We start from the raw sequence: 288,358 nt of genomic DNA on the forward strand, positions 1-288,358 counted from the left end.
TAAATGTGTACTTACCTAGTGACCATTTTAAGAGATTTACTTTGAAGATTCATTTACAAAGATAGGAAATAAAAGATGCAGAGGGTTGTTGATTGCATCACTCTTTGTAATAGCAAAATACGGTAAAAAACCTAAATACCCAAGTCTGTAAGATTGGTTGTATATGTAGAATACTGTGTGGTAATGAAAAAGTTTTTACAAACTGACAGCAAATAATTTCTGTAATTTATTTTTATTAAAAAAAATACAAGCAGGAGTGCCTAGGTGGCTCAGTTGGTTAAGTGTCTGACTTCAGCTCAGGTCATGATCACAGAATTGGTGGATTGGAGCCCTGTGTCAGGCTCTGTGCTGACAGTTCAGAGCCTGGAGCCTGCTTTGGATCCTGTGTCTCCCTCTCTCTCTGCCCCTCCCCCTCTCATGCATTGTCTCTCTCTCAAAAATGCATAAACATTAAAAACATAAAGAAAATTAAAAAAACAAAAAGATACGAGCAGGTACAAAAGAGTGTATGTATTTAGCTGTGGTAAGCAGCTGCTGGTGGCGTGATTTTTGATGATCTCCCCCCCTTCCTGGTATTCATGCCTTTGCCTTGAGTATAGCTGGGATTTGTGATTGGCATCTCGCAGGTTACAGCAAAAGTAATGAGATATCATTTACGTGACTAGGTCACAAAAGACTGTGGCATCCATCTTGGTGGTGTCCTCTTTTCCTGAATCTCAGATGGAAAAGTCTCCTCTGGGCAGTCTCCTGCAAATAGCCTTCAAGGAAGTGAGGTCCTCAATCCAGTAGTTTGTGAGAAACCAAATCATTCAGCAACCACTGAGTGGGCTAGTGGGTTCTGCTTCAGTTGAACATTGACATGGCTATGACCTGGGCTGCCACTTTGATTGTGGCCCTGTGAGGAACCCTGGGGCTGACACTGTGATTGCAGTTCCATGGGAGACCCTGACACAGGAACCACCTAGCTAAGCTCTGCTTGAATTATTGACCCACAAAAACTGTGAGATATTAAAACTATAATTGTTCTAACTTGCTAAGTTTTATAGTAATGGGTTATACACAATAGATAAATAATACGATAGTAAATGTATTTTGTATATTAAAGAAGACAAAGTAAAAATATGTATTTACTTTTACAAAAAAAGCACATGAGAACAATAAATTAGCAGCAAGAAGTCAAGGTCTGAGTATTTGTGAAGTCAAGTGAATTAAAACCTCAGGACCTGACTGCCCTTGGGAAAGTTAAGTATTCAAGTATACAAATGCATTTTTTAGTATAGTTATAGCTTTGTCATAATGAGTTTGCATGTAGACTTACTGGAAATTAATTCTAGTTCATGATAAAACTTGAAATATATACACGTTTTTGGTGAAATTTTGGCCCTCAGTTCTGTGAAGAATTTGTTTCTGAACTGGAAAGCTGACTTGTTTTGCCTTATAATGATTTGACTTTGTTCACAGAAAAATGCTTGAGTTAAAGCAAGTTCTTATTTATATTCAGCTTTTGCTAAAACACATTTAATGCAGAAATTTAACAAGTCTTTGAGATAATCTGGGTGTTTTTAAAGAACTGTGAAACCTCACAAAGTGATTCTTTTTATTTACAGAAGCTCCCAATGAGTAACTTATATAAATTTACAAATACTAAGTGTCAATTCTCCTTTCACAAGCTTGAACAACTTGCTGCATCATTCCAGTTATTTGGGAAAGAGTTTGCAGGACATGTGGACTGAAAGATAATGGGTCAATGAGGTTATTCCGGAGGAGTTAAAAAAGCACCTCTCCCTCCTGCCTTAACCTCTGAGGGAATTTATAGAATTAGATGAAGGTGAATAGCTTTAGTATAAAGTAGCTATCTTTTGAAAATTCTTAACATACTTCAAAATGTCACTGGTTCTATTTTTTCTTTTTCTTTCTTTTATCTCTTCTCTTCTCTTTCTTTTTTGTAAGTAGGGCCATAGTAAGTCCAGGTGAGCTAATTTTTGCATGGGCAAAATAATTTTCTTTGACTTTATCCTTAGATTATTTAGTCATATCACCCTTTCTATGCATGTGGGAACATCCATCACAAGTGTCTTGGAGCTTAAATTCCTATCAAACATAATCTAATGTATTCAGTGTCTTGACCAACCATAAAAGAATGGATACACATAGTCATTTATTTTTAGCTATGTATTTTTTAAGTGATGAAGTGATCCCTCCAAAGATAAGAAGGTATGGTGTCATTGGCATTGCTTGGTAAAGGTACCATTTTTTATGGCTCACCAGGCTCTTATTCATGAGGGCTTGAGGGTAGGAATGAGGTAAACAGTAATCCCACATTCCTTAAATGCCTAAGGGAAAAGTGTAGACCTAGGTGACCCAAGGCTTAGTTAATTTAAATTCAGGATATAAAAAAAGGACCTTCCGGAGTACAGTGAATTGTGAGTATGGAACATTGGCTAAAATAACCTATTTGTTTTAGTTCTGGCAAATTGGAAATTTTGCCTCACTCGCATGTTGTCCTTTTGGTTAGATACAAAATTTCTTTGATGGAATTTTCCTAGAGAGAATATGATTAAAAAAATAAAAGAGTAGTAATGTGCCTCTGAAAGCCCCTCGTTGACTCCTTAGGAATGAACCCTAGCTGAGTGCCTCTCCATGTGGACCCAGCTGAAGCATAACACTCTTTCTTATAGGGAGAAGAGAATCATACTTTGAAATCTGGCATGAATTAAAGTTAGATCTGGGACAGACTACTGCTGTCCCGGGGTTTTTCTTAATGTGGGTTGTTGACCTTAGGACCTTTTTTTTTTTTTTTTTTTTTTTTTTTTTTAATAATCCCCATTAACCACTCAGGCTATAAATGTATCAGGACAAAACAATTGGAAATATGCAGGGAAATAACATTCTCTAAGACAGAAGAAATGAAGAGAAACTTCCTAGCATAAAAGAGACAGTGACCTGTGGTGTGGCTAGAGGCCCAGGCTGAAGCGTGAACTTTGGTTGTTTGGAAGAGAGAAGGAAGTGAGAAGATCATGGAGAGAAAAAGCATGAATTATGTCTGAAATTTTGAACAAGCAAATTAAATGTGTGGTGGTGTGGGCAGGCAGCACAGATGTGAAGTCGTAGCCCTTGAAAAAGAGGAAATAGAACATAAGGTTTTTGTTACATGTGTGATTAAATCTCATGGGTCTATGGAGAGGAAAATTGAGATGCTGGAGAAACAAATGATGCTGTAAAAATTGAAGTGCACTGATGGAGGCAGAAGGTGAACATCCCTGAGGGAGATAAGATTGTTTTCATGATTTCTACTTGGAGCTAGTTTTGAGGATAAGCTGGAACTTCCCACCACTGAAGAACATAACTATCAACCCATTCTTGTAACCCCATGTCGTGAATGTTCTAGTCAATACTAGCTGCTGATTCTTGACTGAAAAAAAAAATCAAGCAATTCAGCAAATTCTTACCTTTAAGTGCTTCTGCTGTTTTTGAGTACTTGCTGGGCATAACAGTAAGAGTTTTGCTTTTATTTATTGATGCTCTTCTATTCTTTCTGTACCTAGGTTTCAACCTCTTTGTTTTTTCTTCTTTTGTCCATATACCTACTTTAGAGCTCAGTTATATGAAACTTTTGCCTGAAACTATTTCAAAAGAGTTTCTAGTAATTGAGTAGTGTGTGTGTATGTGTATGTGTGTTTGTATGTATGTGCATATTTATATACATAAATATTAAAAATAACTATTAACCAACCAAATATAGTGCTTAGGAAGTCAGGGTTGCAACGGACAATGGAATCAGATATAAACATTAATTATTATCTTATGAGCTTTGAGAAGTTATTAGTCCTTCCAATGTATATTTTATAAAATACTGAAATAAAGAATGAGATGAGAAGGTTAGTATCATTTTTATATTTCCCAAACTGATTGTCATTTTTGTATGCATGTATGTGCAGGAAATCACATTGAATCCATTGATTCAGAGACTTTTTTTTCAATTCAGCTTTATTGAGGTATAATTGGCATAAAAATTTAAAGATATTTAAAGTGTTCATTGTGGTTATTTAATATATGTATATGTTCTGAAAGGATTCCTCCATCTAGGTAACACGTTCATGATCTCACTTTTTTGGGTGAGGAAATTTAAATTCTACTCTCTTAGCAAATTTCAACATATGTAACACAGTATTATTGACCATAGTCAACATGTTTTATATTAGATCCTGAGACCTTATTCATCTTCTAGCTGAAAGTTTATATCCTTTTAACAACCTCTCCCTATTTCCCCCACCCTCTAAGTCCCTGGAAACCACTTTTCTACTCTCTATTTCTGTGAGTTGGACTTTTATTTAAGGTTCTACATATAAGTGATACTATGCAGTATTCGTCTTTCTGTGTCTGACATCTCACACTTAAGCATAATGCCCTCAAGTGGCATCCATGTTGTTACACATGGCAGGATTTCCTTTTTTTTCTTACAGTTGGATAATAGTCCAGTGTGTATGTATACCACATCTTCTTCATCCATTCATCTGTTAATGGCCATTTAGGTTGATTCCTTATCATGGAAATTGTGAATAATGCTGCAGTGAACATGGGAGTGCAGCAAAGACTTTTAAATACAAATGCCTTTGTATGGCAGCTAGTTGCTGACTGATATTTTTTCAGTCACCTCCCTGTCTCTCGAACTGCCCTGCCCACCGCCCAACATCTCGAGATCCCACCTTGCTTCTGGTATGCTGCTTGAGTGGTGTTGGTGGGTTACAAGCTGTGGAAACGGTGTTATGAAGGAAATGCCATGCTGTCTTCCATGTTTCTGTGGAATGGACCTCAGTCAGCAGTGCCACAGACCCATTTCTGTCATTATAGAGCAGGGCAGGGAAGACAAAAGAGGCAGAATTTAGATTGTATAGAGTGTTTAGTCCAAAAGATAGAGGTTCAGTCACAAGGTAATTGATGGTACATAGTTTGCAGAGTAGGTGGAGAAAAAGCTTCCAAGTCAATCTGTTGAAAAATACAGGTATTTAAAGTCAACTTGGGGAAATTGTTGGCAATAGCTGAGGAAGTTTGCAAATATTAATAGCAGTTTTTTTTCACATGCATAAACATCTTCATCCTTATTGAGTCATATAGAACGGAAGAATATGGAACACCCCAGGAGAAAGCTAGAGCAAACCGAAGCAGGAACAGTTACCTTAACTACACTTGTTTAAGAGTTTCAGAATTTCCTCTGAAGGAGAATTAGAAACCAATATTAGAGTTTCATAGTATATTTATGTGCAATATGTTATACATCTGAAAGTTAATGTATAGTATAGAAAGATGCTAATTTTTTTCATGCCATCATGTGAATTCTGTCATTTCCAACTTCTTGTGTGTGTGTGTGTGTGTGTGTGTGTGTGTATGGTTGTTTTGGTTGTTTTTTAATAAAGATTCGAGTTCAAGGACCCCTTTAGGTATTCTAATTCTATATATATATATATATATATATATATATATATATATATATACATTTTAATTTTAGAGAGATACAGTGGGGAAGAGGAACTGAGGGAGGAAGGGAGAGAGAGAGAGAGAGAGAGAGAGAGAGAGAGAGAGAGAGAGAGAGAGAGAATCTTAAGCAGGCTCCACACTTAGCATGGAGCCCAAGGAGAGGCTTGATCCCACGACCCTGGGATCTTGACCTGAGCTGATATCAAGAGTTGGTTGCTCAATCAACTGAGCCAGCTAGGCACCCCTCTAATTCTTAATATTTGGAGTTACAAGTATACCACCTGAGTTTTGCAGTAAAGATTCTGATGTGCAGAATAAACAAAATAGGTAAGCAACATCACTTACTGAAATGGATTAAATATGTTAAAGTGCACTTACCTAACCTTTCACAAATCACCTTTTAGTATCAGCCATTTTGGGGATTTACATGGGGTAGTAGGCCTTCAAGGCTGTGAATCATCTAATTAGTGGTGATTTTATTCAGTCTTAGGTGAGTTGTGGGACTATAAAAGAATAAAAGTGATGACCATTCATTGGTTGTTAATTAATTAGACCAATGTTTATTGAGTATCTACTATGTGTCAGGTACTGTGCTAGGCATTTACATTATTATTATTATTATTATTATTATTATTTCATTTTGATTTTAATTTTATATTTTTTTATTTTTTAAAATTTACACCCAAATTAGCATATAGTGAGACAATGATGTCAGGAGTAGATTCCTCAGTGCCCCTTAGCCATTTAGCCCATCCCCCCTCCTACAACCCCTCCAGTAACCCTCAGTTTGTTCTCCATATTTATGAGTCTCTTCTGTTTGTCCCCTCACTGTTTTTATATTTTTTGTTTCCCTTCCCTTATGTTCATCTGTTTTGTCTCTTAAAGTCCTCATATGAGTGAAATCATATGATTTTTGTTTTTCTCTGACTGACTAATTTCACTTAGCATAATACCCTCCAGTTCCATCCACATAGTTGCAAATGGCAAGATTTCATTCTTTTTGATTGCTGAGTAATACTCCATTGTGTGTGTGTGTGTGTGTGTGTGTGTGTGTGTGTGTGTGTGTGTGTGTGTATACATACATACATACATACATACATACCACATTTTCTTTATCCATTCATCCATCAATGGACATTTGGGCTCTTTCCATACTATTTTTCAATAAAATTTAAATTTTATTTCATTTTAGTTAATTGAAAAGCTAAAATTTAGAGTCATATATGGCTAGTGGCTTCCTTTTTGGATAGTGCCTAGAATATGAAACAGTTTTATGGTTCTAAGTATCTTGTTTGTTTCTTTTCTTTTTTTTCTTTGTTATTATTTTTTAATGTTTATTTATTTTTGAGAGAGAGAGAGAGAGAGAGAGAGACTGGGGAGGGGTCAGAGAGAGAGAGACACACACACAGAATCTGAAGCCAGCTTCAGGCTCTGAACTGTCAGCACAGAGCCTGACATGGGGCTTGAATCCACAAACTGTGAGATCATGACCTGAGCCAAAGTTGGACCTGAGCCGACTGATCCATCCAGGCACCCCTCCTTTTTTTAATTACTATTTTAAAAATTTTTATATTAAGAGAGAGAGTGTGTGTGTAAAAGTGGGGGAGGGGCAGAAGGGGAGAGAGAAAGAGAGAGAGGAGAAAGAGAGACAGAGAGAGACAAAGAGAGAGTCTCAAGAAGGTTTCATGCTCAGCACCTTAGTACAGACCCTGGGATCATGACCTGAGCCAAAATCAGGAGTTGGATGCTCAACAGACTGAGCCACGCAGGCACCCCTCTTGTTTGTTTCTATTCTTAGATTAATTTTTATTAGTCTAAAAAGGGGTCCATTACCAGCAGAGCTTTCCATGTTTGGGGGTCTTTCTAGTAAGTAGATAGAGAGATCCTTCCATTTACTCTAATTCTGCTTCTACTAGAGCTCTTTCGTTTGCATCCTGCCTCTGAATCCAGTCTTGTGAACATTAAATGAATTTAAAAGTCACTATAAACACAGCATATGTTGTTGATGTTTTGCTAAAATACACAATTGAACTGATATTTTTTGAGGTTGCTATTCTTGATTTAGCACATAGGTTAAGTCAGTTTTCAAAAATGTTTTTGAGAGTCACTGTTTTCTTTGTGTATGTGCTTTTTAAAAATAAAATAATCACTAATGGGCAATCTTAAAGGGTGAGGACATTCTTTTTTGGGGCTATTAAGCATATGGAGTGTTTGCATTTTCAGAAAAGAATGAATTAGTGGAAAATAAGATTCTGTTATGCACTGGTGTGGCAGCTTTGCAACATAATGTATCATAGGCTGATTACAATTCAGTCTTTCAGCAGGATTATACATGATCAAAGCTTTTGGATTTAGAATTATTTGGCTTAAATGATTTGAAAATAATGTCACTGTTTAACTTATGCTATCTTCTCTCTGTTCCGATAATGATGCCAATGGTGTGCTTAAGTGAGGCTCTCCGTCTCTGATTCTATCTAATTAATTATGCATATATTCATTCAATACATAAAAATCTCAGAAGTTTACCATAGGTTTAAGTTATTAGTAGGATTAACCATTTTACCTTACAAATATTAATATTTAAAGACCCAGCTTTTTTCTCTCTTCTTAGAATTCTTTTGCAATCAACTAGCATAAAAGAGAGAACATAGAATTTCACTTTGCTTGATTTTTCTCAAATGAAATACAGTCCTGTCAGACTCTTTGCCAAGTTATTTTCAAATCTTTAAGAATGGAGATATATTTCTTTCTTTAAGAATGGAGATATATATAGTTCTTTCAACATAGTGGCTTTTAGCCTATGATATTGATCCTAATTATAGTCAATAAACATTTGTGAATCAAAATGATAAGAATAACGATAAGGATTATCAGAGAAGGTAGAGAATGTTATACATGTCTGTTGGTTACCTTTCCTTGATACAGGTAAGCCATCAGGAGACATTCAGAGAGCTAAACTTTTGATCTTCAATAGGAGATTAACACTTCGGTAGGACCTTATATACCTGAATGTATTCGGTGAGCAGTACACTTTTGGAACAGCAAAGGCTGGACATTGCAAAGAAAAATGAAATAGGATAAAATGAAAAAGAAGAAAAGCGCTGAAAGAGAGTGGGTGGAATCCAAAACAATCTTCTTCTAGCTCATATTTTGCCTGCTTAGACTCGATGATGAAACAGAATATGATATGAATAAGAGGTTGTCAATTCAGGTCAATATTATTTTCCCTCAGAATTACTTGAGTGATTCAGTATTTACAATTTAACTGGCTTTTTTTCGATTCCACAAAATTTTTCATATTTCCTAAGTATATATGTAAAAAAATTTATGACACAATCTAAAAAATTAAAAGATATTTTTTCTAGGTAGGCACATGTATACATATAAGTATGTAAATATGTTACATGTGTACATATCAGCTAAATGAAATATGCCTTAATGTATAATAATATATTTATGCATATATGTTTTCATGGAATTGAATTATTGGGATTAAAAGCAACTTGCTAGGTTCTCCCAGAATAAAAACGCCCTTTGAAAACTCAGGTACTTAGGGGGAAAAAATACTAACCTTTCCAAGTCCACTGATTTACCACATAGTGAAATTCTGAGATAGTATTTTAATATTTTTCTGTTTATATAGTTTTATTTATGTTAAATCACCTTATGCTTATTTGATTTATGGATATATAATAGGATAAAAATTATGCTAAAAATATTTAGCCTTCATTCCTACTTTTTGTATTTAGAAGTTTTTTTTTTTTGAGCAAGCATCTTATGCACTTATTTTAAACTCTTGACAAAATCAATCTTACACAGATCACAGAGTACAGTATAAACAGTTACAAGAATTCATTTAGTCATATATCAGATCATCCCATTGTACACTTGAAAATCTTAGTTTTGTCAGTTCTACCTCAGTAAAACTGAAAAAAATAGATAGCTTTGTTCCAGTGTAAGGCAGGATTTTTAATTATTGTTACCTGATTTGTTTGAATATATTTGAAACAGACTATTTGTTAAAAATATAATTCTGTGTCTTTGGGGAAAAAAGGAACTCTTTTAGGATAAATGAGACTACAGTGGGGGAAAACAGACATCTGGGAATAGAAAGACTCACGTTCATGTCCTGGGTCAGGTTCATGTTCCTAACATCTCTGTGCATTTAGGCAGTCACTTATAAATCCTCAAGCTTCATTTTCATCATGTTAAATTGGAGATAAAATGCCTTCTATTTCTTCTTCGCTGACAAAGATATGAAAATGTATCAAAACTAGAAAGTATTATCAAATGTCAAGCAATACTATAATTCGAGTGAAATCATTCTTCGAGACAGTTATTTTAATGCCAAATATTTTGTACACAGTAAGAAAAGATGCCAGCTCCTCAGTTTAAGTAACAGACTGGTCTTTTGTGAACTGCCATAGGCTTAAGATAACTTCAGATGGAGGGATAAAGTACTTTTCATGGTTATATAGTCTCATGACCGTAACGATACTCTGGTTTAACAACAGTAACAATAAGTAGAACCATAGCATGGGATGTATGCATGTATATTATCTTATTAAATGAAATGTTGAATTATCTCATTAAACAGAAGGCTGTATTACTCAGTAGGAAAAGCAAGACCAGTTTATACTACAATGTTTCAGAGCATTTCCATCAACTTAAAAAGTTCTCTTTTGCCAGTTTGTAGTCAGTCCCTGTTCTCTTGTGGAGCCCTACATACCCACTCATTTGCGTTCTGTCCCTGTGGATTTGCCTTGTATAGAAATTTCATATAAACAGAATTATATACCATGTGTCTGGCCTCTCTTACTTGGTATAGTGGTTTTGAAGTTTATCTATGTTGTGGCTGGTGTCAAGAGTTCATTGTATGGATATGCCATATTTACTCACTAGTTAATCTATATTTGCATTGTTTCTAGCTTGAGGCCCTTAAGAATAATGCTGTTATGAATATTTGTGTACATTTTTTTCTTTTTTTCTGTGGACCTCAGTTTTTATTTCTCTTGGGTAGATACTAGGAGTGTAATTACTGGGCTGCATGGCATGGTAAGTGTCTATTTAACTTTTTAAAAATCACCCAATTATTTTTCAAAGTTGCTGTGTCATTTTAAGTTCTCAACAGAAATGTATAAAGGTTCAGTATTTTCATATCCTCACCCACACTTAGTATCATTAGTCTTTTGAATTATGGCCACTCAAATGAGAATATATTATTAAGAGCTTAATTTGCATTTCTCTAGTGAGTAATGATGATGAACATTTTTTTCATGTGCTTATTAGATATTGGAATACCTTCTTTGATGAAATGTATACTCAGATCTTTTGCCCATTTTTAGTAAAATTTTTTTTAATGTTTATATTTGAGAGAGAGACTGAGGGTAGAGAGAGGGAGACAACGAATCTGAAGCAGGCTTCATGCTCTGAGCTGTCAGCACAGAGCCTGATGCTGAGCTTGAAATCATGAAGATCATGACCTGAGCCAAAGTTGGATGCTTAACCGACTGAGCCACCCAGGCACCCCTCTTTTGCCCATTTTTAATCTGAGTATTTTCTTATTATTGACTTGTGAGAGTTCTTTATATATTCTAGAACAAGTTCTTTATCAGATAGATGATGATTTATGCTTTGCAAATAAATTTTTCTAGATGTGACTTGTCTTTTCATTTTATTTTCTTTTATCTTCTTTTGAAGAGCAAAATTTTTAATTTTGATGAGGTCCAATTTTCAATTTTTTAATGAATCCCGATATTGGTGTCATATATTAAGAAATCTTTGCCGAGCCTAACATCACAGAGATTTTTTTCTTCTGTTTCTTTAATAAGTATTCTAGATTTAAATTTAAGTTATGATTCATTTTGAGTTACTTTTTGGGTATTATGTGAAATCGAGGTAAGCTGCTATCAATTTTTGGTGGGGGGTATGTAGATATGCATTGTCCATCAATGTTGGAAAGACTATCTTTTCCCCATTGAATTGCCTGAATTGAATTGAATTACCTTTGTCCCAATTCATTTGACTATATATTTATGGGTTTCCTCTGTTCCACTGACCGATCTGTGTTTTTAGTCTCATGCCCATACCACACTGTATTGATTACTGTTAATTTCATGCAATGTGGAAGTTAGGTAATGTGAGCCTAATTTTTTTTTTCAGAATTATTTTGACTATTCTAGGTCTTTCACATTTCTATGTTTTTGGTTTAGATTGTCAAATTCCACAAAAATGTCTCCAAGGATTTTGATTTTTGTGTTGAATTTGTAGATTAATTTGAAGTAAATTACTTTGTTAACAATGCATGAATATGATCTATTTCTCCATGTATTTAGATCTTTATTTTTTCTCTGCAATGTTTTCTAGTTACCTGTGTACAAGTCTTGTACTTCTTTCGTCAAATTTATGCCTAAGTACTTTAATCTTTTTGATTGTAGTGTGTGACTACATTATAGTACTGTGTGACTAACTGAATAGAGTTGTCTCTTAATTTCATTTTTATATTGTTGTTTCCTTCTGGTATATAGAAAGAAAGTTAACATTTTTATCTTGTATTCTATGACCTTGATAAGCTTGTTTATTATTTCTAGTAATGTGGGTTTCTTTCTTCTGTTAATTCCATAGGATATTCTACATGGAGAATGAAGTCATTTATGAATAAACCCAGTTTTACTTCTCCCCTTGCAATCTGATGCTTTGTATTTTTATTTATTTTTTTCTTTCTTAATTGCTCTTTCAGTACAATGCTGAAACAGAAGTGATGAAAACTGGCATTCTTGTCCAGGCATTCTTCCCTGTTTTTAGGGAAGAAAACATCTAGTCTTTCACCATTAACTATATGTTTAGTTTAAGTTTTTTGTAGTTGCTTTTATGAGGTTTAGGAAGTTTCCTTCTAATCCTAGTTTGTTGAGAGATCTTTCTTTTCTGTCATACATTGTGATTTTTGTCCTTATTCTATTGATATGGCATATTACATTAGTTGACTTTTAGATCCATCTTGTATTCCTAGGATAGAACTGATTTGGTTATGGTATATAATCCTTTCCATATATTGCTGGAGTCATTTACTAATACTTGGTTAAGGATTTTTTTAATTCACATCCAATATATGAAGGATATTCATTTGTAGATTTCTTTTTTGGGATTCCATTTAGTGTCCTTTGTCTTAAAGTATACCTTTTCAGAAATTAATAATGCCACACTGTGGCAATTTGTTTGTTTCCTACTTGGTCTTATAAGAAATCATAGCCATGCCTTACCCTATGCTCTGCACTATCACAAAGGCCTCAATTGTCCATCAGTCTCAAACACAGCACAAAGATGCATGAAGGACTATGCAAAGGATTCAAAGAAAGAAGCCACACTTAACATTAAGTTAAGTTAACCTGCTGTCAGGGAGTGGCTCAATCTGTCGGATGCTCTTTGCTAGAGAAAGATCTGGGATTGTTTTGAGATTAGAGTACAAAGGCTAATTGTAAACCGGAAGAGCTAGCTCAGGAAAGCTGCTTAATTTGAGGATCTCTTAGTTAGCCATGTGTGTAGGAATAGTAGGTAACTACCAGCCACTATCTGGCAGATACTGAATCTAAAATTCGGGCTTATTTATTGAAAAAAAAATCCAGTCAGATCCGGTATATACTGCCAGAAAGATTTTTTTTTAATGTTTATTTATTTTTTAGAGAAAGAGATTGTGAGCTGGGAAGGGGCAGAATGAGGGGAACAGAGGATCCCAGGATCTGAAATGGCCTCAGCTCTGACAGCAGGGAGCACGATACAGGCCTTGAGACCACACCTGAGCCTAATGCTCAACCGACTGAGACACCCAGGTGCCCCAGATTCTTTATATGAGAAATAAGTATATAGAAGCCATAGAAAGAGCCTTATGTTCTTCTGGCTATTAAATTCTATCAGAATGATAAGGAGTTTCAGTTGAGGTCAAATTACCTCAAGTCCCTGAGGAAGGATGGACTGACTTACAGATCTGCTGTTCACCCTTTCCTTTCCATCCTCTTTCAGTGTTATTTTGTTTTAGTTGTGTGTTTATATGTTACAAGTTATATGGTTGGCGTTTGCTTTTTGTAAACGAATCTGAGAACTATTTTTTTAAAATATACAGAGAAGTTTAAGTCACTTCTATTTGCTGTTCTTAACAGATATACTTAACCTTATTTTTACAATTGTGTTGCATACTTTTGATCATTTATGTGTTCTGACAATTTTTTTCTTTTCTTAATTTATAGATTCTACCATTATATTTTGACCTATTTCTGATTTTTTTCAGAGATTACTATTAAGGTTGTGTAGAATATATTTTAAGTTTAAAAGTAAATTAAGAACATTAAGAATGAAGCTATATCTTATCACTCTATCTTTTATAAAAAGAAAGCTTTTAATCCAGTCCTCCTCAGGATGAAGAATATTGATTAAAAAAATGAACTTAATTTTAGGGAACAGGAAATCTTTGTAGAAGAAGTGACATGTAAATAACAACTGATAGAATACAAATATGTGGCACTAAAGAGAAATATGTAACTATTTAGCAATTGTTATCAGTTAGGTAAAATTACTCATTCCATATGTTACTTTATGAGAATGATTACTGTTCATTATTTTACTACTTAACCTTTGATTCAGAACCTGAGTGAATACGCAGAACAAAAATTTTTCCAGCAGCAGCTGGACATGTTTTTGGTAACAGGTGAAGGCATCTTTTTCTGGAGCAGAGAAGTAGGTATAGTTCCAGTAGACCTCTGAGGAGGGGCTCTGCACTATAGATATTGAAGAATTGTAGCATCTAGCATGTAAAATACAGGACACAAACCAATTGTGAATGGAGAACATTTTGTCTCAGCCATAGATATAAGTGCTATTATAGATCTTTGTAATCTACATTTTTTATGATTCCATAAAAATATAAATATACCTCTGAAAGTATTGACTTTTTCTATGCTACCCAAAATGAAGCTGCCTTATATATAGCAAGGCCTAATAAATGGCTGTCGAATTGAGTGAATGCATGGATAAACACAGTTGTCAGATATGGCCCTGAAGAGGTGAAATGTTTAATTTAGTATGTATATTCACTTTCCATTTTGCTAATAAGAAACTACAGACTGGAGCTGCAAAATAACCTTTACTAATGAGAGTGACATTGCATACACAAACAACTGAAACCTCTTTACCAGGCTTGTAAAGTGTTTTCATTTTACAACCAAATTTGATTTGTCCTGCCAAATTTACATTGCTCTGCTCATTATTATCAATAGCAGCCTCTTTCTTTTTTACCCATTTCCATTTAGATCATGGACTAAATTGTAACTTCTTCAGCCAAAGATTTTTTTTATTTGTAAAGTAATGATAGTGATAATTGCTATCAGTAAATGAGAATTTTGAAGTTTTTAAAGCTGGGGGCCAGATGCTAGGTCATGGTAATTTTAGTAAGGCCCGTGGGAATTTTAGACAGTCTGCTTGGGAAACATCTTATTAGCTTTCTTTGGAGTTATCTTTTGAAATTATTACATTTTCTATGAGCCTCTTGCCTTTCACATTTATTTTATACCTTCCCACAGGTTCATGCTGAGTATTCTTTTAGGCAGTGCATATGGAAATATACCACATAAGTGCTTTTGCCTAGTATTATAGCATCATGGTCAGAGGGGGTTTTCTTTTAGAATCTGCATTTCACAGATGAGGATCAGATTAGAGAAGATGTTTCACACACTTGTTGGTGGTCTAATTCTGCTGACTTCTAGGCCAACATATCTCCAGATTCAAGGAACACAACTAACTCTTTGCTACAAATACTGTGTCCAACTCTCAGCCTTCGGGCTCATAATTTGTGGGCTGCCATTAGCACAGTTCCACCAACAGCTGGAACAGGATGATGGAGAACACCATGTTTGTGTTATAAAGAGTCCTGGTGCACCCCTGCTAGTTACAAAGGCACAGTCATCTTCCGAGGTTGAGTTTGAACTTCAACTAGAATCCAACTTTCAGGCCAGAGCCAATTCATTCAGAGCAAGAGGTATATAAGGAATTTTAAGGATTTCTATGGACAGTTCTTCAACTGCATTGCATTCCTTCTTTAAGAAAAACCTTTGTGTGTGAGTGTGTGAGCATGTGTAGTTTATCATGTGACAAATTCTTAAGCTTACTGTTTACCCAAGAGAAAGAGTGTTAATTGACAAGAACATATATGTATGTTTCCTGTTTTTCTGAATGACAAATGATTAGCATTTTTCTGGGTGTGCTTTCTCACCTGGAAAATGATTCTCTTAAGGACAGGCATCAGGTAGGAGATACATGTTAGAAAAAAGGAAAATGAAGTCTCAAAATTTATTTTTCCACACAATTTAAATGGTAATTAAAAACACTTTCATCCAAATTGTAGGGACCTAGGGGATCCCCAACACAATCTAAGGATGCGAAATCAAATTAAACTTACATGTGTTGAAAACTTTATTATTCAAGTCATGAAAATAGATAGTTAATATGACTTGAGTAGAAAAATTGAATTTTTGACATGTCATTCACAACTTTAAAATGGTTATAATTTTTTGTATTTGTTTCATTTTGCTTTCAAAAGAAAAAAATGAGAAATGCAATTAATATGGCTTAACTCTGCAGGATAAATATTATTATTTAATGATGTATAAAACAACAGTATTCTAGCAGCTTCATGCTGGGCAAAGAAATGAAAAAAAAACAAATTTATGTTTGTGTAAGTATGCATTTAGGACATCTAGTTCTTTATTTTGAGCACAAGGACTCATTTAACTTTGTTACCTATCAAGTGAATATTTTGGGAGGCATTATGCATGTTACATATTTCTCAAAACTCTAAATGCCCTGCAGATAAATGCAAGACATAAGGACTGAGATCTAAACATATCCTTTTACTGATGGACCATTTCCTTTGCCCACATCATTAATTCTACTAATACAAAGGATATGGCATAATTAATAATGATAGAGTTGGCAGGGCTGATTGAGCACCTGCTACAGCCAAATTACAGACAGAAGTCAGTGTAGCTGTACCTAGTCTGGATGATCATGACCTCCAGAATTAAATTCTGACATCTGAGCCAGGTATTGAAATCAAACTCTATTTCCAGTCTAATCTCTACTCTACCCTTCATAATGATGCTATCAGACAGCAAAATCATACATTTCTGTCTTGTTCATTCCTTTGAACTTTTTTTTTGTGATGTTCCTTCTACCTGGAATGTTCTTCCTGTGCAATTGCCTATCTGATTTGTACTTTGAAACAATTTTCCACCCTTTTTTTGTCCTGGTCAAAAATAATCTATTTATATCATTCTCGTGGCATTTATTTTCCACTTACATTATAGTTATTTTTGATTATGTTCTATCTTTTCTGTTAGATTGTAAATTTTGTGAAGGCATAAAACATGCTTTAATTAATCTTGTATTTTTTTCATATGACCTTGGAAAGTACCTTTTATAGGCATGCCGTAAATGTCTGTTAGAAAACACATAGTGCTTTTTTGGCAAACACTTAAGAGTGACCAGCAAACTCCTGATGAATTCCTCCCTCTTTACTACTTTTTGGTCTTGAATGCATCCTTAGATTGAGACCTTCTGTATCTTGAAAGCTTCTATACCTTAAAAAATAATAATAAAGGGCAAGAAGAAACATGTAGACACAATGGAGAGAAAAAAATGCCTTATGGGGGATATAGAGTACTTTATAGACACATTGGTAAAGTAGGGTTAATGGTAACTTGCCTCCTGGAACTTTTTTGGTATGTTGTAAGGATAATTATGATGGTTTTAAGATATTTAAGATTCAAGGCATCGGTTTAGTCTTTTGTAGCAACTGTGTATATTATTGTTCTTACTTAGGTGACCTTCCCTTTAGGTCAGAAATACTACAATTTTTATTCATGAACTGATTTATCACCAGTAGACAGGTAAACAACTGTAAACAATTTACTTTGTTTTAGGGTTTATTTTTTAAACTCAGAGTGGTGATGCACTGTAGTGGATAAGAAGACTAGATTCTCTAGATTTAAAGCTAATTATCACCGTAATGTAATTAAGCTGACTTTTGTTTCATATGTAAAATTAGCCCCTACTTTGGGATGTTGTGTGGTTTAAATAAGATAGTATATGTAAAGCAGGTAGTGTTTTATTAGTACTCTTATTTTTATACTTCTTTCGTCAGTTCAGTGCAAGGATACAGCTATCAATGATGATATTTATTAGGCTGGAAAAACAGCTTCCCACTATAATTTATTATGCAAGTTTCTTCTTTCCTTTTTCACAAGACTTAGGGAAAAGAACCTCCCTCAGAACTCTTTACTAATCCCAGAATATCTTATTATATTAATTGCCTTGCAGTTTGTGTATCAGAATACCTGACACACATATATTTTGGTTTTCAGTAAGCTATAAGCTTCCTATCCTTGTGCTTAGATGCCAGCAACAGGACTAACTCTGACTATTGAACAGCGTAGTTTTTTAAAAAGGATATTGGGAGACTCCTAGAGAATAACCTCAAAACCTCAATGCTAAGTTTTTAGGAAAAAGGCTCCAAGCCATACAGCAGCCTGAGGAGAAAATGACTCCGTGGCCACTCTTGCCTCCAGGTACTGCAGGCTACACCCTGTGTTCTGCTCAGACCTTGAGCTTCCTGTGTCAGGATCTCCACCCTGCAATTGCTGCTGTCCCTGAGATGCCTCTGTTGCCCACTCACCAGCAGGTGGGATGCTTGTGCACAGCCGGATCACTCATGCTCGTGAGTGGGTGCAGGTCACATGTCCACACAAACAAGGCAGCGAAGGGAGTTTTCCCGGCTTCAGCCTCAGAGAGGTGGGATTCAGAAGATTGGAAAATTCCCTCAATGTTGGAATTGTGTTGAAAAGATGCAGAGCAGATAGAAAATACAAATTATCCAGTGTAATCTCCACCATTCTGTATGGCAGGTTATGGTTTAATAACCAACAATGCTAAGTTTTGGAGGCAGTTGTAAAATTTTAGATGAATGAAGTAGGTGCTTTGCATACATATTCTGTGGGCATTAATATATCCTTTGAGCTCTTTTATTACTGTCAAGATTTTAATATTATGGAACAGTCCTTTGTTATCTAACATCAAAGAATTAGGAAAGTTCAGTATTTTTTTTCTCTTTTAGTCTTGACTGAAGTAATTACATACTGAAGTAATGTCTTGTATGTCATTCTGTGTCAGTAGAAAAAGTCCTCACTCTCTTATGGCTGCACAGCATTCCGACTCGGTGTGAACTTTTTAAAGCAGTTCCCTAAGGCTGGACATTTAGTTATTTCCAATCTATTGTTATTAAAAGCAACACTATAATGAAAAGCCACATACATAGGTCTTTGGCACAAGTTACCTATAGGATAGATTCTCAAAAGCTGAGTTGCCAAGTCAGAATGTGTTTGATTTGATAACTCTTGCTAAATTGCCCCTCATAGAGGTTATACCAATTTGCACTCTCACCAGCTAGGCTTCTTATGCTTTATACCTTTTTATGCATATATTTAAAAAAATGTTTGGGGCTCTGGGGGTGCTCAGCGTGTGACTTCGTTTCAGGTCATGATCTCATAGTTCATGAGTTCAAGCCCCACGTCAAGCTCTGTGCTGACAGCTCAGAGCCTGGAGCCTGCTTCGGATTCTGTGTCTCCCTCTCTGTCTGCCCTCCCCACTTGCACTCTGTCTCTCTCTGTCTCTCAAAAATGGATAAAGATTTAAAAAATTTAAAAAAAGTTTATTTATTTTGAGAGAGAAAGTGCGTGTGTGTGGTGGAGGGGCAAGAGAAATGGAGAAAGAATTCCAAGTGGGAGCAGTGCTCAGTGTGGAGTCTGGCTTGGGGCTCAATCTCACTAATTATGAGACCATGACCTGAGCCAAAATCAATGGTAGGATGCTTAACTGATTGAGCCACCCGGGTGCCCATTTTTTATGCATATTTTTGACAGCACAGAGTGTTTTAAAACTTTTTGAGCTTTGCTAGCCAAAAAAGCTAAAACAAAGTACTATATCTTGATGAATTTTAATTTGCTTTTATCTGTAATGAATGGGATTGAGCAGGTTTTTGTGTTTGAGAATCATTGTATTTCTTTTTTTAAAATGTTTTGTTCATATAGTTCAATTATTTTTCTTTTGTAAGTCTGCCTTTTCTTTGATTTATAGGGATTGTTTATAGTTTAGGGAAATTAGTCTTTATCTGACATCTAGGTTGCAAATATTTTTCCATTCTGGTCAAGGTCATCTGATTTTGCTTTTAGCAGTCTTTGGCAATTATCTTCTGACTTTACTTTTGGTAAAGTCAATAAAGAGATATTTGGTAAGAAAACTAAAAGAAAAAAATAGGTAGCCAAATTTATCAATCTGACAAATAATATCTTCCGGCTTTTAGGTATCATATTAGGTAGATTTATTTATTTATTTTTTCCTGAGGACATATGTAGGAATTCAAGATTATTTGAGCACATGGGAAGATGTCTTGCCAATATATCTTACATCTTCTCTCTCTTTTGGAGGGGGGGTGAGGTGCAGAGGGAGAGAGATTCAGAAGCAGCCTCCCCGCTGTCAGTGCAGAGCCTCACATGGGTCTCTGTCTCACATCTGTGAGATCATGACCTGAGCAGAAATCACGAGTTGGACACTTAACTGACTGAGCCACCCAGGTGCCCCATCTTCTGTCTTCTCTTTAAAATTCTTCAATAGCTGTCCATTTGTCTTTTAGGGCATAATGTAAATTTAGATTTATACCATGGGATACATGGTTCTTCATGGCAATTTCTTCATCTAGCACACCAACACACAGGCTTCATTGAGTTTTTTTTTTTTTAATTCTTGTTTATTTTTGAGAGACAGACAGAGTATGAGTAGGGGAGGAGCAGAGAGAGAGGGGGACACAGAATCAGAAGCAGGCTCCAGCCTCTGAGCTGTCAGCACAGAGCCCGACATGGAGCCCGAACCCATGAACCATGAAATCATGACCTGAGCTGAAGTCAGACACTTAACCGACTGAGCCACCCAGGCACCCCCTCAATGAGTTTTAAATGTTAAATCCAGCTTGATTTCTTGGGATAAATTTCACTTAGTAATGGTGTATAATCTTTTTAATATCATGCTGAATTTAGTTTGCTAGCATGTTGTTATGGATTTTTGTATCTATATTCATAAGAGATATTGGTCTGTAGTTTTCTTGTGATGTCTTTGTCTGGTTTTAGTATTAAGGTAATACTGGCTTCTTTGAATGAGTTGGTAAGTGTTTCTTCCTCTTCAGGGTTTTTGAAAAGTTTGTGAATGGTTGTTATTAATTCTTCTTTAAAGGTTTGGTAGACTTTACCAATAAAGCCATCTGGGACTAGACATTTTTTGTAGGTAGTTTTTTGAGCTCTAATTCAATCTTTTTACCTGTTATTAATCTCTCAGATTTCTGTCTCACCCTGAGTCAGTTTTGGTAGTTTGTGTCTTCCTAGGAATTTATTTGTCAAATCTAAGTGTTCTAATTTTTTGACATACCTTTTGTTCATAGGGACTAGACATTGGTTCACATGTCATAGACTATTAACATTCTTACTGAGTATTAGTGGATTTTCTTGAATATATGTTTCTTCATTTTTCTCTTAAGAAAATTGCAGAGGATTAAATTTCTTAGAAAATAATTTTCACCAGTTACACTTGTTTTGCTGGGGAGTAGGTTTGTAGGCCTCTGTAGGCCACCATTCTAGAAGTGAAATTTATCCCTAGTGCTTGCCACTGAGCTTGCCAAAAAGCAGGTATCTGACAAATATTTACTGAATGGATTTTCAGTAGATGTTTTTCCTTGGTGTATTTTCAAGAAAGAGATAACAAAGATTTCATCTGTGGGATCACTTTGCCATTTTCTCCTCCTTGTAGGGTACTCTGGGCTAAGAGCACAGGGGAAATGCAACTGCTCTCTACTATATTACCCACTAGGGTTGGACCAGTTTCCTTATCTAGTTTTTTACTATGATGAACCTGGCAAACCATATGCGTGTTGTGACCCTTCCTGTTACAAAGCAGACTGGGAGATATCTTTGTTCTCTTCCTTCTAGGTTCATATCCAAAGTTTGGACTTTCCTTCCAGTCTTTGGTTTTAACACTCTTGTGGAAAGAAGCACAATGGCCAAATGAATCCAAGGAAACAGCTTTCCTCCCCATAGACTGCAGTAGATAGGTCACATTACTGAGTCCTTCCCAGTGAACTTCCTAGTTGGGATTTAAGGTATCAGTCACATTCTTTTCTTTATGGGCTTAGAACTAGTGAAAACAATAGACACAGAGCCTGAAATATCAACTGGATTTATAACTACAATTGGCCCAGATGCCCTGGCTGCACAGTCAACCAATTAAATCAGAATCTCTGGGTGGGGCTCAGTTGTTCTAGGTGTTTAAGCTCTGCTGCTGATTCCCATATTAAGCCAATGCTAAAAAAGTGGGAGGTTCCAAGAACCAAGGGCATCAGTACCACCTGAGACCTTGTTAATGTGTAGAATCACCACTTGCAGCTTCTCGGTATTCCCAGGTCATTCATTTTCATGTTAACATTTCGGAAGCACCCCAGAACACTACTTCTTAAACTTTAGCTCTTAAAAGATCCCCTAGAGAGCTTTCGAAAACAGCAGTTCCTGGGCCCCAACTCCAGGGTTTCAGGTTCAGTCTGCCTGGAATGAAGCCGGGCAATTTGCATTTCTAACAGATTCACGGGTGTTGCCACTGCTGCTGGTACATCGACCACACGTTGTAAATTGGTTTCGTAGGCCCAAGTGTTCTTACTACTGAAGAACGTGAGGGGGAGGAGTGTTTGCACCTTCTATAGTTCAAAGGTGAAGAGGCAGTCCAGGCCGTGGGTGTCTAGGGATTCTTTTCCTCAGGACGCAGCTTGATAAGATCCTCTTATTTTGAGGAGAAGAGGGAAGGGAGTGGAAAGAAGGTTTGAGGTGCTATCTGGGATACTTACGAAAGAGAAAATGCATATTTTCCTGTGACAAGATAGGAACCTCCAGAAGAGACCAAGTGGTTCTCTTCTCTCTGCTCTAGTCTTCCAGAGATGAGATCTCTCCAGAGACAGAGGAGGCCCAGTCCTATTTTTTATACCACACATATGGGATAAAATTTAAGGTGGAGAAAAAGACTCAAAGTGCCCAGAGAGAGGCAAGTCAGAAGAAATGGATTCAAGAGTGGTTCTTCAAGTGCCCATGCTTTCTCTGGCATCTGGTCTTCACGGCTGCTGAACCCGTGAGTAATGGCAGCATAACTGCTTATAGCCTGAGAATTTCCTAATATCAGATCTCCCTCTCCTCACAAGTGGCGTGAAGTGTGTGTGTATGTTTTGTGTAAGAGAGAACTACCGGGAGAAGCTTTGTCTTCCACAAACGTTAACGTGTAAAGTTAACATTGATGAACGGAGGCTCTAATAGGAAGATTGCTACTGCTAATATTGAGTATAATGTACAAGACCTTTAACTGGTATAGCCATCTGATAGTTCTTGCTAGTTTAAAGGCAGACAAACAATTAAGATGTCTTCTCTCAGTTTGAGAGTTTTCCACTCCTCCCCCCATATGTCATGAGGCTCATTATGTTTTGCCATTAACGTTAATGGGCTTAATGTACACTGGGGCAGAATAAACCCCAGACTTCGCATGCTGAAAGTGGTTTTGAAATCAATGTTTAGAAATCATAAAACACCTACTTGTCATAGGGCATTTGACAAATTTTCTTAAATTCCCTAAAGATATTCACTTAGGTGCTTTATTACTTCAAGCCAATGATCCTGAGGTCTCATAGGCACAGGGAAAGAAAAGAGCTGATATACATGCTTTTTTTTTTTTTAAATGTAAGTGGTTTGTTTTTCCATTTGAGGTCCAAGTTTAAAACAGGTGTTGTTGTAGTACAAGCTCACCTGTTTTCTATCAACTTTTACTTGTGGGTTTTAATTAGAAATGTGACTAAAAGTGAGAGACTGAAAAAAAATTACCAGGTGTTCCCCCCCCCCCCCCCCTTCGTTCCTGGAACTAACCAAGGCGGGTCCGGTTGTGATTTGACCTAAAATCGGGAACCAATTAAGTTCTGCTGAGTGTTCAAGTTTAAATGTGAACCAATAACAGCTCTGTAACCATGGAGAACCCCTAACTTCCCCATAACTTGTTTGTGCATGTCTATAAAAGTGCTGTAAAAACCTTGCTCCGGGCCTCTTAGCGTCACCGGCAAGGAGTGCGCGGAGGTCCGGTTCGAACCTGCAATAAATGACCCTTGCCGCTTGGCTTTGACTCTGGGCTCTGGTGGTTTGTTTTCGGGGGGTCTCTCGAATCAGGGCATGTCAAAAGCTGACTGAAATAAATATATTAGCTGTAGCACAGGAAACTCCATAGGACTTTAACCTAAGAAACTGGCAGAACCTTAATGTAGCTAATAAGAAAAATGGCAAATGGAGAAGCTTGGTGTGACAAATAAAAGCGTTAAAAAACTGTCAGATAATATACATAAAAGAAGGAGGCAAAGGGCTAAAAGTAGGCAGGGGGAGGGTGTGACCAACATTTATTGATAACTTGTGTGAGCAGACTGGGACTGTGGAAAATTAACAAGGGAAGTCGAAGAGGTACAAATGGAAATTGAAAGGGATTGAGGTGGGGGATATAGAATGTAGTAGAGAATGGAACAGGATACTGAGATATGTATATAAAATTCATAACAGAAATTAGGCCAAGTCTCAGTATAATATGGTGTTACTGCCTTATCTACAAGAATAAACAAGCTACATGGTGGTATGTAATGTAATAGTTCTCCTTATTAGAATACACAAACATATGTACAATGTGGTGAAAAACTTGAAAGCTGAGTTGGTGGGCATATTTGTCTTTAAATATTTTAAAAGCTGCCATAGGGAAGAAGAATTGGGTTTATTCGCCACAGAGCTAGTGTCAAAGGGAGTGAATATAGAGGTAATTTCCTTCAGAATAAAAAACAAACAAAAAAAACCCCTTCTAACCAATTAAAGCAGGTCTTTCAGGCAGGTCGACTGGGGCAGATTTCCAACTTTAGTATTTACCTGCCTTGCCATCACAGTCAATTTAATGCATTTGGGAGTTTTTGGTTTTAGAAATGAAATCATAATTACCTTACAGGACTAATGTGTGATTCGAATGAAACAGCATATGTAAAGTGTCTGGTACAGAGTTTGAAAATAATTCGATTTCTCATGAATATCTCAAATGAAGTACTCTTAAAATATGTCTCATTTGAATACATTGCTTTTTCAAATTCTTCTCCTGTTTTCCCTTAAATATCAGATGAATTGAATCCCCTGACCGGTAATAGCCTGAACTTCCCTAATGCAGCACTTTAAACAATAATTGGTTACTTAGAGTCATATGTTGATAGTTTGTAAGCCCCATGAAGAAAGCGACAAGGTTTGTCCTAGCAACTCTGGCATCCCTAGGATCTAGCACACCACTGGGCATTTAGTAGATTCTCAATAAATACTAGGGGGAATTGAGGAATGTTGAATTCCTGTCCATCCCAATCCAACTTCCTTTTTTCCCCATTCCTTTGTATGCCTTGACTAGTTTCCTAGTGTTGTAGCTCTAGGTGTGTGTGGTGTAACTACCTTCAGTTCAGTGCATCAGTAAGCACTTACCACATTTAAGTACATTTTTGGACTTATGCCTTCCTATTATCGCCATGCCATCATTCCAGCTTACATAGATCATTTGTATTTTACATCTAGAAGACTGAAATAGCCACCTGGCTTCTTACTTGCCTCCAGCATCAGTTCATTTATCAGCATACCTACTATTATGTCTATAGCTGCTAAAGCTTCCTCAAATGCAAATCTTGTCATGCATTTTGTAATGATAAAAATATCTGCTTCTCCCTGGTCTTCTGTGATGAACCCATCTCCTCACTGGATAATACTACCAAAACAAGTCATATATTAGAAGAAAATATTTTAGTTATAGCAAGAAGGAATAGACTGGATTAACTCAGTGAATCATGGAAGATACTTGGAAAAATGGGGTAAAAACCCTCTTAAACTGGTATTGTGAGTGCCACAAAAGTGAGGCAAGGTAAGCAAGAACAGCAGTAGGAATCTCCTTGAATGGAAAGGGTTTGACTGAGTGTGACTTTTGTTGATACTACTCCCGGGTGTTGAAGGGTCTCCATTTCTTGGTAATGATATTATGAGAAGTCACATGTAAATAAGTGGGGGCAGAGAACCATGTGGTTCAATACCTCTGAGTAAGTTCTGGGGAAGTGTTTGGAAGCTGTTGGATAAATTGTGACATCATGAGGACATAAACTGGTGACTGTAGTGAGCCTGTGAATCAACTGCAGGGGCACTACAGACAACTAGTCTTTCCTGCTGTTGTAATCTTACCATAAATGTACTGGATGAATATGCATTCATGTTGCCTCACATGTGCTAAAGGGTGTATTTCTGCAGCGGAGAAAATTCCTGTGTGTAACTGACTCCACTGTTGCCCTTTATATATTTGCTTATGCCTGTGTGCCTTCACATACTCCTCTGCAGGCCCCAAACTTTACCTCCCCTTTTCTAACAAATAAGCCTTATTTCCAGTGACTCAGAAAGCAGACACTTCCAGGGAATCCTTCCTGATTAGCTTCTCCTGACATTTCATGCTTTTCCCCCAGCAGTTTGTGCCATTTTGCCTCTTGCAAAGTGTGTTTGCTAATCTTTTTGGACTCTTGCTTTATGTGCTTCATGCCTTGTAATCTAGATGTCCCCTTCTCAAGCATGGGGGCTTTTCTTTTGATTCCCTCATGGCACGAAACACAGTGGTTGGATCACATTTGTGTCTTCTTGTAAATGTTGACTTGTTTGGGTTATATTATACTTGTTGGAAAAGCTACTTTCACCTTTCTGGGGTGTGTAGCTTCAGTGAGTATGCTATATCTGACACTTGGAAAATAAGTCCTGGAATAATAAACTGTTGTGCTGGAAGGAGTCCTGTATACTTCAAGCCAAGATGCTTGTTTTCCATTAGAGAAGAGTCAGAACAAGAGAGATGATGTGCTTGCTCAAGGTCATTCAGAATAGAAACTTGACCAGGGGATCCAGAAACTCAGTTGGGTCTCTTTGTTACAGAGTGCTCTTTCACTGATAAGGTTCAGGTGCAGCTACGTTGGCTGACAATTAACTTAGCTGGGTCATATCTGCGCATGTTCCATAGTCAGTGGTAGGTGATAAAAGAGGAGATAGAATTTGACCAGTATAGGCTGAAAAGAAGATGACGTAGCTATTTAAAAATGTTTAATTTCATAAAACCCAGTAGATCAAAGTAATTATAGAGCAATAAAAGGTGACCTGAAGGCTCAGATGGACCTGAGGAAGAGATAAGGCTAGACTCCTTAGAATAGCCACAGTTTTTCCTGTAAAGCATTTTCTGGTTTTGTCTAGTTTTTTCAAATCAGCTGGATTGCAAACAAAGCCATGTTAATATAGAAAAGATGCAGTTTACTCATGAGTACATTTTTCCTTACATGAGGAAAAACATTCATTTTTAAATAACACCAATGTTGCCCAACTAAAAATTTTAAATTGTATACTTAGGTGTGTCAATTATCCTTACAGCATATTGAGAACTAACTATTGAGAACTTCAATCAACATTTATATATTATTTAATAATTGAGCTTTTCCCCCACTTTAGAATACACACTGCAACACTATGAGGTGAAGAAAACGTGTTGAGAAATTTTGCTGCCAACACTATTATAAATTTTCTAGACATAAGAACTTCTTAAAAGACCTTCCAAATTCAGAGTGATTCCAGATGGAAGTAGGGTCACAGTATAAGTATTACATTTCATTTGTGGGCAGCCAGTCTGAGAAATGGTGGGAAGATTTTTCTTTATCAAGAGTTACTAATGCACAGAAAAAAAATCAATATTTTGGAGAAAATCATAAAACTTTTCAATTCTCTACTTTTATGGGCTTAAACTATTAAATACAACAAGAAATAACTTCAATTTTATACAATGGCTATTTAATGAAGGAAAATAAAGTAGTAGGGAGAAAGGAAAAAAATGTACTTGGAACAGGAGAGAAGAGCTGAAAAGCAACAGAAGTTAGAAATCCCAACTGAAGTGGAGAAACAGAGGCAGAAGTTTAGAGACACACGGAGATGGAGGTGAATCTTTAGGGAATAAAAATCCAGCCTGCATAGTTTTACTTCTTTTTTTTAAAACTTTTCTCCATAAAATGGATTCTAGAATAGATCTATATTTCAAATTCATGAGAAACTATATTTCAGCTTTCAGTTTTCCTAGAGTTGCTAGTAGTACTATCTGTGGGGAATGGACCCTCTTATAATGAAGAAAATCAGAATACGGCTTTTTTTTTTTTTAAATTCTTTTCAGGATCCTTCACCTTCTTAAGGATTCTTAAAATAATCTTATATAGTTCCGTTTTATTGGGGGAGTATGTGGAAAACAACGACATTGATGTTGATGTGACCACTGGGCATGTGTTGTAAGGGTCAGATGAATGAAGGCAGAGGTCCCAGCTAGTCTATGAACTTAGATCTTCCTTCCCAGGTTCAGTGCTGAACTCCAAGTCGGTGAGGGGGCGGCCTCTGTTTGACTTTGTGCCTTGAGGGAAGTCACTGTCTCAGTTTTGATGAATGTGAGTGTTCTACCTTTGCCTTTAATGAAGCTGTGGAAAACCGAGTGAATTAACAGAGGTAAATACTTAGAATTCTTAGGAAGGAAGACAAGCTAAAATAGGCTGTAGATAGTAATGTAGTAATAGTTTCCTTTTGTCCTGTGTAAATTCCTGTCTATTTCCTTTTTCCATCCTAAATGATCCAGGAAAATGTTTACTCTGCATAATCACTTTTACTTTGTCTCTCTATAATTTATAATATATATATACATTTTAAACTTGTATTCGTAAATGTATTAAAATATATATACTACATGTATGTGTTTATCACATTTTTGTTTTTATTTTGTTTTGTTTTTGAGAGAGCAAACTTTCTTTCGGCCTAGTCTTCTCTGGGATGATCTTATTCTTTGTTTGAAAGAACCGGCAGTGCATCAACAAGGAATCGGTGAAGAAATGATGCATTATTTTAAGCAGGCAGGGGATTTAATATGAGGAATTAGAGGTGAACAAAAAGTGGATGCTTGGTTCCAGGAATGACTCCCACCCAGAATGAAAGAGAACAGACTCCATGGGAGAGCTTGTAACTTCAAGACTCTAACTAGTATTGTGGTTTCAAAACACTCCTGTAGCTATAGTCAAGGGATCGGAGGCCGGAGTTGATAGATTCTGAGGTTGCTGTCATTGCTTCTAATCTCCTGTGATGGAGAAGGGATACTAAGGAACCAGCAAACAACAAACATTTCCAAGACTTTCCTTCCCAGGAGAAAGAGCTGAAGTGGAAGTCCAAGGACTCTTATCTCACTTCCACCTTCCAAAACTCTATGTCCTAATTTATACCGCATGAACTCTACTACGTAAACTTCCAGACAGAGAGGGAATGAAAGGGGGAACACTAATTCACATTATCACAGAGATGCCATTAGATGGCCTGATGAAGGAGTGCTGGTCACATCTTTATTTTACTCTCCATCCTCTCCAGTGATACTCTGATGTGTGGGTCCAGAAGGTTGCTTTGGAGTTGGTGAACTTCATTTTTGATTCCTTGAAATAAAGGGGCATAGCTCTTAGAAAAGAATGAAATAGGTACTCCATATTAGCCCTAATTTGTAACCCTTATTTTAGATCTCTTACCAAATAATACTGGCTTTCTAGCCCAAACACTGGTGAAGGAAGAAAAAAATGATTAGAGAATTACGTATTAATTACACTTACTCCTGTGAGTTTGAGTCATTATTTATTAGTGAATAAAGTTGTAAATTTTAGAGTAGACAAGTTTTCTGGTGGTGCAAGTTGAATAGAACTCACATGCTAACATGTAACTTCTCTCCTTTCACCGATACCCTAGGATAAACGTATCACCTGGAAAGACCATCTCATATGAATACAGTAAAACCTTAGTTTGCAAGCATAATTTGTTCCAGAAACATGCTTGTAATCGGAAGCACTTGTGTATCAAGGTGAATTTCCACAACCATTGGGTCAGTGGTGATCATGTGATGTTCGGCATCATGTACTAGTATTGCAAGACATTGCTCATTTATCAAATTAAAATTCATTAGAAATGTTTGCTTGAGGAACACTCGCAGAACTAGTTGCAATCCACTGTTTTACTGTACTTTGCAAATTAATGCAGATGAAATGTATTTTTTAAATGTTTCTAACAAAGCAACTTCATAGTTTACCTGAAAATGACTTTCTCTGATGGACTCCTGAAGGCTGGAAACCGTGCCTAGAAGAGTTGGTATTAACTTTGGATCAAGGGAGCCCTAATGTGCTCATGATAAAGAACAACAATGTCGAGGGAAGATAACATTGTCTGGGAGGGCCACTAATAACTGCCATTTAGAACTTTTTAACTTATTTTTGGTGGGTGATAGTGTTTCTGGTGACACTTTCAGTATAAGGATTTTTCCTTGGGGTGTAAAAAAAAATTGCATCTTGGGTTATACTAAATTGATAATTGTTAAAAGCATTTCTGTGTATTTTAATCCCTGTTCCTTTTTTTGGCTTCCCAGATAGGAATCTCTGAAAATTAATGATGGTTTACCTAATTCGTTAGACTGCTTTCTGAATAAGACCATTAAAATGAAGGAAATCCTGATATAAATATGAATCTTTAAGCCATATTGCCAGCTTTCCAGCAAATGCATTCTGTAGTTAATATTAAAACAGTTTATCCATGGCATCCTCTCCAGTTATGTTCTCCTTAATAATATACCTTAGCCACTCTTTGACCATCTCTCTGCATCTATACACTGTAATGGAGATAAATAGACAATCACTCTTGAACAGTCAATGATTCTTTTACTGAAGCATTTGCCCTGTGAGTGTGCCTCCAATGTCCCATTATTGGGTAGAATGGATGTTCTCACATAGCAGTTATCCAAGTTGTGATTTTGTTTCCTTATAATCATTTGCAATTGTGTTTGAAATAAGCCGTAATGTAATTTTCTCAATTTAATATGAGCTATTTTTAACAGTGCAAAAGCCTTGATTGCAATTTTTTTTTCATTTTATCCCCAAGTATGAGATGGGCATCCATGTTTAATCATATCTACAGATTACTCCAATGAATAAAAATGTGTTACATTATCTTTAAATGAATGAATGTCAATATGTTCCAAGGTAACCAAAGTAATTGCATGTTGATAACAGTCATTGTAAGTCATGGTCTCTAGGAGAAAATGCACTTGAATTTTTTAATAAGGTGCAGTATTATAGTCTATTTTAAGATGAGAGTTTTCTGTTTCATATACAGACTATAATATTACTCTAATATAGCTGACAGACCCCACAAATAGATAAAATGCAAAATATAAAACTGAAAGTAACAAGATCTTGTAGTTCTTTGGAACTGGGATGGATGTTATGAGTACCTCAGAGCTAATATGAAGTTGCCATTATCTATGACAGACTCTTCAAACTAGCATCCACTTTCCAGCTGAAGCAGATAACAGGAGGTAAGCCATTATCCTGCATTTTTGTAACAAGATATTTTCAGATTGTGTATGGAGGCTTATTGTAGTGTGCAAATGAATCTGGAAAATGCTCTAGGGAAAACGATGTCTCTTTTACTAAAAACAATAAAAACATGGAATAGATGGGGGAAATGTCAGAATGCTCATTTTCTATCAGAATTTTTAATCAAATTGCTGAATTGTTATTTGGACCACCATGTCCCACAAGTCCAGCCACTCAAACTATCCATTGAAAACTATATATGATTAATGCTCCCTCTACTTGTGCTGTGCACAACTATTGGGCACCTATGGTAGTCCTGGATGTCATAATATCATCTCTAATATTTTTAAGGATGAGCAAGTGCTGAGAAGATACTTAGTTGAGATGGTTTAGCATGGGTTTCAGCTTTCATTAAGTCAATGAATGACTACCATTTTTTTCTTTGCCATAATCTTTTCAAACTCTAGCATCTTACTATAATTGAGTGTACTAATCTTTTTTTTTTGTTTATTTTTGAGACACACACACACACACACACACACACACACACACAGCATGAGCAGGGCACAGTTCAGAGACAGAATCTGAAGCAGACTAAAGGCTCTGAGCTGTCAGCACGGAACCCGATGCAGGGCTCGAACTCAGAAACCATGAGATCATGACCTGAGCCGAAGTTGGACACTTAACCGACTGAGCCACCCAGGAGTCCCTTGAGTGTACTGATCTTAAATATGAGACCTAAATGTTTACCTCAGGCTCGCTATTAGCCAGGTGATAGTAGACAGATTATTACCCCTCTGGACCTTACTAATTTCCTCTGTAAAATAGGAGATCTGTACTCCATTAGGGGTTTACAAACCTTCTATTCTTACCAGTGGAACTCCTAAGGCTTAGCTGGACTCAGTTGAAAAACAATTTGATTGCCTGATTCATTTTCTTTTGGGTAAGTTCTAATATTTGGAAGGAAACTTGAAACCTGTTTTTTCTTGGTAACTATGGAAAAGATTCAATTGTTGAAATGCCACAGTGGTTTTTTTTTCCCTTCATAATCAGATTATATTTGAAGTACTATCTCCTACCTATCTTGTGCTTACTTTCAGGATATATATTTAGATGCCATATCCTAAGAATTTTGAAGAACTCCAGTTACTCTTTCAAAGAGACTGTGGAGTCAGATTTATTTTAAACTGAGTTTTGGCTATTGCTAGATGTGAATCCTGAGTGAGGTTCATCAACTCTCAATTTTCTGTATTTTTAAATATTGATAACATTATTCATCTCCTAGCACTTTTGGAAGGATTAAAATAATACATGCAAAATGCTAGCAGAATTCTTGGCACAAAGAAAACCATAGTTATATGGTCCTCCTATGTAAAAATTCTGTAGAGAGTATTTTCCCACTCAGATAAAGGATCATGAAAGAAAGGAACTCATTTTGTATTTTTTTGAGCAAGAGCCACAGCTGCTTAGGAAGCCTGCATCAGCTTTGTTTCCTTAGGTTGGAGTTTTCCAGAAATAGCACTTCCTTGGGCCAGCATCTTAGTAGAGTAGCCATGTAGGAAGAAGGAGGCTTCAAGGGATGAAGTGAAGGGAAATGAAAACATTGAATGCTTTTTATTTTATTAATGATTGTGTATTTTGAGAGGGGGAAGGAGGAGGAGGGAGGGGGAGATGGGGAGAAAACAAAAATCTGAAGCAGGCTCCAGGCTCTGAACTGTCAGCACAGAGCCCCATGTGGGGCTTGAACTCATGGACCATGAGATCATGACCTGAGCTGAAGTTGGACCTTTAACCGACTGAGCCACACAGGTGCCCCTGGGGGAATCTTATCTTAACCTCTGGGCCATATCTTTACCAAATGGAAAATTCTTTTTTTTTTTATAAGTTTATTCTGAGAGAGAGAAAGCACAAGTGGGGGACGGTCAGTGATAGAGGATTGCACTGCCAGTGCAGAGCCCAATCAATATGGGCTTAAGTTGGACACTCAACTGACAGAGCCACCCAGACACCCCTTAAACATTTAAACTTAGTCTGTTCTAATTCCTTTCTCTTTCCATTAAATAGCGCGCTGGGAGGTGCGTAAGAGAGAAAGAAAGAATCTTAAGCAGGCTCCATGCTCAGTATGGAGTCCAATGCAGGGCTCTATCCCACGAACCTGGGACAATGACATGAGCTGAAATCAAGAGTCCATTGCTGAACCAACTGAGCCACCCAGACGCCCCCCTCTGACTTTCTATATTAAAATGTTTTAAAGCTTTAAGATTTGTGTTGAAATTTACTTGGAGAATTCAATGGAAGGTTATCTTATTACCACATTCTATAATTAAATTTATTCCTGTAATAATTGTTTGAAAGCAGTGTTACTTAAAGTTCAAGTTGATTTTTAACGTCTTAGCCGTTGTAGTGCTGGGTGTGATATATAGTGCTGGTGATAGGAGTGTTGATAGCATCATTGACTTTTTCTGTGTGCGTGTGTGTGGTGTTCTTATACTTAGACTGGTGGGAAAGAGTGGGTGCCCTGCACAGATTTTTCAGCGTATGTATGTAAAGTTTGCCTGTGTGGAGAAGGGCTAAATTACCCTATATAAAGATGTCAGTGGATTTGATGGGTCAAAATCTTTTTTGTAACAGAGCAAACAAAGTAATTCTGATGTCAGGGTAGCCAAAAACTTTGAGGAAAAAGCCTGTCTAAGTAAATATCAATTTAAGATTTCTCAGATGTTTCCCAAAAGTAAAATTCCTTTGCCCCAAACTTTCAGTAGTCTGCAATTTAGGAAAGTCCACTTTGAGTAACTTCTTGGTGTATGCGCGGAGATGGGTATAAAGAAAATAAACTACGGTATGTATCTGAGTCAATGAAGAACAGAAAGAAAAATATATCTGTGGATGGTGGTATGAGTGAGATTCAAAGTTCAGTGAAATGACTGGCTACCTATGGGGGCAGTGGTTCTCAGTTATGGCTGAATTGGGAAGCTTAAACAGTTACTGATGACTTTATCCAACCTTGAAATGTTATGATGATTTCATCCTACCCGCAGATAAGTGATGTATTTAGCGTTGCTGTAAAAATTTTCGTAAAGCTTCCTAAATTATTCTCATTTGCAACAAATTTGAGCATCACTGCTCCTGTCTATAGTAAAGATCTCCATCCTGGCTACTCATTAGAATCACCTGGGAGTAGCATATGCCAATGACTGTACCATACTCCCAGATATACTTTGGGATGGAGGCAGTGTACCACATGCTTTGAGAGCTTCCCAGGTGATTCTCATGTACAACCAGAGTCAGATGGTATTCCAAGAACTTTGGAATGGTTCTGTCTGCTAATCTGTGGAAACAGTGCCCCAATGAATACAGGATGCTGAGGTTGGTATGATGGACAGAGATGGTCATGGGGCCCTTTATGGAAAGATAAAACCTTTACTTCACTCTGGTTAGAGGATTAGAACTCTGATATCTACAAACTAATGGATGCTTACCAAGCAACAAAGAAATAGTAGCTGAATACTGGTCCCTCTTCTAGATTCATGGGTACTCCGAGCCCAGGACTGCATTCAGAGTTGCAACTAATTGTATGGAAATGAGCCTTAGGAAGAAATTCCCATAGTTCAGTGATACTGGATTGCCAGGTTTGACAAATAAAAACACAAGATACTCGGTTAAATTAGAATGTCAGATAAATAGCCAATACTTACTAGTATGAGTATATCCATGCAACTGTGCATAACTCTAATAAATTTATCTGAATTTCAAATTTACTTCTGTGCCCCCTATTTTATTTTAGAGAATGAGTGGGGGAGAGGGGCAGAGGGAGGGAGAGAGAATCTTAAGTAGGCTCTACACTCAGAGCAGAGCCCGATGTGGGGCTGGAAATAAGTAGTCAGACACTGAACTGACTGAGCCACCCAGGTACCCTGTGCCCTCTATTTGATCAGGAAACCTTAGGGATAGACAGCTTTTAAGTTCTAAAGACTTCTGACTCAGAGCTTTTAGAAAGTACCTGCTATATGCAGGAAAACTTGGTAAATCCTGTTGAGCCTAATTGCCTAAGATTCCCCCCCCCCCAATCCGACTTTTAGGAGTTTAGGATATAATAATTCAATAAAAAGGGAGAGAACATTTGTAAATAAGCAGTAAGCTTTCCCAAGCGCTCTGACCTGCTATTTAACTCAAAATTGCATTTGTAAGCTGCATGGCCCCATGTCCCAGTGGAAACAAAAGAGAGCACCAAAAATACAAAAATGTGATGAAAATAATTTTGAGGTCATTTTTAAATTTGATTTCTCAAATCCATAGTTGTTGCTTCCCTTGAATACATATTTCTTAAAGTTGTAGAAAAAGTATTTGATATTCTTTAAAAGGTAAAACAATTAGAATATTCACTCGCAGATTAATTCAGTGATGTTGAGTTAGGTTTATTGCTTTTTATTTCTTTCTTAGGACCTTTCATCTGAACTATGTAGAAATTCATAGCTTGAATAAAGGCATATGATTAATAAGCATAATAGCCTTTGAATAAAGGAGATTAACATGTTAAGGATTGAGTTTTGGATAGAAAAAACCCAAAAACCTCCAAAACACTGCTAAATTAGTTCTGAACTCTAACAGGAATATAATTGCAAAATTTGGAGCTAAAATTTGATTTAAATGTTACACTCAATGTATTTCTTAGGGTAATATTGAAATGATTGTCTTTAGAAAGTAAAATGAATATAGATAAAAAGCAAGGATTAAGATATGTTAATATCCATTAATGATACTAAAGGCTCAATGACAATAAGGGATATAGTACTGATCCAGAGGAAATCACTTAACATTTCTGATATTTACACGCAGGTACCATTTTTAATTAGAACTGTTGAATGTAAGAAGGACAAAAACCCCTGGAATATATGTATAATGTATTTAGAAACCTAGGTAGGAAAAATTGAAGGTCTTAGGGACACAGGTGGTGGTTTAATTTCTTCTAATTGAAGGTTGGTACTTTGGAAGATAAAGAAGGAGCTAAGAAGTGAACAGCTGGCTCTGTAGATGGTGTCAAAGAACAGAATTTAGTTTTCTGGACCATGATGCATGATACTAAACTAATGCTCCTGGCAAAAGAAAGAGTACATCTAATGAAGAGTGGGAAGAACACGCTTGGCAGAAGACTTGCTGACCAGAACAAGAAGGCATTGATATATGAGTAGGGTAGAGAAAAAGGACCAAACAAGCTGTTAAATTATACCCTATGGAGGAAAACAAGCTGACTTAGGAAGAATAAAAATAGTAGAGAGATGATTAGTAAATTAAAAGTGTAACAGGAAAGATAAAGGAGAAATGTTTGTGGCTTTATGTTTATAGCCATATTCACATAGTCTGGGTAAAGATAACCTTTTAAGTAAAAGGTAAATAATGCTTGAAGGATTTCATTATTACTTAGTGGGGTTGAGAGCCCTGGGTAGCTAAAGCTGCTTGATACTGAAATCCCAAGCTTTTATTGCTATTGCAAAGACACTGTATAACCTAGAAGAACATGAGGCAGGGCCTAAAGAATTGGCCAGTGAATTCCCTGGTAAGAGAAACTCTGGAAAGGATTAGTAGTGATTCTCTATCAACAGTACTGTAGAGAGAGAAAACTGGCATTTTTCTAAAGAAAGACTTTTAGGTTTCTCCTTGTCGCTTCCACTTAGGCTGACATATCAACAATTTTCAATCCCAGGGAATGTAGAACACAGCTCAAGTCTTGAGGGGGAGGGCAAAGTCCACATCCCTGTGATAAAGACTATGTAGCAAGGAAAGGATGATGATGATCAATCCAGAATAGTGGCCACTGGGAACGTGGTAAAGATGGATCTGGACTTAGGCAGCATCTGGTATTTCAGGTTCCACAGTTCTCCATGTGTGCCATGGGCTTGAGAGGTCAAAATCTAGCATGGAGTTCTGTAACTTTATTTTCCTACAGCTGCATTTCTTTTCTGAATTCTTATTGCCTTCTCAAGAGCAGAAAAATTAGTCTGCTTTTCTCCAGGTAAATACAGTCACATCACATTAATGACTCCAGCCTTTCTGGGTATAAACTATATAAAAGTCGGTGATTGCTCAGATATTTTCAGGTTTAAAGTCCATCACATTTAGGATTTCTGAAACTGTTTACCTACCTCCCCAGCCTTGGGGCTGATTTGCTGGGGATGGGGATAGATCTATTGCTGCAACATCAATGGGAGAAGGAGGCATCTACTTGTGTGTCCTTCCTCTTCCCGACATGCACAGTTGGCAAGTCATGATCTTCACTTAATGGTATCTGTCTCTGCATTTGCTCACATATCCAAGGCCTTATTATGGTCCTGACACGGATGGTCAGTATCACCTTACTCACAGTCTGTCATGCCTCCACTCCCTACCAGCTTTCTCTGTCAATGTTCTTACCTGCTCAAAGATCTGAGTCGGATTAAGCTGATTTTCTGTACTTCTCTTGGGGCTGTATGTACATGACTACTGTGACTTTTTTACTTCTGACATCAATTTCATTCCCTCTATTGTTTAGCCTTGCCATTGTTGGGAAGGGGACGTGGATGGGCTTTTTCTTGCAGAGCTCCCACAGTCTTCTAGTCTTGAATCTCCAAATGTAAGAGTTTCCATTTCTGTTGCTTTTTATCCTACCTGTAATCTAGGCATGAATAAGGGAAAATTGTATGCTGTTAGGTATACCAATGTCTATTCCCTTGATTTCCAAATTTCTTCCTTCAGTGGCTCTCTCACCCATTTTTGTTGGAGGTAGAGAATAAAAAACTTGCTTAGGGTTTTTTTTTTTTTTGACCAAATTTGTCTTAATTAGCTTAATTAATACTTTAAAGCCCAGAAACTATTTTTATCCCTTCACCTTGATAACCTTAGTTCCTTGAGGCAATGCTCAACGGGGATGCTTCAAATGTTTAAGAAATTGGCATTCAATGTTTAAGAAATAATGTTTCATATCCTACTGCAAGTATGTTTTAATTCTAGTTAACTTCTATTCTGATATTTTTGTATTAAAATCATGGACAAAAGGCTTCATAAGTATGCCTGCCTATAAACTTACATATCTCCAGAAGAGCATATTTATTGGGAAAAAAACCTCCATTTATTAAATTTTCTAGAAAATCCTCCTAACATTAGTGGAGCTGTTTTGAGAAAATGACTTAATCCCCCAAATTGTCAATTCCTTCATCTGTAAAACAGGAATAGTACATTGTACCCATTTAATAAAACTTTTCCAACGATTACTGCCTCAGTGCCTAAAATGTGCTAATTCCTCAATACTTGTCAGCAGTTTTCACTGAAATCTTGGTATCTTGGATAAAAGTGCGTTGCAGAGGGAAGATAAGAGAAACATGTAAATAGTTGAGAGAATATTTATAGATGGCTGGAACAAATTGCCTTTCCCTCCTATCCACTAACCGTGTAGTGAGTGTTTGATGCATAGTAGTAGTTCAAATGAATGCACCAATACTATATCTGTTTTATTTATGTACATTTGTTTATATACGTGTTTCTTTTCTTCCATGTCTAACAAAGCTAATGGAGCCTAAAAAAAGAAATCATGGAGGGATAACATTTTTAGGAAGGAAGTATAAAGAAAAAGTTTACTTGAATGGTTGGCATTTAGAGTACTGATTGTGATACAGTAATCTGTGATATGAACAGTTTAAGGAAAGATGAATCCAGTAGAGATGTCTATTTGATATAGATGTAGAATAGTCTTTTTGATTGCATGCAGAATTAATGAGATACCTAGAGAATCTCTTGAACCATTAGCTTTTATATTCTACCTTGAGACTTACCTGAGTCTCCGTGATCTAAGTTGTTGCTAAAGTAGTGGAGTTTCTGTGTGGAAATAGAGGTGGATGTTGGCACCAAAGTCTTGTAGTAGAGCAGGGTACCACAACTAATTACTTTCTCCCTACTTTGGGAATCCTAGCAATATTGAGGTGGGTAGGGAAAACAGCCATAGTCCTGAAATATTCCAGGAATGACTTTAAATACAATATCCCTGTTTAGTTGACCAGGAGCCTCCCTTTTCAGGGTCTCAGGAGGAATGACCAAAATTATAGCTTTTTTTTTTGAAACAATCACGGAACTTCTTAAGATGAAGTATGGCAGTTAGGGTTCTAGATGTAAGCAACAGGAACTGGCCATGGCTAAAAAATGAATTTGATAAAATGTTATTAGAGAGCTTGTGGAAACTGTAAGGAAGTGAGAGAAAGTTTGAAATACAGACTACAGCCAGGACTATCACCTAGATACAGTCCTAGGAACTGTCAAGCGCCAGGATAACTGATGATAGGGCTGGCAGAAGTGTATATATTATTGGCCTGGTGGATTGAAATACAAAATGAAATCATAAGACAGCTTGAAATGCTCTTGAAAGTATTTTAAAGCCATAATGCCACTAGATTATATAAAGTTAAATGAATTAAATGGCGGTTATTTAAACAAAAAATAGAGCAATATGTACTATTGTAACTAGCATAATGTAGAAGTAATACTGAAATTATTTCTCACTTATAATCTTACTGTAAGATATCTCCTATTAAAGAGATTTTCTATTAAAGGGAGATATATCCCTATTAAAGAGATTTTTTTCTATTAAAAATTGGAACTATCTTTCAATTCAAATTGAATAACATGTGGGAGTATAATATACATGATGCTTTGTATCCTGGTGCTTGACTTAATACAGATGTACATGATGTACCTAATACATGATGTACTTTGGCTTATATCTGTACATAGAATCCTATTTCATCATTTTGGAGGCTCTGTAGCATTTAACTGTTTGAAAACCACAATTTATCCAACCACTCTACAAATAATACTCAGTTTGTAATTAAACTTTTATACCATGTTTTAGTGAACATGCTCTTTCACATATATTTTAGGTACTAGTGTGAATCTCTATTGGCTGAATTCCTAGGAGTTCAACTATAGGGTTGAGGAGGGAGGCATTATTTAAAAACTTGAAATCTGTTACTAATTGGCTTCATAGATGGCTAGTCCACTTTGTAATCATAGCAACAGAACATGAGGGGGCCAAATTCCCCGTCACTTGGATGTATTTGCTATTATCTCAAGATAATAATATTCAGAGGAATTTTACTTTCAGAGATGGCTGACTAGATTGATCAAGCTGTTCTGAATTTTTATTCTCTCTCAAAATAACTGAAAACAGAGGGATAAGATCTAATCACATTTTTTATGTTCTAGGTATTCTTCTAAAGCTTTTGTTAATGTCATTTGTTAAAAGAATTAAAGCATGGCACTAAACTGTAGGTGGAAAAAAAGGCTAACTTTTCAAAAATACTGGAGACGGAATAATCTGATAATCATTGTTATTAAATCAGATAAGTGTTTTCCTTAAGAATGACTTAGTGCTTGAAATTTCAAGATAGGTTCTCTTTTTTAGTAAATTTAACAGAACATTAAAACAAATGTTTTCTTCTCTAAAAGGACAAAAAAATAGTCTTAAGAAATTTAACAGTGTTCTATACAAGTCTAATTGTTTTCCTTTGAAAATAACATGTTGGGTTGAAACTTTCCTGTCTAATGAAAAAGTAAAATGTAAAAAAGTAAATGCCATAAATAAGAGGTGTACAAATTGTGAAAGTGTGGGTATATATTATATAGAAATAGTTCAGCCTTTTCTCTATGTTAAACATTTCTCTTTTTAAAAAATTTATTTAAAAATCACATTAAACATTTTAATACCACTGGGTAAGCTGGCTGCTCATATTGGTTTTTATGTATAAATGTGATAATTCCGCAAAAATAACTTTGATACTGTGCTGAAATATAATTTTCATTGATGTAGTCAATTATACATCCCACACAGGGATCAGCATATGTGCTAATTGCATCTGGTGTTTCATTTGCCTTTATATTTTAACAACAGAAATGAGAATTTGATAAAGGAAAAAAAAATCAACCTTCTCAAGTGGTTACCTATTCAATTTTGAGTTTGATTTTTCATTTTATCTTAAGAATAAACGTTAGAAAGGAGACAGATCATTGGGATAAACACTTTGAGAATCTTGTTTATTGTACAGTTTGGCACATCTTTTGGGTGCAATTCCTACAAGGATAAAAATGACACACATTGAAAAGAGAAGCTGTTTTTAGGGTCACATTATCTGTTACAACTCTTGGAAGCAGGGGAGAAAAGTATGTTCAGGATTTGTTTTAAATACAGTATTGTTTTGAAGAGGATTATGATCATACTTATAGCTGTTGGAGGTAAATTTTCATAAGGCCATACTCTGGTTTCATGGTGTAGACTATGATGGTGTAGTGGGAAGAAATTGACTTGAATTCCATAAGCACCTGGATTGTAATACTGGTTCTCTTGCTACCCACCAGCTGAGTGGACTTAGGTCAGTTTATCGAGCCTCGGTTTCTTTATCTCTAAAATGGAGTTAATAATACATGCTGTAAAGGATTGGTGTAGGTTTTGGGAAAACACATGTAAAGCACTTTAGGTAGTATCTGGAAGGTATTCAATGTTAGTTTCCTTTCTTCCAATATTAAATCTTTCATGCCAGTGATTCAGTTTTCTTGAGCCTATTAAGTATTTTCCCATCTCTATATCAAAGCAGAGATCCTTACAGAAGAATTACTGTATCCTCTATGAGCTTCAGGAAAGAAATTCACTGAAGCCTCAGGAGTTTTTGGGTCTCTACTGGTTTCTCCACCAGTCATGTTTTATGTAAATAATCTTAATATTGTTAGTGTAGATGTCATGCTTTAATTTGCTACTTAAAGGACCTCTTGATCTAAAACTGCATATGATTTTTATGTTCCTATTATACTAAATGTTACCTTAAGAAAAAAGAGATTCAAATTTTCTTTTATTCATGAACACTAATAATTATAACATGGCATTAAGATAGTTGCAACAGTTCTTTTACAAATTATTTCAGAATCTTGATTTATTTTTTTTTCTATCCTATGAATATTCAACTGTTCATAAGCACCATTGTCCTGTTTATCTGCTGTGTATCAGATTACTGTACAGAGTAGGTCCCCTATGAATTGGTTTTTCACCAGACTTTCATTTCTTTGTTGATCTCTTGTTACATCTTTATAGCATTAGTCCACAGAGGCTGCTCAAAATATTCTTCATTGTCCTCAAGAACTGAATCCCACCTTTGCCCTACTTACTCTCAAAAGATCATCTTGCTGCTCTTTCAAACTGCCCCTATCCTTTCAATCTATCCTGTGCTACACTTCATACATCACACACTTGATGGGGCACTCAATGAATGTTTACCATTGAGTGAAGAAAATTTTCCCAAAGTGTACTTTCAATCATAATTTGATAAAGAATCTTTAGCTTCTTGTTTATTATGAAATGATCTTAAAGCTCTTCAGCCTTGTATCCCTCCAGATACCTTTTCTCACTTATTTAGTGAAATGTAGAGCAGAACTCAGTGTAGAATTCTGAAAGTTTCCATATTATTCCAAGTTGTAAAATTGTGTTTTGTGTTCTCCAAAAAACTATAATACTGCTGTCGTTCATCCATACCAAACTCAAACACTAATGAAAAATATAGAAGAAATAATTACAACAGTATGTCTGAGGCTTCATGGCTATGTTTGTTTTTTTTTGTTTTTTTTTTTTTTTTTTTTTGGTTTTGTTTTTTCTGGTTAGGTACCTTCCTACTCTAGTCTTCATTATATTAACTTCATATTGTCTGTATTCTAATGTTGAGGCCAGATCTCACATTTTAAGATAGAAAATATCTTAGTCCCCCACCCCCCCTTTTTTTTTTATCAGGAAAGAACTTAAAAGAATGTAACAGAATACAGGACACATGTGAACACTTAGGTGCCAGATGGTGTTCGTTTTTGCAAGAATGATTTCATTTTCCCAGAAATACAGTGATTATTATTTCTGTTTTCTAGAGTAGGTCATGGATCCTTTAGGACCTTAGGCTGTTTGCTCATGGCCACACAGCCAATAAGTGGCAGAAGCATGATGTGAACTCAGATTCTCTTGCCACCAAGTACAGATTTTCTCTTCCACACATGCTGCAAAATAACTTTCACAAATACTGGAATAGATTACCCATCTAGGAATATGAGTGGGAAAGCATTAACATTGCAGGTCATACCCTTTTGATTTTTTTTCCCCTTTTATAATTTGAAGTCTGCTGAAATCTGGTGAGCGGCTCTTGAGGAATTTTTCACAGCTGCTCTCTTCTTTCTGGTATTTGTGACATAGTGGGTGGCCATTCCTGTCTGTAAGTCTTAGCACTGTCCTAAAGAATTCATGCATATGTTGGTCAATGAGCATACCTGGGTCACTGCTGCTATCTCCCCCACTGAATTTGCATTTGGAGTGATTTCTTTTTTCTTTTATTAAAGGATTTTTTTATTCATTTTTGAGAGAGAAAAGAGCATGAGTGGCGGGGGTGGTGGTGGTGGTGGGACAGAGAGGGAGACACAGAAACTGAAGCAGGCTCTAGGCTCTATGCTGTCAGCACAGAGCCCAATGTGGGGCTTGAACTCATGAACCGTGAGATCATGAGTTGAGCCGAAGTCAGACGCTTAACCGGCTGAACCACCCAGGTGCCCCTAGAGTGATAATTTCTAAGCTAAAACTTGGATAAACAGGTCTGAGCAAGTGACTTACAATGTCTGTTTTGCAATCTAGTTCTCCATTTTTTACATAGTAGAAATGCTGGAATGGTTGTTCCTGGGATAAAGACAATATCAAATGAGAGACTGAATCTTTTTGCAAGTCATGTTACAAAGGGCTAATCACTATAGATCACCTGTGTGTGTGTGTGTGTGTGTGTGTGTATACACACACACACACACACACACACACACACGCAATAGAAATGAAAAGGAACAACCCCAGAAAAACACAAATCACTAGAAATACCACTTAATTAAGCATTTGAAAAGATGTTCAGCCTCACTTTCAGTATGAGTGAAAATTATATCATGGTAATTAGCCATTTCTTAACTATCAAATTGGGAAAAGAACAGAAGTTTGAAAATCTCTTGGACATGTAATTTCTAGGAGTGCAAAATGGTATACCACCTATGGAAGAAAATTTGACAGTTTCTAATATTACAAATGTCTTAATCCTTAAATGTGACAATCTTCTAAAATGCCTATTACAGATACACCTGGATAGGTACAAAATTTCATGTATGCCAGGTTATTCATTGAGTTTCTACTTGATACCTAGGTTGTTTAGCAGAAGAACTGGTTGAGTAGACAGAGTTCCACGTAGTGGAATATGATACAATTTTAAAAAAGAACAAAGACATTCTTGAGGCACCTAGGTGGCTCAGTAAGTTGAGCCTTCAACTCTTGGTTTCGGCTCAGGTCATGATCATGGTTTCATGACATCTGAGTGCCAGGTCTGGTTCCATGCTAGCAGCACAGAGCCTGTGTGGGATTTTCTTTTCCTCTCTCTCTGCCCCTCCTCTGCCCACACTCTCTCAAAATCAATAAATAAACTTAACAAAAAGAAGAATGAGGACATTCTCTATTACTGATAAGGAGAGGACATATTCTTACGAAATCATTTGGGAAAGCAGCAAGCAGAATAGTATATGTTGTATATTGATTCTTGAGTAAAGTAAGTGGAGGAAAATATTCTTACAAAGATAAGACACTTAGGAAAAAGTTACCTATAAAGGGTGAGAAGGAGGGCACAGTAAGGAAAGCAACACTTCTTTCTGTATTTTTCCATGTAGTTGTAACTGGAAGCATGTAATGCATTACCTGTTACAAATACAACACAGATTAACAAATCCCTGATACTGAAGGTAAATACAAATAAATCTACTTGGGTATTGAATTAATATTACCACATGGAGAGAGGTCTTGTTTCTAGCAACATTAGAATATATATATTTTGGCGATACATGCTTAGTGGGTATAGATTCTAAGGACAAAAAGAACTATAAATATACTTTAAACATTCAGTAGTTTAATCTCTTTAAACTTTATATAATTATAAATCACAACTGTAAGAAATAGTTCCTCCTTCATGCAGTTTTCTGTAGTGGTAATACTTTGTGTAACTATAATATCACAACTCGAAAATTGATAGTAACACAATCTACCAGCTTTGCTCACATTCCACCAGTTTTACATGCACTCCTATGTGTGCATTAGTGATTATGCAACTACTTTATAGTCAAAGCTTTCTCTCTTACCTGATAATCACTAATCTCTTCTCTATCTCTCAATTTGTCCTTCCAGATGTTCTATAAATGAAATTATAGTATATATCCTAGGAGATGGGCTTCGCTAAACAGTATGATTCACTTGAGATAATCCAAGTTGTTTCATGTATGAATAGTTCATTCCTTTTTATGACTGAGTAGTATTCCAAAATATGGGTATACCACAGTCTGTTTATTCACCTGTTGGAGTACACCTTGGTTGTCTTTTGTTGTTGTTGTTGTTCTGTCAAAAATAAACCTGATATGAACATTTATGAGCAAATTTTTCTGTGAGTGTAATTTTCACTTTTTCTGGGATAAATGCTGGGAGAACAACTACTGGGTTATATGCTAAGTGTGTATTTAGTTTTGTAAAAAAACTGTCATATTCTTTCCTAGAGTGGCTTTATCATTTTACATTCCCAGTAGCAATGTATGAGTAATCCTATTTTTCTACATCCTTTTCAGTGTAATTCAGTGTTAATCACTAACTTATCTTTTTATTTTAGCCATTCTGACAAATGTATAATGATACCTTATTGTGATGTTAGTTTGCAGCTAACAACAGCTAATGATGTTGAAAATCTTTTCATGTGTTTGTATGCCATCTGTATATTTTCTTCAGTAGAATGTCTTGATATTTTTTGCCCATCACCTAACTGGATTTTTTTTTCTGTTGAGTTTTGGGACTTTATATTTTCCACATACAAGTCTTTTGTTGAATATGAGGTTTACAAATACCTTCTTTCAGTTTGTAGCTTATCTTTTCATCCTTCTTACAGGATCTTTTGGAAAACAAAGTGTTACATTCTGATGTGATCCAACTTACCTTTTTTTTTTTTCTTTCCTTTGTGGATCATATTTTTTTCGTGTTAAGAATTCTTCACCTAGCCCTAGGGACTTAAGATTTTCTACTTTTTCCCTAGAAGTTTTGTAGTTTTACATTCAAATCTGTGGTCATTTTTGAGTAAAGATCATTTTGTGTAACAGATAAAAGGTTTAGGTCTTTTTTTTTTTCTTATGGATTTACAACTGTTCCTGCAGCATTATTGAAAAGGCTGTTCTTCTTCCATTGAATTACTTTTATACTTTTGTCAGATAAGTTGGGTGTATTTACATGGGTTTGTTTCTGGGAGCAGTTCTGTTTCATTGATCTGCATGTCTCTTCTGTCCATACAATGCTGTCTTGATTATTGTAGCCATGTAGTGAGTCTTAACTTTGGGTAATTTTTTCCACTCTATTTTTTTTTTGAATAATCTTTTACCTAGTCTAGGTCCTGTCTCTACAAGTTTTAGAATAGGTCTATCTATAAAAACCATGCTGGACAGTTTAACTTTTAAAAAGTAATTTGTTAGAATGATACTTTTAAAAATACTATTGGATTAAGACATAAATATATTAAGATAATATAATGAAAGTCTTTTAGTGTAAGTTACAACATGTACACATGAAAAATAAAAGGAGTAAAACATTAATGTTGAAATTGCATTACATGTATAATACAAAGTCATGAATTTTAAATCTATAGCTCTGTCTGCTGAAATTGCTTCTAAGTAACAATTATCATCCATAGTAACAATAATCAGCCATAGAATCAAGGCTGTGTTCTCTCATACTGTTTTTCCTCCTTAGAAAAATGTTGGATTTGAAATGTAGGTCATGGAAATTCCACGGTGGTGTTGAAGGCTCCAAAGATGAATAAAGTCATGTTAAAGAACACAGGAGCCAACTCAAAGGTGCTCCCAATGACCACAATATATATGACAGAATAATAATTAAAATTTTTTTAATGTTTATTTTTGAGAGAGAGAGAGAGAGAGAAAGAGAGAGAGAATGAGCGAGAGAGAATGAGCACTAGTGGAGGAGGGGCAGACAGAGAAGGAAACACAATCTGAAGCAGGCTCCAGGTTCCCAGCTGTCAGCACAGAGCCCACATGTACTGCAAAATCATGACCTGAGCTGAAGTTGGATGCTTAACCAACTGAACCATCCAGGTGCCCTTATGAGATAATAATTATTAAAACTGTTGGAATTAAACTGACTTTTCAGAAATCATTGAGAGTGAATGATGGTGACGGTGTAGAGAGAATGAGAGAGTACACCATAGAAATTAGTTTATCATTTGAAGATATTATTAAACCAACTTGTTACTTTGAAAAACAGAAATAAAAAGAGAAGATCTAAACATATTTTTCCTGCCTTTGTGTACCTGAATTTTAGGCTTAAGTAATAGCCTCATTCTAATTTAGAAAATGATTATTTTGCAATCTTTATTAGAATCCGAGCTTATGCAAAGATTAGCAATAGTATTAAAAGCATCATTTGAGGGGTGCCTGGGTGGCTCAGTTGGTTAAGCATCTGACTTCAGCTCAGATCATGATCTTTCAGTTCGTGAGTTGAAGCCCTGTATCGGGCTCTGTGCTGACAACTCAGCCTGGACTCTGCATCAGATTCTGTGTCTCACTCTCTCTGCCCCTCCCCTGCTTATGTTCTGTCTCTCTCTCAAAAATATATAAACATTAAAAAAAGCATTGATTGGTTGAATGGCTGATGGGGAAATAAATGTTTGTATGTTGTCTGTGGCTGGCAGAATAATGCCTCCCTCACCCTCTGGGGTATTCTTGTCATAATTCCTGGGGTCTGTGAATACATTACCTTACATAGTAAAAGGGATTTTGCAGATGTAATTAAGGGAACTTATAAGAAGAAGTTGGTGCATCGGAGTCAGAGATGTGATAAAAAGAAGCAGAGGTCAGGGTTCATGAGCCAAGGAAAGCAGATAGACTTCAGAAGCTGGAATAGTCAAGACCTGCCTGATCCATTTTGACCATCTGACTCCAGAACTGTAAGACACTGAATTTGTGTCATTTTAAGCTATTGAGTTTGCCATAATTTGTCGTAGCAGCAAAAGAAACTAATAGTATCAAGGTTATACTAGCCAGCTTACTTTCTGCAGTTAGACAATGGAGGGATCAGGTTGTCATTATATTAATCCAGTGGTCATTCTTACTGTGACTTGAAATTGACCAAGTTCTTAGATTGAATGTGAAGCTAACTGTAAATACAGGGTCTAGAGAAATAGGCTAAAATGACCCTGACAAATCCAAGAAGTATAAGACAACTGGCCTAAACTCTTTAAGTGGGAAATGAAGAAAGGACAGAGTTGCCATTAACTACATTTGGGAAGATTGAGGACAGAGTCCATTTGGAAGAGCAGTTGGGAAGAGGTTTTGGATGTGTTAAGTTTGGGATACTTGTTAGAAATCCAAGTGGTTATGTCAATAAACATGTAAGTGAATTCAGAGAAGAGGCCCAGGTTGCAGACATATATGTGGGAGTCACCAATTTTTAGTATTTAAAGCCATGAAGAGAGAGGAGATCAAGAAGAGGGAGAATGGAAATTGAGAACATGTCTAAGGACATTACTGTGACCTTCCAACATTAACAGATGTTGAAATAAGGAAGCTGAAAAGGGACTGAGAATCTGCCAGTTATGTAGGAGGGCCTCTAGGAGATTGTGTTGTTCAGAAAACCAAATATAATAAGTGCTGACCAGGAAGGAAGTGATCAACTATGTCCAGTTCTTATAAAAATGACCAGTGACACATGTGCTTTTGGAGCATGCTTTTACATACAACTTTGTGAGATTGATCCTGGACGATAGGGTAAATCTAAACCATCTACAGTGCTTTAAAATCCATCATGTGGGTATCCCTTCTCAATTTTTTTAGTCTGTTGATCACTATTTTACTCATAAAAAGGTTCTGTGAGCATTCTTGTAACATGTCATTGTGCATGTGTTAAAGGGTTTTTAGTTGAGTGTCGGAGTCTTGTTTTCAGTTCAGGTCATGATGTCACAGTTCGTGGTTTTGAGTCCCCCATTGAGCCCCATGTCAGTCTCCATGCTGACAGCACGGAGCCTATTTGAAATTTTCCCTCGCTCCATGCTCTTACCCTGTTCGCGTGTGCGGGCGCGCTCTCTCTCTCTCTCTCTCTCTCTCTCTCTCTCTCAATAGATAAACTTAAAAGTGTTTTTTTTTCCCATATAGAATATGCCTAGGGAATTGTGGGTTTATAGATAATGGATACTTCAACCTAACTGTATATTGCCAATTGCTTTTCAAAGTGATAATATGAATTTACATTATCACAAGCAGTATGAAGTTTTTATCCTTCATTAACTATTAATATATTTGTAAAATGTTGCCAAATTAATAAGTGTATAATGGAATTTTATGTTTTAATTTGAATTTTCCTTATTAGGGAGGTTGAGTATTCTTTTAATATTTGGGTTTACTCTATGCTATACTCTAACTACCAGTATATTTTGCCTTTATTTTTATCTGGTTGATTGTCTCATAAAAATTGTGTAGGAGGTATTTATGTACTCTGGGTATTCCTTTTTGAATACATGCATTGCAAGTAACTCCTTAGAATCTAGATCATAGCTACTCTTCTCTGTTGTATAGGGTCATATATATATAAATTTTAAGTTTTTGTGTAGTTGAAATATCCCATATTTTAGTCTGTTGCTGCATTTGTGAAATATAGCTAATAGTGTCTACCTCACATTGTAGTGATGTTGCAATGAAATAATGTATGCAGAGCACTTAATACATAATTCTAAGAGTTTGGCTCATGATATGAGCTGCATAACTCTTTGTAGTTATTATCATTGTATCTTTTATTATGCAAAGAGCTGCTGGGTGAAGAAAAATAATTTTATATGTGGGACAGGAGAATGAAATGACTATACTGACTTGTAATTCTAACTATCCTATATCATTCTCCAGTTCTCTTTAAGGCAGTTTCTGGGCCAATGTCAGTCCAATACCACCCTGGCTTAATTAGTAACTTACTATAATGGTAAATCTTATTATTTGGTAGCCGAATTTTTCTCACTTTGATCAGGTTTTCCCCCCTCAACATTAGTTATTTGTGCCTTTTTTTTCTTTGCAATATGAATTTTAAAATAAAAATGTTCAGTGTGTGTGTGTGTGTGTGTGTGTGTGTGTGTGTGTTTGTGTACAACCTGAGAAAGAAATGGTTTGTGCCAAAGATGGAAATTCATTCAGTTTGATAATGCAAATAAATCAGTACAAGTTACTACACCCTTGCATATGAATTAGATAGAAATAATGGACATCAAGGACAATAAAGTTGGAGGAAAGACTTAAACTTACGTGAAACAATTTTAGGTTGCCATCGTGCGATCAGGTTTTGTTTTTGTTTTTGTTTTTCTTATCAGCAGTTCAGATATAAACAGAAACCTCGAATGATCAAACAATATAGGAGTCAAACTATTTAGAAGATCTTTAAGAAGAATGTATAAATAAGTCAGCTAAGTGACAAATTTAGGTAAACTGATTTTTAGCCTATTTCTATAGTTGTTAAACCATTAAAAATATATTAAAATGGCATTTTAAGGCAACAACCAATTTAATTTTATGTATAAACAGTATATCTTATGTGGCCCTAACATTAAGGAGACAAACAGAAGGGCTCAATACTGGATTTTGAACTCTTCTAGATTTTGAGGAATTTATGATCCCTTCATGCATATCATTTAGAAAGTTGGAACATCACATAGAACTTAACAACAATGAAGAGATTATACCCTGTCAGCAAAAGTTGATCATCTTTTAATGTTTTTCTGATCTTTTTAGAAATATTAAATATATTAAAAAGAAAAGACTTTCCAAAATTTCTGTAGCCGTTGTTTAGAAGACAAGATGATCTTTAAATGGAAACGAATTCATAATTTCTGGTTTAGCTCTTAAAAAATTTCTGTATGAATCTTCATTTTAAATGTAAATTCATGGGGGCACCTGGGTGGCTCAGTCGGTTTAGCATCTGACTTTGGCTCAGGTCATGATCTCACAGCTTGTGGGTTTAAGCCCTGAGTCGGGCTCTGTGCTGACAGCTCAGAGCCTGGAGCCTGCTTCAGATTCTGTGTCCCTCTCTCACTCCGCCCCTCTCCTACTCACACTCCGTCTCTCTGTCTCAAAAATCAACATTAAAAAAATTACATGTAAATTCACTATTAGGCTTTGCTTTTGTAACAATTAAAATATAACCTGGACATGCTTCACCACACATTTAAAATGTACAACTCTGAGTTTTGACAATGTACGCACCTGTACCACTACCACTACAACCAAGATACTACACATTCCTCTTACCCCTAAGAGGTTTTGTGGCTTTTTGCCATCCTTGCCCCCTCCATCCCTGTTCCCAGGCAACCACTCATTTGAGATGAGCACCAATATCATCGAGAAGCTCAATGGTAGCTCTCCTCCTTAGGTCAGGGCTGATGGTAGGAAATGCTATTAGAGAATTGGACTCCCTGATGGCAGTATGATGACAGGATCCAAAAAGAATTGAAACATGATGGCAGCCCTTTACCATCTAAAGCATGTTGGAGGCAGTTATCATAATGCATAGCAAAATCTAAATCACAGAGGTCACTTATGAGGTAAAATGTATTACAGTAGAGATGGCCTGGTAGATGCCTCCCAAACTGCCTAACTCAGACAAAGTAGTAAATAAAAAACAGTATCTCATTCTGGAAGGTGGGTGGAGAAATGGTAGAGATGAGTGCCACCATCTTCTAGACTGAAAGAGAATGCAGATAATAGTTCTCATCTCCTCAATTGGCCCATCTTATCACTGTGAAAACTGACTTGATCCTGGAAGTGTCAGTGAACCTCCAACAAATCCAACTCAATAGTTACTCCAGTGGCATGGATGTGGTGGTATGTTTGCTGTTCGCTTATGGTAGGTATATAGTAACTGATCTAGTGAATGCGTTCTTGGTCATGCTTCTCAAGGAAGATGATCAAAAGCAGTTTATATTTATGGGGAATGAACAAGACTAAGCGTTGATAGTCTTGCCTATGGCCATGTTAACTCTATTGGTTTATGTTGAAATAGAGTTTGAAAAGATTTGGACTATCTAGATACTCTGTAAAATACCACTTCAGTCTTTTATGTCAATCACATTGGGTTAATTGAGCCAGATAATTAAAAAGGGCGAATATATTGGATGCCTTTGTTTGCTAGAGGGTAGATAGAAAAACATACATTTTCTAGAGGATAAAAAGATAAACCTTGTGGAAGTTCAGGTGCTTGGCCCATCAAGCCAAGTTGTTAGCCATCTAGTTGTTAGACATCTAGTGGTCTGGATCATGCTGGGATTTCTGTTCAAAAGAAAAGGACAAATTGTTGCATCCTTCACCTTGTATTCATAAGAAATAAGCACAATGCCTGGTGGGCATTTACATTCTGAATACAAACTATATTCTATGCTTGAGAATACATCACTGACTTGTTTATCAAGTGACATTGATGGCTGTCTACCTTAAGCTGGGCCTGGAGCAAGAAAAGGCTCTTACCAGATTTGATCTGTGATACAAATAGCCCTGCACTTGGAATGTACTACCCAGTGGACATTGTAGTATTACAGGTTCGGTGGTGGGAAAGGGAGTTTGTCAAGCTTCAATAGGAAAATCAAAATGCATACCCTTATTGTTTTGAAGGTCGTTATCATCTATAGCAGAGAATTATACCATTGACTATAAGAACTCTCCTCTACCCCCTGGTGGATTTAGATGTGGGATGAGTGAGAGGTGCTGACAAGAACCACATATGTCTATCTTTTGCCAAGTCTGTTTAGTAAAGTCATATTAGTAATTTGCTGCCAGCCATGAATATTTACACAAGGGAAATTGGAAATGCTATAAATCAGGGCCTTCTTTGATCTGGAGGGCCATTTTATGCATGTATGTATGTATTTTGAAGTGTTTAGTTCCAGTTATTTAACATACTGTTTAATATTTCAGGTGTATGATATAGTAATTCAACACTTTGATACATCACTGTGTACTCATCATGACAAGTGTACTCCTTAATTTCCATTACCTATTTAACCCATCCTCTTACACTCATCCCCTCTGGTAATTATCAATTGTCTATAATTAAGAGTCTGTTTCTTGATTGCTCTCTTTCCCACTTTCTCTCTTTCTCTTATTTTTCCCTTTGCCTGTTTGTTTTGTGTCTTAAATTCCACATACGAGTGAAATCCTATGGTATTTGTCTGACTTTTTTGCTTAGCATTATACTCTCTAGCTGTATCCATGTTATTGCAAATGTCAACATTTCATTCTTTTTATGGCTGAATAATTCATTGTGTGTATATATAACATATGTTATGCAATATTCCATTATATATTTGTGTATGTGTCTATGTGTCCGTATATGTGTATGTGCATGTGTGTGTGTCTATATATGTGTCTGTGTGTTGATATATATGTGTGTGTGTGTGTGTGTGTGTGTGTGTGTCTGTGTGTGTGTGTGTGTGTTGGGGTGTGTTGATGTGTGGGTGTGTGTTTCGGGGTGTGTGTTGAGGTATGGGCGTGTGTTTAATGTTTGAGAGAGAGAGTGCGTGAGTGGGGAAAATACAGAGAGGGGGACAGAAGATCAAAGGCGGGCTCTGTGCTTACAGCAGAGAGCCCAATGTGGGGCTGAAACTCATGAGTTATGATATCTCATTGTAGTTTTGATTTGCATTTCCCTGATGATGAGAGACGTTGATCATCTTCTCACGTGTGTGTTGGCCATGTGTGTGCCATCTTTGGAAAAATGTCTCTTCAGGTCCTCTGCTCATTTTTTAATCCAACTGTTTTTTGTTGAGTTGTAGGAGTTCTTTTTATATTTTGAATATTAACTCCTTATTGGATTTATCACCTGCAAATATCTTCTCCCATTTTGAAGTTGCCTTTTTTGTTGTTTCCTTTGCTGTGCAGAAGCTTTTTATTTTGATGTACTCACAATAGTTTATTTTTGCTTTTGTTTCCCTTGACTTAGGAGTCATACCTAGAAAAATGTTGCTGTGGCTGATGTCACAGAAATTACTGCCTGTGTTCTTTTCTAGGATTTTTATGATTTCAGGTTTCACATTTCTGTCTGTAATCCACTTTGAGTTTACTTTTGTGTATGGTGTTAGAAAGTCTAGTTTCATTCTTTTACAAGTAGCTCTCCAGTTTTCCCAGAACCATTTATTGAAAAGACTTTTTCCCATTGTTTATTCTGCCTCCTTGTCTTAGATTAACTGAGCATATAATTGTGGAGTAACGTGTGGGGTCTCTGTTCAGTTCCATTTGTCTATGTGTCTGTTTGTGTCAGCACTGTACTGTTTTGTTTACTACACCTTTGTAGTATCTTGAAATCTGGAATTGTGATCCTTCCAACTTTGTTCTTCTTTCTCAGGATTGCTTTGGCTATTTGAGGTCTTCTGTAGTTTTATACAAATTTTATTCTGGTGTTGTGAAAAATGTTGTTGGTATTTTGATAGGGATTGCATTGCATCTATAGACTGCTTTGGGTAATATGGACATTTGAACAATATTTTTCCAATCCATGAGTATGGAATATCTTTCCATTTGTGTCATTTCAATTTCTTTGAGCAATGTTTTATAGTTTTTGGAGGCCAGGTCTTTCACCTCCTTAGTTAAATTTATTTCTCAGTATTTTATTCCTTTTGGTACAGTTACAAATGGGGTTATATGCTTAATTTCTCTTTATGCTACTTCATTATTAGTGTTTAGAAATGTGATGGAATTCTGTATGTTTATTTTTGTATCCTGTGACCTTACTGAATTCATTTATCAGATCTAGTAGCTTTTTTGTGGAGTCTTGAGGGCTTTCTATGTACTTCATCATGTGATGTGCAAATACTGAAAGTTTCACTTGTTCCCTTTTTGTTGTTGTCGGCTTTGGCTAGGACTTCCAAAATATGTTGAATGAAAGTGATAAGAGTAGACATTCTTGTGTTTCTGATCTTCAGGGGAAACCCTCTCAGTATTTCGTCATTGAGTATGATGTTAGCTGTGGATTTTTTCATATATGGCCTTTGTTATGTTGTATATTCCCTCTAAACCTATTTTGTTGAAAGCTTTTTATCATGAATGGATGTCGAATCTTGAGAAATTCTTTTTCTGCTTCTGTTGAGATGATCATATAGTTTTTCTCTTTTGTTTAGTTGATGTGTAGTATATGATGTTGATTTGCAAATATGGAGCCATTCTTGCATCCTGATCATGATGAATGATTTTTAAAAAATTTATTGTTAGATTCAGTTTGCTAATATTTCATTGAGGATTTTTGCACTCATGTTCATCAAGAGATATTGGCCTGTATTTCTCTTTTTGTTGTGTATTTATCTGGTTTTGGAATCAGGGTAATACTGGCCTCATATAATGAATTTGGAAGCTTTCCTTCTTGTATTTTTTGGAATAGTTTGAGGAGAACAGGAGTTAACTTCTTTAAATGTTGGGTAGAATTCACCTGTGAATTTGTCTGGTCCTAGAAGCTTACTTTTTGGTAGCATTTTTGATTAACAGTTCAATTTTATTACTTGTAATCAGTCTGTTCAGATTTTATATTTATTCCTAACTTAAGCTTTAGAAGATTGTGTGTTTCTAGGAATTTATCCATTTCTTCTACGTTGTTCAGTTGGTTACCATATACTATTACTTAGGACTCTCTTATAATTTTTTATTTCTGTTCTATCAATTGTTACTTTTGTTTCTGATCTTATTTGTTTGGGTCCTTTCTATTTTCTTGAGTCTGGCTAAAGGTTTGTCAATTTTGTTCATCTTTTCAAAGAACTAGCTCTTGGTTTCATTTCTTTTTTCTATTATATTTTTAGTCTCCATGTCATTTATTTCTCCTCTGATCTTATTTCCTTTCTTTTACTCACCTTGGGTTTTGTTCTTCATTTTGTAGTTCTTTTAGGTGTAAGGTTAGATTATTTCCTTGTTATTCTTTTTTTTGTTTTGTTTTTAAATTTTTTTTTTTTTCAACGTTTATTTATTTTTGGGACAGAGAGAGACAAAGCATGAACGGGGGAGGGGCAGAGAGAGAGGGAGACACAGATTCGGAAACAGGCTCCAGGCTCTGAGCCATCAGCCCAGAGCCCGACGCGGGGCTTGAACTCACTGATCGCGAGATCGTGACCTGGCTGAAGCCGGACGCTTAACCGACTGCGCCACCCAGGCGCCCCTATTTCCTTGTTATTCTTGAGGTAAGTGTGTATTGCTATATACTTAACTCTTAGAACTGTTCTTATTGTGTTCTAGAAGTTTTTGGCTATTGTATTTTCATTTTCCTTTGTCTCCATGTATTTTTTGATTTGTTTTTTCTTTGCCTCATTGATACACTAGTTGTTTTGTTTAGTCTCCAGGTGTTTGTGTTTTTTCCAGTTCTTTTTTTTCTTGTGACTTATTTGTAGTTTCATATTATTGTGGTCAGAAAAGACACATGGTATGATTTATATGCTAAATCTGTTGAGGCTTGTTGGATGGTCTAATATATGAACTATCTGTGGAGAATGTTCCATGTGCACTTGAATGTATATTCTGTTTTTGGATAGAATGATCTGTATATATCTGTTATGACCATCTGGTCCAATGTGTCATTCAAAGACATTGTTTCCTTACTGATCTTCTGTCTGGATGATGTAGCTATTGATGTAAATGGAGTGTAAAAGGCCTGTACTATTTTTGTATTACCATCCACTTCTTTCTTTATGTCCATTAATATTTGCTTTATGTATTTAAGTGCTCCACTGTTAGGTGCATAGATATTTACAATAATTTTTTCCTTTTGTTGGATTGATCCCTTTATCATTATGTAATGCCCTTCTTTGTCTCTTACGGTCTTTTATTTTAAAATCTACATATTATAGGCAAAGTAGCTTTTTTTCTTCTTCTGAATTTGCATGATGAATGTTTTCCCATCTCTTCACTTTCAGTCTGTATGCATTTTTAGGTTTGAGGTGAATCTCTCCAAGCAGCATATAGATGGGTCTTATTTTATTATTTTTTTTAACATATTCTGCCACTTTGTTGACTGGAGCATTTAGGCCATTTACAGCTAAAGTAATTATTGATAGGTATATACTTATTGTCATTTAAAAATTTGTTTTCTGGTTGTTTGTGTAGTTCTTCTTTGTTCTTTTTCTCTTGCTCTTTCTATGTGATCCATGAGTATCTATGGCATTTTGTTTGGGTTTATTTATTTTTTTTGTGTATCTGTCATAGGCTTTGAGTCTGTGATTACCATGGAGTTGATCTATAACATTCTAAGTAAATAGTAGTACATATTAATTTGGTCATTTAAGTTCAAACACATTCTAAAAAATTTTTTTCAAATCTTTATTTTTCCTCTACCCTTTCTTTCCTTTTTACTCCCTTCTCCTCTTTTTATGTATATATTATCATATTTCACCTCTTATTCATATTTTTCTTATGTCTAATTATGGCCATTTCTACTTAAGTCCCTTTAACATTTCTTGTAAGCCTGGTTTAGTGGTGATACACTCCTCTTATTTTTTGTTTGGAAACTCTCTCTTTCTCCTTCAACTATTAATGATAACCTTGCCTAAGAATATTCTTGGTTTTAGGTTTTTTCCTTTCAGCACTTTGAATATATATCATGCTACTTCCCTTGTGGCTTGTAAAGTTTCTGCTAAAAAATCAACTGATAGTCTTATAGCTTTCTCCTTGTAGGTAATACTTCATTTCTGTCTTGCTGCTTTTAAGATTCTCTTTATTTTTATTTATTTGTTTTAGTTTCAGAGAGTGAGCACTAAAGGGAGAGAGAGAAAATCTTAAGCAGGCTCCATGCTCAGCAAGGAGCCCAGTGTGGGGTTTGATCCCATGACCCTGAGATGATGACCTGAGCCAAAATCAAGAGTCAGTAGTATTCCATTGTGTATATAAGCCACATCTTCTTTATGCTACTTGGCAATGAGAAAGAATGAAATTATGCCATTTGCAGCAATGTGGGTGGAACTGGTAGGTATTATACTAAGTGAAATAAGTCAGAGAAGGACAGATACCATATGTTTTCACTTATATGTGGATCATGAGAAACTTGACAGAAGACCATGGGGGAAGGGAAGGGGAAAAAAATAGATACAAACAGAGAGGGAGAGAGGCAAACCATAAGAGACTCTTCAATACAGAGAACAAACTGAGGGGTGATGGGGGGGATTGGGAAGAGGGGAACATGGGTGATAGGCATTGAGGAGGGCACTTGTTGGGATGAGCACTGGGTGTTGTATGTAAGCGATGAACCATCCCCAAAACCAAGAGCACACTGTACACACTGTACATTAGCCAATTTGACAATAAATTATATTAAAAAAAAAACAAAAACAGAAACAAGAGTTGGATGCTTAACTGACTGAGCCACATAAGCTTCCCAACATAGTCTTTACCTTTAACCTCTGACATTTAAACAACTATGTGCTGTGGTGTGGATTTCCTAGGTGTCATCTTGTTACGGAGGTTTCTGTGTTTTTTCAACTTGGATGAACATTTCCTTATCTAGATTAGGGAAGTTTTCGTTTATTATTTCTTCAAATAAGTTCTGTACATTTTGTCTCATCTTCTGGGATCCCTGTAATTGCAAATGTTGTTTTGCTTGATGTTGTTGGAGAGTTCTCTTAATCCTTCTTCATTAAAAAAAACTTTTTTCTCCTTGTGTGCATTACCCCATCTCCCAGGTCATCAGTACATTCTTCTACATCCTCTATTGTTGATTACCTATAGTGTGCTTTTGAATTTAGTTATTGTATTCTTCAACTCTGGTTCTTTTTAATATTTTCTATCTCAGTATTGAAAGTATCATTGAGTTCTTCCACTTTTTTAATCTTTATTTTTGAGAGAGAGAGAGAGAGAGAGAGAGAGAGAGAGAGAGAGAGACATAGAGTGCAAGTGGGGGAGGAGCAGAGAGAGAGGGAGACACAGAATCCAAAGCAGGCTCCAGGCTCTGAGCTGTCAGCACAGAGCCTGACTCAGGGCTTGAACTCACGAACTGTGAGATCATGACCTGAGCCAAAGTTGAATGCTTAACTGACTAAGCCACCCAGGTGCCCCACGTTCTTCTGCTCTTTTTAGTAGCCTGGTGAGTATTTTTATGATCATTACTTTAAATTCTTCATTGGGCATGTTGCTTATTTCTGTTTTATTTAGTTCTTTTTCTGAGTTTTTTTTCCCCCCTGTTCTTTCTTTTGGAATATATTTTTCTGTCTCTCCATTTTACTTCTGTTGTTTCTTTCAATGGATTAGGAAAAATGGCTTCTTCTAAACTTGAAGGAGTGATGTTGTGTATGGTATTCCCTATGCATATTGTGTGTGCTTGGTGACTTTTGCTGGCTAGTTGGAGCTGTGGCTATTTGATAGTTACTGTTTTAAACCATAATGGGTCTGTCTCTTTTACTGTTATCTCTATCTTTGGTTGTTAAGTAACTGTTAGGTCAACCTCAGTTCTTCAGGAGGAACTGTTCTATTAATAGGTGTAATTTGGTGTGTTCTGTGGAGGAGGTGAGTTCACAGGCTTCCTACGTCACCACTGGAAAACCACATCTTAAATATTGTCTTTTAAAGCAAAGATGTTTTTGATGAAGTCCTGTTTATCACTGTATTTCTTCTGTGATTCCAAGAAATTGTTGACTCTTTGAAATTGTGAAGATACTTTTTTCCCCCTATATAACAGTTGTAACTTTTGTATGTAGTTCTATGATCCATTTTGAATTCTTATTTTTTATGAAATAAGGCAGGGGTTAATTTTCTTTTTATACAGATAACAAGTTATTCCAGAACGACTTAGAAAAATATTCTTCCCCCCACTTGTTGCTTAACTTTTCTGTTTCAGGGCTTGATAACTCCGTCCTTATATCAATACCACACTTCATTGATTATGGTAGGTTTAAAGAAAATATTGCAATCAGAAAGTGTGAGTGCTACAATGGTTCTTTGGGTTCTTTTTTGTTTGTTTGTTTGTTTTTTAAGGAATAGTTTAGCTATTCTAGGTCCTTTGTGTTTCCATGTAAATACTGACCCCAATTTCCTCCAAAAATGCCAAGTGGAATGTTGATTGTCAAGGTGTGGTATATACATGCAATTAAATTTTAGCCATAAAGAATGAGATTGTTCAATTTGCAGCACATGGGTGGTTGTAGAGGGTATAATACTAAGTGAAATAAATCAATTAAAAAAGGAGATGGCACTGACTTTTTTTTAAAAGTCATTTTGAACCAGATTTTCATCATAATATTCAGTCTTCCAATCCATGAATGTGATACTCATCTCCATTTTTTTTTTAGGCCTCTAATTTTTCTCAGCAATGTTTGATGGTTTTTGACATAATAAACCTTGAACTTTTTTTGTTAAATTGATTCCTAAATACTTTCTTCTAATTACAAAAGTTTATTAGAAATTCAATTTCTAATTGTTTATTGCAGATATATAGAACTAAAATGGATTTAAATATTCACTTTGTATCTTTGACACTTAGGGAATTCATTTATTATATCTAGTATTTTTTTTTTTCCCAATGGTATTAGGATTTTTTTTGGTAACATGGACAGTCATGTTTCTGAATAAGAACAATTTTAACTTTGCTTTCCTATTTGTCTTGCTCTAATGAACTAGTTAAAGCTTTGAATATGATATTAAATGGAAGTGATGAGAGCCATTGTGAACTTAAGGGAAGTGATAATATTGCCTTGTCTCAGTTTAGGCAAAAGCATTCATTTCTCCATGAAGTATATTACTCATAAGCTTTTTGTAGATGCAAAAGCATTCATTTCTCCATGAAGTATATTACTCATAAGCTTTTTGTAGATGCTTTTCATCAGATTGAGCAAGTTTCTTTTATTCTTATGCACAGAGGTTTTTTTTTTTTTTATCATGAATAGGAATTGAACTTTTTCAAGTGCTTTTTTTTTTATATGCGACATTTTTTTTCTCCTTTATTCTGTTAATGGGGTAAACTAGATTTTTCAAATGCTTTAGTTTAACAACCGTTTATTCTTGGTATGAACTCCATGTAGTCACAATCTATCATCCTTGTCTGTATTTGATGTCATTACAAATGTGTTACTTATTTTTTTATCCATGTTTATGAGCAATATTGGTTTGTAATTCTTTCCCCTTGGCTGTATCTTAGCTTTTATTAGTATTATGCTAGGCTAATAAAACCTGTTAAATGTGCTTTCCCTATTTTGTGAAGGAGTTTGTATAAAATTACATGCTTTCTTTACTTTTATAGAATTCAGACAGAAGGCTTCAGGCCCCTAATCTTTCACTAATGAAGATTTTTAAAGTAAATATATTTGTGAATCAGTTTTATTTGTATAGCCATTAAGGTTTTTTTTTTTTTTTAAAGATCTTATTTTTAAGTAATCTCTGTACCCAATGTGGGGCTTGAACTCAACCCTGAGTTCCAGAGTCTCATGTTCCACTGACTGAGCCAGCCAGGCATCCCATGCATAGCCGCTGAGATTTGAAATAATTCAGGGGTGCCTGGGTGGTTCAGTCAGTCAAGTGTCTGATGTAAGCTTTTTCATGATCTCACAATTCATGAGTTGGAGCCCCGCATCAGGCTTTCTACTGTCTGCACCGAGCCTGCTTTGGATCCTCTGCCCCTTGCTCTCTCTCGAAATTAAACATTAAAAAAAAAAGATTTAAAATAATCATGTGTAAGTTCTGTTAAGTTGTATTTTTCAAGGAATTTGTCTATTCCATACCAGTTACCTAATAGCGTACATTTGTTTATAATCTCTTACATGTTTAATGAATTTCCTTTAGCATTTATCATAGTTCAGGCATTTACATAATACATTCTTTTAGCTTTTGTTAATTGTTAATGTCTTTTGTCCTTATTTTTCAGACGGTTGATTGGGTTGGCAAAATTTGGGTTTTTCTTTCAAGACTTTATAGATGTTCTATAGTCTCTGACATCTTGTGTTTCTAATGGATGTCAGTTAACATTTGCAGGTTGTTCCCGTTTGTAACGTGTAATTCTTTTTAATGTTTATTTATTTTTGAGACAGAGTGAGACAGAGCATGAACGGGGGAGGGTCAGAGAGAGAGGGAGACACAGGATCCGAAGCAGGCTCCAGGCTCTGAGCTGTCAGCACAGAGCTCCACGCGGGGCTCGAACTCATGGACCGTGAGATCATGACCTGAGCCGAAGTCGGACGCTTAACCTACTGAGCCACCCAGGCGCCCCACTGTAAAGTGTATTTTTTTTAAATTTGGTTCTACTGTGTGAAGACTGGTTACATTTGTCCTTTGCTGGCTCAATATACATAGTGTGTAGCAAAGATCAATCACACCCTTGGTGGACACTAGACAACTTTTATTTCCCTGGGATCTCAAGGATCTCAGAACTACTGCTGTTATTTGTAGTCACTGTACCTCAGTATAAACATCCCAAGAAAATGTAACCTGAAAATTCAGGGTCACTCCTTGCATTCCTTCCTGTCTTTTCTTGCATCTTGGCCCAGTAGGTCTCCACTTTGATGCTTTAGCTCTTAGCTCTTGATGGTTAGAGAATATATATTTTTGTGCTTATCTCTTACATACTTGCCTTTAGTGGAGGGTTGGTTCAAATGACCGAGTCACTCATAAGTAAAAGTGGAAAACCTGCTTGTACTTCAGGTTAGTGCATCTAACATAATACTGGTTCTCCATTTGAAGATTAAAAAAAAAAGACTTATATGCTCTTTATAGAATACTTTTCCTTATTTTATAAAACATATATGCTATACATATACATATATGGATATATCCATACACATAGTTTATAATATTAAACTTCTTTAGACTGAAGTATTGAATATAATGAAGGACAGAACACATAACTATGAAGAGTTTTAAAATATTTTTTCTTGATTTTTAAAAGAATTTATAGGTATAAATCCTGTAATAGAAATCTGGTTTAGTGTGATTCAGTGCTTCCCCAAGTAATTCACTGTCCAAAGTTGTTTTCTCCTAATACTGTGATAATCTACGGGATTAGTATTCATGTAACAGTCTTTATTAAATGCTGATTATTTTTTTACTTCTGATTTTCATATGTATCTTATTAACAATACTAATAAATGGAAGTTAAATTCATAGGAGATTGACTGTCTAGCAGAGTCAGCAAGTAAAATATAAGCAAAATGGCTGATGCTTTATTTGCAGTTCATTACTGTATTCGTTTGAGCTGGCATGACAAGGTGCCATTAACTGGCTTAAACAACTGATTTATTGTTTTACAGTTTCAGAAGCTAGGAGTCAGATTCCAGGTGTCAGGAGGAATGATTTCATTTGAGGGTTATGAGGCAAAATCTTCGATATCTCTCCTTCAGCTTCTGGTGGTTTGCTGGCAAGCTTTGGCATTCCCTGGCTTGCAGAAGAGTCACCTGGTCTCTGCCTTTGTCTCACATGACATTATCCCTGTGTGCATGTGTTTGTACCCAAATTTTCCCTTTTTACAAGGGTACCGATCAACCTGAATTAGGACCCACTCTAATGACTCCATCTTAACTAATTCCATCTACATTAGCCCTATTTCCAAATAAATCCATGTTCTAAGATACTGGAGTTAAGGACTTCCATATGTGAATTGTGGGGAGTGCAATTCATATCAATAGTTTTTCTAAGAAGAAATTCCCATTATGTAATTCCTTTAAGTCCGTCTTCTCCATATAGGTTCACATTAAGGAAAAAAGAAAAAAAAAAGTAAGAAGGTTGATTACTGATTACTGTTGAAGGTACAGTTCTGCTTATTCAGTGATGGAAGAGAGGCTACATACTGGGAATAAGATCATGGGGAAATTATAAAAATGGTAAGGAAGAACCGTTTTCTCAGAAGAATTAATACGTGTTGAAAACTTTAAGGAAGTTACTTGATCTAACATAGTTACGAAAATGTATGTTACATACATGTAACATAGTTACAAAGTTACATATCAGTAAAAGATTTATCAAATGTATATTCTGGTATGCTACATTTGCTATTTTATGTTTAAAAATCTAACTCCTTCAAATTTTATTTCATCCAAAGTCAATAGCCATTATATCTATAAATTATTTAACTGTAGCATTTTAGGATTTGTTCAGTCTGGAGTAACCTCAAAGAGCATATGGAGAGTGTCTGTTTAGTAATGTAGAACACCTGGCACAAAATATGTGTAGAGTGCTGCCTTAATATACTACGCAGAGCTTCTAAGTAGAACCTTTGTTGCTTGATAAACAGGAAGCATCTGTTGCCTTACACAAGTAACTCAAAATTAGGCAGCCTGTAAGGTAAGAATTTCTATGCCAAAAAGACTAGAATTACTTAGCACTTGAGAGCAAGGCTCTCATTCATTTTTATTTTCCAAAGTTCCTGGCATGGAGAACTATGAATGGTGAGTTCAATATATGTTGATGAAATATTTTGATTGAACAAAAGTGAATGAATTATGGTGTTAGGTAAATATGGTGTTCATTTTTAGCCACTTTTATTATCAATTATCTTTTATATACCAAAGTTACTAAAATATTCACTATGATATTTGTAAGTTAATAAAATATTTCGAGCCTCAATTTCTTTATGTGTTAAAAGGGGATAATTATACCTATATTAGAATGTAAGAATGAGAAAACTGCTGCTACCTTACTATTGGCCATTATTATATTTTACTTAAGTGAAAACAGCTGCTCATAACTCATCCGCTTAAATTAATCATGCCCTCCTCCAGTCTGTTCTCTACCCAGGAGCTAGCAGTCACTAAAAATCCAATGAAAATCCACTTATGTACCTGTGCTACTTAAAGTCCTCTGGTTTTTCCCTATTTCCCTGAGAATAAAACCCAAATGTCTTGTAGATAATTAAGATCCTCCACAATCTATGTCTTTCATCTTCAGGGATGTGATTGTTAACTTAGTGTGATAACTTGAGTGGGACAAGGGATAACCACATTAAACATAATTTCTGGGTATGTCTGAGAGTGTTTCCAGATGAAGTTAGCATTTTAATTGGTGGATTGAAGAAACCAGATTGCCCTCCCTACTGTGTGGTCCAAATCCAAATCATATATATGGAGAGAGGTGACAGCTATATATCCTATGAGTTGTTTCTTTGGAGAACTCTGACCAATACAACTAAGAATCCATACTCCAATCATACTAAACAATTCTCCATGGGAAGCCCCAGGCTCTATTTTCTGCAGGGTATACACCACAATTATCTTGCCCTGGAATAGTCACCCTTCTAGATCTGTTCTTTCTCATCTCACCCATTACTCCTTTTCTCTCTAACTCATTTAATTAAATATTATCTTTTCAGGTTTTTTTTTAACTGGAAAATGCCATTTGAAAAACTTGGGAACCCCTTATTACTGGGCTGGGTATTTGTCCTATATAGGCCTTCTGGCACTCTGAGCTTATCTGATTCTAGCACTGAACATGGGGGCATTCATATTTTCCATTTGCTATTCTACCTACCTCACCAACTCTAATGTGTGCTTATATACCTAGTATAGTTCCTAATCCCTGGTCTGTGATGAATAATTACTTACTGAATAAATGAAAAAAAATCACATTTGTAAAAAAAAAAATCAAGGTACTATTACTGGTATATAATAGATGTCAAGGATAAAGTTCCATTTGGATTTTAGGTTTATAAACTACTAGAAGCACTTTTATAATAATCACTGCAGCAGGGAGATAATTGAGACATTGTTTTTTTTTTTTCAAATACTGATGTTATCATGAGCTTTTTATAGCACATGAGTTATTAAAATCTATTTAAAGGTAAAGTAAAACACATTTTACCTTCACTGATATCTAACATGACTACTGTAAATTAAATTTATAAACTGTAATTTCCTGAACTAAATTTTATGATTATTTTGTGGTTATGTAAAACCTATTCCACAAACTTTGTACCAATATTAAAATTTGATTTCAGAATGGAAAAGATAGTGTCTTGTAAGTAAAACAACATGACAGCAAGAGAATCACAGGTTATCTTGAAGGGGAGTAAACCCTAACAGGGAAACTTTCTATAGGAAGCTTGTAGAAGAATCTAATTTTGTTTGGCACCTTTCCCTTTGTTGATTAGGTGGTAGGTTGTTTGTTTGTTTGTTTGTGTTTGTTTTGTTTTTAGTTTCCAGCTTATTGGTGTCTTTAGTTAGTAGCAAAAAAGAAGAAATTATAATTCAGTGTCTGAAAAATGATACTTTCGTAGATACTGGTGATGTGTATGGTACCTATTTCTTTTGCTGATTCCCTTACTACAGGGAGTCTCATATTTCTAATATCATAATTTAATTTCTTTCAGGTGGGATTGTAATACTCCGTTTCCCAGTGTGTAATAAAAATTATTTTTATTTAAAATATTTGGTCTATGGAGATTGCATAATCCTGAGATGCTAAATTCTCTCAAATGTTACTTTTATTACTGGAAAATTGTTCCAACTCTTGGCCAAAGGTATCCTATCTCAGATAATGCTAATTCTTAGCTGTATTTCAGAGAAGTATTGTTCAGTCGTGGCTATACATCAGAATCATTGGAGAGCTTTGGGAAAAAAAGACAAGTGTTTGAGCCATATACCAGACCAATTAAATTGCAGTCCCACAGGGTGAGACTGAGGTAGGGTTATTTCTTATAAGCTCCCTCAAGTGATTATAAAGTGAAGCCAAGAGTGAACACCAGTGCCTTAGGGACTATATCTCGCTAAAAATCACAATCACTTGTCCAAGTTTTAATTCCAAGTTTATTAATGTCCCAGAAGGTTCTGATACTGAGTTTTCTTTTTTCCCTTTGTAAAGTCCTTTTTTTTTTCTTCTGATTTCCAAAATGAGACAGCAGTAGAGAAAAGTGCAAGGATTTAAAGGAAAGGCATCTATGATCCCGTTGCTTAGAGGGGATAAGTGGGATTGTTGTTAAAGTTTTATTTGTTTAAATTTTAAGTTTAAAAATAAAAATGATTCAAGTAATCAAAATTGCTGTACATGGCTGCAGGAGTTTCTATTGCTGTTTTAGGAATAAACAGCTAGAGGAAGTATCAAGAGATTACCGTGTTTAAACTTACCTTTTTTTATTAACTTTTTTTTTTTTGCTATTTTCAATCCAAAATATGTAACTGAGGCAACAGACAGGTAAAATAACTTTTTCAAAGACATAGAAAGTAGTGAAATACGTTGAACTAGATTCCATATTCCTCCCTCTCACCAGTTTACGTCACCATGCCTTGTGTTTTGAATTACTACAGACTTTCATCCTTACACAGTGACCTTGGATTCCTACTACCTTCTTACCAGATACTAATATTTCAAACTGTATGAAGCTATTTCTTTCTACTTAAAGTTAAATCATGTTAGCATCATTCTACTACAAATCTCTCCTGATACCCTTATAAATGATAGCCTGGACCTTTAGTCCAGATTTGTCTTTCTACATCCACTGAGGCTGAGTACTAGTGCAGGCACCTATATTCTCTGAATCTAACAAACAACTGACTTTGCTAATACTGGGCCCTAAATCTGACTAGTCATGTCCTGTCCTAGGAGACAATGCCTCCCATCCTAGTAGCAAACACATTGTTTAATTAATGAAAAATCAGGCTCTAATGTCAAGTAAGTGATGGACTTGCAATGAATGCCATAAAAAATTTGAGTTTTTTTATTCATATCCATTTATTTATCACAGTAATAGGCTATGTTCTTATTTTACAACATAAAGGATTTCCTTCTTATTGTGGTAGAGTTCTAAAAGTTGAAATTTATTTATTTATTTATTTTTTCAACGTTTTTTATTTTTATTTTTGGGACAGAGAGAGACAGAGCATGAACGGGGGAGGGGCAGAGAGAGAGGGAGTCACAGAATTGGAAACAGGCTCCAGGCTCTGAGCCATCAGCCCAGAGCCCGACGCGGGGCTCGAACTCACGGACCGCGAGATCGTGACCTGGCTGAAGTCGGACGCTTAACCGACTGCGCCACCCAGGCGCCCCTAAAAGTTGAAATTTAAATAAGACTTGTTCCCAATATTAGTGACCCTAAATAATGTTTAATTAAGCTTAAATTCTGAGTAAATTATTTCCAAACTGGTTTAAAAGTTAATGAGATAATAATCACCCAGGAGGGAACAGCATGGTAGCAGTAGTATGAAACAGCAGCAGCCTGCCTAGTTTGTATATTTTCTCTCATTCCAGATCTCATACATGCTTAATTGACTTAAAACATTATGGTTCAAATACACTCAAGGTCACTAAATAGGCCGATAATGTGGATAGAATTGCATTACATCTAAAGCATTTAAGGCACAAACGTGTGAACATAGTTCGAGTAATGTGAAAAACAATGCTAACTCCTTATCTAACACAGTTGGAAATGCATGTTGGTTTAGTTACCCTGATAGAATGTCAGGAAATTTAGAAAGTTTATACAGCCAAGTTAATAGCATAATTATTGAAAAGCAATAGTGTTTAGAGGTTTGTTTGTTTGTTTGTTTGTTTTAGCACACACACAAATTTCTGGGGAAGGTTGTTCTGCCTTTTTAATCATGTCCTGATAATGTAGTGATTAAAAATTTACAATGGAAAGTGTGGGGGAAAAATACAAGTGAAAAAAGTCACTCGTGTTACCACCATAACAAAATAATGGTCATTAACACCTTTTAAGAATTTTTAGTTGTTTTTCCCCCAATGTCCTTAAAATAGAATGGCTTTCATATTGGATATACTTTCTATAATTTCCTTTTTTGACTTCCTGTGCTAGGAAAAGTGTTCTATGTTCTCTTATTACCTTATGGTGCTTTGGTCTCATGGCTTGTATTCTACATACAAAAGCACAAACAAGTAAAAACTCTGAAGTAATTTTAAGGATTCTGTATAACCACATCCTTACATATTATGAAAAACAAATGGGTGGGAGGGGAGATTTGTGGCATATGTAACAAGCATGGAGGGTAATTTCCATATATAAACAGCTTTTTTCGCAGTAGAAAAATTACAAGATCTTCAGAAAACAATTCACATAGAAAACCCACAAATTTAGTTATATGTGAATGTGTTTGACCATATTGGGAATTTGACAAATATACATTTAAACAAAAATAAAGCTGACTTTTATACTCAAATTTGCAGACAAAATAACATAAATACAATTTAGGTTGGGAAATAAAGTGGAATAAGCTTTGTGGAAGGTAAGCTGTCTGTATATCAAGAGCCTTAGAGATCTGAGAATGATTTTATCCAGAAATGATATTTCTAGAAATTTGCCTTAGTCTAATACAGATGTATGAGAAGATACTACACGTATGGTATTCACAAACGTACCATTAATTACAGAGGTTCAAAGATACCCTAAATAACAATGGAGAATATGTTCAGTAAACTATATAGCCATTAAATATTAGGTAACTAGAAGAATATCTAAGAATTTCAAAATAATTTTAAACTGAATACCTGCTTTTCTCAAGTTCATGATTCTATCCTAATCTAAAATAGCAACAAATGGTGCTGATGTAGTTGATGCCATACACAAAAAATTAACTTTGATCTTGAACTTTTATACACAAAAATTAAAATTAACTCAAAATAGGCCCAAAATTAAGAGCTAAAACTATAAAACTTCTAGAACACAATATAAGAAATTTTGGGCTTAGTAAAGATTTCTTTTTTTTTTTTTTTTAATTTTTTTTTTCTTCCAACGTTTATTTATTTTTGGGACAGAGAGAGACAGAGCATGAACGGGGGAGGGGCAGAGAGAGAGGGAGACACAGAATCGGAAACAGGCTCCAGGCTCCGAGCCATCAGCCCAGAGCCCGACGCGGGGCTCGAACTCCCGGACCGCGAGATCGTGACCTGGCTGAAGTCAGACGCTCAACCGACTGCGCCACCCAGGCGCCCCAGTAAAGATTTCTTAAAGATGAAATAAGCCCACACATACATGGTAAACTACAACAAAGGAGGCAAGAATACAATGGGGAGTAGTCCCTACAACAAATAGAGCTGGGAAGACTGGATAGCTACATGCAAAAGAATGAAACTGGACCATTTTCTTAAACCATAACCAAAAATAAACTCAAAATGGATTAAAGAACTAAATGTGACACCTGAAACCATAAAACTAGAAGAAAATATAGGAAGTAACTTGATATTGGTCAAAGCAGCATTTTTTCTATATATGTCTCCTAAGGCAAGGGAAATTAAACTGTTGGGACTACACCAAAACAAAGCTTCTATATATTGAAGGAAGATAACAAAATGACAAGGTAACCCATTGAATGGGAGAAGACCTTTGCAAATGATGTATCCAATAAGGGGTTAATATCCAAAATGCATAACTTATACAACTCAACAGCAAAACAAACAAACAAAACACACACACACACACACACACACACACACACACACACAATAATTTGATTAAAAATAAGCAGAGGGTCTGAATAGACATTTTTCCAGAGAAGATCTGTAGATGGCCAACAGACACATGTGAAGGTGCTCATCATCACTCATCATGAGAGAAATGCAAATCAAAACCACATTCATCTATGATCTTCCACCTGTCAGAATGGCTAAAATCGAGAAGAAATATGTGTTGGCAAGGGTGTGCAGAAAAGAGGATTCTCATGAATTTTTGGTGGGAATGTAGAGTGGTGTAGCCACTGTGGAGTATGGAGATTCCTCAAAAAAATAAAAACATATGATTCAGTAATTCCACTACTGTGTATTTACCCAAAGAATATAAAAACACTAATTCAAAAAGGTCTCTGTGCTCCCTCATGTTTATTGCAGCATTATTTACAACAGCCAAGTTAGGGAAGCAGCTCAAGTAAGTGTCCATTGATGAATGGATAAAGAAATTGTGTACACAATGGAATATTACTCAGCCATAAAAATGAATGAGATCCTATCATTTACAACAACATGGATGGACCTAGATGGCATAATGCTAAGTGAAATACATGAAAGAAAGAAAAATACCATATGATTTCACTCATACGTGGAATTTAAGAGAAAATGAACACACAAAAGAGATAAACGGAAAAAGAGAACAAACTGGTGGTTGCCAGAGGAGAAGTGGCTGCCGGGAGGGTTAAAATAAAGGAGATCAGCAAAACACTTGTCTTGTTGAGCACAGAAATGTATAGAATTTGAATAATCATACACCTGAAACTAACATAACATGATGTTAATTCCACCTCAATAAATCAGCTTAAGGTTAAAAAGTTTAATCTTAATTCTCTGATGTTTGAAATGATAAGAGTGTAATAAAGCAGTTGGGAAGTAACCTAATCTAATTTTTATATGATAAAATGTTTTATACGAGGTATTACAAAACTGTATTCTATTTAAAGAGCTTAAAAAAGTATTTTCAACAGTGGAGAAATATTATAGAATAAATCCACTGCTTCCCAAGACAGTTTTTTGAGAAATAATTTTTTAGAATACATTTTAGAATATTTAAAGTCTCATTGTGTACAGTCAGTTTAGATGAAGTGGATTATATTACAAGGAATCTAAAAAGGTCATACATGTGTCCAAACTTGTCTGAAAGTTTGGAGTATTAAAAATATCCTCTGAAAAATGCCCATAAACATTTAAATCTGTAGATACAAGTTAAACATGTAGCATATATATATGTATATATACGTGCATATGTGTATATATATCAAAACTGGACAAAAATAAAATCCTAACTTAGAAGAAAATATCATAATTTATGTGTATATTTCTTCCCAATGTTTTGTCTGAGGCATATTTTAATCTCATTAGGATTAGAGAGATTTGGATTTGAAAATATGGTTTAATAAAAACTAACATGTTAGCTACATTGTTTTTTGAGAAGCATGGCTAGAGGTTTATCAATTTTATTTTTTCAAAAAACCAACTCTTGGTTTCATTGATCTGCTCTACAGTTTTTTTAGATTCTATATTGTTTATTTCTGCTCTGATCTTTATTATTTCTCTTCTTCTGCTGGGTTTGGGGTGTCTTTGCTGCTCTGCTTCTATTTCCTTTAGGTGTGCTGTTAGATTTTGTATTTGGGATTTTTCTTGTTTCTTGAGATAGGCCTGGATTGCAATGTATTTTCCTCTCAGGACTGCCTTCGCTGCATCCCAAAGCATTTGGATTGTTGTATTTTCATTTTCGTTTGTTTCCATATATTTTTAAATTTCTTCTCTAATTGCCTGGTTGACCCACTCTTTCTTTAGTAGGGTGTTCTTTAACCTCCGTGCTTTTGGAGGTTTTCCAGACTTTTTCCTGTGGTTGATTTCAAGCTTCATAGCATTGTGGTCCGAAAGTATGCATGGTATGATCTCGATTCTTGTATACTTATGAAGGGCTGTTTTGTGACCCAGTATGTGATCTATCTTGGAGAATGTTCCATGTGCACTCGAGAAGAAAGTATATTCTGTTGCTTTGGGATGCAGAGTTCTAAATGTATCTGTCAAGTCCATCTGATCCAATGTATCATTCAGGGCCCTTGTTTCTTTATTGGTCCTGTGTCTAGATGATCTATCCATTGCTGTAAGTGGGGTGTTAAAGTCCCCTGCAATTACCACATTCTTATCAATAAGGTTGCTTATGTTTGTAATTGTTTTATATACTTTGGGGCTCCCGTATTTGGCGCATAGACATTTATAATTGTTAGCTCTTCCTGATGGATAGACCCTGTGATTATTATATAATGCCCTTCTTTATCTCTTGTTACAGCCTTTAATTTAAAGTCTAGTTTGTCTGATATAAGTATGGCTACTGCAGCTTTCTTTTGACTTCCAGTAGCATGATAAATAGTTCTCCATCCCCTCACTTTCAATCTGAAGGTGTCCTCAGGTCTAAAATGAGTCTCTTGTAGACAGCAAGTAGATGGGTCTTGTTTTTTTATCCATTCTGATACCCTATGTCTTTTGATTGGTGCATTTAGTCCATTTACATTCAGTGTTATTATAGAAAGATATGGGTTTAGAGTCATTGTGATGTCCGTAGGTTTCATGGTTGTAGCGATGTCTCTGGTACTTTGTCTCACAGGATCCCCCTTAGGATCTCTTGTAGGGCTAGTTTAGTGGTGACGGATTCCTTCAGTTTTTGTTTGTTTGGGAAGACCTTTATCTCTCCTTCTATTCTAAATGACAGACTTGCTGGATAAAGGATTCTTAGCTACATATTTTTTCTGCTCATTACATTGAAGATCTCCTGCCATTCCTTTTTGGCCTGCCAAGTTTCAGTAGAGAGATCGGTCATGAGTCTTATATGTTAGAGCACATTTATCCCTAGCTGCTTTCAGAATTTTCTCTTTATCCTTGTATTTTGCCAGTTTCACTATGATATGTCATGCAGAAGATCAATTCAAGTTATGTCTGAAGGGAGTTCTCTGTGCCTCTTGCATTTCAATGCCTTTTTCCTTCTCCAGATCCGGGAAGTTCTCATCTATTATTTCTTCAAGTACCCCTTCAGCACCTTTCCCTCTCTCTTCCTCCTCTGGAATACCAATTATGCATAGATTATTTCTCTTTAGTGCATGACTTCTCTAATTTTCCCCTCATACTCCTGGATTTTTTTATGTCTCTTCTCAGCTTCCTCTTTTTCCATAATTTTATCTTCTAGTTCACCTATTCTCTCTTCGGCCTCTTCAATCCGAGCCGTGGTCATCTCCATTTTATTTTGCAACTCATTAATAGCATTTTTTAGCTCCTCCTGGCTGTTCCTTAGTGCCTTGATCTCTGTAGCAATAGATTCTCTGCTGTCCTTTATACTGTTTTCAAGCCCAGCAATTAATTTTATGACCATTATTCTAAATTCACTTACTGTTATATTGTTTAAATCGTTTTTGGTTAGTTCGTTAGCTGTCATTATTTCCTGGAGGTTTTTTTGAGGGAAATTCTTCTGTTTCATCATTTTGGATAGTCCCTGGAGTGGTGCAGGACTGCAGGGCACTTCCCCTGTGCTGTCTTGAATAACTTGCATTGGTGGGTGGGCCGCAATCAGACCTGATGTCTGCCCCCAGCCCACTGCTGGGGCCACAGTCAGACTGGTGTGTATTTTCTCTTCCCCTCTCCTAGGGGCGGGATTCACTGTGGGGTGGCGTGGCCCATCTGGGCTACTTGCACACTGCCAGGCTTGTGGTGCTGGGGATCTGGCGTATTAGCTGGGGTGGATCGGCAAGGTGCACAGGAGCGGGAGGGGCAGGCTCAGCTCGCTTTCTCTTAGGTGATCTGCTTCGGGAGGGGCCCTGTGGCAGCGGGAGGGAGTCAGACCCGCCGCCGGAGGAATGGATCTGCAGAAGCACAGCGTTGGGTGTTTGTGTGGTACAAGCAAGTTCCCTGGCAGGAACTGGTTCCCTTTGGGATTTTGGCTGGGGGAATGGGCTAGGGAGATGGCACTGTGGAACGCCTTTGTTCCCTGCCAAGCTGTGCTCTGTTGTCCGGGGCTCCACAACTCTCCCTCCCATTGTGCTCCAGCCCTCCCACTTTCTGAGCAGATCTGTTAACTTATAACCTTCCAGATGTTAAGTCCCGCTTGCTGTCGGAACACACTCCGTCAGGCCCCTCCACTTTGGCAAGACAGACTCGGGGGCTCTTCTTGGCCGGTGGGCTGCCCCTCTGCCCCGGCTCCCTCCCGCCAGTCCGTGGAGTGCGCACTGCCTCTCCGCCCTTCCTACCTTCTTCCGTGGGCCTCTCGTCTATGCTTGGCTCCGGAGACTCCGTTCTGCTAGTATTCTGGCAATTTTCTCGGTTATTTAGGCAGGTGTGGGTGGAATCTAAGTGATCCGCAAGATGCGGTGAGCCCAGCTTCCTCCTACACCACCATCTTTCCAGAAGCCCCTCAAGTAAACCTAGCTACATTGTCTTGATCACATTTTATAAAATGTGAACTTTAGATGGGTTCTTTGAAACTTTGAAAACATTTTTCTTACATAAAGATTGGGTGAGAGACTGGGTATGCATTGTCTAACAAGTGCTGATTGTACGGCAGACATGGGATGCATTTCTTCTCTCCAGGACATAGTGCTTCTCTTTCACCATATCCAGGATGATCAGTATTTGTATTTGGGTATTGGTATTACAACTCCGTGAATCTTTGAGTTTAGTGAAATTCGTTTTGTTTCTAGAATATTTCCCTTTTGGAGAGTTGTTTTTGTTGTTTAGCCACTTTCTGCTGAAAATTTTTCTAGGTCTATACTTGTCTTTTACTATACCAAGTTGTACAAAGAGAAAACCCAAGAGGTTGTATTTTATAAAAAGATTTATGAAAGTTTTTGGGAAAGAAAAAGTGTGCAAATGAAAAATTGAAAAGTTCCCTGAGGGAGAATCATCTAAAGATGAGTGAAATTTATTACAATATCAAAGTAATATCAGCATTTGCTTATACCAATGTGACTTTTAAAATTATAGTCTGATCATACAACTTCTGCAGAATGCAGTAATTTGATACCTTCAGACCTTTTATGAATCTACCAACAGAGGGCAAATATACTCCACAACATTGGTATTAAAATTAGTGTGTGACACCAAAGTAAACTTGGCATCCATAGTACAGTGACATCTACTGTGAGCTGCCCCAAACATGTAAAACCAAAGTTCTGCTAATTGATAATCAGTGATAGTGATTGATGAAATACAGATCTTGTACCTGATGTTAATTAACGTGCTTTCTTCCTATTTGACTATTTGTCCCAGCCTCCAGTTGACTTCTTTGAGCCTCCTTAGCTTAGAAATAAACTTTTTTGTATCTATTTACCAGCCCAAAACAAATACCAGTAAACTTAATAAAAATAGAAATGTTTCATAAACTTCTAACGCCTGCTTGCACTGGTGACTTCACTCTATGTAGGTTTGTGATACTTCCCTTGAATCACATTTTCAAATTACATTGCATAGTTTGTAGATACTTTGTTACATGACAAATTGATATCTAGTGAATTTTGACTAAATTTTTTCCTCCAGTCTAAATGGTTTGGCGATAGGGCCCTTATTGAAAGACTTTTAAAAATCTCCTCTTCTTATGTATATATAGAAGTAATCATTCAGGAAGTAGAGTCATGCTGGTAATAGAGATAAATTTCTGCTGAATTAGTTCCTTTTTTAATTTGTGCATGAAGTTTAATAAGAGTAGAATTGATTGCTCTATTTTAGTTCTTAAATTTGGTTACTGATACTAGGTAGGTCAGTTCTTCTGGAGGACTAATGAGAATATTTCCTAAACTGACAAGAAGTACTACATATATAATATGAAACGATGAACAGAGAAAGTTGTGTTATAATTTGAATGCTGGGCAATTGACTACGATTGGCCACTATGTTATTCTCTCCTTTCTAATAACTCCTAAGGCATGATTCTGACGATATCTGAAAGCAAAATTTATTTTTTGGCATAAGTAGATGAAACTGTGAATTCTAGAGTCACTTATATTTCATCTGTTTGTTTTCACATAATGATATTTACATGCGTTGTACAAAAGTGAGATAATGAATTTTGTATCTTGGATTGTTCATTTTGTGTTTTTTGTATGTTCTATGTAAAGTAAATTTGAAAACATTTTTTGAATGATTATTTTTCTATCCTACTTTCTGGAATATTTAGATTTGGAATTTCTTTTTGTGATGATTATGTTTGTTAGTATACACTTAGAATATATGCTAAGAAAGATATGTAATGCATATTACATATACAAAAAGAATATATATAATATATACCATACAAGTGTATATATTAATATATTAATATTGATTGTTAAGTAATATGATAATATATTAACACATAGTCTTTATACTTACATTGCTTTCCAGAGGGTTTATCTGTTTTATACTAGCATTTTTACTAGCAGTTTATTAATTACTAAATATTTTCCATCATTTACTATTGTCTTCCAAAAATGGCAAATTTTCTAAGAAAAAGGTAATATCTCATATTTTAACTTGAAATTCTCATTATGTATGTTTATATACTATATATTTTGTTTATAATGCAGATGGAATTTGCATTCATTTTATATCAGGGTTGAAGTATTTTTAACCTATTTTTGATAATCTCTTTTAAAGATGCAAATGCTTTTTATATACTGCTTGCTAATTTTGTTGTGTTTGCATGGGTGAAATTTTTTTTTTTCAACGTTTATTTATTTTTGGGACAGAGAGAGACAGAGCATGAACGGGGGAGGGGCAGAGAGAGAGGGAGACAGAGAATCGGAAACAGGCTCCAGGGTCTGAGCCATCAGCCCAGAGCCTGACGCGGGGCTCGAACTCATGGACCGCGAGATCGTGACCTGGCTGAAGTCGGAGGCTTAACCGACTGCGCCACCCCGGCGCCCCTGCATGGGTGAAATTTTTATTACATGATGTATTATTTTTGTATGTGATTACATGGAATTGTAACTATTATAAAACACAGTATTTTAATTATATAGGTATATTATCTGTATTTCTTTAAAGAAGTCTTCTATAAAATCTAGAATTGTATAAAATTAAAAACTTTAAGAGGATGAAATGATTCATTATTTTGATACCTAATCATAGAGATTAAGACTCATTTTGAAGTACTAATAATGTTCTTCTCAGTTAAGGCTAAGTCTTTATTGACTATTAAACTCTGCCAACTTCACCCCCTCTTTGCCTTACTCTGTTCTATTATTTATTTGCCTTAGTCTATTCTTTTTCTCATGCGTATTATTGCAAACATAATACATGAAATAATTTTTACATTTATTATTTGTTATTAATATCCTCTCATCTCTGTTCCTCAAGAGAACTTAAGTTTAGGACCATTGTCTTTGTTTTGTTCTCTCTTTGCCTATAGGTGAACTCGTAGAAACAGTAAAACTGTCGTTACCAGGGTCTGGGAGACAGGGGTGTTAGGAATATGTTGTTAAAGGGTAAACACTTGGCAACTAGGAGATGAATAAGTGCTGGAGATGTAATCCATAGCATTGTGATTATAGTCAGTACTGTACTATATAGATTTTGGGAGACTAGATCTTAAAAGGGCTCACCACACACAAGAAAAGATAATTATGTGAGGTTATAGAGGTATTGAAGAACAGTGGTAATCATATTGCAATATATAGATGTCCAACCTGTTGTACACCTTAAACTCACAATATGTTATATGTCAGTTATATCTGAATAAAAATAAGTCCATTCCCATTAAATATAATTACCTGAAAAACTAAAATTAATGTAACTTTACTAATTTTTAAAATCACCAATGACTTAGGTATTGAAAAAACCTACATAATTCTTGTAAGGCTTAAGAAAGAGATCCCAAAATAAAATCTCTGATGCCTTATATCAGCAGTGAAAGATTGACCAACCGGGGACTTAACATTGGATTTTAGTTGCCAAACTCTGTCATGAAGCAAAAGTTTTACTGAAGGAAGCCAATTTTATTTTATTATTCAGATTTTAGCTTTATAATCTATTAAATTTTATACTCAGAGCAGCTCTAATCTTTGAAGAGAACTGATGTGAGAAATCCTCAGACAATTTGTCATATTGCAGTTTCAATCTTGTAAAGAAAAAAGTTTCTGTTGAGTGATGGGACACCACTTAATTTGATATATGTAGAAGATGACTAAATCTAGGAATCAGAAAGTAAATTGATGGCTAGCCAGCTTATAAAAATACTCCATCTAACTTCCAAACACTTCATTATAAGACAACTACATTTTTAAAAAAATAATTAAAACATTTTTAGGGAAACTCCTTGTATCATACATTAAATGGCAGTTCAATTCATAAGGAATAGTGAGTTACATTGTTTTTTTTCTAAAGATTACAGAATTTGTAAAAATACATATTTTGAAATTTTAATTCCACTATAGTTAACACTACAGCGTTATAGTAGTTTCAGGTGTACAATGTAGTGATTCAGCAATTCTATACCTTAGTGCTCATTGTAAGTGTATTCTTAATCCCCTTCACCTATTTCACCCATCTGCCCACCAGTGTCCCCTCTGGTAACCATCAGTTTGTTCTCTATTAATGAGTCTGATATTTGGTTTGTCTCTTTTTTTTCTCTCCTTTGTTTGTATGTTTCTTAAGTTCCACATGTGAGTGAAATCATGTGGAATGTGACTTTCTCTGACTGACTGACTTCACTTAGGATGATTCTTTTTATGGCTGAGTAACCTTTCCTTGTGTGTGTTATATATTATATATATAATATATGTAATACTATATATAATGTATATAATAATATATATAATACACACACATAACATACATACACATAGCTTCTTTATCCATTCATCAGTCAATGGATACTTGGGCTGCTTCCATAATTTGGCTATTATAAATAATGCTGCAATAAATGTAGGGGTGCATATATCTTTTTGAATTAGCATTTTTGTATTCTTTGGCTAAATACCCAGTAGTGGAATTACTGGATAACATGACAATTGTATTTTTAATTTTTTGAGGAACATCCATACTGTTTTCTACAGTGGCTGCACCAGTTTGCCTCCCACCAACAGTTCAAGGGGATTCCCCTTTTAACACATCCTCACCAACATCTGTTGTTATATGTGTTGTTGATTTTAGCTATTCTGACAGGTGTTCAGGTTGTTCTCATGGTTGTTTTAAGTTGTATTTCCCTCAAGATGAGTGATGTTGAGTATCTTTGCATGTCTGTTGGCCAACTTTATGTCTTTGGAAAGATGTCTATTTAGGACCTCTGCTCACTTTTTAATTGGATTCTTTGTTTGTTAGGTGTTGAGTTGTAGAAGTTGTTTATATATTTTGGATACTAATCCTTTATCAGATATGTCACTTGCAAATATCTTCTTCCATTCTGTGGCTTGCCTTTTTGTTGATGATTTTGTTTGCTGTGCAGCAGCTGTTTATTTTAATGTATTCTCAATAGCTTATTTTTGCTTTTGTTTTCCTTGCCTCAGGAGATATACCTAGGAAAATGTTGCTACAGCCAGTGTCAGAGAAATTACTGCCTGTATTCTTTTCTAACATTGTGAGGGTTTCAGGTCACACATTTAAGTGTTTAATCCATTTTGAGTTTATTTTTGTGTATGGTGTAAAAATGTGGTCCAGTTTTTATTCCTTTGCATGTAGCTGTCCAGTTTTTCCAACATAATTTATTGAAGAGACTTTTTTTTCCATTGCATATTATTGCCTCCTTTTATCAAAGACTAAGTTTATTTCTGGGCTCTTTATTCTGTTCCATTGGTCTACGTGTCTGTTTTTGTGTCAGTACCATGCTGATTTGATTACTGTAGCTTTTGTAGTATATCTTGAAATCTAATATTGTGATACCTCCAGCTTTGTTCTTCTTTTCAATATTGTTTTTTGTATTTTGTGGTTACCTAGAAATTTTAGGATTATTCTAGATCTGTGAAAAATGCAGTTGATATTTTGATAGGGATTGCATTAAATCTATAGATTGCCTTGGGTAGTGTGGACCCATGAAGCTGTCTGGTCCTGGACTTGTAGTTGTTGGGGGCTTTTTGATTACTGATTAAACTGGAATGCTCATAATTGGGCTGTTCAAATTTTCTATTTCCTCGTGTTTCAGTTTTGGTAGTTAAAATGTTTGTAGGTGGTCTAGTTTGTTGGCATATAATTTTTCATAATATTCTCTTAGAATTGTGGTGTCAGTTATTTCTCCTATTTCATTTCTGATTTTGTGTGAGTGCTTTCTTCTCTCTCTCTCTCTCTCTCTCTCTGGCTAAAGGTTTATTAATTTTGTGGATCTTTTCAAAGAAACATCTCCTGTTTTCATGATCTGTTCTGTTGTTGTTTTTTTTTTTTTTTTTGTTTTAGTTTGCTTTAATCTTTATTATTTCCTTCCTTCTACTGGTTTTGGGTTCTATTTTTTTTTTTTTTTAGCTCCTGGAAGTGTAAGGTTATGTTGTTTTATATATTTATTGCTTCTTGAGGTAGACCTCTATTACTATAAACATTCCACTTAGAACAGCTTTTTCTGCCTCCCAAAGATTTTGGACATTTGTCTTCATGTATTTTTTTTTTATTTCCTCTTTTATTTCATGGTTGACCCATTCATTGTTTAATAGCATGCCATTTAGCCTTCATGTATTTGTGTTCTATCCAGACTTTTTCTTGTGATTATTTTCTGGTTTCATTGTGTTGCAGTCAGAAAAGATGTATGGTATGACTTCATTCTTTTTGAATTTGTTGAGACTCGTTTTGTGGCCTAATACATAATCTATTCTGGAGGATGATCCATGTGTACTTGAAATGAATGTGTCTTCTTCTGTGTTAGGATGGAATGTTCTAAATATATATTAGATTCTTCTTGTCCAGTGTGTCATTCAAAGCCACTGTTTCCTTGTTGATACTCTGTTTGGATGAACTCTCCATTTATGTAAGTGTGGAATTAAAGTCCCCTGCTATTATTGCATTCCTATTGATTACTTTATATTTGTTATTAGCTGCATTATGTATTTGGGTGCTACCATGTTGGATGCATAAATATTTACAGTTGTTTTTATCTTCTTTCTGGCATTTTTTCTTTCCTATTTTTTTTTGTGTGTGTCCTTTCTTGATTATTGTTCCAATATTTAAAGTTTATTTTGTCTGATCTAAATATTACTACCCCAGCTTTCTTTTTACTTCCATTTGCATGATAAATAGCATCTCTTCTTTTTCAATTTGTATATGTCTTTAGGTAGGAAATGAGTCTCTTGAACAAACTGAGGGTTGATGGGGGGTGGGAGGGAGGGGAGGGTGGGTGATGGGTATTGAGGAGGGCAACTTTTGGGATGAGCACTTGGTGTTGTATGGAAACCAATTTGACAATAAACTTCGTATATTGAAAAAAAAAGGGAATGAGTCTCTTGTAGGCAACATATAAATGGGTCTTGCTTTTTATCTCTTCCATTACCCTATGTCTTTTGATGGGAACATTGAGTCCATTTAAATTCAAAGTAATTATTGATACATATATACTCATTGCCATTTATTACTTGTTTTATGGTTGTTTTCGTGGTTCTTCTGTGTTCCTTTGTTCTCTTGCTCGTTCTCTCATGGTTTGCTAGCTTTCTTTAGTGATGTACTTGGATTCCTTTCTTTTTATTCTTTGCCTGTCTATTGCTGGTTTTTGATTTGTGGTTACCGTTAGGTTTATATATAATTTTATGCATATAGCACTCTATATTAAGTTGATAGATGCTTAAGTTTGAACCCATTCTTCACTCCTTTCCCTGCAGGTTTTAGGTATATGGTGTCATACTTTAGATCCTTTTATTTTGTGAATCCCTTAATTGATTTTTATAAGTGCACTTACTGCTTTTGTGCTTTCTACTTTTCTACTCATGCTTGTGGTCTTTCCTTCCCACCCAAAGCGTTCCCTTCAACATTTCTTGTAGGGCTGGTTTAGTGGTCATGAATTCTTTTAACTTTCATCTGGGAAACTCTTTATGTCTCCTCCTATTCTGAATGATACCTTACTGGATGGAGTGTTCTTGGCTGCAGTTTTTTTTTCCAGCTTTTAAAAAACATGTCACTCTTGGGGCTTCTGGGTGGCTTAGGCAGTTGAGCTTCTGACTGTTGATTTCAGCTCAGGTCATGGTCCCAGGGTTGTGGGACTGAGCACCTTGTTAGGCTCTGTGCCGAGCGTGGAGCCTACTGGAGATATTTATTCATTGATTCTCTCTCTCTCTCTTTCCTTCCCCCTTCCCTCTCCCCCCACCACACACTTGCATTCTCGCTGTCTCTAAACATAAAATAAATCTTAAAAATTAAAATGTCATGCCACTCTCTTCTGGCCTTCACAGTTTCTGCTGAAAAATCAGCTGATAGCCTTATGGGGTTTCCGTTATGTTTCGTTTCTTTTTTTGCTTTTAAAATTCTCTGCCACTACTTTTTGACATTTTGATTACTATGTATCTTGGTATAGACCTCCTTGGGTTGATTTTGTTGGGGTCTCTCTATTCCTCTTGGGTCTCGATGTCTGTTCCCTTCCCCAGATTTGGAAGTTTTCAGCTATTATTCCTTCATATGAATTTTCTGACCCCTTTTCTTTCTCTTCTCTTTTTGAGATTTCTATTATGCAAGTGTTATTTTACTTGATGGGTGATGCTGAGTTCCCTTAGTCAATTTTCATTTATTATTTTTTCTCTTTCCTGTTTAGCTTGATTGCTTTCCATTACTCGGTTGCTGATCTGTTGTTCTTCCTCTAGTCACCTATTTCTTCCATCTAGTATATTTTTAATTTCAGTTAATGAGTTCTTCATCTCTCACTGGTTCTTGGTTTTCTCTTTGAGAGATTTAGGGAGGTCTTCCACTCTTATCTCAAGTCCACTGAGTATCTTTATGTCATTACTTTAAATTCTCTATCAGGGATACTTCTTGTCTCCACTTCCTTTAGCTCTTGCTGTTATTTAATTTGGGACATAATTGTTTGTGTCCTGATGTTGTCTGACTGTTGGTTTTTATGTCCTAGGAAAGTCAGCTCCATCTCCTGCTCTTGGAAGTAGTGGTCTTATGAAGAAGAGGTCCTGTGGTGCAATGTTTACTGTTCAGTAGAACTTGGCACTTGAAGAGTATTTCTTATGTGTGTTGCATGTGCCCTACTGTTGGGTTGAGCCCCATTTGCCTTCAGTTCAGTTACCTGCAGTGGCTCTCTCTGCCTGTTGTGGAATGGATTTGGTCCCTGTGTTTTTAGTGGGCCAGTCTGTGATTGCCATGGGCTTGAGTTGAGTCGGGCCAGGCATTTGCCAGAGATGCAGTAGCATTGAACTGCAGGGTGCTTTCTGTGTGTTGTCCCTTGAGAACTTTGATTGGTAAGTGGGGCCTGCAATGAGCCCTCTGTCTGCCCCTAGTCCACTTCAGGGCTGCAGTCAGACTAATGTGTGTTATCCTTTTCCTCTCCCCAGGGTAGGAGTTACTTTTGAGTGGACCTGATTCCTGTCAGGGTTTATTGCACACTGTCAGGTTTGTGGGACTGCTTTGGATGGGCTTCAGTCAAGAATATATTGGAGGGGTGAGGTGTGCAGGAAAACATAGGAATGGAGTGTGTAGGTCCACCAAGGTCCCTGGCCTCTGTTAGGGGAGGGGACCTTTATAGGCTTGCTGGGTTGGAGTCCGTGGATCTGCAGAAGCATGTGCGGGCAGGGTGCATTGTTAGCAAGCTAAGTGGAGAGTGTTGTCACTGCTCTGGTTTCAGCAAATCTCCATGTATCTAGGCTGGGGGGTGGGGCGGAAATGGTTCCCAGCAGCCCATTAGTTCTTGAAGTCTCCCAAAGATCCCTGCCTTTCCAGCCCAAGCTCCTTCTTGTATACCCCAGGCATTTTGAAACTACTACTTCTGTGCTCTATCTCAGAGGGGCTGTTGACTATGATGTCTTTTTATGGGCAGGGATTCCATCCTCCCCACTTGACTAGAGCTGAGCCTGCTGAGTGGGTGTTAGGGTGTTAGGACCCTCTGGTTTTCAAAGCCAAATGTTATGGGGATTCATTCCTTATGCCTGGAGCGCCTGGCATGAGTCTCTATTCCTTTTTCTCTGTACTTGTGGCATTCCCTCCTACTTGTGGAGAATCTCACAGGTTTGTCTGGCTCTTGACCATATCTCTGACTTTCCTACTCTATTGGATGTGGCCTCTTCTCTACATTTAGCTGTAGAGAGTCTATTTTATCACTCTGCATGTAATTTTTTGCATTATTTACACTGATGTGGGTGTTACCTAGTTGTATCATTGGACAAAGTGAGTTTAGGATCCTCTTACTCTGCCATCATCCACAGCAGTTACAGTTATCTGGTGGTTTTGGTAGCACCATTATTGTAGGTCTTTTCATGTTCCACAAAGTTCTGAATCAGAGTTGTCTTCTCAGTCATATTCCTAATCACTGTAGCAAGATCCTGGATTTGAAAGGATGAGAAAGCCAAGTCAGAGATCCTGGTTTCCTAACATTCATACCTACCTTTGGATCACCTGTCTTACACTGGAGCAAAGAAAAGGGTTGTTTACAGCCTTGGAACAAGAGATGGAATCTTCCTACATAGCTAAGATCAGCTATACTTTTTAGTGAAGTGAAGAAAATGTTGATCTTAGGAGCAAATGAATAGATATGCTTTTAATGTTCACTATAAATGACTCATGTTCCATAAGTTCATAGTTGTTTTCCTGTTATGCAGCCCACAATGTGCAGGTGTTACCTGACATTCTCTTCCCAAATGGGAGTTGGGGCTCAGGGAACTTGAAAAAAAACCATGCTGATACTCTGACACTGTTGCTGTGAGTTTTATGCCTCTGATTCAGGAGTTTCATGTCTTTTTCCATCATCTACGAAACTGTCAGGCAGACATACTCAAGTAAGGTAACCTCTCATATCTTTGACAGTTTTAGTTGGCAAGGATTAGATGCTGATAGAGACCTATTTTCTGGAAGAGGAAGGATGAGGGTTTTACAGGCCAGTTAATGAGACCTGAAGAAAATTCATAGGTGTTGATTGTGAGCATGTTAAGCTACTTATGGTCAAGCAGGCAATAAATGATCTGCCAGTTGGTTGCCTTATAATAAGGAGGAATTGAAGATGTGGTTATAGGCCAAATACCAGAAATAGGTTTAAAGACAGCTGCTTACATTGTGGTGATATTATTATATCCCCAATTAAGTGTATTATAACACTTGAAACCTGCATCAAATCCAGTTTTTTTTTTAAACCAAATTATGATAGTAAACTAGGAGTTCAAATAGCCCTGTCACAAACCAGTAAATGTAAATTAGGAATGTTCCCATGTGAATGCATATTGCAGTTAACTTTTTTTTTTTTTGAAATTGGGATTGAAAGAATGCATTAACATCAGTTGCTGAAAACCAATCCCCTTTGGCTTGTTACACCTTTTGCATTTCTACTATCATGTCCAGAAGTGCTGATATAGATGGTATTACTTGGTTCAGACTGTGATAATCTATAGTAAATATCCATCAGCCATCTGCCTTTTTCACAGCCCACATAGGGTGGTAATGCAGAATTAGTTTATATCACTACTCTTGTTTTTAACATGTCACTGAATAAAAATGTAGTCTTTCTCTTCTAACCAGGTATTCCATATTGCTTCAAATTAACAATATGTAGGCTCATGCAATTCCGAAGGTTCCCATTTAGCATGGCCAATTAATACTAGCTTAAGGGCAATTTTATCTGTCTTCTATTTAAAATATCAGGTAGAGGAAGTGTTCCCCAATCAGACATAATATCCATTTTAAGGGTACATTCAGGTAATGGAGTTGCAATTACTTCATGTAACATTTGTTCAAACAGTCCAATTACATCTAGTTTACTTTAACTCCATCCACAGAAACTACATGTAGTCCCCCATCTAACTATAGCTCCTTTACAAGGTGTCCTGCTTGTTACTATATTTTCTCCAGGTGGAAGAATTCCTTGTAAATCTGGAAGTCTGTTTTTGGTGTGCTTCATTGTACTGACTGGTACCAAGACTTTTTTGGATGTGCAGAAATCTGACTCCCTTTCAGGTACCATTTACAGAAATGTGTGCTTAGACTGAGTGTGAAAAGAAGTTCATCTGTGACCACTGTGGGCAGAAACTTGACAAGTGGTTAGAAATTCACCTGGGGCTAAATCTAGTTTTGGCATACAGTGCTTGTTAAGGAATAATGCAACAGCTGGCTGTCTAATGGTTCAACTCCTCCTGCTGTCCAATATGCCACTCTGATATTCATTCAGAGATTGCAGTAAAAGTTATTATTATTTCTTTTTGCACTGGGTACTAAAGCCAAAAGGAAATTTTAGTACTCTTGGAGAAATGTCCTTGAAAAAAGAGAAACTCTTATAGAAAACAGATGAATAATTGACGACTTATATTTGGGTTCCTGCTGTCCTGGAGCTGGAACTGCATTTATGCTCACTACGGTGAACAAATGGAAAATGAGAAGTCACCCAAGGAATCATAAATACACTTTTGAAGTTGGTCCCACCAATCTGGAAACGTCGCTTTTTTTGTTACATCAGGCAAAAACTAAGATGTCATAACAGTAGGGCAGCAGCAGATGCCCAATCATAGTATGGACCACCTAAAAACAAAACAAAACAAACAAAAAAATCCACTGTGTCAATCAAAACCAAGGGTGCAAACCCTGTGGTCCTTCCTAGAAAGCAGTGTTTCTGTGGTTGCTTCATCAAGGGGTACACAAAAACTGAAAAAAAAAATGGTGTCAGGTGTGATGATCTTGCTGTTTCATGTAGACTGTTGAATAGGCCCAAAACATGGAAGGTCCTTTATTGAGCTGTGATTGAGCAGCTTCTCAAAGCTGAAAGCAGATCTAAACCCTGCTTTGTTGGCATGGGGTTGCCACCTTCCTCTGTACCTCATGCTTCTTATGTTTTCCTTTGCTCTGACCTTAGCTGCTTTAAGAATAGAGGTGATCAGATATCAGAGACCAATGTCTTGAGGTCTCAAGGGTGGGAGAATGAAGGCCACATGCAATCATCCAAGTATGCTGGGAAACTTTGGGCAGGAAAGAGACTTCTATAATTCTGTTAGATACAAGCACCCAAGTCAGCGTTTTACTATTGTGGGAGAGGGGCTCCTGAATTCAAATTATGTGGCTTGGGTAGTGTTCACAGTCAGAAAGGTTACTAATATTACCTTGTAGGCCCATTGGTATAATTCAATGTACTGTTGTTAGGTCTTTTGCATCTGAATTAGTAGTAGGAATTAATGTTTTTATACTTGTATTTTCCTATACATCATAGCCAGTGGGGGTTCCCCAGTATGGGAGAGCCATATTCAGGGGAGTGTTAACATCTTTAGCTCTCACAACTCTAATGACTCATTTGAGGTACAAGTGTCTGACTGATGATTTTGCCTAGTGAAACCTCTGGCAAAAGGAGTCAGTCTATATCAGTGATACCCATTAGGGTTTTGGACTCTAAAGTCCAAAGAGTCAAACCTCTTTGGAAAATTGGTTATTGGCTTTTTACTGGGCTCTTGTTGAAACTTCACACCTGGCCTGGGCCACTTTGTGATTTTTTTTTAAATTTTTTTCATTTATTTTTTTTTGTTTTTTAAAATTTACATCCAAATTAGCATATAGTGCAACAATGATTTCAGGAGTAGATTCTTTAGTGCCCCTTACCCATTTAGCCCATCCCCCCTCCAACAACCCCTCCAGTTAACCCTGTTTGTTCTTCATATTTGTGAGTCTCTTCTGTTTTGTCCCCCTCCCTGTTTTTATATTATTTTTGTTTCCCTTCCCTTATGTTCATCTGTTTTGTCTCTTAAAGTCCTCATATGAGTCAAGTCACATGATTTTTGTCTTTCTCTGACTAATTTCACGTAGCATAATGCCCTCCAGTTCCATCCACGTAGTTGCAAATAACAAGATTTCATTCTTTTTGATTGCTGAGTAATACTCCATTGTGTGTGGGTGTACACACACACACACAAACACACACACACACACATATATATATTACCACATTTTCTTTATCCATTCTTCCATCGATGGACATTTGGGCTCTTTCCATACTTTGGCTATTGTTGATAGTGCTGCTATAAACATGGGGTTGCATGTGTCCCTTTGAAACAGCACACCTGTATCCTGTGGATAAATGCCTAGTAGTGCAATTGCTGGGTCATAGGGTAGTTCTATTTTTAGTTTTTTGAGGAACCTCCATACTGTTTTCCAGAGTGGCTGCACCAGCTTGCATTCCCACCAACAATGCAAAAGAGATCCTTTTTCTCTGCATCCTCACCAACATCTGTTGTTGCCTGAGTTGTTAATGTTAGCCATTCTGACAGGTGTAAGGTAGTATCATTGTGGTTTTGATTTGTATTTCCCTGATGATGAGTGATGTTGAGCATTTTGTTATGTGTTGGTTGGCCATCTGGATGTCTTCTTTGGAGAAGTGTCTATTCGTGTCTTTTGCCCATTTCTTCACTGGATGATTTGTTTTTTGGGTGTTGAGTTTGATAAGTTCTTTATAGATTTTGGATACTAACCCTTTATCTGATAAGTCATTTGCAAATATCTTCTCCCATTCTGTTGGTTGCCTTGCAGTGTTGCTGATTGTTTCCTTCACTGTGCAGAAGCTTTTTATTTTGATGAGTTCCCAGTATAGTTCATTTCTGCTTTTGTTTCCCTTGCCTCCAGAGACATGTTAAGTAAGAAGTTGCTGTGGCCAAGATCAAAGAGGTTTTTGCCTGCTTTCTCCTCGAGGATTTTGATGGCTTCCTTTCTTACATTGAGGTATTTCATCCATTTTGAGTTTATTTTTGTGTATGGTGTAAGAAAGTGGTCCAGGTTCATTCTTCTGCATGTCGCTGTCCAGAGTTCCCAGCACCACTTGCTGAAGAGACTGTCTTTATTCCATTGGATATTCTTTCCTGCTTTGTCAAAGATTAGTTGGCCATACGTTTGTGGGTCCATTTCTGGGTTCTCTATTCTGTTCCATTGATCTGAGGGTCTGTTTTTGTGCCAGTACCATACTGTTTTGATGATTACAGCTTTGTAGTATAGCTTGAAGTCTGGGATTGTGATGCCTCCTGCTTTGGTTTTCTTTTCCAAGATTGCTTTGGCTATTCGGGGTCTTTTCTGGTTCCATACAAATTTCAGGATTGTTCTAGCTCTGTGAAGAATGCTGGTGTTATTTTGATAGGGATTGCATTGAATATGTAGATTGCTTTGGGTAGTATCAACATTTTAACAATATTTGTTCTTCCTATCCAGGAGCATGGAATCTTTTTCCATTTTTTTGTGTCTTCTTCAATTTCTTTCATAAGCTTTCTATAGTTTTCAGCGTATAGATTTTTCACCTCTTTGGTTAGATTTATTCCTAGGTATTTTATGGTTTTTTTGTGCAACTGTAAATGGGATTGATTCCTTGATTTCTCTTTCTGCCTCTTCATTGTTTGTGTATCCGAATGCAACCGATTTCTGTCCGTTGATGTTATATCCTTCATGAGTCAGTTCTAGCAGTTTTTTGGTGTAATCTTTTAGGTTTTCCATATAGAGTATCATGTCATCTGTGAAGAGTGAAAGTTTGACCTCCTCCTGGCCAATTTGGATGCCTTTTATTTCTTTGTGTTGTCTGATTGCAGAGGCTAAGACTTACAATACTATGTTGAATAACAGTGGTGAGAGTGGACATCCCTGTCTTGTTCCTGACCTTAGGGGGAAAGCTCTAGGTTTTTCCCCATCGAGGATGATATTAGCGTTGGGTTGTTCATATATGGCTTTACGATCTCAAGGTATGCTCTTTCTATCCCTACTTTCTTGAGGGTTTTTATCAAGACAGGATGGTGTATTTTGTCAAATGCTTTCTCTGCATCTATTGAGGGGATCATATGGTTCTTGTCCTTTCTTTTATTGATGTGATGAATCACATTAATTGTTTTGTGGATATTGAACCAGCCCTGCATCCCAGCTATAAATCCCACTTGGTCGTGGTGAATAATTTTTTTTAATGTAGTGTTGGATCTGGTTGGCTAATATCTTGTTGAGTATTTTTGCATCCATGTTCATCAGGGAAATTGGTCTATAGTTCTCCTTTTTAGTGGGGTCTCTGTCTGGTTTTTGAAACAAGGTAATGCTGGCTTCATAGAAAGAGTTTGAAAGTTTTCCTTCCATTTCTATTTTATGGAACAGCTTCAAGAGAATACGTGTTAACTCTTCCTTAAATGTTTTGTAGAATTCCCCTGCAAAGCCATCTGGCCCTGGACTCCTGTTTTTTGGCAGATTTTTTTATTACTAATTTGATTTCCTTACTGGTTATGGGTCTGTTCAAATTTTCTATTTCTTCCTGTTTCAGTTTGGGTAGTGTATATGTTTCTAGGAATTTGTCCATTTCTTCCAGATTGCCCATTTTATTGGCATGTAATTGCTCATAATCTCTTATTATTGTTTTTATATCGGCTGTGATGGTGTGATCTCTCCCCTTTCATTCTTGATTTTATTTACTTGGGTCCTTTTTCTTTTTGATCAAACTGGCTAGTGGTTTATCAATTTTGTTAGTTCTTGCAAAGAACCAGCTTGTGGTTTCATTAATCTGTTCTGTTTTTTTTTTTTTTTTTTGGTTTCGATAGCATTAATTTCTGCTCTAATCTTTATTATTTCCTGTCTTCTGCTGGTTTGGGGTTTTATTTGCTGTTCTTTTTCCAGCTCTTTAAGGTGTAAGGTTAGGTTGTATATCTGAAATCTTTCTTCCTTCTTTAGGAAAGCCTGGATTGCTATATACTTTCCTCTTATGAGCACCTTTGCTGCATCCGAGAGGTTTGGTTGTGGTGTTATCATTTTCATTGACTTCCATATATTTTTAATTTCCTCTTTAACTTCTTGGTTAGCCCATTCATTCTTTAGTAGGATGTTCTTCAGTCTCCAAGTGTTTGTTACCTTTCCAAATTTTTTCTTGTGGTTTACTTCGAGTTTCATAGCGTTGTGGTCTGAAAATATGCATGGTATGATCTTGATCTTTTTGTACTTAATTAGGGCTGATTTGTGTCCCAGTATATGGTCTATTCTGGAGAACGTTCCATGTGCACTGGAGAAGAATGTATATTTGACTGCTTTAGGATCAAATGTTCTGAATATATCTGTGAAGTCCATCCAGTCCAGTGTGTCATTCAAAGCCATTGTTTCCTTGTTCATTTTTTGATTAAATGATCTGTCCATTGCTGTGAGTGGGGTGTTGAAGTCTCCTACTAGTATGGTATTACTATCTATGAGTTTCTTTATGTTGTGATTAATTGATTTATATATTTGGGTGCCTTCACATTTGGCGCATAAATGTTTTCAGTTGTTAGGTCTCCTTGGTGGATACACCCCTTGATTATGATATAATGCCCTTCTGCATCTCTTGATACAGTCTTTATTTTAAAGTCTAGATTGTCTGATATAAGTATGGCTACTCCAGCTTTCTTTTGTTGTCCATTAGCATGATAGATGGTTCTCCATCCCCTTATTTTCAATCTGAGGGTGTCTTTAGGTCTGATGTGGGTCTCTTGTAAACAGCATATAGATGGATCTTGTTTTCTTATCCATTATGTTACCCTATGTCTTTTGATTGGGGCATTGAGTCCATTGACATTTAGAGTGAGTACTGAAAGATATGAATTTATTGCCATTATGTTGCTTGTAGAGTTGGAGTTTCTGGTGGTGTTCTCTGGTCCTTTCTAATCTTTGTTGCTTTTGGTGTTTATTTATATATATATTTTCATCTTTTCTCCCCTCAGAGAGTCCCCCTTAAAATTTCTTGCAGGGCTGGTTTAGTGGTCACAAACTCCTTTAATTTTTGTTTGGGAAACTTTTTGTGTCTCCTTCTATTTTGAATGACAGCCTTGCTGGATAAAGAATTCTTGGCTGCATATTTTTTCTTTTTTATTCTTAAAATTTTTGTTAATATTTTTATTTATTTTTGAGACAGAGACAGAGCATGAGCAGGGGAGGGGCAGAGAGAGAGGGAGACACAGAATCTGAAGATGGCTCTAGGCTCTGAGCTGTCAGCACAGAGCCCGACGTGGGGCTTGAACTCACAGACTGTGAGATCATGACATGAGCTAAAGTTGGATGCTTAACCGACTGAGCCACCCAGGCGCCCCTGGCTGCATATTTTTTCTGATTCAGCACACTGAATATATCCTGCCACTCCTTTCCAGACTGCCGGGTTTTTGTGGATAGGTCTGCTGCAAACCTGATCTGTCTTCCCTTGTAGGTTAGGGACTTTTTTTCCCTTGCTGCTTTCATGATTCTCTCCTTGACTGAGTATTTTGTGAATTTGACGATGATATGCCTTGTTTATGGTCGGTTTTTGTTGAATCTAATGGGGGTCCTCTGTGCCTCCTGGATTTTGATGTCTGTGTCTTTCCTCAGGTTAGGGAAGTTTTCTGCTATGATTTGCTCACATAACCCTTCTACCCCTATTTGTCTCTCTTCCTCTTCTGGAACCCCTATGATTCTGTTATTATTCCTTTTTAATGAGTCACTGATTTCTCTAATTCTTAATTCGTGCTCTTTTGCATTAATCTCCCTCTTTTTTTCTGCTTCATTATTCTGTTTGTCCTCTATATCACTGATTCTCTGTTCTGCCTCACCCATCCTTGCCGCCACGGCATCCATCCATCATTGCTGCTCAGTTATAGCATTTTTAATTTTATTCTGGCTATTTTTTACTTCTTTTATCTCTGCAAAAATGGATTCTAATCTATTTTTGACTCCAGCTAGTATTCTTATTATCGTGATTCTAAATTCTGGTTCAGACATCTTGCGTGTATCTGTGTTGGTTAAATCCCTGGCTGTAGTTTCTTTGTGCTTTTCTTTTGGGGCGAATTCCTTCATTTTGTCATTTTGAAGGGAGAAAAGGAATTAATGAAGTAGAAAAATTAAAATTAAAAAATGTTAAAACTAAAAAATTAAAAACACACACACTCACAAAAATTGAAATAATGATTGCTAGATCTTAGGTGTGTTTTGGTATGGGTGTTGAAAGTGGTTTGACAGATTAGAGAAAAAAAGGGCGGGGGAAGGAAATCATTTTAGAATTTGAAAAAATGAATACACTGAAGTAGACTAAAATGAGATGATGGGAGTAAAATAGAATTTGAAAAAATATACATGAAAGTAAAGAAAATAGAATTAAGGAAAAATATTTTTAATAAAGATTAAAAATATATATGAATTTTTTTCTATATTCAAGAAAACATGAAAAAGATAAAAAGAAAGAAAAAGGAAATCGTTTGAAAATTTGAAAAAGTGAATACAATGTAGTAGACTAAAATAAAATGATGGAAGTAAAATAGAATTTGAAAAAAATTACAAGAAAGCAAGAAATATAGTCAAAAATTAAAGACAAATATTTTTGATAGAAATTGAAAGTAAAAATGAAGTTTTTCTTTCTGCATTCAAGTAAAAGAAATGAAAAAGAGGAAAAAAAAGGATGTTGTTTGAATATTTGAAAAGGTGAATACACTGAAGTAGACTAAAATAAAATGATGGAAGTAAAATACAATTTGAAAAAATTTACACAAAAATAAAAAATATAGTAATAAAAATTAAAAATATTTTTAATAAAAATTGAAAATAAAAATGCATTTTTTCTCTTTCTGTATTCAAGAAAAAGAAGTATAAAGGAGAAAAAAAGGAAAAAAAATTGAATAGATGGACCTGCTAACAGATTGAAGTAGGACTGAAATTACTTGGTTTTCCCCTAGAAGCTAGACTATGTAGCGCTTTTTTATTTTTTATTTTTTTAATGTTTATTTATTTTTGAGACAGAGAGAGACAGAGCGTGAATAGGGGAGGGGCAGAGAGAGAGGGAGACACAGAATCTGAAACAGGCTCCAGGCTCTGAGCTGTCAGCACAGAGCCCGACGTGGGGCTCGAACTCACGGACTGCAAGATCATGACCTGAGCCAGAGTCGGACGCTTAACCGACTGAGCCACCCAGGTGCCCCTATGTAGCACTTTATAGTCCATGAACTAAGCAGGCCATGAGACTTGTGTTCTTGAAGAGTGTACTTGGCTGAGTTGGATGGGGCTCAGTGTAACGGCTCTGCTCTCCACTAGATGGTGCTGCTAGCCTACTGGGGTGGAGTGTTGTGGTAATAGTAAGGTGTATATTCTCATGTGCGGGAGTGGTGAAAGTGGCATCTCCCAGCTACCCAGTCTCTGGTATCAGAACTCTGTTCTCCCCGATCAGCAATCACTCACCTGTCCTCTGTCTTCAGCTTTCATCCACTCCCTGCTTTTTCACTCTCTGTGACCAGGCCCCAGGCAGAACCTCTGTCCCGAGTTTTGTCTCAGATGCGCCTGTTTTCCCCGACCCCTTACCTCTGAAGGACTGCAGCTTTGACCCGTTCTGTGCCTCTGCAGGAGGGTCTCACTGAGCAATGGACAAATGAACAATGGCCGAATATCGGCTGCACCCAGGAATGCTTGCTGGACCCTACTGCTGCCGGTGCCCTGAGACTGTGGCCAGGTGCCAGCCCGCCCCAGAAAAAGTTCGGGAGACAGTGTAGCGGCAGCGTTTCAGGGATTATGGAAAATCACAACACACATCTGGCACCAGGCTTCACCCTCAACGACCTTGTTCTAGCACCAGCGAATGTGGCCGTTTTCTGGGGTCTGCTGGGACCAGGTGGCTTCAGCAGTCTCTACCGAATGTCCTTCCAGCAGTGAAACCGCTTTTCCCCGTGTGGTCTGAGAACCTCCCGGACCCCACTGTGTTCCTGGGGATTCGCCCTTCCCACCAGAGCACTGCCAGGGATTGAGCTGCAGAGTTGTAGACTTTGTACTCCCCTTGTTTACAGTCTTAATGGAATTTAAACCCTCTCCTTTTTCCTTTCTCCCTTTTTAGTTTAGTCCCTGTGGCTGTTTCCAGTTTTCCACTTTCTCTCCAGCTGCTTTTGGGGAGGGTGCTTTTCCTATATTCTCCGCACCCCCCCCCCCCGTGTCTGTCCTCTCTCAGGTTGCGAAAGCCCCTCCCTTCCTGCTTCTTCTTGCTCCCCAAGTTCACCTCTCCATGCCGCATACCTGCTGAATTCTGTGGTTCAGGTTGTGCAGATTATTGTGTTAATCTTCCAATCAGTTTTCCAGGTGTGTAGGATGGTTTAATGTTGGTTTGGCTGTATTTCATGGATGCGAGACACAGAACAAACTTCCATGCTGTTCTGCCATCTTGGCTTCTCCCTCCACTTTGTAATTCTTAAGTCTGATATTCCTTTTCCAGGGTAGGTAGACTTAGTGACTAACAGGGTGGGAGGGGCCCAAAAAATCTTATCAAATGGAAATAGTATATTTAAAAATGCTGCAGCTCTTGCTATCTGGTCTGCTGTTTGAAAAACTATAGACTGGCAAATAAAAGACATTCCTCTTTGGGGCCACAAACTATAGAAACTAATAATAGCTGTTGGTTGAATGGCTGGCTCCCTCATACAGATGTCCATTATAAGAGACTGTTACGTGAGGAGATTGACTAGAATCAAGCTTATGATCAAGTCTGCACCATCCAGATTGCCACTGTTGCTGTCTAGATCCATCATTATACTGGACGGGACCACACATCCATCATGACAGATTGGGCTCAAGTATGGACTATATGTTTCTGATACACTATAGTCAGATTGCTGACTCATTTGTCTCACAGTAAGGGAACCCTTGTTGCATAGAACATGGCTCCTGCTGCTTTGGCAAATTGACTGTCAGACCTTTGACCTCTCTTTGGACTTTCTTTGAAGCCTCACTGCTGTTAACACATTTCAGGTTATGGTGTAGCTGTTCAATCTCATCAGCTGACTATGACCATATTGTTATGGATCTTGAAAAGTATCCATGTCATATTTTCAGCTTTCCAGGCCATTTGCAGAAAGCAGGACTCCTTTCTTTGCAATAGCCACTGAACAATGGGTTGATAGGTAAGATTTTTGATAGGCCTTCTATACTCCCTGTAATCTACATTTGTATTGAGTGCAAAATGCACCCTAAAAATTAAACTCAAAAAGATTTCTCATTATCTTTCTCATTTTTAATTTTTCCTGGCCTATACATCTTAGTAATGGACTTTATTGATTAAATGTTGGCTGTCCCCAGAAGAAAATTACCTTCTCTTGACTGCTTCGTGGGTTAAATAAGATCAGAGCAAAAACAGTGTTCATTTATTTAGATTTACTTTGAAAATTCAGAGTTCTGGTTCTGACTATATCTGTGTAAGATGAATTTTTATTTATTGCAACCCTGGTTGGTATACTCCCTGGATGGCGACCTTGCTAAAAGTAAGTCTAAGGAACTTAGACGTAATTCTGATTCAGTCATTACTTGGATTCTCTTGTTCCATGAGATGGTCCTAGATGTTAAGGATGGATGAGCACTTGGTAGAGCAGTAGCTCTAACAGTGACACAGACGAAAATGGGTCTCTATAAATTTGATTAAAAATTCTCTTGCTTCTTTTGGACTGATCCTTTGGATAATGGTGTGTGTGCACATAAGGGATTATAGGAAGGAAAGGTAAAATTGTAGCTATTGACATGAGACACACTGATTTTCTAGAGGTAGAAGTTCTTCTTAGAGGAATAACTGACTCATTATTTATTAGTATTTCTACAATAGGATTAACCCAGTTAAAAGGGTGGAAGAAAATTACCTTTGTCTTTGACTAAGTAATCAGTGACACTACCTTGGACCTGAAAGATGTTCAAGTTAGCCTCAACCCATTAGAGTTATTAAGGATTATAGGATTATTCTAGGTGTACTTCTTGTGGGCCAAGGAAGAATCTATGTAATCATTAGTGCAGCCTACTAAGGCTATATTTATGCCTTAGGTGAGGTGAAAAGTCAATATCAAAACAAGGAGAAAGCCACCTGGCTGTCTACAGTATCACTTGATAGTTTAGGAAATTTGTTCAGCTGGTGTAGTGCAAGTCTCACCCCATGTATTGGCTCTGGTTGTGAGTCTTAAATAAGTGCTGTATGAAACAAACTTAATGAATTTGGTGTCAACATCTGTCAATGAGATTAATTAGATTGGCCAACAGAGGAGTGTACTTATTGGAAAATTTACTGGAAGCCAAGACTGTGTAGTAATTTGGTGTGGATATTTTGGGGAGAACATGCTTTATGGGTTTCTCATATTGCCATACATATCTTCTCAAGGATGGATGCATTACGATAGCCTTGGAAGATAAGGATGTATTTCTCATAATCCTTTGGAGTAGAGGGCATGGTTAGTACAATCACCCTGAACCTGTCTAGTATAATGAAGACAATGTCAACTTCTAGAGAAAAAGGCAGGACTACTTTGCCCACCAAAAAATTCAAATTTGCTAAGGTCAGGATTGCTTCCCAATGATGCAGCATACCTGGCTATTTTGCATTGCTTTACAGAAATTGGAGCTTGAATTGGTGCAAAAACTTCTGATACTCTGCTACTGCTATTGCTGTGTTTCTGACCCGGGACAGACTATCTTCTGCCACCATCAATGAAACTAGCAAGCTAATTTGTTAGCTTGCAAGTAGGTTAAACTTGAGGTACTTTACATCTCTTGGCAGTGAAAAGGCATCATTTTGACCCTCTTGACTTTCCTAATTATGTGATTTTTACCATTTCTTACCATGGCTACATGTTAGAATCATCTGGGCAACTTTTAAAAAAAACACTTATGCCTTTGATCCATCGAAGACCATTGAAAATCATTCTCTGAGGGTAGGTCCTAAGCTTTGGTAATTTTTAAAGGCTTCCTACGTAATGATAATGTGCAGTCGGGAATTTCACTAAGCCATTACCCTTAGAGCTGGATACATAAAGTGTTTGCTATGTAATTCAGCATCATTTTGTGATCAATCATCCATGCTATCTCAGACAAATGTAAAGAATCCCAAAATCAATAGTTAAATAATAGTGCATTAAATCAGGTTTGTGACTACTTGTGCTTAATGGATGCCTTTTGGTCTTCCACAAACTTAGTTCCATTATGTTACCAGTTTTTTTTCCACCTGTGATTAGACATCTCCTTGATGATAGAATGGACTATTGTCTCTTAGACTTTTATGGGATGGCCATCTTCAACTTGATTTATAATTCTTGTTAATAATATTGTGTCCCATTGCATGCCGATCTGGTGTATCTCAATTCATCAAAAGACTCCTGAAGTTTAGAAGCAAATAGTCTGGGCTACTAATGCTTGCCTTCTGTTACCTTGGATGGACTTTAACCCTGGAATGCAAGTTTTGAATGGCTAAAGTATCAGTGGCTTTACACCGAGAAACCTAGATGCTTATCAACCATTAAGAATTGTTGAACTAATACAAGGTAACACATACAATTGTTCTACAAGAATTGAAGTGAAAGCAAGTTAAATTTCTTAGTTTTGAAAATCCCATCAGATATAGGTTTGGGCTTTTATGAGCCAATGTCAAGTTTTTTAGAAACGACCATATTCATTTTTTAGATTATGCCAGGAACTCAGGGATTGTAGGTCAGAAAAATTAGAGAGAGGCATATGGCTATTGGTCCACTTGTGAGACTGCAAAGGTGCTTTTGGTTCAAGAGCTGCTTGGCTGATAGATGGCTTTCCTCTTTATTTACATGGCCTCAGATGAGGCCCTTACTACCTCTCCTAAGTGTGCCATGCCTGGGAGCAATAGTCCATAGGATTTTATATAGTCTTCCACTTGAAGTCCTGCTACCTCAGGGCCCTGCATTTGAGGAGTATAAAACTCTATCCCATGAGGAAACATTACCTTCCCATTTCTTTTCCTGTTTTGGGGACATCTAATTATATTGGTGATGTCTAGCCACTAGCCCCCAATTCCTGGAGCCATACCCAACTAGACAGTCCTGCCTAGCTCTGTCTCAAACCTAATTTTTCATAACCAATGGCCAAGTCACTCAACTCTGGTGATGCTCTTATCTGGTGATTTAGATATTCTGATCAAAAACTCTTTCCTTTCTCAGGAAGGAGAGAGAATATTTTCAACTATTGACAATTAATTTACTACCAAGACAAGAAGCCACCATTAGTTTCTCAATGAGATCACTGTGCCGCATAAAATTTTCAGTAAATCATTCTGCTACAGAATGAGTCTATATAGCTTTGTTTACTTGAAGATGATGAAAGTGAAATGGAAATCAAGCTAGAGATAAACCAAGAATCAAGGTCTTATTGTACAGAAACTAGCCATTGTAATAGAGAATGTAGAATAAAGAGGATAATAAGGAAATAGGCCTATGGTGAACCTGGCAATATTAATGTATAAAGGACAAAAAATTAAGTACATTAAAATTAAGAGCATGCTCTTAGATGAAAACATGGTTTAAACATTTCAGTGTTAGTTGTTTTTAATAGGTTTTTATAGGAAGGATAGTATCTTGAAGAATCTTTGCCCTGCTTTTGAGAAATCACTTAAACCTGTATTCAAATTGTTACATACCAATAACATAGACACATAGGCAGATCTAGAGTTAGGTCATTATAATATCTGAATAAATTCTGGTCACATTTATGTTGTATATAGCTCTATCAGAAATCAGAAGTAGGAAAGTGGTGTTACCATTAGGAAGATACTTGGCATGTAAAGTAAACCCCCGATTACTACCTGTGTAACAATAATACTAATTTGGGTGCTTATTAAATGCAGAGTACTGTGTTAGACATTGTGGGGAATGCAGAAATGAATAATAAATGGATGTTGCAGCCAGGGACTCGCATTCTAACCTGTTTCTACACAAGTAATCTAAGTAAGACTAGATAATACAATCGAGTTCTTACAATCAATGTAAAACTCAGACTTTGGTAAAGTTTAAAGAGAGATGTGCTTTTAGTAAGAACTTAAAATACTCAAATCTGTAAGTAGTGTCGTGTGGTTGAAGCATGGGGGTGGGGTAGCATGGTGAGAGGAGTGGATTGATGCATGTTCCATCGGTACAATTATACCTCACTGTGCTGGTGTTGGGTAGTAGAGGTTGCAGTTGAGTCATAATGGAGATTCAGACCTGTTTAGCATGTCTAATAATGTGCTGGTTAAGAGGATCCCAGATGTCTTTTGGTAGGAGTAGATTGCCTTTCCAGAGATGACTTTTCTAGGAAAATGTACCCTCAGTACCTGCAAAAAGGCAAGGGATGGATGGCAAAGAACGATGGGGAAGGCTAGTCTAGTTTGTTTTCCCAGCTCTGATTTCTGAGCCCCTCCTTTCCAGCACAAGCTGACAAGACAGATTTCATGAGAGAATGTAGCCAAATTAAGAGAGTAGGCAGTGTAGATGCTCGGATGACAAACTGTTTCTGAGAGGGAGAAATGAGTAGTCTGTTTACTTTTGTATGAAAATTGGAATTATTTGAGATTGTGAGGGTGCAAGACTTTCAAGAATGGTATGTAGAAGAGCATTGGCGGGAGCAGTGATGTACTGTGGAAAAGGGAGAAGCAGTGGACCTGGCACTCAGGATTTCCTGGGAAGGTTAAAAAATAGGATGGGTGGTGTGCCTTTGTACGATGCCCTCAGAGTATTAGAGAAGGCCCTTGGTGGTTGTCTGATTGCTTAGATCAGGTACAATAGGTGAGTCAGGAACTTTGGTCTTGTTAATATTCAAAGGCACAAAGAAGCTTGGGAAAATCTAAGGCTGCTGTACAATTCATTGGAGAGCAATAGAGTGTGCTTAGGTTGCCAGAAAATCTATTCAACAAATTAACCTGGTCATGAAAGTGTAAATTCTAGGTTCTCTTTTCATTTAAATATCAAGGTATACGTCCAACAGAGAGGAGATCTCCTCTTCAGCCCATGATGCCTCCAGAGACAAAGGGGCTCCTTGAGCAGAGCTGGAATTTTCCAGGTGCATGTAATGTGTTAATGTGTGGAAAAGACAGAGTGAGAGCTTAAAATTACAGAAATCTTTTTTTTTTTTTTTTTTTTTTATTCCTGAAAACTAGATTTAGGGCAGGTATTCCAGCTGATGAGCTGTTAATAAAACTTTGTTGCTTTTATTGTTTTCTTTAGCTATAAAAGCTGGAAATATTACAATAAGTTCTTATTTAAATGGCCATAAAGAGGTGAAAGAATGAAGAAAAGTGGTCCACAAGATCTGGAAAGGTCAGAGGTCAACTGTAGCAGCAGGTATACCAGACTTTATTTTTCAGCTTGCATTGACATAGATTTCTTTGAGTGGAACCATGGGATATAACTTCTTTCCTCCCACCAGCAAATATTTCTGGGTCTGGAGATCAGACAAAGAAAATCATATTAAATTCCCTCTTTTTCTTTTGATAAGGCACAACAATGTATCACTATGTATTCTGTCATTATGCTTTACTTTTTCTATTGCCTTCGGTCTGTATGAATAATAGGAATATCTTTTATCTCACAGATAAAGAATTTTTTTTTTTAGGCAGTCAAGAATCCCCAACTGTGTAGGAACAAAAATGGTGCAAAGAGAAAATATACCTGGTAAATTAAGAGCAATTGGGCTCTCCTATTTAACATTTTTTAAATGTCTTCCTATATTAGAAAAAGACCTACAGGTTCTCAGTTGAGGTCCAAAAAAGACCTCCCCTCATAGGAACAAAATCTTAATGGTCCTTTGGAGGTTCCGTATGTAATTGGGAGGACATTTTCAGCTGAAGGCCATTTGGTACCTTCTACCATCAAAGTTTGGAGCAGAGAGTCGAAAAGGAATGTATTTGTAAGGCACATGTTCATGGGTGGGGTTGATACATCTTAGCTAGAATTCTTACATGTAGTTTTCTTGACAAATCCTTCTTTACCCACTCATTGTTACCTTGGAACTGAAATTCCAAGGTAACAGTATGTAAATGAAGAAAAGGCTGACTGTCATATTTAGGAGTCAATATGGAGGGTTCTGAGGTGTACCTTTAGGTAAGAATCATGGAGTTAAAGTTCTAACTACTAGAAGCAAAGGAGTATGCATCTTCTAGGCAAAATGCCCTGGGTGTCCTACACTGGCTGAAAGCATGAATTTTGGAGTCAGGCCTGTATTGGAGGACCAGATTCAACACTTACTAGTTCTGTGACCCTGGGCGCAAGATACATACTCTCTAAGGTTCAGTTTCTTCATCTGCAAAATGAAGATAATAGTACTTACCTTTTAAGGGTGCACTGATATAATGCACATAATGTACTTAACACATTGCCTAGAACAGAGTAAGTACCCAGTATTTGTAGTTCCTATTGTTACTGTCAGTATTGCTATTCATGTAAATATTATTACTATATGATCATTACTGAGGAGGAGGAGAAAGGAATAAAAGCAGTAGCTAAGCTTACCTAAAAGGAAAAGTGGTAGAGGGCACCAGATTAGTTTTTTCCCGTTTGCATTTTACCTCAACCATGAAATATATTTACCTCTATTTGTTTAATGTTTATGAATTTATTTTGAGAAACAGAGGGAGACAGCATAAGCAGGGGAGGGGCAGAGAAAGAGGGCGAGATTGAATCCCAAGCAGGCTCTGTGCTCTCAGCACAGGGCGTAACACAGGGCTCAATCCCACAAACCATGAGATCATGACCTGAGCCGAAATCAAGAGGCAGATGCCTGACTGAGCCACCCACGTTCCCTTATTTACTTCTTGTACTCTGTGCTTTCTCATTTTGATCACATTGAAATAGAAAAGTAAAAGATGAGATACCATTCATTATTATACTTTTTAAAATATTTTTTAAAAATGTTTATTTATTTTTGAGGGAGAGGAGACAGCATGCAAGCAGGGGAGGGGCAGAGAGAGAGACACACACACAGAATCTGAAGCAGGCTCCAAACCCTGAGCTGTTAGCACAGAGCCTGAAGTGGGGCTCAAATTCAGGAACCACGAGATCATGACCTGAAGTGAAGTCAGATGCTTAACCAACTGAGCCACCCAGGCACCCCCATCTTTACACTTTTGTTTCTTTTTAAAATTTATTTAATGTTTGTTTATTTTTGAGAGAGAGAGACAGACAGACAGACAGAGTGTGAACAGGGAAGAGGCAGAAACAGAAAAAGCAAACCTCAATATATATTAAATCAAGGGTTGTAAACTTGAGGCTCATTGGTAAGGTATGACTCACAGACAAGTAATTTTTTTTGATGTTTTTCATGGTATTGGATTATAAAGTGTACATTTGAATTGGTTTCCAGCATTAAAAATACAGGGTTGGTAAATAATCTGTGTTTCTACATTATCCAGAAAAAAAGCAGAAAATTGGGCATTCATGGCTTGTCAAACACTGCCTACACCGTGATAGTGGTGGCTCAATTTAAATGGGTTTGTGCTTTTCATTTTACTGGTGTGTTCATCTCTCCCAGTTGCATCCCTAAGTCTGCAGCTGGATCTCAGTAGCTATTTGTTCTCTTTTACTCAGTTCATTTCTGTTATATTACTTACCTGGTCCTTGTTAGCATTTCATAAGCATTGTGTTCAATGAATGAGTCAGTGTGTACTAAGCTCATATGTAGTAAGCATACATTTTACTTTATTTCTTTAAATCAGACCCCCAGGCCTCACTTATATTATTGGCAGGATATTTAGTCTCATTTATTATGGAGATCAAGCTCCTCGGGGAGTTTTGGCAAGCTGTAGCCTGCCTGAGAATACTTACAATACAGACATTCCATAAAGGATCCTTATGTAGATTATATGAATGTATACATTCTAAAAATTAATAAGACAAATACAACCTAGCTAAAAATGGGGAAAATCTTGAACAGGTATTCCAAAGAACCAATTCAAATGGCCAATAAACAAAGATACTTAGTATCATTATTCAAGAAGAAAACACAATTGAAACCATAATGAAATAACACTGTATAACTTCTCAAAGTACATAAAATTAAAAAATACTGACGGGGGTGCCTGGGTGGCTCAGTCGGTTAAGCATCTGACTCTTGATTTCAGCTCAGGTCATAATCTCATGTTTTGTGGGTTGGGCTCTGCACTGACATGTAGAGCCTGCTTGGGATTCTCTGTCTCTCTCTGCCCCTCCCCTGCGCATGCACACATGCTCACTCTCTCAAACTAAATATTAAAAAAAAAGACTGGGTGTACCATGTTTTGGTGAAGATGGGGAACAATTAGAATTACATTGCTGATAGTAGGATAATTTGATATAACCATTTTGGAAAACTCTAAGGTTATATTCAGTAAAGCTATGTTTACATCAGTTTATGGTCTAACAATTCTATTCTTCTGTATATATCACAGAAACTAAGACATATGTTTATCAAAAGACAAATGATTTTAGTAGTTTTCTTCATAATAGCCTCCAACTGGAAACAACATGTTCATCAACAGGAGGATGAATGAATAAATTGCAGAATATTACATAATAGAATGCCTCCTGTGATTATAAAAGATAGAAAACATGCATGTAGACAACATTATGCAGACAACATGGATGAATATCACAGACATAATGATGAATAAAATGAGCCAGACTAAAGGGTACACACTGTTTGATATTATTCATATAAAGTTCCAGAATGGGTTCTAGAATTAATGTATTATGATGGAAGTTTGAATAGTGGGAGGGACATGAGGGAACGTTTTTGTCATGCTGGAAATTTTTATATTTGGAATGGGGTAATGATTGCATGTGTACATACATATATAAGTATTTATGGAACTTTATACCTAAGATTTGTGTATGTGTATTAAATCTTGATTTGAAAGTATAAAGACAACTTTGTCACCTTTCAACCAACTTCCAACCTTATGTGTTACTGTCTTGTCATGTTTTTTAATTTTTGATATATTTTAAACTCTATAGGCCATTTTTATGTTATTTTGTGCACACAATTTTCATTTGGATTTACCTTTATGCCTTTACCTTTATACTTTTCAGGTATACTTCATTAATTTCCAAACTTCCATGTTTTCCAGTTGGTTGATTCTCCTACCTGAAGAAATACATACGTGTGTGTGTGTGTGTGTGTGTGTGTGTGTGTGTGTATGTACACTGTTTATTTTTGAGAGAGAGAGAGTGTGAGTGGGGAAGGGGTAGAGAACAAGTGAGACACAGAATCTGAAGCACGCTCCAGGCTCTGAGCTATCAGCTCAGAGCCTGACTCAGGGTTTGAACCCAAGAATTGCGAGCTCATGACCTGAGCCAAGTCACATGCTCCACTGACTGAGCCACCCAGGCTCCCCACCCTAGTATATTTTTAGTGTAAGTTATATAGTAATGAATGTTTTCAGTTTTTGCTTGCTAAAAATGGTTTCTTGTTGCTTTTAAAGAATATTTATCTGGGTACAGAAGTCTTTGTTGGCATCTAGTTTCTTTCAGAATTTCAAAGAGGTTTCATTGTGCTCTGGCTTTCACACCTTTTTTCTTGATGCTTTCCGGAAGTTTCACTTTGTATTTGAGTTTCAGAAAATTTTGATTCATTTATGTGTGGTTTTCTCTATATGTATCTGGTTTAGGATTGCAGAACTTGAATTTGTGCACTGATAGCTTCCATCAGTTTTGGAACATTTCCAGCTCTTATTTTAAAAATTGCTTCTGTATCATTCTCTTTTCTACTTAGCATTCCAAACCTCATATGCTATACATTTAAGCATTTTGACTATGTTCAGTACATATCTTACCAGTTTCTTTCTTTTGTCTCTTTGGCTTGAACAATTTGTATAGGCCTCCCTTCCATTTCATTAATCCATTCCATTTTAATCTTTTCTTGGTGTATCTCATTTTTATAGCTATCCATTGAGTTTTTACATTCAAGTGTAATTTTTAGTGCTATTCTATCCATTTGGTTCTTAAAGATTCACATTTTCTAGTAAAATTTTTCATCTTTTCATGTTTTCTCCATAATTTCTTTTTCCTTAACAAGTTATAGTTAACTTAAAATTGTTGATAGGAAATATATAAGTACCTTGTATGGATTTTCTTCTCTTGTCTTTATTTCTCTTGGTTATTTGTCATGTGATTTTATCTCAGCATGGCTAATTATCTTTGATTTAGTATTGGACATTCGGAATAAAGATCTATGTAGTATGCAAATGACAATTTATTCTACCCAAAGAATATTTTCCACTGTTACAATGATAGAATGGTAGCTGACCATCTTATTAGATATTGAACTGATTTGAGGCTGGCTTGCAGTTGTGTTTTTGTTTTTGTTTTTATTTTCTTAAATAAGATGCAGCCTGTCTCTCAGTTTTTACCCATCTCTAGGGCCTGAGTCTCTAGGGATTTTGGTTGAGAGCTTTGTAAGGCTGTGTATCCTCAGAACCAAGAAATTGATGAATTTTGCTGTTCCTCAGAGCCATTCACTTTACACCCTTCGTGTGTGCAAGTTGTGACAGTTTACCACTTTTTTCTAGAGTCTTTAACTGTGGCATTGTGATTACAGGTTCTCTTCCCATTTGTGAGTCTGTACAATACTGCTAGATGGTGGGAAATTCTGGTCTGCCTTTTATGAGTTTTTGGCTTAGTCTTTCTAGCCTTCTGCATTGTACAGTCACAGGATTTGGAAAACAAGTGTTTTGAGAGAAACCAGCCATATGTTTGAGGCCATCCAATCTTGAATTTTGTCACTTTCTTGCATAACTGCCAAAAGCTTTGCTGGTATCTCTGTCCTCTAGCAGTAGTCTTCAGCTTGTGCCAAGTCCAGATTCACAGCCTCCAGAACTAACAGAGGTGCTCACAGTAAAAGTGGGTAGAGATTCTAAGTTGACCTATGAGAGTGTATCCCTACTGCAGAATTTTATACCTGGACAAATAAAACTTTTATGTTATTTTGTGCACACAATTTTCATTGGGATTTACCTTTATACTTTTCAGGTATACCTCATTAATTTCCAAATTTCTGTGTTGTCCAGTTGGTTGATTCTCCTACCTGAAGGAATACATACATATGCATACATATACATATACACAGCTTCTACAGCTCTATGATGCCTTTAAGAATATAACCTTTTTATTTACTCTGGGTTTTCTAGTTGTTCTCAGTGAGATATGGCTGCTACAAATGGTTCCACACCACTTGAGCACCACAGAGTTTTGAACAAATTTTTATATGGCTCTATGCTAAGTGTTGTGTTGTAGAGAAATAGAACTTGAGCTTTTCCTGATGGTTTTTAAATGTATGTGATTACAGGGTATGTACCCTAAAATATTAATAAAACAGAACATAATGGGATAACTTGTTGACAAATTGTATACACAATACATTTAGGAAGCCAAGAAAGACCTCACTGAGTTCTAGGATAGTCAGGAAAGGCAAACTTAAAGTTAACTTTAAGGGTATTGTGAGATAAAACATTTTATTTTGAGAATAATATGAGGCAAAAGTGTGGATGAAACTGACATATTCGTAGTAGTCTTATTAAAAAAAAGACCTAACTTGGGAACAACCCAAATTTCCGTCCAATACAGGAATTGATAAATAATAGATGGTTTTAAATTTATATAAGAGAATATAATTCAGTAATTAAAAAGACTGAACTAGAAACCATGAAACAACATAGATCTATCTCACAAACCTTGATAAGCAGAAGAAACCAGATGCTAAGAGTATGTATCAAATGATTCCTTTTATAGGAAATTTAAGAATAGGCAATACTGATATATAATACATAACATATAAAATATGATATTTGCATAACTGGTGATGGATATGTGGACCAGAACAATAGGTGCCTCTGGAAGGTGAGGACTGACTAGATAGGAGCCTGATAGAAATTTATGGGGTGGTGGAAATATTCTATATCTTGACTGAAGCAGTGATGTCTTGGATGTATACAAATATCAAAAATTGATAAATTGTGTATAATACCTGCATTTTATGGTGTGTAAATTTTAATTCAAAAATACAACTGAATATAAAAGCAATATAGTTCATAACAGATGATCTAATAATTGATTTGAGAGAAATAGTGGAAGATATGTTTGGGTAAATATCTTGAGCCTAAGAGGCAAAGATTCTTAAATGTTGGAATAGGACATCCAACATTCCTATCCAACAATAGGAATCCACTAAAATACTGTGCAAATGTAGGAGAAAATTAGATTAATGCTTTAGGAATTTTAATCTCCAGGGCCTAAATAAGCCACTCAAAACAAAGATGTATATAGCTGATAGCCAACAGTAGACTTATGTTTTTTTTTTAATTTTATTTTAATTTTATTCCAGTATGGTTAACACACTGTTAGATTAGTTTTAGGTGCACAATGTAGTGACTGAAAAATTCTATACATTATTCATCATAAATCTACTCTTAATCCTCTTTACCCATTTCACCCTAAGCCCACCAACCTCTCCTCCGGGAACCATCAGTTTGTTCTCTATAATTAAGAGTCTGTGTTTCTCTTTTGTTTGTTTGTTGTAAATTTCAAGTGAGTGAATTCATATGGTATTTGCCTTTCTCTGACTGACTTATTTCACTTAGCGTTATGTCTTCTAGATCTATCCATATTGTTGAATATGGCAGGATCTCATTTTTTATGGCTGAGTAATATTCCTGTGTGTGTGTGTGTGTGTGTGTGTGTGTCTTCTTTATCCATTCATCAATCTAAAGACACTTGGGTTACTTCCATAATTTGGCTATTGTAAATAATGATGCAGTAAACATAGGGGAGCATATATCTTTCTGAATTCGTGTTTTCATATTTTTTGGGTAAATACCCAATAGCATGATTACTGGATCATATGATAATTCTATTTTTTAACTTTTTGAGGAACCCTGCATACTATTTTCCACTGTGGCTGCACCAATATGCATTCCCACCAATAGTGCATGAAGGTTCCTTTTTCTATACATCCTTACCAATGCTTGGTTGTTTCTTGTGTTTTCGATTTTAGCCGTTTAGCCAGGAGGTGATATTGTTGTGTTTATTTGCATTTCCTTGATGATTAGTGATGTTGAGCATCTTTTTATGTGTCTGTTGGCCATCTGGATGTCATCTTTGGAGAAATGTCTGTTCATGTCTTCTGCCTATTTTTAATTGAAATATGTGTTTTTTGGGTGTCGAGATGTTTAAGTTCTTTATGTATGTTGGCTACTAACCCTTTATTGGATATGTCATTTGCAAATATCTTTTCTCACTCAGTAGGTTGTCTTTCAGTTTTGTTTCCTTCACAATGCAGAAGGTTTTTTTTTTTTTTTTTTTTTTTGATGTACTCCCAGTGGTTTATATTTTGCTTTTGTTTCCCTTGCGTCAGGAGACATGCCTAGAAGAATGTTGCTATGGCCAGTGTCAGAGAAATTACTGCCTGTGTTCTATTCTAGGATTGTTAAGGTTTCAGGTCTCACACGTTTAGGTGTTTAATCCATTTTGAGTTTATTTTTGTGTATGGTATATGAAAGTGGTCTAGTCTTATTCTTTTGCATGTAGCTCTCCAGTTTTCCCAACACCGTTTTTTGAAGAAACTATCTTTTCCCATTCCATATTCTTGCCTCCTTTGTCAAAGATTAATTGGTCATGTAATTTTGAGTTTACTTCTGGTCTCTCTATTGTGTTTTATTGATGTACATGTCTGTTTTTGTGCCAGCGACATGCTGATTTTATTACTACAACTTTGTAGTATATCTTGGAATCTGGGGTTATGATACCTCTAGTTTTGTTTTTTTCTTTTTCAGAGTTGCTTTGCCTATTCAGGGTCTTTGGTGGTTTCATACAAATTTTAGGGTTATGCTATTTCTGTAAAAAAAATTGTTCAGTATTTTGATAAGGATTGCATTAAATCTGTAGACTGCTTCAGGTAGTGTGGACATTTGAACAATATTGAGTCTTCCAATCCATGAACATGAACTATTTTCCCATTGTTTTTGTGTGTTGTCCTCTATTTTTTTCATCAATGTTTTATAGTTTTTTGGAAGACAAAGTTTTCGCCTTTTTGGTTAAGTTTATTACTCGGTACTTTATTCTTTTTTGTGCAATTGTAAATGGGATTCTTCTATTAATATATCTCTCTGATATTTCATTATTAGTGTGTAGAAGTGCAACAGAATTCTGTATGTTGGTTTTGTATGCTGTGACCTTACTGAATTCATTAATCAATTTTCCTATTTTTTGGGTGGAGTATCTAGGATTTTCTCTCTCTGTATATTATCATGTCATTTGCAAGTGGTGACAATTTTACTTCTTTCTTAGAAATTTGGATGCTTTTTATTTCTTATTGCTGTGGCTAGAACTTCAAGTACTATGTTGAATAAAAGTGGCAAGAGTGGACATCCTTGTTTTGCTCCTTAGGGGGAAAGCTTTGTTTCACATCATTAAATATGATGTTATTTGTGGATTTTCACATATAGCCTTCATTATGTTGAGGTGTGTTCTCTATTTTGTTGAGAACAAATTTTATTTTGTCATAAATGAATGTTGTACATTGTCAAATGCCTGTTTTTGCATATATTTAAATGATCATAAAATTTTTATTTTCTCTTGGTGATGTGATGTATTGAATGATTTGTAAATATTGATCTACCCTTGTATCCCAGAAATGAATCCTGCTTGATAAATTGTGAATGATCTTTTTAGTGTATTGCTGGATTTGGTTTGCTAATATTTTGCTGAGGATTTTTGCATCCATGTTCATCAGAGATATTGGCCTATAGTTTTTTTTGGTTTTTTTTGTTTTTTTTTGTAGTGTGTTTATCTGGTTTTGATATCAGGGTAATGCTATTCTCATAAAATGAATTTGAAAGTTTTCCTTCCTCTACTATTTTTTGGAATAGTTTAAGAAGAATAAATATTAACTCTTCTTTAAGTGTTTGGTAGAATTCACCTGGTCTTGGTCTTTTGTTTTTTGGGAGGTTTTTGATTATTGATTCAATTTCATTGCTGGTAATCGGTCTGTTCAATTTTTCTATTCCTGTGTAAGTTTTTGTAGTTTATATATTTCCAGGAATTTATTCATTTTTTTCTAGGTAGTCAAGTTTGTTGGCATATAATTTTTCATAATCTCTTGTAGTCTTCTGTATTTCTGTGGTGTTGGTTGTTATTTCTCTTCTTTCATTTATTTATTACTTAGTTTTGAAACTAGCCTGCCTTTTTCTTTCTCTTTCTGTCTTTCTTCCTTTCTCTCTCTTTCTTTCTTCCTGTGTAAAGGCTTATCAATTTTGTTGATATTTTTAAAAACCAACTCCTGGTATCATTAATACTGTTTTATTATTTTCTTTATTCTACTGGTTTTGGGTTTGGTCTGTTCTTTTTCTTGCTCCCTTAGGTGTAAGGTAACGTTCATTTGAGATTTCTCTTGCTTCCTGACGTAGATCTGTATTGCTATAAACATCTTTCTTAGAATATCTTTCCGTGCATTCCTCAAATTTTGTACCATTGTGTTTTCATTTGTCTACATGTATTTTTTGATCACCTCTCTGATTTCTTGGTTGACACATTCATTGTTTAGTAGCATGTTATTAAACCTTAATGTATTTACGTTCTTTTCAGATTTTTTCTTAAGGTTGATTTCTAGTTTCATAGCATTGTGGTTGGAAAAGATACATGGTATTACTTCAGTCTTGCTGAATTTATTGAGACTTGTTTGTGGACTAATATGTAATCAATTTTGGAGAGTGTTCCATGTGCACTTGAAAAGAATGTCTGTTCCCTTTTAGGATGGAATGTTTTAGATATATCTGTTAGATACATCTGGTTCAGTATGTCATTGAAAGCCACTGTTTCATTGTTAATTTTCTGTTTGGATGATTTATCCATTGATGTAAGTGGAGGGTTAAGGTCCCCTACTATTAATGTACTCCTATTGATTACTCCCCTTATGCTTGTATGTATTTGGGTGTTCCTGTGTTTGATGCATAAATATTTACAATTTTTGTATCCTTTTTTTGGATTATTATTTTTTTGATTATGTAGTGCCCTTATCTCTTGTTACAGTGTTGGTTTTAAAGTTTGCAGGATAAATTTTTCTTCATCTCCTAACTTTCATCTGCATGTGTCTTTTAGTTTTGAAGTAATCTTTTGTATGCAGCATACAGATGGCTCTTCTTTTTTTATCATCCATCACCCTATGTCTTTTGATTGGAAAGTTTAGTCCATTTACATTCAAAGTATTATTGATAGGTAAGTGGTTCCATTTTGTTACTTGTTTTATGGTGTTTTTTTTTTTCTATCTCTTCTCTGTTCATTTCTTTTTCTTCTGGTTGCTGGCTTTCTTTAGTGATGTACTTGGATTCCTTTTTCTTCATTTTTTTTGCCTATTGGTTATTGGTTTTTCATTTGTGGTTATTATTAGATTCATATATAACATCTTATGCATATAGCAGTCTGTATTAGGCTGATGGTCACTATTCTTTACTCCTCTCCCCCCCGCCCCATGTTTTAGGTATTTGGTGTCATACTTTAGACCCTTGTATATTGACAATATGTTGACTGATTTTTTATAATTATACTTATTTTTTACTGCTTTTGTGATTCGTACTTACTCTTGCTTATGGTCTTTCCTTTTCACTCAGAGTCCCCTTTAACATTTTTTGTAGAGTTGGTTTTGTGGTAATGAATTCCTCCAACTTTTTTTTTTGGAGACTCTTTATCTCTTCTTCCATTCTGAATGATAGCCTTGTTGGATAGTGTATTCTTGGCTGCAGGTTTTTATATTTTAGTAATTTTAGTATATCATGCCATTCCATTCTTGCCTGCAAATTTTGTACTGGAAAGCAGTTGATGGTCTGGTGGGGTTTCCCTTGTATTTAAGTGCTTTTTTTCCTTTTGCTGTTTTTAAATTTCTCAGACTACTTTTTGCCCTTTTAATTACCATATGTCTCAGTCTGGACCTCCTTAGGTTGAAAATATTGGGGTCTCACTATACTGCCTGGATCTGGTTGTTTGTTGCCTTCCCTGGATTAGGGAAGTTTTCAGCTATTATTTCTTCAAATAATTTTTCTGCCCATTTCCTCAATCTTTTCCATCTGGGATCCCTATAATGGAAGTGTTATTATATTTGATAGTGTTGCTGTGTTCCCTTAGTCATTTTTCATTTATTAATATTTCTTTCTCCTGTTCAGCTTTATTGCTTTCCATTTCTCTGTCCTCCAGGTCACTGATCTGTTCTTCTGCTTCCTTTAGTCTACTATTTTACCTAGTGTACTTTTAATTTCAGTTATTGAGTTCTTCATCGCTGGTTTGTTCCTATTTATGTTTTCTATCTGTTTGTTGGGGGTCTCACTGAGGCCCTCTGCTGTTGTCAAGTCTAGTGAGTATCTTTATGACCACTACTTTAAATTCTCTATCAGGCATATTTCTTACCTGTTTCCTTTAGCTCTCTTGCTGTATTTTCTTCTTTTTTTCCATTTTTTTTTCCTGTCTCATGTTTAACTCTTTGTTTCTGTGTTTTAAGAAAGTCAGCTATGTCTCCTGCTCTTGAATGTAGTGGCCTTATGAAGAAGAGGTCCTATAGTGCCTTGCAGTGTAATGCCTCCTGTTCACCAGAACCTGGCACTTTATGGGTGTCTCCTATGTGTGTTGTATTTACCCTGCTCTTGTGGCTGAGCCCCGTTTACCTTCAATCCAGTTGTCTGCAATGGTTCTCTTTGTTATGTGCAGAATTTGGTCTCTGTTAGTGGACCAGTCAGGTTTCCTTGGGCTTACATTGAGCCAGACCAGGCATTTGCCAGAGATGCAGTAGCACTGAACTGCAGGATGCTTTCCCTGTGTTGCTCCCTTAGGAGCATTTAGTTGGTGTGTGGGACCTGCAGTTAGATTAGATGTCTGCCCTAGCTCACTGCTGAGGGGGCTGTGGGACTGTTGTTTCTCCTCTTCCCAAGGCAGAGTCACTTAGAAGTGATGGGGGTACCTGCAGGCTTGTGGCACCACTTTGGATAGGCTCCAGCGTAGGGCATTATTGGAGATTGCAGGTCCGCTGAAGAATGTGGGGGTGGTGTATTCAGTTACAGCACATTTAGTACCAGCAAGGTCTCTGCTGGTTCCCTGCAGGAGGGGATTTGCAGCCACCTGGGAAAACTGCCACTCAGGCCTGCCAGGTTGGAGGGAAGGGATCTGCAGATGTGCATGTGGGACGGAGTGCTGGGCATACTGTTAGCAAGCTAGGTGGAGAGTGTTGGTGCTGAGCTAGTTCCTGCAGGTATCTGTGTATCTAGGCTGGGGTGGGTTGGTAGGGGGAGGGAATGTGGTTCCTGCCAGTTCTTTTGTTCTCTGAGAGATCTCCCAAAGATCCCTGCCCCTCCAGCACAACGAGATTAGTAAATAATTCTCCTGTATTATCCCAGGCATTTTTCAAATTGCTACCTCTGTGCCATATCTAAATGGGGCTGTTTGGCATGCCATGTTTTTAACGGTGGGGACTTTACCTTACCCACTCCCACAGAGCCAAGACCCCTGATTTTTAAGTTCAGGTGTTAAACTCCAGTGATTGTTAGCCTCCCCTCCCAGCCCCTGCCCCATTTTTCAAAGCCAAATGTTAGGGGGGTTCAGCTTCTTTATGCCTATATGGGTGCCTGTTCCTCTTGTCTCTCCACACTTGTGCCCCTCTCACCCGGGGATAGTTTTGCAGGTTCATTTGGCTCCCTTCTTACCTTCTTGACTATGGCCTCTTCTCTACATTTAGCTGTGGAACGTCTGTTCTGTCTTTGGGTCTTTTTCTTGGTTATTTATATTGATGTGGTGGTTATCTAGTTGTATCTATCCATGGGGCAAGGTGAATTTAGTGTTCTCCTACTTTGCCGTTTTAATGTCACATTTTCTGGAATTCACTCTCTATTTTACTTTTGTAAAAAATAAATTTCAGCTCTTTAGCATACATCCTTCCTAACAATGACATGTTAAAAATTTAATGATGTTGTCTTTACTAATAGGAGTTAATCCTATTGCTTCTCTCAGGAATGAAAATCACAGAACTTGGGATAAAACTGGGTAAAAAGTGACCAAAGCTCTAGGTCAGAGAAGAAATTAATTTTTAGTTTCCCAAATTAAGGTATAATTTCTGTAAAGTGGCTTCAAAAACTACAGCAAATTATAAATAATGATATGAGGGACAAATGGTAAGCTCATTGTTATTTGTCTCTGAACAGTTGATGGTTCAGTTCTGCATGGTTTTTGAGCAAGTTTTATTCAGTTCTATGAAGAATATTAGAAAAATGTAGTAACATAATCCAGGATACTTTCAAAATACATAAAGGCTATAAGGAAATGAGGAGAAAATGATAATGAGCAACAACAGATGTTTCTTTCTTGGAAGAGTAATGAGAGATAGAAATAGCATCTTGCAGAAAGTACAAGGATTTTATCACCAATTTTTCAAGAATTCATCAAGATATTTCACAAATATGTGTGACTTTTAAAACATAAAAAAAGATGAGGAAAGGATGCAGATCCATAATTTCGAAGAGATATGTTGGCCCCAATAATACGCATCTGTGGACCAGGCAAAAGTCACATAAGATTCTACTTAACAACATGTTTCTGTATCTGAAATCACATCACAATAGATTAATCATTTGGATTAAAATGCAAATATTTGTATTTTGCTATGTAAATGTACATTTCTCTGGGAGTGGCAACATATATCCTTTTTAGAACTAGCTTTTCTACACTGATGACTTAGTAGGAAAATGCAGAAAAATAATTGGTTGAAAAGGAATGGCATGTTGCATAAGATAAAAAGGTACAATGTGGCCTTGCATCAATGAGGAAAATTATATCATGTCTTTATATACTACTGGAATTTCTTATTAAATCCATTCATCAGGGACATTGGAAAATGATGCTATAAGACAGGAGGAAGAGTCAAAGAAAGGTGAGGAGTAAGATAAAAACTAATCTCTGGCTGTTTTGGTCTACTCAGTCTTAAATATGTAGAAGAAATTGTTGATATAGAATATTAATCTTCCTCTACAGAATTGATTTGCTTTTAATGTTACTGTTTTGAAATTTGACCAGCTGCCTGATTATTTTTTCAGGCTTGCTGTCTCTTGCCTTATTCTGAGCTGCTGCTTTAGCACTCCCCAATCTCCACCCTTGCCTCTGACAACAGTTAAAGACAGCCAACAGTTATTATTTACTTGGTTATTGTCGTTTATTTTGGCTTAAATGACAGAAAATTACTTTCTCATTGTTCCTTGAGGCCGGAAGATCAACATGCCATCAGTGTTTGGTTTCTCCTGAGACCTCTCTCTTTGGTTTATAGACAGCCATCTTCTCACTATGTCCTCACATGGCCTTTTTTCTGTGTATATATATCCCTGATGTGTCTTCCTCTTTCTTTTTTTTTCCAGTTTCACTTGGACATAATTGATATATATCACTATACAAGATGATGGTTTGATTTACATACATTGTGAAATAATTACTTAATGATTCAGCTAACCATCTTCACATACAGATAAAGTTAAAAAGAAAAAAAAATCTGTGTTGAGAATTCATGGGGTATACTCTCAACAGCTTTCCTATATAGCCTACAGCAGTGTGTGCTATATAGTCATCATGTTATTTATTATATCCCAAGTACTTATTGATCTAATAACTGGAAGTTTGTACCTTTTCGCCAGCTCACTTCAGTTCCCACCCCTCACCCTTTACCTCTAGTAACCAACAGTCTGATCTCTTTTTCTATGACCTTTTTTTTTTTTTAAGATTTCATATATAAGTGAGATCATAGAATATTTGTCTTTACCTGAATGACTTATTTCACTTAGTATTATGCCTTCAGGTTTCATCCATGTTGTCACAAATGATGCCATTTTCTTTTTTTTAAATGACTGAATAATACTCCTGTGTGTGTGTGTGTGTGTGTGTGTGTGTGTGTGTGTGTATTCCAACTTTATCTATTCATTCATTGATGGACATTGTTTTCATGTCTTGGCTATTGTAAATAATGTTGCTATGAACATGGACGTGCTGATACCTTTTTGAGTTAGTGTTTTCATTTCTTTCAGATACATTTCCAGAAGTGGAATTGGTAATTCATATAGTAGTTTCACTTTTAATATTTTGAGGATCCTCCATACTGTTTTCCTTAGTGGTTGTACCAATTTGCGATTCTACTAACAATGCACAAGGGTTTGCTTTTCTTGATACATATACCAACATTTGTTTTCTTATTCTTTTAATGATGACCTTTTTAATGGGCATAAGGTAATATCTCATTATGGATTTGGTTTGCATTTTCCTAATGACTAGTGATGTTGAGCATCTTTTTATTTGCTTTTTGGCTTTTTTTTATGTCTTCTTTGGACAAATACCTATTCAGGTCCTTTGCTCATTGTTAAACTTATTTATTGTTTTGGCTGTTGAGTTAGATGAGTTCTTTATATATTTTAGATATTAACCCTTTATTAGATATATGACTTGCAATCATGTTTTTCTCATTCCTTAGGTTGTCTCTTGACTTTGGTGATGGCTTTTGGTAGTATTGACATTTTAACAATGTCATTTCTTCCAATCGATGAACACAGGATACCTTCTCATTTATTTGTGTCTTCCTGGATTTCTTTAATGTCTTATAATTTTCAGAGTAGAGATTTTTTTTTTTACCTCCTGATTTAGGTTTATTCCTAAGTATTTTGTTTTTTTTACTGTAAGTGGGATTTATTTCTCTTTTGGAGAATTTCTTGTTTGTGTATAGAAATAGTAATTTTTCTATGTTTATTTGTGTGCTATAACTTTACTAAATTGATTAATTAGATCAGTTTTTTATTGAGTCTTTAGGATTTTTTTTAATTCTCAAAGTATTATATATATTTTTAAAAACTTGATCCAATGATTTGAGCAACATCATTTTAAACAAGATTTTAATGTACTTATTTTTTTCCCTAAATTTTATTTTATTTTTTTTTTTATTTTTTTTTTTTTTATTTTATTTTTTTTTTTTTTAAATTTTTTTTTCAACGTTTATTTATTTTTGGGACAGAGAGAGACAGAGCATGAACGGGGGAGGGGCAGAGAGAGAGGGAGACACAGAATCGGAAACAGGCTCCAGGCTCTGAGCCATCAGCCCAGAGCCCGACGCGGGGCTCGAACTCACGGACCGCGAGATCGTGACCTGGCTGAAGTCGGACGCTTAACCGACTGCGCCACCCAGGCGCCCCCTAAATTTTATTTTTTAATTTACAACCAAGTTAGTTAGCATATAGTGCAACAATGATTTCAGGAGTGATTCCTTAATGCCCCTTATCAATTTAGCTTATCCCCCTTTTACAATCCCTCCAGCAACCCTCTGTTTGTTCTTTATATTTAAGATTCTCTTATGTTTTGTTTCCCTCCCTGTTTTTATATTATTTTTGCTTCCCTTACCTTATGTTCATCTGTTTTGTCTCTTAAAGTCCTCATATGAGTGAAGTCATATGATTTTTGTCTTTCTCTGACTAATTTCACTTAGCATAATGCCCTCCAGTTCCATCCACGTAGTTGCAAATGGAAAGATTTCATTCTTTTTGATTGCCAAATAATACCCCATTGTATACAAATACACCACATCTTCTTTATCCATTCATCCATCGATGGACATTGGGCTCTTTCCATACTTTGGTTATTGTTGATAGTGCTGCTATAAACATGGGGGTGCATGTGTCCCTTCAAGACAGCACACCTATATCCCATGGATAAATGCCTAGTAGTGCAATTGCTGGGTCATACGGTAGTTCTATTTTTAGTGTTTTGAGGAACCTCCATTCTGTTTTCCAGAGTGGCTGCACCAGCTTGCATTCCCACCAACAATGCAAAAGAGATCCTTTTTCTCTGCATCATCACCAACATCTGTTGATGCCTGAGTTGTTAATGTTAGCCATTTTGACAGGTGTAAGGTGGTATCTCATGGTGGTTTTGATTTGTATTTCCCTGATGATGAGTGATGTTAAGCATTTTTTCATGTGTTGGCCATCTGGATGTCTTCCTTAGAGAAGTATCTATTGATGGCCTTTGCCCATTTCTTCACTGGATTATTTGTTTTTTGGGTGTTGAGTTTGGTAAGTTCTTTATAGATTTTGGATTAACCTTATCTGGTATGTCATTTGCAAATATCTTCTCTCATTCCACAGGTTGCCTTGTAGTGTTGCTGATTGCTTCCTTCACTGTGCAGAAGTTTTTATTTTGATGAGGTCCCAATAGTCATTTTTGTTCTTATTTCCTTCTTATTTGCCTCCAGAGATGTGTTGAGTAAGAAGTTGCTGTGGCTGAGGTCAAAGAGGTTTTTGCTTACTTTCTCCTTGAGGATTTTAATGACTTCCTGTCTTACCTTTAGGTCTTTCATCCATTTTGAGTTTATTTTTGTGTATGGTGTAAGAAAGTGGTCCAGGTTCATTTTTCTGCATGTTGCTGTCCAGTTTCCCCAGCACCATTTGCTGAAGAGACTGTCTTTATTCCATTGGATATTCTTTCCTGCTTTGTCAAAGATTAGATGGCCATACACTTGTGGGTCCATTTCTAGGTTCTCTATTCTGTTCCACTGATCTGAGTGTCTGTTTTTGTGCCAGTACCATACTGTCTTGATGATTACAGCTTTGTAGTATAGCTTGAAGTCTGGGATTGTGATGCCTCCTGCTTTGGTTTTCTTTTTCAAGATTGCTTTGGCTATTTAGGGTCTTTTCCGGTTCCATACAAAATTCAGGATTCTTTGTCCTAGCTCTGTGAAGAATGCTGTCTTTAGGATTCTATGTCTTTAGGTTTGCAGTCTGTAGGTTTTTCTATGAATGATTCATCGTGAATGGATGTTCAGTTTTGTTAAATGCTTTTCTGCGTCTATTGAAATATATGTAATTCTTTTCTTCTATTCTGTTAACGTGTCATATCACATTGATTTTGCATATATTTAACCATCTTTGCAGCCCAGGGATAAATTCCACTTGATCATGGAGAATGATCCTTTGAATGTGCTGCTGAATTCTGTTTGCTAGTATTTTATTGAGAATTTTTGCATCTATATTCGCCAGGGATATTGGCCAGTAGTTTTGTTTTTGTTTTTGTTTGTTTGCTTGTTTGTTTCCTTTCCTGGTTTTGGTATCAGGATAACACTAACCTTATAAAATGAGTTTGGCAGTATTGACTGCTTTTTAATTTTAAAGGTTTGAGAAGGATTGGTGTTAATTCTTATTTCAGTATTTGGTCAAATTCACCAGAGAAGACATGTGGGAGATTTTTGGTTACTGATTCAATCTCCTTACTAGTAATTGGTATGTTTAGAATTTGTATTCTTTCCTGATTCATTCTTGGTAAATTATATGTTCCTAAGAATTTTTCCATTTCTTCTAAGTTGTTCAGTCTTTTAGCATATTGTTTATAGTACTCTTCTATCATCCTCTGAATGTCTGTGGTGTCAGCTATAATGTCTTTGCCTTTAATTATAATTTTGTTGATTTGGATCCTTCCTATTTTTTTCTTTGGTTAGTCTAGCTAAGGGTTTGTTGATTCTGTTTATCTTTTCAAAGAACCAACTCTTAGTCTGATTAATCTTTTCTATTTTTCTGTTCTGTTTCATTTATTTCTGTTCCATTATTGTTTCCTTCTAACTTGGAGCTTAGTTTGTTCTTTTTTTAGTTTCTGAAGGCCTAGAGTTATGTTGTCTAGGATCTTGCTTTTTAATGTAGGTGTTTATAGCTATGAGCTTCCCTCCTGGAACTGCTTTTGCTGTGTTGCAAGTTCTGGTATATTTTCCCCACCCCCTTTATTTTGGTCTCAAGAAACTTTATTTCCTTTTTAATTTTTTCTTAATCTATTAATTGCTCAAGAGTGTGTTGTTTATTTTCCATGTGTTCCTGGATTTCACAGATTTCCTCTTCTCGATTTCTAGTTTCATGCCATTGTGATCTCAGAAGATACTTGGTGTGATTTTAATTGTCTTGAATTTGTTAAGATTTGTTTTGTGGCCTATCGTATAGTCTATTGTATGAAACGTTCCATTTGTGCTTGTGAAGGATGTGTATTCTGTTGAATAGAATGTTCTGTATGTGTCTGTTAAGTTCATTTCTAAGGTGGGTTGGTAGCAATGAATTCATTCAAGTAATGAATTTGTTTGGAAGAGCTTTTATCCTTCCTTTGTTTCTGAAGTACAGCTTTGCTGGGTATAGAATTTGTGACTGCAATGATTTTATTTCAATATTTTGAATACTTCCAGTTCTTTCCTGTTGAGAAATTTGCTTATAGTGACAATTTCTCTTCATGTAACTTCTTTGTTTTTCTTAAAATTCTCTGACTTTTGACCACTTAATTATAATGGATCTCAGGGTAGCCGTCTTTGGGGTTCCTTTGGGAATCATGGGTCTGGATGTCCATTTGTCTCCCCAGGTTTGGGAAGTTTTCAGCCATCACTGCTTTAATTATACTTTTAGTCACTTTCCCTTCTGGAATTTCCATAATGTGAATATTATTTCTTTTTATGATGTTCCATAATTCCCATAGGCTTCTTTTCATTTTTTTTAACTCTTCTTTTTGTTTCTTTGATTATATAATACTTAATGTCTTATACTCCAGGTTGCTGATGTTTTTTAAATGCATGATCAAGTTTATTTTTGAAAATTTCTATTGAATTCTTTAGTTACTGTGTTTCTGAATGTAGGATTTCTGTTTTTAGATGGTTGCTATTTCCTTGTCAAACTTCTCGTTTGTTTATGCATTGCTTTCCTAATATTGTTTAGTTGTTTTTTGTTTTTGTTTTCATTTTTGTTGTTGTTTTTGTTTTTTTGGAGTTCAGTCTTGAGTATTCCCTGAATTCCCTGGTCAGGTGAGACTGACAGTTTTTCTATGCAGGTGGGGTAAACAAGGACCAGAGATCTGTTTAAGGGCCACTGTACATCAGGATGTTGAATAGACTTTGCAGTTTCCCAGGTGCTGTAGTTACATTCTCTGAAAGGACAGCCTGAAGGCTGTGTTTAGTGGTAAGTGGGGTTATAAATCATATTTCTTGTCTGAGTATAGTGGGAAGTACAGCTCTAAAGATAGTAAAGCTCTTTGTTTGTAGTCTTAATTGAAACTGACCCACACCCTGAGTTCCTTGAATAAATAAGGCCACTGGATTTGTTCTGCAAATTCTCAGCTCTGCTTGCCTGCTTTGAAGCTCTAGTGCACTGAGCCACCGCTGCCTCTAGGAGTTGTTGCCAGCCTTTCTGGTCAAATGGGCCTGGAAGACACTGTTCACAGCAGGTGGGGTTATGTCTTAGCTCCCTTGCCTGGGTGGGATAAGGAGGGTCTATTCTGGGCTACTGTTCCTCAAAATGACTTCCAGTTGGGAGGGACCAGGAATTGCCTTCAGCCTTAGCTGTGAGTTAATTCCCTTGCCTGTGCATAGCATGGAAATGCCTCATGCCAGAAACTGTCTTTGCTCTGGGTGTGATCAGCTGTGTCCCCCTTTTTGCTCTAGCACCCCTGGGTTGCACTGATTCCAGGAGTTATCACCAGGCTTTAGGTGATGTCAGATAGGGCCAGAAGACACTCTATGTGGCAGGTAGAGTGCATGAGCTTGCAAGAGCACACTGGGCTTTTGGGCTCATTCCTCATTTGAGGATCTGAATTGGGCAGATTTACACCCAGCCAAATTGTCTGGTCTGAGTGAGCCCCTTACTTAGTTTTGCAGAAGAGTGAAACCACTGGTTGGGATTACTACCTGGGCACTGCACGTGTGAAATGGGTCTGCCAAGATCCATATGCTGGTTGTTGCAAGCCCTTCCCCCTTTTTCAGTTACAGTCAGATTTCCAGTGGCTGGGTTTTACAGATTCCTTTGCAGTCCCTGTGTTGCAGTATTAGAGTAGGGGCCCCTACAAAGCAACCCATAATGCTGGAGGTAGGTGCTAGTTGTCCCCTTGGGTTTCTTTTCTCACTGGAGGAATGAAAGTTCAGGGAGACATCTCTATGTGGTGCTGCCCTAGTCTGATGGTGGGGGTGATTGGAGGTAATGTAGTTAATGTATAGCCATTTGTCTTAGCTTTTTAATGCAGTCTCTTGTTCTCTGTGTTGCAAGGGGTACTTCAGTCTCACCCCATGCTGTAGAATTCTCTTGGAGTTTCGTTCTTGAGTAGTTCTTGTGAGGGGAGCAAAGTCAGGAATGTGTTGTCAAGGTGATGTCACTCCCCCATCAGTGTTTAATGATCATTGCATTTTTAACAATTAAGCTTTCGGTTTCAAAATTATGTGGGTTTTATTTTAAGCAAGCTACATGCTTGAAGTCTATAACCATAGTTTGTCATTGTATCCTCTGATGGAGAAATTATGTTTAATATTTCTCCATTTTTATTCATCAAAGACAATATTACTGCTATACCAGTTTTTGGATCCCCAACATTGGAAGTTATGTTCTTAATGTTTGTCTGTATGTGTATGTGTGCATGCATATCTATGTTTGAATTTCACTGCCTCCCTGTGACTTTGTGGAGTCCTAATGCTCTGGATTTGTAGATATTTGCCTATTGCTAGTGGTCTTGATAGAGCACGTAAAATTGCTAGGATTAATGTATTATGAAAATAGTGATCCCTTTGCTGTTTTATCTAATTTACTGTTGTAGTTAGAGCTCTGTGTTAGACCTCTGTGTTAGACTGAACATATTTCTCAATTTTTATTTTTTAATATTTATTTGATTTTTTAAATCACTTAAAAATTTTCTTCACTTGGAAGATGTAAGTATAGAGAAGTATTGATAAATTTTTCTTTATAGAAGAACTAAGGGGAGAAAATAGTTGTCTTTTATTAGCCTGTACATTGGTTTTATTAGATAGTGTCTTATTAGCCTTTCGTGTCTGTGACACTGTGTGCTTATAAAAATAAAATCATTGCTATGCACATTTCTTAGGTAACAGAATCTTTTTATGTTTTATACCTTATTACTACACAATAGGTTTGATATTTTTAAAAAGTAATTTAATTCTATTTTTGTGTTCTATAATGAAACTTCCAAATTCTTCATGCTGATAACTGTAATCTATTGGCAGTCTTAGTTGTTCAAATTAATGGAAGGCCAACAATTATAGTAATATTCCAGGTGATGGGAAGTGTTTGTGTCAAAAGCTCGACTTCTATGGCTAGACTGGAGTCCTATAAAATGATGAAACATTTGAATACACAATTTCACAGTGGTACAGCCCCACTGTTTAGCACAGGTGTTTCTCTAATTGTGATCTAGTGAGGAGGTATAGGGTTTAATGGCCCAGAAACTTACATTTTACCTCTCTGACCTTGTGCATTCATGTAAGTACTTAATAAAATTTGTAGGAACATAAGCTAACTCCTGAGATGGCTGAGAATTGTTTTTTCAAGTGTATGTGGCAGTCTGTTACTTTTCTCCACTTTAATATTTAATACATGCATTAAGGGAAGTTATGTTTATTTTCACAGGTACCTGATAAAATAAAAATCTAGAGATTTTCAATGAGATGATAACATTCATTTAAGAAATGATTCACTCCCTTCTCTTCTAAGGAAGTAGGATAAATCAGAAAGCATCGATTAGACCGTTTTAACCTTGTATATTGGTTTTCTAGGACTCATTTTCTCTTTTAGAGTGATAATACATTTAAAAATATGCCATAGAATCAAAATCTAAGAAATTGACATCTTTGATAGTTTTAAAATATTTTTAGGCATGTAATACTCAAATATAAAATTTCAAGAAATTAATTAAATTGTGGTGCTTAGATTTAAAAAAAAAAACTATTTTGTACTCTTTGGTTTGTTCTATAGCTCTAAGAGGTCTAAATGCTCTATTCTTCTCAAAACCCTAAAATTGAATGATTTTTAAAGTTGGTCTCTTAACTTTTGGTAGAATAGGAATTGAGTATATTTAACAATTTCCATTTCTAGAAATGGTGGACTGAGTTGTTGTCAACCAAAGCTGCTCCGAAGGACATGTAGAGCTTCTGGACAAAATAGTAAACAAAATTCTCTTTTTAAAAAAATGTTTATTTCTTTATTTTGAGAGAGAGCACATGTGAGAGTGAGCATGAACAGGGTTCGGGCAGAGAGAGAGAGAGAGGGAGAGAGAAAATTCCAAGCAGGCTCCGCACCATCAGCATGGAGCCCCACATAGGGCTGAATCTCACAAACCATAAGATCATGACCTGAGCTGGAATCAAGAGTCGGCCACTTAACTGACTGGGCCATTCAGATTTTCTCCATGTCCCCGCCCCCCCCCCCCCCAACCAAATTCTTAAGGGCATTGAGAGCTACTGTTGTAGGGCCAAGTTTCAGGAGAGAAAGAAGACCAGCCCAGAAAGAAAAGGTCAGCACTTGAGGCTGCTTTCAGACCCCAAGGATAACTAGATTAGGGTGGATATTTCCTAGTGAGAAAAGACTCAATTCTCTAGGAATGTTTAACAATTTTAACTTCATATGCAACAATAATATGGCTTCAAATACAGTAGAGACAAAACTGACAACTAAAATAAGTGCACCAATACATATTTATTGTGGGAAATTTTAGCACATCTTTCCTTAAAATAATTGGAAAAACAAACAAAAAAATGCGTGCATAGAAGACGTGACCAACAGTAATTCCAAATGCATCTCTGGATACTTTCTAGATCAGACAGCTTCCTGTGTTTTCTTGGGAAACTGTTGCCAACTTTGAGATTATGCCACTTTACATGTGCTTTCCCCCTCCTGTCCTCCCTCACTTCTCAATTTAAGTTATTTTTGTTGCCTTGAGTTTGCATCACACAGGATTGGTGCATACTGGCTCTGTTTCATAGAGGACTTGGATTAAGAAATTGTGTTACTAATGTTCATTTGAAAAATACAGGGTTACCTTCTTACCAAGCAGTGTTACCCTGGATACTTAAACTCTCTCTGTAGGCACAATGGAGATGAGAATATTAACAATAACAACAACAAAGACAAGTGCTGATCAATAGATCAGTGATGACAAGAGAATAAAACTTAACCAATATTGTGGGAAGAACAACAATAGGAAAAAAAAGTATTCCTTATATCACTGCCACACTAAAAGGCAAGAGCCACATTCTCATCCCATAAAATGAGCACAAAATAGAAGACATATGTGAAGAGTAATCTGTGGAGTCAAGAGTAATTGAGCAATAAGGAGTGTTTAGCAAAAACTATTTTGGGAAAAATTTAGCAAATCTCCAAAGGCATGAAATAGCTATTAATTTCAGGGTAAAGTACCTTATAATGTGCTACAATTAAGGGAATTCCTGAAAATTTAAGCCAGATGTTTGACATAAATTGTAAAACACACATTTCTCCCCCAAATCAAATTCAATAAAGCATTTTCATGTAAATTAATTTGGGAGCATAGATCTTATAGCAGACAAGTGCCTGAAGAGGTAGCATATGGTCCAAAATGTAGCTCTGGGAAAACACTAAATTCTAACCTCTCTTCTTTATTTGAATAAGTGTCGTCTCTAAACAATTTGATATCTTAATTTCTGTATTTCTACTCTTTGATGAGTTCATACATTTCTGAAGTTCTTTGAAAGTATAAATCCAAAATAGTAGCACATGGCCCTTTTATAGGTGATTCTCAAATAGTTATCTTTACCCTCCATTCAGTCTATTTGTTGTTCTGAGTGGCTTTTCTTGTAACACAGAGCATATTTCTCTGGACAGCCCATCATTAATTACCTCAAACTCCGTATATCCCCAAATACCCAAATTATGTCTTACTTCTGATGAATCCCCCTTACCTACAAAAACATGTCCAAATCCTTTCTTCTGGAAAACAAGGGTTAGTTTTTCAAGCATCTCCTTGTGATCCTTTCCATGAACGCTGTACTTAAGTTCAACAATGTTAATAAGTATTCCCTAAGGTTGATCAATATTTTCTCACTTGTTTGCACATTGTTCCCTTTGCCTGATGCTGCTGCGACATGACAACTTTGGTATGTTTTGAATTTCTATTTTATCACTTTATTCTTACATTTTTTTTGAACCCCTCAAGCAAAAATGCCTTTTCTATATTTTTATTTTACGTTGTATTGCTATTGGTGAACGATTTTTATTCCTTAGATTAAAAGTTCCTTCAATCCATTTCCATTTAATCCATTTAAAAGTTCACTTAATCCATCCACAGTGAATCCATTTATCATATGGCATATCTCTGAGAACTTGATAGCTGTAATTTGTTAATGAACTTATAACTTGCCTTGCTCCAAAAATCCTTTAATATGAAACCACCATGTGCGTCAGATAATTCTTATGGTAGGGTGGTGTAAGAGCAGTGACTTCACATGCAGCCACATTGTCCTACTTGCTTTTTTACCCTCTTACATTAGTAACTACATAGATCGGTAAATGAGATTGGCAACCAAACAAATAATAGTGATGATGATAAACATTACATCTGAAAAATTTATTTTTACATTTCTATTTAGACCGTTTTGTTATCCCCTTATCGGCATGCGAGAAGAATTAGGATACTGTATTCTGTGGGGCGTGACAAATCAGTAGTTTCAGTATGAGTCATTTGAGCTGCTTTTAAGAGTCTACTAAGAAAGCTATTATCCCACTTCATCATACTTACAAGCACTAACATTTATGGGTTTTTATCCCAATTTGTATTTATTGAGTCTGCGTCTATATTACATTAAGTGATATTTAAAGAATTGTTTCTTGTAAAGATGATGATTGAAACTAGAAATCCATGATGATTACCAAGGAATAACAAAAGAAGAGCTGTAACTATTACCATGAATTCATTCTGGTTCTGAGAAACATGTTGACATGCTGTTCAATCCTAATTCTTGCCTCAAGTTTAAATGAGTTGTCATTCTTGTAGAAGAAAAGAACTTTTGTGTCTTGTTGGCTATAATATTCAGTATTGAATGTTCAAGGGTAGTCTCTGAAGAAGTAGATACCAATTCACAGATAAAAATGTCTGAGAGGTAATCATCACTTAATGTGTTGATGATGGTATCACCATGGTGAAGCGGGCTCGTATTATCTCAGCTTGCAGATCTAATACTTAAACAAATTTTAAAAGACAGCCACTCTCTCTCTGACCAACAGAGTGGAAATTGCTGCTTTTCCACTCATTATAGCATAAAGTATGGTTATATTTTGCTGAAAATATCCATTTATCAAGATGCACTGTGGTATGATGTCTCTTTCCAGGAAAACAATCCCCAAACTAGTTATAATGTTTTCTTATATAACTAATGTTTTTATGGAAAGTACTTGGGAAATGTATCAGAGCAGCAGAGATCCTTCTCTCTGGTAAGGAGAGACTGTGATAGGGTGACTTACAGCTAAAATCCAGCTTCTCATGCATTTCTCATTACCATAAACCAGTATGCAATATCTAAATGTGTTTCCAAACAAATCGTTAATTGTGTCTTCAAAACAGGGTTTTAAATTTTTTAACTCAAATAATTTTTTTTGGTACAACTTCAAGGACAGACCTTTTAATAATGTTCAGAGGATGTTGGTTAAAAATGGTAATTAGCTGAATTGTCAGCAGTATGCTAAGAAACTCAAGAAGGCATTTTAAATAGTGTAGGAATAGGGTTTCTAAACTGGGTTTGGGAAGTGTGTATATGTCACCCTTGAGTTCCACCTCAGGTCTATTAGATTTCCTGTATTACTTCTCAAATGATATGATTTGTTCTTTAATATACTTTCTTCTTCTCCCTAACCATTCACCTATGAGTCTTCCTGAATTAAAAAAAAAAAAAAAGACTTTTTCCAAGCCCATACTACCTGGAAGAGAGAAAAGACCACTTAATTCAGTATTCTTTTTAAATATGTTTCCTTACACCTCATGACATATTTCAATTTTTCACTCATGTTTTTTCCTTTGCTTCCAAAACTACCAGAAGTTATAGATTATTGTTCAATATGTTTTGCTACATCTGCTTATAGGAAAGAATTAACTTCAGTGGCTTTTCCATGCTTGACTATTGTCACAACTACACAGTAGTCATTTTTACTTGAATCCCTGTCTTCAGATAAACAAATGAAAGATACAGAAGAAACTAGCAAAGCTTTAACTTACTCATAATTTCCTTTATAACTCTTGAAAATGTCTGTGATTTTGTTTTATTGGTAGACTTAAAGTTGCACTACTATTTATGAGAGTAGTAAATTGGATTATTTATCACCATAGCTTTTTACTCAAGATTATTATCCAAGTTGTTGCTTGAGTTCCCAAGCCCATTCCCATATTTGGTGATTCTCTGGAAGGACTTAACAGGATTCAGCATATTGTTGTACTCATGATTAAGATTTATCACAGTGATACATTAAAAATATATACCCAGATCAGCATGAGAAATCAGTTCATCTGGGTGAATCCTTATTCTTACTGCCTATGTTCTCTGTCTCCTATCAGGAGTCACACAGCACACCCTCTCTAACAAAGAACGCTGCCATTTGTGTTAGATGTTTCTTCCCACAGAAGCCCATTTGATACTTAGAGACAGATTTTTATTGGAGATCGATAAAGTCCTAGAATGTGACAACATTCTAGAATCCCAGAAAGAAAGTAGTTGTTCACCATCCATCACAGTGTGTACAAATGGTCTAGGCACATAAAACCCATCTTATTAGGAGCTGTTACAAAATCTAAGTTCCTGGACACCAGTCAAGAGCCAACCTTGCAAGCAGGCTTTTCTAAAGATGACAGCCTCAGGCTTGCTATGTTAACTTTTTTCTGTACGCAGATGTATGATACATAATTAGGTACAATTTTTCATGATGTAAAGATATTCCATTATTCTGCTTAGTATGTTTGCTTTCTCTTTCGGTCTCTATGTGTGTATGTCTGTCTCTCTGTGTGTTTGTGTATTGTTAGATTATTTGCTCCAGCAAAGAAAAGACTTTTTTTTTATCCAACAAAATTAGTTTGATGAAGCAAGAGAGACCACATACCATGGTAACAAATGATAATTTGGAGGAAAGTTTCAAGGAAATTGCAGGAAAAATTTGGATACTATTAGGAAGAAGGAAAAATTCAGTGATTGATTTTAATGCTTTAGTGATTTTTTAAAACTGATTATATTTTACATAAAAAATCCTTAGGAGACCAGAGGAAAGAAGCAGGGTTACAATTATTACTGGAGAAATAGTAGTCACACTTAAGAAAGGAGAGGAGCATGCTTAATGTTTTCTGTGGTTGCACAATGTCTTGTTTTATCTCTTGAGGCATGATGTCAGAACATTATTATTTTTGTCTTGTCCCATTATGATCAAGGAGAATCTTCATCGGATGTTGATATTATGTGAAATTGTTTATTAGCAGAAAACTTAAAAAAAATATTTATCCTTATGGTCCTACAACACCTATCCTGCTGGGTGTACAGTTGATATTTAAAATAGTTGATTCACCACTTAACTGGATCCCCATTTATAAGGATGAACACTGCCTGTTCACAGTGTTGCCTACCTGTAACCATTTTAGTAGAGTATTTCCTTTTCTGAGGTCATATATAAGCGATGTCTGAAGGATAGTCATATATTTTCTAAAAAGGAATGATAAATAGACATTACTACTACAAAGTTTAGGGAATCCGAGTACTCATAGACCTGTGTCTGTCAACATGAACAATGGAATAATACAGTCTAGTATACCTAAGGAGTATGAATATTCATCACTACCTTGAGTTCAGTGGTTATGTTTCCAACTACTTTGCATACTTAAGATTGAGGGAGAAACAAGATCTTCTATTGGGTTGTGGTTTATTAGCTAACCCTTATTTTGACCCTCAGGACCCACCCCCTGAATTTCTCTCACTTTTTCCCTCCCTCTTCCTTTATCACTTGCTTCTCCTCCCTTCATAGCCCCATGGAAATATTAATTAGAATTTTAATTTTCCTAGCCTCACCAAGTGAAACACTTTTCTGAGAGTTGCATATCATTCTGTTTCATCTGAGTATTTGCATTTTTACTATATATACTGAATCTATAGAAATAGGATGTGTTGCTCTGTGTCTTTAAACATTCATATAAATGTAACCATGCTTTCACATATCAGTATATATCTTGATTTTTTTCACTAAACATGCTTCTGTTGTTTATCTAGGTTGATAACATTAGATTTCATTATTTTAACTCATCTTCCATAGTAAAGGTTAACATAGGTTTATAATCCAAATGTCTTTAATTTTACTCCCTCTTTAATATTAAAGTCCAAGCCTTCTTCCTTAGTGACTGCATATAGTCCAGCCTTCTCCCACAATCTGAGGATTCCCAATAATCCTCTTACCCAATCAGTTGTCAACTGTCACAAGAACGATAGCCTTCAGTGATTGCTGTGAAAGATATTTAGTGAGGAGCTTCAAGAAAAGAAAAATAGGCTCGAGTGAACCAAATTAGCCCCATTTTTTTCAATCCTGTTTGACAGACTTTTACAAAACTGTTCACGTTTTTTTTTTTTTTTTTCTCTCTCTTGAGTTCAGTTGGATGGTGGAGTCTATCACTAGAAGTAAAAATAACCCTTTCCCCAGAATTTCATAATGGTTAAGAATGTTCAAAAGAATAAAAATGTTGAAAGATAATATTAATACTGCTACAAAAGGTTTTAGATATATAGACATAAAATATTTTGAAGATGAATTGTTTTATTTCTCCTGTGATCTAATAAGCATATGAAACAAGAATGTGGAGATTTATAATGAAGGGATAAAGTGTTTCACTGAAATTGTAGATCTTTATAACGTATTCTAAAATTTGACATTGCTAAAAACTACACTTTCTTACTTTGTGATGTGCTAGGTGACCCCTTTTTAGTTGTCTTGCATCACCATCCAGACAAGCTAAATGACACACTTTTTTAATTTCTCTTTTTTGTCACGTATTCTTGCAGGGATTGTGGTATGTTTTGTTGGCTAAGGATGTCATAACTTTTGTTCTCTCTGAAGGAAGTATCTTCACTTTTGTTATGGGCCTAGGGAAACTTTTATTTTATTTTTTTAAATGAATCTGGTCCGTGGACAGGTGGTATGCTGAGCTTTAAACAGCTTGATGAATGATTTGGCTCTGCGTAGTGGTGTCATATAATGTATCTCAGTTGGCAGTCTCAGTGAAACAGAATAAGGCAGTCGGTTTTCAGTTATGTATTAGTCCTTGTGCCTACCTGACTTCCAGCTGTGCATGCTAGGCATAAATCCTGCCCTTCCTCTCCTTGTTACAGTAATTCACCCAGAGCTGCCCATTCAAGTACCTTTACCTAACGATTGCATTCACCATCAGCAGCCAGTCTTGTCACTGGGACAGATACAGGTTCTTTATTTGCTGATACACTATATTGTTTTATTCTAATCAATTTTCTGGAAATAATTTCCTCTTATCAGGGAACTAGATGGTTTATTTTGAAGGAGCTGGTCAATTTACACTTACATTTCAGCTTTTGTTAACAATACTGTCAACTTTTTTTTATCACATTACTTGTAGAAATATGCTTTAGTTGGCATTATAGATAAAAATTATTTCCTTCCTTCTTAATAAAACACACTTAATAAAGGAGCATTTATATAATTTAATATAATTTAAGCATTGAGAACTTCACAAGATAGTGTATTTTTCAGTTTTACCTGTAGGCCACAGGGAGATGTTTAGTTTTCATTACATATTATTAATTTTTTTTCATGCAGACATTCCTCTGAGATAATGGATAATGGATGTATTGGGAGGGGACCAAATGATGGCTGGGAGGGACATGAAGAATTAGTTAGAATGAGGTCAATCACGATTTGACGTACATTTGAACCACAGAAGTTGTAGAATATCTGAGAGGTTTTGAAGTAGAATTATTAAAATCTTTTATCTGATTAAGTGACAAAGAAGGACTGAGTAGAGGGAAGAGGAGCAAGGAAATAGTAATTATGGTGAGATATAGAAGTGAAGGAGGCAGATAATGTACTCAGTTTGGGACAGAATTGTGAGATAAACTTAGATAGCAAGGTACAGTAGATAGTTGGAAATACAGTCTTGGAGTTGAGGAAATATGTTAGGGATAGATCTGGATTGGGAATCATGGTAGTAAAAGTCAACATGGAGTAGATTTGCTGACTAAGAGAATGAAAAAGCAGATAAATCCTAAAATTTTCATATCCTAAGGATCTACAGCTCTGTTGTCCAATGTAATAGCTACAGGCTTCATGGAGCTATAGAGCATTTGAAATAGTATAAATGAAGAAAGTGCTGTAAACATAAAAGGCACATTATGAAAATTTACAGAAACAAGCACAATTTCTCATTTTTTATATTACGTATTTGATATTTTGACTTGATTAAGCAAAATGGATTAAAATTCACTGTTTAGTACAGTTACTATAAAACTTAAAAGAGAAGCCACATGTATAATTTTTATTTCTGTTGGATCGTACTTATATCCATAGAATAAAATGCTGTCGTATTCTCACAGTGACTCATGGTGAGGTCACCTGTTACTTTGCCAAACTTCTGTCCCTGTTGTTTGTGTCTCCTCCAACCAGCCAGATATGAGCTAGTCCCCTTCCACATCACCCTCTTTCAGAACTGTAGTCCTTTGGACATGTTGTTCCCGATTTTGGGAATTCCCAGGTCTTCCTTGCACATTCCTGTCTTTTTGGGTTGGCTTTTCAAAGAGTTAACAGATTCAATGAGTAAAAAGTATTAGAGATTTCTGGTACTCTGATCACTTTTTACAGCTGCAGAGAGCTCCACTGCTTGGTTGTAACCTAATTTACAAAAGCAGTCTCCTGCTAATAGATATTTTGGTATTTTTGTTCTTCTGCCATACAAATGCTTCAATAAGTAGCCTTGGAAGCAGATATTTTCATATCTTTATCTGTGCACCTTTGGTATAAATTCTAGAAGGAAATAGAGGGGAGAAAATAACAAAATGAGTCCTTAGTAGCCATCACCCCATTTCACTAATTATCAACTCATTTCCAATCCTCTTTTCTGTATACTCCTATTGTCCTGCTCAGATTATTTTGAAGAAAATCCCAGGCATCATTTAAGTCCATCTATAAACATTTTAGTGCATATTTCTAAAAAGATGAGGGCTATTTTTAACATAACTGCAATTCTGTGGTTCTTTATTATAATAAAATTTAAATGATAGTTTTTCTTATTTTTTTTTCTTTCTAAATTGGTAGTTCAAATCGGGATGCAATAAGGTCTGTATATTGTAATTGGCTGATTTGTCCTTTAGTTTTATAAGTGATCTCCATCTCTTTCTTCCTAATGCAATTTATTTGTGGAAGTAACTGGGTCATTTGACTTGTAGAATTTTTGTAGTCCTTCAGTGTGCTCCTCTGCTCCCCCTTCTGCCTCCCCAATGCCTGTTGTTTTAGAAGGGTGATCAGATTCAGATTCTGGTGTTTTTCTTTTTTTGTTTGTTTTTTTGTTATTTTGTTTGTTTTTTGTTTGTTTGTTTTGCATGTGTGTGATTTTAGCAGTCACTGATGATCTTTGCCTACATTGGTTAGTTACTTCAGAAAAGCAAAATAGTAATTTTTGAATTTCTATCATTCTTCAGTATTTAGCTAGGATGTTTCTCTTAAGAGAAATGTTAACCTCATGAAGTAATTGATAAGCTTTGGGATCAGTTTGCACAGGAAAGCAAATGTGTGCTTCTTTTCCCTTTGCATTCCACTTTTCAAAATAATGCTTTACTAGCATTATCTTTGTAGTAATTTTCTAAGTTCACTAGCATTCTCCACTAGTGAGCAAGGAGTAACTTTTATTGTTATAATAAACTTATGCATAGAAGCGTGTAATTGTCCCTTCTGGGCTGTTGAAAAGTCCCTTTAAGTTGACAGAGGCCTTTTCCTTAAATTTTATAATGAAAGTTGTTTCAGGATCATCTTAACACATTTTATGCTCCAGTCATTTTCCCAAGTAGCCATGACTCTTTGAAGAGCCATATTATTTAGAAACTGCAATATGGTTTCTAGGGATCCTTACTGTTACTGGGTTGATGATTGTTCCTAAGTTTTAAGGGTAGACCAAATTAGTAAATACGAATTCTCTTTTCATGAAGTAATTTATTAGATGCTCTTTCTGATATTTTTGGTTCAAATGCAGTATAACAGGGTTTCAACTTAAATTCATCAAGCTTGCCATCCATATCTCTTTTCTTCTGTGGTTAAAAGGAAAAAACCAGTAGTCAATAATACCAACATAATTACTCATTTATTTTATTTTGAAATACATTATAACAACTGCTTCATAAAATACTAATATCACCACCAATAATATGATTTCTTAGAAGCTGCTTATGTATTTTTGCAGTCCTTTTTGTCCTAAGGCCATATCTCACTGGAGATGTTGAGTCAAACTACTGTGTTTGATGTTAGTTGATAATATTAACTATGCCATCAAGTAGTTTCAGTTAGACTTATTCGTTTCATCATTGGTCTTTGCGATTTTTTTAAAAAAATACATTTTATGATTGCTAGGATTCTTTACCATGTTTCTAAATCTTACAGACTTAAATGCATTGCGGGAAATATTACTTTATACCCATCTATAATACAATGTTCCCAGTCTTCCTTTATAAGTAATCATTTAAAAAAAAGTTCCATCTTTCAATTGTTCTTTTATGTAAACTTCCTGTCCTATCTATTGACTGATCTACTGATCCATCCATAATCATTTCCTCTTCTTAAATGGTAGCCTTCTGTATATGTACTTTTTTCTAACTTTTTTACTCTTAACCATATAGCTTCATAACTATATGTAAAGATAACTGTCTTCACTGTTTATAGCTGGAGAGCTCCACTGCTTGGTTGTAACCTGATTTATTAAACCAATCTCCTGTTAGTAGATATTTTGGTATTTTTGTTCTGTTATACAAATAATGCTTCAGTAAGTAGCCTTAAAAGCAAATATTTTCACATCTTTGGTATAAACTCTAGAAGGAAAAATTCTGAATCAAAGAGCACATACATACTAATTTCACTAGGTAAGGCCTAATTCACTGTATCTCCTAGGAGTTGTATAAATTTGGGTTCTCAAAATGTGTATGTCTGTTTCTCAAGGGAAGGGAAGGGAGAGAGAGAGAAAGAGAGAGAGAGAGAGAGAGAGAGAGAGAGAGAGAGAGAGAGAGAATCCCAAGCAGGGTCAGTGTTATTAGTTCAGAACCTGATGTGGGGCTCAATCTCAACAACTGTGAGATTAGGATCTGAGCTGAAATCAAGAGTTGGACACCCAAATGACTGAGCCACCCAGATACCCCATGAATATTAGTACTTTAACGTGTCTACATCTCTTCCTTTTCACCACTTTTCTTTCTCTCTCTTCTCTTCCTCTTTTTCCCCCCTCACTCTCTTTTCAATCCCTCCCTCTTTTACTTTCTGTCTTCAGATACACAGATACTCTGCAATCATTTTTTGACTATTCATTTTCTTGTGGTATATTTTGATAAGCAAAAATTTCTTGATTTTGAGATCTGTTTTTTTAAATTGTTTTCTTTAATGGTAAATGTTTTTGCTTTCTCAGTAAACTATGTTTAACCACAAATTGATTTGTTGCTCTGTTTTTCTGTGTTTTCAGAGCTTTATAGTTATAGCTTTTATGTTTAACTGAAATCCTCTTAATTTTTGTGTATGGCTTGAAGTGTTGGTCAAGCTTCAGTTTTTCCACATGAATATTTAGTTAATAATGAATTATTTAATGGAAACATTCTCCAGTGCCCATTTTGTATCTCTGTGAATTTGTGAAAAATAATGTGGGCTTATTTTTAGACTATTGTCTAATTGATTTGTCTGGCTTTGTGCTAATAGAATGCTATCTTCATTACTATAATTTTGTAATTAGTCTTATAATCACATAGTATAAATCATTCAGTTTTGTAAATTTTAAACAAATTTGTTTTGGAAGTTGTTTCTATATTTTCTATACATTTAATCATTAGCTTTCAGTTTTTACAAGGAAGATTTCTGGGATTTTGATTGGCATAAACTATTGAACTATTTAATAAACATTGAAACTATTGATCAACTTGCAAGAATTAATTTATTTACAGTACTGTCTTCCTACCCACTAGTATGGTGAATTTCATCTTTTGGGACTGGTTTACTTCTTCTCAGAAATATCTCATAGTGTTGAATGTGGAAGTCTAGTATGTTTTTGGTTCAGTTTGTCTATTGACCTATTATTCCATTAAATGTATCATTTAAAAATTATTTTCCAGTAATTTATTGTTTGTATATAGAAATTCAGTTGTTGGTGTGTGTGTGTGTGTGTGTGTGTGTGTGTGTGTGTGTGTGTTGATCTTATATTCTGAGTCCCTGATACATTCATTTATTAGAGTTAGTAGCTTTTTTTTTGGTAGATTCATTAGAGCTTTGGATAAACACAAAAATAATGTCTGTAAATAAAGGCACTTTTATTTATTCTTTTCAAATCTGTATACCTGCTAATCATTTTTTTGATGTTTTGCATTGGCTACGACTTCAATAAAATGTTAAATAGAAGTGGTGACAGTTGATATGTTTGCATTATGCCTGTTTTTAGAAGACAGTGTTCATGCTAAATGTATCACTATAATGTCAACAGGAGTATTTTTGTAAATGTCTTTATCAGATAGAGACAATTTGTTTCTACTATAGTTTGCCTCATTTTTACTTTTTAATCACAAAAGTGTAGGTAATAAATTTTGTTGAATGCTTTTTGTGCATTTACTGAGAAGATGTAATTTTGTTTTTTGTTTGTATGGTAATTTACATTAACTACTTTTCAAATATTTGCCAAACTTGCATTCCTGGGATAAATCTCAGGTCATGATGTATTATCATTTTTTATGCATTGATAAATTCTTTTGTTAATGTTATGTTAAGGATTATATTTCCTTTTATTTTTTAAATGTTTATTTTTGAGAGTTAGCTTGAGTGGGGGAGGGGCAGAGAGGGAGGGAGGGAGGGACCAAAGGATCCAAAGCAGGCTCTGCATTGACAGCAATGAGCCCAATGCGGGGCTTGAACTCACAGACTGTGTGATCGTGACCTGAGCCAAAAATCTGACACTCAACCAACTGAGCCACCCAGGTATCCTGTATTATGTTTTCAAACAAACTCTTAACTGTAGAGAACAAACTGATGGCTATCAAAGTGGAGCAATTGTGGGTAGGATGCGTGAAATAGGTGATGGGGATTAAGAAGTGCACTTGTCTTGATGAGCACAGGGTGATGTATGGATTTGTTGAATCACTATATTGTACACCTAAAACTAATATAATACTGTATGTTAACTATAGTGGAATTCAAATAAAAACTTAAAGGATGATTTTTTCATTTTATATCCTTCTTGGTGAATAATAGGGTGTTATGGGAGCTTGAATATTGAGTTGAGAATTGTTTCCCAGTGTACATTGGTTTTTAGTAATGTTAAATATTTTATTTTTACTTGCATATGCACTGTTTTATGTGAATCTCCTTTGCATGTACTAAGCAAGTTATTTTCTGAATAAAAGTTTGATCTTTGCGGTGCCTGGGTGGCTCAGCTGGTTAAGCGTACAACTTCGGTTCAGGTCATACATGGATAAAATGAGTTAACTGGCATTATTTCTTGAGAATATGATGACTTCCTATAACTTAAGAAATTGGCATATGAGTTGATGTTTTTGTCTCAGATTATGAGCTTATTCATGTGAGATGATCTTTCAGATAGCAAACAAGTTGAGTTTTGGAGACCCAAGGCTGCAGTGACCTAGTAGTAGTCCTTGTTGGAGATAAACTCTAAGTGATAGGTCATCAAGTGATAGATGTGTACATTGTGATTTCATTTCTTTATATCTTTGATAGCATTTTAAAAGTACAAATAAATTGAAAAATACAGTCAAATTTAGTTCATGACCACTATTGTATAGGAGTTTTTAAAACACCCACCAAAAACAGAAGCTATGGATTGAAAGAGGCACTTGAAAAAGGCACAGAAGCTTGATAAGTGGCAGAGAAATATGGCATGGCTGGGATTGGTTAGGGGGATGAATCAGTTTGGTTGCAAATGGTCAAATGTGCATCATAGAAAAATCTTGTTGGCAAAATTGGGAGACAAGATTGCAACAGAGTGAGACTAGAAGTCATAGTAATTGTTCAAGTGAGAGAAAATGAGAAACTAAGCTCTTCTCTGGGCAATGAGAACAGAGATCATATTGGAAATATGTGGAGCTTATGTGGTAAAATGATTTCAGGAGGGATGGTAGTATGCTATGAAACAAATGTTAACTGTTGTTTTCAAATAACTGACATTACTATTTTTCAGAATCTATTTTGAGCAATAGTGGTGCCTCAAAATCATCCATAAAAATGGAATTTTCTGAAGAAAATAGGAAAAAGCTGCATACTTGATATCTGTTTTTAAAGTTTACAATAGTTGTGTAGGGTCCAGGGCCTTCATCTGCTTCCAGGTTTACATTCTTTCCATTAGTCAAAAGGAAAATTAGAGCGGAATTGGACTATTTAAATTCTCTTTAGGAGAAAGGAGTTTTCATGCATTGTATATTAGAGGTGAGTACTTTGGTCTTCCTAACTTATTTAAATTTGTTTAAACTCTTTTTAAAGATAATGGTTTTTAAAGTGACTTTTGAAGAATGGAATAGAAGATTTTTTTAAACCTTAGTTTAAGTGAAAACAGGTTGTGTTGGGTACTGAAATGTATTGGCATGAGCTTATTTCCTGGCCATATGGATTGTAGAATAAGCTGGGGTGTTGAGAATTAAATGAGATAATTTATGCAAAGTCCCTAGCATGATGGGCACGTAGTAGGCATTCCATAAATAGTAGCGATAGGACAGAGATTTAGAAATCATTAACTTAAAAGGCTGTAGTTACAAACATGAATATGGATGAAATTGTCCAGGAAGGGTGTATGAAAAAAGAAAGAGAAGGGTATAAATCTGGGAAAATCTGGCATGTTAGAATAGGAAGTAAGGAACTGGTGAGAGAGAGGAGAAAGAAATGGTCAGAGTTAGTGGGAGAATAAGAATAGGGCTAGGTCATGGAAGCCAAAGTTTTAAGGAAAATATGGTCAGGCTGGGAAATGCTTTGAAGGAGTCAAAAGTGTAAAGACTAATTTGTCAATTTGAAGGTCATTGGGAAGGTTAGCAAGCCTGGATCCATCTTGCAATTGTAGAAAAAAAGGGAAGAGAAACGGAAAAATTCACATTAAGTTTTCTTAAAGTTTCTATTTCAGAGAAATCATGAAGACACTATATGTAGGAGAGACAAGAGGTTGGTTTGAAGCCTATGTGATGGTTTGGGGAAAAGAATATTTGTGAACCCCTTTAAACAGTCTGATAATAGGTAATAGATAATTGGCGACAGGAACTTGGCAGCTTCAGTTGCCACGCAATCAAGCTTTAGGAGACATAAAGCTTCCTAATGAGAGGATCTCCTTGGGTAAATCATCACAAGCCAAGACAAAATCATAAACCTGCTGACTTTGAGCAGCTCAAGGGCAGAAGTACCATCTTATTCATCTATGTATCAAGAGACTATCACAGGACCTGTCACTTAGTTGATGCTTAAAAAAAAAAAAGAGAGATTTAAAGTGACTTTGTTTGGTTTGAAACTAGAACCAGAATTGTAATTTTATTGTTCATTCCACAGAAAATAATGTGTTAGATTTAAGAATAGGGAAATAATGTTGAGTTCTTAATATGAAGGAGTAAACAATAGATGAAAAGTCTTCCTTGGTCAAGATTTATTGGCTACATTTAGAATTTTGCTCGGCTTATTTAGCGCTTTTACTTAATGTGAGCTTTGGCTTTTAAGTTTTAGGAGTAGAGACAAAGAAGTAGCCATTTGAAGTAAAGTGTAGTACCTGACAGGGGTAGGAATTTCATAAACAGAAACACATATGCAAAATCTATCCTCCCCACCCCTCCCAACCCCCCCCCCCCAAAAAAAAACATGCCTAGTTTAAGTCTCAAAGTGAGAAGCAAGAGCTAGCTTAGACTCAATGAGCAAGTCTAAACAAGAGCCAGGATGTATTTACTTCATAAAAATGATGATGTTTAAAATGCTTATTTGTGGAAATGCAGGTATCCTCTTTAAAAAGTGTTTTAAAATCTGATTAAAGTGTATTTTAAAACCAAAAACATATATATATTCACAAATTTATATTACTACTAGCAGTGTGAGAATTCCAGTTGCTACACGTTCTCACCCACACTTGGTATGATCAGCTTTGATGTTTTAAAATTTTAATCATCATACTAGAGAGCTGTGGTCAGTGAGGTTAAGCATCTATTCATTGCTCATTTGCCATCTACATCTCTTCTTTGAAGTATCTGTTCAAAACTTATGTGCATTTTTTGAAAATTGGTATTTTTGAAAAATTTGATTTTTTTAAAAAATATCTTTCAATGTTTGTTTATTTTTGAGAGAAAGAGGGAGACAGAGAATCTGAAGCAGGCTCCAGGCTCTGAGCTGTCAGCACTGAGCCTGATGCAGGACTTGAACCCAAGAACCACGAGATCATGACCTGAGCGGAAATTGTATGCTTAACCAACTGACCTACCCAGGCGCCCCTTGATTTTTTTTTTTTAAACTTTATTTATTTTTGAGAGGTGGGGGAAGGACAGAGAGGGAGAATCCCAAGCAAGCTTTACACTCTCAGTGGAGCCTGACTCAAGAACTCTCTCTCGTGAACTGCGGGATTATGACCTGAGCCAAAATCAAGAATGTGACACTTAACCAACTGAGCCACCCAGGTGCCCCTAAAATTTTGATTTTAAATTTCTTCATATATTTCTGATATGTCTTTCACAGATAGATGGTTTGAAAATATTTTCCCCAATTCTGGCTTCTCTTTAAATTCCCTTAACTAGCTCTTTTGAAGAGAAGAAATTTTAAGTTTTGATGAAGTAGACTTTATTATTTTGGGCATTTAATGGATCATGCTTTTACTGTCCTATCTAGGTTAAATGTACACATATTATATGATACAGCCAATGCTAGTGCTAGGTTATTTGTCCAAGAGAACTGAAAGTATATGTTCATTTAAAGACTTCTACATGAATTTAATAGCAAATTTATTTGTAAATTAAAACTGTAAATACCTCACATGTCCATCAGCCAGTAAATGGATAAATTTTAGTATGTCCATACGATTGAATACTATTCAGCAATTAAAAGGAAATTACTACTGGTGGATACTACAATATGTATAGATCTCAGAATAATAATGCTGAAAGAAGCCAGATGAAAAAGGATATTATGTTTCCATTTATGCAAAATTCCAGAAAATACATGCTTATCTATAATGGAAGAAGGACTATCAGTGGCTGCCTGGGGACAAAGGGCAAAGGGCATGAGGGACTTAGGAGAATGATGGATATCCTCATTATTTTGACTGACAGTAACTTCATTAGTATATTTTTATGTCTCAACTTAAATTTTACACTTTAAATATTCGCATATTATTATATATTATTAACATTACTAGAACTGTGACACAGCTTGCAAAAAAAGCTCCAGTCTTTGTTAATTATCCCTTAGAATCATCTAGAAGAATGCATCACTAAACAACAATAACAAAACATGTATTTTCTTCATATTCATCAGAGTGGATCTAACTCATCACAGATAATAAAGAGATAAAGAATAACCCATAGTGGGAAAATAATGTCTATGTTCTTAGTAATCAAGAGCAAGCAAACACAAAGGAGAGAAGAGAGATAAATTGTAACTTATAACTTGAAAGAAAAAGTAATTACATGGTTAATCAAAGAAGTGGTAGATAAACCTGCTTTGTAACTAATTTATTATTAAATAGAGATTAGATTCATCAGTACAAATAGGAAAATGCAGGAGAAAATACAGATATTTATGATATGAATTCAGTTTCATAAAGAGTTCGCTTAGTACTAGCTTAATAAGGAAGACACAGGCAGAGTGGAGTTGAATGAGAAATGGGTCATTAACTATAACAGAGTGCTTGTAATGTACAGAGACAGATTAATGATGACAATGACAATGTCACTGGTGATAAATGCAAAAAGCAATTGTGTTTCTTAATATTCGTTTTTTTTTTTTCAAGTCCTTCCTAATTGCCCTTCTCTAGGCTGAATTTGTAGGTTTTTCTATTTTTAAATTTTTCTTGTGTATGTCAGGGACCTCCCTACTACATTGATGATCACTGTAATTACAAAATATTCCTTAAAAGCCGTAAAGAAAGTAGAAAGAGAAGACGCTATAAATGCAATGATTTTTTCCCCCAATATTTGCATGAGTTCTGCAAAGTTTTCAATGTATATTGAATTAGCCATCTCTGTGCTATAGAGATATTATGAATTGTCAATAGGTTTTCTAAATTCTACTGTACTGATTTTACATAAATTAAGGCATCATTAAGTAAATGGAAAGTTAAAAATGTAATAGAAGTTGCCAAAAATGAAATATTGTATCTAATGTCAAATTACAATGGACTTTTAAACTAACACTTTTTATCTTATAAAATACCAATTTAGAGAACTTGAAAAAATACAAAAGCACATAAATACTTCCCACAGTTCCACTATTTTAGGTTAACCACTGTAACATTTTTATGTATTTCCTTCTAGTTTTTTCCCTGCTCATGATATATATGAATACTAATATGTACACATTAAACATGTATTTATATTAGTTTCATTCTATTTATATACATTTGCACACTATCCTTTTCATTTGATATTATATCAAGTAAAAACCTACTTCTCTGGGAAATATAAATTGGCACACTTTCTTTGGAAGGCAATTTTGTGTATATGTTAGGAGCTTTAATATATTAACATTTGTCTATTCGTAAGAATTTATTCATCTAAAACTAATGATGCTCATAAGTATTGAGTTGTTCATCACAGCATTATAAAACATATAAGTGAAAAACAAAACTAACACTAATAAGGTATTCGATAATCAATTATTTTAGTAATCCAAGAGACCACCATGAAATTACAGAAATTCGTTTTTTAAAAAGTTAATACTCTAAGAAAATATTAGTATAAACATATCAGTATAATTAATTTATTAACAAATACAAATCTTGCATATTAATGAAACAAGATATAATTTAAATGTATGCACAATATGATCAGTGTGTACTTGTGTATGTATCTGTATAATCCTGGTAATCTTATAATCTGCATAATCTTGGCTTTCAGAATTGAAACTGAACATAGTAGAGCAACATAATAAGAGCATGTTTTCCTAAAAGCATTGATACTACCACACACAACCTGCTCTGTCTACCTTCCGCAATGTTGCATGAGAGAGACAGAGTTCTAGCTGGCTAGCCTGTCTCTATCATGGTATTTTATAACTTTGTAAGTATAGGAAATACAGGTGATACTTCTTCACTTTTTTTATCTTCCAAATTTTCAAGTATAAATAAACATTAAAAAATAGCGTGCGCGCACGTGCGTGAGAGACACACGGAGTGTGAGGGGGGAGGGGCAGAGAGAAAGGGAGACACAGAATCCGAAGCAGGCTCCAGGCTCTGAGCTGTCAGCACAGAGCCCACGTGGGGCTTGAACTCACAACCTGTGAGATCATGACCTGAGTCAAAGTCACATGCTTAACTGACTGAGCCACCCAGGCACCTCCTTCCAAATTTTCTATATGCAACTTTTATTTATTTTTTTTTTTATTTAAAAAAAATTTTTTTTCAACGTTTTTTATTTATTTTTTGGGACAGAGAGAGACAGAGCATGAACGGGGGAGGGGCAGAGAGAGAGGGAGACACAGAATCGGAAACAGGCTCCAGGCTCCGAGCCATCAGCCCAGAGCCTGATGCGGGGCTCGAACTCACGGACCGCAAGATCGTGACCTGGCTGAAGTCGGACGCTTAACCGACTGCGCCACCCAGGCGCCCCTATATGCAACTTTTAATAAGCAGAAAAATAACAAAGATTATAGAACTATATAATAATTTCCTTGTGTCATTAAAATCACTGAAAACATGACTTTGTGATTGTATTACATCCTATTGTACTATTTTAGAGATAGCCTATTATAGTATTTTATAAATTCTCTAGTATTGTCATTCAAAAACTTCATTTTGTTTGTGTTGCTGTATTTTAAACAATACTGTCAAGATTAGAAATGTGGGTAAAACATTGTCTTGGATTATTTAAATTACTCCTAACGTTTTGTGAAGGAGCTGTGACTCCCAACCCCCCACCCAGGATGGTAGAGTGTAGTTTTAAGGGAGAAAGTCATTAAAACATATAGCTATAATTAAGTCCCTGACCACACTCTAGCTTGGTCATTTGGACAAGCAGTGGTTGTGGAAGGCACAAATTTGTGTGTGTCACTGATGGAGAGTCAGCTTTGTCATATCCATAATGATGCCATTCTTTATTGGCTTAGAAATGCTAGTTACGCCTTTGGGGGGTAAAAAAAAAAAATCTGGTACAGTCTTGTGTTTCTCTGGAAGCCTGTAGCTAACAAAATTGCTAGCAAGGAAATTTATACTTAGAAAGGTCACACAACTGAATAAACCTTGCGGTTATTTCAAATGGTTTAATTAGATGTGATTTTCTCCTTACAGATTTAGGGAATTTAGTGCCACTTTATTGTGGTACGTTCAAACGTTTTGCAACTATATGGTGAAGTTGTATCAGAAATAGCTACCATTAGATTATATTTGTCAAAATACAGAGCAAATTGCTCTTGAAAAAGTAACCTTAATTTTTTTGGATGGTATTTGGTGTTTATTTAACAATTTCAAATGAGTTTGTTGACCTCAATGTTAGAATTTGGAATTTAATGTGAAAATGTGAATTAACAAGTTTAGAAACAAGTATAGTATACTAGGTATAAAAAATATAGTATAACAAGTATAGAAAATAGGCAATAATTTCTTTGACGGTTCTCTTATTCTGATGGTCCTTATATTCAGAATTATAGCATTTACATTTAGAAATACTTAACGCTTAATTCCTATTTCCCCTAAAATTGTTTATAGTCATGGCGCAGATTATAGTTGCTTCAATATCTTTTCTTTACTGAAAAATTCAGATTGGCCTGGTCACCTTCTGACCATCCAAAAGAGAATATTCACCATTCTTCTTTGTAATTAGGTGTGGTCATGGGGCTTAGAGTTGGCAAATGAGATTTAAGAAGTGTGTTTGTGTCTGTATTTGTGTCTTCTAACAAGTCTCTCTAAAAAGCAGGGGAATACCTTTTTATGTCTTTTCTTCCATTCACCTGGTTAAGATGAATGTGAGCAACAGTCTAGCCATTTTGGTTCTGAGCTTGAGAACAGGAATTGTATGCAGTACAGCAAAAACCAAACCGAAAGCTTAAATCTATCCTACCATGTCACTGCCACATAAATCTTGTTCTGTCTACAATTAGGATTATTACTAGACAGAGAATTAAGCTTCTGTATTAAACTACTAATATTCCGAGTCTTTGTTAACAGAACTAAAATAAATCCTCATTTTGCACAGATCTAGTGTAAGCCTTCCTCTTTGTATATTATGAATGTTTCAGACATTATTGATATCACTAAATATACATATAAAATCTTTATATATCTATAAATAGTATATTTATTCCATTACATGTTATAGGCAGAAGAATAAATATAATATCTAAAATAAGCCAGAGATTTTTTTTTTTAAGTTTATTTATTTTGAGAGAAGGGTGGGGGGTGGGAGGGAGGCACAGAGAGAGGGAGAATCTCGACCAGGCTCCTCAGTACGGAGCCTGATGTGGGGCTCACACTCATGAAACTGTGAGATCATGACTGGAGCTGAAATCAAGAGCTGAACATTTAACCAACTGAGCCACCTGGGATCCCTTAAAATAAGCTAGAGATCTTGAGACACTTAAAATACCGCTTGTGTCTGATGATGCATTCTTAGATGATAAGCACTGGGAAAAGTACTGTGTCCATACCCTTATCAGTATGAAAATTAAACAGCGGTTGTCAAAGAGCCACTCAGATACAGTACCATGGTGAATATATTTGATTTTGTCTAATAGCCATTAAGTTGTTCCTGCTTGGGGAAGATTTGAGTTCTGTTCTAGCCTTGTTCAGATAGATGTTAAAAAGCAACTCCTGGAGCAGATGCCATAAAGGAACATCACAGCTCTAGTATTTAACTGTTACATTATTTTTGCATGTATCTTTTTAAATCTATCCATTTATGTAACAGACACATCTGAACGTGGCCTAAAAATGACAATTTCGGCTTTTAAATTATTACCAAATTGTATATGAAGCAAACTGCCTGCTTTATTCTGAAATTCACTTATCCTAAAATGGAACCTATGTCAGAATAACTATATCAAAATATCTCATTTAAATTAGTCGAGAAAAGACATTTTTTTTTTTTTTTGGAACTTTACAGGTATTGTTCCTACAACACTGTACTTACAAGAATACAGTACAACTTGGCCTTCTTTTGTACTGGACTGCAGTAGTCCATTGTATCCTTTCTTTCCATAACAGAACCCCTTTTACCAATGAGGAACCTACTCCATGTGGACTCACATGGGCCCAAGCTGAAAATGTCCAAACTTGTCCTTGGTTCGTGTGACTTGTTCGTGATAGCAACGTGCGACTCAATCTGGGAAAATTAGAATTCTCCTAAGGAGAATTTCCTGAGAAATTTGCTCTCTTTTCTTTAATGATTGTATACTTTAAGGCCATATAAACTGGGAGCCTCCTTGTTATTTCTACATATAAACCAATATTAAAAAAAACTTACTGGGGCACCTGGGTGGCTCAGTTTCTTCAGCGGCCTACTTCAGGTCAGGTCATGATCTCTCATTCTGTGGGTTTGAGGCCTGCATCCTGCTCTGTGTTGACAACTCAGAGCCTGGAGCCTGCTTCAAATTCTGTGTCTCCCTTACTCTCTCTACCTCCGCTGCTTGTGCTCATTCTCTCTCAAAAATAAATAAACATTAAAAAAAATTAAAGTAAAACCTTACCAATGATGTAAAAACAAACAAAACAACAGCAACAAAAAAACCCCAAAATAAAACCTGGTCACTGATGTAAAAAAACAAACAGTGCCTATGACATAAAAGGAAACAAGGTAATGTCACTTCGATACCGGACAGCCAGAGGTTAAATATAAATGTGGGACATGGGTCTACATATTTTATCATACCCCTGACTCAGATTCTACACCTATAGGTAGCCGGTAAGTCTATAAGTAATGTTGACTTCCTATGTTCATTGTTTCTGATGTTGTACATTAAGGCTTACAGCATGGTAATATCTATCTCAAATCAATCTCCTGCAAATGCCTTTTACAACGGTTGTTTATGTTAATAAATTAAAACACAGCAATAAACAAACTACCTGGGAGCCTCCAGTGCCCATCTGCCCAGCATGAGGAGAAAGCTGGTCTGAAAGTGAAGCCAAAGCAGAGCCAAACATGATCAGAGAGAACAAGGAGTTAAAATGTCATTTGAGTGCCTGGTTCTATATATACTTCCAAAATTTATATTTTTTACTTAGGTTGGCTTGACTTGATGTCCTATTACCTCCAGTGGATGGAGTTTTGATTATAATGGTGCTTTCTTAGTGTAAGGAAATCATTAGGCGAGGAATATAGTAAGTGAAGTGGCAGAAGGGTGGGGGGTGGGGGGTCGGTATGCTTATTGGATAGATTTGTACTTTTGGAGTTGAATCTACCAAAGCTCTTGTATCTTTGTTTCTTGGGACCTACTCATTCTTTAACTTAGTTGACTCTTTGTTAGGCGTCATACAAATAAGAAGACCCACCAGAATGCTGTGGAACCAAGCTTTTAATTTCATTAAATGCTATGATTCTTTCCAACCAAACAATTTGCAGAAGGCTATTTCATGATAGCTGACTGGATTAAGTGGTTTTACCATGGCCAGGGAGGGATGAGGGCACCTACAGTGAACATTAATTATTTCCTTTGGACTGGCATTCCTTCATCCCTTTTTCTGATAAAATATCTCGTTTCTTCCTTTCTCTGCTGGTTCGGGTGGGGAGGACAAATCAGTTCTCCATTGTCCTGGCCAGGGATTGGGATGTACTCAAGACTGGGCCCATTGTAGTATCTCATTGTCCTAGACAAAGCAATTTGCCCGATGCTAGGCATGTTTAAACTGGGCCAGAGTCATTATGTGATGTTTTCTATATATAGATGCCAGATGAAACATTCTCTCTACTTTGGAGTTACTGAGACCAGTATAATTTTGAAGCTCGTGGTAGCCATACTTCTACATTTCACATTTCTGGCCCTCCCTGTTAACTTTACTACCACTAAATGGAGAAAGTTGGTCTGCAAGAGAATGAAGCGAGCATCCATAGAATAACAGAGCTGACAGCAGGGTCAGCATACATGTGTGCTTCATAATTACGAGTGCTAATACATACATGAATAATACATGAGTTTTTAAAAAGTTGCTGTGCCTTGGGTTTCTGTCTTCTCTAATAAAGTGCATTTGTGAGTTCAGTATTTGAATAGATAAGTATTGGACTATAACAAACTTCGAGGCATCAGCATCGGAGTGAGTGTGGCTCTGTGCTTGTGTGAATACATTTTTTTCATGTGTAAGTCCAGTAAAAGCTTAATATCTCTGACAAATTAGAAAGGGAACACTAATCTTTCTAAACTTTATATTCTAAACTGAATTATGGGAACTCTTTCACCTTATAATAATTGCTTAAAAATATTAGTCTCTGTAAGTAGTTACTGACTTGAACCGCAAACGGGTAAAAGTTTGAAAATGCCAGAGGCTTCTTGACATGATAATAGGAGCTAAACAGGCCAGAACATTGGCAAAGAGCTATGAATTTGCTAATGTTTCTTTTTGTTGGCTAAGGTCAGAGGCTTTGGTCATATTTTAGTGAATACTTGAAATGATGTTGGAATAGCAATGAAAATGTTACATGAGGGAAATAAAATGCTAATAATATGGATGCTATTTTTAAAACTGGATTATAGTGGAATTTTCATGTTGAAAAAGTCTGAAACCAAAAACAAAAGTCAAGTAATGAACTAAATAGTAGGACAGAAGAAACTAACCATGTACTATCATGAGACACTGGTCATATTTATAGGTGCTCTAGGCATCATGTGCTTACTTTGCAACTTTGAATTGTTGGATACTTAAGTGCAGTCTGTAAGTCAGGGAGAGGGAAGGGGCCAGAGTCATGTCTGCTAAAATGAAATCTTATGTATTATAATTTAATCAAGAGTGATATCCCATCATGTTTTCCATGTGATGTTGTTTACAAGCAAATCACAGCCTTTACCTACACTCAAGAAGAGATTATTCAGTGGTGTTAGCCACGGGGTGGCATAGAGTTTCTCCAAAGGGTAGTAGCTACATCTTGAGGTTGCTTTTAAAACAGTATAGACTTCTTTTACCCTTAGTAGTCAATAATTTTTACCTAATTAATTTTTTTTAAGCTTTACTTGTTGAAATTACTGGTGTGTTTTTTATATCATGATGAAACCTTGAATGATATAGGCTCTATCCTTGGCATGTCCCAGTGTTACCTACTGCTATAGTAGGCTCCCTCATAAAGCTGAGCTACTTTTACCACTGAGGACCTGAAACCCTGGACCTTCCCCTCAGGAAAGAGTTGAATCTTTCACTGATGGACTCAGAATTGTAGGAAGAATTAGGATAAAAGAACTCTGTTCTTGACATATACCTGGTGTAATATTATGAGCTAATTTCTTATAACTGGGCTACTTTTGTGCAGGCCTCCATTTTCATCTCTTGTCTGGAGGGCAAGCAGGACCAAGTTAGTTTGGGGTTCTGGAGGGCATTTGCCCTTTCAGTGTGATAAATTTGTTAGCTATTAAACTAAATGTTTCTTGACTTTCAAAATGAGAACATTAGGATGGTCCTTTAACATATTTATTTGCCTTTCTGTGAAGGTAGTCAAGGTCTGCTGGATTTGTGATGTGCTAAATGAATGTTTAGCTGAGGTGCTCAGGTGGTTTTATTGGTAAGGTTAGCAACAAAAATGAAGGCGTGAGGTTATTGGAGGACAACATGACATCCATTAAATTAAATACCTATTAAATTTTCTGAATGGTGGAAAAGGATTTCTTAAAAGCCAAGTGGGAATGAAGCCTTCCAAAAAAGTGAAACAAACATACTTAGTTTAAGCAAGTTTTCTTCCTATTGAAAAGATTTCTTTGACATTACTTCTGAATGTGTTTCGCAGCAATTGCAAACAGCTTGTAGATGCTGATGAAAATAAAACAAAGATGAGGAAAAGGGAAATAACTAGTCTATTTCAGATACTAGGAGCTGATATCATCATTTCTTTTCTTTTGCTACTTGCTTTGGTTTTGCCTAAGTGGTATACATCAATCCTGCTTTGCATTTTCCCATTATGCCTACCATACAGACTTTCAAAAGCAAAGTCTTATGAGGTTAATTAAGGAATAAATCAGTCAAAATGCATCAAAAGAAGCCTAAAAATGCTACTCAAATGTACTTGGTGTTTGAAGAAAATGTATGTTTTAAGATGGTAAAATGATTATAAGCCATGTTCAGCAACAGAACCATAGTAACTCTTTGAGAACGTGGTCAAATTCTAATCATCTTGGACTATGGGCAAAGCAATGCTAGTGTAAGTATGGACCTTGTATCTTGATTTATGAACTTTGTCATTACAAACAAGCAACTTAATTTTAGCCTTGGAATGTTAGATTTTTTTCCATTTCAAAAATATTCCAGGGGCGCCTGGGTGGGTTCAGTCTGATAAGTGTCCAACTTTGGCTCAGGTAATGATCTCACAATTCATGGGTTTGAGCCTCGTGTCGGCTCTGCGCTGACAGTGCAGAGCTGGCTTGGTATTCTCTTTCTTCCTCTCTCTCTCTCTTCCCCTCCCCAATTTGCTCTTTCTCTCTCTGTCTCAAAATAAATAGTCTTAAAAAAAAGTATTCCAGGGGCGCCTGGGTGGCGCAGTCGGTTAAGCGTCCGGCTTCAGCCAGGTCACGATCTCGCGGTCCGTGAGTTCGAGCCCCGCGTCGGGCTCTGGGCTGATGGCTCAGAGCCTGGAGCCTGTTTCCGATTCTGTGTCTCCCTCTCTCTCTGCCCCTCCCCCGTTCATGCTCTGTCTCTCTCTGTCTCAAAAATAAATAAACGTCGAAAAAAAAAAAAGTATTCCAAAGCAACAGTGAATTTCAAGGGAGTATCCTGTATCGATATAAGGGACATCTGTTCCTCTGACTTGCTTGGTACTAATAAGATCACTTCTAAATTGCAAGGAAATTGTGGCTCAATTACAAAAATACTTTCCTTTAAAGGAAATATGTTCAAGAAAGAAGAATCCATGTGACATTATTTGAACCAATCAAAGATACACAGACGTTCTTTGGAACAGGAAGACCTCCTCCATAGTTGGTAAATAATACTCAAAGACTATCTGAAGTCTCTTTATCAGTCTTTTGTCCAGGACCATAATATATACAGTATATTACTGATAACCCTATGCTGGTAACTTAAATGGGAATTTCTAATGCTGGCAAATCAGTTCAAGGTAAACATTTTAAACCTAAGACTTGTGATACATGAGTTATAGGGTGTGCCTACTAAGGCACAATAAAAATGCATTCCTTTGGCGGGGCTTTTCCATTCCTCATACACTCCTTGTCCTTCTGCTGTTTTAAACTTGCCTCATGGAACCACTGAGAAGAAAAAAAAATATTATGCTAACATAGTACTTTTAGAATTCAGATGTATTAGACAAACTTGATGGATATGTGGGGTTAGTTACAAAATGACAGAAACCAGATTACTGTGATACCACTAAGGACAAGTTTGCCCTATTACAAGAAGGAATCTGGCTGGGGTGCTAGACTCAGCTGCAGGGCTCAAGTTCATAACAATTTTGGTATCTAACATGGCAGCTAATGTTGAAGCCTATGCTTACCTAGACATCTTGCTTGCTAGTAAGTCTTCTTGAAAGTATGGCATATATGAATTAAAGAGCTGTCTCTCTAAATTTTCTAGCACTTTAGGGCCTGTTGCATTTTGGGTTATCTCATTCTCCTTCTTTCCCCGCCTTGTCTTTCATAAACAGATATGCCCGCAGACCATGAAGTTAAGGAAAATAAAAAGGAGGGATCAGCAGTTTTACACTTAATTTGGTTTCAAGGTAGTGTTGGTGGCCTGGACAGTGGAAGCAGAGTTCTGGACTAAGGAGCACTGAAGTGGAAAGAGAGTTAGACTGTAGGTTTGGATGCCAAATTAACAGTCTATAAGAAGTACACATTATAGACATTTATATGAAATTCCCTTTGGTTATTTCCCTTAATTCTTGGAAGAGAGAGACTCCACAAAGAATAGGGCTTCCTTCGTATTTGAGTATGGAGGCTCAGGGCATTAGATTGAGGTCTCAGATAACTAAATCTTTGGAGTTATAAAAATTTCTTACTAGAAATATTTTCTTATTGCAAAAATTCAGGCAGAACTGTCAGTGTGACTTGTATCTAAAGGTGAAATCTGGAGGGTCTTGGTTATATTGCCCAATAATAAATCAATTTAAAAGTCAAGAAATATTGGGAAATTCTCAATTTCTACCAAAGTACTAGAAATTTTTCTATTTCTCAGTCACATAAGATTATCTGATAGGGAAAACTTAACATAAAAAGGAAAGTAAATATCCTCGTTTAAAAAAAACAAACAACTTTAATCCAGTGAGAAAAGGACAGGATATTTAATCAGTGGTATGGAAACGCAGGCCTCTAACCAGAAGAAATTAAAATGAACTCCATTTCACAATGTATACAAAGATAAATCCAGATGAGATAAAGATGGAATATAGGAATTTTTAAAAAACTTGTACAATAAAATGTTAGAACCCTGCCAATATAAAGGGGGGGGGGACTAGGTGCTATAAAGGTAAAGATAATCAAATAAAACTATGATTTTATAAAAAATATTTGAAAAATTATACACTAAGGAAACTTAATAGATCTAGATAAGAGTTGTTTGTAATGCTGATGACAGATGAAGCGTTATTATTTAATATACAGGTAGTTCTTACAAGTTGACAAGAAAAAGACAACCCATGTAAGTGGCTAAGAGTATGAATAAGTGATGCAAAGGACAGCAAGTCCAAATGGCCAAAGAAACTATGAAGAATCTCAAATTCTTTAATAGTAAAATACAGGTTAGGATTACAAAGAGCTATTATTTATATCCATCAAATGGCCCCAAATTTCAAATATTATAGAGGGAGTATGGGAAATCGGTATCCTCTTAAAATGCTCTTGGACAGATGAGGTGTTTCCATATTTTTGGAAGACAGTTGGGCTATATATATTAAAATTTAAAAATCCATGTAATCCAAACCGGCATTTCCACAGCTGGAAATCTAGCATGTAAAAATACACACTATATTTTAAGGACCTATGCAGTAGTATGTTACTCTAGCATTGAATTGAAAGCACAATGCTATCCAGTGGGGAAAGGCTGAATGTATCTTCAATAGCCATACAAGAAAATATTGAAAAGAATACACTTGAATTGTACCAGCCATTCCATGATTTGTACTCTACATAGGATCATGACTATGGAGAAAAATATGGAAGAATTAGATCTTTAACATGGTTCCCCTTGGAATGAGCAAGCATGTGGGATGAGGTGGTCTTGTGAGGTTAAGAGAAGTAGTTGTTAAAAACTGGACACATAAAGTAATTTGTCTTACATAAAATATTAGTGTTCGTGTAAATGCACATGCATATGTATCTGTACAAATACGTATGACAGAATGATCACCAACATGTGTAAGTAACCAGCCTTTCTCAGACTGGTGGGAGACCAAGTGACTTTTGATTTCTTTTTTATGTTTGTATGTACTATTTGAATTATTTACAGTCAGCATGAGTTATTTATATAAACAACCCTATTTTCACTGTGTGAAAAAAGGAAAGAATAATCTGTTTAGTTTTGTGAACAGTGTTTATCATACTTTAATTGGTCATAGAAAGTCAATGTATAATACCCACAGAAGTGCTTTTTTATTTTTTACTTTTACTACTTACACCACATTTTTAAATGATGGTGATTTTATCTTTATACTCAAGGGCTCTTCATGCACACTTATCAAAGAAATAAAATGATAGTTTAAAAAGAAAAAAGTGAGAAAAGTGCTTATTTTAAGTAGACGTGGACTTTATTATTTCTAAAAGTAATCGGAACTTTAGCTTTGTCTACGTGATACTGTGAAAATCAGAAATTATGGACTTTGAGTTCTTTCCCTGATATTAGTCATAGAGATACAGATTACAAGTTTATTTAAGTTACCCTATGACCCAGCAATTGCACTACTAGGTATTTATCCAAGGGATAGGGATATGCTGTTACAAAGGAGCACATGCACCCCAATGTATATAGCAGCACTATCGACAATAGCCAAAGTATGGAAAGAACCTAGATATCCATCGACGGATGACTGGATAAAGGAGATGTGATATATCTATATGATGGAGTATTACTTGGCAATGAAAAAGAACGAAATCTTGCCATTTGCAACTACGTGGATGAAACTGGAGGGTATTACGCTAAGTGAAATGAGTCAGAGACAAATATCATATGACGTCACTCATATGAGGAATTTAAGGTACAAAACAGATGAACATAAGGGAAGGAAAGCAAAAATAATACAAAAATAAAAACAGGAAGGGGGACAAAACATGAGAGACTCTTAACTACAGAGAACAGAGGATTGCTGGAAGGGTTGAGGGAGGGGGGATGGGCTAAATGGGTAAGGGGCATTAAGGAATCTACTCCTAAAGTCATTGTTGCACTATGTGCTAAATTGGTTGTAAATTAAAAAATACAAAAAAATTTTTTTAGAAAGTTTATTTAATAGAAAGATTACAAAATCCAAAACACTAGGTTTGCCATCAATTTTGTTTAAGATAAAAATATAAAGAAAGGAAGATTGGAAGATATTTGTATTCTGGTGATCATGGAAGTATGTTCAAAGAGCTGTTATCACCTAGGTCTTTTAAGACTCAACCAGGTGTATTAGTCTGGGTTCTCAGAGAAACAGAATCAATAGATTACATTTATATATATGGAGTCATTATAAGGAATTGGCTCACATAGGTACATATGGAGGTTAAATCCCAAGATCTGCAGTCAGCAAGCTGGGGACTCAGCAGTGCTAATGTTGTAAGTTCCAGTCTGAATTCAAGGGTAGGAGGAGATTGAAGTCCAAACATGGAGATAGGCAGAGCTAGCCAAGTGTTTCCTAATCAGCCACTTTATTAAGGCCTCTATATCAGGGAAGCAATCAGCTTTACTCAGTCTGCTGATCCAAATGTTAATTTCATCCAGAAAGACCCACACAGATGCACCCAGAGTGATTTTTAACCAAATATCTGGACACCAAGATGCCAAATAAAATTAACCATCATACTAGGCTTACTCTTTAAATCTTGACCCCACTAATTTACTGTGCGATGTGCATGAATTACTTGGTCTCTTTATTCTTCAGTTTACTCATCTGTAAAATGTGAGGATTAAATAGATAATTCATGTAGTTCTTAGAACATTGCTTGGCTTTTTCTAGGCATATAATATATGCTAGCTGTTATTATCACGATTGTTATCATTGTCATTTATAAGATCCTTACCCTATGTTTACTGACAGGTAAGCAGAAGAAACAAGGCTTGGAAGTGTTGTAGTTTAATAACTAAACTTGTAAACTGCATTTCCCCCACCAATTTTTATTGAAATTTCAGTTAATATGCGGTGTAATATTAAGTCTCAGGCATAGAATTTAGTGATTCAACCCTTATATCACACAGAGCTCATCACAACAAGTCCCCTCCTTAATCCTCATCACCTGTTTAGCCCATTCCCCTCACCACCTCACTTCTGGTAACCTTTAGTTTGTTGTCTATAGTTGAGTCTGTTTGTTGGTTCCCCCCCCACCCCGCCCCACCATGTTATAAATTGAATTTTAAATAAGAACCCATGTTTCTGTACCTAAACTATGAAATGTATTTTATCAAATTGAATTTGCTTTCTTATGTCATGAAATGAGCCCATTATTTTTGTGTTGATTAACCCCACCATCATAAACAGTATAAAAAATGTTGCTGGTTAGAAAAACTCAGTTTTACTGCGTTTAGTTTTCTTCCTGCAGAATGGCAAAGCACAATTAAATAAAGCACATGTGCAAATTACTCAAATTCCTAATATGACAGGAAGGGAGTACAAGACAGCAGATAGAGTGAGAAGAAATTCAATTATTTGGTTGAAATATCGTCAGTATAATAAAATACACAAATACTATTGATTTAGTATCATCAAGTTCCATGTCAAGAGTATAAACATGACTGTGATTTCAATTATAACTTTAAGATGGGCTTCAGTAATGAAGGCTCTGAAGTCAAATCATGTGGGTTCAAACCTTGGTTTCTTTCAACTGCCAACTAGTGACATTAGACAAATTATTAATTTCTCTAATCCTTCCTTATTTGTAAGGTGAGAATAATACTGTCCTCATATGTTGCAAGATTTAAGTACAGTAATCCATGTAAGTACTTTGAACAGTAACTGTAATATGGTAAAACACTCAAATGTTATATTTCTATTACAATGACATTACTGTTGTTATTCTTCTAATCCCATATTCTTTCAGATCTGTGTATGTAACTGCAACTTTAATGCTCTGTAGGTTTTACAAATCTAGTGTGTCTAAAATTATACATATTCTTTCCTCTCCTAATCTTTTCCTCATTTTTCCCTCTTCCCTCAAAACATGATCTACTCCTGGTTTGTTGACAAACTAGAAACCCAGACATAATCTTGTATCTTCTTTTCCAATTACCAGCTAGTTCCCAAACAAGAAGACTCTTCTAGGAGTCTTTTTAAATCTTTTGCCAATTCTTTCCCAAAGCCATTGCCTTGGTTCCATCTGAAGGTCTAATGTCCAGGCCTGGCTCTAGTCTGAACCTCTCTGAATCCTTCACAATACCTCCAAAGTATTGTCACACTAAATCTGAAATGGCTAGACACAGAGTTCAGGATTAGATTCAAACTCTGAATAGACACCTAGTCTTTTATTTGGTGTCTCTTCTCTTGTCATTGCCTGTGGAGCAGCCACAGGGTGGCCTGGAAGATCTTTGAACATGTAGTGTTAGGTTTCATTTTTCCCTGCCTAACTACCATCTACTTTCCTTTAAAGCTCAGTTCAAGCACTGATCTCTCTGGGAAGCCTTTTAAAATCTCCTATATGATTTTCAGTTTCTCCTCTCTGCATGTCTGTAGTGTCTTGTGAAAACTTTTATCAGAGAACTTGTGGTACAGATTGTAATAGCCAGTTAGAGGACAGGGACTGTGACTTTTATGATCTTGTGTCTGAAATATGGTTAGTGCTAAAAAAAAATTGCCTAGCATGAAGAGAAAGCAACAGTGACCTTGGAATTTTTCTCTGGAAGGGGTAGAGAATCGATATCCCGTGTCTCATTCCCAACTTCCTACCTTATGGAGGCTGGCTCTACCTTACTATGGATAGGAAAGAATTGACACTTTGACCTCATTTTGACTCCAAACACTACTTAAAATTTTGTTATAACTCGTGAAGCTTAAAGAAAAACCTTAAAACCTTGAAGAGAAGCTTGAGGAGAAAAATTTCAAGGCATTTTTGTATTCAAAAAGGTGGGTTTCCTGGGGAAAAGGCTCTTCTGTATATAAGATCCATTTATACCTTTTTGCTAATGAATTATAACTGCTATAAAAGGGATATAGGTTGCTCTATTAACACAACTCCAAAATAATAATTACAGTATTTTAATAAAATGACCTCTTTAGACTAGATTTCAGTAATGTGCACATTAGGAGAGAAAGAGTTAGGGTTTCTTTTGGAAATTTCACTCTACACTAGATGTTACAATTTATATAAACTAAAGATAAATCCAAACCTGAGTTGGCATGGAAATTTACTGTCTGTACTCGTTATTGATTTGGGAATGTATATAATCATACTTGACATCTGTAACTGTGGACCCCTACATCTTTTTTTAAAAATTATTATTATTACTTACCTTTACAAAGATAGTTGCCTGCCAAAGGACTGGTTTCTTGAATTGAAAAATAAAGATCTCTTAACCTAAACACTTTCAGCTTTTTCACGAAATGATAATACCTTTTGTGCAGGAATCCTGGGATAGGATCCTCAGGCCAGGGAAGTCATGATGATTGAGGCATAAAACAGCCCAAGTGCTATTTTCTTTATTCTACTTCAGGTTAGCCATCTCTCTGGATATTTATCAGCATCCTTTGGAAGTTAATAGTCTTTTTCTCTGACAGTGATTTTCTTTACCCCCCCTTCTCATGTCATTAAATTTGAAATTTGCCCAGGGATTAGATTAAAAGTAGGTTTCCCTTCAGGCATGAAGAACAAAGTATGTTAGTAAATTCTGCCTTCCATATTCCACAAAAGTGGAATAGTACTCACATCATTTGTTAAGTGTCTTGTAAATTTAGGTCTTATTTGTTTGGTTCAGAATCTACCCATGGTAATCTTTGTGGGAAAGCTATTGGAAGATGTCTTTATCATTTCAGTGTGTAGTCAAAGTCTTGCAATAAAACTGCATTCAGGATGTAAAAGATTGTCCTTCTAAGCAGAATAAAAGTGTATGGCCTTATTTGATGGGAAAACTAAGAACTAAAGAAAGCTGACAATAATAGTAGTAGTAATAATAGTAATGGCATAAAACTCTTAGTTGGGGCTTGAAAAATAAACTACAAATTATAGGTAAAATTCTGCTATAAAAGGAATATTTTTTGGGGGGGGAGCCAAATATCTGCAGACTGATTATTAGAAATGGTTCTAAAGGACAAAGCTCAAGGACATTAAACACTTCGAGCTTTTATTTCACAAAGAAGAAATAGAGTAATTGCTTTGCTGCTGTTAACTATTTGCCTCAGATATTTTATGACCATGTTATTAAAATATGAAACTTTATTATTAAAAAGTTCTTATTTCCTTCTGAACAAATGTGTTAAAATTTTCATTTGTTTTGAATTTGATTTTTTATAAAAACTCGGTCAACAATGCAGCAACCAAAGAGTAGCTTTTGTTCACCATGTCAAAACAGAAGCTTATTCTTTATCTGTTTGTTCCTACTTAAGGTTTAGTGTTTTAAAGAAAGAAGCTTGTGTTCATTTTGAGGTTTCCTTCCAGGTGGAGGTAGCTCTGTTGATGTAGTAATCCTAATCTCACCACACTCTTCTCCCTCATGTGATCACCCTGTCCTGGGAAGGGAGAGTCACTTATCTGACTGGTAAAGTTAGGAAGAATAACCTGGGTGTGCATAGCCTAGCTCTCCTGTTCTTCCTCTTAGGAGTAAGGTCCTTCTTTATGGGATGTAGATTTTCTCCTCCAGCAATAGCACCGCTGGCGTGCCTGATGGCCAGCAAAGCAATGATGGCAAATGGGGTATAAATCTTCCCATATCAGGGGATCAGGGGATAACAGGCCTGGCGTCACATCGTCTATCAGTAAAAAACAAAACAAAACAAAAACAAGTGCAGATTGAGGCCAAGTTGCCCACCCCACCCCCAATTTGTTCAGAACCTGTGTGGCATGCTCTTTGCTTGGCCTTCGAGTGAAGGCTCACATTTGGTGTGTGGACCGGGAGTATAGGGAAGAAAAATCCCCAATGGGTGGAGTTTCTTGAGCCAAATAAGCAGACGGAGACTCTTGGCTTGAGGGTTGAGGCTTTGGGCTTCATTGTGGGGACAAGGCACTTTTACATTGGTCGTTTGTAGAAGCTTCTATTGGGTCATCGGGTAGAAATCATCCACTGACTTTTCTCTGCTGTGCTACCGCAAAGCCTTTAATCCAACTGCAATGACAGCTTGTCCTGCGTGGGTTAACTACAGCTTCTGGTGGTGTGGTCTGTGACTGATGGGCTATTTTTATATTGTTAGGCAGGCAATGTGAAGGCACTGAGGGAGCTGAGTGAATGGCCTCATCACAGAAAAATGAGAGGCTGTGAGGTAACGCAAAGGGAGGCTCAGAGGTCTAAGACAGAAGGTAGTGAGCAAAGATTTAAATGACAAGCAGCAGACCACCTTGGGGTGAGCACTGCTAAGGCTGCCTGCACTGCAGCAGTTTTGCCAGAGCAATGATTCGATTGTAGGGAAAGGTGATTTTTATAGGCCTTTGAGGCAATGGTGAACCGAAAAAAGTTTTTCCTTTTCAAACAGCAAAAAATTGAATTGGCAGTCTGACACAAAGTATTAGGAAGATTATCGGTTACAGTTGTTTTTGTCAGGCTCCACTCTCCTAAATTCCATTCTGCATTCAGAGCCCAGAAGGTGTCTGTACAGCAGCTAAACTGGGACTAAACTCGGAGTTACGTGGTTTGTATGTAAGTGTTCGTGTTTTTCCCCCACCATGTGGTCTCAAGTTGGGCATTAGATTAATTATGTATGTGGAGAAAATTTGCCCTAGGAGGCAAAATTCTTATACCTACGCTACTGTGTAGCAAGAAGTGGTAAAATGGCTATTGTGGCTCAGAACTGAAGGTCAGCTCAGGAGAGCATATGAGTCACTGTGTGGAGCTTACAGTCGTGTCATAATTCAACGGCAGGAAACACAGGACTCTGAGGAGGCGGGGACGCAAAGAGGTTAGGCAGAAATTGTTAATGCATAATGCCCAAATCAAGTTCTTTCAGGGAAATTTAACCCAGCTGAGTTTATTAGTCTTAGATCATGGGATTTAAATCAAAGAATTTTTTCTGAGTTTCTGTCATTGTTCTTGGCAACATTAAGAGTTTTGGAAACTGACTTTTGCCTTCTCTTTTCTTGATCTTGAGAAAACATAATGATATCGGGTTGCCTGGCTGGCTCAGTCATAGAGCATGAGACTTTTGATCTCAGGGTTGTAAGTTCAAGCTCCATGGTGGGCTTGGAGCCTACTTAGTTAAAAAAAAAATAAAATAAAGAATGATATTATCTATGGTTATGTATGGATGCAGATTCTCTTTATAGAGTTGGACAAATGCCTTCTTTCCAAGTTTTCAGAGATTTCTTTTTCTAAAAAATTGTGAATGAATGTTGAATTTTGTGAAAGACATTTTCTGTACTGTTCATATGGTTTCGCTTCATTACTCTGTTCATGTGGTGAATTACGTTGATTGACGTTTCAATGCTGAACCAACCTTACATTCCTGGGATAAACTGCACTTGGTTTATGCATTTTCCTTTTAATGATGATTTCAGTCTTCTGTTTTGATGAGGATTTTTTTTGTGTGTATTCTTGTTCATGAGCAATATTCATGAGCTATATATATATGTGTATATATATATATACACACACACATACATATTATAATGTCGATCTGTTTTTGGCATTGATATAGAATGATTTGGGAAATACTCCCTCTCCTTCCATTTTCCGGGAGAGTTTTTGTAGAATTAGTATTACTTCTTTGTTAAAAGTTTCATAGATTCCATAAACTGAGTCATCTTGCTCTGGAGTATTCTTTGAAGGTAAGTTTCTTTTTTTTTTTTTTTTTTTATGAAATTTATTGACAAATTAGTTTCCATACAACACCCAGTGCTCATCCCAAAAGGTGCCCTCCTCAATACCCATCACCCACCCTCTCCTCCCTCCCACCCCCCCATCAACCCTCAGTTTGTTCTCAGTTTTTAAGAGTCTCTTATGCTTTGGCTCTCTCCCACTCTAACCTGTTTTTTTGTTTTTTCCTTCCCCTCCCCCATGGGTTCCTGTTAATTTCTCAGGGTCCACATAAGAGTGAAACCATATGGTATCTGTCTTTCTCTGTATGGCTTATTTCACTTAGCATCACACTCTCCAGTTCCATCCACGTTGCTACAAAAGGCCATATTTCATTTTTTCTCATTGCCACGTAATATTCCATTGTGTATATAAACCACAATTTCTTTATCCATTCATCAGTTGATGGACATTTAGGCTCTTTCCATAATTTGGCTATTGTTGAGAGTGCTGCTATGAACATTGGGGTACAAGTGGCCCTATGCATCAGTACTCCTGTATCCCTTGGATAAATTCCTAGCAGTGCTATTGCTGGGTCATAGGGTAGGTCTATTTTTAATTTTCTGAGGAACCTCCACACTGCTTTCCAGAGCGGCTGCACCAATTTGCATTCCCACCAACAGTGCAAGAGGGTTCCCGTTTCTCCACATCCTCTCCAGCATCTAGAGTCTCCTGATTTGTTCATTTTGGCCACTCTGACTGGCGTGAGGTGATACCTGAGTGTGGTTTTGATTTGTATTTCCCTGATAAGGAGCGACGCTGAACATCTTTTCATGTGCCTGTTGGCCATCCGGATGTCTTCTTTAGAGAAGTGTCTATTCATGTTTTCTGCCCATTTCTTCACTGGGTTATTTGTTTTTCGGGTGTGGAGTTTGGTGAGCTCTTTATAGATTTTGGATACTAGCCCTTTGTCCGATATGTCATTTGCGAATATCTTTTCCCATTCCGTTGGTTGCCTTTTAGTTTTGTTGGTTGTTTCCTTTGCTGTGCAGAAGCTTTTTATCTTCATAAGGTCCCAGTAATTCACTTTTGCTTTTAATTCCCTTGCCTTTGGGGATATGTCGAGTAAGAGATTGCTACGGCTGAGGTCAGAGAGGTCTTTTCCTGCTTTCTCCTCTAAGGTTTTGATGGTTTCCTGTCTCACATTTAGGTCCTTTATCCATTTGGAGTTTATTTTTGTGAATGGTGTGAGAAAGTGGTCTAGTTTCAACCTTCTGCATGTTGCTGTCCAGTTCTCCCAGCACCATTTGTTAAAGAGGCTGTCTTTTTTCCATTGGATGTTCTTTCCTGCTTTGTCAAAGATGAGTTGGCCATACGTTTGTGGGTCTAGTTCTGGGGTTTCTATTCTATTCCATTGGTCTATGTGTCTGTTTCTGTGCCAATACCATGCTGTCTTGATGATGACAGCTTTGTAGTAGAGGCTAAAGTCTGGGATTGTGATGCCTCCTGCTTTGGTCGTCTTCTTCAAAATTCCTTTGGCTATTCGGGGCCTTTTGTGGTTCCATATGAATTTTAGGATTGCTTGTTCTAGTTTCGAGAAGAATGCTGGTGCAATTTTGATTGGGATTGCATTGAATGTGTAGATAGCTTTGGGTAGTATTGACATTTTGACAATATTTATTTTTCCAATCCATGAGCAGGGAATGTCTTTCCATTTCTTTAAATCTTCTTCAATTTCCTTCATAAGCTTTCTATAGTTTTCAGCATACAGATCCTTTACATCTTTGGTTAGATTTATTCCTAGGTATTTTATGCTTCTTGGTGCAATTGTGAATGGGATCAGTTTCTTTATTTGTCTTTCTGTTGCTTCATTGTTAGTGTATAAGAATGCAACTGATTTCTGTACATTGATTTTGTATCCTGCAACTTTGCTGAATTCATGTATCAGTTCTAGTAGACTTTTGGTGGAGTCTATCGGATTTTCCATGTATAATATCATGTCATCTGCAAAAAGCGAAAGCTTGACTTCGTCTTTGCCAATTTTGATGCCTTTGATTTCCTTTTGTTGTCTGATTGCTGATGCTAGAACTTCCAGCACTATGTTAAACAGCAGCGGTGAGAGTGGGCATCCTTGTCGTGTTCCTGATCTCAGGGAAAAAGCTCTCAGTTTTTCCCCGTTGAGGATGATGTTAGCTGTGGGCTTTTCATAAATGGCTTTTATGATCTTTAAGTATGTTCCTTCTATCCCGACTTTCTCAAGGGTTTTTATTAAGAAAGGGTGCTGGATTTTGTCAAAGGCCTTTTCTGCATCGATTGACAGGATCATATGGTTCTTCTCTTTTTTTTTGTTAATGTGATGTATCACATTGATTGATTTGCGAATGTTGAACCAGCCCTGCATCCCAGGAATGAATCCCACTTGATCATGGTGAATAATTCTTTTTATATGCCGTTGAATTCGATTTGCTAGTATCTTATTGAGAATTTTTGCATCCATATTCATCAGGGATATTGGCCTGTAGTTCTCTTTTTTTACTGGGTCTCTGTCTGGTTTAGGAATCAAAGTGATACTGGCTTCATAGAATGAGTCTGGAAGTTTTCCTTCCCTTTCTATTTCTTGGAATAGCTTGAGAAGGATAGGTATTATCTCTGCTTTAAACGTCTGGTAGAACTCCCCTGGGAAGCCATCTGGTCCTGGACTCTTATTTGTTGGGAGATTTTTGATAACCGATTCAATTTCTTCGCTGGTTATGGGTCTGTTCAAGCTTTCTATTTCCTCCTGATTGAGTTTTGGAAGAGTGTGGGTGTTCAGGAATTTGTCCATTTCTTCCAGGTTGTCCAATTTGTTGGCATATAATTTTTCATAGTATTCCCTGATAATTGTTTGTATCTCTGAGGGATTGGTTGTAATAATTCCATTTTCATTCATGATTTTATCTATTTGGGTCATTTCCCTTTTCTTTTTGAGAAGCCTGGCTAGAGGTTTGTCAATTTTGTTTATTTTTTCAAAAAACCAACTCTTGGTTTCGTTGATCTGCTCTACAGTTTTTTTAGATTCTATATTGTTTATTTCTGCTCTGATCTTTATGATTTCTCTTCTTCTGCTGGGTTTAGGCTGCCTTTGCTGTTCTGCTTCTAGTTCCTTTAGGTGTGCTGTTAGATTTTGTATTTGGGATTTTTCTTGTTTCTTGAGATAGGCCTGGATTGCAATGTATTTTCCTCTCAGGACTGCCTTCGCTGCGTCCCAAAGCGTTTGGATTGTTGTATTTTCATTTTCGTTTGTTTCCATATATTTTTTAATTTCTTCTCTAATTGCCTGGTTGACCCACTCATTCGTTAGTAGGGTGTTCTTTAACCTCCATGCCTTTGGAGGTTTTCCAGACTTTTTCCTGTGGTTGATTTCAAGCTTCATAGCATTGTGGTCTGAAAGTATGCATGGTATAATTTCAATTCTTGTAAACTTATGAAGGGCTGTTTTGTGACCTAGTATATGATCTATCTTGGAGAATGTTCCATGTGCACTCGAGAAGAAAGTATATTCTGTTGCTTTGGGATGCAGCGTTCTAAATATATCTGTCAAGTCCATCTGATCCAATGTCTCATTCAGGGCCCTTGTTTCTTTATTGACCGTGTGTCTAGATGATCTGTCCATTTCTGTAAGTGGGGTGTTAAAGTCCCCTGCAATTACCACATTCTTATCAATAAGGTTGCTTATGTTTATGAGTAATTGTTTTATATATTTGGGGGCTCCGGTATTCGGCGCATAGACATTTATAATTGTTAGCTCTTCCTGATGGATAGACCCTGTAACTATTATATAATGTCCTTCTTCATCTCTTGTTACAGCCTTTAATTTAAAGTCTAGTTTGTCTGATATAAGTATGGCTACTCCAGCTTTCTTTTGGCTTCCAGTAGCATGATAAATAGTTCTCCATCCCCTCACTCTCAATCTGAAGTTGTCCTCAGGTCTAAAATGAGTCTCTTCTAGACAGCAAATAGATGGGTCTTGTTTTTTTATCCATTCTGATACCCTATGTCTTTTGGTTGGCGCATTTAATCCATTTACATTCAGTGTTATTATAGAAAGATACGGGTTTAGCGTCATTGTGATGTCTGTATGTTTTATGCTTGTAGTGATGTCTCTGGGACTTTGTCTCACAGGGTCCCCCTTAGGATCTCTTGTAGGGCTGGTTTAGTGGTGACAAATTCCTTCAGTTTTTGTTTGTTTGGGAAGACCTTTATCTCTCCTTCTATTCTAAATGACAGACTTGCTGGGTAAAGGATTCTCGGCTGCATATTTTTTCTGTCTAGCACCCTGAAAATCTCGTGCCAATTCTTTCTGGCCTGCCGAGTTTCAAAAGAGAGATCAGTCACGAGTCTTATAGGTCTCCCTTTATATGTGAGGGCACGTTTACCCCTTGCTGCTTTCAGAATTTTCTCTTTATCCTTGTATTTTGCCAGTTTCACTATGATATGTCGTGCAGAAGATCGATTCAAGTTACGTCTGAAGGGAGTTCTCTGTGCCTCTTGGATTTCAATGCCTTTTTCCTTCCCCAGTTCAGGGAAGTTCTCAGATATTATTTCTTCAAGTACCCCTTCAGCACCTTTCCCTCTCTCTTCCTCCTCTGGGATACCAATTATGCGTATATTATTTCTTTTTAGTGTATCACTTAGTTCTCTAATTTTCCCCTCATACTCCTGGATTTTTTTATCTCTCTTTTTCTCAGCTTCCTCTTTTTCCATAACTTTATCCTCTAGTTCACCTATTCTCTCCTCTGCCTCTTCAAGCCGAGCTGTGGTGGTTTCCATTTTGTTATGCATTTCGTTTAAAGCGTTTTTCAGCTCCTCGTGACTGTTCCTTAGTCCCTTGATCTCTGTAGCAAGAGATTCTCTGCTGTCCTGTATACTGTTTTCAAGCCCAGCGATTAATTTTATGACTATTATTCTAAATTCACTTTCTGTTATATTATTTAAATCCTTTTTGATCAGCTCATTAGCTGTTGTTATTTCCTGGAGATTCTTCTGAGGGGAATTCTTCCGCTTGGTCATTTTGGATAGTCCCTGTCGTGGTGAGGACCTGCAGGGCACTTCCCCTGTGTTGTGGTGTATAACTGGAGTTGGTGGGCGGGGCCGCAGTCAGACCTGATGTCTGCCCCCAGCCCACCGCTGGGGCCACAGTCAGACTGGTGTGTGCCTTCTCTTCCCCTCTCCTAGGGGCGGGATTCACTGTGGGGTGGTGTGGCCCGTCTGGGCTACTTGCACACTGCCAGGCTTGTGATGCTGGGGATCTGCCGTATTAGCTGGGGTGGGTAGGCAAGGTGCACGGGGGCAGGAGGGGCAGGCTTAGATCGCTTCTCCTTAGGTGATCCTCTTCAGGAGGGGCCCTGTGGCAGCGGGAGGGAGTCAGATCTGCTGCTGGAGGTTTGGCTCCGCAGAAGCACAGAGTTGGGTGTTTGCGCGGAGCGAGCAAGTTCCCTGGCAGGAACTGGTTCTCTTTGGGATTTTGGCTGGGGGATGGGCGGGGGAGATGGCGCTGGCGAGCGCCTTTGTTCCCCACCAAGCTTAGCTCTGTGGTCAGGGGGCTCAGCAGCTCTCCCTCCCTTTGTCCTCCAGCCTTCCCGCTTTCCGAGCAGAGCTGTTAACTTATGACCTCCCAGACGCTAAGTCGCGCTTGTTGTGGGAACACAGTCCATCAGGCCCCTCCGCTTTTGCCAGCCAGACTCGGGGGCTCTGCTTGGCCGGCGAGCCGCCCCTCCGCCCCGGCTCCCTCCCGCCAGTCCGTGGAGCGCGCACCGCCTCGTAGCCCTTCCTACCCTCTTCCGTGGGCCTCTCGTCTGCGTTTGGCTCCGGCGACTCCGTTCTGCTAATCCTCTGGCGGTTTTCTGGGTTATTTAGGCAGGTGTAGGTGGAATCTAAGTGATCAGCAGGACGCGCGGTGAGCCCAGCGTCCTCCTAAGCCGCCATCTTGCCGCTTCTCCTGAAGGTAAGTTTCTTAACTACAAATTCAATTTCCTTAATAAATATAGGGCTGGCTATTTAGCTTGTCTCTATTTCTTTATAAGTAACTTTTGGTAGTTTTTGTCTTTCATTGATTTTTGTCATTTTATAAAATTTGTCCAATTTATTGACCAAAAATAATGAAAATATTCTCATTCTTTTAATATCTGTAGAGTCCCTACAGATGTCATGTCTCCTTTATACCTAATATTGGCATGGTGTATATCCTCTTTGTTTTCCCTTGATCATTACGGTGAGAGATCTGTCAGTTACACTGATCTTACCAAAGGACTAGCTTTTGAGCTCCTTGATTTTCTCTACTGTTTCTCTGTTCTCATTTCCATGAATTTCTAATTTTTATTTCTTTCTGCGTATGTTAAGTTCAATTTGCTGTTTTCTAGTTTATTAAGGTAGAAACTGATTATTGATGTGAAACTTATGTTTTTCCAGTATCATCATTTTTTCAACCTAGTAATTTATCTTTAATTGCATCTTGCCAACATTGATATATTATGTTTCATTTTACTTCAGCTCAAAACCTTTTAATTTCCTTTATAGTTTCCTATTAGATTCATGGATTTTTTTTCAAGTAGAATGGCCTAATTTTCAAATATCTGGCCACTTCCCAGTTATCTTTCTGTTATGATTTCTAGCTTAATTCTATTATGGTCAGAGAACATATTTTGTATAATCTAAATTCTTTTAAAAATATCAAAAACTTTTCATGACACAGAACCTAGCCTATCATGGTGAAAGTACACTATAAAAAATGTGTTCTGTTGTTGGACAGTTCTCTAAATTTCAGTTAGATGAAGTTGATGGATTGTGTTGCTCAGATCTTCTATAATCTTACTGATTTTCTAGCAATAAATATAAAATTTATATATGGTTTGTCTGCTTGTTCAATTATTGAAAGGAGTGAAGTGTCCAAATGTAAGCGTGAATTTGTTCATTTCTCCATTCAGCTTTATCCATTTTTGCTGAGTGCATCTTGAAGCCCTGTTGTTAGATGCATACACTTTTAGCATTGTTATGTCTCTCGGATAATTGATCATTTCGTTGTTGTGGAATATTCCTCTTTATCCTTCATCATCTTGTTTATTCAGAACTCTAGGTTTCCTGATATTAACATAGCTATGCCAACTTGTGGTTTGTCTTTGTATGTTTCCCACCTTTTTACTTGCATGTTTTTCGTTGTTTTAATTTTAATCTATATATTTGTTTAATGTAGATTTCTTTTCCTCTTTGTTCTTTAGCAGTTTAAAAACAATGCATCTACATGTGTTCTGTCCTGCTGTTGATTTTCTGAACTCTTGAATCTATGGTTTGATTTCTGTCATTAATTTTGGAAAATTCCTGACCATCACTTATTTAAATATTTCTTTTGTCTGTTTCTCCTCTGAAGTTCCAATTACATGTATGTTGGGTCATGTGATTTTTTTGTCCCACAGCTTTTGGATGCTCAGTCTATTTGCTCATTTGTTCTTTCCTTCCGATCTTACACATATGTGTTTCGTCCTTTCTACTTGTTGAATTCAAGTGGTGCCCGAGGTGAATGCTTTTTATACCTAGAAATGGCCACCTTTCTTTCTGCTTGTCTTAACTATGGAGGTTGAGTCAAAATGTAACAAGTTGAAATAGGTTTGGCTTTAATTGCTGCTCTTGATATCCTTAGTTTACCACAATTCTAAATTCTTCTAGTGTTAACTTTTGTTTAGGATAGGGCTTTTGCCTGTGGGTATTCCCTGTATCTGCTAAATACTTGGTATTAGGTTGTCCATTGGTGCTGTGCTTGAGTTTCTCTAAATATTTTCCTGAATGTAAGCAGTGGTTTCCTGTTATTTGACCCTTGCTAGTATAGTGACGGGAGCACCATAAATTTTCCAGTGTTTGGATTAAGACTCAATCTTAGGTGTCTTTCTGGGTCTTGAAGGAAGGTCCTTCTAGTGATCCTGATCCTTGCTCAAGACAGTTCAAAAAAAAATCTGCCTATTTCTACCAACTGCACTTAGTCTTTACTAAGGTTCTTCCCCTGCCTATACCCACCCTAGTTGTTTAGACTTTTGATCTTAGGATATAACATGGAAGGATCTAAATGGAGTTTTATGCCTTTCCCACAGTGCCTGCATTACCTTTACCTCAGGCGTGTACACCATGTGCTGCATAGTCTCTCCTAGAACTGTGATTAATCTTTTTGTGAGTACCTAAAAAGTCTAGGAAGAAGATCCTGCAAGTGGATGTACATACATTTTCCTGGTGCTTCTGGTCATAAAGGGATCTATATAGTCATTGCTGGATACTCAACTGTTAGCAATTCATTACAAGCTTTAGTTGAATTCTTCTTATTGGTGTCTGGGGACATCTGCCTAAGTATTACTCTCATCCCACTTCTCCATGGGGGCACCTGTCTTTTTTTAGGTTTATTGTTTTGTATTTACCTAACCAATAATTCTGAGCCATCAACTCTCTGATGGGTTCAAGAAAATTGTGAATCATCAGATTTTCTGTTTGCTGTTGTTATCATTATAAGGATGGGAATAATGCACTTTTGAGCATTCTACACCTGAGTAGAATCCAAAAGCCCTGGTGTTGTCTCATGCTGTAAGATCCTGAATATGTTAACAAAGAGGACTGTTAATTTATTAATTCATCCATCCATTAACCTATCCATCTATTCACATAGTTCCAGAATGGCTATTGTATATAAGCCTTTGGAGAGCACAAAGATCAAACAAAGAGACTCTTGAACATTTTGAAACCAGCTATTCATTATTCTAGAGTGACTTCAGATTGGCTCTGATCAGAATGAACAATGATTGTCTTAAGAAATTTGGGTAATTGCTAGACTTTTTTAAGAATAACTTTTATGTATCTTCAAGTATCATTGTTTGAGAACTACTTTAGAAACTGTCATATACAAAAATGCCTTTTGGTTGCAAACTATAAATCTAGATGTAAAGTTTTAGCCTTTATACTGGTAAAATAATTTAAAAAGATTATTATTAGATTGAAAACACACACACACACACACACACACACACACACACACAAGTCATAGACTCCATTGACCTTTAATAATATGCCTGCATCGCCAGTTTGAAAAATAGTAGACTAGGTTAATTTCAGGAACTTCTTTATGGCTTTTGTAATTCTCTGACAATATAGTGAACAAACGGGTGGGGAGTGAAGAATGAGTGAATTTTAAACATCATCTTTCTAATAATTTTTTTTTTAATCATTGAGTGGCATTTTTAGTCTGACTAGGTGAATGATGTTGAGAATTCATTAAGAGTCTACTACCTATAAAATATTGGCAATAGGTCTAGAAACCAGCGCTGACAAGTAAGAAACTAATGGTGCTATTATTATTTTGTTATTAACTCTGTTAGCAAAAACAGTAGTGTCACAATGATACTGGGCAAATTGGAGTTCAAGTAAATAGTTTCAAGAGCCTTATAAAAGCATAATCACATAATAGTGATCTCAGGAACATTGTAAGTAGCACACTTGAATGACAGTGTTATCTGAGAATACTGTTAATCATGCTTTTGAATGACCATAGTCTCCAGGGTATTATAAATGGTAGAGCTGAATGACAGAGCCATTAAAATTACTCTTAATAGAAATAGATGAGCATGAAACAGTTTGGAATTCATGTTTGTTTACATGAATTCTCGAGCAGGAGTCTTGAGAGAATTGCTTCAAGTCTTTTTAAATTCACCTAAAAAATAAATGGACATTTTAACCACTGTGAAAGATCACATAACCGATAGCCATTTATCCTCGTCACATAATGTTCTCTGAGACACTTCAGCGTGTTGTAAAACCTTTATTTAAATCTACATCCTTTTCAACCAGGCAGTAAAGATTCTCATATTATCACTGTCCATGTTATTATAGGACTAGATAGAGAAGTATCCAGAGAGCTAGATAGTAAAGTTCTTAGGGAATAATATGAAGCATTGTGAACTTTATTGAAAAGTATTGTCCAAATAGATATGTTCTAGTAAGAAGGGAATTCCATATATTGATCTCTTTAAAGGATCCATTGTTAGGAAATCCAACTTTCTGTTACAGCTTTTAAGCAATGAGGACGAATGAAGATTGGGACAGGACTTTTTTTTTTTAATGTGAAATTTATTGTCAAATTGGTTTCCATACAACACCCAGTGATCATCCCAACAGGTGCCCTCCTCAATGCTCATCACCCACTTTCCCCTCCCTCCCACCCCCCATCAACCCTCAGTTTATTCTCAGTTTTTGAGTCTGTTATGGTTTGGCTCCCTCCCTCTCTAACTTTTTTTTATTCCCCTCCCCCATGGTCTTCTGTTAAGTTTCTCAGGATCCACATAAGAGTGAAAACATACGGTATCTGTCTTTCTCTGTATGACTTATTTCACTTAGCATAACACTCTCCAGTTCCACCCACATTGCTACAAAAGGCCAGATTTCATTCTTTCTCATTGCCAAGTAGGACTTAAAGGACTCCTCAGAGACAGAAACACATGGGAAAAAGGCAAAGTGAGGGTGTGGAGTAGAACTGGGATCCCTAATACAGAGGAAACATTAGGCTTTAGGAGTGGGGTGGAACATTTGTTAACATGTGTTAACTATGGTAGAATAATGTACAGCCTCTACCAAAGAGTATATGTGTATATGTGAGACAATTACAAGTTTTATTTATTCAAGAAAAAGATTCAGTGCTATGAGTAATAAATACTATAAAACAACAAAACTAGACAGTTCATTGTCTAAACACAATAATATTTAAATTAATTTGTGTGATTTGTTTACCTAGGTGTTCACTTACAATATTTGAAAGGAGGGAAGAATTTAGTATGAAGGGGAAAGAATTTAGTATGAAGGGGGGACAGTGCCTTTTAGTTATTACAGTGAGGAAGGGGGATGCTACATACTTTGTGGACCAAGAATACTAAATGTCTTCCATGTATCAGACAGTGCACATAACAGAGTGTCTTGCTTCAACTCCATGACACTGGGACCAGAATAACCAGTGTACCCTTTTAAAATAACGGTAAACTATATGTTCAACAGTAGACAAATTTTTTGCTTGGTTCTTTTTGTTTGCTTCTTAGGCACATGGTTACCTAGAGTAGAGGATGCCCATATTTTTGCAATTGGACAAAATTTGGAGGAAAGCATATTTTCTGTTTATAGTGAGTTTGAATCTACAGGTAGTATAATACATCATGCTCTAAAACCCTTTGCATTCTATATTGCATGACTGGATAAGTACACATCATTGAATTCTTAGAAACAACAACAGATACAATTTTCAAGTATGAGGAATAAATGTCTGAGCAACTGCAATAATTTGGTTCCTATGTATACGTGTATTACATGAAACAAATTATAAGTACATCCTGTTGGGGATAAGAAAAATAACTGGAAATTAACTTGAACTAAACAGAAATCAGAGACATAGAGGACTTGTCACAGGCCTTGAGAAGCAATAGAATATGAAGAAAATTAAACTATTGTTTGAGAACCACACTCCTATTGCATCCCAGAGATGACATGGGCTGGATACATATCGTATTGATGGAACAAGAACCTGCAGAGGGTGAAATTCTCACCTCATAAACTCAAAGACCTGAGCATTTAGGCAGAGCATGAATGCTTATTAATTATACCTGTTACTTACAGCAATGTGGTATGATTGTATAAGCTGATGGTTCCTGAAATTTGGGGCAAAGGGGCCCATTGATAAGTTTCCAGTGACAAGTTATGCTCAAGAAATTAAGTGTGCATCTACCTTATTGTTCACTTAAAATAATTAACAAGATCCTTATATGGTCAGTAGTTTCTTTCTTTGGTTTGTTTCAGGAATGCAGAAATATTTGAGTCTGTAGGATTTTTTCCAGTCCTTAGTAACTCTAACCTGTCTTAAGAGCTTATATTCATTTGCTTAATTTTTCTACTATAGAGTTTTCATAGAATCTGAGTATTTAATATTTCACTATTCATTTTTAATTAATCATATTTTAATAAACATTTTAACTTTTCGGTAACTATTCATCTATATAGTATATATTGCATTCCATTTCTTATGACATGCTATTTTAGGTACTCATTCAAAAATGGTGTTAAGTATTTATCCTAGGAATGATAACTATTACTTATTTGGAACTTATGTGCAGGCACTTTATATATTTAATTTCAAATTCTCACAATAACATTGCAGGATAGTCTTATTCCTAGTTTAGAGACAATTCTGTAGTTGATAAGGGAAATTGTGGAAGAGCTGCGTCTCAGAGGCCCAAAACCTTTACTCTTTGCACTGTACTGTTAGTTATGGACCAAAAACCACTGGGTTTGCACAGAAAAGCAAAGTCATTATGCATGTCATAGGAATGGGATTTATTACAGGGATTTGATGTTCCATAACTGTGGGAACTGGTCAAACACTCAGTGGAAGGCTGCCACTTCTTTGTCTGGTGTTGGACCTGAAGTCAGCAGTTAGGCAGTTGGGAATGAAGATGGGTGGTGTGAAGTATGGCTGAGCAGGAATTAACTGGAACTTCTGAGGGTGAGCTGGATTGTATTACGGTAAACTGGTACCTGCGTCTCTATCTTACTACTTCCAAGCCTCCAGTTTCAGTGAGGCCAGTGATCTTGTGAAGGTGGCACACTTGGTCCTGAAGTTGCACATGCATGTGGACCAGGACTGGGTGAAGCTGAAAGACAAGCTCTCCAGGGGGCTGGAGGAATTCTTGGCCCAGCTGTGACTCAGCCGGCGAGGTGAGGTGAGTGATCAGGTCAGTGATGACTCATGTGAGCCGGAGCAAAGCAAGACTGTACTGGACCTCTCAGAGAAAACATGGCTGCCGTATTTCACTTCTGCCTTCCAGTCCTCATGAAAAATTTTCCAGCGGCCTGTCCTGACCCAGAGGCACCCAGGGACAGGAAATCTGAGAAACAAAACTTCTGGCTTAGCTAAGTTGACACAGTACAAAGCCACTGCATTTAGTTGTAGATGTGACTGATTTTCTGGCAAGGAAATTAATGTGAAAAGGAGTTAAAAGATAGTACCTTGAATTTTGACACATTTTCCTCTACTTTTCAAATACACTCATAGTTATGTCTCGGTGTACAAGGCAAGCAGGTGTATACAGTAATATTTGTCCAGACAAGAAGAGAAAGATGCAATTTTACTTACTATTTATATTATTTATTCTACATAAGAGAAGCCAAAATGATGAAATCCATTGACTACAGTTGTGAAGTATTGAAAATTCTATCTGAAACATTTTATAACTCAAACAAGAAGTATCTATAATTCTAGCGAGTTCTGCATGAATGGAGAAAATGATCATCAATAGCGTTAGAGAAGAGAGATGCAACAGTTGTTTTTGTTATACTCAGTGGTTGCAGTCTCCAAATAGAAGCAGGACGTTTCTGTAAGAGTCAGAGTGCCCTAATGAAAACATTTTGCAAGTGACTCTTTAGTACAAAGAAATGAATGTAATCAGTTCTAAAAGAAAGAGATCTCATGTGTCTATAAACAGACACATTACTTTGTGGTATAGATAGTGGAGTTAAGAGTAAGAGTATAGATACAGAATTTCTGTATGCTAAATATTCGTATGGAAATGGAAAAAGTCAGCTAAAAACATACATAGCATTTGTGTGGATCATAATCCAGAGACTGTAACAACCCCCCCCCCAAGTGTCTCTTGCATGCTTAATGACAGCACCATATTACATCATTTATAAGGATGTCCCCCGGGAGTTTTAGGGCATTATAGCTACAAGGGAAACCTTCATTGATTAAAGCAATTATTTTGAAAGTCATGCCTAATGAATAAACTTTAGAAAATAGATACATCAAATCAAAGCCAGATAATTCAAATGATATTTGTCAAAAGAAACTTTATTAGCTACCTGTTTTGGATAACAAATTACCTTAAAATTAGCTTAAAACAACACATTAATAACCTCAGTATTTCTGTGGGTCAGGAATCTGTCCATGGCTTAGCTGTGTTCTCTGCTTTGTTTGTCACAAGACTGCAGTCAAGGTATCCATCCAGGTCTTTGTTCTTAACTGAAGGTGTAGGAACAGAAGTTTCTAACTGAATGTTAGGCTATAAGAAGGAGGCTGCCCTCATTTCCTTGAAAAAATGTGTCTTACATAGCCAAGTGCTTCATCAAAGAGTGCAAGTTAAGGTAGTTAAGAAAGTAGAATTTACCAACTAAATGGAAGTCACAACCCTTTGTAACCTAAGTTACATCCACTCAACAATGATGTATTCTAGTTACTCAAAGGAATTGATTACATCACGCATTTAACACCAGAAGGCATGGATCATTAGCCCATCTTGGAGGCTCCCTACCACCACGATTCTGTATTAGAGAGCATCTAGCCAGAGACAGAACCACTGGGAAATATAGCTTAGCCTTGACAAGTTTCCACATTATAAAGCCATAACAGGCTTAGTGTTGTTACAAAAAGTTCCAATCTCAGTGGCTTAACACAATAAAGGCTCATTTTTTTTTTTGCTCTCTTGTCAGGTAGTGTGGTCACTGGAGCCAGGGGCTCTGGTCACAGTATCCTTCCATCCAGTGGCTCTACCAATGGACGTTCACAACTGCTCAGAGATAGTAATTTTGGTCTTTTGGAAGAGATTTTACTCTATTCTCATTTTCTCCCCATCCCCCTAATTCTTCCTTCCTTTTCAAGGTGCACAAACATGTACACAAGTACAAGTATTTTTTATGTGGTATTCTGATTTTTTAACCTGTTTTAATTAACAGCATCATTAAGATGTCACTGAAAATTTTCTGTGGCTGTATATACACATGCATATATGCACACGTATATATGAACACAGACATCTGTAGACTAATCTTAAATGTTTAAACTATTGAAATCCATAGAATTAAATATTTAAAGTTATATTTCTATCATTATACATTTAGGCTGCTTTTTTAATGTTTATTTTTTTTTATTAAAAAGAAATTTTTTAACCTTTATTTATTTTTGAGACAGACAGAGACAGAGCATGAACAGGGAAGGGTCAGAGAGAGGGAGACACAGAATCTGAAACAGGCTCCAGGCTCCAAACTGTCAGCTCAGACCCCAATGCGGGACTTGAACCCACAAACCCTGAGATCATGACCTGAGCTGAAGTTAGACGCTTAACCAACTGAGCCACCCAGGCGCCCCTAGTTTTTAAGTAACCCTGAGACCTTATTTCTTCAGTTTAATTGCTGGAAGTGCAATCACTGAGTAGGATTTGAATATTTTTAAACTTGAAGTAAGAATTAGCAAAAAAAAAAAATCAATGTACATTTGTATTAGTAATACATGTGTGTATCTGTTTATGCCAATGTTGGGAGTTATTAAAATACTTGCTCACTTGTATTGATAAGTATCTTCATTTTTTTAACTTAGTAGTGATTTTTTCCTTTCACTTCCTTCCTTCCTCCTCCTCCCTCCCTGCTTCCTCTCCCTTTCTTCCCTCCCTCCAAGTGAGGAAGCTAGTTGTATTATAACTGACAGGTAAAAATTGTTGGAAATTGATCATGTTAATGTTCATTGGAACATTACTGGAAAAGATAATGTTAATGTTTTCCAAGACAACCTCCTATATTAACAATAATACTTAAACACAATACTTTATATGCATATATTTTCAAGTAATAATATCGTGATTATAAGAACTTCTAGTTGGTACCTATAATTATGCTAAATAAGAATTTTACTTGTTTTGAAACTCGTGGATCCTCCTGGAGGAACATATGTTTTTGTGTCATATGTTAATGGTTCAAATGACATCCAATAATTATGCCCACGAAATCTTTATATGGAGGTTAGTGATCTTATGTCCACAGTTGGGACAATTAACTGTTTGAAAGTACTGTTTAATAGCACTTACCTGTCACCCCAATCAGGAATTGATATGGTCATTTAAGTAAAGGACTCTTCACCATGCTAAGTCTGCCTGCCCCCTACCTTTAAGAACTTCTTATCCTTAAAAAATTGTTTTACAGAAGAGTTGCAAAGATTGTTCAGAGGTTTCCTGTATACCTATTACCCAACTGTCTCCAATTGTAACATCATAAATAGCCATAGTTGTGACTAAAACTAAGATATTAATATTGGTGCAATGCTATTAATTATATTACAAGTTTTAGTATTCCTAGTTCTCCCATTAATGTTCTTTTTCTCTTCCAAGATCCAAATCAGGATACCCACATTGCATTTACTTCTAATATCTTTTGTGTCCTACAATCTATGAGAATTCCTTAGTATATTCTTGTCTTTCAGTGTCTTAACACTACTGAAAAGTACTGGTCAGGTATTTTGTAGAATGTCCCACAATAGGGTTTGACCATTGCTTCCTCATGATTTGTCTTTGGTTATGAATTTTGAGGAAGAATACCACAAGGTGATGTACCCTTCTTATTGCATAACATCTGAGTACGTGATATCAGTGTGATTTATCATTGGTGATGTTAACCTTGATCACTTAGCACTATGGGTTGCATAATGTACCCCGAATTCATGTTCCTATTCTAAACCCCAGTGCCTCAAGACAGGATCTTACTTGGAAATAGAGTTGAAGAAATTAGTTAAGAGGGGTTGTACTGGATTGGTAGAATCCCCAATCCTATATGACTGATGTCCTTATAAAAATGGGAATTTTGGACCTAAACATGCATCAGGTAGAATGCCATATGAAGATGTAGAAAGAGATTAGGGTGATGCATCTATAAGCCAAAGGATGCCAAAGATTGCCAGTAAGCCACCAGAAGCTTGAAGAGAGCCATGGAACAGATTCCTCATCATAACCCTCAGAAAAATCAACCAAGCTGACACCTTAATTTTGGACTTCTGGCCTCCAGAACTATGAGGCAACAAATTTCTGTTGCTGAAGCTATCAGTTTGTGATATTTTGTGAAAGCAGTCCTACAAAACCAATACACTTAAACTTTCTGTGCCATAGTTATTCTTTTCTTTGTTTCCATACTCTATTAGAAGTAAAATACTACCTTGAGCTCATTCTCCAGGTGAAAAGAATTAATATTCACTGCTGGAGGGAGAAATATCCAAGTATTTGTGGACATTTAAAACCATCACAACAGGGTGCCCGGGTGGCTCAGTCAGTTAAGCATCCAACTCTGGCACAGGTCATGATCTTATGATTTGTGAGTTCAAGCCCCACGTTGGGCTCTGTGCTGACAGTTCAGAGCCTGGAGCCTGCTTCAGATTCTGTGTCTCCCTCTCTCTCTGCCCTCCTCCGCTCATGCTCTGTCTCTGTCTCTCTCTCAAAAATAAACATTAAAAAAATAAAAATCGCAGCGATGAATATATTTCTTGGCTAGATATTACATAGCTATGCAACTATTTTGTTTCTATTTAAGCTTTTAGTAAGTATAGCATTTCTTGGTAGGTAGTTCCCATAGCAATTATTATTGTGATACTCTAGCAGTGATTTTCTATTTTCCTCATCCATTCTGTGTGCACTAATTAGATGTCTTCAAGGAAGAGTTATCCCCTCTCCCTTGTTTATTCAAATATTCAGTCATTTCAGTATAGAATTAGACTTTTTAAAATCATAACCAATACTGCCAATATTTTATTGCTCAGATTGCCCCAGCATTGGTCATTGGGTGGTGTTCTTTCAGTTTGGTCCTGTGTCCTTTTGACATGTCTCTGTCCTTTAAACATTTTTTTGGTACATTTTAATTTTCGGGCACCACAGAATACTGCAGACTTCTCATATTTTCTCTGTCTCAGACTTGGAATCAGCTGTTTCTCTGAACAACCCTTTTACTGGAGAACAGTATCTAGTGATCATGGTCTGTGTGCTAATTGTGCTTGTTCCTATTAGGATTTTACCTCTAGATTCCCTCAGCAGACAGAGATAGGACATGCATGTATGTATGTTCATCCAGATATACAAATCTGTGTGGGTTTATATATTTGAATAAACATGAGTTACTATGATACTTCTGACTGCAATTTAGTACCGCTAGTTCACATGCAGACTTCTCCTTTTACTTACTTGTAACTAGTTTCTGGAACAGTAGGAAACCTGACTGGTGGTTGCTTTTCAACCCTGGTACACATGTAGTTTCAGAATTGCTTACTTGTTTGTACTCCCACATATTAGTTTCTGAGAGCTTCTGTAACCAAGTAAGTATAATCATGGTGGCTTAAGACATCAGAAATTTCCTCTCTCCTAGTATGGGAGGTTAAAAGTTCAAAAGTGAGGGTGGCCTCTTCTGGAGGCTCCAAGGGAGAATCTGTTCCATGCTTTTGGTGTTTGCTGACCTTCCTTGGTGTCTCTGGACTTACAGATCCATCATTCCAATCTTTGCCTTCACCTCACATGGTATTTTTGTATGTTTCTGTCCAAATGTTATCCTTCTCATCAAGGACATGAATCATTGGATTTAGGGTCTTTTCTAATTCAGTACTACCTCACCTTTGCTTGATTACATCTGTGAAAGCCCTATTTCCAAATAAGGTCACATTTGCAAGTTCCAAGTAGACACAAATTTTGGGGGGAAACTGTTCAACCCAGTGAGAAACAAATTAACCTACTAGTTATAGTGTTGGTATATATTGTCATTGAGCAAATTTATCAAAATATTCTTTGGGACTTACTTATATTAGTTCTTTTCCTCCTTTTTCCACTTTAGTGCAGTTAAGTATCATATTTATAATTAGATTCAATTATGACAGTTTGAATTGCATCTAGGGTCACCACATAACATTATTTTCCCATAATAAAAGTCACTCTTTGTGGTGTATTGTTCTATGGACAAATGTGTAGTAATATATTCACCATAGAATCAATCAGAGTAAGTCCATAGACCCCAAATTTCTTTTTTTGCTCCTTTGTGCTCAATGCCTCCCCCCAACTTTCTGATAACCACTGATCTACTTTTTCTTTATAATTTGGTCTTTTTCAAAATATGATATATGTGGAATGATAAAATATATGATTTTGGGGTATGACTTCTTTTAATTAGAAATTTAAGATTTATCCATCTCACCCATGAGTCATCTAGTTTGTTCATTTTTATTGCTGTGCAGTATTCTGTTATATTGATGGGCCAGCTTATCCATTTTCCTGTTCAAGGATATCTGGGTTATTCTGAGTTTTTGGCATGTATGAGTAGAACTGTTAGAAATATTCATGAATAGATTTTTAAATAAATGTTTCCAATTCATTTTGGTAAATACCTAGGAGTGAGATTGCTGTTCTTCTCCTTGTTTATAAAAATTCTATCTAGCTATCCTTCATTCCTGGGAACTTTCTCTATGTGTACATAGCACTAATAAAAAATAACATTACTTTTGTGTAACAGTGGCCAGAAACCTGACCTAAAATTTCTTTTTTTTTTTTTAGAATGACAAAAGTTGGAAAAAGTAATTTTTCTACCCCAAATCAATTCCAAATCATAACTACTATGAAACTGTTTTTCCCTTATTGACCATAACAGTAAAGACAGAGTTTGAGATGGGCAGTATTAAAAAAAAAGTTGGTATAAGAGAGAATTTCTTTAATATTTTTTTACAAGAAGAATATACATGTGTATATTGTGTTTAATTATAGATTAAAATAAAACAATAGAAAATAAGTTACTTATTAATATACCACATTTGGTAAAAATATATATTGAACTTTGATATAATTGAGTAATATATTTTGAGAAATTACTAGGTTTTATTCTATAATATTAACTTATTAACAACATTTTTATGTAGAGTACTGCTATGGAATGTCTCAAGTCCATGTTGATCTGGTTAATTTCAAATGTGCATTTGCTGTGAGAAACCAGGGTTTGATGTTAGACCTCCTAAGTCTTTTTCTTCCTCTCCCCTCTTTCTCTTGGTCCTCCTCCCTCTTCTCTCTTGCCTTCTCTCTCTTTTTCTTTTCCTGTTTCTCTCCCTCCCCTTCTTCCCTTCTCACTCTCTTCTTGCTGCCTTTCATTTGAGCATGCTTGCTCTTTCTATTGCTCCCCACCCATCTATATATAGAATTTACCAAGTTCTGGGAACAGTTCTAAGCTTTATAATTTTTTTCATAATATTTTAAAAATTTATTTGTTGTTTAATTTACATCCAAGTTAGTTAACATATGGTTCAACAATGATTTCAGGAATAGATTCCTTAATGCTCCTTAACCCATTTACACCATCCCCCCTCCTCAACCCCTCCAGCAACCCTCTCTTCTCTATATGTAAGAGTCTTTTATGCTTTGTCCCACTCCCTATATTTATATTATTTTTGTTTCCCTTCCCTATGTTCATGTTTTGTATTTTAAATTCCTCATATGAGTGAAGTCATATGATATTTGTCTTTCTCTAATTTTGCTTAGCATAATACCCTCCAGTTCCATCCACGTAGTTGCAAATGTCAAGATTTAATTCTTTTTGATTGCTGAGTAATACTCCATTGTATGTGTGTGTGTGTGTGTATGTATACATATGCCATATATATGATGTTCATCCATCGATGGACATTTGGGCTCTTTCCATACTTTAGCTATTGTCAACAGGGTTACTATAAACATTGGGGTGCATGTGCCCCTTCAAAACAGTATACTTTTATCCCTTGGATAAATACCTAGTAGTGCAATTGCTGGGTCGTAGGGTAGTTCTATTTTTAATTTTTTGAGGAAAATCCATACTGTTTTCCACAGTGGCTGCACCAGTTTGCATTCCCACCAACAGAATGCAGAAAGTGCAGAAGAGATCCACTTTCTCCACATCTTTGCCAACTGTTGTTGCCTGAGTTGTTAATGTTAGCCATTCTGACAGGTGTGAGGTGGTATCTCATTGTGGCTTTGATTTGTATTTCCCTAATGATGAATGATGTTGAGCATTTTTTCATGTGTCTGCTGGCCATCTGGATGTCTTCTTTGGAGAAGTGTCTATTCATGTCTTTTTGCCCATTTCTTCACTGGATTATTTGTTTTTTTGGGTGTTGAGTTTGATAAGTTCTTTATAGATTTTGGATACTAACTCTTTACTTGATACGTTGTTTGCAAATATCTTCTCCCATTCTGTCAGTTGCCTTTTAGTTTTGCTGATTGTTTCCTTCGCTGTGCAGAAGGTTTCTATTTTGATGAGGTCCCAATAGTTCAATTTTTGCTTTTGTTTCCCTTGCCTCTGGAGATGTGTTGAGTAAGAAGTTGCTCTAGCCAAGATCAAAGAGGTTTTGCCTGCTTTCTCCTCAAGGATTTTGATGGTTCCTGTTGTACATTTAGGTCTTTCATCCATTTTGAGTTTATTTTTGTGTAAGGTGTAAGAGTGGTCTAGGTTCATTTTTCTGCATGTCACTGTCCAGTTTTCCCAGCACCATTTGCTGAGGAGACGGTCTTTATTCTATTGGATATTCTTTCCTGCTTTGTGAAAGATTAGTGGCCATACACTTCTGGGTTCTCTATTCTGTTCCATTGATCTGAGGGTCTGTTTTTGTGCCAGTACCATACTGTCTTGATGATTACAGCTTTGTAATATGTCTTGAAGTTCAGGAGTGTGACGCCTCACCTTCTGTTTTCTTTTTCAAGATTGCTTTGGCTATTTGGGGTCTTTTCTTGTTCTGTACAAATTTTAGGATTGCTGGTTCTAGCTCTGTGAAGAATGCTGGTGTTATCTTGATAGGAATTGCATTGAATATGTAGATTGCTTTGGGTAATGACATTTTAACAATGTTTGTTCTTCCAGTCCAGGAGCATGGGATATTTTTCCATTTTTTTGTGTCTTCGATTTCTTTCATAAGGTTTCTATAGTTTTCAGTATATAGATTTTTTTTTCACTTCTTTGGTTATGTTTATTCCTAGGTATTTTATGGTTTTTGATGCAATTGTAAATGGTATCAATTCCTTGATTTCTCTTTCTGTTGCTTCATTATTAGTGTATAGGAATGAAACCGATTTCTGTGAATTGATTTTATATCTGTCACTTTGCTGAATTCATGGATCAGTTTTAGCAGTTGTTTTGTGAAATCTTTTGGGTTTTCCATATAGAGTATCATGTCATTTGCAGAGAGTGAATGTTTGACTCCCTCATGGCTGAGGCTGTGTTGTCTGATCACTGAGGCTAAGACTTCCAATACTGTGTTGAATTACAGTGGTGAGAGTGGACATCCTTGTCATGTTCCTGACCTTATGGAGAAAGCTCTCAGTTTTTACCCATTGAGCATGGTATTAGCATTGGGTCTTTCATATATGGCTTTTATGATCTTGAGGTATGATCCTTTTATCCCTACTTTCTTGAGGGTTTTTATCAAGAAAGGATGCTGTATTTTGTCAAATGCTTTTTTCTGCATCTATTGAGAGGATCATGTGGTTCTTGTCCTTTCTTTTATTGATGTCATTTATCACATTGACAGTTTTGTGGATATTGAACTAGCCCTGCATCCCAGGTATAAATCCCACTTAGTCATGGTGAGTAATTCCTTTAATGTATTGTTGGATGCAGTTGGCTAGTATCTTGTTCAGGATTTTTGCATCCATGTTCATCAGAGAAATTGCTCTATAGTTCTCCTTTTTAGTGGGGTCTTTGTCTGGTTTTGGAATTAAGATAATGCTGGCTTTATAGACAGAGTTTGGAAGTTTTCCTTCTGTTTCTATTTTTTGGAACAGCTTCAAGAGAATAGGTGTTAACTCTTCTTTAAATGTTTGGTAGAATTCCCCTGTAAAGCCGTCTGGCCCGAGGCTCTTGTTTTTTGGGAGATTTTTGATTACTAATTCTATTTCTTTACTGGTTATGGGTCTGTTCAAATTTTCCATTTCTTCCTGTTTCAGTTTTGATAGTTTATATGTTTCTAGGTATTTGTCCATTTCTTCCAGATTGCCCATTTTATTGGCATATAATTGCTCATAACATTTTCTTATTGTTTGTATTTCTCCAGTGTTAGTTGTGATCCTCCTCTTTCATTATTTTATTTAGGTCCTTATCTTTTCCTTTTTGATCAAACGGCTAGGGGTTTATCAGTTTTGTTAATTCTTGCAAAGGATCAACTCCTGGTTTTGTTAATCTGTTCTCCTGTGTGTTTTGTTTGTTTGGTTTGGTTTGGTTTTGATAGCATTGCTCTAATTTTTATTAGGTCCTGTCTTCTGCTGTTTGGGGGTTTATTTGCTGTTCTTTTTCCACCTCGTTAAGGTGTAAGGTTAGATTGTGTATCTGAGACCTTTCTTCTTTCTTTAGGAAGACCTGGATTGATATATACTCCCTCTTATGACCACCTTGCCTGCATCCCAGAGGTTTTGGGCTGTGGTGTTATCATTTTCATTGGCTTCCTTGTATTTCTTAATTTCCTCTTTAACTTCTTGGTTAGCCCATTCATTCTTTAGTAGGATGTTCTTTCATCTCCAAGTATTTATTATCTTTCCAAATTTTTTCTTGTGGTTGATTTTGAGTTTCATAGCATTGTCTGAAAATATGCACAGTATGATCTTGATCTTTTTGTACTTGATGGATGCTTTGTGTTTCAGTATGTGATTTATTCTGGAGAATGTTCCATGTGCACTCCAGAAGAATGTGTATTCCATTGCTTTATGATGAAATGTTCTGAATATATCTGTTAAGTCCATCTGGTCACTGTGTTGTTCAAAACCATTGTTTCCTTGTTGGTTTTCTGTTTAGAGGATCTGTCCATTGTCATAAGTGGGGTGTTAAAGTCCCCTACTACTATATTTTTATTAATGAGTTTTTTTGTGTTTGTGATTAATTGATTTGTATATTTGGGTGTTTCATGTTTGGAGCATAAATGTTTACAACTGTTAGGTCTTCTTGGTGGATAGACTCCTTAGTTATGATATAATGCCCTTCTTCATCTCTTGTTACAGTCTTCATTTTAAAATCTAGATTGTCTGATTTAAGTATGGCTACTCCCGCTTTCTTTTGCCAATCATTAGAATTATAGATGGTTCTCAATCCCTTTATTTTCTCTCTCTCTCTCTCTCTCTATTTTTTAACGTTTATTTATTTTTGGGACAGAGAGAAACAGAGCATGAACGGGGGAGGGGCAGAGAGAGAGGGAGACACAGAATCGGAAACAGGCTCCAGGCTCTGAGCCATCAGCCCAGAGCCTGACGTGGGGCTCGAACTCACGGACCGCGAGATCGTGACCTGGCTGAAGTCGGACGCTTAACCGACTGCGCCACCCAGGTGCCTCAATCCCTTTATTTTCAATATGAAGGTGCCTTTACGTCTAAAGTGGGTCTCTTGTAAACAGGATATAGATGGATCTTGTTTCCTTATCCATTCTGTTACCCTATGTCTTTTGATTGGAGTGTTTAGACCATTAATGTTTAGAGTGAGTACTGAAATATAAGAATTTATTTATATTATGTTTCTTGTAGAGTTGGAGTTTCTGGTAGTGTTCTCAGGCTTTGTTGCCTTTTTTTTTTTCTCTCCTGCATCTTTTCTCCCCTCAGAAAGTCCCCCTTAAAATTTCTTGCAGGGCTGGTTTAGTGGTCATGAACTCCTTTAATTTTTGTTTGGGAAACTTTTTATCTTTCTATTTTAAATGACAGCCTTGCTGGATAAAGAATTCTTGGTTGTGTATTTTTCTGATTTAATACATTGACTATATTCTGCCCTCCTTTCTGGCCTGCCAAATAGGTCTGCTGCAAACCTGATCTGTCTTCCCTTGTAGGTTATGGACTTTTTTTCCCTTGCTGATTTCATGAGGTTTTCCTTGCCTGAGTATTTTGTGAATTTGACAATGATATGCCCTATTTGATGGTCGGTTTTGTTTAATCTAATGGGGGTCCTCTGTGCTTCCTGGATTTTGATATCTGTATCTTCCCCCAGGTTAGGAAAGTTTTCTGCTATCATTTGCTCACATAAATTTTCTACCCCTTTTTCTCTCTCTTCATCTTCTGGGACCTCTATGATTCTGATGTTACTCCTTTCTTAATGAGTCACTGAGTTATCTATTTTTTTATTTTGTGCTCCTTTGACATAGTCTCCCTCTTTTTTTCTGCCTCATTATTCTCCCTAAGTTTGTCCTTTGTATCGCTGATTCACTACTTTGCCTCATCCAACCTTGCTGCCATGGCATCCTTTCGAGATTGCAGCTCGGTTACAACATTTTTTATTTCATCCTGACTAGCTTTTACTTCTTTCATCTCAGAAGAAAGGGAATCTAATCTATTTTCAAACCCAGCTAGTATTCTTTTTATCATGATTCTAAATTCTGGTTCAGACATCTTGCTTCTATCCGTAAGTCCCTGGCTGTCATATCTTCCTATTCTTTCTTTTGGGGTGAATTCCTTCATTTTGTCATTTTGGAGGAAGAAAAGGTGTTATATATTATAATATATATATTATAATATATATATTATAATATATATAATATATATATAATATTATATATAAATATATTACTTTACTAACACCTTTATATTTACTAACTTACTAACTAGTTATAACTAGTTATATTTACTAACTAAATTATTAACACCTTTATATTTATATATATATATAACACAAAGAAATCGAATAATGGTTTCTAGATCCTAGATGTCTTCTGGTCTTGTTGAAATAAGCTTAAAACAGAAAAAAGGGAAATATAAGAAAAGAAAAAAAAATGAAGAAAAAAGAAATCATTTCAAAATTTGGAAAAATGAATACAATAAAATAGAATAAAATGAAATGATAAAAGTAAAATATACTTTAAAAAATTTACAAAAAAGTAAAAAAAAAAACAGTAGAAAAAATCTTTTTAATGTAAATGGAAAATAAAAAGTTTTTTTCTCAAGAATAAGAAAATAAAAAGAAAAAATATTTGAATAAAAGGACCAGTGAACAGAATGAAGTATGATTGAAATTACATCTGGTTTCCTGTAGAAGTCAGGTTGTGAAGCACTTTATAGTCCATAGATAAGCAGGTGGAGACACATGTGTTTGTCAAGAGCTCTGTTGGCCCATGTGGGCAGGAGTTAGTGCAACAACTCTGTTCTCCAATAGATGGTGCTGCTTAGCTTACTGGGGTGGATTGCTGTGATATGTAGGCATGTATGCACATGCCCAGGAGGGATGAAAATGGCATCACTCAGCTACTCAGTCTCTAGTATCAGAGCTTTGTGCTCTCCACAACTGGCAATCAAACACCCCTCCTCTGTCTCTAGCCTCTGTCCACTCTCCACTTCTACACTGTCTGTGACCAAGCCATCAGGCTGCCAGGCAGCACCTCCCTCCTGAGTTTTATCTCAAATGAGGCTGTGCTTCCTAACCCCTCACTTCTGAGGGACAGTGGCTTTGACCTTCTCAGACCTTCTGGAAGAGGGTCTTGTTGACCAATGGCCAGGTGCCGGCCCACCCCCAGCAACTTTCTGGAGACTGCGCTGCTGCGGATGCTGAGAGACTGTGGCCTGGTACCAGCCAGTCCCAGAAAAAGTTTGCATGATCTTGTAGGAAAAGCATTTAAGTGTTTACAGAAAAATCACAATACATATCTGGCCCTAGGTTTCACTGTTAACATTCTTGTTCCAACACCGGTGAATGTGGCTGTTCTCTGGAGTTGTGGCTGGGACCTTTGCCTGTGGGGTGGCTGCACAGCCTCTACCAAATGTCCTCCCAGCAGGGGAACTGCCTCTCCACATGTGGCCCATGGACCCCCTTGGACCTCGCTCTCTGCTCCCAGGAATTTGCCTTTCTCACCAGAGCACCACCAGGTACCAAGCTGAGGAGTTTCAGACTCTGAGCTCCCCCTGTTTATAGAGTCTTAATGGAATTTAAATCTCTCCTTTCTCCCTTTTTCGTTCAGTCCCTGTGGCTGTTTCTACTTGTCCACCTTCTCTCCAGCTGCTTTTGATGGGAGGGGGGAGGGTTGCTTTTCCCATACTCTCCCCCCATCTCTGTCCTCTCCCCGCAAGCAAAAACAGTTCCCTGCCCTCCACGGCTTCTCTCTCCCCCAGTTCACCTCTCCATGCTATGTACCTGCTGAGTTCTGTGGTTCTGGTTGTGTAGATTGTTGTGTTAATCCTCAAATCAGTTTTCTAGGTGTGCAAGATGGTTTAGTGTTGATCTGGCCACATTTCTCAGATGAGAGATGCAAAAAAAAAAAAAAAAATCCATGCTGTTCCACCATCTTGGCCCCCTTTACAATCTTATTTAATCCATATAATGACCTTATTCAATAGGTACTAATATTAGTTTCACTTTATGGGTAAGGAATTTGACCCAAGGGATGGTTAACTTCTCTGGGGTCATCAATTTACCATATTTACTCATCTTAGTTCATTTTAAGTATATGACTTTTTTGCCCCTTAAGTTTCTTGATGACAGAAATATAGTAATGTCTTATTTTTCTTTGTACTTCCAACAGTCCTAGCACATTACCTCATGAAAGTTGGAGCTCATTAAATATCTGGAATTAGAAATAACTAGAGAGCTAGAGTAATAAGTAGGCATAATGTTTCTTGAGACAGTCAGTGCTTTACCATTTCATCAGATTTCACCTATGTAAGATAAACTATTGTCAATATGTTATTCGTAAACATATGAAAAAAAAAGTTTTCTGGGCATGTCAGTTAAAAAAAACTGTGGAATCATTGAATTTTAGAATTATAAGAAACCTTGAAAGTAGAGTCCAACTCTCATTCCATAAATGGAGGATCAAGCTTCAGAGGTGCGGAATGAACTATCCAGAGTCATTCAGAATCATTCCTGAGTGCCAAGGCAATGGATTTTTGTGACCATATTGTCCCTCGCTGAACATCTGTTGGAAACTCTTATTGTAGCAACTATTCTCAATTTTCTGAACCTCAGTTAAAGGCTACAGATTTATGTGATGGCACCAAATGTAATACCTCAAGCATTGCTGATATTCTCACTTTGAACTCTGTTTTTAGGCCCTTACCATATTAGTGTAATTGTTCTCAACACATTTGAGAATTTTCTTTGTGGATCATAATCATTTTTTAAGTAAACTGATTTTATAGCCAAGAATTTTCTGATATTCATCTGCATGACAGTGTTTTATCCATTCCAAGAAGCTATGTTTAATGGATAGCCTCACACAATGTAAGTCCCTTTTTTGCTGCCATGCGTTTTGTTCCTGTTTTCTTTTTTGATTCTTCTAACTCCCCACTCTTACCTTTAAACTCCTATTTATGGAATTACTACTTCTTCATACATAAACCTATAGTTCCTGAATGATAGCCCATTATTAAAGGTGCTGGCTTGATTTCAACAAGTATCTGCAAATAAAGAGATACTACAGGACAGTTTTTTTTAATATATAGAAGCCCACCAGAAGACGTTTACTTCCTACCATAAAATAAAAGCTACTTATTGTCTAAAGAGTCTTCCCCTACAGTGGTGATTATTCTTACTTATACATGCAACTCTGTTTAATGATCTATGTGCTATATATTTGCGGGTCAGAACTTATGGTAAGGTCTGCACCCCTCAGAAAGGAGTTTTTATGTTGTGTAAACTTCATTAACTCATTATATAATTTTATTGAGAGTCTAGTGTTTATAGTCCCTCTGATGTAAATATTAAATGGAGATCTTTATATTCTTTTCCAAAAACAGTGATTTAACTAGACCCTTTTCATCTGAATGGTTGGTGCTTAGAATCCATACATTTCTAACTTTAGATCCTTGTTCATCTGGTATTATGAAAGAATCCAGGTGAGAAATTTCTCTGAGATGGGTTACCTTACACATCAGTTCATTTTATTCTGAAACCTATTGGCATGATCTTTTATTAAACCTGCTGGAAACTCTGTCAAATATTTGAATAGCATATGAAAATATATTGTGTTTAAATACTCAAAGGCAAAAAAATCACTTAAAAGAAATACTGTATGAATAATTAAAGTAAACTCAGGACCTAACCACAACGTTGCAAATTACTGTCTACAAGTCTCCATGGATGGGTAACTCTTTAAAAATAGAAAGCTGTTTTCGATCAAACCCAGATGTTTCTATTTTTAAATTCTTGGCACACTATGTTAGTAGAAGCTTTTCATCTTCCAAAAGAAAAAGGCAGACATTTGCTTTCAGCCTACAGTACTTGGGCTCTGGGGATGTAATTCTGGTTTCATATAGGCAGACATGCTTATTGCTTATGTTTTACTTTAGACAATTGCTATGAGAGAACCAGAGTATAGAGAGAGGTTGGCCTTTTGATCGTTGTTTTGAGCTATTGGTATATAGTTGGTGGTTTGCAGCATGGAGTAAAGATGTATAAGGCATTTGTGGGTATTACAAATAAAATGATTCCGTATCTTCCATAACTCAGAATAATTCACCTTTAAGACTTATAATGTCCGATAAAGACAGAATAGGAAATAAAACTTACCAACTTTAAAAGGCTGATGTTGATTAGTATATGACAGTACTTTAAGAGTTGTTGAGGAATTCTTGGTAAATCAGTACTTATAAATGTTACAGATTACAGTAAGCCAATTTAATTTTCTCTGTCACTCAGATTTCTGGTGAGGATATTTAATGATGTGGATAGATTTCTGACTGAGTTAATGCTATGACTTAACAATAAGTCCTCTGACTTGTAATATTTGTAAGCACCTTATAAAGAGAAAATAATAGGCTTTCTCTTGGATTTTCCACTATAAAAAACTGTTTTTGTATATTTAAGATTGAAAACTCTGTAAGATAAGACAAATGATACTTGTAGTAATCTCTGAACAATCAGCACACTCTGACAGTCCAGCACAATCAGGACTCTCTTCATCAACTCTGTTGTACATCAGTAAGTTTTTTCTTTTTTTATGATAAATTCAACATAGAATCTTGTTCAGCTGGTTAATTAAAGTCCATCTTGAGTAAAAAAGTCAATTTTAAAATGGTTCAGTTATTAATATTGTAATTATTAGTTTTTTATATTTTAAAGCTTGTTGTATGATTTTTTTTTCCTTCTTAGATTCACAATTCACCACAATGGAAGGAGGGTCAGCCAGCTTCTAGTTGCAGAATATAGAAGCTAGTTTAAGCAAAGAGTATTTAATATAGGAAAGGATGTGCTTACAAAATTATTGAAAGGGCTGGAGAGCAGGCTTTAGGGTGAACCTTCAGGAGGAATTCTAATATCAGTAACTTAGAGCTAACTCTCCTAGGAAGCCTCTGCTTCTCCAACCAGGAAGCTTCTGTCTGAAGTGCAAAATCCAGAATCTCAGTACCCTAACTGCAATTTGGAAATTGGAAAACCACCAACAGCAAGGAAAGTGTCTCACATTACTTGAGAGTAACTCCTTTTCTATAGCATCCATGCTCTTTTGTCCCACCCTGTGCAGAGCAGGTGCTATCTCTGCTCTTTTGTTGCATTACAGTCTCTGCTCTACATAGCCATTCTCTGATACTGGATGCCACTGCTGTCCCACCTTGTCCTGCTGCAGCCTGAACTTAAGTCTCCCCCTTAGCCTTCTCAGGCATGGCAACTCTCTGGCAGTGCCTGTCTTGAGTCATGAGAGTATAGCTAAATGTACACATCTAATGATACATGGGACCCAGCTTAGTGCTAGCTCACAGTGTTGATTATTAAATGTCTTTGGAGATTTGTTAGTTATTTGCTAAACACAAACATTATTAAAAATTGTGTGAAGTTACAATTAAAGAAGCAACCAATCTGTTTTCACTGAGCAAAATTGGGAAGAAATTTCATAGCAGCATCTCATTACATAGTATTTCTGCAAATGGATGTGGTAGATGTAAAATAGCATTAAAAGTATAGATAATAGTAAAAGACCAAAAACTAATAATTGGAAATTATTGAGTTTTGAGTACTTTAGCGTGGTCCCAGTAAGCTGACAAGAGTCTGGAGATTGTGTTCCTGTGCTCTCACTAGAAACGTTGTTGTCCTCTTCAAACTCCATCTTTTCCATGCTACTACATAGTTTGTTCCCACAATTTTACTAAAATGCTATGCACATGTGTATATATTAGCTCCTTGATTTTCAAGGAGAGTGGGGAAAGTAATGTGGACATATATTTTTTTTTTCTAAGGGTACACAAGTTCGACTCCGTCCAAGGGACTTTGTACATAATGGTTTTATGTCCATGTGTGTTTTGGGGATTTTGAGTACTTCAAGTACACAAATGACACCTAGGTGAGGCCATTTGATCATTTATTCACAGAGAAGAATAGGAATTCCAATTTCAAGGCCACCATAACCTCCTAACTGCACTTTCTCCCATGACCCCATGGAAAGAATTCCAGGACATTCACCTGTGATTCCTCCCTTTCTCTAGAGTGCTGTCTTCCCTGGCTGGTGGCCAACTCTGTCTTACTCCTGGCCACCAAAATCTCTGAGTTAGACACATGGTAGTAAGTAAGCCTGTTTGTATCTGATTTCTTTAATACTGATGTAGCAATGTGATGCATGGGTAATGATAGGGTCCCCACATTCTCAAGCCTTTTCAGTGCAGTCTATGTTTTAATATTCAAATAAAGTGACTAGAGGCTCCATTCTTTGGGGAATAATAGTCTAGGGTTGTTCCCAATGTTTTTGAAGTTTCTCAAAGGAATGTAAATGTTTAGAGAACATTTAAAATCTTGCTCTGAATCACTGCTCTTGGTTTCAACTCATTAGACATCACCCTCTTGTCCCTTGTCTGAAGGCAGAAATGGTCTTCCTACCTCCTCCTACACCAAGGGTGGACAAAGATTCCATTTTTGTCCTTCCCTAAGGTGCCAATAAGGTGATTGTAAGAGACTTGCTGTAATTTGGGGTAATGTAGAGTCATCACAACTCTGAAAAAGACAGTTTCACCCAATTTAGACAACTCTAGTGCCATTCATTGGCATTCCAGTGTGCCTTTTTCCTTTGGCTTCTATTTTTTTTTATATTATCTCCTTTTTCTCCCAAAACCCAGGACCCCAATATCCTTTTCTCTATCTTCCATGCCTTCCCTTGTTAAGGGAACCAACACTTGGAAAATCAAACAAATCATGAAACCGTTCACCAAAAACACCCTTTTACAGTATTAGAGTAATTTGGCACTGTTTCTGCTTTACCCTCCTTTTCAACGCTAAGCATATTTAAGTGTGTGTGTGTGTATGTATGTGTGCACCCACGTCTGGGAATGTGTATGAATTGAGAAAGAGAGCCAGTGTGCTTAGTTCTTATCCTTGTATTACCAGAGATCCTTTAATATATATTAATCAAAACAGCAGTCCGCTTCCCACTCACCCAAACTGTATAAAATGTGTCAAAGACTGTATGCAGCTTTTAAAAACACTTTTTCTTTTAGATTAGGTATATGCAAGCCTGGTTCGGATTCACTTTACAACCACCAAGAAACTTGTGCCTGGAAATAAGAGATATTTTAAGCATTCAGACATGACCTTGCTTCTTATGTGGTTCATTCTGCATTTGCTAAAATCCTAAAGTATCTTTGTTAGTGGAGGCTTTTGTTACCTTAGTGAATAGTACCACACGGTAGTGAACACTGGGAAAGTCTAAAATATCTGCCCCGTTAGCTGCCAAACTATTTAAAAACAGACAGTGTGGCAGTAAATTTTTTCAATCACTTCTTAATTAACTCTGTGCTTTGGATAAGGTCATGAGACACCAAGGATATCAAATATTTTTGTCTCCTCTCAGATTTCTTTGAGGGACAGATGCATCTCAAGCATGGGTGGAAAGACTGAATATAAGGAAATATGATTTTAAAAAGTCAGATGTGGCTAAGGGTCACCTTTAGAGAAAGACTAATTACATTATAATAAAACTTCAGGAAGTACAATCTATTCTTAATTTTCATTCACACCCCCACAGATTTCTTTCACAGTGAACAGTGTCTCAAGAATCTCCTTTATGTAGGAGAAAAAAAAAGCATAATTTTACATTCTTCATGCCCTTGCCACACTTAACTGGTTTGTAAAATCGTGGTCTTTAAAACTTCCTAACCAATATCTAGGAATATTAAATAACCCTAATTTGAGGTTAATGAATTTATTTCATGAGATAGTTTCATTTAATGAGCAACATTCACATGTTATAGTCTAAAGATTATCATATGAATTTAAAAATTGGAGTGCATTTTTTGCATGAAAATAATGTGATGGAAATCTGTCCACAAAAGACAATTTAATGATATAATTGATATACTGTATATTTACAGTGATAAATAGAATGATGATCTGGTACTTTAATTACAAAGATAATAAGACTGAATCAAATATTGATGTATATTCATTGTGAATATTGGTATATGAAATTTGGTTAATGGCAAATAAGGCAGTTGCATTCTGAAGGGATTTGGGTACCATTAAGCACACAGGTGACTGATGGAATTGATGATGAATTTTCATCAAATGTACTTTCATCTTGGTTTAGGTGTGTATACCAAGCACTACTTTAGTTATCTTGCTTGGTGGTTTGTTTTTTCTTTATGGGGTAGGTTCTTTATGGGGCAGGTGGTGTTCCTCATGGTAAGACTGGATGAATGTTTTTGTGATCAGAAAGAACTAGGGTAGAAAAGCAAGGAGGATGCATTATACATATGGTACATGTAAATTAGAAAGTTAACACATGTGACTGAATTAAATTTTGACATCTAGGAGACAAAATATCTTATGTGCTGATATGAGAGAGAATGTGATGGTGAATGATAGGTTCAGATTTCGGTCAGTAGGTGACTCCATCAGTTCCAACGCCATTTGGTAGCTACCTGATGGGTGAAGGAATGAGTTTTAGGTCAAATAGACGCCTGAGATAAAAACTCACTAGGTTACTTTGGCTCTTTTATCTTCTTAAAAAAAAATTTTTTTTTCAACATTTATTTATTTTTGGGACAGAGAGAGACAGAGCATGAACGGGGGAGGGGCAGAGAGAGAGGGAGACACAGAATCGGAAACAGGCTCCAGGCTCTGAGCCATCAGCCCAGAGCCTGACGCGGGGCTCAAACTCCCGGACCGCGAGATCGTGACCTGGCTGAAGTTGGACGCTTAACCGACTGCGCCACCCAGGCGCCCCTCATACATTCTTTATGTTACTGGATTGACCAAGTTCTTCTTGTAAAACACATGCCCCTTCCCTGATAAGCAGAGTAGTTTACTTCACACTTTAGAGTTAGTCAATGCTATGTATGGTCTCCAGGCCTAATTGTGGGCTGTGGCCTATTCAAGATGTTTAGCAACTGGCCAATTATTTACGAAGCACATATGAATTGACAGCATAATAGATTATTTTCACCTGTTTGCCCCTACATAAAATTGCTTTCACACAGTCCTCATTATGGTGGACTTGAATTTATTAGCAATTATACATGAAGCTAAATAGAGTTAACAAATATCAGGCTTTAAGAATCATCAAACATTATGTCATGTGACTTTGGTACTATGAACTATTAACTACAGAAAAGGTACATGAGAATATACTGTTATGTATTTAGAAAGTCTTTGATTTAGTTCCTTACCAAAATGAATTGTCTTAACACACTATTAATAGAAAATATGGGAAGACAGAGACTTCTACCATATGAATCAGTGCTGGAAAATAAAAACAACAACGTTTGATGCCTCTTCCTTAAATTATTTTCTTTCCAGAGGGAAACAGTGACATCTTTAGCATGGTATTTGAAATTCTTCCTATTCTGATCTCTGACATTTCCATTCTCACTTCATGCCATTTCCTGTATATACTCTATCTACTCTGGCATAGAATAAATATATGGAGGTGTTTACTCCATATGTGGCCACAGCCACAATAGCTGATTATTCAGGCAAAATCCAGTCTCCTTCAAAGGCCACCTCAGCTTCCTCCACAGTCTCTCTGGCAACCATTGGCTGATCCCTGTGCTCCCAAAGCACTGAACTCCTATTTTTTTTTTTGTAGTAGTCATCATGTTTAGTTTAGGAAATGCCTCCACACCTAATGTAAGGAGAGTGCTGTGTTCTATGCATCCCAACTAAACAGAGCACTTGGCCAGTAGGAAGCAGAGACCATGTTTAATTGCTTTGCATAGGAGGCACATTATATGCCAACTACGTTTTGCTCCTGTAATGTGTATCAGAATCATCAGAGCTTTGTGAACATATAAGTACTTGGGCTCCAGACAAGACTTGCTGAGTCACTATCCCACAGGAGTGGGTCTAGGTTTGTGCATTTGGAGCAGAAGCTCCACAGATTATTCTAATGTGGAAACAATTAGAAAACAATTACGTCAGTACATACAAGAACTACCAGGGCAAGTTTGTAGAACAGGCACTGTGTACTAAACTTTGAAGTTTGGGGGAAAGATACCAAGTCAAATAAAATACCCAAAAGTGTGGATATGAATGTCAAGGGGACAGTAAGGTGAACGGCATTTTGAATAGAATGTTTGTGTGAGAATGTTTGCTAACTGCATAAACACAGAAGGCCTAGATCATGAGGGACTTAGAAAATTTGTGCAATCTCGAGTAGGTGAGCAGAGGCTGACAATCTTAGAGATGGGTATATCACTGAATCTTGTCATAGCAGCATGATCAGGATGAGGGCAGCTTGTTTATGAAAAATAATGAGAATAATATCATTCTTAAGAAAATATTTCTTTGAAGCTCTCAGAAATTTATTAAAAAAATTACAGAATTTTAGAGCTAAAAACATTTATCCTTTGGCTTTAAGTAGAAGTCCACAGAAAGCTAGTTCCTCATTGAAAAAAGAAATGGTTCCATGGTTAAATAAATTTGGGATATTGGAACAAGTGGTCTATTTCTTTTTCAAAACTTGTTAAGTAAATGCGTTTTTTAACTAGCATTTCTAAAAGCCTGCAATATAGTGATTTATATTATAAATATCTAAAAGGGAAATATAGTAAGCAAGATTTCCCAAGCCCTTTGTTATGAACATCTTGTCAGTATGTCACTGGACACTTAAAGTTTTTCAGTGAAATTCAGGAGGCACACTATGGCATGCATACTGGCTTAAGGAAATGACCTTTGGATTTAGGTTGCTTGAGTTCAAAACCTAACTTCATGCTTTGAACTGATTTAAGTCCACCTCATTCCCAATTAGTAGGTTATTTTGGTGAAGACTATAGGTTTTGCCCTATCCCCGTGCCCTTCTCCCATATGCAAGATGTCCTAAGTTACAATGAGAGGAAGGTTGAGACTGGATTCTTCCATAGATATAAACATTTCTTGGTACACAATCAAACATGGGTCATAAAATCTATATTATGTGTTACTTTATTGGAAAGGTCTGTTTTGTTTTGTTTTTTTTCCCTAGGCATCTCATCCAGGCTTTGCATGAAACAGTTACTTCAAAACAGATGCGACAGTCTTCTAGGCAGTCAGGATTCAGCTCAACTTCTAATCAGAATCAAGCTGCAGTATCCTGCTGAAACGGGTGAAGGTAGGATCCAATCGTGTCCTAGGCCCAGCATGCCCCTGTAGGAAGCAGGCACTGATGTAGGGTTAGGTGTGCAGAAGTTTTATTGGGAAGTCACTCATATGAAAGTAAAGAGGGACAAGTAGGATTGGACAGTGGAAGGCAAATCTGACACAGCTTGCTGCTGTCAGTCAAGCACTCTCTTCGATGTTGTTCAGAGAGTCCTCAATCCTGAGTCAGCTCCAAGACTGCACCAAGGTGTCTAGACTGCTATCATAGATTAATAAATCCTCCTCTTGCAAAGGAAGGTGTATATGTAAATATTTCTAGCCAGTCCACATATCTGTTTCAATGTTGATTTTACCAATGAAAATCTTCTTAGTCACCACTTAACACTAATTAGCAAGATCTGTGGTGGTGCTGGTTAGAGATGAAAATAGTCCCAAGTTGTGGAAATAGGCTGAGACCATGTGATCCTGGTGAGAGTCCTTTAAACTACCCATGAGTATGCATTCTAATGAAAGTACTTCAAATATTAAACTACTTCTAAGGTATAGACTAGAAGCTAACATACACAATGCTGTCTATGGCATATAATTTTTAAGTAGATTGTCAGAGGTAATGTGACATCTCTGACATTGTCAGAGGTAATGTGACATCTCCCCACTTATTAGTCTGTACTTGGGCAGTGTACTTGGGCAGGTACTTAACCTCTTTGAGGCTCTGCTTCCTCCTTTTAAAGATAAGGATAATGATAATTGATAGTTCTTCATTAGATTGTAGGGTTAGTGCTTAACAAAGGGCAAGATGGATAATGACCCTTGATAAACATCATCTGTTATTGATTGATCGCCGATAAGGAACATGTAACTAGGGCTGAAATAAATGATCAAAGCTACCTGGCTTGTTGGTGAAGCTTGTTGGTGAAAGAACAAGGGAGAATACAAGCTGTAGACATTGGTTGGTCTGAATCATGTTTATTTGAAGCACATATATTTACAGGAGGATTACAGGAGGTTTCTTAATTGGGCTTATTTAGTATCAGTTAATTTATTTCCACCTGAATAAGACCTGTATTGTGAGATTGGACATTTTTATTGAGGAATAGAAAGGGCAAAAATATTCTTGGACTATTAGATTCGAATGCAAAGATTTTGAACGTCCACATGGCAACAAATGCATGGATAATAAGCTATCGGGAGGTGGGAAAGGAGTTAGAAAAGGATATAGAAAGATATTGAAGAAAACATAGCTTCCAAGATTAGCTCAGAACTTGCACGCTATGCTACATGCTGCTGATCATCATCCTTCAGCCAACTTTTGTAATACTACTCTTTTTATAATTTCTATGAAATATGTATCGTTACAAGAAAGTCCATTTAACCTGGCTCTTTGGAGAATAAATTACTCGTTTGAATCTAGATTGAAACATTTTTCAGACTTCTAAACTCAAGGATTCATTTATTAATAAATAGCAGAATGCATTGAATTAATGTACTGTTTTAAGATAGCAATGGGTTATTGATTTCTGCAGATATTATGTATATTATCTAGGATCAATATATTTCATTACCATACTGGTATATCTTGTGTCTGGAATTGTATTTTGAAAATGATCTTATTCTAGAGCTGACAAAAATCTATTAATGACTATCAAATTATAGAAAAACTTTATCTGTATTTATACATTATTTTCTTAAGTCACATTATCAGCATGGCTTTGATTATCTGTCTTCATGGTCTTGTTCCCTACTCTCACAACCCACTTTCCATATTTTGCATTATTTCAGGATAATATCTCAATTGTAGTAACCTTAATATTTCCTAATGTAGTTCTTCATAGAGTATTATTGTCACCATCATTTGATTACTTATTTCATACCTTGTTTAAATAGTTTTGATTGTGTCATAATAACTTTGATTTTAGATTCCCATTATAATTAGATTTTGACAATCTGTGCTATATCCATTCTAAAGCATTTCATTTGTCTGATCGTCTTAGATTTATTTTGATTATACTTGAAACACATTTGGTTTCTAATCATAAGAATAATAGTTAATGTAAGTAATGCTTTTTTTTCAAGTAGAGAATTAGTATTTTGATATTTAACAGTTTGAGGGAAAACTTTTGTTGGCAAACATTGTTTCCTTAGATGTCAGAAAAATAAGATAATAAAGAGTTGATGCTACTAGTATTTACGTGTTATAGGTAGAATGTATACCTTTAGGTAAATGCATGCAGTACATCTATATGGCATTTCTATTTATATTCATTTAACTGTCTCTCACTTAAAAATTTCATTTATTTCTGAATTATCCTGCTACTAAAGTGAAAAGCCATGAAATGAAGAAAAAAATTTTTCATTAATTTTAATGGAAAAAATATGCATTTTTTCCCAACCTGAGGTATCAGTAAAATTTTCACAGCTAGAAAAATATCTCAACTGAAAAATAAAAAAAAGTTTACATAAGAAAAATAAGAACCAATTTATAAGTAAATAGCCCACTGAGAAAATTTAATGAAAGTTTATTTTTTTTCTTTATATTTCAATAGTTATTTAGCAAATCTTAAACCATTTTGTGGTCATGGATATCTTGCACTTTAACATTTACTTATAAAAAGAGAGGATAGGAAACCACCTTCAGAACAACCTGGGTACAAAATAGGAGACTATGTTGAAATACATGGAAATACTGAATGACACATGCACAATTTCAATGGGAGTGTCCTAGAAGATGACTTGGAAAACATTTATGAAACATGTTTTCATTCAAACATGAGGCACGATGCAAAAATGTCCCATTTGATATTCTCCAACCAAACACTTGTGATAGGCTAATTGGTTTTGGTCTTTGACTGAAACTATAATTTTAAATACTATACGCCCTCTTTTATGTATTTATTTAATGGGTTTTTAATATAAATATATCTAAGACAAGAAAAATTAATGTGAAAAAAGTCTTTTAACATGTAAAGTAGTTCTATTATATATTTTTATACTCCAACATGAAACACTCTTATCTATTTAAAACACCTTTCATTCATTTGGAATAAGTACTATTCCTGGGCTTGGGAGAACTTTAAATACTTGCTGAGAGTAATTTGTCTGTGAATTGATGAAATGAAAGTCATGCAGTTTTAACAATAATTCAGGGCCAAACCCACGTGAAAGAGCTCTCCGCAGGGTGAAGCCACTTCATTCTCCATTTTTGGACTCATCTTGGATTAGTATGATCTTCCCTAGTTTGTGGTAATTGCTCTCATTAGTAAGTTAGGAGTAAATTTCAAGTTAAATAGCTCAGCACCATTCAGTGCCCATCAAATAACCATTCAAGGGAATAAAGCAGGAAGGGGAATTCATGGCCACAGCAATTTCAGATCTAAAGAAACAAAAGAATTTAACAGGTTTTACCTATTTCATAAAATTCTTATCCAGTGTTACCTTTGAAAACTTCTGATTTAAGATCTCTCCTTTATTGTTGTTGGAAATATCTTCCACTTAACATGCTTTCTTTTTTTCTCCATTAAGACACACCTAGAGATTTTCCTAGGGGTGATGGGAGAGTTGAACAGTTTTTGAAAGTTAAACTTTTATTGTCATTTACGCTATCAGTGTAAGTTTATGTTGGTGAGCATGAACGTGTCCTAGCTATTCTAACCATGGTCTGAGTACCAACAGCATTACCACTGCCTGGGAGCTTGCTAGAAATACAGAATCTTAGTCTTCACTACAAACCTACTGAAACAGAGTTGGCATTTTAGCAAGATACTCAGAAAGAAACACTGTCTCAGTTACACACCAAGTTTGTTCCAACAGGAAATAAACATTTAGAATGAGTCAGTTAGAAAGGGTACTTGGGATACAAAAAAAATTGTGCAGAATTTAAGGGAATGTTAGTTTGACCAAGAGGGTCAATTTGATGCCAAAGTATCTTTCAGTGTGGTGAAAAGCAAAGCAATAGAAAACAAACAAAAACTTATAAAAGCATATAGCATGTTTCTTTATGTCATATGATAACATAATCACACGTATGAACTGAAGGGGGGAAAGGAGTCAAGAAATGCTGAAGAAATAACATAGTTTTTTTTTTTTTGAATATATATTAGCCAAAACGAGATGCTGGCCCTATATATTCTTATTTCTGTGACATTTATTTTCAGGGTTTATACAAATTACGTGACAAATAAATCAAATCCCATGAACTTACAGTTTATTACTGAAAGAGTAAAATGGGACATCCCTTCCCAAATTCTTTTAACTTCAAACCACTTTTAACTTCTCTGATTATGTCAGGAACGCAGTTTTGATTAAGTGCCAGTGTGTAAATCTGATTTTATAGGTTATTGCTTCTGAGAATTTCCAAATAAGAAGGCTTATTACACTGTTCTAACCAGGAAGGGGTGTCCTAGTTCACAGGAAAGCTGGGGGAGAAGGAAGGCCAAGACACTATTCTGATAAGTTAGCAGGGCAAACAGGCAATGTTCAAAACAATACAGAATCCACACATTCCGGGTCTTTCTATACACTGATATCTGTCAAATCTATGTGCTTCATTTCTTTTTTAGAAGTTTCAGATATTGATATAGCTAGAACATGTAGTCTCATTTCCCACTTAATTTATAATTGTATAATCATGCAATGCATATACACCTTTACTGTAATAGTTATTTTATATTTAATTATAATTACAAAATCCGTGATTTATCTTAGTGATAATTCAGTTTTCCAATAAATGACTTGCAATTAATTTTTTTTATATCTAGAATCAGTTCTAATGCCTGGAATTTGTTGTTTTGGCAACATTAAAAAAAGTCAAATTTGACCTTTTTCATATATTTGCTTTGAAATATTGGTATCTTATTTTGCAATAACTTTTTACAATAACTCTTAAGGTTTATTCTCATTTACAGTCTGAGTCTATATTAAATTCTGTTAGGTCTATAATAAAGACATAGAAGCTTACATTGACTTAATATATCTCTCTTCCATATGTTCAAATAAGTACAGTGAATATTGAAGCAAAGGCATATAAATGTGAATTTGGTATTTATTTACAAATCTGGAGACAAGGTGTAACATACATAGTTTATGACTCTTGAACTTGTTTTATGATGGTTATTTGATCTAAATTTTGATCAGCTAAATAAAAGTCTCTTATACAATGGCACCACTAGTTAATATTAAATATAAGTTGTGTAGTCACCTTGTTACAACATAGGGTGGACAAGACTAAAGAGGAAACGAAAGTAAGTGAAGTTAGTTCACTGTGACAAGATCGACTGGTTAAACCCTAAATCCTATATCCATTTTTGCTGGTGTAGTCCTGTGACTAAAGTGTCACCTATGGATGTGAGAGACGTAGCCAACTTCTGGTTCAACTAATTAAGATGCCTACCTGGGACTTGCTGTTTGATTGAAAGTGACAGCAATTGGGAAAATGTTGGAAGCGGCATATTAAGCATAGAATTGTTCTGCTAGCCTGGGTTCTAGGAGGAGTTTGCCAGTCTGGGCCCATATATTTACCCTGGACTATTTATTACGTGAGGAAGAAAAGTACATGTATATATTTCTTTGACCAGTGTGTATTTCAGTGTCTTGGTGACAGTAGCATAGCCCTCAGTCTAAGTAATGCACTATGCAGTTTTTCTGGTGATCATAGGATGACCATACAGTTGTCCAGACTGGGAACTTTTGAAGATAAAAGGGTATTCGATTAATAATGAATGTAAGAAAAGTTGGAGGATTAAGACTCCAGGGACAGTGCATCAGTCCCAATCCCTGCTCTGGTTGTAAAGTCATTTTTCTTTCTGTATAATGGCAATCTTATCATGTCGCTCATCTGAGTATGTTATAAGGTTCCCTCACAGATTAAAGCCTTTCCCCATCTAGTTTATAATAGGTACTATTATTTTATGAATTCAACATTTCAGATAATGGACACATTTTTCCTCCCTAAAATATTTAAGGAGTAAAATAAATGGCTGAGAAAAATTGTCACCCCAGGGTCCCTCCTTCACAGAGAACCCACATTGTACTGCCTCTGCTCCCAGCAACCATTGGGTTTCCTATTGTCTTACCCCAGAGTTAGTGTAGGTCTGCTCCCAGGAGACTTGCCTTCTCTAATTAGCCTCTCTGTGTTTGGAGTCATTGTATATATAATGAGACTAAGACTATTCAATTCCCATTATGATTGTGAAGATTAAAAGAACACAGGCACATAAGACATTGATCACGGTGCCTTGTCGGTGAAAACAGTCAATGTGCAGTGATGATAAACAAATAAAAGTTGGTCCTGAAGGACCTAAAACTAGACACATCCAGAGCAGAATTAATAATCACTTTGAAAACCATACATCTTCCTTTGGTATCTTTTTTGTGTTAATAATATCGCTAGGTATTCTGATGCCCACACTTGAGTATCTTCAGCTTTGCTTTCCTTCCTTCCTTCCTTCCTTCCTTCCTTCCTTCCTTCCTTCCTTCCTTCCTTCCTTCCTTCCTTCCTTCCTTCCTTCCTTCCTTCCCTCCTTCCTTCCCTCCTCCCTCCCTCCCTCCCTCCCTCCCTCCCTCCTTCCCTCATGTTTGTTTTTGAGAGAGAGAGTGTGTGAGCAAGGGAGGGGCAGAGAGAGAGGGAGACACAGAACCTGAAGAAGGCTCTGGGCTCTGAGCTGTCAGCACAGAGCCCAATGCAGGGCGCGAACTCACCAATGGTGAGATCATAACCTGAGCCGAAGTTGGAAGTTAAGTGTGCCCACTGCGGGTGGCCCCTCCAGCTTCTCTTTCATTACTCAGTTGCAGTTGGTCACCAAATCCTGTTATTTCTGTCTATTAGATCCTGTCCTTCTCTCTCTCTTCACCGCTGCTGTAGTTGTTCCAGGCCCCTGTGGGACTGGATAAATAAGTCTGAGAAGGACACATACTATTTGATCTCACTTATATTCCAACTGTAAAAACACTGAATTCAGAGAAATAAAGGAATGGTGGTTGCCAGGGTTTAGAGGTAGAGGAAATGGAGAAGCATTGATAAAACAGTACAAACTTTCAGTTATCAGATGACTTCAGTTCTGCGATCTAATGTTCTGTATAGTAACCATAGTTGACAATACTGTATCATGTAGTCAACATGTGCTATGAGAGTAGAGCTTTAATATTCTCACCATAACAAGAATAACAACAAAGTGGTAATTGGGTGAGGCATGAAGGATGGGTTGACTAGCCTTACTATGCTAAGCTTTTCACAATATATACTTGTATCAAATTATCACATTTCACATCTTAGGCTTATAGGTCAAGGAAATATTTTGGATCTCTTTTTCCTTTCCTTCAACCTATCATTTCTAGGAACAGAGAACTTCTATACACAGGGCTCCATCATTTCCTGAGTTCCTTACTGAAAGGGTTGTATTCAAAACCCCTTCCCCAGCCAAGCTTACAGACAAAACTCACAGGTGTCTGTACTTGCCCCTCTTTATTTTTCTAGGTCATGGTGCTCCCATATTCTCAGAAAATAGACCACCACTACACAACATGTTCTTCTGTTGCTGGACCACAATCCACATCCCGGATGAACCCTCGACACAGCCCCTTGGGAAATCTGTTGCCTCCTGCTCTACCTGGCCAAGAATTGCCCCCTCTCCACACTGCTGCCACCATGGGTGCAGATGCAACCCTCTCACATCCTTAAAACCCCTTAAAAGGCCCAACCTAATAGAAACTCGGGGCTGACATTTCTCTTGATGTCTGGCCCCTATCCTCCCTTGGAGAATGAGTAAATTCTGTCTTGCTTGTTCCTTCATTCTGTGCCAATCTTTGTCACCTGTGTCACCAGTCACCCTAACCCTTATTTTCACCAAAATGTAACCATGAGGCCATAAAGGGTGTAACCTAGGTTATGTATCTTAGGGGTTTATTGTATAGCAGAGTGCCTTTGGAAAAATCAGAAGACCCTCATAGCCATAGTGCTACTGACTTGACATACTATCGTAGCCTGATGCTTGATTGAAGGTTGATGCTTTTGGTACTTCTTTACCTGATATCAGAGGTAGGGAAAGTTTGAGATATGTCAGTCTATAAATTCTGATTCTCTTAATTAGAAAATAGATACTCTTGTCTGGGGGACCTTTCTGTCCTTTATGCTTCACTAGAAAATGTCTCAAACATAGTTTAATACACTCATGTTTTGTCTGCACTAATTGTTTTTCACAAAACAGTTTGAAGTATGAATATACAATCTTTGGTTAGCAGTGACCACTTAGTGTTCACATGTAAAATATTTCACAATTTCAAATAACATTTTTTTTTTTTAAAGTACTGTAGGGTATTAATTGAGAATGCATTTATTTTGATAATTTTATCATAAGGTGAACTGGATTATATTATAGCCTCCCAGAAAGATATGTGCAAGTCCGAATTCCTAGAACCTGTGAATATTACCTGTTTAGAAAAAAGATTTTGCAGATGTAATTAAAGGATTTTAAGATAACCAGATAATCCTGGATTATCCAGGTGGATTCTAAATCCAGTGACAGGCATCCTTATAAGAAGACATAGACCCTCAGAGGAGGTGACATGAAGGGCCCACTTACAAGCTCACATGTTGGCAAAATTAATTTTCTTGCTCCTGTAGTACTGAAGTAGTTGTTTTCTTGCTAGCTGTGGTTTGGGAACAGTTCTTGACTCCTAAAAAACCTTGCTTAATGGCCCCCTTTATGTTTAAAGTCAATGGTATGAATCCTTCTCATGCTTTGAATATCTCTGAATTCCTTTTCTGCAACTAGCTGAAGAAAAAGATTTTCTTTTAAAGGATTTATGTGATAATCACCCAAACAATCTCCTTATGTTAATATCAACTGATTTGGGATTTTAATTATATCTGCAAAATCCCTTCATAGTACTACTTTAGATAAGTGTTAGATTGCTTAACTGGAAAAGCCATGCATACCCCACGGCCTAAGAATCTTATGGGGACTCTGTCAAAATTCTGCCCACTATAGTGCCTTGCTTAAAATAATATTAAAAAAATAGACAAAATGTATAAAACAATGGTTTTCATGTCATGGGATGTCAGGCAATGATAGATAGTAGTTGCTAAGAGATGGGGGAAAAAAGGAGGAGGTAAATTCTACCAGTGCCTACAGGGAGAGGGTTTCCAAGCTACCACACAGGGAGAAGAAACCCAGTAAGAGCCCAGCAGTTTCTCTAAACTAAGGAGATGGAACTAAACCCCTGTTAGGCCAAGAGCAGAGTTCTGGAGAAGAGAGAGAGAAATAATGAGAACTCTAGAAATCTCAAAGGGTTTCCTTCATGTCTTCAGTTGAACACTGATCTGCATATGCATGTGGGGAGTTAGCATGGTTGGAGAGAAAACCACTCAGAGGACTGAGCAGATTGAAGGAATGGTCTCTAGGACAAGACTGGAAATTATTCTTCTTCCTTCCAGATACAGTGAGAAATGTCATAATTGATGGACTACTCAGAATATTCTGAAGTGCATTGTCTCAATAGTAGGTTAATATTAGCTCTAGACTAAATTCTGTTCTCATCTCAATGTAATAAAGCTTAAAAGTGTGTAAGGATCAAACTGTTCCAAGCAAATAACTGCAGTCCGGGGTAAAAAAAAAAAAATAAAGAATATTTGCGTCTAAAAATATATAGTACCCAACAAGGTAAAATTTCATAATCCAATAAAAATTTGCAAGGATGGAAGGAAATAGGAGAAAAGGACTTATGACAAAGTCAATCAATACAAACATGGCCTAGAAATGGTACAGATGATACAATTAGTAGATGACATGATGAAAACAGTTATTTAGCTGTGTGCCCTATGTTCAAGAATGTAGATAAAGGTTATGGAGAGACATGGAATATTAAAAAGACCAAAATTGAATTTCCAGGGATAAAACTGACAATGTCTAAGATGAAAAATACACTGAATGGGATTAATAATAGGGTATACTGCAGAAGAAAAGATGAGTGAATTTGTAGATATAGCAATAGAAACTATCCAAAAAATGAAAAAAAAAAACAGAATAAGAAAAAAAAATGAACAGCACATCAATGAGTATGGGACACAATTTCATTTCTATATATTAACAACACATAAGCAGGAATTGAAATGTTTAAAAATGCCATTTTACCATAGCATAATGAACAAAAAATGCTTAGGGAGAATTTTTTTAAACATGCATAATAGCTGTACAATGAATAGTTCAAAATATTGCTGAGAGAAATCAAAGGTCTAAATAACAGAGATCTGAACTCAAATACCTCATATTGCTAAGGTGTCAATTATCCCCATAAATTGGTGTGTATGTATATTTTCAACATAATCCCAATTCAAATCCTATGAAAGCTTTTTAGATTGACAAATTGTTTCTTGAAATATCTAAGGTAGCAAACTTTGACAAAAAGAAATTTGAAGGGTTTACACTACCTGATTTCAAGACTTATTTAAAGCTACAGTAATCAAGATAGTGTGCTATTTGTCTAAGGGTAGACAAATAGATCAATCAAACAGAAGAGAGAGCAGAGAATTAGAACTATACCTTGAATTTTGACAAAGAAGCCAAGGTAATTAGTGGATAAAGGATAGTCCTTTTAGTAACTTGTGTCAAAACAATTGCATATCTATATGCAGAAACATGAACTTCAGTATTTCTTACCATATATGCTATTAACTCAAATCATTTATGCACCTAAATGTAAACCCTAAAACTACAGACCTTTTGGAATAAAACCTACGAGAAACCTTTATAATCTTGATTTAAGCTAGTATTTCTTAGATATAACACTAAAGTATCCATGAAAGAGCAAAGGATAAATTAAGCTTCATTATTACTTAAAATTTTCTCTCTTTGAAAGACATTTATAAAAGAATGAAAAGACAGGCCACAGACTACTTATCAAATTTTGATAGAGAACTTTTACTCAAACATACAAAATAACTATTAACATGCTCATAATGAATTCAATAAAAAATGGGCAAAATATTTGAGCTAATATTTTATCAGAGATGATATATGAAATATGTAGTAGGCGGAATAATGGCTTCCCAAAGATATTTATGTCATAATCCCCAGAACATATGAATAGGCTACCTTTTGGCAGAGGGGAATTAAGGTGGCAGATGTAATTAAGGTTGCTAGGCATTTGAAGTTAAAATAGGGAGATTAGCTGATATAATTGGAGTCCTTTAAGGACTGTGTATCAGAGGCTGAAGAGTCTGGGTCAGAAATATACAACGTAAGAAAGATTCATTACTGGCCATTACCAGCTTTGAAGATGCAGGAAGGGGCCATGAGCTATGGCATATGTGGGCAGTCTCTAAATGTTGAAAAAGTCAAGAAAAGAGATTTACTCTTTAGAGCCTCCAGAAAGGAATACAGCTTGGCCAGTGCCTTGATTTTAGGCCTGTCAGACCCATTTCAGCCTTCAGACCTCCTATAATAAATTTGTGTTGTTTAAAGCCACTAAATAATTTGTGCTAGTTTCCTATTGCTTCTGGAACAAATTAATACAGACAGTAAATAAGTACATGGGTAGTTGTTCAACATCATTAGCATTAGGCAAAAGCAAACTAAAACCGCAATGAAATACCATTGTACTAAATATTAGAATGGCTAAAATTAAAAATACTGGTCATACTGGGTTTTGGTGAGGATGTGGAGGAACTGAGACTCTCAGACACTGCTGTTGGAGATGCATGATGGAACAGCCACTAGGAAAACACTTTGGCAGTTTTTTTAACAGTTTAATGATCTGTCTATCATATGCTGTATCTATTCAACTCCTGGGTATTTAGGTGAAATAACAGCATTTTATATATCTTTTAAGTTTTTTAATTTATTTTGAGAGAGAGGGAGGGAGGGAATCCCAAGCAGCTTTGTACTAGCAGTGTGGAGCCCATTGTGGGGCTTGAACTTAGGAAACGTGAGATCATGACCTGAGTTGAAACCAAGAGTCAGACACTTAGCCAACTGAGCCACGTAGGTGCTCTGAAATGACATTTCTATACAAATGTTTGTATGCAAATGCTTATGTAGTTTTTTTTTTTCCACATCCAGAACTGGAAACATTCTAATTGTCCATCCACTGGTGAATGTTCATGCAAAATGTGGAATATTTCTACAGTGAACTTACTCAGCAATGAAAAGAAATGAGCTATTAATACATGGTATACATAGATCAACCACTAAAAATTTTTTTTTCAATATATGAAATTTATTGTCAAATTGGTTTCCATACAACACCCAGTGCTCATCCCAAAAGGTGCCCTCCTCAATACCCATCACCCACCCTCCCCTCCCTCCCACCCCCCATCAACCCTCAGTTTGTTCTCAGTTTTTAACAGTCTCTTATGCTTTGGCTCTCTCCCACTCTAACCTCTTTTTTTTTTCCTTCCCCTCCCCCATGGGTTTCTGTTAAGTTTCTCAAGATCCACATAAGAGTGGAACCATATGGTATCTGTCTTTCTCTGTATGGCTTATTTCACTTAGCATCACACTCTCCAGTTCCATCCACGTTGCTACAAAAGGCCATATTTCATTTTTTCTCATTGCCATGTAGTATTCCATTGTGTATATAAACCACAATTTCTTTATCCATTCATCAGTTGATGGACATTTAGGCTCTTTCCATAATTTGGCTATTGTTGAGAGTGCTGCTATAAACATTGGGGTACAAGTGCCCTTATGCAGCAGTACTCCTGTATCCCTTGGGTAAATTCCTAGCAGTTCTATTGCTGGGTCATAGGGTAGGTCTATTTTTAATTTTCTGAGGAACCTCCACACTGCTTTCCAGGGTGGCTGCACCAATTTGCATTCCCACCAACAGTGCAAGAGGGTTCCCATTTCTCCACATCCTCTCCAGCATCATAGTCTCCTGATTTGTTCATTTTGGCCACTCTGGCGATCAACCACTAAAATTTTAAGATACTGTATGATTCCATTTATATTAAGTTCTAGGTCAATGGCTCTAGAATGATAAAACAGATCAGTAGTTGCCTGAAGACAAGAGCAGGGCTTGGCACCATAAGAGAAGGAGGATTACCAAGGGGACCAAGGAGCATTGGGGATGTTATGAATGTTTGTGAACTTGACTGTGGTGATGGCCCCATGGTGTGTGCATATGTTGGCTCTTAGCCCTACACTTCCATTATGTGCAGTTTATTATACCTCATAAATATTGTTAACAAATTTAGAAATGGGAATTCTGCCACTGCTTTTGTATTAGTTGAGGCACAAAGGATTAAGACTTAGGAAGTTAACTTACCCCACATTTACAAGAGAGGTATCAGACCATTTATACCAAATTGTTTTAGCTGTGACCTAAACCTGTCTGGAAACTTTACATTAGTCACTTTGAGAGTGTATAGAGGAGGCTTGAGGATTGATCATGAGAAATTGATGAGTGAAGGATTCTTTAGAATGAGAGAGCTGTTAGCTCTGCTAGTATTTTTTGTTTGTTTGTTTCCTATCCCATATGGTGGGGAAATACTTCAAGGTTACCGTAAACTAGTGAGCAAATAAGGACCTTTAGAAAACCCCTTAAAGACCTGGCCTAAGAGCTCTGGAAGTGGGGGCAGGCAGAGACAAGTGCCTGATTTGTTTATCACAAAAGGCTGAAGCTGAGAGTCCAGCCAGTTGCCTGACAGCAGAGCAAGGGAGGAAGGCCGTAGTGAATGTGAGCTGAGTACCAAAAATACCAGGGAGGTACCTATTTTGTTTTGACCAGATGTGGGCTACATAGAAAGAAAGCTGGTGGTGAGTTGTGCAGGAAAGAATTCTGATGACACAGATCACCTGGAGTATGACATGATCCCAGTAGATAGTTTCCTGTAGGGTGGATTACCATGAGTTCAGAAATGAAGCAAGAATGTTCACAGCCAGATGAAGGAGGCAATGCCTATTCTAGCATACTGAAATTAGAGACCTTATCATGGAAATCAGTGTGGAACCCACAAAAAACATCTTGAAGAGGGAAAGTCAACAATAGTCATTTGCCGCATCAGGGCACCAAAGTGAGATTACAACTGTATAAATTGTGCATTTATTCCTCTTCTTTTTCTTTACCCACCATAACCTGGAAGAAATAGTGGCAATGTGGTAAAGTGGGGAAACAGAAGAACATAGTGGAAACTGAGAAAGATGCCAGCTTTGTGCCCTATGTCCAGTGACACTGGCTGTTCCTCAAAATCAACTCTCCCCTTTTTTAGTGATAAATTAGTTTTCAGTGAGGAATAAGGCTGCCCCTCCAATATTTCTTGGTCTTCCTGAAATAAAAAGAGGCCGTGGTGATCAAGTTTTGGCCAACAGGATGCAAGCAGTAAAGTCATCTGCGACTTCTGAGAAGTGTGCATAAATAGAAGGGGTGGATCTTTCTCTATCTTTTTCTTCCTTCTGGGGAGAATATGGATTTGATCTGAATCCTTTTAGGCATCTTGAAGTTCAGGTGGAAGTCACATGCTGAGAATGGCAGATAAGCTAGGAGAAAGAGTCTGGTCCTTGCTGGCTACGTGCTACCATGGGACCAGATTTGGACTACTCACCTCTGGACTTTACATGGAAAAGAAAGAAACTTCTGCCTTATTTAATATTCTGGGATTTGCTCAAGCACATTTGAACCCAATGATAATTGATAGGCTTTTTTTTTCCTTCACCAGTGCAGGTTTCCCACTGGGCTGGGGAAGAAGGGAAGCCCTGAACTAGATCATATCAAAGCTTTATATTAAGCTTGAATGGACTTGTTGGTATGTAAATGGAGGTGGTTTGCCAATACCAGATAGTGATGAAATCACCTTGTGATCTGTTAGGGTACAGAGAGGAGTCTCATTGGAGCACAAGGAAAATCAGACAAGTAAAAGAGAAAAGTTACATTTACTTCACTCCCTATCTATTGGAGCTAACTCATTCAATGAATTGGTTATACATTTGTTCCAATTGACTAAGCAATGCTTTATTACATGGATGAAGTCAATATACTGAGATATACTACCTTGAATTGCCTGGAGTTAAATGTTTTTTAATAAATATAATAAAGACATTAATGTTAGAGCTTTAATTCAATATAATTTTGATAACAAATACAATGCTGTAATTATTTTCAAATTTGTCACAAATCTTTATAGCATATTTTTTCAACTATTTAGGGGGTTATCTGGTAATTGGTTCTAATATGATATTACATTCTAACTGGTTATATACTTAGACTTCACTTTTCCATTGAGCCTATGTTTGATTGTGTGTGTGTGTGTGTGTGTGTGTGTGTGTGTGTGTGTGTTACTGAACACATTGAAAGGCACTGTCCTCTCCCCATACAAAGTATCTCCTATGTGCACAATTACAAGACAGATATCCCTAGAGAGAGAGTATGGTTTTCAACTGCCTGTAAAAGAGCACCCCTCCCCCATAAGCAATTGTAGGGGTCTTTTATTACACTTCAGTTTGAGACATTCTGGAGGATGACTGTCTTTTCTTGTGCTCAGATGATCACCTTGGTTGCCCTTGAGAGGCTATGCTGTCTTCTGTCAATGGTTTTACCATCCTGTTTCACTTTCAGAGAGAATCTTATATATCCTGTGTAGACTGTATGTTGTTAGACCATTCTAAATGTACTTTCCAAATTTGACAGCTATTTCGTTTTGATAACAAATGGATTAAAATGTAAAATAAAAAAAATTAATTTGTTGTTTTCCTCCCATTGTCTTAAAATTATAAGTGGTGCTGCCATAAGCTTTCTTCACTCACAAGGGGATTATACATAATTCTCTTTCCATACTATTTACCTGGAATAAGTATTGAAAATAGAATAACAGTGAACAGCAACTAACATTTATTGATTCTTACTATATACAAAGCTGTGTGTAAGGACTTAAAATACATGGTCTGTTTTAATCCTCATACTTGAGTTAAGTGCGATTAATGTTTCTATTAAGCATTTGAGAGAATTGAAGTACAGAGATATTAAATAAATTATCTATGTTCATACGGAGAGTGGCATCACCACAATTTATACCTAGACTATCTTATTTCAGTGCCCTTGGAGGCAATCTACTGTGAAGAGTTATCATTCTAAAGTGCAAAACTAAGCCTGTCATTCACCACTGATGTGTTATTGGTCAATGATGCCAGTCTAAGGCAGATTTTAAAAGCTGCTTATAACTTGGCCATAATCTACATTTCCAATCCTTATTCAACCTGCTTCTGATGCAAGCACACATACCTTTATCTCATACCAGAGAGGTGTGAAACCAGTTTCCCAGATGAGCTGTGCTCTTTGTGCCTTGGTATTTTGGTATGTGGGCTTCCATCCCTGTTTTTTTCTCCTTCCCCACCTTGGCCACCTGAAATCTTTTTACTCATTCTTCAAGACTGTATCTTTGCAGACTTGTCCAACCTTTACCCCCAGACAAAATTAATTATATCTGCTGGAGGGCTAAGACTACTACTATAGAACAGCCTATTGAAAAATTGTTATGAAGGGAAAAGAGCATTAGGGTGGGATCTGGAGTAGAAGCTGAGGTTACGAAAGATAATTTTAACATGGGAGATACTTTAACATCCTTACATGTTTATGGGAAAGATCTTTTAAAGAAGAAGAGACTAAAATATCAATAATCGTTATCTAAAATGTTAATAATCCCTAAGAAGATGTAAGGTGATGGGATCCAGAGTGGTGAGAAGGATTTGCCATCCAGAGAGAATCCTGGGAAGAAAGGTACTATTTTAAATCAGGAGAGGGAAAAAGTCCAAGTAAACATACAAGAAAGTGTTTCTATTTGGGACCTAAGAGTTGAAAGAGTAATTTTGGGGAAGGAGAAGTCTAGGCCACTGAGATTCAGGAAGGTCTTGTGGAGTCAGAGAAAGGGAGAAAGACAATAAGGAATTCAACTTTCAATTCAGGTTTTGCATTAAAAAGTCTGTGTTTACAAAGAAGGTATATCCTGTATGAAACATAAATTGAAACAAAGCTAAAATGTTTAAGAGGCTGCAGAGATTGTTTCTTTATCACTTTAACAACATTCCCAAAACACAAGCTAATGAATGTAATGTGTACAGCAGGGAGGAGTAAGGAGTCAGGTTGGCTGTCCTCTATGGAGTTACATCTAGATGTCTAGAATCGACTTTTTGTTCTCTTAAATGTTCAGATCTTAATCACATCAGCCATGTTTTTCCACATCTCTAGCTTTCACACAATGGGAAGTCCAACGTATTTATAATTTTTACATGATCAGATGTGTGATCAGGTTTCCTTTGAAAATAAACTCCAGCAAGGGATCAGAAAATGACACGGACTGTTCCTTCCTTCTCTTTGTTCTTTATAAGTCCCAGTTTGGTTCTCTGTGTATGATCAATAAATTCTTATTGAAATGCTTTTTGTAAAAGTAGTGGTTCTTACTATTTCCTAACTATTCTTCTTTTTTTTATAGTAGATTAACATTGAAATTTCAGTGACTCTGAGCATTTCTTTGATTTTCAGTTTGGTGTGGCAGGGCCAGGAGGATGCCAGGTCAGAGTGTTGTTTTCCCCATGCTAGAAGTCTGGTCTCTTACTTTAGTGATTTAGGGAATTGCTTAGTTGTTTAAATTCATTCAAACAAGGAACGGCCAGTTCTGATATGAAGGCATTTCTTTTTGTTACTCTGCTTGAAATAAGAAATTCAAAGCTCTGAAGCTGTTACACACAGAGCAACACTTTCCCAGAGAGATTAACATAGCAATAGGTTCCTCAGAACTGCAATCTACTACCTTTCAAATGAATGTCAAGTTATGCTGGCCAATGCATTCAAATGCTCTAATCACCTCATCTATTCTGTTTCCTGCTTTCAGAAACTAAAATACAATTCTTAATGTTTGTTTCATTGCCACACTGTCACCAAGGATACCTGATGCAAAGATTCTCAGCTCTGTGGGATTACAACAAAAGGTTATAGATCTTCATTACTTGACTGCAGTACAATCATTAGGGAACTCTAGAGCAGGGAATGTTTTGGCGCATACGATTTTTTAAGGTGATAATCTTAGATGTTTACCTTATGTGATAGTACCTCTAATAAACTGTGAAGACTTACATACATGACTGTAAACCAGTCCTTAAATTGCCAGGTTCTATACTCTATCTAGCAAGTGGATTTTACTGGCTCATACTTAATATTTGGAATTTAAGGCTATTCTATTTTTTTTTAACGTTTTTTGAGAGAGAGCAAGAGAGAGCGGGTGCGCAAGGGAGCAGGGGAGGGGCAGAGAGAGAGAGGGAAACAGAGAATCCCAAGCAGGCTCTGTGCAGTCAGCATAGAGCCCCATGTGGGGCTCGAATTCATGAACCATGAGATCATGGCCTGAGCCAAAACCAAGAGTCAGGCCCTTAACTGACTGAGCCACCCAGGCTCCCCTTTTTAATATTTTTATAAAGTTTATATATATTATTATATACATAATAATATCTATATATAATTTTTATTATTATTTTATTTATTATTTAATTTATTTATTTAATTTATTTATTATTATTTTATTTATTATTATATATTTATTTATTATTTTATTTATTTATTATTATTTTATTTATTATTATTATATATAATATATATTATTAATTTGAAAAAGAGGGTGGGCGGGAGGGAATGTGTGCACATGCACAAGCAGGAGAGGCAGATGTAGTGGGAGAAGAGAATCCTAAGCAGGCTCCATGTGCTGTCAGTGTGGAGCTCTATGTGGGGCTCCATCCCATGAACCGTACGATTACGACCTGAGCCAAAGCCAAGAATCGGACACTCAGCCAGCTGAGCCACCCAGGTGTCCCGGGCTATTTTATTTTTAAAATAGGAAGTTTCTATTTATATTTAACCTTAATATTTCCCTACTTTGATTTTCTAGCTATAGTTGGATTCAGAGAATTTAAGCTTCCACTATCTATTCACATACTGTACATTAGTTTGATGCAAAGACAAATCACAGCACAGATTTAAGAAATGAAAGAATTGTTCACTAACCTGACCAAGAAGACATTAACACTGTTTGATCTTTGGCATGTGACAGCTTATGGTTGGAGAGGTGACCAAACTCAGCAGTTAGACAAAGGTAAATCAAACTCAGCAGTTAGACAAAGCTCATTGAAAAAAGATGACAGAAGTTCAGAAAGGCCATATAATAAAAATGTGGATTTAAATTAAAGTCAGAGTTTGATACTACTTACTGTTCTCTTTTTTTTTTTATATCTTACTGGTTTCTTCATTGTCTATCTTAATTATTACAATCTTTTGTACTAGTTTTTAAGATTTATGCCTATTAGTGATATAATATATAGTAATTATCAAAAGCTCTACTAATATGCTTTGAGACTAAAAATTATCTGAAATACAGTTCTATAATTAACAGTTTTAAGTTAAGAATTTTTTTCAGATGAATTCTTCATGGCATATATCCATTTCTTTATTCCTTATATGAATGGCCAATTTTCATATTGTATTTAATACTTCATATTTTAAATATGCTTGTGAGGATAATGTTTATTTACTTAATGAAAATTGAGTACGTATTATATAAGAGTACTATGCAAGAAGCTAGGGAAACACAAATGAAGAAGGTATAACACTTTCAAGAAACTCACAGTCCAGCAAGGGAGACAGATGTAAAATCAGGTAAATTATGCTGCACAAAGTTAAGTAATGGGTCAGATATATGATGAAAATAGTGCAGGAACGTTAGGATAAAGCAATGACTCTACCATGGAAGACTGGGAAGTTGGTAACAGAGAAGTGATTGTTGAAACAGAAAATTTCCAGATTGGGGGAGGGGATCATAAAAATTAAGCTAAGTCTAGAAAGAAAATAGTACCTACAAAAATAAAGATGGATTAAAAAAAATCTCTGGCCAGGAGAGAGCAATTTACCCTGATGTCAAGTTATAGTGTCCGTTCACTGGCTATGGCGAGACTAAGAGTTGATTCCATATCCAGAAGCCTGAAAAAACACAAAAATGACCAGCAGTAGTCTTACTACCAACAGTCTTTTTAATTGGAATTCCTTTCCTTTGGAAACAAATTTCCTTTCTCTGTCTGCATGGGGCTGTGTTTGAGGCTTGACAGAGGTAAGCATTCTAACACATAAATCTTAGAGAAATTACATTTTACTGTGATAAGTTCAAGGGATACTTGTATCAAAAAGGCTCTAAAAGACACATCAGTTGGGGTATGGGAAGTGGGAGTAGCTTCCCAAGTTTATGTTTTTTCACAGGAGATATGCTCAGAATTACTGCAGTGGCATTCTGCCTGGGCAGACTGGGGTCTTGCCAGGTTGTAAGAAGTCCCAAGTGGTATAACTTAGGTAGTGAACCTCGTATCGTTAGAGAACGGTATCCTAAAATTTTCAAAATAGAGACTTCATGATCCTTACTATCATAAACCATGCCAACTGTAGTTAAGAATTATGCTTTTTGTATAATTTTTCTTTGTTACCAGGAAACCAAACATGTTCTTTTTACTTGCTGATAAGATGACCATCAATAGTCCATATGCACATCCTACCAGCCGTAGAAAGAATACACCTTTCTGTGTAGTTCTGGCAGAAAAGTCGTACGGAGGACTCTGGGTTGATTAGGATCAATATGATTAAGAGGACTTGTTCCTTGTCACTTCTCTAGTTGGAGTGGGAAGAACAACCTCGGTGTCTGTAAATCTCATCACATGGCATGGATTCCTGGAGGAGGTGGAACCTGATAGTAAGGTCTGTGTATGTTTAAGATGGTGAGCTAGAATGGCTCAGGATGTGACCATAAGAAGGCAGATGCCCACAATATTTGTCACTGCTGTTTGCTTTTGCTAATGCTATTTTATTGCTTCATTGTTGATAGACTTTATTTTTAACTATTCTAAATGCTCTTAAGTTGATTTAAGAACAAAAATTATGTAATGCAGCAGTTAAAGATATACCTGTCTTTTCATTATGTATTTTTCCCATTAGAAACATGGAATAATACTGCCTGTTCTAAGAAAAGTGTTTTTTTTTTTTAAGTCTTTTTTTTTCTTTAAATATAGCACTAATTGTGTGGAGCAAAATAAATTTGTTCCCTTAATCTGGCAGGTATTAAGCCACTCTTCACAATTGTATGAGTAAATTTGGCTAATTACCTAAGACTTTTAAAACTCTCACTGAATTTTAGAGACCTTTGCTTCAGGTTTTTTCTTGACCTGTCCACTGCTGTCTGCTGATGTTAATTAGATTGTAACCACTATATTAATATATAGTAAAGGAAAATAAGCCACATGGATAAGAGGTAGACATGACACTGCCTTTTTACATATTTTATGTTTTTTAATTTTTTTTATTTCAAGCAATGACTTAAAATATTCTCAAGTGATTGTACAGTGGAGGTAGCTTCTCAAAATTTTTAAAGGTTTAATGATTTCAGTAAATCATCATTAATCTTACTAATGAAATCTGCAGTTTAAATGGCAATTGACAGTTTTTTAGCTCTATAACATTTTTTTAATTTACCTGATTTTAACCTTCCCTTTATTTTTTATTCTGCAACTAGAAAGTACTATTTGTACAAATTATTTATTCAGTTGAGCTAGAATATTAAGGTCACCTATACTATCTGAGTGGAATACATGAACTGTATGCAGTTTGAGTTTTAGTATTTTACATTTTAATAATGCTAGTTTTTAATATCTTTTTCATAATTTATAAATCCTAATCAGGAAACATTTGTCAAGGGGAAATTAAAATCTGATTTCTACATATGAATTCATAGCCAATGAATAATTGATTAATTATATTGTTACTTTTGTTTGTATACTTAGATCTTTTTCTCCTAGTCAGTTGCTATTATCCACCTAAAGTGGCAACAGTTAGGTCAGTGAATTTCATACAAACTGAATACAAATGTAACCAGACTAATCTTATTCCCTCTCATATATATAGGACAGGTTTTAAGGAATAGTTAATCTATTTTGTTGACGCAGTCAGCACATACTATAAATTTTGGCCCTTCTGTGAAATTGTAAATTTTGTCCTTTGTTAAACATTATGGGTATTGTTTATAATGCATTAGGTAGATAGATTTTCCCCCAACACAGCCCCCCTTCCTGAAGTATTTTTAACAGAAGTGTTTCTAAAATAGATTTCAATGACAATTAACTCTTCTTGTTTTAAAAATAATTGGATACTAGAAGTTGAACAGCATAGATTTTTTATAACTCCACTTAGACCTACTTGTTAGTAAGTTTTCTTTCCTTCAGTGGAACATAATCATTCTGCAAGTTCAGTGAAGTCTGTAAAAAGGTGAAAAAGATAAAAGCTATCTTGTCTTAAAAACGCCAATTCTCATTAATAAAAATAGTTCTTTTCCAGGGATCAGTTAAAACATATGAAGGATTCTCAAGTCCCTTTTACTTGGAGCTTCAGAGTAAGATGTCATTATTTAGAGTAGCATGAAACAGATTTAGGATTTTCCCTGGTAAATGATGAAATGAATGCTACTGACATTGACTACAGGTCATACTGTAGTTACCTAGGAATCCTTGATATCCCTTCTGTTGTTCTGGAGTTATCTTGTCAGTCAGAAAGTATTCTCTATAATTTTTTTGGTAGGAAGAATCATTAGCTACTTATACCTTCATTAAAATAGAAGGCTAAAAGATTCTTAGTATTGCTGCATAGGCTAAGGGGTTTGGAAAAGATTTTATTAGGCTCTTTTGTGCACCACAGTCAAGATGAAGTCTTTCTCTGGATTCTGAATGTTTTAGCCAAACACATGGTCTGAGTTGGTAAATAAACCTTAGTACATCACTTTTAAGCAGTTTCAAAATTGATATCTTTGATACTCAGCCAACTGGCCAGTCATTTTGTCACTTCAAGTTCACAGATCCCTTAGCTGGGTGGTCTCATGGAAGAAATTTGCTGTATATGACATTAGTTTTAATAGAGGTTATTAATGTGAATGCATACATACACTCTAGAGATTGAAGTGTTGGTGTAGCATTTTCAAATACCTATTTCACAAATAGCAGTTAATGTCACTGTTAAATCATGTGTTGTCTGTTCTACTGCCATTGTCTCTCACCTGGCCTCTCAGCTCCCACAATCTATTCATAAAGGAAATACAGCACTCTTTGAAAAAATGTTAAATGTATCATGGCACACCTTATCATGACCTCAAAGTCCTTTAAGGGCTTCTTTTTACATTAGAATGAAATTCAGTCAACCTCCTTGTCTTCCTTCTGCATGGTGTGGTTGAGAGCAGACCAACTCTCAAGTGCTACCTGATGCCATTCTGCCATTCACTCACTCATTCATGAGGCGCCAGCCTTCCTTCACTTCCTCTAACCTGCTGGTTCTCTTCCATCCTGGGTTCTGGACCCACAGTATTCTATATTCTATGTGAATTTCTTTTTTTTTTTTTTCTTAGTGTTCACATGACTGGTTTCTTCTCATTGTTAGGTCTCAGTTTCATTATTACCTCAGAGGTACCTTGGATCTGATTGTGTGCCTGACCACCCAATCAATAGCAGGATGCTTTCTCCCTCCAATTAATTTCCACCGTGGTACTCTGGGGATTTCCTTCATAGCATCTGTCGCAAGTTAGAATTACAGTTAATGTTTCATGACTGTCTCCCTCACTTTAAGCATCTTAAGAGCAGGGACCATACACATGTGTTTTGTTCATCACTGTGATGGAGCGTATAATTTACAAATCATCTCTAAACACTTTTCTTAGTTTACACATACTCTTTTCTGAATGTATATGGTTCCCTAAGTGATCATTTACATGAAGAACATATTGTGATTTTGAGAACACAACACATTGACCTAGGTAATCAATACTTGTTGGGTCATTGGTGCTTCAAGTAGAACATAGTTGCTATGGGTAGGTATAAGAGACCAACATATTTGTCCTTTAGGGATTTGCTATCCATTAGCAATCAAATACTCCTATAAAATAACTGAAGAAGCGGATATTGTTAACCTAAAAATACACCAATTTACTGTGATATATTAATAAGTAGACTGAATTGATTGTCTTGTAGAAGATGTTAAATCACAAAACAAAGTATGTCATGAGCAAAAAATTCTCGAGTAGTCTCAATATTGTTTATAAGCTTTTTAAAAGCAGTGCATTATATTCATGTGTATGCATGTATCTGTATGTTTTGTTTTCTCAGCCCAGCTATCTTCTGCTTAGGAAAACATAATACCTGACCATACTTTCAAAGTTCTCCATGTGAAGAGTAGTAGGCGGTTTAGAAAAAATTCTAAAAGTGTTACTTTGATTTACTTGATACATGTAGGAACATGTATATATGGTTGACCCTTGAACAATGTGGGTTTGAACTCCATGGGCTCACTTACATGTTTTTTAATTTTTATTAATTTTTATGTTTTTATCATTTATAGTCCTGTACCATACATGTATTTTCTCTTCCTTATAATTCTCTAAATAGCATTCTCTTTTCTGTGGCTTACTTTATTTAAGAATACAGTATATATATATTGGGGCACCTGGGTGGTTCAGTCGTCTGGCTTTAGCTTTAGGTCATGATCTTATGGTTTGTGGGTTTGAGCCCCACATCAGGCTCTGTGCTGACAGCTCAGAGTCTGAAGCCTGCTTCAGATTCTGTGTCTCCCTCTCTCTCTGCCCCTACCCCACTCATCCTTTCTCTCTCTCTTTCTGTCTCTCAAAAATAAACATTAAAAAAAATAAAGAATGCAGTGTGTAATACATTTAACTTACAAAATATGTGCTAATCAACTGATTATATTATCGGGGATGTTTCTGGTCAACAGTAGACAATTAGTAGTTCAGTTTTGGGATAGTCAAAAGTTACATGCAGATTTTCTGCTGCATGAGAGACCAGGACTCCTAACCTCTGCATTGTTCAAGGGCCAACCGCATGTACCTATTTTTAAGATAATAAAATGAAAAAAAAATGTATACCTATCTTTTAGCTTAGGAAAAAAGCACCAGCAGTATTATAGGCCAGTGGTTTTCCAACAATTTAGTATCACAACTCCTTACACTCTTAAAAATTATTGAAAAGCACAAAAAGCTTCTGTTTAGATGGGTTATATATATATATTTATGTTTATCATGTGAGAAATTAAAGTTGAGAAGTTAAAAAAATATGTGTTCATTTAAGCATAATAAACCCATACATGTTACTATGAAATAACAAATTTTATAAAAATATCCACCTTTTCCCAAAACAAGATAAATTAGTGAGAAGCGAAGCATTGAAACATTGTTATATATTTTTGAAAACCTTTTAAATGTCTGGCTTAAAATAAACAGGTAAATTTTTATATTTGCTTCTCTTTAATCTGTTGTGATTAGTATGTCACTTTGGTTGAAATCTATGAAGACTGAAAGAAAAAATGCAAGTAACATATCATGAATATAGCTTGACTTCACAGATTGCTGAAGAATATCTTGGGTTGTGAGGGAGTCCCCACAACGTATCTTGAACACTGCTGTTTTAGGCACCTTCTGTGTGACTTCCCTCAATTATTTGTTGCTTCCTCTTACCCAGGGGTAATGTCATGAGTTTTATGTCCTTAATTTTTTCCGAGATGTTTTAATTGATGTATTATCACTAAAACACCCCTTATAGTTTTCCCATGTCTGAATACACACACACACACACACACACACACACACACACACACACAAATATTCCTCATTTAACTAGTACTTTCTTATGATATTAAATTTTGAGATTCATCCATGATGGAGCATATAGCTGTATTTTATTTTACTAATAAATTATTTTCCTTTGTACAAATATGTAATAATTTATATGAGCATTTTTGTAACAATCATATAGGGTCGTTGTAATTTATGTAATTATAAACAATACTTTTACAAACATGTATGTTCATGCCTACTGGTACACATTAACATGAGTTTCTTGGGAGTTTACACCTAAGTGTGAAAAGAGTGGGTTATAGGATATGGTTTTCCATGACATGTCAAACTTTTTTCCAGATTAGTTTATCAGTTAATACTTAACACTGACAAGCTATGGATATTCCCATTGTTGTACATTGTAATCAATAAATTGTGTTGATACTAGTATCAAAAATCTAATTGAAAATTTTTTCCTGTTTTAGTAGATATAAAATGTTACTGTAATATTTACTTGTCTTTTGATTATTACCAGAGATGTGCATTTTTTAAATAAGTTTATGATGGATTTTTTTTGTGTTTCCTCTTTGAGATGTTAAATACATTGAGTTCTTGATATATTTTGGACACTATAGTCTTATAGGTACATGTGTTACAAATATGTTCCACAAGTTTGTGACTTGTCTTTATGGTATCTGTAGATGGATAGACATTGCCAACTTTATTGTAGTAAGTTATTAATATTTTTAAATGGTTTATACCTTATCTTGTTTAAGAATGCCATCTTTATCCTGAAGTCTCAAAGATATTCTTCAAATTTTTTTCCTAAAGATTGTTGGTTCAATTTTTCATATTTAAGTTTTCGGTATACCTGGAAATTATTTTGGTGTGTGATAGGAGGAAGGGGTCTAATTTTAGTTGTCTACCTCTATCATTTTTCAGGTGTATCATACATCAAGTTTTTATATGTCTGAATTTCTGAGCTCACCATTCTTTTTCCATCACTCAATTTTGCAGACTATTAAACTATTTTAAATTACTTTAGATTTATAACAAATCTTGATATTTCCTCTTAATAGAATTTTATCAGAGGAAGTGGTCTGATACCCATTGTTAAAACTGTTAGGACTTTTTTTATGGTCTAGTATAGTAGATTTTTAAAAAGTGGTGACTTAATGTATACTCTCAAATTTAGAGTATAATATTTTTTATATGTCTATTGGATCAAACTTTGTATTTTATTCTACTCAAACTTCCTTTGTTTTTCAGGTTTTTGTTGACTTGGTCTGTTACAGAGAGATACTAGGCTTTTGACCTGTTGGAAAGTGGAGTGTGAATTTGTCAGGTGCTTCTTCTCCTGTTTTTCTTTGTGTTATATACTTTGAGTGCCTCTGTTATTAAGTACATACAAATTTTTGAATTTATATTTGGTATTTAATTATGAGGTTTCTATTTGTCCTTTTTCTTTTACTTCCTTTCTGTTTGAGCAGCATGACCACCACTAATACATTTACTAAAAAAACTGGAGTGATGAGGGCAGAAGCCAAAGTGAAATGAGTTGGAAAGAAGTGATAGGTGAAAAAATGGAGATAAGTAGAGGCAGTATTTCCCTAATTAATTATCACATATGGAAGACAAAAATAACTGAAGGAAGATGTGAGAATCAAGGGAATGCTTTTAAATTCTAAGATGTGAGGAATGTAAGATGTATAAATACTATGAACAATACAACTGAGATTTAGAAGTTGAATGTATGCAAGAAAGGCAGGTTATTTGATAGTGTAAAGCTCTTGATTTGGTAGGGTTCTGAGCAAGAATGGAGTAATTGCGCTGCATTATGACCCTTTAGTGGTTCTCCACAAATTGACGACAGAAGTTCTAGTGGATACAGAAGATATAATATGGGCTGTAGACTTGTAATGGACTGGTAAGGGAGATCTCCCCTCATGGCTTCTACTTCTTTCTGTGAGAGACCAGTTTGCTGAGAATGACACTGTTGGTGGTACGGTGGGCTGGAGGTTTGGGAGTGTTTGGCAGTTAATATCACAATGTTATTGGCAAGGCCCAAGGTGTTAAGTACTGATTTCCAATTTAATTTTCTAACTTTGTATGTGTTTATCAGCACATACTATATGATTTTGTCTGAACTTAACTATTTTAAAGAAATATTTCAAATAATTAACTGTAATATTTTGGTCTTTTTTAAGGTACCAGTTATATAACTTTGATATTATTCTCAGAGGGAACTTGATGGTTCTAGGTTAGAAAGCCATCACTAAGATAGGGATTGTATCTTCCTTTTCTTTGGCATCTCTTCCTGGAGCTTATTTTAATGTTCACCATGGCATAGAAACCCATGTTTTGTGCACTTTTTTTTTACTGTAACATGCACACAAAAATGCAGAAAAATGCAGCTAGAAGTACATGGTATACACTCTGTGTGTAGGAATATAGGGGATATACAAATAATATATCTGTAAATAAAATCAGTATTACACTAGAGATATACAGGATGCCATCAGATCAGTCAATTGAACCTATTAGCTTAAATGTCTCCAATATCTCCTGATAATCAAATGCAGTGGCAATATTTTGAGCTAAGATTGTCCATAAGCTTTCTGACCATCACCAACTTCAAATGCTGTGTTTCCTTATGTCCTGGACTCTACTTTTCTGGGTCGATATCCAGCCATTGTATCTTCTCTTTTCAGTTTCTAACTCCTAAGGAACCCATCATTTCTTAAATTTTTAGCTGTCATTGCTGCCTGAATGACTCCTAGTATTATCTTTCTTGTCTTGTTCTCTTCAGCCTGCCTCAGATCAAAATTCAAAGCTTTCAGCTGACCATATCTATTCTTAATGAGAATACGTCTCATTGTCTTGTTCTTCTTCTTGTACCTTTGTGTAAAAACCCTATCAATCAGTTGCTGGTGTCATGTGAGGTTTGTATCTTTCTTTTGCAAAGGGTGGTATTTTTTAGTAAATACTCAGAAAATGTTAATTTTTTCATGGAAATCTTGCCATTAGCAAACTCTCACTGAATTGTTTAATAGCAGTTTCAGGGAACCAAATGTTAGTGAGGGTAAGTGATTGTAAATGGTAGTAAGTATATATCATTATAAAACCTTTAGACTTGAAACAGTGAGAATGTAGGAATCTTTAGATATATTTTTTTGGGGGGATGAAGTTACACCATATTTGTTTGGCCATTTGAGGTCTGTAGGTATTTGAATTTAGTTTTTCTTTTTCTACGTATAACTTTTAATAGCATACTGTTGATAGACATTCTCTTTTTCATTCTCTGAATACCATCTTGACTTTTCAGAAAATCATAAGTGGGTATATGAATATTGCAATTATCTCTTTCATTCACCTTAGCTTTCAAGGTGAGAAATCAGCATTTGTTGAAAACCTGGGATGAGTTCTGATGATTTTATGAAAAATAAGATTCTACAGCATTACCTGATAGTTGCTTACTATAGTTCCATATGCATTTGAACCAAAATGAAGATGTTCTATGAAGGAAACATGAAAACAAGAGAACGCCTTTATTCTTGTTTTAGAGGACATTACAGAAAAAATATTCTTCATGTTTTAAAGGTCTCTATCATTGCATTTTAAAACAATGTGAATCTTAGAGATAATTATTCCTTGTTAGAATCACAAGGAGAAAATATTATTAAAGTTTATTTTGTATTTGGTCATCACAATACAGTTATCATTACCTGGGCTTTCTACAAAATACCACACAATTATGATGAGATAAAAGCTTAAATATTTTGAGGCCAGAAATCAAGAAATTTCCTTGAGAAAAATATTTATACCAAATGATAGTAAAAATGAGCTCAAGGTTATGAAATATTATTGGTATTCATGATGCTTGAATAAGAAGTCTCATACTTAAATTTCCCTTGTTTTATATACCATAAATAGGTCAAATATACCTCTGGTATATGGAGGAAAAATAAGGTTTTAGAAAAAGCAAAAGAATATTAGTGATAATAGCTTATTGGAAAGATGCATAACATTTTGCAGATAATAGTTCAGGTTAAATCTGAAAGTAGCAAGACATATCCTCATTAGAGTGGGGCTGGTACTTGGAAGTAGGAAGTGGTGGCCAATGTCAGAGGTAGGGATAGGGAAGAAGTCTAGACTTTTGACTGAAGATTCGTTCCTGGAGTGCGTGGTCCCAGTTTAGGTATTTGTTCAGTATCAAGAATGACACAGAAATGCTAAGAGATAGCTGGGCAGGTAGGCAGGTAAGGAAACATGTTCTAAGAATATTTAGTTTTAAGTGACATAGATATTGCTTGCCTGCAGACTGTTCTTCCTGCTGTTGAACTTGAATTCAGTAGTTGTACTTAGTTTTAAAAGTTTTTGCAAATAGCAAGGCAGGATCCTTATATGGGAAGAAGTAGAAAGCTGGACAGATGTTTAAAATAAGACTCTTTGGGCGATAAGATGGGTACTGAATTATTAGAGTTCAGATGTATTCTTATACTGGGAGGTTAAAATAGAACTGGAAACATCAGTTGATTTAATGATGAATCATCTATTACAAACTAAATCTAAAGCCTGGGGCATAGCTGATTGGGGATCAAGTGTCTCCAACTGTGGGTAGAGGAAAAGTGTAGGTTCAGTATACCTGAAAAGGTTCCTATGAATCTTTTGTATACATCATCTGTGTTTGAACGTTGCATGGAAACACTAGAGGAGAAACATAAACCAAATCAACATAATGGAATAAAATTAACCTCACTGTCTGTGTACTTTGAAAGATATTTGAGACCATTACACATTTTTATTTTCCCCTGATTAACTTAAACAACTTGCTTAATAGAAACTATTTATTTCCTTTAAAAATGAGCAGCTTTCTACTAGGTCATTTTGGGTGTATTAGAATACCTGTTTGCTGTGTAGTGAGGACTAACTGATCCAGGAAGCAATAATAGAATAAAATAACAGGATAAAGTAATTTTTAAGTCCTATATCTATGTATAGGGCACTTGTTCTTGAACATGTTTGGTATTTAAATGATTGTATTTAGAAAGTAGCATGTATACACAGTTCTACACACACACAAAGGCAATAGCTGATTGTGGAATCAAACAATAACTTTTTCATTAAGAATTGTGGTTTAGTTTATTCTCCTTGGATGGCGGGGGTGGCAAATTCAGTGTTCTGAGAAATATGTTCGTTAGTTTGATACTGTTTAATTACCTTATTTTTATTTTTAGAAAAAATTTTTAATGTTTATTTTTGAGAGAGACAGAGACAGAATGAGAGTGGGTTGGGGCAGAGAGAGAGGGAGACACAGAAGCAGAAGCAGGCTCCAGGCTCTGAGCTGTCAGTACAGAGCCTGACACGGGGCTCGAACTCACAAGCTGTGAGATCATGACCTGAGCCAAAGTCGGATGCTCAACTGACTGAGCCACCCAGGCACCCCTACTTTTTAAATAAGAAATAAATGCTGCAAAATAAGTCTAGAAAATAAACATAGAAAACTATATCAAATGCGATAGAACAAAGTAACTGAAAATAATTTTAATGTTCAATAGACTTTAAATATAATTTTTTGGCACTGGGTGGCTCAGTCGGTTGGGTGTCTGACTTCTGCTCAGGTCATAATCTTATGGTTCGTGAGTTTGAGCCCTGTGTTGGGCTCTGTGTTGTCAGCTTGGAGCCTGGAGCCTGCTTCAAGTTCTGTGTCTCCCTCTCTCTTTGTCCCTCCCCGACTTACGTTCTATCTGTCTGTCTCTCAAAAATAAACATTAAAAAAAATAAGAATATAATTTTCAATAGAAAATGAAAAGGATGAGTGAATAATAAAAATCAGAATGCCCCGCTTTTCACATTCAGCACCCTAAGATTACCTAGGAAGCTTCAATCTAATGAGACAAAAATCAGTGTTTGGCAAAGAGAAAATGCCTTGTATTGGGAGACTTTGCTTTGTGATAAACTCCTCTTCCGAGATTTTTCATCATCGTATCATCTCCTGAGTTAGCCTCTAGAGCACAAATGAAGAGAAGCAGCTATATTAGTGCTGTCACCCTGAAAGGTGAATGGGCTGCCATTTCCAATATTGTTGCCACTAACTTATGTAGCTGGGTGCCAAGATCCATGGGCATTGTCATTCAATGATAGGATTATATACTGCCATAGAGAGACTCATAATGATGGTGCAAGGTAATCTCTTCAAGATTAGGTTTCTGTCAAGACCATAATTCTTATAAAATTGGCCTGAAGAATTATAGTCCACTAAGTTCTAGATAAAGTAATAATTAATTATAGTCAGTAGGGTATATAGAAAAGTGACAGCATTATTGCTGAATACACTCAAAAGGGGAAGTTGTTTAATTAGGCGACAGAAGAAATCATGTTTGGAATTTTAATGAGTACCACAAATTGAAAACTTTGGGCCTTTGGCCAAGCCAGGTAAAGGCAAAAGTTGAAGGGTGATTTTTAGAGATGGATGCAGAAGACTTTAGTAATGAGGTAGCAGAAATTGAAAGGGGAAAGAAATGACTCTTGTATTTCTAAATGAAGTGGGCTGTATTCTTTTTTTTTTCTTCATTATTTTGGGTCAGCAATATCAAAGGCAACCCAATTGTATTGATTCTGTAAGTGCAAACAAGCTAAGAATTATGCTTGGAGCTACATTCCTTGATCATTTTACTAGATAGCAGAGAGGTATAAATAGCTTAGGTTATGGTAATAAGAAGTCACCCCTCCCTCCATATAAGTAGTATATGGTATTAATATAGTATAAGTATATTAGTATAAGTATATAAGTATAAGTAGTATTAGTATATACTAATATATACTAATATAAGTATATTAGTATAAGTATATAAGTATAAGTAGTATAAGGTATTAATATAATACCTTTTTTCCCTTATTAGTGCATGACCACCATAGGGTTAGGTAATTTTCCAAGAATGCTTTCCTTGATACTCAGTGATTGAGGCTACTGCATAGTTTTGGCCCCGCCATCTCACAAAAGGCCGAGTACATCACTTGAAAATGACATGTGTCCTATATCCACAGCTGATGTCTTGGAGGGAGAGTAGGACTACCTTTGTTATTTGAAAGTAGAAATGAGAACTGGGTATAACAGCTTCAGAGCTCACAATAAGCATTCATCAGATAGTGTTAGCAATCTCCTTGTAGAGGAGATGTCTATTGCTCACGTTGACCATTTAAAAGATCTTGAAAAAGAAGACAACCCCCAAGTTCTCCATTACTCCTACAGATATTTGTGTAGGATAGATAGCTCTGACTTTCCACAGGTTAGAACATAATCTACTTACTTTCAAAAGTTTGAAATCAGAAAGAGTTCACAGTAAATTATAGAAAGTTACCCTCAAAGATTGTTCACTGTCTTGGATATAGGAAAGTAAGTAAATGATCATTATAATGTAGAGAACTACTTAAATTAATCCATTATTGTTTACTGTATAAACATAGGCAAGTTTGTGCTAAAGTAACTAACTCCTAAATTCTCAACAGCTTAAGACAACAGAAACTTATTCTTAAAATACATAGCTAGGAAAAACCTAAAGACACATAATTTGAGAGGGGGAAAAAAAAAGGTAAAAATTCATGAAAGTAAGATTATGCGCTGTTGTGACTTTATTAATATTTGTTAGCTAGAACTCCTGGCTTTCAGGGACACCTGGGTGGCTCAGTCAGTTAAGTGACTGGCTCAGGTCATGATATAGCAGTTGGTGAGTTCTAGCCCCACGTGGGGCTCTGTGCTGACAGCTCAGGGGCTGGAGCCTGCTTAAGATTCTGTCTCCCTCTCTCTCTGCCCCTCCCCTGCTCACATTCTGTCTTTGTCTCTCTCAAAAATAAACATTAAAAAAAAAAACAAAAAAACACCTGGGTTTCAGATGATTTAACAAAAGATCACAAGGGAGTTGAAATAGAGAAATTTATTATGCATAGTACTAGAGGAGGTTCATGACAAGTGTTGAGCAGCTGCATGGGGCGGTCAAGGCAGGGAGCAGACAGAACTGTACACTTGGGGCACCTGCTTTTTAGGGTCCATCTATGGACACTTTGGTGTTCTCGGGCTGAGGCCACACTGATACCTTCAGAAAGAGCAGGGTTTTGGTAAGCTCTGGGGGGGTGTATATGATGTTACAAAAAAGGAAAGGCCCTGGGAGGCAGGGACACTGTTTATCACAAGGGCTTTTCGGGAAGTCATATCAAGAACTTATATTTACTTGAGACTCTGTGGGCTGCTACCCAGGGCACGTATTTGCATGAGGGACTACTGTTAGCGTAAGGTTCCTGCAGGCTGCTTAGCCAAACAAGTGGAAGCCGAGGCAGCAATATCATGGAGCGGCTTAGCTAAACTCTTGACACATGCTTAATTCTTCCCTTTCCCTTTCTATTTACTGATCATAACAGTTCTTGTTTTCCTCAGAAAAAATAATTTGTAAATCCAAATTCTTGGTATAAAAGCTTAGGCATCCTAGATTCATTTTAGAATTATGTATTTGTACACTCAACAAATTCTAAGCCTTTATTTGCCAATTAACATTTTTTTATTCATGTGTTCTTTCCTTTTAATAAGCATTAGGTTTTAAGCGCTGATCATTGCAGCATGAATAGAAGTAGTTATTTTCTGAGAAAATGGTTATGATGCAGGTATTGACTTTTGTTGCAGTGAACATAGAGATTTATTGACCTGGAAGATAAGGTCAATATTTGCCTTGAGGGACAATAAATCTAGATGTTCAACAAAATATAAAGTCAATATTTGTATTAATACCTATCTTTTGAATACCTATCCAAAATCTCTAGAAATTTCTCTCTAGCTGAACTTCTTGATCCTTGAAAAATATATTCTACATAGGCTATGAAAAGCTATCATAGTTTGAAACTAAGACCAAAGTAAATAAATATCCATGAAGACTTCAGAAGTAGATTGCATGAGTTTTATGGAATTTGTAGCAGTCCTTTTTGCAAAAGAATTGCATTTTCTTTGAAATATGTAAACTTTAAAAAATAGGCAATTCATTTAAGTGTGTAATTTGTTTAGTTAACATCATTGCAGTAAAGTACCTTTTAATGTTAAAAGACATGATTAACAGACCTAAAACCTGAAGTGCAAACATATTTCTTCTCCAGATTCTAAGTGACACCTTCTTTTGTGTCTTTAGATTTTGGGGGCATTTCTCTGTGAATATACCACTTCCTTTTTTTTTAAATTTTTTAATGTTTATTTATTTTTGACAGAGAGAGACAGAGCATGAGCCGGGGGTGGGGGAGGGCAGAGAGAGAGAGAGGGAGACACAGAATCTGAAGCAGGCTCCAGGCTCTGAGCTGTCAGCACAGAACCCGACGTGGGGCTTGAACTCACAGACCACGAGATAATGACTTAAGCTGAAGTTGGACGCTCAACCGACTGAACCACCCAGGTGCCCCTATCACTAGCTTTTTTAAAGTACAGTGCTCATAATGTTATTACATTTTTTGCCTTAGTCATGGCCATTTTATTAGGACAGCTGCTTGATTGATTACAGAGCTCCCTCCATTAAGAGATACCTGATATATATAGACTTCATAGTATTGATTTCAGAGGCAAACTTTATAGAAAGAACTTGTAATCATCAAAACAAAACTAAGTGTCTTCCACCAAATATCCCTCCCTGTCAACCTTCTGGCAGTGATTTGTCTACTTTCCAAATCACCTGGGCTAATCATTGCAGAGTTCATTGATTTTCTCTGTCTTTAATCTTCTAATTTATAATGAATGCCTGAGCCCATGCACTTAACTTTATCCTCCTACTCAGTCATTGAAATAGCCAACAGTTATTTTAATAGAAAACAAAATTTTAAAAGTTCTAGAATTGGAAACTAGCATTAGAAACTAGGTAAGGAAGCTCAAAGTACCGGGAACAGAAGACAAAGGCCATGGACAATTAACGTGAACAATGTTGATGTTGCAAATACTTTTGAAAAGTATACTGCTGCCATAGTCCATAAAGGATAAAATTTCTGTGACAGCCACACTCTGAATTTACATTTGTCATGGAGGGTATGCTAAGTACAGTGAAGATCTTGTTCCAAAACTCTTCCTGAGGTAGGTAAGTGTGCTGGTTCAGAAAAATTTATCCCAGTTAGCTTTCAGAAAAATTATTTAGCGTAGCAGTCAGGCTCTGATTCTTACTACTTGCCATGTCAATTGAACCTATTATCTTGTAGGGTAAGGTTCTAAAAAACAAAACTTTTCTTAAATCTGAGTCTGATTGAATGTGAACATTATCTGAAAGAGCTATGTTGATATCGCAAACTGGGCTGTCTACTGGTAGCAAACAGAAAAATTCCCACACAGAAGAGATTAAAAAAATGAAACTAAAGTTAGGGTTGTAAGTTAGGATAACACAACAGTTATATAAGCAATGGAGAAAACTTATATATATATATATATATATATATATATATATATATATATATGAACATATATATGGTTATATATCTCAAAGTTTGTTAGCATATAGTGCAATAATGATTTCAAGAGTAGAATCCAGTGATTCATTCCCTACATATAATGCTTAGTGCTCATCCCAAGTGTCCTCCTTAATGCCCCTTGCCCATTTAGCTCATTCCCCTACCCAAAAACCCCTCCAGCAACCCTCTGTTTGTCCTCTGTATTCAAGAGTCTCTTATGTTTTATCCTTCTCCCTGTTTTAATATTATTTTTACTTTCCTTCCCTTCTGTTCATCTGTTTTGTGCTTAAATTCCACATATGGATGATGTCATATGATGTTTGTCTTTCTCTGACTAACTTCACTTAGCATAATATACTCTAGTTCCATCCATGTTATTGGAAATGGCAAAATTTCATTATTTTTGATTGCTGAGTAATATATATATATGTGTGTGTGTGTGTATATGTATATATATATATATATATACACACACACACACACACACACACACACATACATACCTATACATACACACACGCACACACCACATCTTTATCCATTCATCAATGGATGGACATTTTGGTTCTTTCCATACTTTGGCTATTGTTAATAGTGCTGCTATAAACATTGGAGTGAATGTGCCCTTTCAAAACAGCACACCTGAGAAAATACTCCTTTTAGATGGAGAAAAATATTTCTGTTTTAAAAACCACACCACTATCACCACTGCTCTGAATTCTACAATTTGTATGTGAGAGACTCAATAAAAACAAGTAACTCTGAACTATTAAAGATAAAAGGATGAGCAAAAAATCAGTTTAGTGCAGTGAATGGGAAATAACAGTGGCAATATGACTTTAAGATTAAGTGGCATTCAAGGGCAAAGACATTAAATGAGGCAAAGATTATAGTGACAATCAGCTTAGATTCCACAATCCAACTTTATGGACACTCCATTGCTCAACCTTTCAATGTGTTTGTCCTTCTATGTTATTTGATTTAACTTAAACTCTGGTTAAATCTGACCATCTGCCTATTCCAGGCCTGAAAACTTGCTGCTGAGTATGGCTGGAGAAAACTCACGTAATAATACTGTGTAAACTCACATTAAATTAATGACCATAGACTTCAGATCATCCCTTAATGTGCCAGGGAATAAACTATGTTGCTGTAGTCTGCCTCCTGTCCTATTCTACTAAAAGACTAGTTCATAACTTCTTTTTATTCCTCTGATCTCCATCATGTCCTTTTTTTCCCTCACTATCTGCTGATGATGTGCTTCTTTTTTCTTTGCTGTGAACAAAGAAACAATTAACAGAGAATTTCTACTTCAAGTATAGTAACTATTCTGATTCCAAGTCTATTTACTTTGCCCTCTCTCCTGCTTTTATGGATGTAGCATCTATTATCCTATTTAAAGTAGCCTTTCAATTAGGCTTATCTGGAAGTCTGAAATCTAAAGGGGAAGACTAGCAGAGAAACATAAATTGGGGAGTTGTCAGCATATAGATGGTATTAAAATAATAATGTATTAATAAATAGTTAACACTTATATAGGGATTTTAATATGCCAGATACTTCTCTAAGTATTTTATATATAATCAGTACTGATAACAGCCTTAGGAGATAGGCTATTTTTATGGTCATTTTTCCATGGTGAGCCTAGACATAAACATCAAAGGAAGGTAGCATAAAATGACAAGATATCCAAGGACTACGATTTGGTACGCTCTTCCATAGACGACAGATCAAAAGGAAAAAGTGAAAGAGACTGAGGAAGGTGAGCAAGTTTGTTAGAAAAAAATGCACAGAATGTGTCCTCTGGAAGCTAACTGAAGAAAGATTTTGATGATGAGTATTGTGTCAAATACTGAGCCTTAAAATAGAGCCTTGTAAGTTGATAACTACTGATACTGAAGAAACCCACTTCAACGGAGTGATCAAGGAAAAATTGAAGTAGGTTCAAAAGAGAATGTAAGGTGAGAAACTAGAGATGGGAAGTATCTGTTTGGCTTGCCATAAAAAATGTGATTAACTGGGTAGCTTCAACCCCAGAAATACATTTTCTTATAGTTTTGGAGGCTAGAAGTCCAAGATCAAGGATCTAGCCAAATGGGTTTCTGGTGAGAACTCTTCCTTGTTTGTAGATGGTCACCTTGCTCTATCCTCATGGTTTTTCCTCTATGTGCAAGAAGGGTATGGGGAAGAGGGAGAAGTCTCTACCTCCTTTCTTGTGAGGAAAATAATAGCATTGGATCAAGGCCCCACTTTTATAAACACATTTAATCTTATTTGCTTCTTAAAGGCCCTATTACTAATATAATCACATTGGGTTTTAGGGATTTAAAATATAAACCTTGGAGGCACCTGGGTGGCTCAGTCATTTGAGTGTTCCACTATTGTTTTTGGCTCAGGTCATGATCCCAAGGTCATAGGATCAAGCCCTGCATCAGGCTCCATGCTCAGCGTAGAGCCTGCTTAAGATTCTCTCTCTCTCTCTCTCTCTCTCTCTCTCTCTCTCTCTCTCTCTCTCTCTTTCTCTCTCTCTCTCTTTCTACTCTCCTCTCCGTCTCCCTCTCTCCTTTCCCCCATTCATGCTCATGCTCTCTCTCTAAAATAAAATTTAAAAAAATAAAAAAAAATATAAACTTTAGGCATATACAATTCAGTCCATAAAATAAGTAGAGACAACTTTGTATATCATATTGGCAACTTTATTATGCAGAGAATAAATTATGGGGGACAAAAATTAATGCAAGTTTGAGATTTTTACATTGAGATATTGTGGTATGGGGTTAGGCATTAGTACTGGAAATGGAGTCTAAATTCATTATAGATACATTTTGGAAAAAGAAAACACTTAAGGACCAGGTGTAGTATAGGAAGTAACAGGTTGTACTTCAAAGATGGCCACAACATTAAATCGCACCTGACCTGCTCTTTTGCCATTTCCCCATCAAGAACTAGAGGCTATCTTTATTGCTTTACATCTGGGTTTTTCCCATGATTGCCTATATTTAGAGAATATGGCAGAACTGATGCTGTGACAGTTCTAAGCATAGCCCTTAACTGGCCTGGTGACTTTGGTTTTCTGCTTCTTGGAAGCCAGATTCCATATAAGACCACGATTCTGTAAGATGACTGAGCTGCTGCTGCATGAAGTATTCGAAGAGAATGAAAACTCACAGGACCAAGAGCAGGATGGGAGGGGTGTGAGCAAGAGAGAAAGTAAAGAGCACCAAACCATCAAATATGTCAGTAAAGAAGCCATTTGGATATTCAGAGATGTTAAGTCTTTAGGTAACGCTGGTCTCAGGTGCTGTCTGGCTGTAATCACATAAAAGACCCCAAGTACACTTTGCCCAGCCTAGTTAACCTACAGAACACTGATAAATAAGTTCTTTTGGAGTGGCTTGCCATGCATTAATAATTGAAATGGGAGGGGGGGCGGTAAAGGAGAGTAAAATCCAAGAAAATGTCTGATTGGCATTGAATAACTGAGTGAATAGTGATGCTGGAAACCAAGAGGGAAAAATTGTGAGGTTTGAGGGTGAATATCTATTATATTTTGACCCTTTAAGGCTGAAATACCTGTTAGATATCTCAGTGGAGATGCAAGTATGTCAATGAATATACAAGTGTGTGAATGAATATACAGGCAGAGCTGAAGGTATATAACTTTAGGAGTTATTTATTGACTTAGATATTAAGCCATATGGCTGTATGATATCCTCAAGGGATAGTGGTATAGAGAGAATATAAACTGGCTTAGGAGAGAGAAATAGACTGACATTTAGAGGCAGAAAAGGAGAAACCATTAGGAAAAATTAAGAAGGTGCATTCAGTGAGATAGGAAGGTGACCAGGAGAATGCATCATTCAAAAAACCAATAGAAGAAAGAAAGTGTTTTAAGAAGGAAGGTGTGGTAAAATATGTCAAAATATTCTGAAAAGGTGAATGAGAAAATAACTGGGCTTATTGGATTGATCAACATGGGCTTTATTGGTAACTATTCCTCCCATCTCTGTAGTCTCTACATTAATCGTGAGAATGTCAGTAACTCATATCAACGGCAGCTCTAACTGTCTTCCATTCTCCATTGTCATTACTTCCAGACTACAGTTTTTTTCAAACATCCTTTTCATCATTTTTACACTGGTGATATAACATCTCTCATTTTTGTGAAAGATAATGTTCATCTTAATAAATAGCACCAAAATATGTGTGTGTATGTATGTATGTATGTATGTATATATGTATTTTTAAAGTTTATTTATTTGTTTTGAGAGAGAGACAAAGCACAAGCTGGGGAGGGGTAGAGACAGAGGAAAGAGCAAGAATCTCAATCAGGTTCCACACTGCCAGCCCAGAACCTGATGTGGAGCTTGAACTCACAAACCTGTGAGATCATGACCTGAGCTAAAGTCAGGCAGTTAACTGACTGAGCCATTCAGGTGCCCTCAAAATATGTGTATTTTATCTACCAAGTTTACGTACTAGAACAAGGGCACACATCTCTAGCCATGTTAGTATTGTCCTTTTCCTCTAGCCAAATCATGACTGTTCCTTTTCTCTCAAGTACCCATCTCTTCTTTTGCCCCATTCAAATCCTTCAATATCTAGGCAAAATCAGTCTTTCATGGTGCTTTCTACATTTCTCCAGAGCAATGACTTTTAAAATGTAGTTTGAATCTGTAAGTGGGCCATGAAATCAATTTTGCATATCCTGCCATCACTGAAAAAATTGAACAGAGCAACAGAAAAGGATGGGATAGGAAAGAAAATCTCATTTAATGAAGATCCTTTGTATGGCTTTATGAAACTTTTTTAGGTTATATGTTGTATGTGTTTCTGTGCTTTTGTGTACATGGATGTGTGTGTGTCTTTTCATACGTGTGTACATGTCTATGATCAGTACATAACATGTTTTTATTGTGGGTCACATGAAAAAATTTAAAAGCTACTTTTCTAGTAGCTTAACTAATATCCTATTGGCCTCTTTTTATCTAGCTCATTTAAGATTTTACAGTATGCTGAATATTTAAGTGATGCTTAATTTATGTGTATATATTCCTAGAGACTATTCACTCATTCATCTATTCATTTCTCACTGAAAAATATATTTGTATTACTTGTTAGGAGTCATTCTTGTGCTTTTCCCTGGGTTTATAATAAGTTTAGTAGATTCTTCCTCATGAAACTTATATACAGAAAGACATTAATAAAGCCATGAGACAGATAAATATTGACAAAATACAGTGAAATTAAATGGAGAAAACGCATAGGGGACTTTAGAGCACGTAACAAGGGAAACTAACTTGGGTTTACCTGTAAAAGTGATATTGGAACTGACATCTAAAAAATAATTACAGCCAAGAAGGCAAAAGAAGTGAGCTGGGAGAGTATTCCAAAAAGAAATAAATTATTTACGACCCCGAGGTAGAGAGGAACACAGCTAATTAGAGGAACTGAGAGAAAGGCCCTCTGGCTGGAGCAAAATAAGTGAGGGAAGAAGATTGAAGATGAGGCTAAAGAGGCAAACAAGGGAGAGAAATCATTCATCCATGATCTCCTTGTAGGTTGTTTAGGTTTTTTCACCCTTTTTATCCTAAAAGCAATGAAGAACCTGTAAAGCATTTTACTCTGGAGAGTAATATAATCAATTTTGCATTTTTGAAAAGCTTACTCTGTGGAGGATGGGTTAGAGAGGGACATGAGTGTTTGTGGACACCTAAAGTAGGAGGCTGATACCCTTGTCCAGCTAGAGATCATCCTGACTTGGGTTAGGATACTGACAGTGGGATGGAGAAAAGTGGATGGGTTGAAGGGATATTTAGGAAACAAAATGGGTATGATTTTGTGGTTGATTTAGAATGGAAGGTGAATGAGAGGGATGTGTCAAAAAGTGATTCCCTAGTTTTTAGCCTGAAGAGTTGGTGTCCTAATTTAGAGGAAATGAGCATGAGCTCAATTTTGGATTTGTGGAGTTTGAGTTGATTTGAAACATTCAGGAGTTGGTGACAGTTTGATAGATGGGTTGATACTCAGGGAAATAATGTAGGCTGGGGAAAAAATGTGGATTAGAACAACCAAAAAGAAAGAATTGAGTGGGAAGAGAAGACTAAGATGAAGTTTTGGAAAAATTGAACTTTTTAAAGGCTGAGTTAAAGAAGATGAGGTAGTAAAGGAAATTTAAAAGAGCGAATCAAAAGGAGAAGGAAAAATATCCATTGGATTTAGTAATATGGAGATCATTGGTGGACTTAGATGCATTTTGATCATAAAGTGACAGGAAGTAGAATCAGAAAATATGAATAACTTTGAATAAGTCAAGGACATTTCTGTTGGGGAGTAGAGAACACATGCATATTGTGGATGCTCAATAAATAGTGGTCAAGTGGGCAAAGGAACAACTGTCCTTTTTCCACAGTTTTATTCAAATGATTAATAAAGTATTAAAAGAAGGAAATGACATTGAATTCTTGCAATTTATTAGTCCTTTTATTTAATCTGTCTTAATCCATCCTGTATGGTAGATGATATTGTTCTAGCTTTTCATATGAGAAATTGGTGATTCAGAGAAGCTATGTACTTGACCAAGTGCATACACATACACAGTTAAGATGTGCCATCGTGGGGGAGAGGGGAAAGTGGGGGATGGGTATTAAGGAGGGCACTTGTTGGGATGAGCACTGGGTGTTGTATGTAAGCCAGTTGGACAACAGATTATATTAAAAAATACAGTAAAAGCTAAAAAAAAATGCCAGAGCAGTAGTATGAACCAAGTCTCTCTCTCAGAGTCTATTCTCTCCTAGAAAACGGCAACTTATAGCTAGAAGAAGTCCTAGGAATATACTCCTTGGAGTTAGCTTTCTCTGGCCCAGTAAACTATACATGGAGGTTCACTTGAGATCAGAGTTTCTCAGTCATGGTTCAACAGTAATTAACCTGGAATACTTTTCCAAAAAATGGATGTCTGAGCCCCACCTTGGGAATGTCTGAGAGGGGAACCAGGGAATCACTATTTTGTTAGAAGTGTCCCACATTATTCTAACATGCCATCAGAATTGGGAAAAATTGCTTTAGATTCTCACTAAATTATTAATTATAAAAGCCTATAGCCTAAATTATAAACAAGTTTATTATGAGGATTTCTTGTTAGTTTTTTTTAAAGATTTTTCTAATGTTTATTGATTTTTGAGAGAAAGAACATGAGTGGGGGAGGAGCAGAGAGAGAGGGAGACACAGTACCCAAAGCAGACTCCATCTAGCCTCTGAGAGACAGCTCAGAGCCCAATGCAGGGCTCAAACTCACGAACCGTGAGATCATGACCCGAGCCAAAGTCGGACGCTTAACCGACTGAGCCACCCAGGCACCCCTAATTTCTTGCTAGTTTTAACTCTGAGTAAGTCTATTTCTTTGGGAAGTAGTAAAGCACACATCAGGTGGACACAAACAGCTGAATACATCAGGCAGTGAGTGTTAAGAATCAGGGTGACAAGAACGGCTTCATTAATGTCAGTGCCTCCTTTATGGATCATCTTGATGTGGTAGGAGCGTGTCTTCTGGCCCTATTTGGTATGGTGCATATTCAAGACCTGCTGATAGCTATGCTTCTTACCTGTAAAGAGAAAAGACTCAGTCCTGACAGAAATACAGGATGCAGAGTTGAGGACCTACTTCCATCAGTATGTGTGAACTCTTAGAAGGTCAAGATTGTGAGCATCTCTTTTCGATAGTGATATTCATTTCTTATTACCTGAAGAATGATAGAAGTTGAAAGTAAAATACTTTTGTGCTGTCTAACCTGAAAGTTTATGTGTTTGTATTTTCCTCATTGTTAGATAAAAGTGAAAGTAACCTAAAATAAACCCCAATCCCAAGAAAGGAAATATTTTCCATCTTAGTTCAGAATTCATTTGCCAGGAAGGAAAAATTCTCACAGGGTTATGTAGGCGAGATTAAAGATTTTCCATTTTCAGTTGCCATTCTCTCTTATACTGCTGTGCACTGCAGTGACTGCTTTGGGACTAGAAGCTACAAAGTTTTGCACTTTTCAAAAGATGAAATGTATCTGACATCATAACATAGCAACCATTGTTAAAAATGGTAACTTAAATAAATTGTCATAATTCTTCCTTACAATTTCAGCAGATTTGGGTTGTAACCCATGCTGAGCTTGGTAAGAAGATGGCATGTACATAATTCACTTTTAATAGCACAGGTATCTTTGATTTCATTCTTTCTTATCATTAGGCTCTTAATACCCTGTGCATGTATCTTTTGAAGTAGCTGTTACTCTATTGTCAAGAGAATGCTTTCTGTTCACAAGAACCAACCAAAAATAGTGCTATTTTTTCCATTATATATTGGCTTCCTCTTACTGTAAATAATGGGCTAATGAATCCTGGACTTGGGGATGGGAAACTTTAGAAAAGTCTCATTTCATAGGTTTATATTTAATTCTTCCTTGTACAAATTTCAGATTTTGAGCTCTACCACTAAACTTTGTGAGGATTTAATGCATATAAAAAACAGCATTGTGTTTCAAATTAATTACTTTCAATTGGTGAAACCACATAAATACAAAACAGTTGGAGTATTCACTTAGAAATACACCTTAAAAAGTGAAAGCAAGTTGAAGAATTTCTTCAGAGTGGGAATTGTCAGTGGTAAAATAAGCAAGGAATAAAAGACATAAAAACTTAGTCCTTGTGAATGGAAATATTTGGAACTGAATTCATACCGTGTTTTTTCTCTCCAGTTTCACAGAATATAATAAGAATGCTTGAGGGAGAGTTTCCTCTTATTTATGGCAATAAACCTTATTATGTACCATGTATTCCATAGTATATATTTTTGTTAAATGATTAGATAATATCCTACCAAGATGGATTTTTTTTCCTCTAAACTTTTCATCTATCTACTGGCATTATAAAAATAATATGCCAAATATTTCCTCTTAGAGCCACATTCTTTAAAGCCTCAGGAATTTGGCCAAGTAGGAATTTCTAGTCTCATTTTTGATAGCTGTGGTTCTTGGAGTCACCTACTAGAGTGAAATGCTTGATAAGAAAGGGAAGAACTATACAGAGCTTCTGACTGGCACTTTGGTTTCTCTCATGATACACCACGATCACTACATTGTTCCTGAATTTTGAAGGTTGCCTCCTCTGGTGGCCTTGACTCTGCTATAACTGCTGTTCTCTTGACCATTGCTACTGGTGTTACTAAGGCTGCTCCACAGCCCATCTTTCCTTTTGTATCTTAAATAGATGGTGTTGTTTTCCTGCTCGGTCAGCTTCAGAATCCTGACATCTGAATAGTTAAAGATCTTTTGATATTCAAGTAGTAGGCAGATTCTTTAATTTGAATCATTGTCTATTAAATTTAGATCAAATACTTGGAGGCTTGACCAAAGTTTTATTTCAGAAATATTGCCCAGTTAAATTCTCAAAAGATTTCTCAACAGTCTTGAAATTCGATTAAGTGCTTCTCTGTGTTGAATCTCTTCAAGTCCAGGCAACTTCTTTAGGTTTACATAGCCTTCATCATTTCATCTAATTTTCATCTTAATCCTTGTGTCTTTACTTTCCCTCTGAAAATAGCCTTCATTATTTCTTTCCTATGTTCTGCTATCCACACAGTGAGTACTATTCTCTTGTCCTGTGCAACTTACTTAGAATTCATGAGATTGAAATGTACTGGGTATCATTGTTAACTCTAGCTATAATAATAATAATAATAATAATAATAATAATAACAATATAATATTATATAATCTATAATTATGTATATTATTATATAATATAACAATAATTAGTATTTTAAAGAGGGAGAGAGCATCCAAGCCTGGGAGAGGGACAGAGGAAGAAAGAGAGAGAGAATCTTAAATAGGATCCATGCTTCACGGGGCTTGATCCCACGATGCTGGCATTGTGACCTGAGCCGAAATTAAGAGTCACAGCCTCAACTGACTGAGCCATCCAGGTTCCCAAGCTCTAGTTACAATTATTAATACATTCAAGGTTCTAAGCGTGAATTGGGAAGTATGAAATATAGAGAATGCTTTCAAGGGGCAGCTCAGTATTAAATAAAATAGAAAATTAAGTAACTCATAATTTACATTAATTTTCACATTCTATTTTTCAAGAGAAGTCTCAGCTAATATCAAAGAATTGATATCATAACATATTCTCTGATCATAATAAATTAGAAATCAACAAAAACATTAAAAACAGTATTTTTATATATCAATGAACACACTCCTAAATAGCTCTTGGAATGATGAGGAAATCAATATTTCTAAATATTTTAATATTAATAACTAAAAAATTCATACTAATGAAACTTGTCAGTACTTAGCTAGCATTAATTGAAGGAAATTTTATAGCCTTAAATTCATTTATTAACAGCAAAATTAGTGAAGAATAAACATATGCATTTAACTTATGAAGACAGAAAAAGGAAAACAAGTATAATTAAGAAAATAGTGAAGATGGGGCGCCTGGGTGGCGCAGTCGGTTGAGCGGCCGACTTCAGCCAGGTCACGATCTCGCGGTCCGGGAGTTCGAGCCCCGCGTCGGGCTCTGGGCTGACGGCTCGGAGCCTGGAGCCTGTTTCCGATTCTGTGTCTCCCTCTCTCTCTGCCCCTCCCCTGTTCATGCTCTCTCTCTCTCTCTGTCCCCAAAATAAATAAAAGTTGAAAAAAAATTTTAAAAAAAATAAAAAAAAAAAAAAGAAAATAGTGAAGAAAAGATAATAAACAAGAAAAGCCCAACAAAAGTATTCTTTGAAATGTTGATAAAATTAAGTTCTGACAAGATTGCCTAAAACACTGAGAAGGTATAGATTTAAAAACATAATAGAAATAATAAAGGGTACAAAGATACAGAAAAGAACGACTAGAATAACTTCCTGCAATTAAAATTGATAACATGTCTATTCCTAGAAAAATGTAAAGATTCAAGAAGTGAAAAATAATTATTAAGGGAACAAATTTTTAGTGAAAATATCTTTGCAAAAAGTCACCAGGCCCAACTGATTTATAGGCTACTAATTTTTCTTCTGCTTACTTTTTAATGTGTTTATTAAATTAAATTTAAAATTATCATACAGTAAAATTGGCATTTATTTGGTATAGTTCTATAAATTTTTTGATCTGTAGATTTGAATAACTGCCAATGCAATCAGGATAGAAAAGTTTAGTCACTCATAAAAAATCCCTTCTGTTACTCTTCTATCATTATAGTTTTGTATTTTGGGGAATGCCCTGTGAATTAAATAATATAACATGAAAATTTTTAAGACTAGTTTCTTCACTTAACATAATGTCCTTGGGGTTCATCCAAGTTAATAAGTCATATTTAAATTGCTTTTAATTGCTTAGTCGAATCCCATTATATGAATGTACCAAAATTTGTTCATCCCTTCACCCTGATGGAATTGTTATAAACATTAATGTGCAGGTTTTTGTGTGAACATTTTATTTTTCTAGAGTGAAATGCCAGTTTGACATTGTGGGTTATAATGGAAGTGTATGTTTTTCTTAAGAAGTACCAAACTGTTTTCCAGAGTAGCTGTATCATTTTTCATTTTCACCAGCAACATGTTAAGTTCAAATTGCACCACAAACTTGTCAGCATTTGATATTGCCAGTATTTTTTTTAAAGCTATTTTAATTGGTGTGTAGTGGTATTTCTTAGTGGTTTTAACTTTTATTTTCTTAATGGATTATTATGTTGAGCATCTTCTTCTGATCACACTGGTCATCTGTATATCTTCTTTTGTGAAGTGACTATTCAGTTTTTTCCTACATTTACGCATGAAGTTGTTTTTTTACTGTCAAGTATAGGGTGTTCTATATGTATTGTGAATACAAGTCCTCTGTCAGATAATGGAATTAACTGTTTTCTCCTAATCCACAGATTGTCTTTTTATTCTCTCAACAGTGTCTTTTGTGGAGTTTTTAATTTTGATAGAGTCCAATTTCTCGTTTCTTTTTCTTTATGCAGAATACTTTTGGTGTCATGTCTATTAAGCCTGCCTAACCCTAGTTTATCAAGATTTTCTCATATTTTCTTTTGTTTTAATTGAATGTATTTTGAGAGAGAGAGCGAGAGAGAGAGCGAGAGCGAGCGTGTGCAAGCATGCAGGGGAGAGGCAGAGAGAGAAAGAATCCCAAGCAGGTTGCACACTGTCAGCACAGAGCCCAACATGGGTCTCTAACCCACAAACTGTGAGATCATGACCTGAGCTGAAATCAAGAGTTGGACACTTAACTGACTAAGCCACCCAGGTACCACTCTCATATTTTCCTTTTCCTTTTTTAAAAAAAATATAATTTATTATCAAATTAGCTAACATACAGTGTATACAGTGTGCTCTTGGTTTTCTGGGTATATTCCCGTGGTTGATCGCTTACATGCAACACCCATTGCTCATCCGAACAAGTGACCTTCTCAATGCCCGTCACCCATTTTCCCCTTTCATATTTTCTTTTAAAAGTTTTATGGTTTTTATTGTTTTCTACATGACAATTATATCCGTGGATATTTTAATATAAGGTGAGAGTTTTAGGCTGAGGTTCATTTCTTTTGCATATGCATTATATAGTTTCAACATCATTTGTTTGAAAGTCAGTACAATTAAATTACCTTTGTGTCTCTGTAAAAAAGTAATACATAAAAATGTTTATATGGATATATTTCTGAGCTCTTTGTTCTCTTGGTTCTCATGATTCCTCCAACATTATTCTTGATCAAAATTGTTTTAGTCTAGTTTCTTTGACTTATGTAAATTTTACAGTCAGCTTATATACATTTATTTTAAAAGAAACTTGCTGGTATTTTGATTGGGTTTGCAGTCAATCTGTAGATCAAGTTGAAAAGAATTGACATCTTTATTACATTGAGTCTTCCAATAATTCATTTAGGATTCCTTTGATTTCTTAGCATTTGTAACTTTTATACATATATGTTTTGCTAGATTTGAACCTAAATAATTCATTTTTTAGAACTCTTGTAAATGTATATGTACACACATATACACTTGAGTTTTTTAGTGTTGATCTTTTATTCTGTAACCCTGTCACCTTGTTAAAACTTATTAGTTATAGTTTTGTTGTTGCTGTTGCTGTTGCTGTTGTTGTTGTTGTAGATTACTTGGTATTCTCCACATAGACAATCATGCTTTTTATGAATTGGGAGATTTTTTATTTCTTCATTTCCAATCTGTGTTCTCTTAATTCCAGTCTTCTAATTCTTTTTCTTCCTTGATTGCACTGGCTAGGAATTCTAGTATGATGGTACATTTACATTATTCTGTTGAAGGTTTTCATGTCTGTGTTCATGCAGGGAATGGCTCTATACTTTGCTTGTATTATCTTTGGTTTGTTTTGGTTTGAGGGTAATTCTGGCTTCATAAAAAAGAAAATGTTGCTTCCTTTTCTATTTTCTGGAAGAGCTTCATTAGAATTGGTATCATTCTTCTTTAAACATTTTATAGAATTTACCAGTAAAGCAAAATGGGTCTGGAGATTTTGGTAATGGAAGCTATTTTTTTTTTGCTATGAGTTTAATTACTTTAATAATTATATGACAATTCAAGTTATTTCATTGAGTGTTTTATTCTTAAGAAATTGGTTCATTTCATCTAAGATGCTGACCTTATGTTTATAAAGTTGACTTGTTATCTTTTTACTAGATGCCGAGTATGTAGTAATATCTCTTTTATTCTGGATATTGGTAAATTGTATTATCTTTTTTTTTCTTCATCAGTCTTGTCAGAGGTATAAAAGGATACTAAATATATTTCATCAGTCAAAAAGAAGGCAAAGAAAAATGCAAACAAATAGGATTAGTGAACTGGTGAGAAAATAGACACATATAGAAAAAAAATGACAGCTTTAGATACAACCGTACTTTTTTTACATTAAGTCTAAATGATTTAAACATTCCAAGCAAAAGGCAAAGATAGCCAAACTAGATAGAAAAGCAAGTCCTAACCATAGGCTTGTTAAAAATCATTTTTAAGGACATACATAAGTCAAAAGTAAATGATTATCTTCAATACAAACACTAAGCATAAGAATACTTGAGTGTCTGTACTACTATCAGATTAAGTAGACTTTAGAGCAAGGAATAAAGAGATATTTAATAATGATAATGGGAATAACCCAGTGGAAGACATTACAATCATACATATTTATGCACCAGATATTGGAAGCAAAAACTGGCAGAAGTGAAAGGAGAAATAGATACATCCATGAGTATTTCTATTTCAGTAACTGATTGCATAAGTGGATAGAAAATCAAGAAGTATATAGAGGATTTGAGAGATATTATCAGCCAACTGAACTTAATTGATATTTACAGAACTTTTTACCCACCTACAGCAGGATCCAGATTCTCTCCTGTGTACATAAAACATTCAGTAAGATTGGTCATATGCTGAGGAGTAAAACAACTCTGAATTTAAAAATGAGTAGAATCATACAGAGTATATTCTCTGATGAATATACATTTAAATTAGAAACAAATATCAGGAAGATATCTAAAGACTCACTACTATTTGAAAATTAAATAAAATGTTACTAAACAATCCATGGTCAAAAAGATATCAGAAGCAGAAAAAGAAAATTTTGAAATGAATGACAAATATAACACAACCTGTAAAAATTTGTGGAATTCATCTATAAAAATCTTGTAAGGAAAATTATAGTTTACGTGTTTGTAGCAGTAGAGAAGAAACCTCTAAGACAATAACCAAACATTCACTTTATATAGCTAGAGTAAGAACAGCAATTTAAATATAAAATTTGTAGAAGGAAGAAATTAACAAATGTAAGAGCAGAAATTCATAATATAAAAATAGTAAAACAATAGATTAATTAAAATTGCTGATTCTTTAAAATTTAATTAATATTAAACAATTATTGTTAAAAAGAGAGGAAAAGTTACTATTGGGAATAGAGAGAACATGGAGTAAATTTTTGGAATGCGTAAATCTGTTACATAAAGAACTCTTGGAAATGAGAAAGCATAATGTATGAATGACCAAAAAGCAGACTAATTTATGTATATTATATTTCCATATAGTTGACTTAGGGGGTTGATGCCTTAAACATCAAAGTAAACACTGCTGAAATAGCAGATGAGAATTTTTCTAACTTGTGAAAGATAAAAATTCTCAGATTCAAGAAACACAGCAAATCCTGAACGGAATAAATGAAATTTAGAACAATATCTACAGACAACTTTTAAGACATTACAGAAGGGCAACTGCATAATCACTATATGATATTTAGTAATTTTTCTTTTAACCATGAAAAAATTAGAAAACTTTAAAAAACACATTGATAATAGCTATAGATGTCTCTGATCTATGATATGTAGGAATAAATCCAACATCAAGTTTATAAGATCTTCATGGAAGAATTAGTTTGTGTAACACTCATAAATAAATGATGGAGAAGATGATTATCATGAAGAAATATTGATTTCATTCAAATTTGTGTATTAAGCCAATTCCTATAAAATTCTTCATAAACTGCTTTTGAAATTAATATGAAACAAAAATACACAAAATAGCAATTAGGGAGATTTTCTATGCTAGATATTAATACTTAAAAAATTACAGTAAACTCAACACCATGGTGTAACACAAGCATGGTACAATTGTACCAATAGAACAGAATGGTGAGTCTAGAATATGCCATTATAAACAGATGGTGAAAGAATGACTAACCAATGAATTTTCTAGGACATTTGATTATACATTTGATAAAATTAGATTGCTACCTTGTGATATTTATAAAAATTGACTCCATTTGTAAGGTTTACATATAAAAAGTAAATAAACTTTTATAGGAAACCAATGATTTAAGCCTCAAATTCGGGGCAAAAACTGGAAAAAAATTACAGGGTATATTTTAATCATGAGGAAATACTGATTTGATACCTGAAAAAAATAGTGAAAACATAAGTAAAAGAAGGCATTATGCTAAGTAAAATAAGTATGAGAAAGACCAATACTGTGTTAGGTCTCTTATACATGGAATAAAAAAACATATATATTTCTATTTTTATTTATAGATCTCTATGTCTATATTTATATCTATATCTATATATTTTAAAGCTCATAGATACAGAGAACATTTTGATGGTTGCCAGAGGTTGGGGGTAGAAGGTGTGGGAAATGGGTGAACTGTTTTTGTTTTGTTTATTATTTTACTTCAAGAAAAAATAAAATATCTTGAAACTGAGCAATGACTATGATCATAATAATGAATTTTACTAGTATTGTAAGAGTAGTACAGTAAAGCTAAACTAAAACTTAGTTGTCATTTTATACCCACCAAGTTGACAAAGATTTAAGAAACTGACAAGTAAAGATGTAGAGAAATGGAAATTCTCTTTATTACCGGTCATATTGTTAATGTTACGCTCACTCTGGAGAGGAATTCAACAATTACCGATGAAATTGAAGTTTGAAGTGTGATTATGAAGTTATATAGTCTTTGACCCAGGGATTTCCTTCATAAGTAAGTCTAGAGAAATGCTGGCATATCACACCAATAGATAGTGCCTGTCAGAGGATTCACTGCCTTGCCTCTCATCATTTAAACTTGGAAACAACCTAAATGCACATCAGTAGAGATTGGGTAAATATGTAGTGGTTATATTCAGTGAAATACTACATAGAAATTAGTATGTGAATTTTAGCTGCATATATCAGTAAAGATAAATGCCTACAAGTTTTGAATAAAAATGCAAAGTGTAAAATATGTGCAGTATTAGATTATTTATACAAACCTTAAAACCTGGAAAGTACAACTGCATATTGTTTACAGGTACATGTGTATGTAATGAAAGATAAAATTAATGTCTTGGGAAGGATATGACCTGACTTTAGGAGTAGTTATTTCTGAGGAATCAAGAAAGTGAGAGAAAAGATTTGCAAAGATGTAGAAAGTAGGCTTTGATTTTTCTAGTAGCATTTATTTTTTACAAAAAAAAATTCTGGAAAAATGGGAAATGTTAAATATTTTAAAGCTGAGTGAGGAGCACAAGCTTGTTCATGATGTTATTCTTTGAAACCTTCTATATGCTTAGACTACTGTAGGATCTGTTTCTTAAGAGAAAGAGTTAAAGAGCACTATTAAAGCCTTATGTATTACTCCAAAAGGAAATGATTTTGATTTTAGATGTTGCAGAATTTTTAACTAAATGTGAGATTACGTTGATGTCTTTCATTTACTTCAATGATCTCAAATGAAACATTATGCTTGAAACTAGTAAACTATATCCAAAGTAGTTTTTAAAAATTTGTCCTGTAATAGTAGAAAAATAAGAAACCTCTCTATTAGATATGGCTTTTAGCTTTAGAAAAAGTTTCATCTGAGATACCTGCTTCCTTTACTGATTCTTGGATGGAAAGCAAGAAAATAAAAGTGAAATCCTCAGTGTATTGAGCCAGTGAAAGTTGAGGGTAAGTGTACATAAAATAGTATCCAGTTTGATGGTTATGATATATAATGTATACTCTTTATTATTTACGTATCTATTTGATTCTATTTTCTTTGTATTCTTTAATAGTCTCTTTCCATGCTTCTAGTATATTTTCTTTTCCCTTCATCCTTTACTAGAAGGCTGTAATTTTTAAAATATGAAGCAACTAAATCTCTTCTACTTTTTAACTTTTCATTTTTATTTCTACAAGACTTGTTTATGACAATACAGTTTCTGACACTAAATCTCTGTCATGCATATCCAAACATTGTACATAATTTAGCATTATTTCATGTTGATTTTAGAATATATACGTTGTTTCCTCCTAAATGACACACAAGATTGCATTAATATGTTATAAAACAAGAAAATGACACTGTGCCTGTTTTAAGATATTTGGAAACAAAATGAGAAAGGCTGTGTTAAGAACAAAAAGCATAGGGGCGCCTGGGTGGCGCAGTCGGTTAAGCGTCCGACTTCAGCCAGGTCACGATCTTGCGGTCTGTGAGTTTGAGCCCCACGTCGGGCTCTGGGCTGATGGCTCAGAGCCTGGAGCCTGTTTCCGATTCTGTGTCTCCCTCTCTCTCTGCCCCTCCCCCATTCATGCTATGTCTCTCTCTGTCCCAAAAATAAATAAAAAACGTTGAAAAAAAAATTAAAAAAAAAAAAGAACAAAAAGCATAAACCTTATAAAGAAAAATTTGTATCAGAGAAACAGGCTAGAACTTCAGTTATGATACAACTTTTTGGTAAATATTTTTTCAATTAATAACAGCAAAAAATAAGTATTTCATGGATAAACATTACTTCTATTATTTTTTAAAACTTTTATAAACATTGATTTTTATTTTTTATTTATTAAAATTTTTTTACTATTTATTTGCCCTTGAGAGAAAGAGAGAGAGAGAGAGAGAGAGAGAGAGAGAGAGAGACAGCGAGCATGAGTAGGGGAGGGGCAGAGAGCAGGGACACAGAATCTGAAGCAGGCTCCAGTTTCTGAGCTGTCAGCACAGAGACCAATGAGGGGCTGGAACCCACGAACCACAAGATCATGACCTGAGCCGAAGTTGTACGCTTAACTGACTGAGCCACCCAGGCACACCTAAAAAATTTTTTTTAAAGTTTATTTTGAGAGAACAAGTGAGCGTGAGTCTGGTAGGGGTAGAGAGAGAGGGGAGAGAGAATCCCAAGCAGGCTCTGCACTGTCAGCACAGAGGCAGACCTGGACTCAAACTCACAAACTGTGAGATCATGACCTGAGCTTAAATTAAGACTTGGATGCTTAACTGACTGAGCCACCCAGGCACCCTTACTTTTATTTATTTATTGTTAACATGGGGAAAAGAATAATGGCTATGTAAAGTGTTTACTCTATGTAAGACACTGTCCTTTACACGTACTAAATGTTTACTAATTTTAATTCTCTCCCAAACCCTATGAGTTAGGCATTACTTTCATTTTACAGATCAGGACAGACATAGTTACTCTAATTAATTTTACTGAGGTTGAAGAGATAGACAGTAGTAGAAGTGGACTTGGACTTGGCAGTCTGTTTTGGGTCTACATACCACTCTATAAGGAAGAAGTGGTAAGCAGTTCCATGTGTCTCGCTGTGAGTTGCTTTATTCTCACTGCATTGTTGATTGCATGGGGTGAAAAAGAAGCATCCTGAACGATCAGCATTTCCAATTTGAAACTGTATTTTCTTGCTTCTAGAAGTATTTTTGCATGTGCTCCATCAGGCTCTTGTATTTATGTTTCAAAACAAATATCTGATTTTCTCAATAGGTCCATAACTATTTAATCACTGACAAATTGTACACATGAAATAAAATGGTGAAAGGGGCACCTGTGTGGCTCAGTCGGTTAAGTGCTGGACTCTTGGTTTCAGCTCAACTCATGATCTCACAGCTTGTGGGATCAAGCTCTACAATTGGCTCTGTGCTGACAGCACGGAGCCTGCTTGGGATTCTCTCTCTCCCCCCTCTCTGCTCCTCCCTCGCTCATGCTCTCACTTTCTCTCTCTCTCAAAATAAATTTTAAAAAATTAAAAATATTTGAGAACAAAGTGGCACAGATGTATTTTTCCCTCTTCCTCCAGTGGGAGCAATGATAAACCCTGATGGTAACACAAGACACACCAAAGGGAATTCTGAAAGGTGGTAGGAAAAAGATGAGCTGGTTTGGGATTCTCAGGACTGGAAGAACACCACAGTGGCAAGGCATCTAACATTATTACCCCACCCAAATGCCACCCAGACCTGGCATTTTTTTGTCCTCCAAACTAACAGAAGGTAGCTCAGGAAAGTAAAAATAATGAAAATATGCTCCGTAAAAGACAGATTTATATGTAGACTGAAATCTTCATTTGAAGCTTATTTATTTTATAAAATATTTTAAGATGTGCACATTGTATATTTTATAGCACAGAATGATTATATATACCTTGTTGAACAACTCTATATTCTCACTGCATATTAAAGAGTAAACTGAAAAATATGGAAATGTACTAGTGACTGGTTCATGGGAGAATCTATGAAACAAAAAGAAAACCTACTTGGAATATCATCTTCAGTTTGGGTGTAGGATTTAGGAATGTTATACTTTCTCTCATATAGATTTTTAGACAAATAAATTTTGTTGTAGTAAGCTTATTGCTTTGCAATAATGTAAAAATGTATCTATTTTCAATAATATATTTTTTTTGCTAGAAAAACTTCTAACTTAAAGTTTTATTATGCTTTGAGTCTTAAAATTTTTGTTACTTTTATATTGTGCTCCTCACACATGTGTTACATTTATACTTTGGTGCATGTTATGAATTTTGTGTGAATTCTAATGACATTTTGAAGTTTACTATGCTGAATTTGTTTAATGTTTAATTTTTGTAAGAGACACAAGGGTGCTTTAAGGATTTTTGAAAGCATTATTTTGCATTCTTAAACATTTTTTCCATTGCTTATCTTTCCTAATGTTTTAATACGTACTTTCCATAAATAAATTTGCTATTGAAACTTATTCACACTATTTGATTTAAACACAAGAAACACCTCAAAGTTCAGTTAGAATTCTTAAACATAACAGAGAGGTGGTTCTCAGAAGAAATCTTTTGAGAATGGATTTTCCTCTACAATTTTTGTTAACTCCTCTATGTGTTTGTATGCCTTTATTTGATTTTCACCTTTAAAGGAATCACACTATGATAGGAAAAGATGGAATGCCAGGAAGACTTTATTGTACATCATTATTGTTAAAATACAGGTAGAATGTGAACATATACACATTGAGTTTAAGATATGTTCTTATTTAGTTTGAATGCTCTCCGCCAGCACATGCGGAGTGGCTGAACCCTGGCAGGGCAGTAGGCAGAGAGCGGGGGCCTTGATCATCTTCTGAGTCTGTACCCCACCTCCCTGCATTTTCTCTTTTAATTGTGTTAATGACAGATTAAAAGGAAAATTGTTCTCTGAGATAATATAACCTGGAAAAAACTATTCAGGGAGCTTTTTTGTAGTTTTTAAAATCTGAGAAAGATGTTGGTTGTGTCTTGTCTTGGAGAACGTTAACTGGAATGTATGGAAGAATCTCACAGTAACCTGGGGTTTGTCCTTAAAGTCTATCCTGAGAGAACTGGAAAGGATTGCTGAGAGGAGTGAAACAAGGCAAGTGACTTTGTGCTGGACTATTCCCATGGCTGCATTCTCTCTGCTTTAAGCAGGTTTTTCCATCTTCTTTTTAATGGGGCATTCCTCAATAACAGTGCATGCTGAGCATAATTCACCCTTTTCTTGATGACTCAGGCTCATCATAATGAACATTGGTTAGTGTACTCAATTGTATTAGAAAGATGCCCCTAAGAGCTATTAAGATATGTAGTACTGTTTGTCCTGACTGACTGACTGCTCCCAGATGACCTACATGTTCCAGACTGCAGTCACTCCTCAGTACAGTGTATACAAAGTACAAAATACGTTTTCATGGACTGCAGTGAGATCTCTGTGTTGTGGGGACAGAGCTGAACATGATGCGGTTATTTATGTCTGCGTCTGTTCTTTGAAGTAAGAGCCCCTTCCCAAATTTACCTGCTGTGTGAAGCTCTGCTGTTATTGCAAATTCACTGCAGGAGGCATAAGGGGCTGTTCCAATGATTAATCAGATAATTGGGTTTGAACACCAAACTTAACCATATATCCAGGGGCAGGATCAGTAAGATGAAGTACTCATTGCTCACAGCTTAAATCGCCCTCAAAAGTGAATCTCTGCCTCCAAAGTCATAATCCCAGCTGGAAATTTAGTTTTCCAACGTGACCTATTTAAAAAAAATTGTCGAAAAATTTATGAGGATATTTTTGGTTACTCCTTAAAACTGCAAACATCATAGGAAGATTTACAAGTTTGTCATTTATTATTATGAAGTAGATTAATTAACTTATTTTCATCCTGATTCCTCTTAAATCCAGCTGTATAAAGGGGCTAGGATTTTTAATGGATAGCAAGGGTCAGAGGAAGAGAGAGGTTATTTTGAAGCTTCAAATATTTGGGAATGGGGGTAATATAAGTAGAGGTGTCTCAGTGGGCTTTCATAAAAAGGTACCATGAAGATGTTGGGCACTTGAGAAACAAAAGGAGTAGAAACACAGGAAGAAGAAAGCAAAATAAGACCAAAACAAGCAAAATCTCAGTGCAGTTTTTTTTTCAACTTAGTTTTGGAAATACACAATTCAGCATATAAAATTTTTATGTAAAATATATACATGTGACAATTAAATGATATAGACCATATTTGAATGCACTAAAAGGACTCTAAAGAAGCTGCACATTTAAAATTTTATAATTCAAAATTAATTTTCTAATTAAAGAAGATTTTAGAGTATGAATATAGGATTTTTTTTTACCGTATGGTACTTTATATAGTTCCTACTTCAAAAATGTTATATATACTTTATTAAAGTGGTCAAGGTGGTCTAACTTTCAAAAAGATTATCATAAACTTTTCGATTATTCTCTAATTTTAAGTGTATCTGCGCCATTAATTAGAAAAGGGTACCTTGATATCATGTTGAATTTCAAAGATGTTAAAGAGAAAAAGACAATTAAAACAGTGGTTGATGTCTTGAATTATAATAACAAATTGTTGAGAACACAGGTCAGCAGAATCTTATGTTTGGTTTGTATAACAGTTTATAGTTTTGAAAGTGAAATTGCAAATTATGTCTTTTGATTTTCGTGTAACCCTGTGACATGTGAAAGGAAACCTTATTTTTCCCATTTTATAGGAAAAGGTAACTGAGGCCCAGAAAACCATGTTTTTGTTGTAGTTGACACCATAGTGCCTTGTAAATTTAGAAGTATAATTTCTCAGTTTTAGAAAATTGATCTTTTTATTGGAGGTGAATCAAAAGACAGCCTCTAGATAGTCAGATCTGTGCCCTAAAGTGTGCTAGTACTCATAAAGCCAGGAATACTGGTACATTATTTGTAAAACTTTAAATGTGAAGAAAGCAATTTAGATACAAAATATGAAATACAAGACATGGTGGGAGGAATATTTTTTATCTGTAAAAATACAAACTGTTACCAGTCTAAGTTTGCTAATTATTATAATTATTTTAGGTAGCTTTACATTTGACACATCTATTAATAGAAATAAAATCACTGTTTTTATTTTTCATGGAAAAAAGTAATTAGTCTGTGTTCACATGTTACTAATATTGCCTCTTTTAAATCTCCAGCTCAATGCTTAGAAACAATGGTGATAACTATCATTATAATGCTAGTAAATAGATTGGTCTATTGGCATTCATTCCAGGTATTCACCCATTACTTATTTATATTCCACATTCATTATATATTCTCTTCAAAAATTATCTAATCAAATTTCCAGTGCTTTGGTTATAACTGAAAAATCCCTCAAATTTGAAAATTGATTAAAACTAAATCCAAATATATACTGTCTACAAGAGATGACAGCAAAAATACATGGTAACTTAATAAGGATAAAAGTAATAAATAATGATCTGGTAAACAGACATAAGTAGAAACCAAAGAATGGGGATGGAGATAAAATCAAGTAAAAAAAGTTTAAAAGGGCAAAATGTGTCATTTTTGTGCAAATATTAATTGGATTAATCATTTAAACTTTTAAGGAAGAGATATTTTCATTCACTATATAGTGGTTCTACAAGAGGAGTTGGCAAACCGTGGCCTGGTGGCCATGTACTTGTTTTGTAAATAAAATTTTACTGAAACATAGTCACACTTACTCACTTATCTACTGTCTATGGCTCTCCAATGACACAGTTGAGTAAGATGACAAAGAACATATAACCTGTAGTCCTAAAACATTTACTTTTTAGCCCTTTAAAGGAGAGAACAGAGAGAATTAGGGGAGTTTTGTATTAAGAAGTTGTATCCCTCATAACAAAGTCTGGCAAAGTAACATTGAACAAGTATAGTTCATGGTAGACATTTATCACTCATGGCTGACAAATATGTTTGCAATGTCCTTTTTCTCTTTCTCTATTTCGCATAAGGGTGGCATATTAAGTCTTATTTTTCAGCTCTTGAGTTAGTTCTACCAATCATACCAGTGTGAGTGCATCAATGTGTACTATTGATGAATAAAGCAATCCTACTTATGAAGATGAAGGAAAACTCTAAGGCAAATATGCTACATATTATTAATAATTACAACTTGACTGAGTACTGCAGGAATCAAGGTAGTAGATCAAATATCTCCAAAAACCCAAAGATATTTTAATATCAATACAAACTAGGATGAGGAGGATATGACTTCGATATGAAAAGGAATATGCCCTAAGGGGGAAAAGTAGTTTTATAGTAAAACACTAGAGACACATTTATCATAAGAACTTAAGACATAAGAATTCACATTATTCTTACCACTTCATTGAACTAATATGAGAATAACAGGTACATATATTAGAAAGAAGGGACTAAAGTATCAAATGGTAACATTTTTCCACAGAAAATAAACTGGAACTGAGTAGAACAGTAAAAAAGTTTAATAAAGCAGGAAATCAAAATGCAAATTTTAAAATTATTTCCCATGCATCAGTATACCAATGATAATTCTGTCAGGAAATAGAACTACTACAATTATGGAGATAAATTATTTAATTTAGGCTAGAATTCACATAATCTGGGAGAAGCTGACATACAGAAGTTAGAGGGTGGTGTGGGGGTAAGGGTGAGAGATCAGAGGAACGGCAACTAATCACAATCCCCTTCAACACTAGAGTGGATGAACGAATGAATGGAGGGAAATCTGAGAAGTTGCGTGTGGCCACCAAAGAGAGTTGGCCAAGGGGCAACTTTTGGAGAGGTCTGGAATCTGCTTCCTGCCTATAAGTCTTTGCTGCCTTAAAAATACCCGTCTCTGGGACTGCCTGGGTGGCTCAGGCCAGTTGCAACATTAGCTTAAGTCATGATCTCTGGGTTTGTGAGTTTGAGCCCCACATCTGGCTCTCTGCTGTCAGTGCCAGAATGTCCCTGCCCTTCCCCTGCTCATGCTTGCTCTCTCTCAAAAAAATAAACATTTAAAAAATATCTGTCTCTAGATGAACTGCTGTTTTCTCAGTGGGATCTGCCCTCTTTCTGGGATTGTGTCTGGTGTTACACATGGGGCAGCAGATGGTTGGCTGGACAAGCATTTGGAAAGACAAGTAGGGAAGGGAGTGAAGACAACCTACGCTTCTCAAGGAACAGTCATCACTGGATCTGTCAACTATGATTGGTGTGCGAGTAATGGCCAGTGTTTCACTTCTGCTTCCAAATCCCATGTATGACCTTGTATTTGAAGATTTCACTTGAATAAAATCAAGAAGAGAGCTGGGAAATGTATTTTCCAGCCTTATTTTGAAGCAGTATTGCCAGCTTGACAACAAAAAATCCAGCACAATCAGCAATAGCACGATGGAAAATATAATTAAACAAATTTTTCTTTTTCTGTAAAGAAAACTTCTGGGTCCAGCTGGCTTTACTGGTGATTGATACCAATATTTTAAAATGGTGAGGAGCAGTATCATAAAAACTATTTAAGATAATGGAGTAGGAAAGGATACTTCCCAATTCATTTTATTAGTCATTATTCTGATACTCAAACCAGACATAGACATTAAAGGGGAAGAAAAAAGAAAAAAAAACCCTACAATCCAATATCTATTGTGAATATAGATCCACAAAAATCCTTAGCATAGTAAGGATTTACACAGCACAGTGTAAAAAGAATGATGCATCATTGTCCAAGTTGTTTTCTCAAGAGAACAACATTTTGATTTGATTTGATTGTGATTTAACATTCACAAATCAAGCATTGTAATTCACCATATTAACAAAGAAAGGAACATTTATATGATCATTGCAATAAGTGCAGGTTGTCAAAATTCAACACCCATTCATGTTAAAAAAAAAAAAAGACTCAGCAAAACAGGACTAGAGAACTTTCTCAACTTGATTTAGAACTTTTAGAGGGAACTATTTACTTTCTCTTTTAGTATGATGACTACCATATGCTTCATTATTTTTATTCAACATTCTACTAAAGCCCTAGTGAGTGACAACAAGGCAAGAAGAAATAAGAGGCATGCAAATTAGAAGGGAAAAATAACTGTCTTTATTCACAGATGGTGTAATAACAGAAAATTCTAGGGAATCTATAAAAATTATTAGTATACTTAGCAATAATAATTGAAAATGCGATTAAAATACAATTTACATAAACATCAAAAATACTTAGAATTAAACTTGATCAAATATTTTATGACCTGTGTACTAAAAAAGGATTGATGAGATACATTTTAAAAGACCTAAGTAAATTTTCATGGATCAGGTGACGCAGTATCATTCAGCTGTCACATAGACTTCGAACAGTCTTGTTCAAAATCTGGGCAAGGTTGGGAGGCAAGATGGCGGCTTAGGAGGACGCTGGGCTCACCGCACGTCCTGCTGATCACTTAGATTCCACCTACACCTGCCTAAATAACCCAGAAAACCGCCAGAGGATTAGCAGAACGGAGTTGCCGGAGCCAAACGCAGACGAGAGGCCCACGGAAGAGGGTAGGAAGGGCGGTGAGGCGGTGCGCGCTCCACGGACTGGCGGGAGGGAGCTGGGGCGGAGGGGCGGCTCGCCGGCCAAGCAGAGCCCCCGAGTCTGGCTTGCAAAAGCGGAGGGGCCTGACGGACTGTGTTCCGGCAACAAGCGCGACTTAGCGTCTGGGAGGTCATAAGTTAACAGCTCTGCTCGGAAAGCGGGAAGGCTGGAGGACAAAGGGAGGGAGAGCTGCTGAGCCCCCTGACAACACAGCTCAGTTTGGTGGGGAACAAAGGCGCTCGCCAGCGCCATCTCCCCCGCCCATCCCCCAGCCAAAATCCCAAAGAGAACCAGTTCCTGCCAGGGAACTTGCTCGCTACACGCAAACACCCAACTCTGTGCTTCTGCAGAGCCAAACCTCCGGCAGCGGATCTGACTCCCTCCCGCTGCCACAGGGCCCCTCCTGAAGTGGATCACCTAAGGAGAAGCGATCTAAGCCTGCCCCTCCTGCCCCTGTGCACCTTGCCTACCCACCCCAGCTAATACGCCAGATCCCCAGCATCACAAGCCTGGCAGTATGCAAGTAGCCCAGACGGGCCACGCCACCCCACAGTGAATCCCCCCCTAGGAGAGGGGAAGAGAAGGCACACACCAGTCTGACTGTGGCCCCAGCGGTGGGCTGGGGGCAGACATCAGGTCGGACTGCGGCCCCGCCCACCAACTCCAGTTATACACCACAGCACAGGGGAAGTGCCCTGCATGTCCTCACCACGCCAGGGACTATCCAAAATGACCAAGCGGAAGAATTCCCCTCAGAAGAATCTCCAGGAAATAACAACAGCTAATGAGCTGATCAAAAAGGATTTAAATAATATAACAGAAAGTGAATTTAGAATAATAGTCATAAAATTAATCGCTGGGCTTGAAAACAGTATACAGGACAGCAGAGAATCTCTTGCTACAGAGATCAAGGGACTAAGGAACAGTCACGAGGAGCTGAAAAACGCTTTAAACGAAATGCATACCAAAATGGAAACCACCACAGCTCGGCTTGAAGAGGCAGAGGAGAGAATAGGTGAACTAGAAAATAAAGTTATGGAAAAAGAGGAAGCTGAGAAAAAGAGAAAAAAATCCAGGAGTATGAGGGGAAAATTAGAGAACTAAGTGATACACTAAAAAGAAATAATATACGCATAATTGGTATCCCAGAGGAGGAAGAGAGAGGGAAAGGTGCTGAAGGGGTACTTGAAGAAATTATAGCTGAGAACTTCCCTGAACTGGGGAAGGAAAAAGGCATTGAAATCCAAGAGGCACAGAGAACTCCCTTCAGACGTAACTTGAATCGATCTTCTGCACGACATATCATAGTGAAACTGGCAAAATACAAGGATAAAGAGAAAATTCTGAAAGCAGCAAGGGGTAAATGTGCCCTCACATATAAAGGGAGACCTATAAGACTCGTGACTGATCTCTCTTTTGAAACTTGGCAGGCCAGAAAGAATTGGCACGAGATTTTCAGGGTGCTAGACAGAAAAAATATGCAGCCAAGAATCCTTATCCAGCAAGTCTGTCATTTAGAATAGAAGGAGAGATAAAGGTCTTCCCAAACAAACAAAAACTGAAGGAATTTGTCACCACTAAATCAGCCCTACAAGAGATTCTAAGGGGGACCCTGTGAGACAAAGTCCCAGAGACATCACTACAAGCATAAAACATACAGACATCACAATGACTCTAAACCCGTATCTTTCTATAATAACACTGAATGTAAATGGATTAAATGCGCCAACGAAAAGACATAGGGTATCAGAATGGATAAAAAAACAAGACCCATCTATTTGCTGTCTACAAGAGACTCATTTTAGACCTAAGGACACCTTTAGATTGAGAGTGAGGGGATGGAGAACTATTTATCATGCGACTGGAAGCCAAAAGAAAGCTGGAGTAGCCATACTTATATCAGACAAACTAGACTTTAAAGGCTGTAACAAGAGATGAAGAAGGACATTATATAATAGTTACAGGGTCTATCCATCAGGAAGAGCTAACAATTATAAATGTCTATGCGCCAAATACCGGAGCCCCCAAATATATAAAACAATTACTCATAAATATAAGCAACCTTATTGATAAGAATGGGGTAATTGCAGGGGACTTTAACACCCCACTTACAGAAATGGATAGATCATCTAGACACACGGTCAATAAAGAAACAAGGGCCCTGAATGAGACATTGGATCAGATGGACTTGACAGATATATTTAGAACGCTGCATCCCAAAGCAACAGATTATACTTTCTTCTCGAGTGCACATGGAACATTCTCCAAGATAGATCATATACTGGGTCACAAAACAGCCCTTCATAAGTTTATAAGAATTGAAATTATACCATGCATACTTTCAGACCACAATGCTATGAAGCTTGAAATCAACCACAGAAAAAAGTCTGGAAAACCTCCAAAAGCATGGAGGTTAAAGAACACCCTACTAACGAATGAGTGGGTCAACCAGGCAATTAGAGAAGAAATTAAAAAATATATGGAAACAAACGAAAATGAAAATACAACAATCCAAACGCTTTGGGACGCAGCGAAGGCAGTCCTGAGAGGAAAATACATTGCAATCCAGGCCTATCTCAAGAAACAAGAAAAATCCCAAATACAAAATCTAACAGCACACCTAAAGGAACTAGAAGCAGAACAGCAAAGGCAGCCTAAACCCAGCAGAAGAAGAGAAATCATAAAGATCAGAGCAGAAATAAACAATATAGAATCTAAAAAAACTGTAGAGCAGATCAACGAAACCAAGAGTTGGTTTTTTGAAAAAATAAACAAAATTGACAAACCTCTAGCCAGGCTTCTCAAAAAGAAAAGGGAGATGACCCAAATAGATAAAATCATGAATGAAAATGGAATGATGACAACCAATCCCTCAGAGATACAAACAATTATCAGGGAATACTATGAAAAATTATATGCCAACAAATTGGACAACCTGGAAGAAATGGACAAATTCCTGAACACCCACACTCTTCCAAAACTCAATCAGGAGGAAATAGAAAGCTTGAACAGACCCATAACCAGCGAAGAAATTGAATCGGTTATCAGAAATCTCCCAACAAATAAGAGTCCAGGACCAGATGGCTTCCCAGGGGAATTCTACCAGATGTTTAAAGCAGAGATAATACCTATCCTTCTCAAGCTATTCCAAGAAATAGAAAGGGAAGGAAAACTTCCAGACTCATTCTATGAAGCCAGTATTACTTTGATTCCTAAACCAGACAGAGACCCAGTAAAAAAAGAGAACTACAGGCCAATATCCCTGATGAATATGGATGCAAAAATTCTCAATAAGATACTAGCAAATTGAATTCAACGGCATATAAAAAGAATTCTTCACCATGATCAAGTGGGATTCATTCCTGGGATGCAGGGCTGGTTCAACATTCGCAAATCAAACAACGTGATACATCACATTAACAAAAAAAAAAAGAGAAGAACCATATGATCCTGTCAATCGATGCAGAAAAGGCCTTTGACAAAATCCAACACCCTTTCTTAATAAAAACCCTTGAGAAAGTCGGGATAGAAGGAACATACTTAAAGATCACAAAAGTCATTTATGAAAAGCCCACAGCTAACATCATCCTCAACGGGGAAAAACTGAGAGCTTTTTCCCTGAGATCAGGAACACGACAAGGATGCCCACTCTCACCGCTCTTGTTTAACATAGTGCTGGAAGTTCTAGCATCAGCAATCAGACAACAAAAGGAAATCAAAGGCATCAAAATTGGCAAAGATGAAGTCAAGCTTTCGCTTTTTGCAGATGACATGATATTATACATGGAAAATCTGATACACTACACCAAAAGTCTGCTAGAACTGATACATGAATTCAGCAAAGTTGCAGGATACAAAACAATGTACAGAAATCAGTTGCATTCTTATACACTAACAATGAAGCAACAGAAAGACAAATAAAGAAACTGATCCCATTCACAATTGCACCAAGAAGCATAAAATACCTAGGAATAAATCTAACCAAAGATGTAAAGGATCTGTATGCTGAAAACTATAGAAAGCTTATGAAGGAAATTGAAGAAGATTTAAAGAAATGGAAAGACATTCCCTGCTCATGGATTGGAAAAATAAATATTGTCAAAATGTCAATACTACCCAAAGCTATCTACACATTCAATGCAATCCCAATCAAAATTGCACCAGCATTCTTCTCGAAACTAGAACAAGCAATCCTAAAATTCATATGGAACCACAAAAGGCCCCGAATAGCCAAAGGAATTTTGAAGAAGAAGACCAAAGCAGGAGGCATCACAATCCCAGACTTTAGCCTCTACTACAAAGCTGTCATCATCAAGACAGCATGGTATTGGCACAAAAACAGACACATAGACCAATGGAATAGAATAGAAACCCCAGAACTAGACCCACAAATGTATGGCCAACTCATCTTTGACAAAGCAGGAAAGAACATCCAATGGAAAAAAAGACAGCCTCTTTAACAAATGGTGCTGGGAGAACTGGACAGCAACATGCAGAAGGTTGAAACTAGACCACTTTCTCACACCATTCACAAAAATAAACTCAAAATGGATAAAGGACCTAAATGTGAGACAGGAAACCATCAAAACCTTAGAGGAGAAAGCAGGAAAAGACCTCTCTGACCTCAGCCGTAGCAATCTCTTACTCGACACATCCCCAAAGGCAAGGGAATTAAAAGCAAAAGTGAATTACTGGGACCTTATGAAGATAAAAAGCTTCTGCACAGCAAAGGAAACAACCAACAAAACTAAAAGGCAACCAACGGAATGGGAAAAGATATTCGCAAATGACATATCGGACAAAGGGCTAGTATCCAAAATCTATAAAGAGCTCACCAAACTCCACACCCGAAAAACAAATAACCCAGTGAAGAAATGGGCAGAAAACATGAATAGACACTTCTCTAAAGAAGACATCCGGATGGCCAACAGGCACATGAAAAGATGTTCAGCGTCGCTCCTTATCAGGGAAATACAAATCAAAACCACACTCAGGTATCACCTCACGCCAGTCAGAGTGGCCAAAATGAACAAATCAGGAGACTCTAGATGCTGGAGAGGATGTGGAGAAACGGGAACCCTCTTGCACTATTGGTGGGAATGCAAATTGGTGCAGCCGGTCTGGAAAGCAGTGTGGAGGTTCCTCAGAAAATTAAAAATAGACCTACCCTATGACCCAGCAATAGCACTGCTAGGAATTTATCCAAGGGATACAGGAGTACTGATGCATAGGGCCACTTGTACCCCAATGTTCATAGCAGCACTCTCAACAATAGCCAAATTATGGAAAGAGCCTAAATGTCCATCAACTGATGAATGGATAAAGAAATTGTGGTTTATATACACAATGGAGTACTACGTGGCAATGAGAAAAAATGAAATATGGCCTTTTGTAGCAACGTGGATGGAGCTGGAGAGTGTGGTGCTAAGTGAAATAAGCCATACAGAGAAAGACAGATACCATATGGTTTCACTCTTATGTGGACCCTGAGAAACTTAACAGGAACCCATGGGGGAGGGGAAGAAAAAAAAAAGAGGTTAGAGTGGGAGAGAGCCAAAGCATAAGAGACTGTTAAAAACTGAGAACAAACTGAGGGTTGATGGGGGGGTGGGAGGGAGGAGAGGGTGGGTGATGGGTATTGAGGAGGGCATCTTTTGGGATGAGCACTGGGTGTTGTATGGAAATCAATTTGTCAATAAATTTCATATATAAATAAAAAAACAAAATCTGGGCAAGCTTTCCATAGAAATTTCAAGCTGGTAATAAAATATATGTTAATGTAAAGGGCCTTAAGTAGACAAATAGTTTTGGGAAAAAATATGTTGAACTAATACTACTTGCTTGCAAACTTCCTATAGAGTTATAATAATAAAGAATGCTGTATTATCATAAGGATAGATTGAGAAATCGTTCAGGGAAAAGAACAGTAAAAAATAACATATATGTAGTGAATTGACTTTTGACAAAGGTACTGAAGCAAGTCAGTGAGGAGTGGAAAAAATCTTTTAAAAAAGCAGTGCTAGAAAAACTGATTATTCATGTGAGGATGAAAAATAGACTTCTATCTCAAGCCTTAAACACTGTTAGTTAATTAAAGATAAGTCATAGACCTACATATAAAAGTTAAAGTTATAAACTTTCTAGATAAAAGTATAGGAATATATCTTCATGACCCTGTGGGTGATCAAAGGTTTCTGGGGATATACACACAAAATTTTAAATGCAAAAGAAAAAAATGATAAACTGCATCATAATTAAAACTTCTTTTCAGGAGACACCCTTAAGAAAATAAGCCCATCTCAAATTGAAAGAATTGAATAGGGCAGCTACAAACTTGTATCCACAGTGTTTAAAGAGATCTTATAGTTAAGTGATCAGAAGATAGCCCAGGTAAAAATGGGTAAAAACCTTTGAGATAGTTCACAAATATAGTTAGTAAGCATATAAGTCATCAGGAAATGAGCAATAAACCCAAGTGAAATTCTAATACACAGCCAGTCTTATTAAAATTAAAAACATAGCAACTCTAAATATTGGTGGAAAGGTGAAGCAACCAGATCCCTGATCCATTGCTAATGGAGGTGTATAATTGCACAACGTTTGAGAAAACTATTTTATCAGTGGCTTTTCAAATTAAATAAAAGCCACCTGGGTGTCTCAGTCAGTTGAGTGTCTGACTTTGGTTCCGGTCACGGTCTCACCGTTTGTGAGTTCAAGCCCCACGTCGGGCTCTGTGCTGACAGTTTAGAGTCTGGAGCCTGTTTCAGATTCTGTGTCCCTCTCTCTCTGCCCTTCCTCCGCTCATGCTTGTGTGCTCTCTCTCTCTCAAAAATGAATAAACGTTACAAAACATCTATATATTTTCTCTGCAACCAAGCTGTTTGATTCAGAGTCTACTCAGAAGACAGAAAGTACATAGTAACTGGAAGAGGGGAAGCCTAATGAAAGAATGAACAGATTTGGAGTAATGGAGTTTGGACTAATGAGAGGTAAAGGATATTTTCAAGAGTACAGGAATAGTAGATAAAGGAAACAGCCATTAGCCATAAGACTGAGATAAAGCACTCATCAGAGAACCTCATCCCCTCCCATCTCTTGGGCGGAGATCCCAGCTTCAGTGGAGAGGATATCTGTGCACATAGGATGGTGATGGTTCCTGAGGTATTATACCAAGGGAACTCCCTAGAAATATGCCCTTTGGAGCCTTCCCAAGAGATATCCTGAGCGTTGGAAGTTTGCTACAAAGTCTCCCAAGAGAACCCTGGGTGAGCTGCCTATAGGAAGGTACTGTATGCCATTGTCACTCATTACTGTCTGTAAAAGCCATGTGCTCTCAGGAGCATGAGAGGACAGGTAAACATTGGAACTGGGGAGATAAACCTTTTCTTCTTCAGTATCCTCTACTGATGAACTTAACTTGGTGCTAGCTGGCAAAGGACAAGATATTGACAGGGTCCCACGGCATTGTTGCAGATCTGGGAAGGAAGGGCAGATAGGTGGCACACTAGCCACTTCACTTTTAGATCCTAAAAATAAATATGTCTCTACAAAAATGACCTATAGAAGAATGTTTGTATCAACTTTATTCTGAATCCTCCCACATGAAAAAAAAAAAAAAGCCACACAGTAGAAAACTACTCAGAAATAAGAGAGAAGAAAGTTTTGATACGCAACAATATGGAAAAATCTGGAGAATATTATGTTGAACCAAAGTGACCAGACACAAAGTATACCATAAGATAAAAATTTTAAGTATAGGAGAAGTAAAAAAAATCTGTATGGTGATTAATTGGTAAAATGAATTTGCCATTTATCGAGATGAGAAAGACTGTGAAGAATAGGATAAAAGCAAAAACAAAGAAATAGAGAAATGTGAATCTGAATAAGGAACTGTTTTCTAAGCAAGAAGGCTCTGCAAGAATTTATAGAAGAAGGTATTGATAGATTTTAGTACATTTCTGAATTATTTTAGAAAAACATTTCTTTGAATTTTACAGGGTTAAAAAAATGGTAGGCACATATTATGAGAACTACTTCTTGCTATAATTTTTCTTTTGGAATTGTGTGTGGGTGTGAGAACCCTTGTGCATGTTTTCATTCCATATACAAAATTGAGATATTGTAGTAAAGAGCATGTTCTACTTGACCTAGTGAATTTAACAAATGTTTTATTTAATGAAAGCATTTAAGTATCTTTTTAAGAGCATAATTCTGCATAGTGATTTGATCCTTGGTGACAGTATAGATCATTATTTCTTCATTGAGAGCTTTTCTTCAGCTTTTTTTGGTAGAAGAAGTGGGTAAGGTTATTCCTGTGAATTCACCTATCTGAAATATGCCTGCCCATATTTGCCTATAAGAGCCTTAAACAGAGATCTTTTCTCTGAGCTAGTTTCTTGTTTAATGATCTGTAAATGATACTGTTATTGCTTCTTTGCCTCTCATTTATGAGTGCCATTATTTCTCACAGTGGGTTGTCTTTGTCAGACAATAAAGGTAGAAAAAGTTTTCAAGCTTGTCAGGGGATTTATTGATATAAATGAGAGTGAAGTTGGGTCAGAACTAATGACAGTGGTTTTCCATGTAGGTTAAGGAGAACACGTTTTTTTAAAATGAGGGCTTATTTTAAAATGTATGATTCCTTCTTGGAACAACATTTTCCTCCTATTTCTATTCCTTGGATTTCAAGTTTTCACACTCATTTAGTGAAGTTTTATGTTATGTGTAAGACACGTAATAAAAGTTTGGCAACCTAAACAAGCAAAGACCATCTATCTTAAAATTCAGCACTTCAAGAATTTTTTGGTTAGTATTGTATGATCACCAAAACACAATGTTTGGATGAAAAAAATCTTTTCTTTATTATCAAAATGAACCATGGTAGAAGACATGGACATGATAAAATGAGTGATTATCAGAAACCAATCAGATTTGTATTGTTCATAGTAATTTTAGCAAACACACAATTTGAAGGCTTATAGCTCCCTTGCCTCTCATCAGCAGAGAAGGAGGAAATTGAATCTGCAGAAAACATAAGTTTATTTGATATCTTAAAAATTAAAAAGGCCCTTTGGAGTAATTTGGGTGATAATAACCAAGTTTCTCTAATTGGAGAAAAATCACCACTTATATAGCTAATTAGCCTGAGAAATATTGTTGATGTTTTGAGTCGAAGCAGCAAATATTGACTGGAAGAGTTATGTATCTGCTAACACAGAAACATCCCTGGCATTTTAAGTTTGGGACCTACATTCACTTTTTTATTTAAGTGTTACTCGTGATCTAATTCCATGTTATTTCTTTTATCTGCATTCCTTATTTTCCTTGCTTATAGAAAAACTTTTTAGTCTATACTTTAGAACTGATGGAACTATAGTTTCTAATGCTTTAATAGCTTTCAAAATAAGACAAGAATAAAAATGGAGTTAAAAGCATTGTTGGTTGAAAGGCCATGTTAGAAAATGGAGTTTGATTTATTGGAAGGATAGATTTAGGGAGAATAAGAAGGTAGGCTCAAGATGTAAAAGTATTTTTTTTAAGTTTACTTATTTTGGGAGAAAGTGAGCAGGGGAGAGGCAAACTGGGAGAGAGGATCCTAAGCCGCCATTGTGGAACCCAGTGTGGGGCTCGAACACATGAACTGTGAGATCATGACCTGAGCTGAAACCAAGTCGGACACTTAACCGACTGAGTCATCCAGGCACCCTGAGATGTAAAACTATTTTAATGACCATTTAGCAACTCCTGTTTCTTTTGGGGTTTCAGGAAATGATTACATGCTGCGAATTTTGATGGCTGATCTTGTCATGGAGAACTTTGCGAACTTGGGGACTGAGAATTCAACTTCTCTTTTAGTTGCTAAAGTTGCTGTCTCTTAGCATCCACTCTCATATTTCTTACCAGTATTGACAAATGTACTTATGAGACAAACTGGATGTTAGGAGTACAGCTTAAAGGACTCACACAAAAAACTAGGAAGCTATAAAATACCTTTACTTTTGTGCTGTGCGGTTGCTGACTGAAATTTCCAAGGTACTTCACTTTGGGTAAAGGTAAATATCAATGCACATTTTGTGTTGAATTTTTGTTTAATATAATTAACAAGTGAAGTGTTAAAAGTGTTGGAAGATAGGTTTTTAAAACTGTAATTGAGCTATTTTAGTAGCACGTTTGGCACTTTGTAAAAAAACAAAACAAAACAAAAAACCTACCCAAATTTGCAGAAGAATGAGTTTCTTTATTATGGGAAATATAGAGACCAAGATGCCAATTTCCTGAGTTTTATCCAGTGAACTGTGTACATGCAGTATCCCTAAGCAATTGATCATATGTGGTTTGTGTCACCCATAATGTTGGCAAATTAACTTTCAGTACCTGACCTCTACATCTCTAATATAAATTTGATAATTTCACTTTTCTTCTTTTTTTAATTTTTTTAAAATTCATTTTTGAGAGACAGAGACGGCACACGAGTTGGGGAGGGGCAGAGAGAGAAGGAGACATAGAATCTGAAGCAGGCTCCAGGCTCCGAGCTGTCAGCACAGAGCCCCACGCGGGGTTTGAACCCATAAACCGCGAGATCATGACCTGAGTCAAAGTTGGATGCTTAACTGACTGAGCCCCTCATTTTTGTATTCAGACAAGAATGGTGTGATTGTTGCAACATATGTATTATTGCTAATATAGTAAAGAAATCTGTAGCAGTTTTTGAATTTCGGTGCTTTGTAGAAACAAGGGTTCTGAGTTCACCCAGTGAATGGCCCATATTCTGTTTCAAGAGAACAAATTTAACAGCCCCCTTTCCAAAAGACAGTTGTCCCTGTGTTCCCTAAGGAAAGGTGTTATTTCACATCCTCTATTAACATATGTTGTGCACTTCTACACAAATAGACTGTGTTTCAAATAATTGCATTTTACATTTGTCTACTATATGTCCAGTTGTGTTGAACAAATTACACACATCTGATAATAGGTATATCTCAAACTGTCTTCTAAATATCTATATTCTAGGTCAGAATCCTTCACTTCTTCAGTTCCTTCATTCCACCACAACCCAGTGGTTGTGGCACATGTGTGACTTCGATGTGGTTTCAGAACTTTATTTCTGGGGCGCCTGAGTGGCTCAGTTGGTTAAGTGTCAGTGGTTTCAGCTCAGATCATGATCTCACAGTTCATGAGATCAAGCCCCACATTGGGCTCTGCACTGACAGAATGGAATCGTCTTGGGATTCTCTCTTCCACTCTCTTTCTCTGCCCTTCCCCTGGTCTCTCAAAATAAGTAAATAAACCTTTTTTTAAAAAAGAACTTTATTTCTGAAAGTCATTCAGAAGACAGTCTTTTTGTGACTTTTAACACAAAGTATACAAAATGTGTTAGTTTACTGACTACTTTGGTCCCACACTGGCCCCCTGTTGAGTGTGTAGAGCCTATATATGCTATAAATTTAAAACTCATTCCTCCAGTGCATACACAATATATACAGTAGAGAAAAGTTAAAAAAAATCTCACATATAGGGCACTGGACAGTCAGAAATTTTCTAGTATGCATTAGAAAAAGAACTTTTACAATTTCTTCATGCCTACCTCTTTCAACCCAATGGACAAGTGCAGACAGTATACTGCTCAAAAAGCTGATATAACGATTCTGTTTTCAAAGACAGTATCATTCATTAGTTTAAAGAAGATACTTACAAAGTGGTGTTGTTTTACTACCTCTGCTTTTAAATGCATCTTGCACCTATAAACATCTATAAAAATTAGATATTTCAAATAGGAACTTGTCTACTTTGATAACAGTAGTGTTAATAAAACTACCTGATAACAATGGTTCTAATTGGCAGTCACTTTCTTCTAAATATTTCCTTACTTCTCTCTACCACCAAAAGAGTGGATAAGTATAGGCATTTGTAATGTGTAGAGGTATTGAACAAATTCATTTTCGAAAGCCATTTATAGGAGATAAGCTTTCCTATAATTTCAAAATAAAGTGTACAAAGTGTGTTAATTGTATTTTTAATTTAAAAATTTTTATTTTATTTTTATCTAAGTCTCATACATTTGCAATTTTTACATTTAGTGACTAGATGTTATAAAATTAGGACTCAGTTGTTCATTATACACACTACAAACACAGCAAAACAAAATACACATACAAAAAAAATGGTTTACCTGAAACTACCCATCTAGGAAAACACTAGAAAATTATCTTTTGTAATCATTTTCCTACAACTTTCTCCAAACCGTTGAACAATATCAATAGTCACATGCTGTTCATACAAGTGGTTTAGCAATTCCATATCCAAAAGACAATATTTCCTATAAATGTTTGGCAAAAGCGCATTTTACAAAATCTGCTTGTAACATGAGCAGCTGCTTAAAATAAGAACTGCGTTCAATCACTATATATGTAATAACCTTGGATACACTGCACAAATGTAACACTAGTTATAATCTGAAAGTGTTTTTGAAATACGAACCCTCTGGTTTAGAACTCTTTTTCATTTCACTCCTGTACGCATCTGATGGACTTTAAGGTTCAAATTTTCAGAAGACAGTCTTTCCTATGAGGTTTGGCAGAAAATGTACTGTTTTTTCCAATTTTCCTTTTGTCATAATTTGACAACGTCTTTACCATCTAGAAAGACCAGATGTTGTAAAATTAGGACTTGTCTGTCCATTGCGTATGCTATCCACCCAGCAAAGTAGCGCAAAATGCACAGACACGTGGGACAACCATCTTCACTCTAAACACAATGGCATACGGCCCTTCGCACTTTAGTTTCCCCTCTTTTCCTTTGAAATCAGAGCACCATATGTACTGTTCAAACATGTGGTTTGGCCATTCAACTTGACAACAATATTTCAAAGAATGTTAATAGAAATACTCACTAGATGTGTTATTTTGCTACATATAGTATAAAGTACTTCAGAACATCTAGTAAAACTATTTTAAAATAGTACTTAGTGGAATGCCTGGGTGGCTCAGTCAGTTAAGTGTTGGACTTTGGCTCACGTCATGATCTCACAGTTCCTGAGTTCCAGCCCCTCACTGGGCTCTGTCTTGACAGTGTGGAACCTGCTTCAGAACCTCTGTCTCTGTCTCTCTTTCCACCCCCCTCTCTCATGTGTGTGCACCTGCGCACACACTCTCTCTCTTTCAAAAATAAATAAATGTTAAAAAAAAGTACCTAGCACTGTGAACTACATGTAGAGCAGTGAAGAATAAAATGCACCATAGAAGGAAGGTTATAATAGAAATATGGCTTCTCAACAGGAGTAGTCAGCAGGTACCTTTTTTCCTCTTGATAGCAGAATTATCTCTGAAGATTGTCTCTTTATGCTTTTGTGTGATATAAGATGCATACTTTTCTTCTGTGATGATTGTAATTATATACATTTTTATGAACCCAGGTATTTAACTTTAACTCCCTCATATAAATTTAGTATATTAGGCATTCTTTCTCCTCAGTCAGCATATACCAATTACAGATAAAATGTACCTTCAGTTTTCTAATCAGCCTCTTGAGGGCCTTCTTCTCCATCTCATCTCCTCTAGATCAAATGCAGAAATGTCATTTCTAGAGATAGTCTAACAGCTCCATTTCCAAAAGTCATTCCCAGTAGTTTGTTTTCTTTTTCTTTCTTTCTTTCTTTCTTTCTTTCTTTCTTTCTTTCTTTCTTTCTTTCTTTCTTTCTTTCTTTCTTTCTTTCTTTCTTTCTTTCTGTAAATAACAACAGGTTATTTAAAAGTGAGGTGATTTTTTTAACTCTGCTTTATTATATGTGAGTTACTTCTTTACATTTTTAAGGCTTCGATGTAGAAAAGTAGGTTGTATTTTAAAAGGTTGGCAGGTAAAGTTGAAAGCAGCTTTTTTCATATTTACACAAACCTTCTATAAATAGCAGAAAATCTTCCCAAGTGGCAGTACACACTTCCTGTTGGATAAACATGGCCCGTTATCCTACCCTTTCTTCCAGTACCAAAGTCTAGCTGGCCACTCCCCCACCGCTCTATCATCTTGCATCTCCTGGGCCACAATGCCTTCGCCCAGTATTATCAGGATGCGGTGGTATCTCCTCCTGAGGAGATTGGTGATCACCCAGGTTCCCAGATCTGTGCAGCTTCTGGCTCTGGGTAGCTACGCTCTTGTCCACACCAACCCTCCTTCATAGCCCAAGATACCTCCTGCTTTTAGGGGCTGTCATTCTTCTCTCCCAGCCATGTTGCTGTCATCAGGTCCCAGAAAGGGTAGCTATGGCCTCTTGCCTTGAGTGAGGACAGTAATGGCCATGGAGGGCACATGTCTCCCTGTAGCTCACCCATGCTGGGAGGGACGAGGGGTTTGGGCTGCTTCTTTACCTCATTGACTCTCTTCTGAACTTGTCTTCCTTTTTTTTGTTTTTGAGATTTATTTTACCTCCCAGCTTCAATGAAATATAAGTGATAAATACAAATGCTATGTATAAGATGTACAATGTGATGGCTTGATATATCTATACATGGTGACATGATTATCACAATCAATTCACACATTTATCACCTTGCACCTTTTTCGTGGTGGGGGGGTGTTGTGGTGAGAACACTTAAGATCTATTGTCTTAGCAAATTTCAAGTATATAATACAGTATTATTGTTTTCATTTTTATTGACATATAATTATAAGGTATGTAAGGATATATAAAGTATAATCATGATGATTTCATCTAAATAGGCATTGTGAAGTGGTTCTTCTCTCCAAGTTAATTCATAACATCCATCACTTCCTCTTCCCCCCTTTTCAAATGGATTTCACGTGTAATTAAGACAATGGGATCATGTTTGTGTTTCTGTGTCTGCCTTATTCTACTTAGCATAATACCCTTCAGGTTAATCCATGTTGTTACAAATTATAGGGTTTCCTTTTTTATGGCTGAATGATACGTGTGTGTATGTGTATCACATTTTCTTGGTCAGTTTATCCATTGACAAGTAGTTAGGTTATTTCTGTACCTTGGCTACTGTGAACAATGTTGCAATGCACATGGAATCACCGGTGTGCCTTCTGGACCCTTTGGATATATACTCAGAAGTGGGTTGACTGGGTCACATTGTAGTTCTCATAAGGAAACTCCATACAGTTTTCTGTTGGTGGTAGCACCAACTTATGTTTCCATCAACAGTGTACAAGGATTTCCTTTTCTCCATATTCTCGCCAACATGATTTCTTATCTTTATAATAAAAACCATCCTCACAGATGTAGGATGATATCTCATTGTGGTTTTGATTTTCATTTTCCTGATGATTAGTGATGTTAAACACCTTTTCATGTGTGTGTTGGCCATTTGAATGTCCTGTGGAAAAATGTCTTTTCAGATTCCTTGTCCATTTTTAAATTAGGTTATTTATTTATTTTTTTGCCATTGAGTTGAATGAGTTCCTTATATATTTTGGATGTTAACCTGTTAAATGGCTTGCAATTTTTTTTTCCATTTCATAGATTGCCTTTGCATTTGGTTGATTGTTTACTGTGCTGTTTTCCTTCTTTAATAAACCATCCATTTTGTAGCATTCTTCAAATAATAGTTGTATTAAAAGTCAAGATATATTTTAAAAGCCTAAGCCTTTTTAGATTTTTATACTCATTCATAATCTTATATTGATATTTTGAAGTTGAAGAGAGTGCTTAAAACCTGGTAGAATTTCATGAGAACGATTTATTTTAAAAATTCTTTAATAGGGGCGCCTGGGTGGCTCAGTCGGTTGGGCGACTGACTTCAGCTCGTGTCATAATCTCACGGGTTGTGGGTTCGAGCCCCGCATCGAACTGTGCTGACAACTCAGAGCCTGCAGCCTGCTTCCGATTCTGTGTCTCCCTCTCTCTGCACATCCCCTGCTCGTGCTCTGTCTCTCTCTAACTCTCAAAAAATAAATAAATGTTAATTAAAATTAAAAATAAATAAATAAAATTCTTTAATAAAATGCATATAAAAATATGAAATATTTTCAAGCCTGAACATAATAACTTTTTGATATTTTGTGAAGTAAAGCTGTAGTACCTCTAAAAATGTGTGATCCAAAATTATATCCAGATAATTTCCTTATAGTTCTAGTTTAAACAAACTTTATATGACACATCAATTAAACTTTATAATCAGTGTACTTGGGAGGCTAGACCTTGGAGAATCTACAGTATAGTGCTTAAAGTTTCATCATTAAGATTTTTGAAAATATACATATCGTAGTGACATTTGAAGAATCTATAAATTTGTCTTTACAAATGGTAGAGAAGTGGTGATTCTGCCAGCCAGCTATTTCAAGTATTCCAAAGAACTTAGTCCTTAAATAAAATCTAAGCCACCACTTTAATAGCAAACTCTTACTGTATGGTAGCTTAGAATATTTATTTTACTACAGTGCAATACATTGAAGACCGTATTGGCAGGAGTGGAACAGAGAGACAAAATTAGCAGTCATATTTTATCCTAAAGCAGGTTTGGAAGGTTCTGGGATGGAGTAAGTATTTGGTGCACAGAGGAGCCCCAGCTAAATCTCACAGGGAAGACAAAGCCTGCTTTCCAGATTGGGTGACTCCTGCCACAGCCAGATTTCAAGAAGGGGAGGAGATGGTTAGATGGTTAAATTCATGGCTGAGAGGAAGATTGAGAAAGGTTGGAGTATAGGAAACAATTCCATGAACAATAATATGGCTTGAGAGTCTGGAAAGAAGGGGGCATATTTGGAGTTACATTTTTTTTGAAAAGTGTGATTTTGGTGTTAACCAACAATAAAGTCAGTTTGAAATGACAAAGAATAATTCGTTAAATGAGAAAGTAAAAGCTTCATTTTATAGCTATGATCAGGTACAGAGGAAGCATCCTCCATTTTGAAGTGCTACAAAAGATAAAGGAGTTGCAATCACAAGCTCCAGATACAAAAACATTGGGACAGGAGATGGACTTAAGGAACCTCATGGCAGCTCTGCACGCCACAATTCAACTTCCACTTAGATTGGGGCGTCTAGTGCTACTATGGAAATCCCAGTGTAACTCTTGCCATGCTGTGAAAATCTCATGGCTACCTTAGCTCTCTTTCATTGACACCCTGTATATTGGGAGAAGGCACCTAAGGAAATTCCATGACTTCACTGGTTTTGTGGATATTACCAAAGCAATAATTTGAAACTGTAGTTTGCTTTTATTCTTTTAAAACATAAGGGGAAACTGGCTGGAAAGGTAGTTTTTACTCACAACTTCTTAGAACACAGGAAGACGTATTTTAGATTGTGTACAGTTCATGGCTTTTTTATTGTTTTTGTAAATATACCAGGTTCCATAGCCCATTGGGGCCTGTCCTCAAGTTCTAGAGCTCTACCCAATCCTGCCTTTCCTCTCTTTGTGGAAAACTCTGTCATCTGATCCAAGAATGTTGACTGGTCCTGACATCAAAGTGTATTTGTTTCTACCTGGGGATGTTACCTTCACAATATTACATAATATCCCAATTACTTAAAATTTCTCCTTAGCAGACTTCGTATTAAAGTTCTATGCTTCTAGGACCTCTTTTTCGTAGTTTTGGCTCACTGCTAACTAACAAAGTACTAATTATTTTTCTTAAAATTTTATGTCATCTTATTGCTGATGAAAACAAATATCTCATAACCAAAAAGTAGGTGGTATACATTTTTCCTTGATAGTTGCAGAAGGAGATCCTTTTTGGTATCACAAACTTAGCTGTCAGAAAATGGTGAAGTGATAATATCACAAATATATTCATCTCACTCCCCTGCTCATTGTGGAGACTTGTGTAAAGATGAGTCATTAACCTCTTTTTGTTGTTGCTGTTGATAAAGTCATCTTTGAAAGTCTAATTTGTAAAAAGTCTGTGAAGAAATCTGAAGATTTCAGAGTTGTCGCTAAGTCCTATGAAATATAACCAGTAACTTCAAAAAGTCTGATTGGTGATTTAATTATTCTCGTAAGAATGTTTAAATTGACATCTTTGTATTCTGGATGATGTCAAGCATAGGTAATTGTGAGGTTCTTTTTTAAAGCCAAAAGAAATCCTTTGGAATTTATTTTCTGTTTATGCAAAAAGATATGATAAATTCCACTCTTGGATTATTTACTTAGAGAGTTTCAGAATATTTTTTCTCATTTAACTAAAGCAAACCTTCTATGCAAAGACCTTGTTTCAGTATTTGAAGACAGAGTGATGAGTTCCTTAATCTTACAAAAATAAGCTATATTATATGTATTTGGCATAATCTGATCTGAGTTTTGTATTCATCAAACTATACTGCCTGGCGGAGTATGGCAGGATCAGATGGATAGAATGGCCATATATGTGCCTCGGACAATTCTGGCTTATATTTTTGTCCCATGATTATTAACAGTACCCCCTTTCAGGCTTGGAAATGTCTCCCTCTTTGAAAAATTATATGGTATATGTATAGTACCCCTTCTCCCCACTCCCCATTCTCCTAAGGCTTCCTGATGTTTAAGAAGAGAACATGATAGGGGCGCCTGGGTGACTGAGTTGGCTAAGCGTCTGACTTTGGCTCAGGTCATGATCTCACGGTCTGTGAGTTTGAGCCTCGCATCAGGCTCTGTGCTGACAGCTCGGAACTTGGAGTCTGGAGCCTGCTTCGGATTCTGTGCCTCCCTCTCTCCCTGCCCCTCCCTCACTCATGCTCTGTCTCTCTCTGTCTCAAAAATAAACATTAAAAAAAAATACATGATAATAGTTGAGTAGCCGAATTGGCTCACGTTATGTTCACAGTAGTGAACCTTTGAGGAATACAGACCCCGAGAAGATACTCTTTTTTGCTTTTTAATACAGATTCCAGTTTATCTTGGACATTGTTTGATCAGGGTGGTACCTCACGTTTGCAAAGTTTTTGTCTTTGCTTCCCAATAGAAATAGTATATTATCCTGTGAAGATTAAATTCCTTAAGCATGACTCCTCCTCAGTGTCCAGTCTCATATTCCACACCATACAAAAAACTTTTTAAGGCAAATGAAACCATGTCATTGTCTTGCTTAGGCATATTTTAATGTATCATCATGTTTAGAATTAAGTCTACTGTATATCGTTTTTGAAGTTAGTTAAATCTCTAAGGTCTTCCTCCCTTTCATACTCAAATGTTCAAGTGTCTCTTCAGTATCCCATTTGGCTTCATCCCACAGACGTCTCAGTGCAGAATGTGTTAAACTGATCTGTCATCTTTTCTCATAAACCTGTTCTTCCATCTGTGTTATTGTAAGTTGGCACCACTATGAATCCATATTCAAATATCTTGTTCTATATTGTTGTTTATAAAGGTAATCCTATAGTAACAACAGACTTCAAAGTGTGCAGTTAATCAAACATGATAAAAGTTGGTTTTCCATTCAACATAAAGTTTTGAATGATATTACTGATGGGCAGAATTGTCTCTTCCAAAGATTATTTAGAAACCAGTCACCTTCCTTCTCATTGTCTTCTATTAGTGGCAGAAAAGAACATGGAGGGCCAGGCATGGCAGAAGTGACCTAGAGTAGGACATGCCATCTCTGTTTATATTCCATTGTCTACAACTTAGTAACATGGTTACACCAGAGTCAATACAGTCCAGCTGAGTGTCCAGGAAGAAGAGGAAATAGGTTTGGTGAAGAGCTCGCTAGTAGTCTTTGCCATTTTTCTTCATAATCTCCACCCTGCCTATTACAACCTTCCACTCACATCATTTTTACTTCTTAAATATTGTTAATTTTATCTCTGTCACATATTACCACTACGGCCCATCATCATCTCTCCCCAGTACTGAAAAAATAGTCTCCTAAATCAAGCACTCCAAACTAAATATTCTATTCAGCATGGTCTCCTCCAGAAAGCTTTCTCTGAACACTCTGGCTCAGCTAAATGTACCTCTCTGCCTCCAAAGAACTCTGTGCATATTTTTATGATGTAATATACAGTATCATATTTAAAAAATCTGTATGTCTAACTTCACTCTGCAGTATGAAAATTTTAAGGTGATGCATTTTATTAGAAAAATTAGTGTCTTCTATGTCTTGTATAATTTATGCACAGGTAATATGTAGTGCTTATTTTAGGTACAGGTTTCTCTGTTGACATTACTACAGGGAGGTATAAAGAAAGAGTTCATTAAAATAGGTAATTTCTGGGTGTTTGCTCACATTATCAGTAAACTTTTTAGTTTTTTATGGTTCCTGTCTTTTGTCTTTTGTCTCTGTCCTAACTGGTCTTATTCCTTTTTCAAACATTCTCTGACTTTTCCCCTTACCTACAAGTCCAAGAAATCTTTTCTAGAGTCCAAAAGAGAAACTTTCTTACTTAGGATATTTTTCTCCATTGTCTTTGCTCAAGTCATTCCCAGGCCCTTATCCCTGAATGATAGGATGTCTATAATTTTGTTTAAAATATTTCAACATGGATATTCTTTTCTGAGGTATATGTTAGGTGCTTTAACTTAGTCTCTGAGTGTTCAATTGGATTCATCAGAATATCCAATCTAGGAGTAATCAGCTCATCTTTGATCAAACTCAGAGGCCGTCCAACAAGTGCTTGAACAATTCTTACTTCCTATCACCATGAGAAATGTGTTCATTTTCATAATGAATATTAGAAATAGGTTTTCATTGGTGAAAGGGGTGACTTGTTAATTAGCAGAATGAATATGAGAAATGAGCTTTTATTGATGACATTAGTAGATTGGCTATAGTATTGTAAGGGTGGGGGGTGTTTCTTCTCTTCTTACATAAAGAGAATATAAAAATGTCATTTGTCCTGAAACCTGTATCTTTTAGAATGGATCTCTAGCATTAATCCATAAATGATGCTATAATCCTGTTTTAATTGGAAGGTTTCTTGATCCTCTACTTTCGGTTGACTGTATTTGATGCTAGAACATTGTCACATTTGCCTCAAGTAAGCCTTCCATGCAACATAGTTTTAGAGTACACGAAAGAATGGATGGCTGAGACGTCTTCAAGAGTTCAGTGTATAACTTTTGTTTGTGTATTTTAGGTTGCTAATAAAGGTGGCATATGTGGCAAATTTTGAACTGGGATTTGCTTCTGTAATGGTGGAACAGCCAATTCTCAACTATTTTTATTGGGAGTCACTCAAATTTAAGAGTGTATAGATCCAAATTGAGGCAGACAAGTTCACTACAGTAAACATTTGAAATTTTAAACCCAAGTATTGACTTTTTGGTTTTTTTTTTGGTTCTTTTTGTTCAAACTTTAATTAAGACAGCTAATGAGAACTTCTAGTAGCCTGAATAGGGAAGAGCTGGAGAATATAAAATACCAAAAACACAAACTATTGCTTAATAATTCACAAATATAACCCCCAAACAAATATTTACTGATATATATATATATATATATATATATATATATGTATATATATATATATATCTTACAAAGGCAATCCGCCTATATCCTCTATCTGCCAAGTAAAAACATTTTCAATATTTTTTTAAGAATAAATTAAAAGGCATAATATGTCTTATTCCAATTCTCAGGTTCTTCCAATTTAATTTTTAATGTTTGGATGTCTAAATTTCTCTATTAGGTACCTTTAAAATCAGAAAATGTATTTCTGGGGAACTCTATTTTCTCAGCATTCTATGAATCATATAATGTATGCGTTCTCTCAGACTTGTGATTCAGGTTATGCACTGCAAGTGTTAGGGCAACTATTATATTATACTTGGACTCCTTTTCATATTCACATTGCCTGCTTGGTCCCTGCAGACATTATAATTAGCATACTTCCTCTGAAAATTTACCATGCATTTCAAATATATTGGAGTATTTTAAATTGTGGATTATTTTTAATTTAAAATAAATATGCACTAAACAACATAGGGCAAAAGTTGAGATTGGGAAGTCACTGCTTTACATATGTGTGTGTATATATGTTACAGGGAATTCTTTTAAATACTATTCTCAGAACTATGGAAATTCTTCCCACATATTGAACTTCCCAGCTGTGAAAACTTTACACCCTGCCAGGCAACACAATGCTTCTGCTTTTATCATCATAGTTTTAATCGTGTATGCAATATCCTGGTATGTAGCATGAGTGATTCTTTCCTGATTTAGCAGAAGGTCATGGTTTGTGTTATTTCCTTTAAAATGTAATATATAAAATAAGTAGCCTCCTGCTGCTGTTGGCATCAATTTAGATTTTTCATGCTTATTCCTGGTATGTGTGCTGCCAACGCACAAGGGGTAAGAAAAGATTCAATTTCCTCATCTGTAAAATGAGGATGATGGTATTGGGTGGTGTGTAAGGTCCCTTCAAATTCAAAAAATTTATGAGTCTAATAACGTAAGCTTAAACTACGTTAATAAGAGTAGTAGCTTTTCTTAGCCTAGTCTGTGGCACAGTTGTCTTAAATGGCCTACTTTGCTTAGAAACAATCCTCTAAGGTTCTTTTCTTACTCTAATTTACTTAAAGTGTATTACTTTAACTCTTCAGTCTGAAAATTCCGTTGCTTTGTAGAATATTGAAAATATTATTTATATGTGTAGCTGACCTTCCCTCTTAGCAGGTAAGGCCCTTGGAATATAATTTCTAATTCACCTTCAGTTCTTAAAGTATATCACACCTGCTTTTTTAAATAAAGACTATTAAATAATGAACACATAACATTTGTATCTTATATTAAAATTTACAAAGTGCTCTCATTGTCCATTTTCTAATATGACAGAAGTATGAAATGTTGAAAGGATATTAGAGACAGCTGTAATCTGTTGGTTCCCAACTGGAGTGATTTTGGCCCCCAGTGGACATTTGGAAAAATGTGGGGACATTTGGAAAAATGGGACATTTGGAAAAATGTGGGGACATTTTTGGTTGTCATAACTGAGGGGTAGGTATTGCTAGAATTTAGTGGAAAAATACTAAACATCCTATATAATTCACAGCAGAGTTCCCACAGCAAAGAATTATCCACTCAGCGTGTCAGTAATACTGAGACTGAGAAACTCTGTCCTCATTTTATAAATGAGAGAACTGAAATCCTGAGAAGTTAGTTTTCCTGTCCTTTTGTCTAATAAGTTGATTACCAGTAAATCTTGCAAAAGAGATGGAGATATTTTTCCTCTTTTAGAAGTGAGAAGGCTGGAGATTTGGAAAAGTGATAGTCCATGATGCACAAGTGGCAGAATTAATGATGGCATGTCATCTATGTATTCATGATGTCCCAGGGAAGAAATTTCACTTTTTACTTTCTCTAAAAGCCCTGGATATGACATAACAGATTCAGTAAAAGTTGAATATTACTAAATTTTGGGGATTTGCAATCATTAGATTATAGAAGAAGTTCAGAATCTATATAATTCTGGGAAAACTGGGTACGCAAGCTGGCTTTTAGTACAAAGTGCCTAGCCTGTAGAAAGTACTCATTAAATAATTCAGAGAATGATCATCACCTTGCATTGTTCTTCAGCTACTAGCTACTGTTCTTGAATACTAGTGTTTCACTACCTATGAGGCATCTATTCTCTGAGAAGACTGCATGTGGTTTTTCCCCAGAGCTTCACAATCTAAGTAAGCACAAGACCGGTCATGAAATCTTTGCTAAATGCTCATTCGTGACATTTAGCGACCACTTATCTTGTATATCCATATAGGCTTTTTCACCAGAATTCCTACCTCTTAGACAGGAATGTGCCTTAGCTGTGATTTAGTAGGCCAGAACCTATAATCTCTGATTTATTCTAAGTCTCAAGGAAACATCTTATATGGGGATATAACCACTCAGTAACACATGGTTTATTCTCTCTTGATTTTAGCTATTCTTGACTTAATCCTCTCGGATAAATACGTTTAGAAACAAAAGATCTGTTACATCTCTCCTGGGACAAGTGAATTTCAGTTCTCAAAAACCTAGCCCTGGCTAACCTTTTGGGATGGGCACTAGGGAAGGGGAAGCTCCATTACTTTTCAGTGATCCCTCCCCTCTCCACCCAAATGTGGTTACACGTTTGCTATTATTTTGAAATGTTGATCTAATAAGTCATGGGAGAAATGAGTTTAAAGAAGAATCTTGCCAATTCAAATTTGTTTTTTTTTCTGGTCATATTATTTACATGGTCTACAAACTTAGAATTGTACACTTTTAAGTGTATATAACCTGATTGCATTGTGTTTGTACTGGAGTAAAATATATATATATATATATATATATATATATATATATATATATATACACACACACACACACACACACACACACACACACACACCTCTCTCTCTCTCTCTCTCTCTCTCTCTCTCTCTCTCTCTCTCTCAGACTACAAAAGAAAGTTATGCTGGCTTTCAAACTGCCTTAATGACAGGGAGGAAAATAATATGTGAAGAGAGAAAAATGTGAAAAAATAGAAAGGGAAAACATGGGGTAGACAATATAGAGGAATAAGGCTATTTCATAAATACTTCACTTCTCTATACATACTGATTATTAAGAAACTCATTTTTATTAGACTTAAGGAAAACACAATTGCAGGCAATATTCCTGAAAGTACATTAATGACAGTTTTTTGAACTTTAAAGGACCCCTTGGAAGAAGTACATTAATTGTGCACTCAGTTGATTATAACAATATTTGTTCTCCAACATTGAGAAAAGGTCTGCTTTTGTAGACAGATGTTCTCTTGAACTACTATGATATTAGTTTAAATGTATAACTTATATTAAAAAAACTTTAAGGATTCAGTACTTTATAGTAATGAGTTTTGGAACCAGAAGTTATTTGTTACCCATTTATTCATAAATTCATTTAAAAATAAGTATACCATTTCCCTAAATGTTTTTTTTGTAAATTATTGTAAGTAAAACATTATCTCCATGCTTTTGTTCCTGTCCCTATAACTTACATTTTTTTTTAAATTTCTGGCATTTTATATAGAAAATCTTTTTAAAGTGGGCAATAAAAGAAAAGAGAACATAGAAAGCACATTGGAAGCAAATGTTCCATTGTATCAACAATTTGCCTTTTCTAATATTTTTCTAGAGCAAAATTGAAGTGTTTAATGGAGGCATAATGATATATTATTGCCACTAGGAGCAAATTTGAATTTGTCTCTTAAGTTTTCATGATGAATGTAAGTGGAGGGATAGTCAACAATAAAATAATACATTTTATGTGTGCACATATTTTGAAATCTCTTAACTATGGTTGATAAATACTTAGCATCAAATACAAGGTGAGTTTCAAATAACTATAGATGAAATGACAGTTGAATTTTTTTCTTTCTCCATTTCTTCTGTGGCATAACTCTATAGTAGTATTTATATTTACCAAAACATCAAACGTATTATCTCACAGGGAATATGTTGGAATATTTTATTTCAAAGGCAGTAAAAAATGTTCTTTCATCAGTATCTTAAAAGTTTTTCTCCTTATTTTAATATCATTTAAAAATTCAATCTTTCACATAATAAGGAAGCTGATTTAAAAATTATATTTATATGCATTATTTTTGAAGAAGCAAGGGCAGTGGAGTGTATTTACACAGTTTTCTTACACCCTGTGCCTGATCCCAAAAATTGTTATATAGTTCTATATATCCTTCAGCTTAATTTTTTACAATCTGCATTTGTGATACCTTTTGGTAACAAATATCCAGCACTACTTATCCTCAATGAAAATATCAATTCAATATAATTTGAAGAATCATTTAGAATTTGCATTTTAAAACCATGCAATAAACTCATTAAGATTTCTCTATCTTTTCATTTTGTTGATGGTTTCCTTTGCTATGCAAAAGCTTTTTAGTTTGATGTAGTCCTGATTATTTAATTTTGCTTTTGTTTTCTTTGCTTGGGGAGACCTATTCAGAAAAATATTGCTAAGGCCAATGTCCATGAGTTTACTGCCTATGTTTTCTTTTAGAAGTTTTATGGCTTCCGGTCTTACATGTAGGTCTTTAAATGACTTTGAGTATGTTTTTGTGTATCATGTAAGAAAGTGGTTCAGTTTTATTCTTTTGCATGTAGCTGCCCAGTATTCCCAACCCCATTTATTGAAGAGACTGCCTTCTTCCCGTTGTGTATTCTTGTCTCCTTTGTCATTGATTAATGGACCATATAAGCATGAATTTATTTCTAGGGTCTCTATTCATTTAATCCTTCATGTGTCTATTTTGGTGCTGTTATGATTTTTTTTTATTACTATAGCTTTGTAGTATATCTTGAAATCTGGGATTGTGATACCCCCAGCTCTTTTCTTAAGATTACTTTTGCTATTTGAGGTCTTTTGGGGTTCCATACAAATTTGAGGATTTTTTTGTTCTAGTTCTGTGAAAAATGCCATTAGTATTTTGATAAGAATTACATTTAATCTGTAGATTACTTTGGATGGTATGAACGTTTTAACAATGTTAGTTCTTCCAGCCCATCAGCATGGTGTATCTTTCCATCTATTTGTGTCATTAATTTCTTTCATCAGTATCTTAAAGCTTTCAGAGTATAGGTCTTTCACCAACTTGGTTTTAATTTATTCATAGATATATTCTTTTTTTTTTTTTTTAATGTTTGTTTATTTTTGAGAGAGAGACAGTGAGAGCCAGGGAGGGAGAATAGAGCCAGAGATAGAGGGAAACACAGAATCTGAAATAGGCTCCAGGCTCTGAGCTGTCAGCCCAGAGCCCG

At 36.1% G+C, this 288,358-nt stretch overlaps 2 long non-coding RNA genes across 5 annotated transcripts; one reads left to right on the plus strand and one right to left on the minus strand.

Moving 5' to 3' along the window:
• Nucleotides 1-20,812: 20,812 nt before the first annotated feature.
• On the plus strand, nt 20,813-210,827 carry LOC123379199. Its single transcript, XR_006583399.1, has 3 exons — nt 20,813-22,731; nt 198,920-199,045; nt 206,501-210,827. It is a non-coding gene; the product is annotated as an uncharacterized LOC123379199 (long non-coding RNA).
• LOC123379200 lies at nt 198,952-222,669 on the minus strand. 4 transcript variants are annotated; one of them, XR_006583403.1, is made up of 5 exons: nt 222,305-222,669; nt 221,230-221,288; nt 205,726-205,909; nt 202,465-202,569; nt 198,966-199,096 (listed from the first exon to the last, which is right to left on the minus strand). It is a non-coding gene; the product is annotated as an uncharacterized LOC123379200 (long non-coding RNA). The 4 variants fall into 4 exon arrangements; XR_006583401.1 differs by lacking the exon at nt 221,230-221,288 and having other exon boundaries at nt 198,952-199,080; nt 222,160-222,666; XR_006583402.1 differs by lacking the exon at nt 221,230-221,288 and having other exon boundaries at nt 222,305-222,667.
• Nucleotides 222,670-288,358: the final 65,689 nt, after the last annotated feature.

This window comes from Felis catus, chromosome C1 (genome assembly GCF_018350175.1).
Source record: "Felis catus isolate Fca126 chromosome C1, F.catus_Fca126_mat1.0, whole genome shotgun sequence".
In the NCBI taxonomy this organism is placed as follows: domain Eukaryota; kingdom Metazoa; phylum Chordata; class Mammalia; order Carnivora; family Felidae; genus Felis; species Felis catus.